This window comes from Castor canadensis, chromosome 2, assembly GCF_047511655.1.
Source record: "Castor canadensis chromosome 2, mCasCan1.hap1v2, whole genome shotgun sequence".
NCBI lineage: Eukaryota > Metazoa > Chordata > Mammalia > Rodentia > Castoridae > Castor > Castor canadensis.
Genome location: NC_133387.1, coordinates 197,315,357 through 197,603,714, shown reverse-complemented (window position 1 = coordinate 197,603,714; position 288,358 = coordinate 197,315,357). Strand labels below are relative to the sequence as shown.

General features: G+C 38.6%; 2 protein-coding genes, 1 long non-coding RNA gene and 1 pseudogene across 7 annotated transcripts; 1 reads left to right on the top strand and 3 right to left on the bottom strand.

The window, feature by feature from the left end:
* Positions 1–159,311: 159,311 nt before the first annotated feature.
* On the bottom strand, positions 159,312–227,221 carry Angptl5 (angiopoietin like 5). 3 transcript variants are annotated; one of them, XM_074066844.1, is made up of 9 exons: positions 227,095–227,221; positions 176,018–176,173; positions 174,275–174,422; positions 172,416–172,519; positions 171,496–171,589; positions 167,805–167,905; positions 166,175–166,295; positions 163,594–163,779; positions 159,312–160,152 (listed from the first exon to the last, which is right to left on the bottom strand). In XM_074066844.1, exons 2-9 carry the CDS (start codon positions 176,120–176,122, stop codon positions 159,833–159,835), a joined length of 1,179 nt encoding a protein of 392 aa, XP_073922945.1. In that variant the 5' UTR covers positions 176,123–176,173; positions 227,095–227,221; the 3' UTR covers positions 159,312–159,832. The 3 variants fall into 3 exon arrangements, with proteins under 3 accessions (XP_073922945.1, XP_073922946.1, XP_073922944.1); XM_074066845.1 differs by lacking the exon at positions 227,095–227,221 and adding an exon at positions 188,421–188,527; XM_074066843.1 differs by lacking the exon at positions 227,095–227,221 and adding an exon at positions 187,398–187,931.
* Cep126 (centrosomal protein 126) lies at positions 188,020–257,066 on the top strand. 3 transcript variants are annotated; one of them, XM_074066840.1, is made up of 11 exons: positions 188,020–188,422; positions 195,089–195,208; positions 208,342–208,484; positions 215,879–215,990; positions 222,476–222,674; positions 225,853–227,926; positions 243,472–243,584; positions 246,788–246,863; positions 248,702–248,911; positions 253,880–253,944; positions 256,573–257,066. In XM_074066840.1, the coding sequence occupies exons 1-11, from the start codon at positions 188,301–188,303 to the stop codon at positions 256,633–256,635; spliced, it is 3,297 nt and encodes a 1,098-aa protein (XP_073922941.1). In that variant the 5' UTR covers positions 188,020–188,300; the 3' UTR covers positions 256,636–257,066. The 3 variants fall into 3 exon arrangements, with proteins under 3 accessions (XP_073922941.1, XP_073922942.1, XP_073922943.1); XM_074066841.1 differs by lacking the exons at positions 188,020–188,422; positions 195,089–195,208; positions 208,342–208,484 and adding an exon at positions 218,071–218,130 and having other exon boundaries at positions 215,936–215,990; XM_074066842.1 differs by lacking the exons at positions 188,020–188,422; positions 195,089–195,208; positions 208,342–208,484; positions 215,879–215,990 and adding an exon at positions 220,830–221,359.
* LOC141421110 (small nucleolar RNA SNORA44) lies at positions 245,436–245,542 on the bottom strand (annotated as a pseudogene).
* LOC141420908 (uncharacterized) lies at positions 253,724–256,595 on the bottom strand. Its single transcript, XR_012445633.1, has 3 exons — positions 256,521–256,595; positions 255,860–256,067; positions 253,724–254,764 (listed from the first exon to the last, which is right to left on the bottom strand). It is a non-coding gene; the product is annotated as an uncharacterized lncRNA (long non-coding RNA).
* Positions 257,067–288,358: the final 31,292 nt, after the last annotated feature.

Here is a 288,358-nt window from a genome sequence, read left to right as displayed (position 1 = left end):
CACCTGTTGGTTTGTGTCTCCCAAGCAGTTTTGGAGTCACCATCTGGCAGCACAGGAGCCCTCCTGTTTTCCCAGTGCAACGTGGCATGGAGAAGCTTTGTATAGGTTGGTGGTTCAGGGTGTCAGAATTTTACTTCTTCTTGGTGGTTTTTTTCTGCCAAGTGTGGCTACAGCATCTCAGCAAGATTTTTGATTTGCAGAGCTCATGCTGTCTACTTCCTCCCTCTAGTCACCATCTTGGATCCTCTCCACAGGTTGAACTTTTAGTGGAGTCTTAGGAAAAACAGTTGGTATACCTAAGAGATTAGCATAATGCCCTGGTGTGAGAGCCATTGCAACTTTCCCTCCTTACTTTGATGACATCATACCATCTTGTCATCACTTCTATCTTAGGAGCATTTTTTTTTCATAACTTTTTGCTGAATCCTCCTCTGGTTAATTCCTCCATGGCACAGGGCTTGCGGCTTAGTACTGGACTTCTATCTCCTCTCTTTTTAGAGTGTCATAGGTGATCTCCCTCAGTCTCACCACTTTAAAAGCCCCATAGAAGACAGTGATTTCCATACTCTGTTGGCATTCCTAACCTTTTCTCAGACTCATATGTACAACTACCTTCTTATCAACTCCAGAGAAAGGCCTAATCGGCATCTCAAACTTAAGAAGGCAAAAATAGAACACACAGGTTTTCCTAGACTAATTTTGCATTGGTTTTCCACCTCTTAGTAAATGATTTTATTTTTTTGAGATAGGGTTTTGCTATGTAACTGACAATCCTCCTGCCTCCACCTCCCAAGTGGTGAGATCCAGTTCTGTAACTGATTTTTTTGTATTATTGTCTAGTTCTATGAGGTCTTTTATTAATCCCTCCCATGAAGACTCTACCTTTGTGACTTAATAACCTCCCAAAGGCCCCACCTTTCATGCATAGATTTCAATGTGTGAATTGGGGGTGGGGGTGAAGGGAATACCATATCTCCCAGTTAGGAAAGGATTATGAGTATCATACTTAGGAACATAAATTCTTGTGCTGGACATGAAGTTATCTCTTCACAGTTTTTCCTGAATAAATAAAACTTAGTGTTCATATTCTCTTCAGAGGAAATCCATCCACTTTAGCAGATGTTTTGTGAATCACCAAAAAAATCATTAGGTGTCAGTTTCCTGTAAGTTTTATCAGTAATGATTTTTCTCAGACAAAAAAGTCTAAGTCATCAAAACTTTTTTTCTTAACCCTTCATCCATTCTCTCAGTAACTTTGGTCCACTCTGTCCCTTTTCTCTATCTCCACTCTCACAACCTTCGCTGAAGCCACCATTAGATCTCACAGCCATTCCTGCTCTGCTCAACATGAAGGATAATTGTTTTGAAATGAAAATTTGATTATATCTCACCACAATTTGAAATTTTTGATGGATTCCAGTAGATTTAGAATAAAACCCAAATCTTTAATTTACAATCTCTTTGTTACATGAACCTTGCCTACATCTCTTCTGCATTTTCTCCTGAACATTGTGCCATGAAAATACTACTCCCTGTTCAGTTACTTGAGAACATCCAACTCATGCTTAATGCTATGCCCTTGTACTAAGAGAATGTTCTTCTCTCAATCCAGTCATTCTCAACCAGAGGGAGTTTTGCCTCCCAAGGAGATTTTGGCAATGACACTTTGTCACGACTAGGAAGGTTCTACTGGCCTCTAGTGATGCAGACTAGGAATGTTGCTAAACATCATATGAGGCACCAGGTGGGCCACTAGGAAAGATTATTTAGTCCAAATTTCAGTAGTGAGGAAGTTTTAAAAACCCACCTTTATTAATACATGAATAGACCTTTTTTGTTTTTTAAGATGTCAGCATATATTTTAATTGTTCAGAGACTTTTCTCAAGTCACTTAAACCTAACTCACTACTATGTTAGCTTTTTAAATTTTCTATATTGTATCTACCATTCCTTGATTCTTTTCATGTTTTCTGATTAGTTTACTTGCTCATTGTCTGTGTAGTTCTTTAGGTTATAAATAACATGACAGTAGGAATGTACTTTTATTAAGCACAGTATTCCAATATTCCAAACTGCGCTTTGCACAATGCTCCTCTTTTTCTCCAACAATGCCAACTGCAACCTTCGTGTCACAGGGACTTAAACACCCAAAATTCATCTTTCACCGCTGCTTGAGATTTCTACCTACATTACCTTTGGCACTGATTATTTTATGGTTCAAGACTATTACCTGACATCTAAGTGGTTTTATACTTGTACTGGAGTTTTCTTTGAGAAGAAAAGAGCATAACTTGAATCTGTGAGAGAAATTGGCATCAGTAAGATCAAAGGATCTTATCTTAAATCACAGTGCTCACTAGACCCAGCTTAATTAATATTTCAATCAAATACTCTTCAAGAATCTATTGCACACCTACACTAGTATTGCCAGCTATTCTATTGCTGACATGACCTAGATAGTTGCGGTAAGAGTGGCAGACTGAGGCTGAGGGTAGACAAAATATGATCTGTGTCCAGGCAATGAGACATATCAGGTACTGGAGTCATCTCCAGCTATAGATGACAATAACCAAGGCATGAGGACAGAATAGGATCTGCTTCAAGCCAGGACTTAGCATCAAAGTTGCAAAATTGAGTAATCTGGCGTCCTGAAATAGAACCAGTGCGTACTGGTGAACACTCCAGAGTATGTAAGAAATCTTCAAGTAGAAGGGATGCAGGCATTAGTCCAGGATTTCACTCCAACAGTTTTGGGACCTAACAAATGGAGATGAAAGGTCGAGTTAGCAAAAGTGAGGCACAGCCCAAGTACCACCGATTGAATCACAGCACATGTTACCACTTCAGGAATTCTGGCAAAGATAGAGCAATCAGCACATGGGACTTTTCATGGAAAGATGTCTGGACCAACACAGGCAGGAGCTAACATATTTTTTCTGTTTAAGGGTGGTCTGGCAGCAGGCCCAAGTGAATAGTTTCCATAGGGAGGTCAATATTGGGCAGAAAGTGTCAACATTTAGTCCAAGACAAGACTGTAAGCATGTATTAATGCCAGCATGGCCAAAACAGAAAGTTACCACCTATCATCCAATCTTCTTTCCTTTCTTAGTAAAAGAACACTGGTTTGGGTTTTTTTGTTGTTTTTTTATTTTTTTTTTAATTTATTTTTTTATTATTCATATATGCATACAATGCTTGGGTCATTTCTCCCCCCTGCCCCCACCCCCTCCCTTACCAACCCCCTATCCCCTCAATACCTGGCAGAAACTATTTTGCCCTTATCTCTAATTTTGTTGAAGAGAGAGTATAAGCAATAATAGGAACGAACAAGGGTTTTTGCTAGTTGAGATAAGGATAGCTGTACAGGGAGTTGACTCACATTAATGTCCTGTGCATGTATGTTACCTTCTAGGTTAATTCTTTTTGATCTAACCTTTTCTCTAGTACCTATTCCCCTTTTCCTATTGGCCTCAGTTGCTTTTAAGGTATCTGCTTTAGTTTCTCTGCGTTAAGGGCAACAAATGCTAGCTAATTTTTTAGGTGTCTTACCTATCCTCACCCCTCCCTTGTGTGCTCTCACTTTTATCATGTGCTCAAAGTCCAATCCCTTTGTCGTGTTTGCCCTTGATCTAATGTCCACATATGAGGGAGAACATATGATTTTTGGTCTTTTGGGCCAGGCTAACCTCACTCAGAACGATGTTCTCCAATTCCATCCATTTACCAGCGAATGATAACATTTCGTTCTTCTTCATGGCTGCATAAAATTCCATTGTGTATAGGTACCACATTTTCTTGATCCATTAAGAACACTGGTTTTATTTTGAGTAACAATAACTCAAGTTAAAATTGCATTGCTCAGCCTCTCTCTAAGCTATGTGTATCCAACTTCTATACATAACTAAGATTTGGCAAAACTGATGGATTATCCTGTGGATATCCAAGAAGGATAATAGAGCTGTTTAAGGTGGAGTGTTGTTGGGGTTCTTTTTTATTCCTTCTTTCTGTTGGTGATGACTATAAGTATATAATGCTAATAGTCAAGGTGACCTTGAGATGGAGATGCCATGCTAGTCGTGGTATGCCTTTCTTTGAATCTTTTGAATTTATCTTTTTCTTTCTTACATGAGAGAGACATAAATATCTATTTTGTTTTTATGATATGTTATGTAATATGCAGCTTCCTTACTGATACATATGGTTAAGGAGCACAGTAGACAGATTCTAAGTGACTCTCCATAATCCTCACCATGTGCTTAGACGATCACCTTTTCTAGAGGGTAGGCGAGACTTGCCACTTGCTTATAGCAGGAAATGGCAAAAGTGAAGGAAGGTCACTTCCATGTTTGTGTTATATACGTAGGGCTGTCTTGTTAGAAGATTCATTCTAGAGACTCTGTCTCTTTAGGTGGCTTTCAAGAAGTAACTGTGTTAAAAGGTCCACACTGCAAAAAGCTGAAAGTGGCCACTAGGAACTACAAGTGGGCTCCATCAACATCCAGTCTTCAACTGTGAGGAAGTGAATTCTACCAACAATCTGAATAGGTTTGGAAGTGACTTCTTCCCCAGTCAGCCTCCAGATGAGAATACAACTCTTTGAGATTTCCAGCAGAGAAACCAGCCAAGCTGACTCACAAAAACTGTCAGATCATAAATATGAGTGGTACTAAGCCCCTGGAGTTTGTGGTAACTTATTACATAAAAAATAGACTACCAAAATGAGGTTGTGAACTTAATCTGTGGTTCTCAAATTGTCCATAGCTATAGTTCACCTTGGCCTCTAAATTTACCACATGGTTGTCCTATAGAATATGCACATTCAGAGCTCACGGTTACCTAACGTCATCTGTAATGTGCAATGTATCGAACAAAACCCAAGTAAAGGTGTGAGGTTTGCCTCCACTAAGTTTCTCAAATGTGTTTGCATGCTCAGGAACTCCCTTCACTGGCAGCTTCAACAAAGGCAGGCAGGGAAGTAGCTGGAGCCCATCCAGGCTGCTGGGGAACAGGTGGTTGTGCTCCTGATTTTACTTGCACAATGATCCACATAAATGCAGTGCTGGACAAAAGGTAAGTATTTTGTTTATTTAAGAAGGAAGGAGCAGAAAAGAAATATCACAGATTTACATCTACCCAAAGATACTATGAAGATAAGTAAACATTGAAATTCTCAGACAAAAGGGAGCCGTGGAACTGCAAACCAGTGTTATTAATGAGCACAGCTATAAAATTTCAGGGTCCAAATGGAGAAAGAGCTTGGAAACAATTATGACATGATATATACTTGTCTTAAGGAATACAAAACTGAGTATATCTTTTGATTTCTAGAATATGATAATCCAGTTTGGTAGACACTGTTCCGGAGCATAGAAAAAAAGACAGATGAATCTATAAATATAGATGGCTTTTGGAAGTGTCCCTACTCAAGTGCAGTGTAGTACAGCAAACAATTTATCTCTGTGTCATACAGGACAATATAAATCATGTCAGTGGATAACTGCATGAATAACTAGCAAAAGTGTCACAGAAAGAATCAGACACCAGAAACGCATTCACTTCTTCTTGAGTTGACAAATTCCAGATAATAAAGAGATCGAGCCAATGTCTTCTCATCAGTGATTTTTTTCTGTGAGTCATGGATGAGAATGATAAGAGTATGTAATTTATCTTTAATTTTTTTTCAAAATCTAAGGTTGTAATGAACTTCTACTATGTCCGAATTAGAGATGAAAAATATGAAGGCCTGGTTTTTGGTCCAACATTTAAAGTAGGTGTTTTGAGATGCAGCTTAATTAAGCAAGTATGAAAAGAATTTATCTAGGAATTTTACCAACTACAAACTTGCCTCAAATTTATGATACTTTGCCTAGCTCTCCATCCTCCAACTCCATCGAAAGCAAAAAATAACTAGAGAATTTAGAATTATGAGCCTAAAATATTCCCCGTGACTCTCTGGAAGATGTTTGAATGTAGGTACTTCTCCCGGCAGCTGTAAATTGTGTCTCTGTTCCACAGCTGTGTCTTGTGGTTAATAGGAAATCCCTCCATTTCTGGCAGTCGGCTGAGCACCACTTCCGGTTGCAAATGATGATATGAGTTAACTTCTATCTTCAAAGGAAGCTATGTAGTGGAGAATAATAAAATTTTATATTATTTTCCTTTCAGGAAGTTGTAATGTTGAAAAAAATTCAAATCCATTTTAATTAAAATAGGTACTTTGAAATTTCTTTACATGATATTCTGCTAGATTATCAGGTAGTCATGAAAAGCATTTGATATATTCTTGACATCAGCATAAACGTCTAGAAGGCAAAAAAAGATTAACACAAGAAACAACAAATAAAATACTGAAATCTATAAAGCACATTCAACAATTAACGTGGAAAACAAGAGAGATATTAGTCTGGATTAATTTGATCAAAAGTACCCTCCTGATAGAATAGTACTCAAATCTCTGAATTTTCTACTTTTCATCTGTTCTTTTTATAGATATGAATAATATGTTAAACCTACTCTAAGTTAATTTTATCTTTCAGAACTAAAGCGATTCTACCTTGATCAAAGATCATCAAACAGCAGCGTGAATCTTTTGTGCAGGCTACCTGGCTAAATCATCTGATAAATATGCCACATGGCTTTAGAGACCTGAAACAGATGAAAATACAGATGCCTCTCCAGCTGTTGCCTTCCTCCTTTATCAACTTGAGCTTCAATGGGACAACAGAAACTCTGAACTTAGTCACCCATTTTAAAATACTGGATTATCTTGCTTTTGCTTGCTGCTGGGAAGAGCGACAAAGAAAAAGTGAATATAAGAATGGTCAGCTCTTCTTGAGTGCTGTACCTGGCCAGGGTATCCTCAGCCTTGTAAATCAACCAGCATTTACACCTGAATTGCTGTTCTTACAAAACATTACATTCCTCCCCTCCTTTCTTCCTTCCTTCCTTCCTTCCTTCTTTCCCTCTCTAATCAAATACAAAGTTAAAAACCAGTTTCAGAAACATGGCTTTTGGATTTAGGCAGCAAAAACATTTGGGAAAGCACACTGATTATGAAAATCATAAGTGGATAGCAACTGAGATTTTATCATTTAGTAACTGTGCAACTCTGGCTTGTTCTTTGTTTCCTCAACTGTAAATTAAAAAAAAAAAAAGGAGAAAGGCTTTTTATAGGTTTGTTACCAGTATTAAATAATAAAAGGTACATGAAATAGGTCTTGAAATTTTCAATCTTACATAAATTATAGATTATAATTTGTATATGCCACCAAATTAGATATGAATTGGTCCTGGCTGACTGTAATCTTTTTATGGTATTAAAATCTGCTTGCCAAAATACATGCCTGGAATTATCGCCTTTAAAGTTTATTTTTAAATGAAAACTGAAATGTCTCCTAAGATTTCAATCTCTCAACTATGTTGTCTGGCATGGGCAAATTATTCACTTTACTAACGTATTAGAAGTGTTTTGGTTTTTTGTGTTTTTTTTAACCAATTCAAAGAGTAAGACTCTTAAGGACTAAAAGTGAAACAGATGAGTTTTGATGGAAATGAGGAAAAAGGTAAGTGAGAGAAGTTAACCAAGACAAGATGTCTGGACTCCATAAAAAGATTCAAAATTCAGGAAACCTGGGAAGGAAAGGGAGGGACCCAAGGGCATGTCACATCCCACAAAATGTTGCAGTTTTCTGTTCACTCATTCTAATTAAAATATATTACAATATGTATGTATTTATAATTATATTTTCTGATATTTTATTGTATATAGTTGGCAAACAAAAACTGAATAAATCGATGATGAAAAGACTGCCTCAGTTTTCTTGAGACCTGATCATCCATCCTTCTGTCCATCATTTCTTCCTTCTCCCTTGTTGGCTTCCAATCTCAGGCACAGACTGAGTACGGAGAAGAGGTATTAGAGCAACTGCAGTCAATAAAGGGAAAGGAAATGAAGTCCTGTGTAAATTTACATTGTCACCATTTCATTTAAACTTTATTTTAATTTCTAATATGGAATACACTGAAGATTTGTTGTCCCTCTATGTAAAACTGAAGCTGTGGCACAAAGACAAATGTACTCCAACAAGTTGTACAGCTGTAGATGACATTCAAGATGGTTTAAGAGACCGGCAGTTTTTGCTCTCCGGTTAAAATCCAATAGCATTCATCTCGGGGATTTCTGAGGTTATAAATTGGAAAGTCCATAACCTTAGGTTACTTCTTGGGGCAGTGGGTGGGTTGGGGGGATTGTGTTTTACATTTGTGTTCTTGGTAGAAGGTCGTGTTGATATGTCTGGCTGCTCGGGACCAGTCTGTGGATGGTTATTTGTTAAGGTGGTTAGCAGCCCTTACAATGAAATCCATTTCAGTGACTATGATAGATGGGAGAAATGCCTGCAGCTTGGACAAATGTCAACAGTGTGCCTTTCCTGAGGACAGCAATGAATGACTCTGACCCTGAGTTGGCTTAACTGGTATGTCTGGGAAAATACTTCAGCGAATCATGATAAAATCAATGTGCAAGTGCTTCCACAAGAACACAGCTTTGTGAAGAACAAAGCCAGGAAAATAAATCTCTTTTGCCAATTCTAAGTCCACAGTGACAGCAGCTTGACAGATGAGAAGATATGTTGGAATTTGACTTTGTAAGGATTTTGATCCTTCATGCATGAGATCACACAACCCCCTGGAAAATAACAAAGGTGAGCCCAGGAAACAGAGGCCTCCTACACAGGGCACCAGTGAGACCATCCAAAACCACATGTGCAACATCTGGCAGTAGAAGAATGAGCCCCGGTCAGCCATGACTTCCCTCCATTTCCTCCTCTAGCCCCATTTTTCTAATTCCATTTATGGAAAACTTCTTCATAGAGTTGTCTGTAATCACTGTCTCCCATTCCTCTTCTTTCATTTGCAAGAGCAACTGCATAATTTTCAGGTCTAGTGCAAAATAAAAAATGTGAGAACCTTGTTAAAAATTATTAAGAATTTCAAGACAGTGAGAGAAAAGCATTAATCTATGTGGGCTCTTCTAAGCATGGGACCTTGTATAACTGCACAGCTCATACACCCATGTAGCTGGCCCTGTTCCATTGTCTTCTGAATCCATCCCAAACAGACTTTTAATCTCCACCAATTCCATTAAAATTGTTCTTGTCAATGTCAGCACCGGCTCTCATTAGGGAAAATCTACAGTCAACTCTCTTCATTTTACAGGATCAGTGAGCGATCCTGTGAGAACTTCTTCTTGAAGCACTGTATCCACCTGGTTCTAGAAACTCTTCCTCTGTTCTCTGTCTACCTCATTGAATACCTTTCAGCTTCCTGTTCTTCCCTGTGGTAGGTTCTACAAAGATGTCCCCATCCTAATACTTACAACCTATGGTTTGTTGTATTGCACAGTAAAAGGGATTTGCATATGGGATTTTATTAAGAAGATAGAAAGATGGTCCTGGATTATCCAAGTGGCCCCAATGTTGTCATTATATTAGGAGACAGAGGGTCAGAGTCAGTAGTAAGAGAAGTGATGGTGGAAGCAAGGGTTGGAGTAATGTGACAAAAGGACCATGAACTGAGGAAAGCAAGTGGCCTCTAGAAACCAAAAAAAGGAACAAAATGAAGCCAGCAAACAGAACACCACTCTGGAACTCTCACAAGACTTCATTTTAGATCACTGACCTTCAAATTTGTAAGAGAATAAACCAATGCTGTTTTGAATCATTAAATTAATGGTAATTTGTTACAGCAGCCATAGTAAATTAATACACTCTTCATCAGGCCAGGCTTTATACACTGTCTTGCCCCAGGGTCCATCCCTAGGACCTCTAACCTTCTCTGTCTGTTCACATTCCTTAGGAAGCTCCCCAAGTTTCAAAGCATCACAATATCAGCTAAACACTGAAGAATTCCAAATTTATTTCTCCAGATCAGATTTCTTCCCAAAACTCCAGATTCATGTAAACAAGAGTTCACTTGACATTTTCATTCAAGTGTCTAAAAGGCATCATAACTTAATATATCCCCAAATGTGTGATCCTTGTGCCATCCTTCCTACATTAGTAAACAGAAGCACCAATTTAACTCTTCCAGTTTCAGAGGCCAAAACCCTTGGTTATCTTTAACACCTCTCTTTTCTTCACACCCCACACCCTGTCAGGGAATCCCATTTTCAAAGCCTCAAAATGAATCTAAAATCTCACACCACTTTCTCTGCTACTACTCTGAATGGGTCCATCATCACAGCTCCCCTGGAATCTTAGAACAGCACCCCAACCTGTATTCCAACTTCTCATCTAGGCTAAACCCAGCAACCAAAGTGATGCTCTGACAAAATTCATAATGTCAAATCACTTCTCTACTTTTTTCTTTTTTGAGACAGGGTCTTACTATGTAGCCAAGGCAGGCCTTGGAGTCTCAGACCACCTGCTTCAGCCTTCTAAGTGCTGGGATTACATATCACTTTTTTATCTTTTTGTAGTGCTGGTGACTAAATTCAGGGCCTTGATATGCTAGGCAAATGCTACCAATGAATTACAAATCACTCCTTTTAAAGCCTATCTATAATGACTTTCCATCTTAGAAGCCATAACCCTTGTCATGACTTAGTGAGGAGAGCGTGGGCTCTGTGCTCTGCCCCTTCTGCTACTTCTCTGACAGCCTCTCCCACTACTCTTTCGTACTTCTTTCTACAGCTGACTTGCTTTTCCTAGACTATCAAGCCTTTGCAAGTGTTTCCTTCTAGCCAAAATGGGAATGCAGATATTACCCCTCACTTTTTCCTACTGTCACTTTATTACTAACCTGCACACTTCCCCATTTCTGCCCATGTCTCTTCTACCTGCTTTCTTTATCACCATAGCTCTGTCGTTAGGCAGCATACAGTTATGCATTTATTATCTGCATGCTGTTTGATTCCTGCTATGTGAGTTCTATTAAAGCACATGCTTTGTTTTGTTCTCTAATAATTTCTCAGTGCCAGAACAGTAGGCAGTTAATAAATACCTATTGAATTAAATGACTGAGTAATAGCACAAGATTAGAAGTTTTGAGTTCATCATTTGCAAATCTCTAACTAACATATCAGTGAAGATCGGTGAGCCAATCATAGCCCAAACCTACATTTTGAAATGAAGGTGGAAAAACTATTCGTAAATTCTGAAATGCCCACTAATTTCATCAAGATAGTGCGTAAGACAGGAATGATTAGGGCTGGATATGGACACACATGCCTATAATCCCAGCTACTTAAGAGGCAGAGATGGGAGGATCATGGTTTGAGGCCAACCCTGAGCAAAAAGTCAGCAATACCCCATCTCAAATAAGCTGGGTGTGGCAGCATATGTTTATGGTCCCAGCTATGGGGGGAGGCACAGGTCCCAGCTATGGGGGAGGCACAGGTCCCAGCTATAGGGGAGGCATGGCTATGGGGGAGACAGGATTGCTGTCTGAGGCTGGCCCAAGTAAAATTACAAAATCCTATCTGAAAAATAACCAGAAGTAGCAAAAAGGGATAGGGGCTTGACTCAAGTGGTAAATCACTTATCTAGAAAGCATGAGGCCCTGAGTTCAAAAATACCAGTATCACCAAAAAAAAAAAAAGACATGAGTAGTGGCACACCTGCAATCCCAGCTACTTGGGAGGTAAAGACAGAAGGGTTGAGTCTGAGGCCAACCGGGGGAAAGTCGGTGAGATGCTATCTCAAAAACAAAGCACGAACAAAAGGGCCGGGGATTTGCTTGAAGTGGTACAGCATTTCCCGGCATGCCTTGGATTTAAGCCCCAGTACTGGATCCCTAGCACTGTAACCCAGGGGCTGCCTTGATCAGGAAACCGGCAAGTCTTCCTTCTTGCCATCACCTCCCACAGGCAGAGATGGACACCCACGCGCACCTCATGGCACTGCTGGCTTCTAAACCAGATTTCATCTGGTGGTTTTGCTCCCAAGGGGACATTTTGGGTATGTCTGGAGACCTTTTGAGTTGACACAAGCACTTATTTATGACATTAGTGCTTTTATAAAACAGGCCGTGAGACATCGCGACCTTTCCACCATGTGAGGACACAGAAAGAACCAGGAAGTGGGCTCACACTGGACACCCCATCTTCTGGTAACCTGACCTGTATTTCTCACCTCCAGCACTTCGAGAAACAAAACCCTGTTGCTTACAGCATTTGCTAATTGCAACCCAAAAGATCTAAGACATTGCCCAAAAGCTAGCAAAGAAATGAGAAGCTCAGAACACAAGTGAATTTTTCCAGTGACCTCAACCAGCTTGGAAACAAAACTTCTCTATCAAACCTCCCCATGAGAACGCAGCCTGCCAGCCTTAGAGTCCAGTCATTCGGGATGGTGAGGAACACGCAGCTGAGAGGTGCCTCAATCCGCCCCACAGACCTGTCAAAAACAAACCTGTTAGCTAAGATGCCAATCTGTGGTAATCAGTTCCATGGCAATACAGACTAACACATTCCACTTTAGCTTCTTTATTGGCCTCTGAGATAAACCTCGTGTGCAGTTGCCTGAAGAGTAGTGGTAATCGTAACAGCCCAGTCTACCTTCAAATGGAATTACACCACTTTACTTATAATATAGGAATATACTACTTTCTAATATAGGAATCTTCCAGAAGTTTATTCCTTTTCACCAACCCTGGTCTTTGTGCTGTCAGTGTCCTTCATTTTATTTCCCCCAATATGTTGTTTTTATTTTTCTTTCAATACTGAATTGTCTTTAACCATATCTCTTTGTAACCACAGTGACAACATATCATCATATAAATGTGTGTGAAATGATTGCAAGTGGCTTAAAAATTAATTCCTTCAGGAGTCAGATGTGCTACCAAGTACAATGGAAACCTGCCACTAGCTTGGAATAGCAGCGTCTTTCTCTCTTGACCTGGGGTGATTGCTCCTCACAGACAAACAAAGGAGTCTTTTAGGATACAAGCAGATGGAGGGCTGTTGCCTTTAGCTATCTTGGCTCCAGTTCTCGAACTGCTGGTTCATTAACGAACTATGACATATGAGAATGTTTTTTTCTATCCATTCCCTGTGCAGTCACACAAATAATTGCATATAGGAAAGGTTGACACAGATAAAAACAAACACGAATGTTTCAAGCTGTAAGGATGCTTACACTCAGAACAGAGGGCAGTCTTAATAACAAGTTTTTCAACCACTCATCCTTTTATTAGTAAAAGCATGTAGGTGTTATTTCGTCCTTATTCTAAACATTACACATTCTAATTTCATATTTTGAGAATTAGATGAGAAGATATTTACAAAGCTCTTTGAAGATTTTCTAAGGTAAATAAACTCATTTGCATTTTACAGATAAGAAGTCTAGACTTATAGACAGGTATAACCTGTCCAAGATCACACAGAAAATAGCAGAACTGGGGCTGGAACCTAGATCTAACTCTATTCCATGACTTATTGCATTTTGGCCATGCCCAGGCCCCCACCAAGATAATAGAAACACCGGAACAGGGTCTGGGTTGTAGGGATGTCCTCAGGGGAACCTGGTGTATAGTGGACAATGGTGATGGTGCATCTTTGCCTGTCTCTGCACTGAAGCCCAAAGCTAAGGCAGTACCTTAGAGCTAGGTCTTTAAGTCTACCTAAGACCCAGTGCTGGGCACACTAGACAAGCTGTGAGTATGAAAAGGGCTCTGCAGAGACAGGGAAAACGACAAAAGCTGGAGGAGTCGGAAGAGGATGGCAGTTCCAAGCACAGCATGTAAGGCCACCCCTGCGGTCATTGTAAATCTGAACACAGCTGTGTTGAAGTCAGCTACATCCCACGCCAGCCAAGAGGCAGTCATTAGGGGTCAGCCACAGCTCAGAAAAGCTGCTCTCCCTCTGCCATGGCTACTCCATGCAGACGCCTCCAGAAGGTATTCCTTTCCGTCTTGAGACTCCCAGACCCCCTAAAGCAGGAAAAGGGGTCAGATTTCAGTTTCTGTATTTGGCTGTCCTACAGAGAAAAGGTAAACATTATAGACTGAGAAAGAAGGGGAAACAATAATCCCAAGATTTATTCGTGCAAATTTTTAAATGAACACAGGGAACTCACCAACACAGGTAATACAGCTCTTAAACCTGGGTTGATTTCTTCCCTAACCCTGCCCTTAGAACGCATCACACATTACATCTTTCCTGCTAATGAACATCAACAGTATATTCAAAGGCTGGGTGTGTGGTTCACACCTGTAATCCCAGCAGGAGGATCCTAAGTTCAAGTCCAGCCTGGGCCAGGTAGTGGGACCCTATCTCAAAAATAGTAAAATAAGGAAAAAGTCAATTCAAATATTTTGAAGAGAACCAAAAAATTCATTTCCAGCAATAGGCTGGTATGGGATTTTATCACAGGGCTCTAGGCAAGTTCTATTTGGATATGATTAGCCTGAGACTAGCTTCACTTGCAATCTTCGTCTGAATTGAGTCAGATGAGATTTTGTGGTGATGGGTTCTTTCTCTACTGTGTTTCAGATTTTCTGACAGGTCGGCACACTTTTTATGTCTAGTATATTTCGCTCTCACCCTTTTGCATAATTCGCAGTTTTTTTCAGTCACAACAACACAGCACCTGTCTTTGTGCTGGGCAGGTTATGCAACCATTGCTAGTTCATTTTATAAATTGAATTCGCTAACATTTCAGCTCAATAAACATTTCCATACTCAATAGAAAAGAAACAAAATGGCATAGTAGATAGTAAGTTTTGAAGAATATTGATGTTTAGCTTCTCAAGCAAAATGTTTGTCAGCAAATCAATGAAGACAGTTTGTGGAATTTGAAGTGATTTTGCCAGTGATGAAAAGTTGACACCGCTAAGGACATGAGAACCTAGAGGTTCCAACTGAAGCTTAGAACTTTATAAACCTTTTTGTTTGCTGGGGGTTCTTGCTATTTTTATTGAATTATTTCAATAACACTTAGAGATACCTATATCCACTTTAAAGATTAAAAAACTATCATCTCCGCTAAGTAACTTGGTCAAAACCAACTGGAGAGATCAAGGATAATCAAGGCTTGAACCCCAATCAGACTGATCCCACTGCCCAGGCTTGTCTATCGTATGACATGGCAACACATAGAGGCATGGTGGCGCCCATTCTCCCTCCTTCCTCCCCAACAAAACCCAAATGTTGTGAAGGGACCTGCCATCCCCCCATCACCACGCAGGTCAGAGGATGAACCTCATGTGCTAGCCAAGGGGAACGCTCAAATGATCATCACTTTCCCTTTTCAGTGAGTACTTCAGGGTGGTTTGTGATTTAATTTTGGCAAGGAGTGGGAAGCACTTTGGGAAAAAATGCCTCTCTCTTTAGAAAGACCCGTGCTTAGACTAATTTCTATTATTCATCTTTGGGATGTGGTTTTATCTGCGAGTGATAGATACCTGGAGCTGCTCCCCAGAACATGGTACCAGATGGAGAATAAAGCCTCTGCCCAAGAGGGCACAGAGTCGAGGAACAAAAGACCTGGGTTCATGATGAACTCATAGAACTGACCAATTAAGTAGCCCTGGCATCTGCCCTGCCCCTGGACTGCCCTGATGAAATAACATTACACCCATGTTTACCTCAGGGTAAAGTTTGGTTTCTTTCATTGGAGCCTACAGCACCACGATGGTAAAACCAAATGCCAAGCCTCCGTGCAGCTGTCCTTGTAGACTTCAAGACAGGTTTAACAGAGGCTCTTAAACTCCTGCTCTTCATCCAAGCAGGGCAGGTGCAGGGTCACGGTGACTGGGACTTGTCACAAGGACTTCTAAGACACAGAATTTGGGAAATCACGGGCCAGCTGGTACAGAGGCAGGAGCACCTGCAGAAATAAAACCTGGGACTTGAGTCAAAGCATGCTCGCTAGTTTAACAAGCTGAACTTGGGTCGTGTAACAGACCCAAGTCAAGTCCAAGCAAGTGGAGGTCATTTACAAGAGAAGCAGAAAGGGATCACCTGGAAAGAGTTAAGTTAATTAACTCATCTCTAAGAATTCTTTCTGGGCATTGAATTTTTCATCAAAAAGATAATTTTGAAAATGAATTACTTCCCCAGTCACTCACAATTCATTGTCTTAGGAATTTAAGCTAAACATGTTAAAAATTTATGTGTTTACTATTTAAAACATATTGAGTTAGGAGTTTTAATAAATCTAATCTGAGCCAGATGCAGTGACTCACACCAGTAATCCCAGCTACTCAGGAGGCAGAGATAAGAAGGATTATGGTTTGAGGCCAGCCCAGGCAAAAAGCTAGGGAGACCCCCATCTCAATCAGTAAGCCAGGTATAGCAGTGCATGCCTGTGATCCCAGCTATGAGGGAAGTATAAATAGGAGGATCACAGTCAGAGGCCAGTCCTGAGCAAAAATGTGAGAACTTATCAGAAGAATATCTAAAGCAAAAAAGGGGCTGGGGTGTGGCTGATGTTCTCGCCTAGCAAGAACACGGCCCTAAATTCAAACCCAGTACAATCAAAAACGAAAGAGTCTAAGTATGTAAGTTGTTTGGATTCCTGTCGCACATTTGTATTTAGTGGAGGGGAGCAGCGAAAGGAGAGACTCCACACCGTGGTCTCAGATATTGTCATTACCACATTCCCTGTTTTCTCTGTTGTGTAACAGAGAGACATGGTCACAGCATTTCATCATTCTCTCCACACCGGATTAGTTGGAAATAATGAAATGCCTCCCAGAGAACCGGAATATCCTCCCTGGGGACTGTGAACACAGTCACAGTTAAGTGTAGAATTACACAGTCAATCACTGAATGCTAAATGACCACTTTCCCTCTTCCACGCTCCTGGGTTTTCTCCAGTGGGGTTGACTATGAAAACAGGCCAGCTTGAGAGAAGCCCTAAGAGAAATGGGAAGCATGTCGCACCCCAACTTAAGGAGGCCATCTGACTAAGGGTGATTCCCTATGGTTTTAAAAGATATGAAAAAGAAGATAAGCAAAGATAACTGTACTTAAACCTTCCCCTTCATCAGGCAATGGAAACAGCGTGGGGGAGGATCCATGTAACTGAAAATAAACCGAGGAAGCCGTTGCCTGTCCTCCTCTAATATCCTCTTACGGGATAGGGAATAAAATTCCTTCCAGATTGAGAAGAGGGGGAAGGCAAATTTTTATAAATAAATAACATGGGGAGGGGAGGATGTGACCTTTAATATTGACGAAATTGTGCTGGCCATCGTGCTGGATGGGTTTAATGCATCACTGGAAATGAGCATTTCTTTGAAAAGACAATTCAGCTCTGAGCAGTGACAGCTATCACGACTTTGATCTCTGTCATATTAGCTGAGTTGGAATGACGTTTCTTTTAGAAAGTGGCAGAAACACTACATTGGTTCCTTAGCCCAGGAGAACTATCATAAGAAAGAAGCAATTAGAAGCTTCTACAACCACCACCACTCCCGGGTCAATGTAACAGGATGGACTCAGTGGTAGGCAGTGACATTCTTAGTCCCATGAGGTAGTCTCCATTGTGTCTCTGGTAGACATGGCTGCACTGTTGGAACCACAGGGCGTTAACTACCCTTCCAATAGTGAATAGAAGCTTCGATCAGTGATGTCAGTGTTCTAACTGATACACTTAAAGCTATAAATTTCCTTCTGAATACTGCTTTAACTACATCGTACCAATTTTAATAGATGCTCTAACTTAAAAATTTCTAATTTCCTCTGTGATATCTCCTTTAACTCATAGGCTATTTAATAATGAATTTAATTACCAAAACTTTGGGGTTTTCCACTACCTGTGGTCTGTCTTGGTACACATGCTAAGTGCATTTGAAAGCCACGCATATTGTGCTGTGTTTGGGTGGCGTGATCTTTAAGTGTTTTCTGAGAATTTTTTTTGGTATTGATTTTCAGCTGTATTCCACTATGGTCTGTGCTTGTTGATTTATTCAGTAGGTGGTTATGTCATGAATAAGGAGCAATTGCTACCTCAGGGACAGATAGCCTTTTACAATCAAGCAGCAACTCTTCGCCCAAGCCTCTACTGTGTGATGGGAATTGGTTTAGTACCTCATAGGCTTATCACATTTGATACTCAAAACACTAATATAGACTGTTCTTATACCTATATGCAAATGAGGATACCACTTTGGCATAGTAAAATAACTGGTAAGGTGAAGATAACATTGCCAATAAATGGTGAAAGCAGGACGGTGAGTTTGGTGGAAATATTGCGTAGTCTTGTACAAAAATGGAACAACGACACCTGTTGAAACTATTCCAAGAAGGGGGAAGCAGGGATAAAGGAAAATAATGGAGGCATGGATTTGACTAAGATATATTGTCAGCACTTTTGTAAATGTCACAATGTACCCCTAGTACAACAATAATATGATAATCAATTTTTTAAATAATAGTAAAGATTAAATGGTAGCTAAGTGTTGGTGTCCCACACCTATAATCCTGATGACTTGGGAGGCTGAGATTCAGAGAATTGTAGTTTGAGGCCACTCCTGGATAAGACCCCATTTCAACAAATAAAGCTGGGGTTGTGGACTACACCTGTCCCGCAGATTCTTAGGAGACTGAAATCAAGAGGATTGTGGTTCCAGGTCAGCACAGACAAAAAAGTTTGCTAGACCCCATCTCGATGGGAAAAAGCTGGGTGTGGTGTTGCATCCCTGTCATCCCACTGTAAAATAGGAAGATTGCAGTCTAGTCCAGCCTGGGCAAAAAGCAAGACCCCACCTCCAAAATCACCAGAGCAAAAAGGGCTGGAGGCATGAAGTGGTAGAGAACCTGTTAACTGTGCTGGTGCAGTCTGTGAGCAGAAGACTTCCAAATTCTTTGTCCTGCGTGGAAGAATCCATTTACACCTGGGTGTAAATGGAGTTTATTAAAAGTTAGGGAGGGGAAATACAAAGGGGAGCCTGGTGGGGCCCAGGTGGAAGCCGGAGGCTGAGAGAGAGCTGGCTTCTCCTATTCAGGAAGGGAGGAACAGGTGCCTTCCATCCAATAATCAATGAGTAAGGAGGGGAATGAGTGGTCCCTGAGCCAGGTGAGGGCATGTCATTACCTGGCTCCAATGACCTTAGAGCCAGGGGGAGGAGCTGGGCCAACCTTGTATGTTAATTCTCAGATGCCCCAGCACGAGGAAGGAAGTTCCCTTTCTTTGTAACTTACTGTAATTACAGTGGAGCTCTTAAGGCATGACAGGGACAAGTCTCAGTTCCAAACTTTCCCTAATTCTAGCCTGACTCAAACTTGCCTAGCAAGAGTGACACTTTGAGCTCAAATCCCAGTACTGCCAAAAAAATTAAATGGTGAAACAAGGATTCAAACTTGGGACAACTCCACCACCATAAGAGGAAACATTTGTCACAAGGAACATTGATTCAAGTTATCTTTATTGCTAGACAATAATTAAATGACATCCCATTTTTAGGTTCCACTTCTGTAACTGTTATTGATTGCCTGCCATGAGCCAACATTATGGCAGATACCAGGTACACAGTGATAAACTAGATAAGCCTGATTAAACTTTCCATCTAGAGAGGAGCACAGAGCAGCAGGAAGGAATACCAATCAGGCAGCACACAGTTATCATCACCACGATGTGCTGTGGTGAGGGTCCCAGGCACAGCTAATCCAGAGTTGAACTTAGTGAGGAAGGATGAGAGGAGAGGTAGGCAAATCCCTGGGGAAGACAGAACAGTTTTCAGCAGAAATAACAATGTAGGTAAAGATGCAGAGGTAAAAAACTTTCAGATGCAAGAAGAGTTAGCAGTAATTGCTACAGACTCCTGGCAGCATGTTACCAAGACAAGCTTCCTGCTACAGGGTGCTTCCTTGCTTTTGATATGTTCCAGTCGAGGAAGGAAGAGAGGCTTCTCTGATGAGCAACTTTGGGGAACGGCAGTGAATACACAAAGCTCAGTTCCAGAACCTTGTGGATCTGCCTGTCTTACTTCTGTGTGGAGTCCAGGCTGACTTTTTAGAGACAGGTTGAAGTGTTTGTTTCTCTCTGGAATGTGTATGTGCTGGGTTTACCCAACTCTTCTGGATGGTAGCCACAATATAGGTTCCACGGGACGACAGTTTTAGGACAGCCAAAGTGGGCTTTGATGTCACAGTATGTCATTCAGTTCTTTTTCTAAAATATTTAATCTCTCTGTCTGATTCCTGTATATATTTTCTCACCTGAGCCTTGATGAGGGTAAAGGGCTTGAATCTTGACTAACTGTTACTTTGTCAAACTTCTTCAGTGGGAATATTCAGTACCTCTTCAGTAGAGTGAGAACTCTGAAGCAGGTGATTTTGAGAAATGACACAAAAGGTCAGGTGGAAACTTGCCTTCGCACTGGAGGAATATCTTTAGTCACACAATCATGGGTCCTTCTAGTTTGGTGTCAGTGACATTCAAACCATCCAGTCATCAGGTCCCAAATGACCTCAACTGCTGGGTTTAGGCTTTTCTTGCTCAGGTCTTTTCACATTCTCAAGTTCTCCATATTGGGCACAGTGGATGGGTCATTTCAACCAATCCGTGGCCATGAAGGAGAACTTCCCGTGGTCTGCTCAAGCTGAGTGAGTTTCAAGTTATTTGCCTGTGTGTTGTGACAGCATGTATCAGAAATCCAAGAGAAATTATTACTTTAATTTCTATACAACACAATGAAGCCATCTCACTTCCTCAGAAACATATTGGCTAAAAAAATTTTAGTCAGGTCTCCAATGACTTGAAAAAGTTTACTGAAAACTCCATTTACAAAGCAATTTCACTGTGCTCAATTTAAAAGGTTTCCATTTGTCTCAGCACAGCAATATTACTGATAACTGCATGTAGGTAGCAATGCCTTAATTAGGGTATTGATTCTTCTTGGAAAATTGAAATCTGTAAATAATGCCTACAGTGGTGCCTACTCTCAAATAAACCAGGATAGATGGAAAACTTTATTATGGCAGGAGATGTGTTTCACGAGCTCAAAATGGAGGAAAAGTTCTCAGAACAAAAATGCCAGGAAGCGAAAGATGGACAGCAGTCTTCACATTCACAGTGGTCACATATATTATAAGTTGTGCTCATCACTTTCAATGACAACTATATCCACATGCTTTCTAGTAAAAGCTGGGAGAGGAGTCACATTGCCTACTATTTCCAGTATTCTCTCTTTTAACTTCCATCTTTATTGTCTGATAGTGAGAACTATCATAGAGTCAGCATTCTTAGAGAGTCCCAGAGCTTCTTGCACCCCAAAATATAATGTTTGTCTGGAAAAAAAAAGCCTTCAGCTTTGTCCAAATATATATGGTGCAGATTCTGTGTGTCAGAGTGTATCTTAAGCACTATAGATAGATAAAGCACCAACATAGAACTACATCATACATTCTGTATTAAACATATGCATATGTATAAACATATGCATATAAGGTGAATATGTTATTGCCAGGATTTTCTAGAACACTGTATTAGTCAGGAGTCGCTAGAAAAACAGAACTAAAAGGATATTTACTATTTATTATTTTAAAGAATTGGTTCATACAATCATGAAGATTAAATCCAGATTTAGGGGAACAGATAGTTTATTTCCAGATCACCAATGATATAGATACTTGAAATCATTAGGTGCCAAATATTAAAAACTAAGTATTAAATGCTTAAAAATTAAAATGTGGAATAAAAATGAAGGCACACCAAGGCACGGTGGCACAAACCTGTAATCCCAGCATTGGAGAGGCAGAGGCAGGAGGATCGCAAGTTTGAAACTATATGTAGTGAGACCCAGTTTCAAAAAAAAAAAAAAATGAAAGGATAAAGGTCTATCAAAATGATCAAGCAGACTTGAAAAAGAACCAAATAAAACTTTAGAAATGAAAAAATTATATAGTACTAAAAATCTGAAATCAATAGATAAGGAAATTGTCCAGAAAGACAAAGAGAATGAAGTCATGAAAGAGAAGGTAAAAGAAATAAAGACTAGTTATGATTTAACCAAAACCCAAAAGAGAAACTGCAAGAGAGGCAATATTTAAAAAGATAATGCTATGACTTTTACAGAATGACAAATGAATAATGACCAGCAGATGTGGAAGTAAAACAAATGGCAAGACCAGCAGTGTTGTGACAAAATGGTTGAAAATAAAAGTCCAGACTTGTAGCAGTGCTTCACTAACCAAAATTTTACACTGCATCACAACAGACTGAATTATTGTTTCCCCCAAAATTCTTATGTTCACACTGGGCACTGGTGGCTCACACCTATAACCCTAGCTATTTGAAAGGCTAAGATAGGGAGAATTGAAGCTCAAGACTGGCCTTGGCAAAAGAGTTCAGGAGACACCATCTCAACAGAAAAGAGCTGGGTGTGGTGGCACAGGCTGTCATCCCGGTTGTGGTGGGAAATGCAAAATAGGACGGTTGTGGACCAGGCCAGCCGGGACAAAAAGTCTGACCCTATCTCCAAAATAACCAGATGAAGGGCTGGAGTTGTGGCTCAACTGGTAGAGCACCTGCCTCACAAGTGCAAAGCCCCGAGTTCAAACCCCAGTATTGCCTCCAAAAATCTTATGTTGAAATCTTAATCCCCAATGTGATGGTGTTACAGGGTGAGGTCTTCAGGCAGTAATTAGGCAGTAAGGACCGAGCCCTTATGAGTGGGATTAGTACCTTATAAAAGGAACCTCAGAGGGCTCACTTACCCTCTTACATGAGAAGACGACACTCACCAGAACCAGCTTTGCTGGACCTTGGAATTCCAGTCTCATTGGCTATGAGAATATGCATCTATTGTTCATGAGCCAACCAGTGTGTGGTCCTTTGTTATAGCAGCACAAGCTAAGACATACATATGCCACAAGAGGAGAAAATACCACAGGAGAAATATCTGAGTTAAAGAACTGGTTAATGTAAGCGAAGTTAGCCAGGCTAAAGGCCAAAAATTGCATGTGCTCCCTCATATGCGGATTATAGACCTAAAACAAACACAGTAATATTATTGTACATGGGTCACACATACATGGGTCACACACTGAAGGGAGAACGTGCATGGGAGGAACAGGGAAAGGGAAGGAAACCTAAAACTTGATGTGTTTGATGTGCTCACTGTAGAGGAGTAAGTATAGTAATCTTAAGCTGGCAGAGGCCACTATGGGAAGGGGACTAGGAAGTAGTGAAGAGGTCTGGTAGAGATGAACCAACATGGGCTGTAATACACATGTGCATAGAAGCAATGCTAGGAATCTCTCTGTATAGCTGTCCTTATCTCAAACTAGCAAAAACACTGTGTCTTTCTTATTACCTCTTATGTTTTCTCTTTAACAAAATCAGAGAACAAGAGGGCAGAGCAGGTTCTGCCTGGAAGAGTAAGGGGGGAGGAGGTGGCCCAAACAATGTATACACATGTGAGTAAATGTAAAAATAATAAAAGAAAAGAAAAGAACTGGTTAAGATATACATATATATATATATGTACATATAATTCTGAACAAATATTATCTGCACAAAATAATATTGCAGAATTAATGGAGAAAAGACACGGGGGAAAATGCTTATAATTCAGTAGAATTGTTGTACTCAAACTATTCAAAAATATTATACATTGTGCTAAAAAAATAAATATATGAAGTATATGAATATAAATCTCCTTCAGATTTTTCTTGAAAAAGGAAATAGGAAAACAAGCAAACCAAGTAGTCAATTTAAGGGAAAGCAAGAAAAAACATGAAAATGGGGACAATTTACAGAACATAAAGTAAAATGGCAGAAAACAAATATGCCAATATAAACAATGATCTCAACACACTAGTTTTAAAAAGAGATTATTGCCTAGGGCACGGTGGTGCACACCAGTTGTCCCAGCTACATGAAAGGCTGATTTGGGACGATCACTTGAGCCCAGGAGATCAAGGCCAACCTGGGTAGCACAGCAAGCCCTTACCTCAAAAAGAAAAAAAAAAAGTAGAGACTGTCAGACTTGATTTTTTAAATCCAGCTATATTTACAATACACATGCTGAGAACATAAGGACACAGAAACACTGAATGTAAAAATGATGAACTATGTATGTCAAACACTAAACCAAGTAAAGTTACTGTAGCAATATTGTTGTCAGCTAAAATAGATTTTATGCATAAGGGTCTGCATCGCCAATGAATTGGTTCAATCTCTTTGGAGGGTAATTTGGCATTCTGATATAAATGTTAATATGAATTTACCTTACAATTTCACTTTACTATCTGGAGAAATTCTTGCAGCATATGCCCCCATAGTTATACAAGGATGTTCATAAAAGCACTGCCCACACAACCAACAAATAAACAATAACAACAATTGCTTAAGTGGCCAAACATGGAAGAGTAGATAAATGACAGAGCACAGCATAGAATTACTGTATAAAAAATGAACTCTTACTATATACCACAATATAAATGGGTCATAGGAAAATATCTAATACAGAATGGAAAGTCATAAAGCAAAAAGCCACAAAAAATGAAAATGGAACAAATAAAAACATAAAGTTTTTATTTGACAGAAAACAGCCCAAATGTATCAATAAAAACAATGATCCCAACCCAGTACTATATAAGATGATACCACTTTTACAAAGCTCAAAAGCAAGGTGAACAATGTGCTTTTTACATATTTATGTGGTAAGGCATGTTTTTTAAGGCACAAGAATAGTTGCTGGGACACGACTCAGTGGTCTGAGGTCTGGGAGGGGCACATGGGTAACTTCAGAAGTGCACCAAAGTTCTAGCTCTAGCTGTAGTAGACAATGGTTTCAGGACTGTTCTCTTCATTATCTGCCTCATAGCTCACAAACACATTACATATATGGCTTGTGTCACTATCACATCATATGCAAAGACAGGGGCATACACTCCTGCTAAGGCCATTCTGCATACCATTACTCTCGAGTACTGGAATAAGATTCAGTTGCGCCTCAAAAAAGAGCTCATCTGATAGTGAACCTCACTCACTTCATAGCACTTAACTAGTAGATCTTGAACAGTGCTCCTTACCTGCTTAGAGAGTAGGTTGTGTTGAAGAAGCAATGTCTGCCATAAAGTTTTACATGCACTTAAAAGCCATTATTTCCATGTTCTAGGATAGCTAGAATGAAAAGGTCAGATTATAACAAGTGTTGGCAAACACATGGAGCCCTCAGAACCTCATACACTGGAGGAGATGAAAACTGGTACAGCCACTTAGGAAAGCAAGCTGCTGGTCCCTCAAACAAACATGGTGTCCCACATGTGATCTGGAAATTGTATCTTAGGTATTTACAAGAGAAAAGACAATGCATGCCCACACCAAACTTTTAAATGAATGGCAGCATTACTCATAATAACCAAAGGTAGAAATAGTCATATGTCAGTCATTGGATAAATTGTTTTAAAAATGTGGTATACCCATTCGACAATGGAATAGAACTGTCATAGAAATGAATGAATTCCTGACACATGTTACAACATGAATACACCACAAAAACATTCTACTAAGTGGAGGAAGACAGTACCAAAGACTGCATGTTACATGTGAAAGTTCAGAGCAGGGAAATCTAGAGAGACAGAGAGAAAATTGATTATAGATTTCTTAAGACTTCAAGACAGAGGCAAAGGGAGAGTTAAGGAGTGAGAGAAAGTAGAGAGTTTCTTTCAGGAGTGATAAAAATATTCTAAAGTCTACTATGGTGATAAATACACATATCTGTGAATGTGCTAAAAATATTGAATTACACGCTTTAACTGGGTAGACTGTGTGCTATATGGATTATAAGACAACAAAACAGTTTTTAAAACCCCTTATTTACAATTTAATAATGGTTCCTGGAAAGCAAGGCCAGAATACAACACAATAGCAGTACAATGAGCAGCATAGTCTAAAAGACTTTAGCCACCAGCTAATCCATGATCTCAGCCAATTGCATACAGGTCCTGCCTCCAAATTACCCAAGCTTAAATGATCCATAAGATGTTGGGAACATGCAGATGAAGTCACTAAAATATTGTAGGTTCCAGTTCTTGATCTGTTTGACCTTATTCTCTTCCCCTTCTCTCCTCGGCATTGCAATGGTCACCTATTCAGATTCAATTTTTCTAATCATCCAAGGGACTTGAATGCTGGAAGCACCATTCTGAGTTCATAGGCTGAAGGGGAAAAAGAATCCAGGGTATTTTTTGCCTTTCCTTTGCCTCAGGCTGTGTCTACCTCTCAGGACAGAATGCACAGTTCCAGTGTTTGCTCTGAGCCATGTCTCTGCACCGCCTTCCTTTGTCCCTTCAGCCAATGAGTGACAGCTGCTCCCATTTTGGCTAGCTTCTGGGTTGCTTCGTTTTCTCTTTAATAACTTCTCAGTTACATGCCTGTGGAACAAATGCCTCATTCTAGCCTCTGGTTTGAAATGTGCAAAGAGGGCCTGTGCTTTCCCAGTTGAACTTGACAAATCTTGATTTCTCTGTTTCACTGATGAAACAATATGTCATTTTATCTGTGATCACCTCTACTTCCACTTCTTTTATTCTTCAAAATCAAACACTTTACAAGTATATTTTCATTGTTTTAGCATTCAGGGCAATTATAATTTGCAAAACTGTGAACACATCAGTAAAATTTGAACCATGGGAACAGAAAAAAATAATTTAGAAAAATAAATACATAAACCTAATTTAAAGAAATTCATAACTAAAGGCTGGGGTGTGACTCAAGTGCAAGACCCTGAGTTCAATTTCCAGTACCACCATAAATGAAATAAAGGGAAGGAAGGGACAGAAGGGGAAGAGAAGGGAAGGGGGAAGGGGGGAGGGAGGGAAGAAGGACGGAAGAAAGGAAAGAAAGAAGGAAAGAAAAGAAAGTTTACAACTAATAGTCAAGGAGAGTTATATATTATATTAACTCAGATGAAAAGATTATATGAAGAAAATTTATAAATTATTACTGTAGACATATGTGAAATACCAAGAACTAACTGATATTAACAAAACTTCCTAAAGCTAGTAGAATTTATTCTCAAAAAATAGCACTGAGGTAATGAATTTTTCAGTCTATAAATTTTAATCACACTCTTAAAAGTAAAAAAAAAATGTAATTAACTTGTGTTCTAAATTTTTGTCATCTGGTAAAAAAACAAACAATAATTAGTGGCATTTATTTGTAAAGACAAAGTCTCAAGACTAGTAGTTTCCAAGGAAAATACAAGGCAAAAACAATCTGTCATGAAGCAAGATTAAATAAGAGTTAGCACTTTTTAATTGGTGCAGTTTGTAATTAGCACTTTATAATCAGTTAATTTGACAGACATTACTGGAGCAGTGGGATATGCTAGTGGTAGGGCTAAGCACTAAGAATACAAAGGGAGTAAGGCAGTCTTTACCCTCTAGGAGTTGTATGTAACTGGGAAGAGAAACACATAAGCACCTGTAAAACGATGTGCTAAGAGCTGTGACACATTCCCACAAGGTGGTATGACAATTTGCAGGAGAGCAGTTCTTTTTGCTGAGGTCAGTCAGGCAAAACTACTGCAAAGAGCCAACACTCCATTTCATTCGTGGATTCATTCATTAGGCCCAGCAAAAGAAGGAAGTCATTCCAGTACATAACCTGATGACATTGCACCAGTATTTGGGAACTGTCTGCTGGGGGCAAAGTAGAGTGAATATGGGTAGAAATTAGCCCTAAAAGTAGGGAGAAGACATAATCAAGAGCTGTTCCCAAACAGGCAAAGAGATCTGACTCCAAGGCTCTATGCCACCACAGGAAAAATCCATGTCTCTGTAGGGTCATTGTAATATAAGTTGAATTATAATTTTCAATGTTTGTAGAATGTTGCTACTAGTAATTAGGTAGTAAATACATCCTTAGTCATACAGTGCCTACTTAAGAGTTAATGTTAATTTGTTAATAAAGACCATCCATATAAAGCTATAATAATATTTATTATAATAATAATATATAATATAATAATAATAATAATATATAATATTCAAGTTTAGTGGAACTAAACTTGAACTCTGAACATTTAGAATCAAGCCTCCCAAATGCAAGTGAATAACCCTGAGCCAGGAGTTTGCAGTCTCTGGACTTCACTTTCCCTATCTTGTAAAACAGAGGCATAAGGCCTGTTCTCTCTATCTCACAGGACGGTTGGGGTCATGAGTTTGTAAGATGCAAAACAGCTGTACATTGTTATTATTGTCAAAACAAAATTTCCACTTCACCTCTCCAGTGAGTCCTCCTGAAACAATATATGAAAAAATATGATAGTCACAAAAATGCAAACTCACACTCAAACACTTTCACACAGAATTTCAGGCATTTCACAAATACCCACAAACATCAAGATAAGAACTATTCAGTTCTTATCTTGAAGGAGTTCATGTGAAATCCTTCCACTGTGACTGGTACATAGTAAATGAACGAATGTCATTTGCTCTATGTGGAATAATTTCATTGCATCTCCAAGACTAAGGAGAAAATCCAAAGCTGAACCAACAGGAAACACCTTCAGAGGTCAAAAATGGTCCTCATCCTAACTTCCACGGAAAGGCTTCAATCTGTTATCTCTGACTCTGGAACTTCTGAATTGACTTGTACTTCAGACAAATCATTCACATTAGTCATTCTTCTACCCAACAATCTCTCAGAAAGTAATCTCTTCTGTGGCAGCCACTTGCCCTAAGTGCTGGGAACGCAGAGATGACTCTAAGGTTCTTGCTCTCACAATAGCTGGGGAGGCAGAGAAGTAAATAAAGTATGAAGTGGAGTGCAGCAGAGAAGTCAGTGCACAGCCCATTCCTTTCCTGTGGGATCCAGATGACTTCTGGCTGCCTCACACCAACCCCTAGTCCTAAAGGCACATCTCCGAGCCCAACTGCTTTTCTCAGAATCCCAGGAGTCTGCTCTGCCCCAAGTCAGAAAATTAGCACCTTGGACACCCTCTCAACCAATGACTGACAGCTGCTGATGTGTGACTGTTCCAGTGTCTTCTCCCCCCGGGTGTATAATTCTGAAATGTATGCTGTGTCATTTACTAAAAGTTGTCCTGCAGGATGTAGGATCCACTGGCACCATGGTTCACCATGCAGCCTTTTACATGTGTTCTCTCATCCCTGGATCACTTCCCCACTCCCCTATCAGTGTCCCCTGCCTTCCCAAATAAACCACCATTCCTACACTTGAACACTTCTCTCAGGAGACATCTGCTTTCGGGGGAATGCAAGTGAAATTACGTTGTTCCCAAAATGGAAGCCTGAGCAGGATGTGAGCGGAGAAAAAGAAAGGTCTAAATACAAGACTTGTCAGTGAAGACTTCTGAGAGCTGACATGAGCGAGTCTTGAGGAAATTGGTCTGGCAGAGAGAGTGAAGGAGGTGACCCACATAGACCAAAAAGCACATTAAAAACTCAAGGTATGAGACAGGATGGTGTATTTGCAGAACTATAAATTGTTTCTGTGGCTGAATCAAAGTATGTTTGTTGTTGGTAAAATGACAAATGAAAAAGCCAGAGAGGCAGACTGAGGTCATGACTGGGGTCACCTCATGAATTATCTTGTGCTAAGCTGGGGAGTCTGGGTTTTATCTTAGAGCACAAGGGAGACAGAGGCACCGGAGGATTTTAAGAATGAGAACCACACGATCAGATTTGTAATTGAGAAAGTTGATTTCGGCAGCACAGTAGATGTGAGATTAGAAGAAAAGCAGGCAGAGGCAGGGAAGCCAGGAAGGTACTTTCAATAATTCCCAGGTTGAGAACTGATGATAAAATTGAAAACACAGCATTCGGTGAAATAGTGAGGTAGATTTCAATCTTGGTTTCTTTGCTGGCACCTACGCAACCTTTGGAGAATTATTTTACCTAATGTGTCTTCTTCCTGGGTGACAAGAATGATAGTACTTTGTGTCAGTGTTTTGTGAGGGCTAAATAAATAATAGATGTGAGAAGTCTAGCACAATTCCTAGCAAACAATTGCTTTCCTTTGTCCAAAACCGTTAACACTGAGGTGCTGAGATTGATGTTGGAGGAAAAGCAGGACGACCATGAGAGATTTCCCATGGGATTAACTAATTAAGTAGATGCGTGCTGTGAGTTCAAGAAGATCCATAATTTGTAGGGTTCAGGTTTGGGTGCCTGAATTGACGGTGGGATAATTTAGCAAGGAAGAAGAGAGCTGAGCTCTGAACACTTAGCCCTCTGTTGTGCAGGCGATTCGTAGATAAGCATATCTTGAGCAAACGAGAGGGGGCTGAGCTGGGCACACCCACCAAGGAGGCCTGCGTGTGCTGGTGTCAGGTAAGGTCACAGCATGCTGATGAAGAGGGCCTGAGGGCTGAAGAGAGAGGCTGGGGAAACCTGGCATTAGGAGATGAGTGAAGACAGAACAGTGTGAAGTGCAGGCTCCTGGTCTGAACTGTTGCCCTTAGAAAAGCAGCACCAATCCACGGAGGAAAGGCCTGTGAAATGTGGAAGAGGCACAGGGAGTAAGATTTTGGACCTCACTAAAAGGAAAGGGCGACTAAAGCACAGGCCTGAAAGGTTGTTTGGGTAAAACCACTCATTTGTCTGACTCTCTGTGTCATGAGCAATAACCTAACTCAGGTCAACGAAATCAGCCATGTTCTAGCAGGAGAGAGAATATGGGCATTCCACGTTGACTAGCTTCTCCCTGCTCTACACCCAGGCACTGCAGGCAGACTTGCGCCCACTCTATGAAAGGACTTCTTTTTTGGTGAGGGGAGGAGGTGAGACCCAGGTTCTCCCTAAGCAGCATAGGCTGGACTTGAACTCACCATCCCAAGTGCTGGGATTACAGCTGTGTACCACCACAGCAGGCTTGAAAAGACTTTCTAAAAGTAAAGTTCTATAACTGTGAGTAGACTCTTTTCAGGTAGTGAACTCACAATCTTTGTAAAAATTAGAGACTGAAAATTCTTTATAGGAAGCTTTGCAAAGGTGCTGTGTTCAACACTTAGTAGTACAAGGTTGCAGGAGACATTTTCTATTGGGATATTTAAATTTGCAGCAAGCTGGGATCATTAATTCAATAACCCCAGATCAATCTTTGCTAATACTTTGAAAATATTGTGATTATGTTACTGCTGCCTGGTGAACGACTAGGTGCTCCAGATATGAGAAGTCTTACCCTGAAGAAGAATTCAAGCAGTTGGAAAATGTGGTAATCTGTGATTTTACAAAAATATTCATCACACCAGCTTCAAGAGAACTTTTAGGGCAATGACAGACAAATGCACATAAAACATTGTCTCTATGCCTTTGAACAATGGTGATGATGTTTCAGAAAGAATCATCTGGCAACAGTTCCCAAAAAGCAACTGAAAATGAGTTGCAATCAACTGACTTCTCATTTCTGTAGGATATATATTTTATGTAATAATAGAGCTTTACTGTTCACACATGTTGGTTTTTTCCAAGGAACGAAAAACTTATTGAGGAAATGTTTTGAAACACAATAGACATCAAAAACAAGATGTGTGGAACTCTTACAATTCCTTCGCAGAAAAAAAATTCTTCTCTTTTTTTCTGGTGGTACTGGGGTTTGAATTCAGGGCTTTGCAGTTGCTAGGCAGATTGTGTACTTATGACATGTCTTCAGGCCTTTTTGCTCTGGTTATTTTTCAGATAAGGTCTTGCTTTTAGCCCTGGCCAGCCTGGACCACGATCCTCCCTATCTCAGCCTCCCGTGTAGCTAGGATAACAGGCGCATGCTACTGCACCATGCTAACTGGTTAAGATGGGGTCTTATGAGCTTTTTGCTGGGGCTAGCCTTAAACAGCAATCCTCCCAAAATTAGAGAACAAGAGGGTAGAACAGTCCTGTCTGGGAGTTGGTACCAGTGGGAGAGTGAAGGATATGGGGAAAGGGTGTAGAAGGTTGAATATGGTGGAAATACTGTGTACACATGTATATAAATGGAAAAATGAGACCTGTTGAAACTATTCCATCAATGGGAGGAGAGGGGACAAAGGAGAATGGCAATGAGGGTGAATTCAACTATGATATATTTGATATATTGTAAGAACTTTTATAAATGTCACAATGTACCCCAAACCTAACAATTAAAAAGACAACAACAACAAAAAAATTGCATCAGGTCAATCACTAAACCACTCCCACACTATTTTGGCATGACTTCTAAAATTAGAAATTTAGACTTATTGTTCCCAAGTAGAGAAAATCTGCCTAAATATTGAAATTAATATTTTTAACTTAAATTGACATTTAAAAAATATATTTCATGATTTTCATTTGAGGACAAAAGATTTATATATTATAAAAGAGACACCATTTGTCTGGTAGTGTTAAGATTCGGTGCTGTAATATCACTCTTGGGGATATACCCAAAAGACTGTGACACAGGTTACTCCAGAGGCACCTGCACACCCATGTTCGTTGCAGCACTATTCACAATAGCCAAGTTATGGAAACAGCCAAGATGCACCACCACCGACGAATGGATTAAGAAAATGTGGTATCTATACACAATGGAATTTTATGCAGCCATGAAGAAGAACAAAATGTTATCATTCGCTGGTAAATGGATGGAATTGGAGAACATCATTTTGAGTGAGGTTAGCCTGGCCCAAAAGACCAAAAATCGTATGTTCTCCCTCATATGTGGACATTAGATCAAGGCCAAACACAACAAGGGGATTGGACTTTGAGCACATGATAAAAGTGAGAGCACACAAGGGAGGGGGTGAGGATAGGTAAGACACCTAAAAAACTAGCTAGCATTTGTTGCCCTTAACGTAGAGAAACTAAAGCAGATATCTTAAAAGCAACTGAGGCCAATAGGAAAAGGGGACCAGGAACTAGAGAAAAGTTTAGATCAAAAAGAATTAACCTAGAAGGTAACACCCACGCACAGGAAATCAATGTGAGTCAACTCCCTGTATAGCTATCCTTATCTCAACCAGCAAAAACCCTTGTTCCTTCCTGTTATTGCTTATACTCTCTCTACAACAAAATTAGAAATAAGGACAAAATAGTTTCTGCTGGGTATTGAGGGGGTGGGGGGGAGAGGGAGGGGGAGGAGTGGGTGGTAAGGGAGGGGGTGGGGGCAGGGGGGAGAAATGACCCAAGCCTTGTATGCACATATGAATAATAAAGCAATAAAAAAGAAAAGATTCGGTGCTGTGACCTACCAGTAATTAGGTACACTGTGGCTTAGAAATTAGGTTACTGTAATAATACATACCTGGTTTGAACATTCTTTCTTCTATTCTTGGACTTTTTATTAGTTCATATCCAATTGACATAAACAACTCCTGTCAAATGAACCTTTAAGAAAAACAACATATTAAGAAACTTAAAACTAAGAATAGAGTATAACAGCTTACGAGTTAGAAAATCAGAATATAATAGTAAAGAAAGTTCTCTTTATAATAATCCCAAGAATATAAATACCCAGAAGTAAACTTAAGAAGAAATATATGTCTCCTATATCAAAGAAAGCACAAAACATCACACAGAGACCTAAAACAAAACTGAAAGAGATGAAAAATCAAAATATGTTTGTGATGACCAACTCAATGTAACATGGAGTGAGCTTTTTCTTACTCTTGTTACTACTGAACCTAACTGGGCCTAACTGGGGGCGACTGGAGATGCACAAAGGACAAAGGATAGACAGACAGAAAGTTTGGGCCAGGTGTGTTGGGAACTCTGATGGAGATGCACAACAGCCTCATTGCTTCCTTTCTCTATTAACTCTTCTTTAAGGCCTTATTCCTTTGCAATTCTTTAAAACCTTGCTTCTAAAGTCTTCTTTTCTGTTCTTTAAAGTCTCTTTCCTTAGAATTGCTCTGTCCCATGTTTTCTCTTAGCTTTTCTTTAGCTTAGCTTTTTTAAAGCCTATGTATAAAGTTCTTGGTGCAGACTTCTTCTCTCTTTAGCTTTCTTTAAAAGTGCTCAGACTTGTAGCCAAACAACAGCGACCATATCATTCAGTGGCAGTTCCCTGGCAAGTGCCAACCAATTCTATCAACCCCTCTTTAGCAATCTTCCCTTCAGCAATCTCCCTCCAGCAATCCTCCCTTCAGCAAAAACAAACCCTCATCAAAAAGCCTCAAGTCCTCCTTCAGCGAGTCTTTTATACCCAGTGGTAAAGGAGGAGGTAGAGCAACAGTTTGGGGAGGGCGTGACATTGCAATAAGAGAAACCTGCATTCCTGCTCCTCTGAATGTAAACAACTTAGGAGAAGCAGCTGAGCTGCATCTCGCCTTCTCGCTTTCTTCTGCAGCTGGGCTGTGCCACATCTCAGCCTACAGATTATTTGACATAAACATCTTAGGAAACCGCTGCTCTGCATCTCACTCTCACCCTATTCTGCAGCTGGGGCTGTGCCAAACTCAGCCTGTAGATCATTGAGTACAACTGTGCTTATGTCCTCATAGGCTTTTCCTATTCCACTCCCCACAGTAACACATCTGACAATATGCTATTTTCTATCAAATATATAATAATGCAATCTAATCACTACCTAAAGCATATGATTGGAGAAGAGAGAGAGGGAAAGGGAAAGGGAGAGAGGGAGAAAGAGAGAGAGAGAGAGAGAGAGAGAGATACCAGCAGTTCTCTAACACATGAAGATAAGGAGGATGATTACTGTGTGTTGTGTTCTGTAAATTATCTATTTGATGTAGAATATAAAATTCATGTTTTGATTTACTCTCATGTACTACTTATTTAAAAGTGAAGAAAAGTCTTAGAAATAATGAAACTTACAATAGCATGCAATTGGGTTAATAATTTTAGTGAATTCACAGGATATACTCCTACATAATCATGAAAATGTTCATTTTAGAAGAATTTTTTAATGTGGGCAATACTCATGGTGTAGTAGGCATTAAAATCACAAAGGATCAACCATATGTCCAATATGACCCTGTCTATAAATAAAAATGTCTATGACCATAAAACTATGTAAAATTATTAACAATGATGTGATCACAGAGTAGCAGATTTGCTTTTCTTTAATCTTTTCAAAAATATGGTATTTTTACCATCACAAATATTTTTGAAACCTATTTGAATCATTACTTGTGCACTGTTGTTATAATGTTGGGTATAAGCTCTCTTACTGGACCCCCTATTCCTTCTCCAAACATCACCCAGCTCCAACCCATCATGAAGGCTGTTCCCCAAAACACTCCATCATCAATGCTCTCCCAATTAAGTAATGTTTACCAAACCTGTTTATGCCACATGCATTTATTATTGTTATTCTGTGACTTGACTAACTAATATGTAAATAGATGAGACAAGAGCAGAGAAACAAGGAGAATTGCTGTTTCTAAGAAACAAGATTTTGAAGACTCCATGAAGTCTAGTCACCTAAAAAAAGGACATAGACACAGAAAGGCAAAGATAAAGAGAAGAGAAAGAATGAATAAGGAAAGGAAAAGAGAGGAGAAGGAGGAAATTAAGGAGGAGGAGAAGGTGAAGAGAGGAAGAAGAAGAGAAAGAAGAAAAGGAAGAAGAGAAGCAAAGGAGGGAAGGAAGGAGAAAGAATGAATTACAGATTTGCCTAAATATGTGTGGAGCTAAGAAAATTTTTAAGTCAGTCAGGGGAGTGATAAAATCTAGAAAGATTCAGCACTCAGATTACTATGCAAAGATATTTAAGTTCTCTAATAACCTAAAGAAATTGACCCTGGAGAGCATGTTTTACTATTGGTATGCTTTATGTGAAATATTAATATAATAACAATAATAATAATAGATAACCTACTCAGTTGGTACATACCAAGAGATATATACTGGGTCCTATATAAAAACATTAAAAAATGCAAAGTTATGATTTTAACTTAAAATAAAATGTTTAAAATCTATGAGTTTTTTCTTATGAATCCTGCTAACCAATTTTTTTCTCTTAAATGATCACTTACCAATTCTGATAAAGTAATAGGACAGTGACCACATTGTGATCATTGTTCAAGTTATATGTTTAATCTTTATTATGGGTTAGAAACTGGTTTAAAGCCATTGTACTTTTCATAACAACTCTTATTATTTATAGAGAACACCCAGGCATGCTTTACTTACTTCCTAGGTATCTCTCAATCCAATAAGATTGATAGCCAAGATTAACCACCACATGTAAAAAAGCAAAATATTTCAATTATGGTATGTATTATGCAATTTAAAGTAGTTTCTTTGGAGAACATAGGAAAAAAGAATATAAATTTAACTGTAAGACAATTTGTTTGCAAAGCAGAGAAGCAGACAACAGCACTTATAAACTTGAAAAAACAATAAATTCGTATATCCAGTATTTAAAATCACTGTTAAGTTTTTGAGACTCTTATCTCCTTGTTTAAGTCCAGACTGAACTCCAAGTCCAGATCTGTTGCTGAGTTGCTTTGGTACTCTAAAAAAACTTCCAATTATAACTTGCCAAGAAAATATCTATTTTGTCATTTATTCCTCACCCAATCCAACCCTGGGTGAATAAAACCAGTAAAATCCTGAACAACAGATAAGTCTGCAGGAACATTTTCCATAAATTAACGATGGATAATTATAAAAATGGCAAGAAAGCCATAATGCCTATAGTGACCTCTCTGCTCACTAACCCACTGGCCATAGAAAATTGCAATTAAAATTCCTGATTTATTTTTAAGACTTTTATATCCGGCTGAATTGCACATTCATAGCAACAGAGAATCAAAACATCCACCCTAAACTAGTTCAAATGCCCTGGGAAAAGTTGCTCCAAATGTCTTTACAACAGAGTCATATTTTACATAAAAAGTAGTCAAAGTGAAGTCACTCATCAACCAGCTGATTATCAACTTTATTCAAAGCTAAGTTTTGACTTAAAGAAAAACATATTGCATGTAAAATCAGATTCCAAACATTTTCATAAGGTCAATTTACTCAAATCCTTAAAGCAAGAACTAATGAAAACATTCTATGCAAGGAGATATAAAAAAGATATGTACTTCGTTTTTACCCATAACGTTTGATTCTCATAATATATGTATCTCTTCAATCACCCTTTATACTCTGTGTTTGGAGAGATGAGAGTCTTAACAAAAAAAGAGCCTGGGAACCTAAAGTGAGAGTTGACTGGTTTCCTCATTTGAATGGCATTCCTTGTTTTTGGTTGGGTTGCCTTAGATAAATCATTTAACCTCTCAGATTCCAATTGCTTATAAAGAAAACTGGGAGTACAGTACCTATTTGCCTCCATTGTAGCGTGATTAGAGGACTCATATAAGAACATGTGCTTTGTAAACTGTAATTTTTAAGAATACAACCTCTATGATATTTTACACATCTTAGTATCTTTCAGAGAAGAGGCTTGGCTTCTTCTCATTTACTCATCCATTTGCTTATTATTCATTTAGAGCATGACCCATCTACTGTTCAGTAGGAAGAATGACATCTGCTCCACCTGCCTTCTCCTCATCTCTTGCCTTCTCTCCGCCCCACTGAAACTGGTGATGCTCATTCTTTCATTTTATTCTTAATATCGTCCAATCATGTATGTGTCTCTTAGGAGTATGTTGTTTATATTGCTTTTAATTTATTTTTAAAGTCAGTGATTATGTATGTCACAGATGGTTTAACATAGGAAGCAAGACCCTCCTGAGTCAGTACGATGACTCTAGGATACCGAGGATAGTCAAGAGATTCCCCGGATCTTATCCTAGTGTGTAGAAAAGACACTTAAAATTTAGGGAAGCTCTCCTGTGATGGAACAAAAACAAATTCCAACTATGATTTGTGAATTAATAAACAATACTTTAACTTTAAAATATATAACCTGAGCTGGCACCAGTGGTCCACACCTATAATCCCAGCAACTTGGGAGGCAGAGACAGCAGGATCACAAGTTTGGGGTCAGCCTGGGCAAAGTCAACAAGACCTTATGTCAGAAAAACACAATAAAAACAAAAGGACCGAGAGCATAGCTCAAGTGTCGGAGAGCACTTACTTAGCAAGCACCAGACCCTGGATGGACCCCAGTACTGAATAAAGAAAAGATAAAGAAAAACAGAGCATGTCTTGCTATATGTAATCTACAATTTGCTCAAAAAGCTATAGCACTCATTTTAAATCTATGACAAAGAAAACAGTATTGGGCAGAAAAATGGACCAAAAGTGAGATAGGGAGCTCACACCAGATCTGTGTAAAAATAATTTAGTCTCAGTGGTACTGGAATTTGAACTTAGGGTCTGTGCTTGCTAGGCAATCACTCTGCCACTTAAGCCATGCTCCTAACCCTGAACTTTAGTTTCTTGATTTATAAAATAAGAGCTTTAACTGGATCACCTCTGAGCTCCAAACTAAGAGATTGGCTCAAAGATACATAAATACTAAACAGTTCATTTATAGGGTTCATTCTTTATATTTGCAATGGCTTTTCTATGAAAATACATCTGTGTTTCAAAATCTATTTCCTTATAGTGTCGGTGGAGGTTGTAACATATTTACTGATACATAATTTACATACCATGAAATTCACCTGTTGTAAGGGCAGAGTTCAATAGCTTTTGGAAAATTCATAGAATTGTGCAAACTGTACCTCAATGCACGTATAGAACATTTCTTCACCCCATCATCCCCCAGGCCAAGTTCCTTTGTCCTTGCTTGCAGCTGATCCCCATCGTCACTTAGGTAAACACTGACTTGTTTTCTGGCTCTAGAGAGATGTGAGGTTTTCTGGAAATATCATATAAATGGAATCACACAATATATAGTGTTTCGTATCTGGCTCTTTCACTTAGTTTAACATTTTTGAAGGTCTCTATGTGGTAGAATGCATCAGTAGTTTATTCCTTTATATCCCATCACAGTGAATGGACACCTAGGAGTTTTCAGTTGAGCCTATGATAACCTTGCTGATATAAATATTGGTACACAGTCATTGGGGGCTGTGTGTTTTCATTTCTTTTGCTCACATATTTAGGAGTTGAATCACTAAGTCATGTGGTAAAGTTATGTTTAGCTTGTTAAGAAATCACCAACTGTTTCCAGAAGTGACTATGTCCTTATACTCCTCCAGCATTTATCAGGGTGTCGGTCGTCAGTCTTAGCAGTTTTGACTATAGTTATGTTAGTGCATAACAAGTTGGGTGTCTGAAGTTGTTCCTCATTGTCTTCCAAATTTGCACATCCCTAGTGATTGTGACACTAAACATATTTTCATGAGCTTATTACTCATTCACATATCTTCTTTGAAAAACGTCTGTTCAAATCTTTAAAAATTAAAAAATTTACTTGATTTAGTTGTTTTTCCTATTTAGTTACTTAAGTTCTTTAGCTAAGATATCATTTGTATGCATAATCTCACCTAATTTAGGGCTTGTTTTGGGGATGTGGTTAGTTTGGGAATTTTTTTTTTTTACTTCCTTATTAATGTCTTTTAAAGAGCAAAAAGTTTAAGTTTGATGAAATCCAGTTTATCAATGTTTGCTTTTATGAATCATGCTTTGAGCATCACATCTAAGAAATTTTTGTTCATCCTAGGGTTGCAAAGAGCTTTTCCTGCATTTTCTTCTAGAAGATTTATTGTTTTGACTTTTACATTTAGGTCTATAATCAAATTTGAGTTAATTTTTGTATATATGTGAGGTTAAGGTTGTAAGTTTTTTGGTTTGGGTTTTTTTTAACACATGGATATCCAATTATCCAAGTAACATTTATTGAAGAAACTACCATGGGTCCATTGTTAAAAACTCGATTGATCTTGGATGCCAATGCTTGTTCTGGATTATCTAGCTCACTCCATTGACCTAAATGTGTATTCTTAAGCTAATACCACAGTCTTGATGACGCAGTTATGGTAAGTGTAAGTCCTCCAACTTTTTATCTGTCTCCATTTTTATCTAATCTAGTTTCTTTGAGTTTCCATATAAATTTTAGAATTAGCTCGTAAGCTTTTACAAAAATAACTATAGGCCACAGTGATCGTGGCTCAAGTCTGTAAGCCCAGGCACTCGGGACGCAGGGATTGGTAGGATCCCAGGTCCAGGCCAACCTGAGCAACCAATGGCTGGGCACAGTGGCACATGACTGTTGTCTCCAACTACAGGGAGAAGCACAATAGGAGGATCACAGTTCAGGCTGGTCCAGGCGTAACACAAGACCCTATCCCAAAAATAACCAGCACAAAAATGGCTGGAGGAGTGGCTCAAATGGTACAGCACTTGCCTAGCAAGTGCAAGGCCCTGAGTTCAACCCCCAGTACTGCCAATTAATAAGTAAAACTGCTACAAGTTTGATAAAGAGTACGGCAAATCCACAGATCAGTTTAAGAGAATTATTTAAAAATATTATAATATTCTATTTTCCGGGCCAGGTATTGTGGCTCAAGTCTGTACTGAGGATGCTGAGATCAGGAGGATCCCAGTTCAAGGCCAGCTCAGGCAGGAAGTTAGTGAGACCACACACATCTCAACAGATAAGGCAGGTATGGAGGTAGGCGTCTGTGCCCCAAGCTATGGGGGAGGCATAAATAGGAATATCACAGTCTAGCCATCCCAGGCAAAAACATGAGGCCTTACCAAAAGAAGAATTAACAATAGTTAAGAGTGTGGTTCAGGTGGTTTTGTACCTGCTTTGCAAGGCCCTGAGTTCAAAATCTCAGAGCCACCATAAGTATATATGGTTCAATGCAGGAACATGAAATGCCTATTTATTTAGGTCTTTCCATGTCTTGTACTTTTCAGTATGCAAGTCTTCTACTTCTTTTGTTAAATTTACTCCCATTTTATTCTTTTAGATGTTATTGTACCTGAAACTGTTTACTTACTTAATTTCCTTTGGGGATTTTTCATTGCTGATAGATAGAACTGTAATTTTATCTTTTATTTATTTCATACACTAAAGTCGGTTTGATGCATTGGATGGTTCTATGTAAATTATTTAAATTCAATTTTATCTCATTGTTTTCCTATTTATGTTACTGCCACTAGTTTTTGCTAGTTTTTGTTGTTATATGCCCATACATTATTTTACAAGCACTAAATTACTGTACTTCACACAATTGTACAATATTTAAATATTGTATGTTTAGACGAATGTGTACTTAATAGCTCTTTCCCAGGTATTCTCCAAGAAATTCATTTATATAAATCTATAGAACATTCCTTTGAAATCATGTAAAAAAATCATCAAAGTATATTTATATTCTTCAATATTAGATACAATTACAAAACTTAAATATGTACCTACTGTATTGTCAAAACATGTAAATCTCAGTTAATAAGGTGTGCCTTTGTTTTAAGAATCCAATTACCTGTTTTCCTGTAAGGCTGAATAAGTCAGTTTAATTTAGGAGTTATATTCAGACATGCCATGGTCCGTCAACACATGTACAAATTTGACACAATATATGAACACTATTCTAGTTCAGCATTTTCCAAGAAGTGTTTGATAGATTGTTATGTTATGAATAAAAATATCCTTAGACAATTAAGCTGGAGAATTACAGGATAATGAAGTTAAGTGGTTTTTCTTCCTAGGAGACTTGGCAAAGCATTCAATTTGCTAATACGCCATGACTCTTCAGAGAAGAATATGCCATGTCTCTTCCTGACACAGACAATTGCAAAATTCAGTAAAAGCTTTTAGACAAAAAGCAGACACAACTTTGAGACCCCTCAATATGGAATTTTGTATCTTCATCCCCACACACTTTTTGGTGTATTTATGGGTTTCTGTGACCCAGCTGCAGTCTCTTCTCAAAGTCCAGGTTCTCACACTCTTATTCTGCAGCACAAATCAGCAAAACCTCAGGGTAAGGCGCCTACGAAATGTCAGCTTACCTCTCTGTGGTTGTCCCTTCACCTAAATGTTGTACCCTCCAGTTCTCATTGCCTCAGCAAAAGCCTATAGCTGTCATTCTCTTTAATTTCATTCATCTTTCCCGGTTATCTTCATCATACTCAGAACCAGAAAGCTGCCCTCAAACTTTTAGCCAAGTAAGTAAGTGCAGAAAGAAAGTAGGGCCTGGAGATTTTGAAAGCGAGGAGAAAGCACTAATTTCCAGTGATACTGCTTCCTCTGGAAAATCCTATATTTCACTGAAACACAACTGTAAATAATGAGAGTGCTCGGTAAGATGGCCAGTCAGAAAATAACATCACTGAAGCTCTTCAGAAGTTATAAAGAGACTGGGCTCATTAATAATACCAAAATAATAATTTTTAAAAAATACTTAATTTATCTGTATATATGTATGTAAGGGCTAAAATGAAGTCTTGGCAAGGTATACCTAAGACATTTATGAACACAATTATAAAACTTCACTATGATGCACACCTGTAATCCCAGCACTAAGGAGGCCGAAGTAGGAGAATCATAACTTCAAAGTCAGCCTGGGCTACATTGAAGCTCCTTTCTAAAATAAGTAAATAAATAAAAACCAAATAACACAGTAAATGATCAAATAAACTAATGAACTTTTGAACATAAAGAATAAGCACCACATTCAGACACTCGTTGAGTTTTGCCCTTTTGTTCTCATCACTAGATAGTGAACATCATACTGATTTGACACATTTTACATCGTTTTTATAATTATTGTTTAAAACTTGTATGAGTTCATAGAATTAGTGTTCACTGAACCATCACTGTGCTGTACACATACATAAGCAATAAGAATGATGATGTGCACCAAAGCAAAAATAAAAATAACAAGATTTCTACTAATTACAAATCTACAGCAAACTTCAGTGAATGGATTTTAGTATTAACAACTCTAGTTCTTCAAAACAAGAAACTATAAAGGGAGAAAATCTTTGGTTCTTCAATTTATAACTACAAACACAGACAGAAATAAGTTGCCCAGTGGACATCTCTGTCTCAAAAACCATCACAACTTTCACTTGCCATTTAATATCCTGCCCTGTGAAGTTCATTGTTTATCACAGTGCCAGTTTCATCCCTTGCTCCATGGGGCAGGGTCAAGCTGTGTTCTCTTCTGCTAGCTCCCACAGTGCTCAGAACATCGCACGTTGGTATTGCTCAATAAACATATTTGCAGAAAGTAATTTTCATTTTTTCAACACTATTATCTTTTCCAACAGATGAAAGCACGAATTTAAAACTTGAATATCAAACAAACGATCAATGAACTGATCAGTTCAAATGCAAAGGCACAGCATGAAAGGGAGTAATCTCTCTGCAAGCCCAACACCAACTGTCTCTCACATAGTAGGCCTATTTTCTGGTAACGCTCACACCATGTGGTATTTTACCTGAAGATGAACTGTGCAGACAACTTAAGAATCTGAATTGTAATTGGAATCTCTTGGAAAGTAATCTTCCAAATGGATCAGAATTCTTTTAAGTCAGATCAAAGCCATAGATTCTTCTCCAGTAAAAACTTTCCAGTATGAAAAAAAAATCCCAATATGCAGCAGATGTGTTCAGAGCCTAATAAAGGTACACCCATATGCATATACTCCACTAGCTGAACATTTTTCCTTAGACAATGTGTAGTCAAAATATACTTTTAGAACTAAATCACAGTAAGTCAAGATTTCTTTTTATTTCCTGAAACGTAAGTATAGAACAGCCTACAACGTGCAGGAGAATAAATCCTGGAAAACAAAAATTAGCCCTAGAAATAACTGACTGGAGACTTTCTGTTCACCCCATATTGAGGTATTCTCCACATCAGCAGAGGAGGTGGGAACACGGCTTCACAAATCATCTCGGTCTAATGCTTCTCTCTCAGGCGAAAAAAGGTCACTTGGGAATTACAAAGTCTTCAGGACCAATCTAATTATAGAATTCTATAATTTTGCAACCACCTCTGGGTTCACACTTTCAGTTTATAGAGACATCATTCAAAGACCTTGCCCACCATGTGTCCATTGCAGGTCTTGTAACGTTGGAAAATCACCGCCCTTCCACCCAGCATTTCTAAATATAGGTGTCTGCCTGAGCAAGACTTGTCCAAAAGTCTTGATAACAACACTTTTCATACTGGTAAAAAGGTGAAAACTCAAGTCACAAAATCCATTTCAAGAGCAGTAAGTTGTGACTGACTCGCACAGTGGACGACGGCTGCAGGCACAATGCTGAATGAAAAACTTTTATTTCAAAGCTCAAAAGTAAGTTAAATAAGTTATATACATGTATAAATAAAAGGAGAGGCAGGAGGTTGGGTAAGGGAGGAACACAAGTAGGTGAGGGCTGTTGGTAATGATCTAAGATCAGTTTGCTTGAGGGCTCACGGTTAGTCATAACCATGCTTTGTTTTGTGTATGTGTTCTTCACTATCTATGAGTACTGTATTAAAAAGAAAAATAAAAGAAATATCATTTTAAATATCATCAAAAAATTGACAAAATACTATGAATGATCCAGTAAATATTCTGCACTAAGTACACTGACTTACCCATCTGTATATTCCTAGTCATTAATTTATTTATTCATTCACCTACTGAGCGTGTACAGTGAGTCGGTCATTATGCTAGCTAGCTACTGGAGATTTAAAGAGGGACGTGATGATCCTTGAAGAGCTTACAACCAGTGCAAGAATTTTTACACAACCACAATTCTCCAGAAACAGGAAGGATAAGTAAAACATTATGTTGCAAAGTGCCTAGAACTTAGTAAGTGTTTGAAAATTACAATTACTATAATTATAATTATTATTACTATCGTCACTTAAGCTGGGAAAAAATAGTCTTGAGGACACAAACACTGAGCCCTTGAGTCTCCAAGATACACATTTTCTTTCTAACTAAACCATTGTGTGCCCAGTAATGAATGCTGCTGTCTCATGGCGCCTCTGAGTAAGCAGAACATGAAAGGTAAAAGAACAAAGCAAACCAAATACTATTTCAGCTCAGCTCTGCCACCATACTGCCTGTTCTTTTAATATTTATACTCTTTATAAATGTTTGCCTTTCACCTTAGTGTAATAATTCCAAGAATGCAATTTCCTCACAGAGTCCAACTTACCTTTAGAAAATCAAAACTAGGAATAGCTAAGTGTGACAAATAACAGAACCAAAAAGCAACACACGACCTAGAGACTGTCAACTCTGCTGAATGATTCAAATGGCCCATGAAAACCATCTCTTCAGCCTTTGGGGCCAAGTGAGATATGTTGTCAGATGAAGTGATTCAGACACACACATCAGTTCATGATGCTTCAGTCTTGGGTTAAAATCAGTAGTATAAGTACAAACTATTAACTAAGGAGTATTAAAACTGATAAGAAATTAATCAGGGAAAACCACACGTGTATTCATTCTTCAGCCAAAAATTCACTGTGGTTGTATAGACAAACTTGCAAGTAACTTCTATAATCTTCATTTATGTCCAGAAATATTTTATCGGAGTCTCAGTGGAGCAATACACAAAGCCTGGAATTGTGTAAAGCCAAGAGTTTAGCTGCTCAATGTACCACACAAGCCATGCAGGTTTCAAATTAAATCTTCAACCTAGTAATGCTCACCACAGGAAACTCCAAAAATATCTCCACCAAATGGGTAATTAGAAAAGAGACACAAATGCAGCCCCTAGCATAGGTTTTCCCCATAAACAGAACCCTGTAGGCACACTTCACATCAGGCCACCTGCTCTTGCATGATGGCATTGTTAATAGGTGGTTGAGATAAGTGACTAATTTCACTGTAGAAAGCAGTTTGTTATTCAAAGCTCCCTCACAGAGTGAAATTCTAACTGCATTATGTGTGCTTTATTCTCTGTTTTATTAAAGTCAGGGGAAAGGAAGGGCTCTTATTTAATCATTTGTGACTGTTGGCTTTACTTACTACAAATTGCCAAAAAATGAAAGTGAAATAATCCCTCTAGTGGTAAAAAAAAAAAACAGATTAATAGCAAAGCACAGGCCAGTGTAGCCAGACTAATGTTATTTGATTTGGGTTTAGAACAGATAGAAAACATCCAGAATGGTGAGACAAACAGGAAGGAAGTCCATGTTGGTGATTACTGTTGCCAGATGAAATGCCAATTTCATCAATGCTGTTAAATTTGAATCTCATATGAGCAATGATTATTTTTATCTTTCTGCAATGCATAGATGGCCTTGACGTTTTCAGTAGCTTCCACGAGGACCTGCCAAGAGGATGGATTACCATGCTAGTTGAGGTGCTGAAATAGGGTCCTCCATCAGGCATGTCTGGATTTCAGTACTAACTTTGGAGAGATTAGAAAACAGCACTGAGTCTGTTACCGATGAGCTGCCTGGGTCAATTTGCTCTACTCTGCTGGAAATTACAAGTAGATGATTAGGAGTTCATCTAGTGCTGTCATCCTTGGCCCTTGAGTGCTACAGGCTTAGGCACTGGGCTGACAGGCTCAGAGACTCGTGGCTTCAAGCCCCTCTAACCAGAAACTTCTGACTCTGGGCCTTAGAAGCCAGATAGGTGCAGACCTGGGTGCTCAGGTTAGAGGTGCCCTGGGTTCTGACCACCAGTGGCTGGGTACTGCACAGCTCATGAAGTCTTCAGGGCTAAGCAGCAGTCAGTGCCAGGTGGGGACACAGCTCCAGAGCCTCAGGTATCAGGACCCTTACCCTTAGAGACCTAGCAGCCATCAGGAACTCTTCCAGCCCCTGGACTTCCACCTTCTGCAGTCGTGATTGCTGCCTCCTCTCACCTTCCCTACATTTCCACAGTGCTCTATCAAATACACCATCTTTGCTCCTCTCTGAAACTCTTCAGCTGCCTTTTTGCTGCTCCTGTCATTGCTACTACCTCTGTTGCCACTTCACTGTTGTTCCTCTTTGTTACCAGCTCAGCCCACTCTGCCACTGACAAAAGTCACAAGTACGCAAAAAACACCATTTAGGAGAAGATTTCTTTGGCCTAATGTTGCAACACCAGGGTGCAGCACAGGAGAGTGTCTTCCAGATGACTTACAAAGTGACCCGAACAGCCTCCTTATGTGGGAAGGGAGGGGCCTGGGTGCAATATGCAAATGAAGGGTTGTATTTGCACCAATCACAGCACAGCTTCCAGTTCCACCAGTCACTGGCTTCTTGATGGATTCTTAGAGATGCTTGCCCTGCCATCTTGGGTGAGGATAGCTGCAGTGTTAACTAAAGTTCACTGAGACTTATCTTGGATGCTACTTTCCAAGGTTGGGGTAGGTTGCCTGGAGAGATTGGGACTTCAGCAAGAACTCTTGAAGCTGGAGTCTTGGCTTCCGTTGTACTGGTGCTTGCAGCTGGAGCATTCTCAGAGTGGTGGTAAAGTGTCCCAAACAGCCCAGTTGCCATAACAGCGATCCACTGGTTGCCAGAGAAGATGCTGCTAGCTGATAGTCCCTCCTCCTGGCTGCCAGGCATAAGGAAAGGTCTCTCCACTGCTATTCAAAAGCCTGAACAGTCACTCCCAGCAGTTTCACTTATTCACAGAAAATATCATTATAGGGTGCTTACAATAGAGACTTAAAAAAAAGTTCAATACAAATTAACATTCTCAGCAGCATTTGTGCTTTATGCCATTTAATAAAGCTTCACAGTGCTTTTTCTTGCCCTGGTGCCCTGGGGAAAGCTGGGTCCCTCTGATCTGCCACAAGTCCTCAAGAACTTTATTGTCTCTTGCTGGAAACTCATCCTAACAGTGAATGGTGACCTCTCAGTTTGTGCAGTGCACGCTTTGGCTACCTGTATGTGGTATTCCTACTGGTCTCCCTTATAGTCCAACTATTGTATGGTCCACACAATATTTTGGATACACTTATACTAAAATATTGTGGTTGTTTATCTGAAATTCAAACTTAACTGAGCGTCTTGTATTTTGTCTAAATCTAGCAGGCCTACTAGTATTGGGTTCCAGTACTTAGAGCATCAGTGCTGGGCTCAAAGTAGAAATACCATGATCACCACACAGTGAATGGAAGCATACCAAAAAAATGGCACAGTGCAAAATATACAATGACTGTGGTCACCCAGACATTTCTAAATTCACAGATTATTAGAACTTATTTATTTAAAATTAGGCTTGAAACTTGGAGCATTACCGCATAAGCTTGTATACGGAAATGCATCATCATTTCTGTTGCTAACTCATTCAACGTGACTTTTCAACACAGAGCCATTAGCCAACGGGGTGTCACCTTGGCCTCTGTGTGGAGAGTTCATTCCAAGCTGGTGAGAGGAGAATCCAAGGCACCTGTCAGAAGATGCGGCTCTCATCTAGACAAAAGACAAGATGGTCAGATGGAAGCTGTAGCAGTGAGGACTGTGAGAAGAGAGGAATATGAATGTATTCTGAACATGGAGTGAAACAAGAGAAAAGACACACCATCCCCTCCCTCAAGGATCTTCCTCTTCCAATACCTGGCATTTATTTTGATCGAGTATTTCTGCAGCTTATGGTGCCTACACAAGCCAAATTCTTTACTTATCCAACCTTGCTAGTCTTCTCAACAACTCAAGAAAAAAACCTAGGCAAAAAGAAACTAAATATTTGCTCCAGAACACCTGACAGTGAGTAACAACAGTTAAAGAACTCAAATTTGACTGAGAGCAAACAATGGGCCATACATTATGAGTATTAAGAAATCCTGCTGTAGGTTCTCAGTTCATAGAGCAAGGAGAGATTTTAGACAAACACATGAAATATGGTTAAATTACCATCCCCAGAAGTCTGCTGCTTTTGAAGATTGAGAACCAGAGGAGTGGGCTGCATTTAAATGCTTTGTGAGACAAAAGGAGCAAGGAAAGTATGTGATTTAGAGTGCATGGAGAAGGCTTCATGCAGAGCAAGTACAAGCTAGGCCAAGGAGAAAGAGAAGCCTTCTACAGAAAGCCTTCTACAAAGAGAGAGAGACTTCTACAGAGAGAGAGCCTTCTACAGGAGAGAGAAAACCATCTACAGAGAGAGCAAGCCTTTTACGGAGAGACAGCCTTCTACAGAGAGAGAGCCTTCTACAGAGAGCCTGAAAAGAGCTGGAGGCTGGTGAGAGCACACAAATCAGGAGCAGAGACAGAGAAGCCTTCTTTGAGATTCTTGTTCACAAACTTTATAGGAATTTGACAAATGCCATTCAATTCAGAGGATGCTTGATATGAAATCAAATAAAGGATAAAAACACAAAAGAACAGGTTGCATTGGACTAGGTAGAAAAGATTAGGAGGATATAAATCAGTAAGAACAACAGAACTCAGTCTTCATGTTTCAGAAATGACATGACATCTCCAGGACAGAGTTGAACAATGTGCCTGCAACTGGGAGAGATGGAAACAGTACCTTTAACTGTTGAAAACTTACACCACCTGAACCAGGCTTGTCTGATGATCTCTTTTAAACAGAAGTGAAATATACAGGTATTAGTAAAGAAAACAAAAGAGGCTGCAAATTTTCACACAGAGCCATGAGACTTTCTCATCTCACCTTTTATTATTTGATAGCCACAAGTACACTGGGAAAAAATTTGTTTTGGTTATTAACAGGTCATACTGATGCAGTAGGAGGGGGTATGTGTCAAAATTTGCACACCACAGCTCAGCTGTACAACAAAAGCAGAGTCTTCATTTCTCTACAAATGCTCCAAACTTCCTGCCAAACACCCATTCTGGCATACGGCTGGGGGTGGGGTGGGCGCAGAAATGAAAAATGTCAATAGGAGGTGACTCATTCTCTTCTGAGTCAAAATGGTCTTTTTTAATTTAAAAGTCCATTTCAAGAAAACATTCAGCCAATTCAAAGTTCAAACTGTCTATCAAGGCTGTCGTTCCTCTCCCACAAGGACCATCTCCAGCTTTTGCAAGACAGTTTCTGGGAACAGAATACAAGAAAGCTCTTGCTTGCCCAGGGAGTTTGGGGCGGGGGGGGGTTCCAATCCATCTGCATTGAGGTGCAGATGGAGAGGAGGTGTGGGATACACACCCAAGCAACTTAATCTTGCCAGGTCTGTCAGCTTCTGTCCTCACTGCTTCTAGAATGTTCAGCTCATGTTGCTCACAGTCTACTCCCTCAGCATGTCAAGTGTTGGTTGCTGTCCTTCACTCCTAAACGTCCCTACCTGAGCTCTGTCAGGTGCTTGGGATCTTCTGGATCAACTCCGCCCTCTCTATCGGCCTCTACTCCAGCTGGTTGTCCTGTGGCCTTCCCCACAGCGCCAACACTGTCCATGCCACAGTGATGACATTGGTGCTTGCTGAGCTATTTTCCAAATTCTAGATCTCCCTCCATGCCTCACAACCAAGACAGTATTTAAGAGAGAGAGAGAAGCAATCTCCAGACCATCTGCCTAAATATGCCGAATCTTCATTTCAATTCTGCTCTGGTCACTCTTCCTATGCAGTAGTTTCCCTCCTAAGAACCAAATAGGAAAGGAGGCCACAAGCTCTCTCCGATTTCACTTTTCTTCTCAATCTACCTGAGATTACCCATGCTCTAACCACTACCATCTTTAAACAGCTTTAGCATGATAGAATTCACATGCCATAAAATCTACCCTTCTTAAGTGTGCAGGTCAGTGCACTTTAACCAATTTATACAGCTGCACAACCATGGCCACTGTGCGGCTTCATAACACTTGCATCACCTTGGAAATCAATGTTCATTTGCACCCTAAGTTTTGTTCACCCCTTCTCTGCTTTCTGTGCTAGGAAGAAGGACTTCCACTTCTAGTATATTAGACCCGGTCATTAAGACCAATTCTACTGAGAACAGCTAAAACTCTACATCAGATGCAAAATGCATTACATGTAATATATACACAAATTTATATGATGTTAACTGGCATGAAAACTTCCAGACCAAAAACATAAGCCATCTTGCAAAACTGCTTTTTCCTTGGGAACATTTGTCCTTCTGGAAGCAGAAGTGAGGCTTTTGTGACTTCTTGGAATGAGGGCTACTTCAAAGAAAAAAACCAGAACCTACCCAAATAGGAAGCCTACCCCTGCTTGAAGTTAGGGCCCCAAAGAAAGTGAAAACTGGAGGTAAGCTAGCATTTGTTCCAGATTTGTAGTTCAATTATTACAAGAAAATAATCCTTGAACTTAGATAACCTGACATGCAAGATCGCCAAGCACAAGAAAGCAACACACCATAAGCATAAAACCAGAGAAACAAAAGACAATTAAGACAGACTCATAACAACTTAATATATTGGAATTATCATTAATTATTATATATGCTGTGAAATAATGATGCTAAGTAATTTTTAAAATCTTTTAGCCAGGCATAGTGGTTCATGCTTGTAATCCCAGCTACTCAATAGGAAGACATAGGAGGGTTATGAATTGAGGCCAGCACATGCAAAGCTAGTATGAGACCCTATCTGAAAAAAAAAAAAAACTGAAAGCAAAAGCATGGCTCAAGTGGTAGAATGCAAGTGCTCAAACTCCAAAAAAATAAATAAATCTTGAAAATATCTAACAAGAAATAGAAAATATAAGTGATGTTGGAAAGTCTTGAAACTAATACTTCTAAAGCAGAAAAACATAGTAGGTAAAATTTTAAATCCTGCTACACATTTTATCTAATGTTTTTGTCAACCTTTAATAAACTACCCTTTATTTCTCCTTATCATCCCCTAAACTTCCCCTAACTTTATTAAACTTTGGAATATGGAAACAAAAGGAACAGAAATATTGACATCTTGTCAATAAATTTGTCTGCACATAGCTTCTTGTTCAGCAGTCTGTGAATGCTTTCTTGGATGGAAATAATTTTTCTCAAAATTAAGTCAGAATTTTGCTTGTTTGTTGAATGTCACAGAAACCCATGCTAAGCTGGCTTAAACATGAAAGAAAATCATCCTGACGTCATTTGGTGCTTATAGAACTCAAGCTCAAAGTTGTTAAGGGCCAAGAATAAAACTTTAAAAATAGGTTAAACTATTATTCCTTCTTTAATCTCCCTTCCAACTGCCCAGAGAGAAATTACACCCAAGTTTGATAAAGAAGTGAGAAAACAGACACTCTTAACTATGGTTGGTGGAACATAAGCTAATATGACCTTATTATTAAGTGGATAATTTGGCAGTATTGGTTAGAATTAATTATTATAATTTCTAAAGATTATATCCTTTGACACAATGATTCAAAGTTATGTATCCATTGCACAAATTTGTAATTTTTAACACATGAACAAAAACACGTCTGAGGGTTTCTACCACAGTATTGTTTCTGAGAGCAAAAAATAGAACTTTGCTATTTATCATCAATAGGAAAACAGTTTGATAAAGTCTGTGATACTGAGATGCTATTCTGTGGCATTTTGATGAATGAAGTATTTATACATGCATCAATGTGCAAAAGTCCCCAAGTCATACTTTGTGTGTAAAACATAAATTGCCAAGAAAAATCTCTCCACTTACAACGAAAACTAAAACCGTATGACACAAGACAAACAGAAGTGACCCTTGACTAAGTGTTAGAATCATTTGATAGCAATGCATGCTCCAGGGTCCTGGGACAGCGGGGAGAATCACAGGTATCTCAGCAGTCAGGGGCACTGAAAAGCCAAGTCTGGAAGCAAAGAGAACAAGGTGGTACTGAGGGAGCCAGCAACCTACATCATCAAGAATGTGGTGAAGGTCTAGCAGCCCGGATGGCAGGATAAAGTACCTGGAATTAAAACTCACATCCCAGGGAAGTTGTGGGTGAATCTGTGCTCTGATCTAGTGAAGATGGGAAGAGGAGGGATAGCTCACAAACTGCACAAGCACAGAGGAGAAAAGAATGTTTTTCTGAGTATCTTCATGACAAAACAATGTAACTCAGCTACATGAGATAATATGCCATCTTGTGACAACCTCCCCCACCCCGGAGAGATGAACTGAGTCACTGCTTCCTCTTTGTTCTCCACAGTTGTGCTTGAGAACAAAAAGCTCCATTAAGCAAATGTCTCATATTCTAAATCCCAAAGAATTCAAGGACTCTCAAAACGTACTGAGCACAAACAGAACATCTCTGCAAGCAAACGAAAGTCATTGAAATGACAACAAAAACTGATGCTCCAACTTTACTTGACACACAGAAAGAAGAGTCCCCACATCCAAAACTTCTTCCATTACTCCCCATTGCCTTCTCAGATGCTGAGTTATTCAATCTAATGCATCAGAACCACAAACTTATCAACCTGTAGAACTGAACCTTTAGATATAAGAATGTAAAATATGTCAGGCCAAAAAAATATTTAGACCCTCTATAAAATAGTAATTTTATTTTGTTTCCATTCTACCTTGGTAGAAATGATATGCTCTCTGCATTTCTATTAAAATAAATAATGTCTCTCCTTGTATAGATAATACAACGGATATTGCAATCTTAATAGCATACTTAAATGGATCATGAAATACACATGATTAGCGATTTTCTTCTTTTCTTTCTTTTACTCATACTTCCTCCCAATGAAACATAGCACAAGGTACTTTTTTAAATTATAGAGCAAAGAAGACATCTCTTCTGCACCCTCTCTTGTCTATTCCTGCTGCATCTTCCTTCTCCTCCTCACCTTTTAATTAAAACACATCTGCTCCAAGCAGTTCAAAAGAGTACATACCTAGGGTAGGCACAGTGGCTCTTGCCTGTAATCCAAGCTATTTGGTCAGTCCAAGAAAATAGTTTGTGAGACCTCATCTCCAAAACAACCAGAACAAAATGGACTGGAGGTGTGGCTCAAGCTGTAAAGCACTTTCTTTACAAGCACAAAGCCCTAGCTCAAACCCCAGTCCCACCAAAAAACAATACATCCATTAGTTCACCTTTACCCAATCATTAGGTAAATTCAATAGTACAAATATGTTAATGTTATTTAAAGTTCAAGTACTTCAACTATTAGGAAAATATGATTTTATTTTTTGAAACTTTTGTAGTGAAGTATTCAAATTTTTATCTATAAAAACACATTATATGTTTAACTAAGTTTTCTTGCAATTTATCCTGTAATTTTTATTGAATACAGTGCATTTTATATGCAAAAGTATTTAATTTTATGTAATTGATACAATCATTTTTATGTTTTCTTATCTCCAAAAGGCCTTCCCCACTCCTAATTGAGTTTGTAAACACTATTACATTATTTTAATTTACTTTAAGCACACATTAACATTTAACTTTTTCATCTGATATCCATAAAGAATGTGAGAGACTAAAAGATTATAGCCATTAGCTGTTTCTTGGGAAAGCCTACATGTTTTAAATACAGCACTATTTTACATTCTTTTTAAATAGAAATTGGGATTCATTTTGAATCACACATTGTGGAAAATTATTATTAAGCACCATTTAGAAGACATGATCATATCTTAGAAAGGTTATAATAAGGTTATCTGTGAGCTCTTGAAAGTTTTTGTTATTTCAAGTTTAGTAGATTTGAACTCAATCTGTTGGAGTCTGACCAACTATAATTGCCACAGTAAGAAGAAACAATACAGATTAGAAATAGGGACACCTGTATACTGACAATGTCAAACAAGGTACCCATAGGAAAATGTGTCACGCTAGCATGCACCAAGTTTCCCTGTAAGGAAACACGCTGGACACCATTGAAGGAAAAGGCTGAAGCAAAACGCAGAATTATTTTCACTGAAGTCTATATATGAATTCTAATTAGACATCTGCTCCAGTCTCATTTATTGTGTTCCTAAGAAATTATCAGGCCAGCTTCCTCCAATATTATGGACAAGATTCTCAAATGAATTTCTCTATTGCAATATGAGTTTTTATCCTCAATAAATTACAGTAATCATGCTTCTGGGTACATTTCTAAGATCTTAAGAAAGTAAATGAAATCTCTAAGGACAAGAGAGAAAAAAATATCTGAACAAGAAAAATAGTGAGCTTAAAACCACAAAAAACATGAAGTCAAGCTTGCATTTCCCTTGGCAAATGACATTAGCAATAGGCTTTATGGGCTGAACACACAAGTCTCCAGACCTAAGGCTCCCAAACACAGCCCAGACCCCGCAAAGGGAAGGAACCCTTGACTGCCAGCCACGGTCACTGCCTTCCCTGCACCTCTGCCCAGGCTTAGCCTTCAGACTTTGTCGGGTTTTTTTCTTTTTCTTTTTTTTTTTTTTTTTTTTTGCCTTTTTAAGTCAAGACTGGGAAATAGCCACGTTGGACCAGAAGGTTCTATTTATTTTTATCTTTTAAGTTCAGCCTCCTTCTTCATCTTTCAAAATACATTCTACTTTCCCTCTGCCTTAACTATGCCACCAAGACCTGTTTTCACTGGAACAACTCCAAGACTTGAATCAACTGAGCGACTTTTTTCTTTTTAGTTGTACACTATTAACCTGATAACTGATAGTCTTCTCTAGCCTGTATGTGGAGGCTCTGCACATAGGACTTTTTTTGTTTATCATATAACCTAATCATTTTATGAATAAAATCCCAAGGTTTCATGGCCACTGGAAAATGAAAATTATGATAAGGCTTTCCTGAGTTCACTTTGAAAATTGAACAAGTACTTGTTGAGTACCTAAAATGATGAAATGGTATTTTTTGGAAAATAAGGACATTCATCAGATGAAAAGTGAAATAGTCAGTCATTACAATTTTGCCTTTCCAAGCTAAAACATCTGGGTGGCTGGTGTTGATTTACAATCGTGTTCCAAGTGTTTCACATTGCATAAAAGTAGCCACGTTTCATATTTATAGTCATTTTCTCTTTTCTGCAAGAGAAAAATGTAGTAGTCTGTAATTCAGTTTTATAATAAGTTCTCTTAACCAACTTCTAACTCACTCACTAGACTAATCAAAGTTTGCTTTCCTGCTTTCAAACTCGCCAGTGCCAGTGGTCTTAGTAGCCAGTCCTTGAAGTGTGTGCCTGCACTTCTGCCTCACCCACTGACTTACTATGCCAAACAAAGTAAGTTCCACTTTTTCCCGAAACTGCTTACATTCATATGGATATATGCCTAGGAGTGGTACCACTGGATCGTATGGTAGTTCTGGTTTTAGGTTTTTTAGGAACCTCCATATTTACTGCAGCACTATTCACAATAGCCAAGCTATGGAAGCAGCCAGATGTCCCACTACTGATGAATGGATCAAGAAAATGTCTCACACACACACAATGGAACCATGGAACCACAACCCAACCACAAAGAAGAATGAAATTATACTGTTTGCAGGTAAGCCAGATTCAGAAACACCGAGGTCCCATGTTTTCTCTCATAGGTAGAAAATAGACCCAAGAGATAAATGTATACACACTGTAAGCATAGTCATAAATACACAGAGGGAGAGCATGTTTCCAGTAGTGGGACTGTGAGGAGACTAGGGCCCAGGAGAGGAAAAGAGAATGACAAGGAGTAAATGACATTGAATAATTGCGCCTGTGTAGGGGGAAGGCGCAGAGAGATGCAATGAAAGCTGCTGAGTGATTCAGGTGAGGGGGAAAGTGTAAGAAAGAGTCATAAGTGAGACTGATTTAGGTAGTCTAGTCACAGGTGAAATACCATACAAAACCCCTCTGAACAACGAGCCTACACTTAAGCAATGAGGGACTGGAATGCAAAACAGGTCCTGTTAGGGGAGGGAGTAGTAGGAGGGGAGCTGAACAGAGAAGTTAGAAGGAGGTTGGAATATGTCCTCTATATACTTGAATGAAAATAAAGCTGAACCTAGCCAAGGTGCATTGTAAGCACATATGGAAATGCCACAATGAAACCCCTGTACAACTAATATACACCAATAAAAATCTTTTTAAAAATGGAAGCAACTTGCCTACAAAAAAATAAATAAAGATAGGGGAAAAAATCATCAAAATATGGAAAATTTTTCTTTCAGAATATGTGGCAGTATGGTTGGTTTTTAATTTCACCTATATGTAAGAAGGAATAAGAGGTGGCAAATGCTGCATTGTGGGAAGAACCTATGGAAGAAACTGAAACAAGAGCTCCACTCACCCAAACCAATGTGCTCTTTCCACTGGACCTAGAAGAGTCAGGCAACCTTTCCACATCTCCTCCATTGGTACCACGTCACAGAAATGTACCACCCTGAGGCCATGGTACCCATTAGAAGGCCATCTTAGGTCATCCCTAAATGACTGCTCCAGCTCTCTATTTTAGGGATATTGTCATAGACAGGGAGGAGAAGAGGAAGAATAGGGCAAAAGTAGGTTTTTTCTTTCTGGAGAACCATCAAAATGTCAGAAACTAACTTTTTTGCATCTCCAAAACTACTTCATCTTCATGTAATGCTAACATCAGAGTAACATTCTCATTTTTCCAGCAATGTTTTTAAACCAGCCATGAAAAAATACATAACTTAGCCAAGAACTGCTAGCTAAAAAGTGGTAGGGCTAGGATTTCAGCCCACAACTTCCTGACTTCAGATCCGGACTCTTCTCCTGCCCTCATTCCTTTAGCAATCAAATGCTATTTCCTATTATATCAATTTAGAGCAGATTCGATTTCTCTCAACTCAACCTCCAGTGTAGTGTAGTGAATTTTAGATTAAGTTTATTAGTTCATAAAAGGTAATAAAATGCTTATGAATCAATTCAAGGAAATACTTTTAACAGCACATAGCTTCAAAACATCTGTACTTTGTGCTCGTGGCATATATACTGGATTGCAGCAATACAGAGTAAGCTAGCATTGCCCTGCACAAACATGGAATGCAAATTTGCAAAGTGTTTCATATTTTTATTTTAAAAATCTATATTTTAAATCTTCCAAATTCGCCAAAGTAATCTTACAAACAATTGGCTTACTGCTTAAATTTTAAGTAAAATTTTATAAATAATATAGAGAAAACAGAAGATTTTTAAGGCTGAGAACATTCCCAATAAATATCCTATTCCAATAAAAAAAACAGTTTTTAAATATTTCTATGTGCTACAATATTGAATGTTTTACTTCACTATATTTTCTGAGACTCTGTCCCCAAGACAAGTAGCCATTTGGGAGAGCCGTCAGAATATCTCTTCATCCTCCATCTCAGCAAAGAGCACCAGCTGTAGGACTTAAGCCTTATTTCTGGTTAAAATTCTAAACACTGACCTTGTATTTTCCCGTGAACTTCAGTACTTACTACTCCCTTCTTGCACAGAATATTTCCTGCTGTGTTAACATGGATTGATCCATTCATTCACACACTTATCTACTAAGTCACTCGTTTCTTCACTGCAAAACATTCATTAGCAAATATTTATTGAGCTTCTACTAGGTGCCTATCACTGTAACAGTCAGTGAGGATGCAGTCATGAATAAACAAAAAGAGTCTCTACCATCTGATGGAGAAAATTAGCACTAATTCAGGAAACAAATAAATGATCCATGTGGAAAATATCAGATGTTATTGCTCATTGATACCCGTGTTTCTTCTCTTCTTGGGTGAACAATACTTGCATGGCTTTCTTCCCATCAATTATGACCCAAAAATATTTAATGAAAAATTCCAGAGATAAGCAACTCATAAGCTTTCAGCTGCACATGCTTCAGAGTATTGTGATAGAATCTCATGCTGCCTCGCTGCTCTGCTCGAATGTAAATCATCACACGTCCTGAATAGCCACACCACATATACACCTGCCCATTAGTCTCCTAGGAGCTGTCTCCGTTATCAGGTTGACTGTTGAGATAACACAGTGCTTGTATTCAAGAAATGTTTATTTTACTTAATAATGGCTCTAAAGTACAACCTTTCACTACAGTATATTTTATAATTGTTATATTTTATTATTACTTATTTTTATTCTCTTACTGTACCTAATTTATAAAGTAAGCTTTATCCTAGGATGCATATATATATATATATATTACATGTAGTGAGATTGGTACTGTCCCTGGTTTCAGGAATCCAAGAGAAGTCTTGGAATGTGCCTCCAGTGGATAAGGGGAACTGGTATACTGGTCGATATTTTCTAGCCCCCTTGAAGCTGCAAGGCAGAGAGTAGAGACAAACAACTTATTTCTGACCAATTAAATAAATTTAAATTTCTTTTCAAGCCTGGCATCAAAAAGTACAATCTGGAGTGGACTGGAGGTGTGGCTCAAGCCACAGAGTGCCTGCTTTGCAAGTGTGAAGCCCTGAGTTCAAACCCCAGTCCCACCAAAAGAAAAACAAACAAACAAAAAACTCAGTGATCTTCTGCATGACCCTCCTTACTCATCTTTTATTTGGATACAGGAATACAATGAAAGCTTCCTAGACGATGGCTGATGCCACCAGGGAGAAATGACCTAAGTCACTAAAACACAGGGAAGACCATTCACCCAGCAACTATGACATGATTGAGAAACAAACATGGATTCTGTTGAGCCACAGAGACTTTGAAGTTACATTTGCTCACAAAACCTTTCATTGTTGTCATGTCACATTTTATAGCTCCTTTGTTATTCTAGTACCTAATTTCTTTTTTTTTCTTTTGGTTTTTGAGACAAGATCTCAGAGTGCAGGCTGTCCTGCCTCTACCTCCCAAATATTGGGGTTGCAGGTGTGAAGTACCACGCCCAACACCCACCTTGGATAACGCTTGTTGTTTATATCAAGGTAAGTAAGAAAACAGGAGGGGTAGCTGGAAATCCATGTCATGTAATAGAAAAACACTTGGTAAGTGATTGCCTGAGATCATTTGAAAGTTACATGACATGCCTGCTAAGCTTACAGCTCTACTTAAACCTTCTGAGAAATAGAAACTTGGTGGGTATGCTGGTGGTTGACTGGTACCCAAGGTGAAATGTAAAGGAATATAGAGCATCCAAAACTGGAGTTTGGTGAGATGAGACGATAATGGCCTCCTCATCTTCAGCCCTGTCCTTCAGAGGAGAACCACCACTTACCTTCCTAGTGACACTGTTGCCCAACTCACCAGGCCTTTCCTTAAGACCTTAGTAAATGATGCATCTTCTGGAACTTTCTAGGAAACATAAACACTTGGTGTACTTTCTGGACTCCAGTATCAGTTCCATTTTGGTATCCCCACTTCTCAGAGCCTTTCATTGCCTCATTTGCTGTCTTCTAGGTCAATTCTGGCCACCAATTTTTTCGTGCTTCAAAGGGCACCATGACCTTCAAATATTCATTCTCCCTTTTGTCTGTGTCAAGTTTGTTTACTAAGGTTTAATCCTTCTTCTAAGGAAATATTTTATTGTTCCTATTTACCCAAGCTGTCTTATGTTGTCCCCAGAAACAAACCCTGAGACAAAGTGAATACAAGCCTATTGGGCAGATGGACCCAGGAGGCTGCAGGAGGGGACTGGAAAAGTAAAACAAGAAACCAGAGAGACCCAACACTGGGTTTAATCATAAGCATAGAATCTTTGTGGGCAGCAGGATGCTTTGGGCAGTCTTTGTAAATATTCCTCAGAAATGTACTTTCCCAGAGTGAAAAAATAGGTATTTATGCTACAACTCCTGTCCATCATTGCTGGCGAGGGTGAATCCCAGAGGAGTCATTCACCAGCCTCTCCAACCTGTTCTGCTCCAACAGTCAGAGAAAACCCTGAACGGGTTTCAGGGTCTTGCAGAAAGAAGGCGAGTAGGGAATGGCAGTTCCTGTCACACAGATGCAGAACACTGAAAGAGCCTGTACAGCCTACTCCATGCACGGTTTGGATCCCCTCATGACATCAGAGAAGATACCCCAGCCAGACTGAAGAAGGATAAAGGCCCTGAGTAAGGCCTCACCTTCTCTGTTTGCTTCTCCTCCACCAGATAATCTCTAGTAACCTTCCCGCATTCACTCATCATCCCATCTGCACCATTTCTGGGGTTTTCTTTTCTACTACTGCCTAGGTCCTGAGAGCTGATAGAGTCTATAACACTGTGGCTGAGATGGGTTATTACCTTCAATTCAAAGAAAATCAAAGCAAACATAAAAAATCTGAGAGGGCTACTCATTCTGCAGGAAAAGCCATCTGTTTTCACAGAAATGTTCTACCTATGCACCGAAAATTTTAAGAAGTCTCAACTGAAGTCCATATTGCACCTGAGTCTCTTTATTAGCAATGTCATTGTTGACTTTGAATTCCTACTACTTGCTCATTAAAGGCTGCTGTTGTAGTCTTTCGTAACCATCAAAGATAGAAAATGCCAGATACTGCCAGAACCAATTATTGACACTTCAATGACTAGAAGTCATGATACCAGTGCTCAATGGGGAGGCTACAGGCCGTAACAGTTGATGGACGCTGTATTAATACCACTTTCACATCCTTCCTCTTCTTCCAACTCTGAAGTGTTTTCTTAAGTTTTCTAGATATTTACTGATACACTAGCTCTACTCGAGGCACATCTGTGCCCACAGTGTCAGCCATGTTACAAAGGTGAACAACTTCTAAATTTCTAATCTCTACCCCACCTGTTCCAGTATAAGCAACTCCAGACAGACGTCTCCCGAGTCACCGCCAATTAAGTTGAGCAAAAACTTAAGAGAAAAATGGGTTGCCTCATCTCCCTCTGTATCCTTCTATGACTTTTGAAGTGAAATTTTATATTATTAAAGCTTTTTATAACAAAGAAAAAAGAAAGGCAGCAAGGAGGAAGACGAATATACCAAGGAGAATGAACATAACATCTACAGTGTCATATCTCACAGGAAACATTGTTTTGGACTTTTTTTGGGGGTGTGGTGGCAGTACTGAGGGTTGAACTCAGGACTTTATGTTTGCTGTCATGTGAGACACACCACCATCCGCTTTTGCACTGGTTATTTTTGAGATACGGTCCTGCTTTATGCCCAGGCTTGTCTGGGCTATGATCCTCCTATTTAGGCTTCCTGTGTAACTGGGATGACAGGCATGTGCCATGTTGCCCAGCCATTGGTTGAGATAGGGTCTTGTGAAATTTTTGCCCAGACTGACCTTGAATCATGATCCTCCTGATCTCTGCCTTCCAAGTAGCTCAGACTACAGGCTTGAGCCTCTGCACCTGGCCCCACTACTGATGAATGGATCAAGAAAATGTGGTACTTGTACACAATGGAATTTTACTAAGCCATGAAGAAGAATGAAATCTTATCATTTGCAGGTAAATGGATGGAACTGGAGAACATCATTCTGAGCGAGGTCAGCCAGGCTCAGAAGACCAAAAATCATTTGTTCTCCCTCTTATGCAGACTTTAGATCTAGAGCAAATGCAGCAATGTGGTTGGACTCAGATCACAAGAAAAGGGAAGCGCACATACGGGAGATATAGGAATAGGTAGAAAACCCAAAACATGAAAGCATTTGATGTCCCTACTCCAGAGGAACTAATACAGAAACCTTAAAGTGACAGAGGTTATCATGAGCAGGGGATCAGGAACCAGGGTAAAGATCAGTTAGAGATGAATCAATATGAGTCGTAACACATGGGTACACGAAAGCAATAGTAGGAATCTCTCTGTATAGCTATCCTTAACTCAACTAGCAAAAATGCTTTGTCTTCCTAATTATGCTTATGTCTTTTCTTCAACAAAATCAGTGATAAGGGCAGAACAGGACCTGCCTGGAACAGAGGGGGCGTTAGGGGACAAGGGTGGAGGAGGGGGGCAGGGTGGAGAAATGACCCAAACAATGTATGCGCATGTGAATACATGAAATGAAAAAAGAAAAAAAAAGCCAATAAGCAAAAATTAGCTCAAAACTAAAAGAAGGATAGAGTTAAGAGTTAGACTTTGAAGATCAAGAACATCTATTTTATTATCGGTTTAAAATGTAAAATTTTCCAGGTGCCGATGGCTCACACCTGTAATCCTAGCTACTCAGGAGATAGAGATCAGGAGGATAACAATTTGAAACCAGCGCAGACAAACAGTTCATGAGACCCTACCTCGGAATAAAATAAACCCTTCATAAAAAAAGGGATGGTGGAGAGGCTCAAGGTGTAGGTCCTAAGTTCAAACCCCAGTACCACAAAAAATTAAATAAATAAATAATGTAAAATCAGATTACAGGACATTGCTTAAGTGCTTGATAAATTGGGGATACTAACATTTCTCTGGATGGAAATTGCCCACCTGACTGACGTGTCTCTTCATCTTTTACCTTTGCACCAAATAAACAAACCAAGGAGAAACCTGAATCTGACTGATTAATCTGGAAGAAGAATGTGTAAATGCTCAGCCCCTTCCCTTTGGGGTCCGTCTATCTCCACGGGAAGAACTTTCTAGTCCACTCTGTTCAAAGTCGGCTCGCAGGGGTGGGAGTTAACTGAGGAGAAGGAGTAGCACGGTTTGCCATGACCTGTATTTTACCATGCTGGACTTAGCACTGGAAAACCAGCTGGCAACTATGGAAAATGGGGAGGAGGTGAGCAATTCTGCTCCCTTGTTCAGAAGACTATTTTCCTAGTTCTTTTAGGTACTACAGGTATACTCATGGGTCATTTCAATGTCACCATGCTCCTGCAGCCCTGGCAGGTGTTTGAAATCAGTTAGCATGTCAAATGAACAAGACTGTTGTCACAACTTAAAAATCAGTCCTTATTTTATTTCTATTCCAAATTTCATGTTGAAATTCTGGGGCTGGCAGACTGGCTCAAGTGATAGAGCGCCTGCCTAGCAAATGTGAGGCCCTACGTTCAAACTCCAGACTGCCAAAAAAAAAAAAAAAAGATGGTGTCTCATGAAGAATTAATCTGAATTTCTGCAATGAGATTAATTGACAGTACCCAGACACTCCAATAATCAACTTTTTATAAAGCCAACAGTAAGATATTCAATTTAAATGCAAACTCATCTCTCTTCCATTATAAAATTTTCAGGAAAGAATTTAGGTCCAAACACTAAATCCATTTTTTATTATGATCCAAAGAAGTTAACTTCCAAAATTAGGTTATCTTGTCTCATAAGTTTAAAAGGACCAAGGAATTAAAATAATATATACTGGTTTAACAGGTTAGAAAACATTAATTTAAAAATGTTCAGAAATTCTTATTTCAGCTTTCACAATTCCAGGGAATTGATAAATTGGTATTGAATTTTTCTTTACTGAAGAATGTTAACTAACAACTATGAAAGGCATTGTGGGAAATCACCATTTTATAATCTCAAGAAATAATTGATTCAGATCATAACCAATAATGGATTAAACCAACTGAGACTTGGAAGATGAGTATGCTAGTTAAGTGGCCTCTGCTGTGTTGTAGTCATAAACTGAAATCTCAGTAGCTGATTTCTCCCTCAATCTGCACGTCAAAGCTTGTTAACAAAGAGCCTTTCTATACAGTCACTCATTCATCATCTTGAAATGTTCTCCCTCGATTCTGAGGCATAAAAGGTAACCGATGCTTTGCAATCTGTCTCTAAAAAGCTCCCACTGTAACGGCCACATGCCACAAGCCACATGATGACATCTATTTTTAAGGGAATTTTGGAGGTTTAACTTTACTTCTGTTCAGAAGGAAGTAAAATGGAATATTTGTGTACAACACTAAAAAAAAAGCTTGCAAAAGGAAGTGTTAGGCAGTTACCACTTTACCCCACTAGTCAGTAATAGAAAAATCAGACACTGTGTGCCACTAACACATTGTGACATGAGGCACACAACATTACCTATGAAGTATGCATGGAAACACTAAAAGCAAACAAACATGCAAAAAAACTAAAAAATATTTGAATGCAACCAACCCCTAGAGCCCTCCGTTAACCAGCAAAAAAGAGAGATAAAGAAGCAAATTAAATGACAAGACTACAACACAAGAAAATGGACATAGAATCTGATGGGCTTTATAAAGTAGCAAATATAATTTCTTCCATGGCCCAATAGCATTTAAGACACATTAAAGGAAAGACTTCTCTAGATTAAAAGATCCAGGAGAAACAAAAAAGCAATGTAATGTGGGAGCCTAGGTTAGGTCCTAACTTAAGCCACTGTAAAAAATTGAAAGAGAAATTTAAATTTAGAAAGGCTATTGGATGATACCTAGGCATTATTAATATTGTTAGTTCTTATTATAGGATATCAGTCATATAAGAACACTTTCATATTTTTGGAGATGCATCCTGCAATTTGTAGGGGTGAAATGATGTGATATCTGAGATTTATTTTAAAATACTTCTGCAAGAAATGAAAAAAGAAAGATACGTAAAATAAGTACAACAAAATCTTGAGAATTGTGCCAGCTGAAGTCCAATCAGGAAAACAAAAACTACTCCGGGTATTCAAACAGAAGAAACACAATACAAAAATAAAAATGATAAGAGAGTGATAAGGTGTTAAACAGCAGAGAACACCAAACAAGGGATGATGTATCTAACAGCAAAAAGCTGCTCCCACCCACCTTCTGGCGTGGGCAGTTACAGAACCACAAGCAGGACTTGAAGGACAGGGTGATAACAGCAGTCGGTGGCTGCCTGAGTCAGGTGGAGAAGTCACCAGGACAGCCTGGCGTTTCCCTCCCTTTCTCCATCTACCACAAGGGATTTCCTTGAGGTGCTGCTACTAGAAACCAGAGCAAGGAAACCTGGGAAATGTAGTTTCCATTTTATGGGGTGAGAGGACAGCCCCTCATTTTCTGTATATTCGTAAAAGACTTTAATTCACTTATTATGAAGATATTTGACCTCTTTATGTATGTGGACTCTTGCAGAGGCGTTCGCAACACTCACCTCCCAGGTACCCCAATTGTAGAGTCCAAAATGTTAACCAGGTGTTCAGGGTACTGAGGAAAGGTGAAGGCCTGGCCTCTATGGCAGTTACTGCAGGTAAAATTTTATCCTTGTACCCAGAGTTCTAGAGCAGAGGCCCAACTCCAGAGGTTGCCATGTGCTAGGTCTACCCTCACCCCTCACCCTAAAATGCCAGGTGAAGACAGGAGTAGTGTGGAGGGCAGAGAAAAGAGATTTGTAGGAGACCTGGCGTGCAAGCACTTCAGCCTGTCTTTGGAGTACAGACATGAATTTTAGGTTCACATAGAGGGAGAACTGGGGTGAGACACGAAAGGTGTGCATAATTATTCAGTCTGGGTCACAGTATGTCCGGTGGTCAAAGCACTGGTCAGGCAGGGCCTGGTCACCATAACAAAGTCATCACTGCCTGTGGGGGGAGCTTTGACTCTTGACACAAGATGTCGTCCATCAGTCCTGTCCTTCCTGGATTCCACGGTGGTTGTTCAGAGCAAAGACGGTGTTAAATGGAGGCAGCGAGGCCCAGCTCTCTGGACTGCTTCCAGTCAACCGTGAGCCCAAGTAAGGATTCAGTTCCTAAGTTCCTGTTGCATTCTCACACCCACTTCCCAACCTTGCCATGCTGTAGCAGAAACCCCAGGGCACTTGAGGACAGAACACGGGCAAAGATATCCTCTTCTTCTAGCCTTGCCAACATGAGATCTTGCTGCCATGGCTTGGGACCTTAATGAGAAATTACAACAATTAGTTTAAAAGGTTTGATCTGTGAATGGTGCATTACTACACATAGAAGGGAAATCTCTCTGCACAACTTTCCCTCTCTCTCTCTCCCCTTCTTCCTCTCCCTCTCTCTCCCTTTCCTCTCTCTCCCTCTCTCAGAATGGCCTCCACACTGCCATCCCTTCTTGGTACATTTAGAAACTTGAGTTAAGGCCCAGTTATCTCATCTGAAGTGACTTTTCACTGTCTTTCTGCACATTCAAAACTCTTATTTTACCCTTGGGATTCCAGGAACAAAGTAAATAGGACACTGGAACAGAAGAAGAGTTAGATCTGCAGGGGACACTGGCTGAGCTGTACACGCCTGAGCCACTGGGCCTGATGAGGCATTGCTGGCTGCTGAGAACCTCTCTTACTGGGGAGAAGCTGGTCCTAGTCCTTACATTTGTTTCAACTGGAAAATCATGTTTGTTCCGCAAAGTCCTACCTGATACAGCCTCTAGCGGGGCTGGTACGGAGTGATACTGCTGGTCTCTCTGCTTCCCCTTTTCCTAGGCTACCGAACATCCCAGTTCTTAAGCAGATTGCTTTTTTCTGCTGTGACCACTGAGAGCGGCTCAACTGAGTTTGTAGCAGTTTGGTTTTACCTCTCTACACTCAGGGCTAGCACCATTTCCTGGTTATGAGGGTCTTCTTTGCTTCTGTTTTTCTAAATGACCTCCTTTAGATTTTTGTTTTCAGGGTGACAGAAGAAATAAATAGGTTCAGATTTTGCTGCTTTAACTTTCTAATTTGGGCAATAAATGCACCCAACCAATAAGTAACCCTAGCCTAGATGTGAGCTTTTTTTTTTTTTTTTCATTTTTCTTTTATTATTCATATGTGCATACAAGGCTTGGTTCATTTCTCCCCCCTGCCCCCACCCCCTCCCTTACCACCCACTCCGCCCCCTCCCTCTCCCCCCCCTCAATACCCAGCAGAAACTATTTTGCCCTTATCTCTAATTTTGTTGTAGAGAGAGTATAAGCAATAATAGGAAGGAACAAGGGGTTTTGCTGGTTGAGATAAGGATAGCTATACAGGGCATTGACTCACATTGATTTCCTGTGCGTGGGTGTTACCTTCTAGGTTAATTCTTTTTGATCTAACCTTTTCTCTAGTTCCTGGTCCCCTTCTCCTATTGGCCTCAGTTGCTTTTAAGGTATCTGCTTTAGTTTCTCTGCGTTAAGGGCAACAAATGCTAGCTAGTTTTTTAGGTGTTAGATGTGAGCTTTTATTAGACTTCCCCTTCTAATCCAATTCATCTTGACTCTCCTTTTCTTAAAGTTCTAATGCTATAAATTTCCCAAGAATGTTCCCTTAGAACACTGGAGATGAGTGTACCCTCACCTTTAATTGTTGTGCCATTTTGAAACATCTGAGGAATTCTTTGTTTTTCTCTCGCTGTCCTGGTCATCTCCCCTAAATCTCCACACATATCCAAGTTTACAGGGATGGTTCTTAGGTTTCTCCGCCTATAGACTGTCTGTTTGGTAGCTGTGAGCAGCCACCTCTTGATAAATTTCTGGATCCTAACCTCCTGTAAGTCAGTCATCCCAATCTTGCCCAGTTTTGTCTGGTGGATTTTTTTTGGTCATACTTGTTTTGACCTAGTTAAAAAATAAAACATAGCAGCCTCTTAAAGAACAGTTAAAGTCTTTCTCCTTTTTTTTTAACTCTTATTTTATCTTAGCCTTCAAGTTCTTGTTTCTCTTGTGTGTGTCAAGACTTTCCTCTAAAGTTTAACCTTTATTCTAAGAATACTTTATTCCTCCGATTTAACCAAGCTCTCCATCTTTGGTTCCCCAGCAACAGACCCTGAGACAGGGTGAGTGAGTTTATTTTACAGGTGATCCCAGGAAGTGGCAGAAGGGAAACAGGACATGAGACAGAAAAGGGGAGAGGGTCAATACAGGGTTCCATGATGAGTAGACAGGCACTGTAAACAGGGCTGAAGATATGGTACTTTTAGTCTTTGTGAATTTAACTCAGAGATGCGCAGCAGAGAGTGGAGAAGATGGTATGTATCCTCCAACACTGTCCATCATTGGTTGACAGCTACACTGTAGTCCTTATCTTTCCAGCTCTAGAGAAATAGTGCATAATCCGGTGTTTAACCTTCTACTTGTGTGCATTCTCAACATTTCCACAGGTGACAGTGACAGCATGCATGATGTCTTTGCCACACCGTTTACCACCAGCAGCAAAACCCTTCATTCTGCTTCAACGATTGTTCCAATTCCAGAATCCCATCCTGTGACTTTGCTCTGTAGGAATACACTTTATTTTTGTTGTTCTTGTTGTGCTGTGTGGGGGTACACTGTACCATTTACAAAGGTTCTTACAAAGTATCAAATATGTCATACCTGAGTTCACCCCCTCCACTTCTGTCCCACGTCCCTCTTCCCCTGACTCCTGGAACAGTTTCAACAGGTACACATTATTTACACCCTATTCATCCTCCTATCCCTTCCTCTGCCACCTCCCTCCTCCCACCCCCCTAAACAGAACCGGTTCCACCCTCCTGTTCTCTGATTTTGTAAAAGAAAAGACACAAAGATAAAACAAGAAAGATGACCATTTTGCTAGTTCATGACAAAGATAGCTACACAGGGAGTTTCCTTGTGTTGTTCCCATGCATTTGTGTATTACAGCTCAAGTTGATTTTACTCCTCCCTAGTCCCCTTCCCATGGTAGCCCTGACCAGTGTAAAATTTCTATATTCATTCTTGTGCAGTGAGCACATCAATCACATTCAGGTTTTTAGTTTCCTTCCCCTGCCCTAACCCTCCTTGAACAACCTCCCCTTATTTGCTGCATTTGTTTTAGGTCTACAATCTGCATATGAAGGAGAACATACAGCTTTTCGCCTTCTGAGCCTGGCTAACTTCACTTAAGATGATGTTCTCCAGTTCTATCCATTTACTTGAGAATGACAAAATTTCATTCTTCTTTGTGGCTGAGAAAAATTCTATTGTGTATAAATACCACATTTTCTTTTTTTTTTTTTTAAAGGTTTGTATAGAGGCTTTATTCATAAATTCTAAAACTTGAAAACAATCAAGATGTCCTTCAATGAGCAAATTAGCACATTCTGCAACATCCATAGAATGGAATGTTATTCATCAATGAAAAGAAATGAGCTCTCAAAGCACAAAAAGACAGGGTTGAAACTTAAATGCATATTGCTAAGTGAAAGAGGCAGTGTGAAAAGGTAACAATGATACAGCATTCAGGAAAAGATGAAACTATATAGACAGTAAAAAAGATCAGTGGTTGCCAGCATTTCTGGGAGTCCAAGGGAAGGACAAATAGGTGCGGTACAACAGATTTTAGGACAATGAAACATTGTAATAGAATACCACATTTTCTTAATCCATTCATTGGTAGTGGGACATCCTGGCTGTTTCCATAGCTTGGTTATTGTGAATACTGCTGCAATAAACATGGAATTGTTTTCCTATATTGTATCTCAGTCTGTTCATTGTTGCTGTATAGATTTTAGTAAGTTGATTTTGTATCTGGTACTTTGTTGAAGCTGTTTATGGTGTCTAGGAGTTTTGGGATGGAGTTTTTCAGATCTTTTAGGTATAAGATCATGTCATCTGCAAATAGGGGTACTTTGACTATTTCTTCACCTATTTGTATTCCTTTTATTTCTTATTCCTGCCTTATTGCTCTGGCTAGGAATTCCAAGCCTATATTGAACTGGAGTGAGGATAGTGGGCACCCTTGTGTCATTTCTGACTTTAGGAAAAATGGTTTCAATTTTTGCCTATTAAGTATGATGTTGGCTGAAGGTTTGTCATATATAGCCTTTATAATGTTGAGGTACATTCCTTCTATTACTAGTTTCATCAGAGTTTTTATCATGAAGTGGTGTTGAATTTTATCAAAGGCTTTTATTGTATCTATTGAGATAATCAAGTGGTTTTTGTCTTTGCTTCTATTGATGTGCTGTATTACATTTATAAATTTGCATATGTTGAACCACCCCTGCATCCCTGGGATGAAGCCAATTTGGTCATGGTGACTGATCTTTCTGATTTATTGTTGCATTCAGTTTGCCATTATTTTGTTGAGAATTTTTACATCAATATTGATTAAGGATGTTAATCTGTAGTGCTCTTTTTTGGATGTGTCCTTGTCCAGTTTTGGGATGAGTGTAATACTGGCTTCATAGAATGAGTTAGGCAGTTTTCCTTCCATTTCTATTTTGTCAAAAGTTTAAGAAGAGTTGGTATTAGCTCTTCTTTGAAGGTCTGGTAGAATTCAGTGGAGAATCCATCAAGTCCTGGACTTTTCTTTTTGGGAAAGACTATTGCTGCTTCAATTTCATTTCATGTTATAGGTCTGATTAGGTGGTTAATATCCTTTTGGTTCAATTTTGTATGGTCATAAGTATCTAGAAATTTGTCCACTTCTTCAAGATTTTCCAATTTATTGGAATATAGGTTCTCAAAGTTCTCCCTGATGATTCCCTGAATTTCCTGGGTGTTTGTTGTTATCTCCCTGTTTTCATTTCTAATTTTATTAATTTGGGTCTTTTCCCTCCTCATTTTAGTCAGATTTAACAGGGAGTTGTCAATATTGGCTCCCCCCCCGCCCCGCTTTGGTCTCTATTTCATTGATTTCTGCCCTTTTTTTTTTTCTCTCTCTCTCCTTCTACTTGTTTTAGGTTTAGCTTGTTCTTGTTCTTCTAGGAGTTTGAGATGTAGCACTAGGTTGTTTATTTGAGATCTTTCTGTGTTTTTAATTTATGCACTCATGGCTATACACTTTCCTCTTAGGACTGCCTTTGCTGTGTCCCATAGGTTCTGATAGGTTATGTTTTCATTTTCATTAAATTCCAGGAACTTTTTTATTTCCTTCCTTATTTCTTCTATGATCCACTGATTGTTGAGCAATATGTTGTTCAGCCTTGAATTATTTGAGTATTTTCTGCTGCTTTTGTTGTTGAGTTCTAATTTTATTGCATTGTGATCAGATAGTATACAGGGGGTCATTGCAATTATTTTCCTTTTTTTTCTTGTGGTGCTGGGGTTTGAACTCAGGGCCTACACCTTGAGTCACTCCACTGGCCCTTTTTATGAAGTGTTTTTTCCAGATAGGGTCTTGTGAACTATTTGCCTAGGTCTGGCTTTGAACTGAGATCTCCCTGATCTGTGCCTCGTGAGTAGCTAGGATTACAGATATCAGCCACTGGCACCCAGCTCAATTTTCTTATGTTTGTTGAAACTTGCTTTGTGCCCTAAGATAAGGTCTATTTTGGAGCAAGTTCCATTGGCTGCTGAGAAGAATGTATATTGTGCTGTTGGAGGATGGAATACTCTGTAGACATCTGTCAGGTCCATTTGAGCTATGGTGTCGTTTACTTCTAGGATTTCTTTGTTGATTTTTTGCCTGGATAACCTGTCTATTGTTGATAGATGGGTATTAAAGTCTCCCACTACCACTGTGATGGGGTGTATATGTGGTTTTAAGTCCTTTAATTTATGTTTAATGAAGTTGGGTGTACTGACATGGGATGTATATAAGTTGATAATTGTTATTTCCTCTTGATGTATTGCTCCTTTTATTAGTATGAAGTGACTTTATTTATCTATTTTGAGTAATTTAAGTTTGAAGTCCACTTTATCTGATAGAAGTATTGCTACTCCTGCCTGTTTTCAGGGGCCATTTGCTTGGTAAATAGTCTTCTAGCCTTTCACCCTAAGCCAGTGTTCCTTTCTGTCAATAAGGTGGGTCTCTTGTAAACAGCAGATTGCCCGGTTTTCCTTTTTAATCCAGTTTGCCAAATGGAGAGGTTCTATTTTGGTCAAGTCTGTTGTGTCCTGGAGGCTTCCTATACCCTAATGGGCCAAACTTTCTTGAGATTTGACAAATTTTCTGCTATTATTTTGTTGAATATATTATGTATCCCTCTGGTTTGCACCTCTTCTTCTTCTTCGATGCCCATGATTTGCAGGTTGGGTTTTTTGATGGAATTGCTGAGTTCTTGCATATTCCTTTCCCAGCTTTTGTCTTTTGTCTAAGAGTTGTTCTGTTTTTTAACATCTATTTTGTCTTCAAGTACAAAGATTCTGTCTTCCACTTGTTCTAGTGTGCTAGAGTACTTTCCCCTGTATTTTTTATTTGATTTAAGGAGCTTTGTATTTCTGGGGATTCTGTTTGATTCTTTTTTCTGAGGTTTTCCATATCTTTGTTAAATTCCTCTTTCATAGCTTGTGTTGTCTTCTTTACTTCATATGTCTCTTTTTTTATAGTCTTCTTTGTTTCACTTTTGAGTTTCTCAAACTCCTCTCTGAGTTCATTTCATTGTTTCTGTACCTTCTCAAGATTTTTATTGTGATGTCTTGATATTTCTTGAGTGCATCTTGCTTGTACTTTCTGGTTAAACTGTGTCTTGTAGCTTCTCCATGAATTACTCAGTGATCTTGTCCACAATGTTCTCTTTGAGAGATTTTTTGGGTGTCACTGAGTTCATTGGTGATATTTATCATTATTCTGTTGGAGTCAGGAACTGAGTAGCCATTTTCTTCATTTCCCACTAAATCCTGTATTGAATTGTTGGTCTTTTGGGGGATAGGATTTCCTGACCTCCTTCTTCTCCCCATCCTTCTATGATGTGCTGCGCTCCTATGTTGTTGAGTGGCTAATTGGGGATTTTAATCACCTGTTATCTTCCCCTTGACTCAATTACTGTGCTATGACTGGCTTATTGATGTGCTAGGTTGATGTGTTATTTCTGTTCCCTGACTAGGCAGTATAAATTAGCAATAACAAATTCACTGATTCAATGCCAGACCAGTTATTTACAAACTATGTAGTGAGCCCCTTGCTGATATTATCTATAAGCCATGGAGAATGGGAGGATAATGGTTGTTTGGGTAGAGATGGATACTTAGGTATTGAAAGAGCTGATGCTGGAGGAAGGGGCAGAAAGGGAGGATGGGGTGAGGGAAAGGGGTGTGAAGTGTGGGGGTTCTAGGATACTAAGACCCTAGTGTGTGTTGAGGTGCACTTCAGTTGCTATAGAAGAGGGTGATAATATCAAGGTTGCTGAGAGATAGGAAGGATGGGGTAATGGGTAAAGTTGGTGTAATAGACTATTCAATGGGTGGTGCATTTAGAGGAGGTCGAGGCAGTGAGAGGAGAAGAGAAAGGTGAGGAGGGTAAAGAAAGGGGGACTTTCTCAACAAAACCCCAGCAGCACAGCAACTAAGAGATAGCATAGATAAATGGGACCTCATAAAACTAAAAAGCTTCTGTTCATCAAAAGAAATGGTCTCTAAACTGAAGAGAACACCCACAGAGTGGGAGAAAATATTTGCCAGCTACACATCAGACAAAGGACTGATAACCAGAATATATAGGGAACTTAAAAAACTAAATTCTCCCAAAACTAATGAACCAATAAAGAAATGGGCAAGTGAACTAAACAGAACTTTCTCAAGAGAAGAAATTCTAATGGCCAAAAAACACATGAAAAAATGCTCACTAAGATTCCACCTCACCCCTGTTAGAATAGCCATCATTAGCAACACCACCAACAACAGGTGTTGGCGAGGATGCGGGGAAAAAGGAACCCTTTTACACAGTTGATGGGAATGTAAACTAGTACAACCACTCTGCAAAAAAATTTGGAGACTACTTAAAAAGCTAGACATTGATCTACCATTTGATCCAGCAATACCACTCTTGGGGATATACCCAAAAGACTGTGACACAGGTTACTTCAGAAGCACCTGCACACCCATGTTTATTGCAGGACTATTCACAATAGCCAAGTTATGGAAACAGCCAAGATGCCCCACCACTGACGAATGGATTAAGAAAATGTGGTATCTATACACAATGGAATTTTATGCAGCCATGAAGAAGAACGAAATGTTATCATTCGCTGGTAAATGGATGGAATTGGAGAACATCATTCTGAGTGAGGTTAGCCTGGCCCAAAAGACCAAAAATTGTATGTTCTCCCTCATATGTGGACATTAGATCAAGGGCAAACACACAATGGGATTGGACTTTGAGCACATGATAAAAGCGAGAGCACACAAGGGAGGGGTGAGGATAGGTAAGACACCTAAAAAACTAGCTAGCATTTGTTGCCCTTAATGCAGAGAAACTAAAGCAGATACCTTAAAGCAACTGAGGCCAATAGGAAAAGGGGACCAGGAACTAGAGAAAAGGTTAGATCAAGAAGAATTAACCTAGAAGGTAACACACACGCACAGGAAATTAATGTGAGTCAACTCCCTGTATAGCTATCCTTATCTCAACTAGCAAAAACCCTTGTTCCTTCCTATTATTGCTTATACTCTCTCTACAACAAAATTAGAGATAAGGGCAAAATAGTTTCTGCTGGGTATTAAAATCAGTTTGAAGCATCACCACTTCAAACTGATTTCAGTCTGAAGTGGTGATGCTTTTATTTTTATAGGGGTTTTGGCCAAGACTGTCTCTTCTTAAGGCTGGTATGTTGGGTTGCCTGGCATTGAGTGTTGTGCTTCCCTATGGAACAGTTTTGGGGAGTCTCAGCTGTAGGTGTTGGAGCCTGGACTTCCTTAGTGGGGTGGGACCTCTGGAACAGGCAGGTTCTCAGAAGTGGTCCCATAGGGGTTGGTCAATGAGCAGGCACCAGCCCCTTTCATCATAGGACAAGACTGTGAGTTAGAGATGAGCTTTTCTCTTGGTGAGACTGTCAAGTTTCAGCTTGCTCCTGGTTTCTCCAAGGCAATGCAGTGCCTGGCTTGCCCCACAGGGGCTGCAGAGGGTAAATATTCCCTCCATGTATTTGGCCACCATTTTTGTCCAGAGGGGGTGCAATCAGCTCCCCAGCTGTGCTAGAACATGAGGTTCCCTCCTAAACAGTGTGTTGCACTCACCTGGTGGGTTAGCAGATTCGCTTGCTTGAAAGCCAATCAGCCACAGGACATCACAGGCAGGTGCAGACAGAGGTTTTGTGTCCACTTGTGTTTGGCAGGTCCTGATCTTCCTAGATGCTTGCAGAAGCTCTCTTTCTGCAGTTCTCTGCATTGTGTTATTGTTGGTGAGGTTGCAGACACACTAAGGCAGAGAAAGATCTGCTCAGGCAGGCAGCAGTAGAAAGTTCTGTGTCTGCACGTGTTATGGCAGGTCCAGTACTCCCAGATGCTTGCAGGTCTCTGCACTGTGTTTTGGTTTTACCAACCCAGGTGTGAGGGAATTAAGAGAGAGAAAAAAAGAAAAGGAAAAAAGTGGCTTATTGGCTGGGGCTATCTGACCCTGCTCCCAGCTCTTCCCAGCTGGCAAATAGACAGGTGGGCCGGCAGCAGCTGCCTGTTACGTGCTTTAAAAAGTTAGTTTAAGGGTTGATCAATGAATGTTATATGCCCCCTATGTGTTGGCTGTATCTTGGTGAGCAAAAAAAGCAGTATTACCTGATCTTGCTGCCACAAAAATCTGTAGTAATTGTTGGAAATTGTTCAGGTCAAAGTCCCAGGATCTGTCAGCTATCTGCCATCTTGATTTCTCTTCAGAAATACACTTTATAATAATTGTCTTCAGTTGGGCTACTCCCAAAATCAAACTAAGGACAAGGATTTAGAGAATGCATTTATTTGGGAAGTGAACCCAGGAAACACTCATCAGGGAGTGGAGAAGGAAAGGAAGAAATCCAACACAGCATTTGTCAGTGAAGAAGTTACGAAGGTGGGCTCCATCCCACTGGGGACATCAGAGTTATCTTATTTCAGGGAGAAGGAAATGGGTAGTTTAACCATCACCTTGAATATTGCCCCGGGGTGTTATTGCCCTGGGGTGTTATTACCCCAGGTACTTTCCAGCTTTGTCTGGGCAGGAGCTAAGCATATGTCTTAATTCATTTAAGCTACTGTAACAAGGTAGCCTATGAGTAACAGAAACTTACTCCTCACTGAAAAGTCCAAAGTCAAGGGACCAGCAGATTCAGAGTGTGGAGAGGGACTGCTTCCTGGTCCACAGAAAGCCATCTTCTTTGCCTCACCTGGAAGGAGAATGGGAGCTTTCTGATATTTCTTTCGTAAAGACACAAATCTTACCTTTGGTAGTTGGCCTAATCAAAATACCATCTCACCTACCAACACCAAACCCTGTTACATTAATATTAAAACTCAACATATGGATTTGAGGGGACACAAACATTCAGTGTGTAGCTCCATGTGACCTGAGAAGGCCTCAGACAGAGTATTGCAATGACCTGCAGTAGGAATGAAGAGCAATAGTAAGTATTTAGAAGATCATGGTGGGCACCAGAATCTGTCATACATGCCTCCTTTATTTTGTTTCTGTATTTCTACTCTTAGTGCTGTTTTTAAAGAAAAATAACTGAAATGTCTCACATCAAATATTATGACACACCGGTCACACTAGGGGAGGTATGGGAAGGGTAGGGTAAAAGAAGGAAACTAAGAACTTATATATGATTGCTGTACTCACCATATAAGAATGAATATAGAAATCTTAAACTGGCTGAAACTACTATAAGAAAGGGACCAATACAGAATGAAGAAAATTAGAGGAGATAAACCAATTGGGGTTATAATATAAATATACATGAACTATCACAAGGAAAATCCCTGTGTATACCTTTATCTCAAACAAGCAAAAATGTCATGTTTTTCTTTTTCTCTTTTCTCTTCTACAAAATCAGAGAACAGGAAGGCAGAACAGGTTGTGCCCGAGGGTGGGGGGGTATGCCAGTGGGAGGGAGAGATGTCAGGGAAAGGTGAACACAGGGCAAAAAAAATGTGTACACATGTATGTAAATGCAAAAATGATATGTGGTGAAACTATTCCAGAAATGGGGGTATGAGGGGAAGGATAAAGGAAAGTGGTGGAAAGGGTGAATTCACATATGATGTATTTGATGCATTGTAAGAACCCTTATAAATGCCACAATGTACCCCCACACATCACAGCAATAAAGGGGAAAATTATAACTTTTTAAAGTAAAAAAAATAAGTTAACTTAGACTTTAAGTCTACAACTATTTCATTTTATTGTTTTTCACCCCAAAATTGACAAATTTCCTTTAGAATATGATTCACATTCTTTTTTAATCCGTTCATTAATGACATACCCCCATTCTTCTGGGTGAAGTGATGGTTTGGATCTCTGAAATCTAAAGGAGTAGTTAGAAATAATACAATTACCTATATCAAGTAGTAGGAAGTAAATTCTTGAACCTGTGGGCAAGTTACACAAATCCCAGACATTAACAAGCTCCTCCAAATCCATCCTCTGGCCCCGAATGCAGGTAATGAAATTTGAACAAGTCAGGTTACCAAAAGCCTAGTTAAGGCCTAGCACTAACGAGAAGAGCTATAAGAATCTAGACTATACCACATGTGTCTATTCTAAGTTATATTTCTTAATGTGAAACTGTAATGTCAAAAGGTGTATACTTTGTCTAAAAGCCTTCAAGAAAAGTTAATCCAATTTAAACTCCAACCAACAGAGTATAAAAGGGACAGTACAACCACTCTGAAAAAAAATTTGGAGGCTACTTAAAAAGCTAGACATTGATCCACCATTTGATCCAGCAATACCACTCTTGGGGATATACCCAAAAGACTGTTACTCCAGAGGCACCTGCACACCCATGTTTATTGCGGCACTATTCACAATAGCCAAGTTATGGAAACAGCCAAGATGCCCCACCACTGACGAATGGATTAAGAAAATGTGGTATCTATACACAATGGAATTTTATGCAGCCATGAAGAAGAATGAAATGTTATCATTCGCTGGTAAATGGATGGAATTGGAGAACATCATTCTGAGTGAGGTTAGCCTGGCCCAAAAGACCAAAAATCGTATGTTCTCCCTCATATGTGGACATTAGATCAAGGGCAAACACAACAATGGGATTGGACTTTGAGCACATGATAAAAGCGAGAGCACACAAGGGGGGGGTGAGGATAGGTAAGACACCTAAAAAATTAGCTAGCATTTGTTGCCCTCAACGCAGAGAAACTAAAGCAGATACCTTAAAAGCAACTGAGGCCAATAGGAGAAGGGGACCAGGAACTAGAGAAAAGGTGAGATCAAAAAGAATTAACCTAGAAGGTAACACACACGCACAGGAAATCAATGTGAGTCAATGCCCTGTATAGCTATCCTTATCTCAACCAGCAAAAACCCTTGTTCCTTCCTATTATTGCTTATACTCTCTCTACAACAAAATTAGAAATAAGGGCGAAATAGTTTCTGCTGGGTATTGAGGGGGTGGGGGGAGAGGGAGGGGGTGGAGTGGGTGGTAAGGGAGGGTGTGGGGGCAGGGAGGAGAAATGACCCAAGCCTTGTATGCACATATGAATAATAAAAGAAAAAATTCCCATACTCCCCAAAAAAAAGAAAAGTTAATCCAATTTAAACTCCAACCAACAGAGTATAAAAGGGACAGTTCTATAAAACTCACTTTAATACTGAGTGTTTTCATATCCTCTTTATCCCTGACAAGATAAAGAAAGATACTCTCATTTAAGCTTTATTCTAGTGATTTGAGAAATTTTATAGGTCCCGTTGCTCCTTTGTATCGTGTGTTTGAATTTGTGTGAGATCTCTACATATAAAGCTATGAACTATCATGTTGCAATATTCCCTAACATTTCCATTTGCTTTTCAGATTTCTTTAGAGTATGTAATGCCCAAAATATACAATATTTGAGTCAAACATCTATTTTTAAATAATTTTTGAAATTGTTATGTGTTTAAAACTGTCATTTTTTTCTTTAAGATTTTTCCCATTGCTTTTAACTTCAAAAATCATTCCCCATCTCAACTTAGAAGTATGTACTTAGACTTTCTTCTAGTTTTTAATGGCCTTTTTTAACTTAGCATTCTAATATATATGCAATTTATTTTAATATATAAGTGTGATATTTTTAAAGTTATTATTGAATTGTCCCTAAAATGTTAGGGACACTCTTTTCTTTTTCCCTGTTGCTTGTAATGTATTTTTAATAAAGTCAACCATGTGCACAAAAGAATAGGAGGATACCTGACAGCTATTGTGCTGTCCCACTTATCTCTAAGTCCTTAGGCTAATGTCACATTGTTTTGTTTTGTTTTTTAATACCTAGTGTATCAAATACACCCACATGGAAATCCATTTAAAAAATCTTAGTAGCTATCCTTACCTGTTTATTCTCCAAAAGAACTTCAAAATCACAACTGAGTTTCAAAGTACTCTAAATATCTAATGGAAATTTTATAAATAATTCTTTATAAAGTAATTTAGAAATTTATTTTTCACAATACTTAGTCTTCCTTTCAGAAATTTGGTCTGCAGCATAATTTAGTTACTTCTGATTTTCACGTTCCATAGTTTGTTTTCACAACATCTTGCTAGTACATTATTAAGGAATATAACATAAAAAGTCAATGGACAGAAACGGATAGGTGTGTGTACATAAATACCACAAGTTACACAATACACACACCTATATCATGATGAAGACTTTCTCTGGGACTTGAGACAACTTTCTGTACTACTTGCCAGTTATTGCTGGGATATAGAAACCATATTTGCTTGTGTATATTTATTTTTTAAACAGCTCAGTAGTTGGGGTCCTAGCAGAAAAATAAATAGATAACACACTCAAAGGGATAATTGATAAGAATTTCACAAAATGTCTGTTGCCAGAGCAAGGGGCAATGAAGAACAGGACTGGCAACAATGAGAAGTCATTACCTTGATTGGCCTGAAGAGGCAGAGGGAGGTGTCATGCTGCTCCCAGAGCCCTGTGTGAGCTGTACCAGAAGAGGGGACCACGTGGACAAAGCCATGGCCTCATGGGGAGCAAACGGTAAATGAATACCATGACTTATGTTTCTATGCTTTACTCTGCAGCTGGTGCTTCCCATGTATTGAAATCAAAACCACATATGTAACTATCTCAATGTGCCCCCTGTACAACTAGTGTAGGCTAATAGAAATTTTTAAAGAATTAAAAAAAGAGTAATAAAGGGGGTGAATGTGACCAAAGTACATTGTGTGCATGTATGGAAATATCACAATGAAACCCCTTTGTAAATTAGTTTATGCACAAACGATTAAAGTATGAGCTCCATATGACTCAACTTCTGCCTATTTGGAGAACACAGAAAGCAGCAATGTATATTTTAATGCACATAGTGTTATGAAAAGTAACACTGAAAAGTTTTAAAGGAAAAAATATATACTAATTGCAGGTTGGTGGTGTCTCCTGGGAACAGAGACAGTGAATGTTCTAAGGACAAGAAAATTTGCATTTCTATTTCATTTTATTAAATTTAAAAAGGTTTGATATCCCTCTTCAAATCTAGATGGCGAGCACATGAACGTCTTTATTTTTTTGCATGCATTTTTGTATGCTGAAATTTTTCACAGTTAACTATAGACAACACCATAAGAAAAGGAGGGAGGGAAGGACCTACTCTGTCCATTGGAGCAGAGAGCACCAGGTCTGTTCTCGGTTACAAATCAAGTTCAGAGTCAGTGCGCACACACTGCAGTCGTCCTGCATTCCCTCTTCCGACGTGTATCCGCTCAGCCCAGTGCCATCTCCCTCCTAGCCAGGACTTGTAAGCAGACTCCAGCATTAGATTTTCCCACCATCTCAATTGTAGGTTGTGCTACCAGGTTTCCTCCTTGACTTGATTTTTAAAAGTAACCCAGGATAACCTCCATCACCAGCTGCTGGTATGCAGGCATCATGTTAAACTGTAGCTCAGGATAATGAATCAAACAAAATGAAAACATATGTGTTAAAGTTCTTAAGACCATGTCCTATCATTTACCTATTCATCAGTCTGTCTGGGTCAGCTCTTTTTCCTTTTTTATGTTTGTGTCTTCGGCCCCAAGCACAGTGCCTGACATCAATCAAAGCAAACACCTGTGTTCCAGATGTAGAGAGCACTTAGCAGTGTGTAGAATTGAACAGTCACAGGAAAAAATCAAGAGGAGAACATAAGAAAATAATTTTGAGAAACACTGTGTCTTATAATGAATCACATATTCAAATTAGGACAGCTCTTCTGAACAAGGATTAATTATAAGACATAAGTGTTACTCTATATTGCACAGTTAGTAATATATGATATATTTCAGATGATTTTACTATGTCCACTGATTTTATCTTTCCTACTGGCCTCCTGGATATTGCCTATTTTCTTGCTTTTAATTTGTTTCAGACTTTTTGGTTACTCAAATTTCAAACTAACAAAAAAAATTGATGAAACGATATACTAAGTAATTAGTATAAACTTCACCTAGAAGGAAGCCCTTCAAAGCTATTTTTTCTCCTAGTCAGGATTCAGTCAAGGGATTCTGCATTTCATTCACTTGTCATGCCCTGTTGGTCTCCTTCAATTGAAAAGTGAGCTCCCCACACATGTATTATTGTTGTTGTTGTTGTTGTTAGGCACTGGTAGTTTTGAAGAGTTCAAGTAATGTCTTGTAAATGTATCTCAGTATGAATTTGTCACTTCTAGATACAGAGTAAATAAGTCTGTATGACAAAAATACTACTTAAGTGATTTTTGCATGTCTCAAAAGATGTGTATATTATCATAGGAAATACATAATATCAGTTTGTTGAAATATTAATGGAATAACAAACGAATAACAATCAATGGAACAACTGAGTGGCCAGATCACTCAGTTAAGGTAGCATCACCAAATCACTCCAGAAAAGACACTGTTTCCTCTTTGCAATTAGATTGTCTGTGGGGGGCTACCTTAAGGCTCTGAGTATCCTGTTAACTCAATGAATTCACTGTTCATGGATGAGCCTTGTTTGAATCAGTTATCACATAGGTGTGAAACAGTGGTTTTCTGATTATATCACACATTCTGCATTTTTTAACCAACATCACTTTGAGGAGAATGCTCCCTCCAGACACACACACACCTGTATTTTATCACTGCCTACTCCCAGAGTCTCTCTGTCTTCAATGTATTTTAACCCTCACCATTATTATGACTCTGATGTTCAAGTTTTCCACACTTAGCCAATAAGAACTCCTCCAAATTGATTTCTTTTTTCCAAATTGGTTTCTAGATCATTTCAGTGCACTTCTATAACTTTTGAGCACTTCTTTGCCTTCTGATCTAACAATATGAGCCAGGTGCTCCCTTTACTAACCCTTCTCCAGACCTGGAAACCATCTTTACTCTGAGCCCCTGGTGTGTTTTACTGAGGATGGTGCTTAGATGCCAAGACCTGTGCAATAGGTGTGTCTGTTACTGCTGAGCTATGTTATAGCCTAACTAGTCTTCCAGCCCCTTCCTACTACCTTCATCCTGCTCTACTGCAACAACCTCCAATTGGTCTTGTGGTAGGCAACCATGCTTCCCATCAGCTTGCTCTACACACCTCAGATTAGTCTTTCCACATGCAAATCTGTTCAACCATACCCAGATCAACAGTATGTATGTGTATGCACACATTCATCAGCTCGTGGCACACTTAAACTCATTCAGTGGTTGCCTTTGGTTGTAGAATAAACACTCAAATCATTAGCATACGTGACCTCTCATGGCCTGTCATTTCCCTACACTTTGTCACATTTTGACCCCAGCTCCCAGGCATTACCAACACTGACCTCTTTTTCAAACAGATGGTGCTTTCCCTCATCACAGGCTTTTTTGTATTCTGCTCTTCTTGCCTGAAACAATTCTCCTCTTCCCATTCCACTGTAATATCAGATGCTCAAGGTACCCAGCTCCCATCCCAGTCTGCAGTGGACACACCAGGTAGATTTCAACTCATTTGTGCTCTCAGATTCTTGTCCTTAGCACTTGAGATTCTCAGATTCTGTAGGGAAAAGCGGGAGCACACTTCAAGTACAAGTGTGCACAGCTGAGATGTGAGGGGTAATTAGCGCTCCTGAGAGCAACCCTTAGCCAGGACCTGGGGCACTGGCAAATGATATTGTTGGGATCTTTTCCCTGAGCACTGTTTTCCCAGCACATCAGACCATGTCATTCCAGCCTTTGTTCTGCCACATTGGGGCATTCTCCATACTCCAGAGGCCACACACGCTCTGACTTAACACCCAGCACAGCCTTTAGACTCTTACCTACTATTTGAGGCCTGACTTTAATGGCCCTTGCTTCATTGAAGTCTTTCTGTTAACACCAGTAAAATTAAGCACCATTTCCCCACAACCACCAAACAAGTTCTTTATTTCTATTCAGATATTATTCCATCCAGCTTTCTTTTCTATCAAGATTTCATGGCAGATTGATAACATGTTGGAGTTTAACCCCTGGTACCTCAGAATGAGACTATTTGAGGGCACAGTCTTACTGAGGTAAGTCAGTTAAAGTGAGGCCATCATGGTGGGCCCTAAACCAATATGACTGGAGTCTGTATGAAGAGTACATTTAGACACAGACATGCACTTAGAAAAGATGAGATGACAGGTATTCCAAGATGGCGGCCAGAGGGAGGAAGCAGAAAGCGAGCCTCCTATAGTGAAATCTTGGAGAGACACTGGAGACACACTTTGCAGGCATAATCACTGAAAAGAGGCAAAACTTTGACCCCTCCACACCTCCAGCCGGCGCAGAGCATCTCCACTTCAAGTTAAATGGAGAAACCAGGAGGGCCCCCGGGCTCCCGGGCTGCCAGTCGCCCGTGCTCAGATGGCTTGGAAGATGCAAACATGGTGAGCTTAGCAGTACCACGGTACTCCCACAGACAACCCTGGGCCAGAGCAGCATAGCCCCCTGGACACACCGACCTCCACCCGGGGAAAAAAGAGAAACTGAGTAATAAGCAATATGAACAATAAAGACACGTGGGACAGAGGGTGGGGCACCCTGAGCGCCGAAGATTGGGGTAAGGGAATCCTTCCCGGGACTGTAAATAAACAAGCCCGGCGGGCAGGAGAGCCTCTGGCGGGAGCAGGGCACGCAACCAGCAACCAGGAGCGGGGACACTTGTGAGAGTGGAGGAGGGAGAAAAACTCCACAGGAGAGGAGGGAAGACCCACTTCCCACGTGAGCTGTAAACAAACATGGCTGCTGGCAGGAGCAGCAGCACCGCCCAGTAATCAGAAGCAGGAAAGCTTGTGAAAGTGGAGGTGGGAGGAAAACTCCACAGGAGAGGGGGGAAGACCCACCTCCCACATGAACTGTAAATAAACACACAGGCCTGAGAACACGGGTGCAGTGTCACCTTCCCCAGTGCTTGGAAAGGGGAAAGCTTGTAGCAGAGGCTCCAGCACAGGAAAACTCTGAGCAAACAAAGCCTATGGGGCCAGGTGAGTGCTAAGCTCACCCCAGAGATCTGCATAAAAACGCCACCAGCAAAAGCAGGCTGACAGCAGCAGGCAGGCAAGCCACAGTTGCAGATACCATTCTCAGAACTGTCTCCAGACTCTTTTTTTTTTTTCTTTGTCTCCTTACCTTTGATGAGAGAACAACTGAATTACACCTGCATGCTGAAAAACTTACTGAAACTGTATTGCATTTGAACTTGGGACACTTTGTGGGGTTTTTTTTTTTGTGTGTGCAGTTTTGTTCTACTTCATGTGTCCCCTTTGATGAGACAACTACAGAACAACATCTGAGGCACCATCTCCAGGATTGGAGACTGAGACGGACACAAAAATTATTAAGACTGAAACTTCATTGCATTTGAACTTGGAGGTTTTTTTTTTTAATCTATTTTTCATTTTGTTTTATTTTATTTATATATATATATATTTCTTTCATTTACTTATTTTTTATTTTTATTCTTGTCTTTATTCTTTTTATTTTTTATTTTCAATCCTCTCTCTGTCTCTCTAATGCCTGTTCAGCTTACTGTCGATTAGTACACTAATGCTCTCTGTTTATACCTTTGAAACTTTCTTGTTTGATTCCTTGTTTTGTTTCTCCTACTTATCTGTTTATTTGTTTTTCCCTTTTCTTTAACTTCTTGCTTTCCATCTCAGCTCACTCTTCCATTCTAAATATTACCATTGTTATTATTACAAGCTAGAAAATACTTAATTGCACACAGTACAGGGACAGTAACAGCACCAAAGACAATGATGGGAAGACAGAAAAAACAGGGAAACCAGTTTTCCCACAGCAAAAAATAAGTACAGGAACCAGAGGGGAAGGAATAAAACAGATACCTCAGATCCAGACTCCAACAAAATGAACATAAACTATGCCAAAGAACCCAATGAAGCCCACAAGAATAACTTAAAAGAAGACATACTACAGGTAACCAATGAGAATTTTATAGAGATGATACTGGATATGGTCAACCAAAATGTACAGGAGACACTCAAGAAACTCCAAGACAACAAAAATAGAGAATTTGAAAAAGCAAAACAGAAAATAAAGGAAACCATAGAAGCACTGTATAAACACCAAGGTGAAACAGAGAATACGATTAATAAACAGATAAATGAACTCAGGACAAAAATAGACGACATTAAAGAGGAAACCATCCAGGACATGGAAAATCTCAGAAAAAAGAATGAAACAGAACTGCAAAACAAAATGGAAGGCCAATCCAGCAGAATAGAACAAACAGAAGACAGAATCTCAGAACTTGAAGATGAAATGGTAATTAAAGGAAAAACTGAAGAACTATTAATTAAACAACTCAAGACCTGTGAAAAGAAAATGCAAGACCTCACTGACTCCATCAAAAGACCAAACTTGAGAATCATGGGCATCGAAGAAGGAGAAGAGGTGCAAGCGAAGGGAATACGTAATATATTCAACAAAATAATAACAGAAAATTTCCCAAATCTAGAGAAAGATATTCCCATACAGATGCAAGAGGCCTCTAGGACACCAAACAGACCAGATGAAAATAGAACTACCCCACGACATATCATCATTAAAACAACAAGTTCAGAAACTAGGGAAAGAATATTGAAGGCTGTAAGAGAGAAAAAACAAATAACATACAAAGGTAAACCCATCGAAATCACAGCAGACCTCAACAGAAACATTAAAAGCAAGAAGAGCGTGGGGTGAGATCTTCTGGGCACTGAATGAAGATAACTTCAACCCCAGGATACTCTATCCAGCAAAACTATCATTCAAAATAGATGGAGCCATAAAAGTCTTCCATGATAAGCAGAAACTAAAACAATATGTGACCACAAAGTGACCACTACAAAAGATTCTGCAAGGGATTCTGCACACAGAAGGTGAAACCCAACTTAACCATGAAAAGACAGGCAGCACCAAACCACAGGAAAAGAAAAAGCAAGACAGTAGAGAGTAACCACAACTTAGGTACACACAATCAAACCTTCAAACAACTAAGACAACTAAATGAAAGAAATCACCACATACCTATCAGTACTAACACTGAATGTTAACGGACTTAATTCCCCCATCAAAAGGCACCGCTTAATGAAATGGATTAAAAAGGAAGATCCAACAATTTGTTGCTTACAGGAGACCCATCTCAAAGACAGAAATAAGCATAGGCTTAGGATGAAAGGCTGGAAGAAGATTTACCAAGCCAATGGCCCCCAAAAACAGGCAGGAGTAGCAATACTTATCTCTGACAAAGTAGACTCCAAACCTACATTGATCAAATGAGATAAAGAAGGACAGTCCATACTAATAAAAGGGGAAATAGACCAAAAGGAAATAATAATCATCAACCTGTATGCACCCAATGTCAACGCACCCAATTTCATCAAACATACCCTGAAAGACCTAAAAGCATATATTAACTCCAACACAGTGGTTGTGGGAGACTTTAACACTCCATTATCATCAATAGATAGGTCATCCAAACAAAAACTCAATAAAGAAATCCAAGATCTAAGATATACAATAGATCAAATGGACCTACTTGATGTCTACAGAACATTTCATCCAACTTCTACACAATATACATTCTTCTCAGCAGCCCATGGGACCTTCTCCAAAATAGATCATATCCTAGGGCACAAAGCAAGTCTCAGCAAATATAAGAAAATAGAAATTATACTGTGCATACTATCTGATCACAATGCAGTAAAAGTAGAACTCAGCAATGAAAGTAAAGACAAAAAACATGCAAACAGCTGGAAACTAAATAACTCATTACTTAATGAACAATGGATCATCGATGAAATAAAAGAGGAAATTAAAAAGTTCCTGGAAGTCAATGAAAATGAAAACACAACCTACCAGAACCTATGGGACACAGCAAAGGCAGTCCTGAGAGGAAAGTTTATAGCCATGAGTGCATATATTAAAAAGACTGAAAGATCCCAAATCAATGACCTAATGATACATCTCAAACTCCTAGAAAAACAAGAACAAGCAAATCCCAAAACAAATAGAAGGAGAGAAATAATAAAAATAAGAGCTGAAATCAACAAAATAGATACCAAAAAAACCATACAAAGAATTAATGAAACAAAAAGTTGGTTCTTTGAAAAAATAAACAAGATCGATAGACCCCTGGCAAACCCAACTAAAATGAGGAGAGAAAAAACCCAAATTAGTAGAATCAGGAATGCAAAAGGGGAGATAACAACAAACACCATCGAAGTCCAGGAAATCATCAGAGACTACTTCAAGAACCTATATTCAAATACATTTGAAAATCTTAAAGAAATGGACAGATTTCTAGATACATATGATCATCCAAAACTGAACCAAGAGGAAATTAATTACCTGAATAGATCTATAACACAAAATGAAATTGAAGCAGCAATCAAGAGTCTCCCCAAAAAGAAAAGTCCAGGACCTGATGGATTCTCTGCTGAATTCTATCAGACCTTTAAAGAAGAACTGATAACAACCCTCCTTAAACTGTTTCATGAAATAGAAAGGGAAGGAAAACTGCCAAACACATTTTATGAAGCCAGTATTACACTTATCCCAAAACCAGGCAAAGACACCTCCAAAAAGGAGAACTATAGGCCAATCTCCTTAATGAACATTGACGCAAAAATCCTCAACAAAATAATGGCAAACTGAATTCAACAACACATCAAAAAGATTATTCACCACAACCAAGTAGGCTTCATCCCAGGGATGCAGGGGTGGTTCAACATACGAAAATCAATAAACGTAATAAACCACATTAACAGAAGCAAAGACAAAAACCACTTGATCATCTCAATAGATGCAGAAAAAGCCTTTGATAAGATCCAACACCATTTCATTATAAAAGCTCTAAGAAAACTAGGAATAGAAGGAAAGTACCTCAGCATCATAAAAGCTACCTACTAACTCCAGAGTATTTGGATCTTAATATCAGACCCCAAACTCTAAAGTTGATACAGGAAAGAGTAGGAAATACTCTGGAGTTAGTAGGTATAGGTAAGAACTTTCTCAACAGAACCCCAGCAGCACAGCAACTAAGAGACAGCATAGATAAATGGGACCTCATAAAACTAAAAAGCTTCTGTTCATCAAAAGAAATGGTCTCTAAATGGAAGAGAACACCCACAGAGTGGGAGAAAATATTTGCCAGCTACACATCAAAGGACTGATAACCAGAATATATAGGGAACTTAAAAAACTAAATTCTCCCAAAACTAATGAACCAGTAAAGAAATGGACAAGTGAACTAAACAGAACTTTCTCAAAAGAAGAAATTCTAATGGCCAAAAAACACATGAAAAAATGCTCACCATCTCTAGCAATAAAGGAAATGCAAATTAAAACCACACTAAGATTGCACCTCACCCCTGTTAGAATAGCCATCATCAGCAACACCACCAACAACAGGTGTCGGCGAGGATGCGGGGAAAAAGGAACCCTCTTACACTGTTGGTGGGAATGTAGACTAGTACAACCACTCTGGAAAAAAATTTGGAGGCTACTTAAACAGCTAGACATTGATCTACCATTTGATCCAGCAATACCACTCTTGGGGATATACCCAAAAGACTGTGGCACAGGTTACTCCAGAGGCACCTGCACACCCATGTTTATTGCGGCACTATTCACAATAGCCAAGTTATGGAAACAGCCAAGATGTCCCAGCACTGACGAATGGATTAAGAAAATGTGGTATCTATACACAATGGAATTTTATGCAGCCATGAAGAAGAACGAAATGTTATCATTTGCCGGTAAATGGACGGAATTGGAGAACATCATTCTGAGTGAGATTAGCCTGGCCCAAAAGACCAAAAATCGTATGTTCTCCCTCATATGCGGACATTAGATCAAGGGCAAACACAACAAGGGGATTGGACTTTGAAAACATGAGAAAAGCGAGAGCACACAAGGGAGGGGTGAGGATAGGTAAGACACCTAAAAAATTAGCTAGCATTTGTTGCCCTTAATGCAGAGAAACTAAAGCAGATACCTTAAAAGCAACTGAGGCCAATAGGAAAAGGGAACAGGTACTAGAGAAAAGGTGAGATCAAAAAGAATTAACCTAGAAGGTAACACACACACACAGAAAATCAATGTGAGTCAACTCCCTGTATAGCTATCCTTATCTCAACCAGCAAAAACCCTTGTCCCTTCCTGTTATTGCTTATACTCTCTCTACAACAAAATTAGAAATAAGGGCAAAATAGTTTCTGCCAGGTATTGAGTGGGTGGGGGAAGAGGGAGGGGGCGGAGTGGGTGGTAAGGGAGGGGGTGGGGGCATGGGGGAGAAATGAACCAAGCCTCTTATGCACATATGTATAATAAAAGAATAAAAACAATAAAAAATAAAAAGAAAAGATGAGATGATGACAATGAAGAAGACAGCAGAGAGGCTGGAATGGACCCTTCCCTTACAGCCCTGCTGACCCATTGATCTTGGACTTCTAGCTCCCAAAACTGTGAGAAGATTAATTACCATCATTTAAAACACCAGTCTGTGGGACTTTTCTGGCAGCCCTGGAAAGCTAATACCCTAATTTTTTTTAGCTATTATCTTCTGTCATAAACAACTGCATACCACAGACATGATTTTTTCCTGTGAATTGAATTAATCACCATGCTACAGTATGTTCCTTCCCAATTAGAACATGAACAATTTTGGCCATGGAGTAAAATCTGGTTTAAACTCTACCACCTGACAAGCTGAATGATACTGGCAAAGAAAGCAAATCTTAGGTTAAAGATGGGGACAATGGTCACCTGACTCATGGGAGTATTTTGATAATGAAATTAGATATTGTGTGGAAGATAGTCAATGCCTGAAAAATAATATCTGAAAAATATTTTCAGTACTTGAAGAACAATAAGCATTCAATAAATAATAACTATTATTGTTTCCATAATTTTTATATTATACATGTAATAAAAATATGGTGAGGCAGAATAGGGAAATATATGGAAGTACATTTTAGTGTTGCAGGATATGAGATAATTTACATTTTCTTCAGCATCTTTATTATACATGAACTAAAGAAAACAGCATACTAATTTCCTTCAAAGAAGAATGCCTTTTTTCATTGTGTGCTAACATACTTTACAGGAATAGTCCCAATTTTCTGATTCTCACAGCAAAGAAATATGCCCACAGAATGAGAGGAGCCAAACTGCCCAGGCAGTTCCCAAGATGAACAGGCTAGTAAAGTTCAGCATCAGAAGGAGACTTGTCAGGGGATAGAGCTTCTGAAAGACTAAAGCCATGCCACACGACATTCTTAATGGGACAGGACTGAATTGGGATCAATTATCGCTCAAAGCCCCCGGACAATATCATTACTTCCTTCTAGGAAATGGCACTCACCCCTGGCTCACTTTAACATCGACAGCAAAATTTTATAGAGGGGGAAAGAAGTGAAATGGAATGCTAGGGTAAAAATTTCAATGTAAGAAGATCCTTTGGGCATTTTGTTGTTATTATTACTAAACACATAGACCAGGCTGAAAGTGTATGGTACAGTGAGTGCTTCTCTGACATGCACGAGCCCCTGTTTTGATCCCTAGGACCGCAGGGGGAAAAAAATAACATAGACAATAAATTAGGTCCCCTGGTCTCTTAATTACAACAAGAGAATTATAGGCTTATATTAGGTAACAGGTGAAACCAATAAACTTGAGCAAAAAATGAGAAGGAAGGAGAGGAACAGGAAGAGCCAACAGTAAACTGAGGTGAAGAAGGGTGGGACACTGGCCTCAGCCATCTCCAGTGAAAAGCTAGGACTGAAATTTCAAGTTTAAGAAGTACATCTGATTCTGTCACCTTGATCTGAGAAAGAAGACATGGCCAACTGGTTATTACTTTTCTTTTATCATTTAGGGGTGGACAAGTATGTTCCTGTGTCCTTCTGGCCAAGTCAAAGACTTCTGTTAGGATCACATCAATTGGTACCTTGCTCTCATGACATCCTGGAGGGTCTGCTGCACTTGAAATACTACAAACCTAAAGTATTCTTTCTTCTTCAAATAAGACATCTTGCCATCTCCAGCCACAATTCCAGCCAGTAGTTAGAAACTCTGCACAGGCTCTGAAGACTGGTAGATACCTGGATACCCTTTCCCAGTTAGCGGGATGAAACACCAACTCCTGTGCATATGCTGCATCCTGAATTACTCTCAAGACTGCTAAATTTGTATCCTCAACTGAGGCAGCTTTCCACCCATGCCTGAAACCCATGAGACATTTACCCCCAGATAAAGTGCTGTCGTCTTGGCCTCTTCTTTTCACTCTTACTCTTCCTCTGAAATTTGGAGTATTACTAAGAAGAAGGAGAAAGCTACTCAGAGATAAACTATTATAAATTTTTCTTATCATGAGTTACTATAACTAAATTTACCTTCCAACTGGTAAATTTATTACTTTCTTCTTGCTATATTCATAGAACAGTCCTCTGTGACTAAAAATAAATGAAATATGGCTAAGATTTTAAAAATAAGTACAGCTTTACATCTGCATCGATGTGCTTTCTACAAAGATGCGTGCTCGTTTTCTTTTAATAGTTCCTCATCCTATGACTGGTTTCTGAGAAAACACCATATTTCAAACACCAGGTGGGTCACAGACACACTGGTGACAGCAGAGAATCAACCAGTCACAATTCCCATCAAACTTGAGCGACCGCAATACCCACCACTGAGGATGATGAAAGAAAAACACTTTTCTCGCAGAGCAGATGCCATTTATGGAAATGTTTGAATTGCTGCTGAGTAAACACAGACACTTGGGAAGAGTCAGCTATAAACTGAAGAGCCGAGGTTGGAGGGGGCAGAAAGCAGCATGCAGCTCAAGCTTCCTCCGACCTAATGTAGACAGTCTGTGCATATTGTGTCTGGTATCATAAATATTTCTACAGTCCTTGGAGACAACAATCTCCTTCCTGAAAATGGACATCTTTAATGCCTCAGCTTCTGATAACTAAATCTGTCCCAGCAATTTCCAGTATTTCCTTGAATCATCATTTATAAAATGTTAGCTAAATTAAGTAATTAACTCGTTGGTTACAGCCAATATTTTTGCTATTTGCACATGTCATCTCCATAGTCCATCTCTGGTTCCAGCTACAGTTGGGGTGCACTGGTCTGTGCAAGCTGCTGTCATCCCAGCTTAAGCGTGTGAGTTTTCTCTCCTCCCTGGTCCACCAAGGGCTTGTCAAGGGCAGGAGCCTGCTCAGCCCTGCAAGAGCACAGTGCAGGAGTCCAAGATACAGAGCACACTGTCAGATAACTGCCCCAAACCCCAGTCCTTCTGGTGGACAGCCTTGGGAGCCATTCTGAGTGTTGCTCAGAGGTTCTTGCAGAATTGTGTCACCAGAGCTGCCATGCCTGTGAAGTGGCTCCTTCACTTTCCCTAGCTCATTCACTAAGCACCTTCATGACTGGTTCCTGGGTTCACGTCACCATTAAAGTACTATCCCTGCTTCAATCTGCTTTCAGGAGAACCCAAACAAGCACATAAAATACCTTAAAATCTGGAGAAATCTAGACAGCAGAAATCTGGACAGTGAAATGAAGTCAGTGAGAGCAACTTGGAAAGATTATCATCTAATGATTAAATAACATCTGATTAGTGTTTATTAAATGCAACACACTGTTTCAGAGCACTGGACACTGCTCCAGGAACCAGCCATTAAAAACAGTACCGAGTCAACAAGACTGTGCCTGATATGTAGTAAGTGCTATGTATCCATTAAATAAATAGAAAATAGATAAACATTAAATCCTACTAGTCTATTGATTAGATCTCAGAGTTTAAATCAGCCTTCAGCTTTTTAGAAAACTGATAATTTTTGACTAAATGTTTTGGGATAATTGTAGATTCAGTGCAGAGGTAAGAAATAATAGAGAATCTATATACCCTTTACCCAAGTAGCTAAATCTTAATTATATCTATTTCTAATTTAGATGATTCAAACCAAATTCTCTGCTATCTTTTATGTTTCTGTGGGGGGAGAAAGGGATTGGAATTTTGGAGTCAGTGATTTTTTTTTTCAATTGCAATGAAATACACACAACATAAAATTAGTCATGTAAAATTTCAGAGTAGCATTTAGTACATTCATAATATTGTGTAATTACCATCTACATCAAGCTCTAAAACATTTTACCAACCCAAAGAAAACCCCAAACTCAATAAGGAAGCACTCCCTATCTCTCCTTTCCCCCAACCCCTAGCAACCATCAATCTGCTTTCAATCTCTATGGATTTATCTATTCTGGATACTTCACAGCAATGGGACAATCCAATAAGTGACCTTTGTGTCCAGCTTAGAATAATGTTTTCGAGATTGATTCACATGGCAGCATGTATAGGAATGGCTGAAAAATATTCTATAGATTGCATATGTTTCATTGATGTCCAGTCATCTATTAGTGGACGTTTTGGTTGTTCTCAACTTCTGGGTATTACAAAGAGTACCACCATGAAGATTCTTGCATAAGTGTTTGTTAGACTAGCTGTTCTCAGCTCTTTTGGAGATATTCTTAGGAGTAGAACTGCTGCATCATGTGGTAATTCTATATTCAATTTGTTAAGAAACCACCATGGTTTTCCACAGTGGCTGCACTATGTTACATTCCTACTAGATTTCTCCACAACCTTATCCACTTCCACTAGCTTTGCCCAACTTCCACTACTTTCTAAAAATAAAATAAATACAAAAATGATGAGTGTTCATTCAAAGCAAAAGGGTTCCAATTTTACAAATAGTCAAGTTCATACCACATATTTTTTCCTCCATTCCAGCTAATTAAAAATTCCAAGCATCTAAGACTAACATATCTGAATCTGAGAAAACAACATTGTTTTCCAATTTTCCTTCAGATGGTTGAAATATTTCCAAAGTAAGTACAAAAACAAACAAATAATAGTTAGAAAAACATACATATCATGAAAATGTTATTTTGGTGAAATTATCAAGCATCGCAAATATCTTTGGGTTTTTGTTTTGCTCTTGAACCATGCATGATTAATAAACTGTCACATTGTTCTTTTACATCTGAACAAGGTGTTGGACCAGTGGTTCTATGGAGATAGTCATTTTTCCTACTACCTGAGTGGTTCTGGCCATGACAATAAATCCACACAATACAGACAGCAATAAGATATGAGAAATGACCAAAATGAGTAAAATTTGTTCATTTTTAAAACTTCCTTGGTTTAAGAAAATAAGGAAGCAATTAGTACATTTTCAAGACAAAAATCAGAGCGGTGATAAAACACTATAATTTAGTTTCTTAGCTTGTTGTCAAGGACTTTCCAGGCAAAGAAAATGAGGTATGTTATCAAATTATGCTTTGTGACAAAATTCTCATGATCTCATAAATGTCAGAATTTCACTTTTGAGGGAAAGGAGGTGGAGACAGGATCTCACTGTATAGCCCAGGTTAGACTCAAACTCAGGATCTTCCTACTTCACTGCTGGGATTACAGGAGGCACCACTGCTCCAGGACTGTTATTTTTGTAGCCTGACTGTTTGGGTTTATATTGAAAACACTATTCATGTTTTTGTTGGATTTGTGAATTGAACAGTCCTCCAGAGCTCACCTCCAGAACCACCTTGTTAAAATGATTTCTCCCGGTGAGAACATATTCAGAGACTTAAAATAACATCATCCTGACAAATGAACCGATGAGAGGTATGAACTGGTTCATTGTTATGGGTTACTTGGGCGCCATTTTTTCTGGCTTTTTCTGGCAAAGATTTGCACTTTGTTCTTCCCTAGACTGTCATAAGGCCTGCTTGTTAGGCCTTGAGTAGTTTTGGATAATCATGTGATCTCTGACTAAATATAACTGGAATATACTTAAGGCATAGTTTAATGAACACAGCCTACAGTTTTAACTTACTATGATATAAACTGGGCCTTACAGGCATCACAGTCATGTTGATGGTATTGACCGGTCAAAATCTTTTTTCTGAGCTTCACAGTGATGTCTTCCACCAAGTCTTCACTTGCTCCTGCCTCTCCCAGTTGTCTCCAGAAATTCTTCCCCCTCCTCCTGTCCCTGACACATCATTGTCTGTGTTACTTAAAATAAGTTTAAAAAATTAAATCTTTACACAGAAAAATGTTAGAAGGACCTATGCCAAAGCATTTTGATAATGATTGTGTTTGGTGGCAATGTACAAGTAATAAATATTTATACCTTTATCTTTCAAATTCTCTTTACTGAAAAAACAAAATAAATATAGTTTTGAAAAAAGCTTTGAGAAAAATATTCCCCAAAGTTGTATTCTTAATGCTTCTCTCTTTACATATACTTTATGTATATTCCTTGGTTTTACACACTTCTCTTCCAGTTTAAACCATCAAATCTGCACCAATGAATTCTAAGCCTACACAAGTTATTTCCCTCTTTCTGAAAAGTCTGTTCAAAAATTGAATGCCTGAAAGGCAAATAAAAATACAAATATTAAGGGGAGTTTACACTTCCAAGGAGCTAAAATTTTTTAATCAAACTCTATATATGAAGCAATTTATCCTAAGAACCAAGGAAATCGGGAGGCACCACCCCTCCTCCTTACACAGGTCTATACCGAGCAGAACGTCTCCATCTTAATGTCCCATGGACATCTTTAAAAATCCAAAATAAATTCACCTTCCTCCAAGAAATAAAATCTCACAATTTAACTAAATCGTATCTACTCTGGTGAATTATGGAATGGAAGAGTTAAGAGATAGGCAGGGAGTCTAGAATAACTCTCAGTTTCTCAGACTTTTGCAGTATGCTGTTAATTCTACTTCCTCAGCATTTCCATCCTCCTTTCCATCCTCACTGACTAGGTTCAGACATTCTTCATCTCCTAATTGGATTAGTGAGCTTCACCATTTTCCAAGTTATCAGTCTTGCTGACGAACCTCCAGAAAATCAATTGTTTTTAGGGGATATTTTTGTAATAAAAATATAATGAATAGTTAGCATTCAGTAAATATTTTTAAGTTATTGAATCATCAAAATTGAATAAATCACTACCCCTACCTTCACAATGGTTAAAATATAGCTGGAGAAGCAAGCAGAGACTGACAATATAATCTTACTTTTCCATCTACACCTTGGTACACTGCCATTTTCCTTAATTTGTAAAATAATTCAGTTGCAGGAAGACAGTTTACATTGAAAATCATTTTAACTAAACTTTTTAATGAATTGGTGCTTAGGAAAATAACACTGTAATAATAATATGTCATATGTCATGGCAATATATTTCATTGCTGATAGTCTAATAAGGAAAAAACATTAGCAGACTTGATATGTGGTTGGCATCAAGTACAGGCAACATCGTGTCACAGGGGATAGAAAAGGCTCTACTGATACTCAATTCAAGGAAAGTGTTGGAAGAATTGAGTTTCCATGTGGCTCATGGTGGGTGAGACTGATGGACAAGCAAGGCCATAATCACAAAGAACAGGTGCTTGTGCCAACCCTGTCTTGATCAAAACAACCTATGGTCACATATGCAGAGGGAATGCTCTCTAAATGGAGAGAAAAGAAAATACTAAATTTTCTTTCTTCTTTTGTTTTTTGATTTTTTTTGCTGCACAATATTAAATGGATTGACCCAACAAAATAATGAATCAGTCATCAAAATCCAAATGAAAAGGGTATTTATGCCACTGTTCATGATGGTGACCCTAAGGATGGTCCACAAGGGTCAACATGGAAAGAATGAGTGAATTAATAAATGAATAAACTAGTAGACAAATGTTACCACATACCATCTATTACTTCAAATTCCTATCCTTAACTTGGCTTTTATAATTCTTATACTTTTGCTTTTCTTTAATTCATAAATTTGCTTTTATTTGGTAGTAATAAAAGAGTTCAAGCCTGAAGGAATTATAACCAGCTTTCTGCCTGTACTTATGTAAAGAATACCCAAATAAAACTACTTAACACTGGAAATCTGTAAAAAGTATTTCTTTGCAAATGGAATTTCAAAGTTACTCATGATTAAGAAACACTGCTGAATACAGCAGGGGAAATCTGACTTTTAAGTAGGAGAAAGTCAAAGAGGTGGCATGGCACAAATGATTATGAAACTTACTCCTACCTACATCTCTAATTCACTTCTGTCCCTCCCCAATGTAGACTACCACACAGTTCTCACACTTCTCTAAATGTGTCTACTCTCATTAGTTTGATCCTTGACAACACCACTTCAGTAAACCTCATAAACTTCCAAAATTACTGGATTGTCTTCCATTCCTCTGCCCTCTTCCACACACCTGGCATGAAATTCCCAATTGTTCTCAAAGCTAAGAAGTCACTCACTCAATCACAGTGCCTGATCTCCAAGAACAAATACCCTCCTGGGAGGCAGTCACCTAATCTAGGGAGTGAGGGCAGGCATTCTAAATCTAGGAAACATGATTTTGCAAAGAAGGACTTTGGGAAAAGAGTAAGAGGAAGGACCAGTAAAGTGGTTTTTGGGAAAAAAAGAAAGCAATGGAGAGAAAAGGCCACTGTCAGGGAACAGGCTGACAAGCTCTGGTGCTAGAGAATCGGGTGAGCATGATGAACGTTTTCAAAACAATTTGAAAGATTAAGTGAATCACATGGTTTTCAACTCAGAATGAAAATGCTAGAAGGACAAACAATTCAGTTTTGCCCCTATTTTTCATTACCTCACCTTAATTTCTTTTTATATTATCATCAATATACACTACCTCGAATTTACTGTTTTCAGAACATTTAACATACTGCCCCATGACTATTTATTTACGTAACACTTCCCCTATCCCATGGTCTCTCAAGATGAGGGAAGCCTTTTATTCAACGTCATTCTCAGAGACTACAGAGCTGGTCCAAGGAGGAGTACAACCAAAGAGGACAAGGTAGAGATGGGTGGAGAGACAGACACAAAAGCAGAACATGGTTTGCAGTAATTGCTACATCTTCTGATTGACAACTTTGTGACCATAGCTACCAAGATTATTATTTCAAGACTGACATTTTAGCATCCATTCACATTAATGTTTTGACTAACTTTGAAGATGTGTCTGGTTTTTTATAAGTTGAAAGCCTAGAATTCCTAAAATTGTGAAATGTATTTGTGTACTTCCTCCTGTGAGATTTTTTTACACACATGAAAGGTTTTTACCCTTATAGCTACCTACAGATAACTGGTAATGATTTTTTTTAAACCAAGGGATTTAGAAAAAGTCCACAGAGCTAATGACAGAGCACTCTTCCTGGTAATAATGCAATGAGAAAAAACACTTAGCAACAAAAGACTTGTGGCTGAACCTATAACAGAAGGATTACCATTACAAAAGTTTTACACTCACTACTATTTTTACTACAAAGAGTAAGGAAAGCAATTTCCAGACCTGAGTATCATAGCAGGGTCATCTTCAGTCTAGGCCACACTCTGTATTTAGATGGTAGCAGAATAGACAGAGAGAAAGGCAGCCTCACCAGATGGCCTGTGGCCTTTAGAGTGGCTAACCCACTGGGACCCAACAGAGTCTGTACCAGTTGACCCACAAAGCAAAGCACAGAACTGACTTTTCAGGTCAAGCTGTTGCCAGAAGCATGTGAACCAGATGCCTCTTAACGCTTCACACTTGCTTCTCTAAATCAAAGGCAATGAAAGTGCCAAGAAGGAAACAAAAATGAATTGACATCCTGGAGTACAAAGATCACAGAAGTAATCTCCATGAACTTAATAACTCTTTCCACATTTCAGATTGGATGCTAGCACTACCTCTTTGACCTTAGAGCCAATGCTCAAATATGCACTTGCATCCACTGAAACAAACAGAGCTGAGCATGAAGAATTGCCAATCTGCAAATTTCCTTAATTGAGTCAACAGATGAATATGTGCAAAATAGCCAGAGTTCCCAGAGCTAAGAGTACAGAAAAACAACACAGAGAAAATGGAAAATAAGATGACAGATCACCAGCGGACAGTTGGCAACTGTAAATGGAAAAATAAGAAGGAAGCACTTAGATAATAAGCCTGAGCTGTTCTCAATAACTTTCAGGCTTTCAGAAAATGATTTCGAGTATACTATAAGAATTGTAACATTGTTGCATATCTAGCCCACTTATGTATTAATATTGGCTGAATTTAAAACATTCAAATTTTCATTTGGTCCCTTTTATCCTTAGCTAGATTTTTGTTCCTTTCATCCACCCCAATTTGGTTAAGTGTCAGTTTCATTTTAAGTCATTGGTGAACTCCTAACATAGCAAACATCATTTGCCATATAGTTTATCACATCTGATACTCCACAAAAGGAAATATTTTTTATATGACACAAGTCAGGCAATCAGCAACCCATTGTTTTTAAGGTCTTGTTCATCTATTTTACAGAAAATCATCATTATTATCTATTCAGGAGGTTTGATGCATCTGAGTACTTAAGACACTGTATTGTAAGTACTTTCACTAGATAGAAAAATAAAATATGTTGCCATTCATCTTTTAATCTGAGTTTGGTTTTTATTCACATGTCTTTTTATGAGAATTACACAGGTGTTCACTGACGGTGGTTACACAGCTTTACTTGGATTATCAACTTTTCCCCTTTGGGGGCTATTATCTGTAAATATACAACATAGAATTCTCAAGAACATGGTATCTTAAAACACCTATAACACACAAATGCAAGCACATGTGCACACACAGAGAAACACAACACAATTCCTTTGACCCTAGTCCCATATCTGCCGGCCTCTACAGCTTCACTAAGTTTCACAACAAAATGCTATATATTCATTCAAATGTGTCAACTGCCATAACTCTCTTCCCATTCATCCTTCTATCCATGCTAATCAGACTTTCATCCCAAGATCACTAGTTTAACCTAGTTTCCAAATTCTAGAAACACTTGAATTCTTGTCTTAACAACCCATCACTAAGTCACCTGAGCCTGAATCTTGGTTTTGTTTCTGTAAAAACATGCTTGGATAGGAAATGGTGCATTTTCAGGTGAAGACTAGCTTCCATCTGAGTCCATAAAAAACTGTGGAACTTTGATTGTATTTTGAGATCTGTTCTACCCTGAAGCAAAGAATCAGCTTTCAAACTTCCCCCACACAGATATGGAGTAAATAACAAGCACATCAGGTGCCCTGTAATTGCCCAAAGGCAAACCTCCAAAGTGAAGGAGAACCCAGGAAATCAGTGCGGAGTAAAAGGAGAGGAGTAGACAGGATAAAATCTCCTAAGTGACTCCGATCCCAAGAGCCAGTCTTCTGTATGACAGTTGTCTGACAGCTCTGTTTTGCTCCGGTTCCTCTTAGTGCCAATAGCATGCCAAGAGCTTTTTGAGTGTTGTATAGCCGTTGTAAGCTACATTGAGGATTTCGCTCACTCAGTTAACCTTATTGCAAACCATTTGGCCTTGCCAGAAACTCCAAACAGCATCATTCTCTACTTAGAAGGGCTGCTTAAACTGCTAACTAGACCTGTTCTGGTATCTTTTCCTGACCTTGATCTGAACCCTTTACAGAGTGAAAAGTTTTCCATTTCACCATATAGTTGAACCTAGGGGTTAGAAAATGCAAGATGCAATAATTGTCCTATATTCTAGAGGGGATATAAAGATGCATAGCACACCACTACTAGACCTCATAAACACTTCATTGATGTAGCAGATTCCTGGATTTTTGTACAGTTTTACCCCTTCCTTCAGGAGGGCAGGTGTTTTATCAAGATATCCCAAAAACTTTCTAATTAAAACAACAAGCACAGAGAATAGAGAAAGAAGACTAAAAACTGTAAGAAAAAACAAATAACGTCTAAAGGTAAACCCATCAAAATCACAACAAATTTCTCAATGGAAACCTTAAAAGCAAGAAGGGCATGGAGTTACTTATTTCAGGCACTGAATGAAAATAACTTCAACCCTAGGATGCTCTACCCAGCAAAACTATCATTCAAAATAGATGGAGCAATAAAAATCTTCCATGATAAACAGAAACTAAAACAACATAGCACCACCAAGCCACCACTACAGAAGATTCTCCAAGGGATTCATCAAAAATTTTGTTTGATGAAAGCAAACAAAACCATGAGAGGGCAGGCAGTATCAAACCACAGGAGAAGAAAAGACAAGGAAATGGAGAATAACATTGATTCAGCTGCATACAATCAAGCCCTTAAACAACAAAAACAACTAAATGACAGGAATCACCACATACCAATCAACATTAACACTGAGTGTCAACAGACTCAACTCCCCCATCAAAAGATACCTTTTCACAAACTAGATTTTAAAAGAAGATCCAACAATCTGTTGTTTACAAGAGACCCATCTCATTGACAGAAACAAACACTGGCTTATGGTTAAAGGCTAGAAGAAGATTTACCAAGCCAATGGCCCCTCAAAACAGGCAGGAATAGCAATACTTACATAAGACAAAGTAGACTTCAAGCTTACATTGATCAAACAAGATAAAGAAAGAAACTTCATACTAATAAAAGGGGAAATATACCAAAATGAAATAACAATTATCAACCTATATGCACCCAATGTCAGTGCACACAATTTCATCAAACATACTCTGAAGGACCTAAAAGCAAATATAGACTCCAACATAGTAGTAGTAGGAGATTTTAATACCCCCTATCACCAATAGATAGGTCATCCAAACAAAAAATTAATAAAGAAATTCTAGAACTATATCACACCATAGATCAAATGGACCTAATTGATGTCTACAGAATATTTCATCCAATTTCTACACAATATACATTCTTCTCAGCAGCCCATGGAATGTTCTCCAAAACTGATCATATCTTAGGGCACAAAGCAAGCCTCAACAAATATAAGAAAATAGAAATAATTCCCTGCATTCTATCTGATCACAATGCATTAAAACTAGAACCCAACAACAAAAACAACAGCAGAAAATACACAAACAATTGGAAGCTGAAAACACATTGCTCAATGATCAGTGGGTCATAGATGAAATAAAAGAGGAAATTAAAAGGTTCCTGGAAATTAATGAAAATGAAAACATGACCTATCAGAACCTATGGGACACAGCAAAGACAGTCCTAAGAGGAAAGTTTATAGCCATGAGTGCATATATTAAAAGGACAGAAAGATCTCAAATAATTGACCTAATACTACATCTCAAACTCCTAGAAAAACAAGAACAAGCAAAACCCAAATCAAGCAGAAGGACAAAAATAATAAAAATAAGGGCGAAAATTAATGAAATAGAGACCAAAAAAACATACAAGGAATCAACAAAACAAAAAGCTGGTTCTTTGAAAAAATAAACAAGATTGACAAACCCCTGGCAAATCTGACTAAAATGAGGAGGGAAAAGACCCAAATGAGTAAAATCAGAAACACAAAAGGGGCAATAACAAACACCCAGGAAATCCAGGGAATCATCAGAGACTACTATGAGAGCCTACATTCCAATAAATTTGAAAATTTTGAAATGAACAAATTTCTAACACTTATGACCATTCAAAACTGAGCCAAGAGGATATTAACCACCTAAACAGATCTATAACACAAAATAAAATTGAAGCAACAATAAAGAGTCTCCCAAAAAAGAAAAGTTCAGGACCTGAAGGATTCTTTGCTGAATTCTACCTAACCGTTAAAGAAGAACTAATACCAACACTCCTTTAACTTTTCCACAAAATAGAAATGGAAGGTACACTGCCTAACTCATTGTATGAAGCCATCCCAAAACAAGACAAAGACACATCCAAAAAGGAGAACTATAGGCCAATCTCCTTAATAAACATTGAAGCAAAAATCAATAAGATAATGTCAAACCAAATCCAACAACATATCAGAAAGATCATTCACCACGACCAGGTCGGCTTCATCCCAGAGATTGTTCAACATACACAAATCTATAAATGTAATAGACCACATTAATAGAAACAAAGACAAAAACCACTTGATCATCTCAATAGATGCATAAAAAGCCTTCAACAAGATCCAACACCACTTCATGATAAAAAGCTTTAATAAAACTAGGAATAAAAGGAATGTACCTCAACATTATAATATCTATATATGACAAACCTATAGCCAACATCATACTTAATGGAGAAAAATTGAAACTATTTCCCCTAAAATCAGGAGGAAGACAAGGGTGCCCACTCTCCTCACTCTTATTCAACATAGTCCTGGAATTCCTAGCCAGAGCAATAAAGCAAGAAGAAGTAACAAAAGGAATACAAATAGGTAAAGAAATTGTCAAAGTATCTCTGTTTGCAGATGACATGATCCTATACTTCAAAGACCCAAAAAACTCTGCCCAAAAACTCCTAGAAACCATAACAGTTTCAGCAATGGAGCAGGATAAAAAATCAACATACAAAAATCAGAAGCCTTTCTATAATCAACTATGAACAAATTGAGAAAGAATATATGAAAACAATTCCATTTACAATAGCCTCAAAAAAAAAAAATCAAATACCTAGGAGTAAACTTAACAAAGGATGTGAATGACCTCTACAAGGAGAACTGCAAATTTCTGAAGAAAGAGATTGATGAAGACTACAGAAGATGGAAAGATCTCCCGTGTTCATGGATTGGCAGAATCAACATAGTAAAAATGCCTATACTACCAAAAGCAATCTACATATTCAACACAATTCCCATCAAAATCCCAATGACATTCATCACAGAGATTGAAAAATCTGCCCTAAAGTTCATTTGGAAGCACAAGAGACAGCGAATAGCCAAGGTAATACTCAACAAAAAGAACAATGCAGGAGGTATCACAATACCCAACTTCAAGCTACATTACAAAGCCATAGCAATAAAAACAGCATGGTACTGGCACAAAAACAGACATGAAGACCAGTGGAACAGAATAGAGGACCCGGATATGAATCCATGCAGCTATGCCCACCTTATTTTTGACAAAGGCTTCAAAAACATATGATGGAGAAAAGACAGCCTCTTCAACAAATGTTGCGGGGGAAAGTGGTTATCCATCTGCAAGAAACTGAAACTGGATCCATGTCTATCACCTTGTACTAGTATGAACTCAAAGTGGATATCAGACCTAAAACTTTGAAGTTAGTACAGGAAGGAGCGAGGAATACTCTGGAAGCAATAGGTATAGGCAAAGAACTCTTCAAAAGAACTCCAGCAGCCCAGCAACTAAGAGAAAGGATGAACAAATGGGACTACATGAAAGTAAAAAGCTCTGCACAACAAAAGAAATGGTCTCTAAACTGAAGAGACCATCCACAGAGTGGGAGAAAATATTTGCTAGCTATACATAAAACAAAGGACTGATAACCAGAATATACAGGGAGCTCAAAAAACTAAATTCCTCAAAGTCAATGACCCAACAAAGAAGTAGGCAACTGAACTGAACAGAACTTTTTCAAAGGAAGAAATCCAAATGGCCAAAAAACATATGAAAAAATGCTCACCATCCTGACTATAAAGGAAATGCAAATCAAAACCACACTAAGATTCCACCTCACCCGTTAGAATAGCTATCAACAAAAACACCAACAACAACAAATGTTGGTGAGGATATGGAGAAAAAGGATCCCTGGTACACTACTGGTGGGAATGCAAGCTAGTACAACCACTACGGGAAAACAATATGGAGGGTTCTTAAAAAACTAAACATAGATCTTCCACATGGTCCAGTAATCCCGCTCTTAGGATATACTCGAAGGAATGTGACACAGGTTACTCCAGAGGCACCTGCACACCTATGTTTATTGCGGCACTATTCACAATAGCCAAGCTATGAAAACAGCCAAGATGCCCCATTACCAACAAATGGATCAAGAAAATGTGATATTTATACACAATGGAGTTTTACTCAGCCATGAAGAGGAATGAAATCTTTCATTCGCAAATAAATGGGTAGAATTGGAGAATATCATCTTAAGTGAAGTTAGCCAGGCTCAGAAGGCCAAAAGCTGCATGTTCTCCCTCATATGCAGATTATAGACCTAAAACAAATGCAGTGATATTATTGGACATGGGTCACATGCTAAGGGGAGAACATGTACAGGAGAAATAGGGAAAGGGAAGGAAACCTAAAACTTGAAAGTGTTTGTTGTGCCCACTGTAGAAGAGCAAATAAAGTAATCTTAAACTGGCAGAGGCCACTATGGGAAGGGGACTGGGAAGTAGTGAAGAGGTCTGGTAGAGATGAACCAATGTGGATTGCAATACACAAGTGCATGGAAGCAATGCTAGGAATCTCTCTGTATAGCTATCTTCATCTCAAGCTAGCAAAAACGCTATGTCTTTCTTATTATCTCTTATGTTATCTATTCAACAATATCAGAGAAGAGGGCAAAACAGGTTCTGCCTGGAGAGGGCAAAACAGGTTCTTACCCTGGAGGGTAAGGAGGGTGGAGGGCAGGGGGAAGAGCTGGCCCAAACAATGTATGAACATATGAATAAATGAATAAACAATAAATATTTTAAAATAATAAAAACTTTCTAGTTCTTGCGCAACAGATCCCATTTACATGACTTCCCTAATACATGAGGGAAATGGACAGTGCGTCCAAATGACTCAGGTGCCTTTGGATTTCACTATGATTGACTGAATTAATTCAATTAAAGTAGAATTAATAGAGTCTTGGGATAAGATTTTGAGTGTAAATTATTGACCCTTATGAATACACTCTGTTTCTGATCTTCCTTCTTTATGGGCAAGTAAAGAAGGCATTTACCAAGTCAGAAGAAACATACTATGTAGGCAAAGTCATTGTGATCTGCTCTGGAAAAAATGCCACAACCAGCATCGTAACTGTGTTAGGTACCCTGCTTGGTTAGTTTTGTGTCATTCATCATCCATGAAATTGTAAACAAAACTTTAACCAATCCTACAGAAAGTTCTAAAGCTACAAGCATTCCAGAATTGCCTCAGATTCAGGCAAAGGGCCAGACCTTGAGATCCCCCACTAGCCAACCATTGCCAGAATGCTGTTGCCTAGATACGATTATTGTCTACATGGTATGGTTCCTTGAGGCCAGAAGCAGCCTATATTCCCAGAAACGAGGGTGTAAGTCACCCCTGAAGAAGAGAAACATGATAGTGTCCATTGCATTTTTTCACCTTGCCTTCAATAATCAGTGTTGTCTTCTGGCCTCTGCTATTCTAGGATCCTGCAACTCAGATCTATTAGAAGCCAAGTTTTAGTAAACTTGAACTCTCCGGGCTGCTAGTGCTTCCTCCCCAGTGCTTTGGTAAGTGGAAATTCTAACATCTCTGCTGAATTTAATGATAAATATTTTTCCTCTAAGCTTTCAAATAAAATTCTAGCACTATAATAACCCCATCTTCTGGCCACAGAGTAGTGAGAAAATGCCTTCTTATTAATAAATTCTTCTGATCTAGGTTTATATTCCACCCTGTTGATCTAGCACCTTCAAGACTTCCTCTCAATCATATTCTCATATTTTCTGGCAGTACATAGAACAGTACAAGTCCAGTTGTCACTTTGACAAATAATACTCATCCTCCTTCAGCAAGACAGTACTTCCCCTATTGGAGGATTCAAATATTTGAGCCCAGTTTTGAAATTGGCCATGCGGAGAGGCAAGGCAGATCCTGAAAAAGGAAAGTGTTGTTTTGGAAAGAACCGCCTTATTTGAGTTCTTTGCATAGTCTTCAAGCAAGGGGAAGAAGCTTGCATCTTCTGACAATGGGTAATAGGCCTCTTCTACAGACTCAGGTCAGAGTTTGAAGGTTCAACAACCCCAATGCAGGTCATCTACAATGTTCTTCCATTCTGTGACTGACCTTCATCTGCATCTACCCTCCAACTTTAAATGATGTCTTGGGAGCCCTCTCCCACTTTGATTTGGTTAGTAGATAAGAAACCATCATTACCTTTTGCCAAGGAATCACTAGTATTTAGTAACAGCATCCATGTCCATCGTCCTTACTGGTACTATTTCTCCCTTATCTTCAAATGCTTAGACACTGCACCATTAGCACTTCCTCTTACACATGTAACCTATTCCAGAATATCATAGGTAAAAGTCAACAGCAGCACCTCCAGCACTGTATCCATATCACCATCCAAATCCAGAATTACAAACTTAGAATCTGTTTCTTAATCAATAAAGAGCTTTGTTCAAATTAATTATTGGCATACGTTTTAGAAAATTGACAATATTTACAGGTTCAATGTTATTTACTGGGCTTATCTATTCAAACTGCCTAAGGCATAACTTTTGAGGCTTTATAAATTAATGTACTCTGTGTGTACTGCATACTCTTTCAGAAAATCTCAAAGTCCTAACAACTTTCTAAATATTATTTCTATATTTTTATAAAGTCAACCTGATACAGATGCATCTAAGATATAAAATCTGAACAGCAATGCAGCACAGAAAATTATTTTCAAGACCTCACACTATCACACATAACCCATAGTGAAAATTATTCTGCTCTTAGCACAACTCATTTACCAAATTATTTACCAAATATATTTTTTATAAATTATTTTTAAATTAGTCCCTAAAGAATATTAAAAATATATGTTATAACATTCCTGGAATGAAGGTATTTAATATAAAATAATTGAACTCTTTGCTGCCAAACAGAACATATTATTGTATTAATAAATATTATTAATACAGTATTTGTTGTATTAATAAATATTATTAATACAGTATTTATTGTATTAATAAATATTATAAATATTATCTATGAGTCAGAACAATACACTCAATGTTAATGTATTTGTTAATTTTTATTGAGCCATAAGTCAATTTTCTATTCTGGACAGTCTAAAATACTGTCAGACTTAATAGTATTAAAAATAGGTTAAAATATATCACATGCTTATCATATGACTTACAACCTATAATACTTGTTACCTAATCCCTCTATCCTTCAGTTTTCTCATCCGTGAAATGGAAACTATCATATTGCCTGTTTCTAGGTTGTGATTGTAGGATTCACTGAGTGACATAAATGAATATTTTGAGGCACTGTCTATCATAAAGGAGATACTTAATAAATAAATGTTAGCTGTTATTTCTTTGTTCTCTCTAAAAAAAGACATGCTCAAAGATCTTCAGGAAATGGTTATGGAAATTCTTCAACGCTGCTATGTGTCTCAAAACAGGGTATGAGTTGGCAGTACCTAAAAAGAATTTTGTAACTGACTTCTCATGATAATCCAGTGTGTATTGTTTTGTTTTTATGAAAAAAGCCTGAGAAAATAAGTTTTTGAGCACATTTTCTTGTGTGATTTAATAGACTTTAAAATAGATAGTGTCTTAAAATACATAGCAGTCCACTATGGGTCAAAATAGTGCATCAAGAGGCCCTGGGAGAGAGCATTATTACTAACGCTTATCCAACTTTAAAAAAAAAAACTATTTTAGACTTCTTATTAAAGCATGAGTCTCTTTATGAAGAGATTTTTCCCATGATGATGATCTTTATACAAGTTATCCACAGTATAAACAAGAGAGAGAACCACAGACAGGTGCGAGAATCAAATTGTAACTTTTCTTACAGGGAAATAAAAATTATTTTCAAAAAACCAATGACCTCCTTTCTTCCCCCTGAATTCAGAGGGTGTGTTTGGGATGGTAGAGAGACCTCTGGGACTGCTCCTCGTGAGTACCACTCACAGACCCCAGGGGCAGCTGCTGCTGTTCATGGGTTCATTACCTTTGGCTCTGGCTTCTGGTGGATGAAGCTTCCCTGAGAAGCTTCATCCACGGTAGCAGGAATTTTCATCCTTCTTGCCCACTCTGAATCCTAGAGTCTAAACTATTTGGCACACAATAGGTATTTAATTAATATTTTTGAACAGATTAATTAAATAAAGAGATCGATCCTAGCAACTGCTGAGGCTCCATTTGGCATCAACCACTAATGAAAACTGCCTTCAGCATCTGCCTGCCTTAATCACCTCAAGGGATTTCTTGCCTCTGGAACTTTTAGTTGCTGGGTGACTCCAGGGTCATTTCTGAGCACCACTTGTGTTGAGCAATTCAAGAAATGGCCCCTGCTGAGATGTATAGGTAAAAGCCCACGCAGCTTTTTCAAGCAACAGCACCTTAAGGGATGGGTCCACATGTCTACAAAACTGTAATCCGAGTACAAATGAAACAACAGCAGAAAATCACATGGCTAGCTGTCAGTTTCTTCTTCCTGTGTGTCAGATCAGGGTGCTTTGACTCTCTAAGGAACTCTTTTGATACTTAAAATTATCTATAATTCAGTTCATCAAATATGTATTGAGAACCTAGTAGGAGGCAGGCTTTATCAAGATACTTACATGTGACTCATAAATTTCTCCTAAGGGCTTCAATCACAGTTAACTGTAGGAATCAGCAAAGGCTCCAGGCTTCCACCCACATGTGGATTAATTTACATCCCTATAGTACTGTGTAGTTCACAAAAAAAAAAAAAAAAACCCTCACTTAAAACATTACATCAGTCCTGCGAGGTAGACATAAAGCATTTCAAATTCACAGATGAGAACACATAGGAACAATTATTGCATGTCAATTAAAAAACAAAAGAAGCTAGGGGTCAGTGGTTCACACCTATAATCCTAGCTACTCAAGAGGCAAAGATCAGGAGGATTGTGATTCAAAGCCAGCTTAGGCAAATAGTTCTCAAGACCTTATCTCGAAAAAACCCATCATAAAAAAGGGCTGGTAGAGTGGCTCAAGGTGTAGGCCCTGAGTTCAAGCCCCAGTACCTCAATAAATAAATAAGAAAAATAAAGAAAAGAAAAAATATAAACTATCAATATTGCCTAAGGTCACACTAACTCTGAGACTCCTTGGCAGTCAGGAAATAGCAGAGCTACTTCATGTATCCAAGTCTAGAATATTTTCCACTGGATCCGTGTTCATTCAGTGTCCACAGTTTTTTGTTGTTGCTTTGTTTGGTACTTTGCTGTTCTATTCAAGGTAGGTGTTATTGATTTGCTTATATATTCTATCTTTTTAGAACCTAATATTTTCAAGATACTAGGAATACAGTATATAAAAGACCTTTTCTCATATATGTTTTATATTCTAGTGGGAAAAATAAAACACATATAGGTATCTATAAGCTAAAACAGGAAGTGACACGTACCATAAAAGAGATCCAAACTAAAAATATTTGAGAGATTACTTCCAGCTGGGGAAAGAGCAAAACTTCCTGCAAACAAGACATTAGGAAGATGTGACTAAACCAGAAGAAAAAAAATCCCTTTAATGATCTTTGCAAAACAGTGACTATTTTGGTATATTACAAGTTAAAAATAAAAACGGAAGAAAACCATGGCCCCTTGGTAGTTCTTCCATCAAAAAGATGAGTGTGAAATACATACGCATAAATTCCCATGCTAGGAAGTTATGGGTGCTGAATTAATAGGGGAGGTCCACCCACCCACCCCCAATTCACTGTCCACTGGAGAGGATTTAGAGTCAAAATTGACAGAAAATTACAAGCTTCCCACTGTAGCAGACTGAAAACTCATCAGAGATAAATCTTAGTCAGAGTTGGCAGACCATCTTCCTCCTGGTTGAACTGCGTGTATTAAGTGGGTTTCATATTCTGTTCATTCACTTGATTATATACAACACAAAAAAGGAGCAGTCATGTTCAATCCAAATTTGAATCAACTGTAAGTATGTCCTTAGTGTGAGTGCATTTAGAGCTGGCTTAGACACCCAGGGGAAACTCATCAACCAGTATTGTCCTGTTGTAGCTGAGTGTGCTCACCAAAAATGCACTGGCACCAACAACTAACCTGTCTTATTTTTCACATCAACTTTTTCTCTGATTTTAAAGGATTACACTGGAACACATGAGGAGACACAATTTTGTTTTAAAGAGGTTGATACTTGCACCTAATAGCTGTATTTGATTTCTTTGAGTCACATCTAAGGACAGTTAGTATTTGTTTTGATTCTTCTACCAATGTGCCATAAAGAAAGAAAGAAAAATCATTATTTTTTACAAAAGTTCTGGAAGTTGAAAATCCTAAAGCCACTGGAATAGAGATGTGAAGGCAATCACAGACTTGAAAGCAGGAGCCCAGATGGAGGGAACAGAGGCAGCTACAATAGGAAATTAAAGAGCTGTGAAACAAACGTACTCATTTTACAGCAACGACCCAAATTTAGGTCAATGAGATGCTAATGGAGACAGTAGATAAAGCAGTTTACATACATTTCACACTTGTATAGTACTTACAATTTTGTGTTTTACAAATTTTTCATTCTATAATTTTCAGTGTGGTTTGTTTCTTTTGTTTTTTAGAAATAGGATTTCACTGTATCTTGAGTGGGTTTTTTTAATATGTGCTTTTATACTTGAGGCAAATACACTCATTTCTCAGCTATAGAAAATGGTGTTCATGTGTTGGGAGTAGAATTCAAGTGGTAGAGGCTTGCCTAGCAAGCACAGGCCCTGGGTTCAATCCCTAGGGCCACACACACACACACACATACACACACACACACACACACACACACGTGATGGAGTTTAAAAGGGTAGGTTTTTGCCAAAGCTCTAAGATGAGATGGAAAATAATCCAGGACATGAGTCTTGGGCTTCTGGTTCTCAGTCCCCATGCCTTTTCATCAGCCTACACTCCTTTTGAATGGTTTCAAAACTTCCAAAAGTGAGGACAGACTTGGCTTCTTCATGAAGGTGAACAGTAGAATGGAGGAATGTACTTCACTCAGTGGAGAAGCTAGAGGGGGTGGGGGAGAACATGAGTGAAAGAATTAGAGACTGTGTGAGCAAACATGACAAATTATTAAAATATGTTTAACATTATCAAAGCTACTTAATGAAAAAAGTAATTTTTTTTAAAAAGTTGGAAAGATCTCAGGGTCACAATAACAAATAGAAAGAAAAAGCTAGTTTAAGGACATTTGATAACCAAATTGAATTAAATAAGATTTTTTATTAAGAGATAACAATAAACCAGGCTCTGTCCTGAGTACTGGTGGACAGAGCACCATTAGATCCTCACGACCTATGAAGCTGTTTTCGTGGACTCCGTCATGCAGATGAGGGAATGAAGAAACAGAGAAGGCGAAGAATTATCCCCAAGTTGTAAATCTGAAAAGTGGTGAGACAATTTGAATACAGAAGCTCAGAGTCCATAGCTTAAAATCCTAACCACCATCCTGCTCCGATAAGCTCCTAGTTATCAAATCCAAGTAATGTCAAGAGGCTTGACAATGTACACTAACACAACTCTTATCATTGCTAAATACCTAGCATCGGTATAATTCTGAATGTATATATTTTATATGTGGGAACGCCAAATTTGAGAGATTAGGTGGAAAATAAAAGTCTCTTATGAAACAGGAAGAAAATAATCACATGAAAAATGAACCACAGGTCAAGGAAGTAAGTTATTTAAGTACCCATTTCATCCAATAGCTCATCAGTAACTTGGCAGAGTCATTTCAGGAAAGCCATTTCAGAAGAGGATAGAAGTCAGCTTGCAGCATGTTGGTGAATGAATGTGAAGCCAGGTAAGGAGATGAGGTTTCAAGGGGAAGAGAAAGAAGTAGCTAGCAGAAGACATTGGTCAAGAGGTTACATCTAACATGGAGGACATTTCAGCCTGAGCTGCAGATGGCAATGGAGATGGCCAGGAGTCTCCATGTGGGGAGAGATTTAAGATACAGGAAGTGGATGAAGCAATCAATGAATCTAAAGTTCCTGAAAGGCAGTAAGAAAGACAGAATACATAGATTCCATTAGATTTACTGTAGACAGCGAGAGGGCCAGGCATTTTAAGGTATCTGCTGTGTCAAGGGAGAGGGCATTAAAGAAGTGGAATAAAAATGCAAAACGCCAAGATGTTAGTTGATTTTAGTAGGAGACATGAGTGGGGGAGGGCCATCTGAACGTGCAAGGTCATGGGAAGACTTCGGAGTTCAAAGGGCAAGGAAGTCTCTATCAACAAAGTGTGGATCAAAGCTTAGCTTCCAGGACACTGGGCATATGGAACAGAATTAGCAACAGCTTGTCACTGGGGAACGTATAACAGATAAACGGTGCTGTATCCCACAGAACACTCATGCAGATGGGGATATGCATTTACTAGTCCTCACCATGTTATTTTAGGACAGACAAAATCATTGTGAGTCATTGGTTATGTGAGTCTGAGCCCACCATATTTTAATAATTTTTTCCAAATTAGTTTTTATTCAAGCACGCCTTGCATATCCTTGTGTTTCCTGCCAGTACCCCACTCAGGAAGTCCACCCCAACACCTCCTGCCTGGACTGCTTTCTCTCGTTGGCCTCTCAGGCTATGACTCTCACTACGTAAAAGATGGCCCTCAGATGAGCAACCAAGGCAACACCTGGGAGCTTGTGAGAATCGCAGAGTCTTGGGCTCACCCCAGACATAGTATCAAGATCCTCAGGCCAATTGTGGATGCATTAGAGTTTGGATAGTTTAAATTTTAATTAGGTCAGCTTCTTTCTACCTCTTGCAGTTTCCAAAAGAGAGGGATCGTTTCTCATTCATATTCTCTACTAGACATTTGCCTTGGTTCCAGAGTCTCCAAGTTCAGTGTAGGCAGCCCTTCAACTCACTTCCAGGTTCATCTTCTGTTACAACCTTCTCAACCCACTTGGCTCTCTACATACTCTCACCTCCATGTGTATATCTATGATTTTCCTCATGCTGTTCCTTTTGATCCCTCCCAATCCTTTTCTTCTTGATAAACTACTAAAGATCATAAAAGTCAATTGCCACCAGTCCTAGAAATTCTTGCCCATGGACCTCCAGCTCTGCTTATGGTGACACCCATACATAGTTTCTCTGTCCTCCACCATCATTTCTTTTCATTAGATTTCTATTATATTTGAGGTAATATAATAATTACTTCTTTATGTATTTTCCCAAATAAAAGATGAAGTTCATAAGGGTAAAGACTGTATTTCATTCACTTTATAGACCTAGCACAATTTCTACCACCTAGTAAGAAATCAAGACATGGTTAAAATAGCAATATAATCAGGGATATGAATATAGATATTGATAAGAACAGATATTTATCTTACTTTTAGATTATGTATTTATTTTATTTAGGTATATTAGAGGCTACATATCTTACATGTATAGTTCAATTATACTGCCTTTATATATTTAATATATATAGTTTACATATCTAGTCTTTATTCCTGTAACTCATAAGTATATTTGCCTTATATGTTTGTTTATATGTGTGTCTTTCCAGTACGTGATTAGCTGAGTTTTCACAGGAAAAAATATAAAGAGAAGAGCATGAGCAAATATTAAAAATGAGGGATTTGGGAAGAGTGTTTTATTTCCACAGTCCCCAAATTGACTGATACAACCGCATAAATCCCTATGAGCTTATGGGATTTGTTTTTTGGCAAAAGCCACACAGGCTAAATAGTTACCCCAAAGCATAAGCCATCTAGGTTGCCAAAACTATATTTACAATCATCTTACTTTAGACTCTGCAAGCTGTTAGGTCCTTCTGATTCCCATCCGAACCACTTCCAAAGCAAAGCTTTTGTTTTTCTGATGTTTCAAAAGTCAATAAATAAATTTTCATAGAATGTATAAAATGCAAGATTGCAGTCATAAGAGTGGTCACGGCCCCCAGGGAAGAGGAAGGAGGGAGGTGAGAAGGAATTAATCTGTAGGATCCCCACCTCGCGGCAGCCGTTATTCTAGACATTTTACTACATTCTCAGTTTATCCCCATGACAACTCTAAGAGGTAACTGTATGAGGTAGCCATCAATTCTTCTGGCTCTCAGGCCTTAAGACTCAGACTAGAACTACACCACCAGCTCTCCGGGGTCCAGCTTGCCAGTTGCTCCATAGTCACACAAGCTAATTCCTGATTAAAAAACAATCTCTCTCTGCTCTCTGTAGATGGGGATGAGGTCTGAGGGAGGAAGAGATACAATAGACAGTTCTGATTCCCTGGAGAAACCTAACCTAACAACTTCCATTTACCGCTCATCTCCTGTGTAAAGGACAAAACTGGGAGCAATCTTCTTTGGAAATAATTGTCCATAGTTCCTCAACAAGATCTCCATGTTGTTTAAATTATATGCATTCAACATAAACATCAAGAATTAAAAATTGAAGGCTAACAAATTAGGTCAACTTGTAGAGCACCTGCCTAGCAAGTGTGAGGCCCTGAGTTCAAACCCCAGTATCACCAAAAAAAGAAAAGAAGAATTAAAAGTTGAAGTCTGCTTCAATGTCACCCTAAAGAGAATAAGGAGTGACAGAGAACTTGAACATGGAGTGACAGTTCAGACCACAACTCTTCAGAGCTTCCTTAAAGTCTTTATATAGGTCATAGCCTTCAATTCTATTTTTTAGAAGGCAGACAAAAGCTTATTATTCCATGTTCTAGGTGCTGCATTATAAGAAGTGTGTTGTTTTCTTTATGCACTTACAGCAATCTGCGATTACATCATATAGCTATTTTCTTGCCTATTATGTATTTTCTCAACTCAGTTCTTAAAATAACCCTTAGGTAGATCTTATCCTGACTTTATAAATGTAGAGAAGTTAGTCCGTTAACCCTATCACTTACTAGCTGACTGACTTTGGTCAACTTAGTGAGATGTCATAAATACCATATTTTCAAGATGCTGGAGTCATGGATTGGATGCCTTATTTCATAGGGCTATTCTATAGAGTGGTGATTTCAATAGTATTTCTGAAACATAACAAGTGTTCAGTAAATATTGACATCCTTCCCCTTTCCTGCAGGTCAGCAAAATCTCAATAAACAATTACCCAAATCATACCCCATACTTTCATACAACATTATGGGTTGTTATTTTAAAAAGAATAATTTAAAAGGATCAAGCTCAAAGTGCATAGTTCTATACTAAGCATCTGTATTTATATATTTTTATATATTTATATAAATATATACGTATGTTTTATATATATTTATTATATATCGGTGCATAATATATAAATATATATAATTATACATATATATAAAACTGGATAGTTCTTCTGTATTACAGTCAGATTTCCATCACTATAATGAATAACTGAGATAACAGTGTATAAAGAGAAAAGGTTTATTCTGTAGGTTTTTTTTTTCATTTTTCTCTTTTATTATTCATATGTGCATACAATGTTTGGGTCATTTCTCCCCCCTGCCCCCGCCCCCTCCCTTGCCACCCACTCCGCCCCCTCCCGCTCCCCCCTCTCAATACCCAGCAGAAACTATTTTGCCCTTATCTCTAATTTTGTTGTAGAGAGAGTATAAGCAATAACAGGAAGGGACAAGGGTTTTTGCTGGTTGAGATAAGGATAGCTATACAGGGCATTGACTCACATTGATTTCCTGTGCATGTGTGTTGCCTTCTAGGTTAATTCTTTTTGATCTAACCTTTTCTCTAGTACCTGTTCCCCTTTTCCTATTGGCCTCAGTTGCTTTAAGGTATCTGCTTTAGTTTCTCTGCGTTAAGGGCAACAAATGCTAGCTAGTTTTTTAGGTGTCTTACCTATCCTCACCCCTCCCTTGTGTGCTCTCGCTTTTATCATGTGCTCAAAGTCCAATCCCATTGTTGTGTTTGCCCTTGATCTAATGTCCACATATGAGGGAGAACATACGATTTTTGGTTTTTTGAGCCAGGCTAACCTCACTCAGAATGATGTTCTCCAATTCCATCCATTTACCAGCGAATGATAACATTTTGTTCTTCTTCATGGCTGCATAAAATTCCATTGTGTATAGATACCACATTTTCTTAATCCATTCATCAGTGGTGGGGCATCTTGGCTGTTTCCATAACTTGGCTATTGTGAATAGTGCCGCAATAAACATGGATGTGCAGGTGCCTCTGGAGTAACAGTCTTTTGGGTATATCCCCAAGAGTGGTATTGCTGGATCAAATGGTAGATCGATGTCTAGCTTTTTAAGTAGCCTCCAAATTTTTTTCCAGAGTGGTTGTACTAGTCTACATTCCCACCAACAGTGTAAGAGGGTTCCTTTTTCCCCGCATCCTCGCCAACACCTGTTGTTGGTGGTGTTGCTGATGATGGCTATTCTAACAGGGGTGAGGTGGAATCTTAGCGTGGTTTTAATTTGCATTTCCTTTATTGCTAGAGATGGTGAGCATTTTTTCATGTGTTTTCTGGCCATTTGAATTTCTTCTTTTGAGAAAGTTCTGTTTAGTTCACATGCCCATTTCTTTATTGGTTCATTAGTTTTGGGAGAATTTAGTTTTTTAAGTTCCCTGTATATTCTGGTTATCAGTCCTTTGTCTGATGTATAATTGGCAAATATTTTCTCCCACTCTGTGGGTGTTCTCTTCAGTTTAGAGACCATTTCTTTTGATGAACAGAAACTTTTTAGTTTTATGAGGTCCCATTTATCTATGCTATCTCTTAGTTGCTGTGCTGCTGGGGTTTCATTGAGAAAGTTCTTACCTATACCTACTAACTCCAGAGTATTTCCTACTCTTTCTTGTATCAACTTAAGAGTTTGGGGTCTGATATTAAGATCCTTGATCCATTTTGAGTTAATCTTGGTATACGGTGATATACATGGATCTAGTTTCAGTTTTTTGCAGACTGCCTTAACCAGTTTTCCCAGCAGTTTTTGTTGAAGAGGCTGCTATTTCTCCATCGTATATTTTTAGCTCCTTTGTCAAAGATAAGTTGCTCATAGTTGTGTGGCTTCATATCTGGATCCTCTATTCTGTTCCACTGGTCTTCATGTCTGTTTTTGTGCCAGTACCATGCTGTTTTTATTGTTATTGCTTTGTAATATAGTTTGAAGTCAGGTATTGTGATACCTCCAGCATTGTTCTTTTGACTGAGTATTGCCTTGGCTATTCGTGGCCTCTTGTGTTTCCATATAAATTTAACAGTAGATTTTTCAATCTCTTTAATGAATGTCATTGGAATTTTGATGGGAATTGCATTAAACATGTAGATTACTTTTGGGAGTATCGACATTTTTACTATGTTGATTCTACCAATCCATGAGCATGGGAGATCTCTCCACTTTCTATAGTCTTCCTCAATCTCTTTCTTCAGAAGTGTATAGTTTTCCTTGTAGAGGTCTTTCACATCTTTTGTTAGGTTTACACCTAGGTTATTCTGTAGGTTTGATCCATGATTGATTGTGCCCACTGCTTTGGGGCCTGTACAGCACAGTAGGCACATGTGGCAGGACAGAACCACTACCCTCAGGACCAAGAAGCAGAAGCGAAGGGGGAAGAGCCTGGGGTCCTACAACCTCCTTTGGGGCATACTCTCAAAGACATAAAGACATCCCACTAAGCCCCCACCTTTTAGACTTCACCACCTCATAACAGCACCCTTTGGCTACCAAGCCTCTAACACATGGATATTATGGAGACTCAAGCTATAATATTTAATTGTAGAGAATCTTTAACAAACTATTGGAAATTTCTAACTTTATACTATCCAGGCAGTACTAGTATTGGTATTTCAAGATCTGTTTTGAATGTTGTGATTAATGGGCTCTTGCAAACCATGATTTTTCTCTTAAGATTATTTTCAAATGCTGTCTCCTACTTAGTCATAATGCTTCATGTCTCCTTTCCATCATGTGATGCTTTCCGTGAGATTGTCTCGGTCATATTCCACACTGCAGTTCATGCTTAAAATGAAATTCAGTGTTGACCACAAACAAACTTTCTGCTCTTTCCTGACTAACCTTTACCCAAGCCCCTTGACAGTGCCGCCCTCCTGCAGTGGAACTGACTTAGATCATTTGCTTTCAACCCTTTCCTGCCTGACAAAACTGACTCAAAGCTTGAGAGTCATCAGTTTAGGAAACAGTAAAACGTCCTTCTTTTTCAGTAAAATGACTAAATGTTTTCAGGAATTCTTGGTTTTGAATTCACTTTTCTCTCTGCACATCCACATTCGTTACATTTTTGTTGAATATAATTTTTGTGACTTCACAAAATGATCTGCTTGTGAAAATCAGCCCTAAGAATGGAAGCCACGCTTGACTGTGGTGAAGCAAACACAAAATATCATCATGCTGAGTGAGATCAGCCAACTCAGAAAGACAAATATTGCATGTTTTCATTCACATGCATAATCTAGACAGTAAGAAGAAGAGGACCCCGCACTCACCCTCAGTTCATGATTGTAGGGAGCAGCTTAAAAACACAAGAGCAATTTTCCAAAACAGCACAGGACCCCAGGAATGTTCAAGCAACAAGGGGCTCTCTGGCCTGCCTCACTTGACACTCTTTCCTGTGTCTGTGTCTGGAGCCTTTTTCTTCCCATATTTTCTCCCATGGCTATCCTTACAGAAGTCCTCGCTAGGGAGGCTGACTGATGAAGGAGGTTGTAATTATCTTTGAGCGGCTGTTTCTGTTAGGACTTTTTCTTATGATTCATGGGTAAAGTGCGGTAACCACATGCATTTTGCGAACCACATCAACTTAATGTCTTAACAAGCTTTAAGTCACATGCCACCCTATCAATGTCAGCACTTAGCTTCACTTTTGCAAGGGATAATTAACTTGTTTCTTAGCCCAAGAGTCACAAATTAAAAAAAAAAAAAACTATTCCACAGTCTCAATTGGATAATAATTATGAGAAAAATGTTAAAAATGACTTTTTCTCAGGACTGACAGAGTGGCTCAAGTCATAGAGCACCTGCCTAGCAAATGTGAGGTGCTGAGTTCAAACCCCAGTACCAACGCCACCAAAAACAAAAAATACTTTTTCTCATGAATCTGTGAAAATAGTAGAATGAAAAATGGACAACTGCATGAATGACGCTTTTGCTCATCACCACCAGAAATCTGGCGGAGAGGGTGTGTAACCTCTGGGGAAAACAAGAAGGAGCCATGGGAAAGCTGCTTTCAGCTGTGCACAGCTAAAGGAGGACGCAGACACCAAAACATTCTCAAGAAACATGACTTACCGGACTCTGTACTGTTACAAGAAGTAATCTTCCTATTATTTTCCTGGGAGAAGTTTTAAAGTTGTATTTGTCACTTTGTTTATACCACAGCTAGTTCAAGTACACGGAGAGATGAGGGAGAAGTCTTTCCTACAATCACTGTCTCTCAGGGAGCTGGGGGTGTGGCTCCAGTGGTAGACCATGTGTTTAGCAAGTATGAGACCCTCAGTTCAAGCCCCCCTACACTCACCAAAAAAATCCCCCAAATCATCTTGACTTAAAGACTCCAAAAACTTCAGAATATTCTCTTAGACCAGTGGTTTTCCAATTTTAGCTGTAGAGCTCGTTAAAGCAGAATGCTGAGGTGGGCACCAGTGGCTCAGGCTTGTTAATCTTGGCTACTTGGGATGCTGAGATCAGAAGGATCCCGATTCAAAGCAAGCCTCGGCAAATAGTTCTAAGACCTCATCTCCAAACTAACCTGAGCAAAATGGACTGGAGGTGTGGCTCAAGCAATAGAGCACCTGCTTTGCAAGCAAGAACCAGAATTACAAGAGACTTAAGTAGTCTGCTGTGTTTGTGATTTTACTCTCTGATATCAATATTTTTATAACAAGATACCAGCTAAATGGACAAGAGCGATAGCTCCTATTTTGTCCTAATATGACAAGAAAACCTTCAATCTATGATTCAAAAATCAGGAATTTCAAAGTAGGATAATTGGGGTTCCAACTTGAGTGGATTGAGGGATAACTAGAGAACTGGTGAAACATTACTTCTAAGTGCATTTGTGAGGGTGTTTCCAGGGAAGATTGGCATGTGGATCAGTCAATTGAGTGGGAAGCCCTGCCTTCAACTTGGGCTGGCAACATCCAATTGGCTGAGGACTTGTATGGACCCAGAAAGGGGAAGGAGGAAAAACCAACCGTGGCCCTTCCTCCCTGAGGGTAGGCATTTTCTCCTGCTGCTACACTTAGCAGCAGGTTCTTCAGGCATTGGACTCTAGGACTTGCACCAGTTGTGCTCTGGGGGCTTGGCCTCAGGCTGGAGGTTGTGCCATCAGCCTCCCTGGTTCTATCCTCTTGGACCTTGAGCCATGCAGCTGTCATCTCTGGCTCTCCAGTTTGCAGCCCTCCATTGTGGAAGGTTACAACCTCTGTGCTCAGATGATCCAGTCCCCTAATATGGGAGATGTGTGTATACACACACACACATTTTGGAGAATCCCAAAAAATACGAAGGTGATGTCAGGATCCCTACACCTACACAAAGGTCAGCTGGTGGGACAGTGGTGAAATGCCCAGTACTGTCCCAAAATATCAAGTCAGTTTCCACTCTAGCCTATGACCTGAGCTAGTCATGACCTTCACATTAAAAAGACCTTCAGAAAATTTAACTTGCCAAATGTGCCCAGTGCACTTCTGGAGGAAGGGACTATCTGAGCAGGAGAGAATGAAAGTACAAAATGAAGCAAAATGGAGAAGAATGAAGACTTTGAGATGAAGCTTTGAAGAGGCAAAATAAAGCCCCACTCATGATCTGTCATCATGACAGTTTGCTCAGTCTGCTCAGGACAGTTTATTCCAAATTGCAAGAACAGACCTGGATTGATATTGAAAATTATCTTTCCATTCCTTGCTCTAAGTCCATTTGTCCTTCTTTTTCTTTATTTTCTTCCTACTTCCTAACAGTGGGAACTTCCTGGTGGTGTTTTTATTACATAGGACCACCAGTAAGGCCACATAGAAGTGATATATTTCATATGGTTATATTTAAACGATTCATGTTATAACATTTCTAGAGGGTAATTTGGCTATAGAAATAAAAAGCTTCTAAAAAGTTATTCCCTTTGACCCAGAAAATCTATTTCTTGGAATTTATCCTGAGAGAAATCAGCATGACTGTATCTTCAAACATTTAACGACATGAATATTCATCAAACCAAGGTTTATTTTTAAAACATTGTAAAGGCCTAAATGTCTAATAAAATAATATTTTTAAATCTGTGACACATTAAAACCAATGATTTAAATTTAGAAGAATTTTTAACTGGCAGAGAAAGATATCAACGATATAATATCACATTTAGAAAAGCAAGTTGAAACAGTATGCTTTTAATTATGATTTTACAAAAATGTGTATATGAACATATATACACTGAAATATTAACCTGTAATCTCATTATTATTAGAAGCCAATAATTATTCAACTGTTTTTTCCTTGTCCACATCTTCTACAATAAACATGCATAAGTTTTGTAATAAGAAAAACAAAATTTAAATTTGCATCTTAACAGGGATAAATAGTTGTGAATACAATTTTTCAATTTAATAAAAGAGATAAGGAAGACACTTGAGACCTTTATAAAAGCTAATTTTATTTTCCCGTATAGATAATTTCAGCCAAGTAATCTCTGTATGGCAAAATCTCACTCTGTCCACAAACAAGAAGAGAAAAGTCATCTGAGTTGGTTAATGGAAATACTCAACAGAACATTTATAACTCCATTTCACAAACAAAACCATTTTTCCAATAAAAGTATCTCAGGATACTTTCCTGACCAACCGTTAGAAGGAAACACAGCTTGGAAAAAGAACGTTGACTATTAAAGTGCAACTAGATATAATTTTTTCTTCTTAAAAGTAAGTAAAAAATTTTTGTGTAAGATTTTGTTCCTAGTGGGTGTCCAGTAGTGTTTCTGTTCGTGAGAAGGCAAATAATTCCAATGCCCACCCATTAAAGAAAACAAGCTTAACTTCTTCTCATTACTGGGTCCTAAAATATTCTGCTTTCAGATATGGCCAGCACAATTGCTTACAGAATGCAAACTACAACCTGCTCGGGAACGTGGATGTGCTTCTGAATGGCGGCATCTTCTTCCTTCATCTTGAAGCATGAATGGCTCGCTAGCATCCGCGCTAACCGTTACACATGCCACCTTCTGATGGTAGTGTTTTCCAAACACTGACAGTAGATTTTTCTTGAATTCTACCCTCTGGGTGCTAGCTTCAAATCTTCCACTAACTAATTGTCTTGTGGTTGTAACTTACTTAATTAGATTCTCAGATTCCTCAGCAATCCTGAAAAGCTTGACCAGGATCATCTCTCATTAGCATAAGTTTATTTCTCCCTCGTTTTTATTCTAAGAGCTCATTTGTGCTCATTAAATATTCGTCACTTTGTGCAAACTCCAAAGGCATGAAAAATTACACAAGTTGTTCTCATTATTTTGTAGTGTGACCTTTTTAAAAAATATAAACTGGAAACAATTAGAAATCTCTTTATAAAGACTTGCGATTGGAAATGGAATTTTCTGTTTGTTCAAAGTGAGCAATGAAAGACAACTTCCTATTGAGAAATCAAAAACTTAAGTGCTTCCAAACATGAAAATGTTTGTCCATTTTTAAAGGTTAATGACTCATCTTTGCTATTTGACTAATTTTTATGTTTATATGTAATTAAATTTAATCCCTTTCTGCACATGAATTAATTTATAGACTTGATTTGATTTTTCAAAAAAAAAAGAACATTATTTTGAAACTTTGAGGATCTTACTTGTTTAGACATGACCTTGGGTGGTTGGTATCATCCAGCTGACATTCCTATCGTAAATATTTGTGAAACCCTTTGAAGTCGACTCACATAATTTGTCGGGGGTGGAGATAGGACCTCACTATATAAACCAGGCTGGCTTTGGACTCATGACCCTTCAGCGTCCCGAATGCCGGGATTATAGATATGTGACACCATGCTCTGCAACATAATTTATTATCATAAGCATCAAATTAGAAGATGTTACACAAAAGGAAACATAACATTCTCATTTTTAAATAGAAGAGTGGAGAAGATAATTTTATAGTTTTATACCTGTAGTAATTACTGGGCTTTTCTTTAATGAGTGCTCCCATTTAAACTTCACAATGATTGAAAGATATATTCTCTACACAAGGAAACAGAAGTTTAAAAATCTGCTAAAACTTGTTCCACAACTAAATAATAAAAAGATAGATTCAAGGTAATAATCTATTACTTGTGTAAAAACATCTTATTATTATTATTATTTGGACATTTTGAAATTTATTTCAAGTTAAAAGGTATCATAACTCCTCATCTAGATATTTGTAAAGCTTCCCCTAATATTCTCAAAATAAACATCCTAATCCTAAAAGTGATTCAAGTAGACCTTTGAAACTTCAAATAAGAGTCTTAATGAATGAGCCTTTTCCAGAAAAATTATTTATTTGATATGGAAATTGCAATCAATATGCAAAGTATAATATATTTGCATACAAATCAACAAAATAAAGTTCTCTGGAAGTTTTGTTAAACAGAGTGGTTGTTCCCTCATATCCTCCATCACTTACCACACGTGCAATAGGCAATGACCATGCTGGGTCTAAGACCACAAAGACACCCTCTGCCCCTAAAGGTGGATGGACACCCAGTGGAAGAGACTGGGAAGACTAATGCAACTTGGGAAGAATGATATTATAAAATGTTAACATAATTTTAAAGCTTACAGAAAGAAAGCATTGTACAACTTCATGTACATCTTTCTGAGTCAGGGTCTTGCAATGTAGCCTGGTCTGGACAGATTATCAGAAATGCAAATCAAACCCATAATAAGGTATTATTTTACCCCAGTCAGACTGAGTGTTATCACAAAAACAAAAATAACAAATGCTAGCAAAAACAAAATTACATATAACAGAGGAAAGGAGGCTCTTATGCACTTTGGGTGGGATTAGTATAACCACTATGAGAAACCTCAAAAATTAAAAATAGAGCTACCTTATCATTCAGCAATCCCACTACTGGATATTTGTACAATGTCAAAGAGATCCCTCCAGGCTCATGTTTGTTTTAACACTATTCATGACAGCCAAGATACACAATCAACCAAAGGGTCCATGAATGCATGAGTGGATGAAGAAGACATGGTACAGCTGCATGATGGAGCATTATTCAGCCATAAAAAGAATGAAATTCTGTCATTTGCAGCAACATGGATGGAACAGGAAGAGATTATGTTAAGTGAAATAAGCTAGGCACCAAAAGAGAAATACTGCACGCTGTAACTCTTATGTAAAAACAGACATTTTGACCTCACAAAAGCCGAGAATAGAACAGTGGCAACTAGAAGCTAGGAAGGTGGGGTGGTACAGAAATGTTGGATAAAGGCCACCAAAATGCAGCTACACAGGGGGAGTGAGTTCTAATGTCCTACAGCCCTGTAGCGTAGCTTACAGCAATTAACTAGAAGAAAGTTCAAATGTTCCCAACACAAAGAAATGCTAAGTACACTGATTTGTACATGCTTTGTACATATCAAATTATCACCCTGTCCCCCCATTACTAAGTGCAGTTACATGCCCATCAGAAATAATTAGATAAGAGGCCAGACGTCGTGGTACATGCCTATAATTCCAGCTACTCAGCAGGCAGAGGTAGGAGGACCGTGGTCTGAGTTCAGCCCCCGGAAAAAAACAAACCCTATCTAAAAACAAAACTAAAGCAAAAAAGGGCTGGGAGTGTGGCTCAGGTGGTAAATAAAGCACTTGTTTAGCAAATATGAGATCCCGAGTTCAAATCCCAGTACTGAACTAAATAATGTTTTCATGGTCTTTTTGTAATACCGTAAAAACGCTCAGCGTGGAGTCTGAAAAAGAAATTGGGTTTGTATTATAAAATAACATACACAAAAAAATACCCTACAGAACTGTGGTGATGCAAGTTTTCAGAGCCAATGAGAGGACCAGAATTCAGAAATGTGATGCTGTTTGTCACAAAAAGCCAGAAAACTGAACTGTATTTTTTTATGACTTGAAAAATGAACATCATAAAGAAGAAAGAGAATCACTGCTGTTCCAGTTGAATGCTGGTGGGGTTTTAGAGCTGAAAGTGACCTTGATGACACCATGCCCCTTGCCTAGCTCCCTAACTGGCGTGGGGCTCTGCAGACAGTACGTGGAGCAGAAGGGGCACCGAGTTCCACTGGAGACACCGGGCTGTGACTGACCTCAGGAGAGCTGGAGGAAGAACCAGCATGTGGCTGGGAAGGGCTATTAGAGAGAGCTCAGAGCAGCAGTGAGCCATGGCTAGAATTAATGCAACTCCCACGAGAGAACATGGATGCCAGGGAGAAGACTTGGGCTCACTGTTTCTTTGCCCATCCTAATATAAGCCAGGTAAATTCCTGCTCGTGCTCTGTGCGTCACCAAAAGTGTCCATCTTCCTCCCCACTGCCTCGTCCCCTCCAAGAGCAGCTCAAGAATCAGCACCAACAGCCATCCCTGCTCACACCAATCTTTTTTCACTTTAGTCTTTCATCATGATTACATTTGTTTTCAGTGGTACATAAAAACATAAAAGTTGTATATATTAAGGGGGACACGTGTACGTTGCGTAATGTTTAAATCAACATAAACCTATGGATCTGCTTGAATACTTACACTTCTCTCTAACTGACACTTTCCAAGTCCTTTCCTCTAGCATTTTGAAATGCACAGTACCTGCAGCCAGACCCTGTTACCTGCAGTCACATGCTGGCCCATAGCACTGAGTTTGTCTTGAGGAGGCAGGATTGAGTCAATGGGAAGAACACAGATCTGGACCTCCACTGTCCAAGCTGACACTCAGGGCAGCCCCTTTTGGGGCTTTAGGGAACCCACCATCATAAGGGGACAGTGTACACACACATGGCGTAACAAATCAGTTCTCTCTAGTTGCTTTATGTGCTACTTTTGTCTGCCTAAGTAAAAAACTATAAGTGAAATTCATAAAATTCTTGAGCACTGTGAATATCTTAAGTGCTACTGAAAACCTTTAAACTAAGAGTTGAGGATTGAGGGGTGCTCCAGTGTTGTAAAATAAATTCTCCCATTCTTGATTTCCAAGAGGTTTTCTAGCTCTATAGGCCTTTCAGTTCACTGTCAAGAAACCAAGGTCCAGAGGGATTAAGTGGTAAGATCAAGCACAAACAGCTAGTTATTTGTAGGGTCAGTTGATTCTGACTTTTTTCTTGTATTCTTTCTCATGTACCATATCAGTTAGGAACAGTGAAAGTTATTTAAATGGTTTAAGTGCACACCTGCCTTAATTCGCGCTAACGAATTGCTTCTGAATCTCAACTACTACTTGCCATGGGTTTTTTTTTTTTAAAATAAGATATGCATTTGATATTCTTGGATGCCAAAGAAGAATCTATAATGAAGTTTAGCTATTGGAGAGATCATTTTGAAAATACAAACAGTACACACACATAGACACACACTCTCTCTAAAAATGTGACATCTTTATTCTCCTGGAAAATAGGGTACAACATTTTAAGATATATACAGCAGCCATAATACTAATGACAAGAACCACAGATATAAAAGATCTGTTGAGCACTTTGCATTCTAAAATTCTATGACCCCATCACTGAGTCTGTTCATTATAAAAGCTACATTTTTGTGGCCAAATATTTCATAATTAGAATGGATTAAAATGTAACACATGCTATTTTAAACTTCAAAAAAGAATGAGATGAATTTCTATTTATAAGACAATGTTAAAATAAATATTTTCATTCTTTCTGGCCTTGGGTCACTGCATTTGGGGAACGAGCAAACAAATGAACTTTATATTGCAACAAAGGGCAACACAACCTGAACTGCAGACGTGCATCCAGATGGCTGTGCCTCATCACGATAAGCACCATCGTGAACATCTCACTCTCTGCATCACTCTTGCTAGAAATGTTCTTCATCTAGTTTTGTAATGATACCACCCAGACATGGTGGAACACACCTGTAGTCTGAGCTACTTGAGAGGCTGAGGCAGGACAATCACTCTTTTGTTGTTGTTGTTGTTGTTGTTGTGCTGTATGAGGGTACATTGTGGCACTTACAAAAGTTCATGCAATGTTTCAAATATATCATCCTTGAATTCACCTCGTCATCATTCTCCTTTATTCCCCCCCCCATTACTGGAATAGTTTCAATGGGTATCATTTCTGCATTTACATACATGCATAAACAGTATTTATTTACCCTGTAGTCACCATCCTACACCCTTTCCCCACCTTTTCCCTCCTCCTTCTAGTACCATTCCCCCCAGACAGGACCTGTTCAACCCTCCTGTAGAAGAATCACTCTTGCTCGTAAGTTCTAGACTAGCCTGCATAGCATAGCAAGATTCCTCAAAACAAAAATACCATAAACAATTAGACCACAAGTACAATAAATTCGACACAGTAACAGGACCTGCATTAAGAGGACTCGGGAGACACCTCTAATGGCACTGTGTCGCACACCTGTAATCCTAGCTACTGGGGAGTCAGTGTGGAGATCAGGAGATTCGCAGTTCAAGCTCAGACCCCATCTCAACCAATAAAAGCTGGGCAATGATGGCATATGTCTGTCATCCCAGATACAGGGCAGATAAATAGGAGGATCTGGGTCCAACTGACCCAAGTACAAACAGCCAGACCCTGTTCAAAAAATAACTAAAGCAAAAAGGGCCAGAGGCATGGCCAAAGTGGTAGAGCACCTGTCTAGCAAGTGCATCCCCGGTACCGCCAAAAAATAAAAAGAAATAGGTCAAAATATTAAAATAGTTATATATGTATTTCATACATTTGAGAAGCTAGAAAAAAGGCTGAACACTAAGTAGAAATACGAGACATAGGGGGAAAAAAGACCAAATTTGAACTTCTGGAGATGAAAAACAATACTGCCTGTAAGGGAAAACACATTGAATTAATAGTGGCTTGGGCATTGCTGCTAGTCCTGTGCTCTGCTGATTCCATCTCATTGCTTGTTAATGATATGTTTGAGTGGTTTATATTCTCTTGGTTCATTTTTGATAACTCAAATGCATGTAGAAATTAATTTCTTATAGATTTTCAAGTTTATTAAAGAATGTAAGTTTTCAAAGTATTCCCTAATGATCTTCTGGATATCATTGGTATTTGTTATGTTAGCCTCTTTTTAATCTCTGATTTTATTAATTTGGATCTTTTCCCTCCTTCTTTTGGTCAGTTTGGCTAAGAGTTTATCAACATTATTTATCTTTTCAAAGAACTAATGTTTTGTTTCATTGATTCTTTGCATTTTTTTTTAGTCTCCATTTCACTCATTTTTACCTAATCCTCATTATTTCCTTCTGTCTGTGAACTTTTGGGTTGGCTTCATTTTGTTTTTCTAAGAACTTGAGGTGCATCATTAGGTTATTCATTTGAGATCTGGTTGTTGTTGTTTTTTTAATGTAGACACTCATAGATATAAACTTTCCCCCTTAGCACTGCCTTTGCCATGTCCCAAAGGTTCTGATAAGTTGTTTTTTCATTTGCATTAGAGTATAGGATTTATCCCCCTTATTTCTTCAATGACCCACTGGTTGCTCACCAATGTACTGTTCAGTCTCCATGTGTTTGAATATTTTCTGTAGTTTCTTTTGTTTTTGATTTCCAGTTTTATTCCACTGTGGTCTGATCTAGTCCAGGGAGTTGTTTGAATTTTCTTACATTCATTAAGACTTGCTTTTTGTTCCATGGACTGCTGAGAAGTCTACATATTATTCAGCTGCTGGATGAAATAGTCTTTAGCCATCTGTTAAGTCTATTTGGTCTATATTTAAGTCTGAAGTTTCTTTGTTGAATTTTTGTCTGGATGATCTGTTGAGGACAGTGGTGTATTGAAGTCTCCCACTACCTGTTGTTGGTGGTGTTGCTGATGATGGCTATTCTAACAGGGGTGAGGTGGAATCTTAGTGTGGTTTTGATTTGCATTTCCTTTATTGCTAGAGATGGTGAGCATTTTTTCATGTGTTTTTTGGCCATTTGAATTTCTTCTTTTGAGAAAGTTCTGTTTAGTTCACTTGCCCGTTTCTTTATTGGTTCATTAGTTTTGGGAGAATTTAGTTTTTTGAGTTCCCTATATATTCTGGTTATCAGTCCTTTGTCTGATGTGTACCTGGCAAATATTTTCTCCCATTCTATGTGTAGGTTCCTTCTCTTGAATAAAACTTGTGCTGATGTTTAAGCCATCTCCCACTTAACCTTCCATGCCTTTTTTTAGCCAAACAAATGCCATGCTATTGATCCCATTTACAGAAACCATCCGTGCCCCCATACCATTCCATTCATGTGCCGGCTGCACAACATGGACAGGAAGGAAAGGGAACATTCAGGATTACCAAAACAAGCCTGGATAATGCTAACTGATCAAAACATTTTTATCATTCCTTGCCTCCTCTTTGGAGAGTACTTACTTTCTGGTGATCATTACATGTAATATAAAAATGTTGACACTCCATATGCATTCCCAGCTATCCATCCACATGTCTGTATCACAAACTTCCTTCTACACAATCTTGTATGCAACCTTTCAGTTCTTTTCCACTGTCAGTGAGTACATATGTATTTAATAGAAAGACATTGGTTTTATGGGGGAGTGACCTCAGTTTCCATCTCGCCTATTCTTGTCTTCCAATTTGCACATGTTTAGCAGTATCATTGATGACCACCTACCTATTTTGCCTCTGGAGACATGTTCTGTTAACCATCTTCACAATTTCCTCATGGCAAGCCATTTTGATGATTATCTTTCCAACCTTATTGACTACAAAATAATTGTGGCCTTTTGGCTTTTAGCAGTTAAGCACCACCAGCATTTATTATGTTCTGGCCCCATGGTCCCCATTGCAATTACAAGTCCAGTTCTGCAACCACTTTTCCTACTGTCCACCCTGGCAGGCAGAGGAGGGTCACCAAATATCTACAGGTGATGCAGTTTCCCTCCTACCAGTACGTTCCTGATGGTGAGCATGTCATTTGGGCCCTTTGGGAAATAAATACAATTTTCTGTTGGATCTTCCACCTTTACATACATATCCATTTCAGCATGGCCCTTTCCAGCAACTTTTAACACTTTTTATATATAGCATCAAATACAAAACTGGGTATTATAAACTGGGCACACTGGTGGCTCATACCTGCAATCCTACCTACTTGGGAGGCTGAGATCAGGAAGACAGAGGTTAAAGATCAGCCCAGGCAAGTAGTTCATGAGACCCCCATCTCCAAAATAATCAAGCAAAATGGGTGAGAGGTGTGGCTCAAGTGATAGAGTTCCATAATAAGTAATGATGGATATTATATACTCAATTATACAGTTTTGTGAACAGGTGCATATATCAGTACTCAAAAATTACTTAGAATATGTAATCAGTGATTAGCACTGAGAAGAATGATTATAGGGAGTTTTTTGTCTATGCTTTTATGTACTTTCTGAGCTCTTTCACAATAAATACAATTTTTACAAATATATAAAATTATAATTTTTACATGACAAAAATGAAGCACATTAGAAAGGATGCAGAATAACTTGGAGCACTATAAAACATTTCTTCCTACTGGAAGGTTTTTGTTATACTGAATTTTGAGTACTATACAAATTAAAACTTGGTTATGTGTAAGTGTGACAGATGTCCAAAATACAACAGGAGATCATTTGTGGCACTGTTCTATGGGATCTAAGAAAATGAAAATGCTCACCAATTTGTAGTCGTTTTAAAATTAGAGTCAGACCATAGTCCTCTGAAAAGTAAGTATTTTTATTCTTACCTAGAATTGTACCGTGCTGGTGTGGTTTCAAGTGTTGGAAACTCAATCCCCAGAGCAGCAATGGTAACAGGTGAAAGTTCTGCAAGGTGATTAATCCAGGAGGGCTCCACCCTCATGGATGGATAAAAACTGACTACAAAAGGACTGGAAGCTCAGAGTTCCAGCTTCCCTCCTCTCACCCTCTCATCTCTGCCTTGGGAGGATGAAACAAGGAGACCCTTGCCAGATACTGGTACCTTGATATTGGACTTCCCAGCTTCCAAAATATAAGAAATAAATCTCTTTTCTTTATAAATTACCCAGTCTGTTGTGTCCTTTTATAGCATCTCAAAATGGACTGACACATGCCTTTTCCTATTCCTATAAAACTAAATTGATTTGGATTTAGCAAGTCAAAAATCAGTAGTTTTTTAAATTTTATGCAATAAGAACAAATACCTTATTACTGATTTTTCAAACTGATGCTCTAATTTCTTGATTTGAAAATGCACTTGTATACAATATTATTGACTACATTTTTCTAAAAACACTACATTCAATAGGTATAGAAAAGTGGAGGTATCACAATAACACCAAACCTATCAGAAAGAAAACTATACAAACAGAATTGCAAAAGGAATGAGGGAAGCTGATCCAGAATTGCATACAATTTCTGGATTCTCTGTTTATCCTGCTCATTCCTCCCATCAGTGTGAGGGCTGGGATGTAGCATAGCAGCAGAGTACTTGCCTAGTACACATGAAGCCATGGGTTCAATCCTTAGCACTATAAAAAAATTCAAACAAACAAAATTAATCATCTCCTACCAGTTTGCAACCAAGATCTTGAACAACCAGACTATATCACATCAGCTGGCACCACATAACAGTATTTGTAATCACAGCTGACACAAAATCAAACAATTTTGGTCATTCTGCACAATATTACTTCCTGAGTCATCCTGGTTTTTAGAAACCTAAATTGGTAATCCCATGGAGTCAACTCACCCCAAAACAGAAAGTATCTCAGAACCTACAGTTCTGTTCCATCCATATTGTTACTGTATTAATCTATTTCCTCTTGATAATAATGCAAAGCCACAAACTCATGTGTGTGTGTGTGCACATGTGTGTTCTAGTTCCTCTTTCTCTCCTTACAAAGCCACCAGGATTCAATCATGGAACTCCATCCTGGTGACCTTATCTAACCCTAATCACTTTTCAAAGACCCCCAACTCTGAGAATCATAGTCAGATTACATTTCCATCATCTTAGCACCTCACAATAGTGATTAAATTTCAATACAAGCTTCAGAGAAACAAACCATATTCAAACTATGGTATTTATAATTACTGCAGTGTAAGATTCTGGAGTTAGGAAGTCTTAAGTTCAAGTTCTAGTTCTCATGTGTCACTGTTAACAAGTTATTTAATCTCTTTGAGCCTAGATTTCATTATCTGTAAAATTCTGCCACATGGCATGTTTATAAAGACAAAATACAGTGTATAGTAAGGACTTAACATTAGGCGACAACTTATAGTTCGTACCTAACGTGTTGAATAGTATTGATTATTATGACATCCTCCTAACAGCACTCTTTTCCTTCTGTCTCTTTCCTCTTCAGTCCATCCTTATTAAGCACCCATGTTTAAAGTAAATCTTCTTAAATGAATCATAACATTTTCCTACTGAAAAAATTTAATCAAAATCATACAAGATCAACTCCCACTCCCTTACCACACCATAAGATGGCCTGCCTGGCCTGACTCACTACGCTCATCAAGCCGATGGCAACATTCAAAAGTGTGTCAGGTACAGCAGAGGTGGTGGTAAGCAAGAGTCACGTTGCCTGTGTCCGTGGCGATATGTGACAAGTCACAGGGACCACGGAGGGCTAGCTCGTTCTTGGTAGATTTTTATGTACCCCTTTTATGAAGACATAAATGTTCACACCATCAAGTATCAAATAGGGACTTCCACAGAGATGAAGGTGAGAATAAGAAGCAAATCTTATCCAGGGAGCTTTCAGAAGAAAGGAAGACAAACATAAATGCTAAACATCAGCTTCTGGTTTCAATCTTGGCAGCAATGGAGGAGGAAAAATTGCTACAGGAGGCAATGAGATCGTGGATGGCAGGAGAAGAGTTCAGAGATATTTGAGGTGATTACCACAGAGACTTCCTAGACCATTGTCATGAGTACAGGGCTTTGAAGGTGAGTTTGTCCAACTAGGAGAGGCAGAAAGAGCATCAAACCAGGCTGATCAACTACCAGCCATGTTCACTGCAGAGGAACAAATTGCCCATCTGTAATCTTTCAGATTGTTAAACCACAGGAATTCTTCTTGTCTTACAGAAGCCTTTCTCACTCACACTTTGGTCTGTATCAGCATCACTGGAGAGAAATTAAGCAAGCCAGGATCCAGGATCATTGAAGAGGCCTAGGAGCCAAGCCTGCATCTACCAATTTTCCCAGGTGATTCAGGCAGACGAAATGTTGAGAACCACTGGCTTAAGTAGCTAAGCCACTGCTCCTCACAACATGGACCATGACCAGCAGCCACATGGTCTGTCTGGCTAGAAATGAGGCTGTCAGAGTCACGGCACACCTGCTGGATGCGTATGTCTGCTTTCACAAGAACAAAGTGTGAGTCATAGATATGTAACTTAAACAAGAGCTAAACAAGTATCTCTTAGCCCTAACTTCACCCAGAATCACTCCGGGAGCTTTAAAAGTTACTGATACATGGAACTGACCTCAGACTCTTATTTAATTGGCATGGGGGTAGCCTGGACACCAGAGTTCTTAAGCTTCCCTGGTGACTCTAGGAGACAATAAGGTTGGTGCATCACAACTCTAAGCAGTTTCTCATGCTCCCAGTTTCTGTTTTGTAAATTAATCTGAGTAAGGTGGGCTTCTTGATAGTTTTTCATTAGCCGTGTAAATTTACAAACAGACTGAGGAAATTTGAGTTAAAGTGTAGAATAGTTGAAGAAATTCATCATTTTACTAACTTCCTTATACTCAGGTTCATTTGACTGATTTTTAATACAGATTACAGGAAGAAGCAATAAATTGAGCCGTGTATCATGTGTTTAGGCTCTTAAGTTACACAAGTATACAACTCCAAAAATTAGCAACTAGTTCCAAATGTTTCTGAGAGTTTTTCAAATCTTTAATTTTTAGGGCTCCCTAATTAAGAGGGTCTTGACATTTAAGAATGAGTATTTTGCTGCGGGTATTGAGGGGGTGGGAAGGGAGGGAGGGGGCGGAGTGGGTGGTAAGGGAGGAGGTGGGGGCAGGGGAGAGAAATGACCCAAGCCTTGCGTGCACATATGAATAATAAAACAATAAAAAAAAGAGTATTTTGAACATGAGAAACCACTAACAAGTGCGTGTAAACCATTTCTGAATTTTCATGAAGTCAGAATAAGCATATATGATTTTCTTTGATTTTTATCACAAAGATGGATTCAAATACTATATATTGTAAATTATAAATTTAATTTTTATAATAAACAAAAATGTGATGCAGGAAAATCATCTAGGTGAAATTGAGTTTAACTGACGGATTTGAAATGGGATTTCCATCTTCCATGAATTAGCTAATTTCCTAGGACCTGGAATATAGTAGATCGTGCTGCCACCTGCTGGCAGACATTTTAAGAATGTCACGTAATGATGTAAAGCTTATTTTAAGTTAAACTAAATCCTTTGCTGTTGTTTTTAATGACTATATGTTTCACTTTAAGTTTTTTAACCTTGTATGATAAAACCACTAATCACTGTATAACGATTAGTTAAGGCATTTTGCAAAACACACGAACTGCAGCCTTGTGAGCAGTGTTCACTGGCATGCAGGCCTCAGTTCTGGGTTTAGAGGACACAGCTGTGCCGCCAAAGCTGTCCCCAAGAGCCTGGGATGGAAATTGCCCTCTGCCAAAAGCGCTGAAGAAAAGACAGAAAACAAGCCCAGGAATTTTGAGAGCCATAAAAGTGCAACACTCAGGAAAAAAAAAAAAAAAAAACTGGTGACAAGAAGGGGGAAAAAAAGGCAGAAGCAGAAATTCACTTGTGGGGAGGGAAAGCGCAAGAAAGAAATACGTGGAACTCTTAGGAGGAAGTTAGGAAAATTAGGGCTTGAACAGAAAAACATAGCTACGATTCCCTTCTTGGATGTGCTTAGACCCCTGTCCTGAAGGAAACAAGTACATAGAACCTACAGAAGACACCAGTACGTGTCTTATTTCCCAGAAAGTCAGACACATCTCCCAGAGCTCTGACAAGGCACTTACAGCACTGCTGATACAGAGCCACTCACAACAGACCGTGTCACCTACTGCATGTCACCGTATAACTTCTCAAAGTCCTTAAACTCAGAAACGAGGCGTGGACAATCGCTGGTGTTTACGGCCAGTTTCTAGGCATGGGTTCACCAGTAAGACTCACAAATGTTGGTTGGTACAAGTAGGACAGCTCGTATAGCTTTGCTAAACAAAAATGTCTTTTTTCAAAGATGGAGAGCTAGAAGGCAAAACACGTCCTGTCTGGAGGGTTGGCACCAATGGGAGAGGGGAAGATACAAGGAAAGGTGAAGGAGGGTGAGCATGTAACCTACGCATATATGTACCTGGGAAACTGAGACCTGCTGAGACTATTCCAGGGGAAGGGGGATAAAGGAGAGTGAAGGAGGAAGTAAATTCAACTATGATACATGGTAAGAACTTTTGTAAATGTCACAATGTATCCCCAGTATAAATAAATAAATAATAAAAATAAAAAACCAATAAGACAGCTAATATTCCCAGGCATTTCCATAATTTAGATGAAGATAAAATGTTAACAGGCTATGAGCTAAGAATTCTATTATTTTGTAAACTAGGGGTTTGTTTTGTTTTTCTGTCAGTGGTAACCACTGTTTTTATGCCATCTTGAAAACCCACACACTCTTTCTAAATGACATTGTGTGGTAGGAAAGTAACTTCTCTGTAGAAAGGAAGCATGTTCACATCCCAGCATTCCAATAAGGAATCCGGACTGCGGTGTCATGGGAAGGGTGAAGAATGCCCTTCTTGTAATGTTATCTGAGCAGGTGCCTTCATCACTGGTGTTTTCGTGTCCATAAAATGAAGGCCTTGACCAAATTAAGGAAAGTAAGTAGATTTCACAGCATGCTGGTTAGTCTTAGGTGTTGACTAGGCCAGAGTACCAAATATCCAGTAAAATACTTTTTCTAGATATTGTGTGAATTTTTTTAATGAGATTAACTTTTAAATCAGTAGATTATGAGTAAAGCAGATTGCCCTTTCCAATATGGCAGGCCTCATCCAATCAGTTGAATGCCTGACTGGAAAGACTGACCTCCCCCACAAGAAGAAGGACTTTTGCCAGCAGACTGATTCAAATTCACAGTCCAGCATCAACTCTTTTTTGGGTCGCCAGTCTGCAGTCTTCACTGTACACTATCCATCATCACACAAGCCAATTCTCTCTCTCTCTCTCTCTCTCTCTCTCTCTCTCTCTCTCTCTCTCTCTCTCTCTCACTGTGTCTCTCCCTCTCTCTCTGTCACTGGTTCTGTTTTTCTGGGGAATGCATATGATAGTGGATTGAGCTAAAATATCCTTTTATAGGTTAAAATGAGGAAGATTACTTCACAGTACTTTATTAGTTAAGGTAACTAATAAAGTCAAATTAGTCATTAGAAGGGGAGATCAATGACTGAAGACTAAATATTCTTGGCACTTGACATTATCATGATGTTATTTTGCTATATACTTCATATATGCCTACTTTTAATAATCCTTCTGGTCTTAGTTCATGTGTTGAAAGACAATGTATAGGAATCTTGAGTCTTGCCAAGTGGCACATGCTCCCAATAGGACCTGCTCCCCACCTCTGCTACTGTCTGAAGAAGGCAAACATCAGACATTGAGCTTTCTGTGATGGTTAATCTTGACTGTCAAATTGACTGGACTGAGAGACTAGGAAATGGCACTCTGGGTGGGTCTGCAAGGCCATTTCTGAGAGTATTGGCCTGTGGGAAAGCAACTGAGGGGGGAAAGACCTGCACTGAATGTAGGAAGGGTCACCCGATAGGCTGGGGGCCCAAATGACATAAATGTGAAAAAGAGGAATCCATCCAGCACATATAAACCCATTCTTCCCAAGCGAGTACATTCACTCTTGTCGCCACCACCTATGGACATCAGACTCCAGCTTCTTCAGCCTTTCGTGAAGACTCAAACCAGCAACTCTCCAGGGACCTTCCAGGCCATCAGCCTCTGGGTGGACTGCTTCATTTGTCCTTCCTGCAAGAAAGACTCTAGAGTCTCTCCTCTCTAGAGTGCAGAGTTGTACATCCATTCTGTTGGTTCTGTTCCTCGAGGAACCCCGACTAATACAGGACAGAAAGAGCAAGATGCGATAACTTATCTTCTACCTTGGAGGGGATGGTCCACAGCACCCCAACCACCAGACTCCTAAAATTTCATGGTGGTGACAGCCTTGAATCTTAACAGAGTTTGTCTCTCACCCTCTGAGATACATATGCCTTATAAAGTCATCCTGGATCCATCTCTTGCTCATCCTGACTGGTTGTCTTAATCAGTTTGGACTGCCATAACAAATTACTATAGACTGGGTGGCTCACAAACAACAGAAATTTCTTTTTCACCACTCTGGAGGATGGAAGTCCAAAATCAGGATGGCAGCATATAACCGGGTTCTGTTGAATACTCTCGCTGTTCTCACGTGGTAAAGAGTAAGGGATTTCTGGTTTCTTTTATAAGGCACTAATTCCATCCACAAGGTCTCTGCCCTCATGACCTAATCACCTCCCAAAGGCCTCACCTTCTAAGGCCATCACATTGAGGCTTAGGATTTCAACACACGAACTTAAAGGAGACATGAACATTCAGTCTACAGCACTGACCAACCTACTGTCACAAATATTATGTAGTAGCCCAAATGATACGAATCTCTTCGGACTATGCTATGACTGAGGGAAGGAAATGTTAACATAAATGGAGAACATAAATGTTTGTTTTCACTCATGCAGTGAAAATTGCTTCTCATCCTCTTTTCTGGTTGGAATAGAAGTCCTATTAATCCATGCTAGCACAAGTATTATACGTGATTATACCTCTGGAACTGGGGCTAGTACTTAATTGTCTTTGCAGTAGTCTCTAGTCATCTTCCAATATTTATATGGTTTCTGGAGGACCAAGGGGATAAATTAAAAGGGTCATCACTTTTATAATGTTTAGATCTTTAAAAGGGCTGCTAACATCCCCCATTCCTTGTCCCCCACCATGATACATGATTTCGGTTTTTATTTGCTGCTTTGGCTGGTATTGCATAGGGTAACTTTAGGGACCTCTTCTTGACCTATCACACAATTATAGACTTATCTGCCAACCATCAACTACGATAAACCAAATTATATATTTTAAATTAGGAAGATGATCCCTGCATTGGTCCATGAATCCAATGGATCCACTGTAATCTGGACTTGGACCAGAACTCCGTTTATTACCCAGCATCCCTCTTCTGTGAAAACGCTATGGTTCTCTGGCATAAGTGTCATTTCAAAACCTATTTCACAAGTACTGAATCTGCTTTCCCCAGTGCAGTTAATTGAAGTGGCCTCGGGTCCATTTTAGGAAGAACAGAAGAAATCATTATCATGCATATTTGCCATGGTACTCAGAGTCTAATCCTGAGAAACCAGTTATCTCTCAGTCAACATGTTCTGAATTTTGACCTGACTCGGGTTTAGATTTTTGGGCAAGAGATTATGAGTGCTTTGTTTTTATTTCTGTTTTACTAGGAACAACTCTCCTCAGCTTGCAGAATTTCTACCCATGTTTTATTTTGCTTTTAAAAGCTGAGTCACTTCCTCAGTGGTCAATATTTTATTGATCATCTTCATAATTCTGTGAGGAAAAGCCCCTAGCTGCCATGCCATCTTTACAAATCGTTGTCATGATGGCAACGTGGTGACTTCTTCAGTGCTGCCATCTGGCCTGTATTCTTGCAGGGTCTAGCATCCCTGTTGCTATCAGGAAAGCAAGCTACATGACAGTCTCTACTACCAAAGAGAACCACAACCAAACAGCTTAATGATGCTAGTGCCCTTTTCAGAGTAAATGGTTGTAGTCTCAGGCCTTTCCATAGAATATAATTATCGAGTGTGCCTTCCAGCCATACATAATATATCCATGTAATCTACTCGATCCCTGAGCCTGGCAATCCCTGCCTTTACTGTCTCCCACAGCATTTCCACTTCACTCAGTCTGAGACATTGTGTTTTTCATGTTTCTAAAACTTTAGCAACACTGGCCCATCTCTTAGAGTCCTTGAACAGGGTCCTAAGCCCTTTATCTCAGGAGAGTTCTACCAGATCAGTAAATCCTTTAGTGCTCAATTATGTGTGCTGGTCCCATGGCTAAATCTGCTGTGAAGCAAGTCTCAGCCTTACTCGTCCAACTCCTTCTGGGTAGAGTCTCGTTTCTCCATCAGGCTCAACACTTCTTGAGCTCACCATCTCTTGAGCTGTGTTATGCTGTAAATTAGCCATAATTATCAAACCTAATGGCCAAGAGGAGAGGTGAAAAAACGGTCCTGAGGGGAGCACGTGTCACTTTGCAGGAGAGATTGTGTTTTAACATTAGGAAGCTGGGGACCATTCCTGCCAACTAAGAAGGCTCATTGGGAATCTGGGAAGCCAAAATGAGGGCGGAGGGGTCATCTACCCACATGTCCCAAATTCATGGTATCATGGTCCCAGATTTTCCCATCCAAGGTCCTGTACATTATATAACAGGCCTGTTTTGGTGATGTTATACAAACTTTGACAATCACTCAATTCAACTTTGGATCCTTGGTTTGGATCCTTAGCTGCCTTCTGCATATAGGAGATAACAGTTTCTTTATGTACTATTAGAGAATCTCTCTAGATTTCAATTGCCTGGTTTTTTTTTGTTGTTTTTTGTTTTTTTTTTTACTTTTCTGTAGCACAAAACTTAACAACAGCTTCTCTTTTCTCCATCTGTCTCAAATACCTGACACATTGCACCCACTAGTGCTTTCCTTTCTATGACCTACCACAAAATACACCACTAGTGAAGGTCATACGTGCTCCTCCTATGACAGTAATGGAGGCCCCGTTTCCAGCTGTGCAGTATATAATCCAACTCCAAAACTCCATCTTACCTCCTGCTGCTTTTAGTCCATACCAATTCTGGTACCAACTAGTATGGGTTGAGTTCTCTAGATTCTAACTGTGGGACTAAGTTTAAGGTACAAGATTTTTTATGGATTAATAATTATGAAGGGAAGGGGAATTGAGGCAGAGTTGTCAAGAAGGATAAGTCAAACTTCAATGCAAGCCCAAGAAATCTAAGCAAACAGAAGGGTAACTCAAGGTGAGCAATGCAGACTGGTGCTGTCCTGCTTCAGCATGCTACAGCTAGCCTTTTCTACCCTGCCTTATTAGTCACTGGGTGTGGGTTTCCTAGCAGGGGAATGGCATTGGGTGAGGATGTTTTCTACCAGGGAGGCTGAGCTTGAGGTTGCTGACATCTAGAAGTTTTCTGTGCATTGCACTCCTCACATTTGAGCTGCAAGTCCTCACATGAAGACCAACCTGATGGCAAATCTCTATATCTACCACAAGGTGGCTGTAGATGAAGGCATGGGTTTAGTGAGAAAAGGAAAATTCATCTGACAATGGCAGGATATTTGAATTGCTATTTAAAGTTGGCAAAATATGGGGAAGATATTTGGATTGGATTAGAAAATGTAAAGCTGCTAGATCAAGCATGTTCTAAATTTTAGCTCAGGCTTTATTCGGTGATATGGGTATAATTACCAGATCATGGATTTAAATATAAAAGCCAAAGCAGCTGAAGTTGCTTTTTTGCTCCTCAGTTAACTGATAGAAACTTGAACTGAAAGATGGAATGAGCTAGGTTCTGGACTCTATATTGTAAACAAAGAGTTTCTGTCAAAGACAGAAATCCTACAGTGGATTTATCGCCTAGGAACCAGAAAACTACTGCCCATCCCTAACTACATCCCACGAAAATATGCAGAAGGCACATCCTCTCTGTCAAAATACACAAGAAGAGCATACAATGGTGGCTTTCTGTAGATCAGAATGCTGGCAGAAAGTGTAGGAAATTAAGTGGCCACCTTCATTTCAATGGTAAGAAGAGTCAGAAATCAAGGAATAAGATTTTAATAAAAAGCCCTATAGCTCACATCATTCTATACCAGAAAACCCTGCTCCCTTTTATAAAAGCCATGCCTTTTTTATTTTATCAACTGTTATTTGAGCCTGAGGTTACTAGGATCAAAATGTTTTAACAATCTAATAAATTTCAACTTTATCTGTATAACAAACATTCTGTGTATTCAGAACAAGGTCTGATTTAAGCTCCAATGTATGGGCCATGGGTCTTCACCCAATTCCAAGAACTATGTTAATTCACAGACCTGTAGGACTGCCACATATAGATGGCAAACATTGAAAAACTTCAGAGGGCCATTCTTTCTGTCAGCTGTCCTCCTTAGAAGGAAGTATACTTACTTCAGAGATTGACTTCCACCGAAGTGCTACATGGTCCTCAACTCTTCCTTTGAATCACATCTCCTCTTCTTGAACTCAGACATCCTCTAACACCAGCCACCCCATTACGGGCCCAAATTCTATTACCCAGAACAACCAGCTTTAGGCAGCTAGATGCTCTGACTTTGAAAGTCTAGGAACGCACACCCACCTACTCCACACTACCCCCTCCACATGAGGCAGGAAGACGGATATAAGATATGTACACACTGAACAATAAGGGAGAGAAATCAACCTGCAAAATGAATTGGCTTTAATGTTAAGAAGACTACTACACTTCAGCAGCATCTGCTATCTGCACAAATTCAATGTTTATTCTCCACTCCATTGGGGTTCAGGAGAACAGGTACGGTGATATTGGGAAGGGTTTAAATAATGGTGTCCCACTGTAGTCATGAGCTTGGAGTGATAACAGCAGGAAGTGTAAGACTTGAATTCTCACTAGAAATACTAAAAGCACCAGCTCATTTCATCTAAATGAGGCATTTATTTTAACGAAAGTGTCCATGAGCTCTGAAAAAAGACCAACTACCTTGCAATGATTGAAAATTGAAAGGCTAGTCTGTGCAAACACAGATCCTAAGGCTCAAACTCTATCAGGATCCCTAAGGAAAAGGATGGAGGCATTGCAAGGAGATACCTCTAATTATCCCTGGCCCTTCATGCTGTGTTTATGAACCTGCCATCACAGGCTTATACTTTTCTTTTTTTGGAAGAAACCCAAGTATAGTTTCTTAAATCTTTTATTAGCATATATTAATTGTGCCAAATAATGAGTTTCCTTAGGACATTTTCATGCATGAATATAATATACTTTGATCATATTCAACCCCCCTTTACCTTGATTTGTGCCCTCTCCCCCCTCCCACTGGTACCCTTACAGGTTCATACTTTAGTTTTTGTAAATATCTCATCATACATAATACCATTCCAATTGGTAAAACATCTCCCCTACACCACATGAAGACATAGAAGGCCTAGATAAGTATTGGAAACAAACCTATGAGCACAGGTGCATCAATGTCAATTCTCTGAATTCTCTACACTTGTGATTCATTTTTATTACTAAAATGAGTTCCTAGGAAGAACATGAGCATAAAGAAAGATACAAGACAAGCTGGGGGCTGGAATCACTCAAGTTTGCTGGGGGCAGGAGGAGCACAAGTGGACTTGTGGCTGTGCTCTGATGCTCTGAGATTATCCATGGTTGGAAGTTGTGGGGGTGGATAAAATAGGAGAGAGAGTAGATATGTGGACCACTCAGGGGAGTGGGGATGGCAGTACAAGAGTAAAAGTGGCAGGCTCACAGGTAGCATCCCAAAACCAACAGGAGAATTCCATGAGAATTTCACTGACATTTCCAATCAACTGTGGCCATTCAAGAGAAAATCCATGCAGAATTTGGGACTGGATGTTTCAGCATGAGGGAGGCTTTTATATGAGCCACATATCCTTCTTCTCTCAACAAAGGAGCTAAATCTTAACTGTAGTGGATAACAATTCCCAGAGTGGAATCGCTGACTCTGAACCAAACAGAACCCTGCTTTACCTGTGGCTGTTAGTCCAATTCTTTCTAAGCTGCTGTTCTTCTTCTTGGTATTTAATGTTATTTTTGTGTATATGCTACAGACACTGACATTGCACAGCTTTTTACTTGTTCTAACCATAAATTCTAAAGGTTGATCACTAGGAAAAAAGTCCTTTCCAGATAGTTCTAAGAAAAGTTTGGAGAATAAGTTGACTTCCTTCCCTGGATTGGCAGTCCCTATAAGTGTAATCAGTTTTCAGATGCCCAGCAGAAGAGTTTCTGTCTGTGTCCATGGATATAATACAGCTTAGTTTACCATGAGGCTTAACCCAGAACTTTCCCCTGATTTCCAGAAGAAAAAGACTATGTGGAAGCCCAAGGTTTTTACATTCCTCATCAGCAACATCCTACCTGAGCATATCTCCAAGTGATGTTCCTTCCTAAAGGAGGAGACTTGACTACTCCAGGAAGTTCCTCCATCAGTGCACCAAAATGATGAGGGGTGTGTGAAAGTGTAAGAGGTCCTCTTCCTCCACACTGATGCAATTTTCCAGCAAGAAATAAGAATGCAATCAATCAGAATAGGAATCCTATTAAACTTAACTAGGACTTTAACATTAGGAAGGAATGATGAAGCCCATAGGGATCCCTGGTCAGGATAACCTTTAGTGTGAATCATGGCATATGTCTATACCCACAAGATTTATAATCCAGAATTAAATGTGATTTGGTCCTTTGTGTAATCTCTAATTCATGATAATATTTAGTATGAGGGCAAAGGCCACTTTTAATAAGAAATGTTAGCATAACTATGATGATCAATTTTGTAATGATTTTATTCTCTTAATGTACCTGCTATTTTGGCATTTGGTAAAATTAGTAAGATTTATTTGATTTTTTTGTTTTTTGTTTTTGTTTTTGTTTTTGGTGCCGAAACCAGGGAACGAATATTTGATTTTTAACAAAGCTTATCACACTACTAAAATGAAGGATAAAATGTACTGGGGGATTGAATTAGAAACATCTACAAGGTGTTGTTCTATCAGAAGCTGATTCCTCTGAAAATTCTCTCATCTATAAAATAAGTGAGGACACTGGCAAAAAAAATTATCAGAATCAACTGATGTGTAACTATAGAAATTAACTAAAGTCTCACTTGGGATAATTTATTCAAGAAAAACAGCTGATTCTTGTTAAATAGTGAGATCTGCACTTTTGAAATTTACATGACCCATTTTCCCTCCTCAGCTTAGACATAGCCTTGAAAACCATTAACCTACAACCACAACAAAACCCAGCAGCCTGTCACATATGGAGAAAGTAGAACGGGGTTGGTGCTTCTCTGAAACATATTCATAGAAAAGTGTCTTCACATTACCTGCCTGGCGATTCCCTAGAAGAACCACCCAGAAGGCTATTTTACCTTACCTTGAGGTTTTCAATTATGAAAAGCTTTTCTGCCCCAGGGGGTATTTGTTGAAAGCAGCCAGAAGCAATTGTGTAACACTCAGCTGTCTGAAGCAGTGGATAGCAGTTGGCACATCCAATAAACTAATCAAAAAGCTATAAAAGGAAAAGCTGGAGAATAAGATGTCCACAGGGACTTTGAAAAACTATGACATATTCCTTGGAATCTGGAAGTCCACTTAAACATGTGGAGCTTTGAGCACGTCCAGGGCTACACACGTTCTCAGAAAGACATAAATGGCCTTAAACTCTCGCCTCTGGCTGATCCTGAGGTTCTGCACACAGGAAGTGAAGGTTAAGGCAGAGTCGTCAGCCACCTGGCTGCACGTCAGATACACACAGAGCCCCACGGTGAAGACTGAGAGACGCTGACTCCCGACTTAAAGGGACTCTCGAGCAATCATCGGCCAGTACGCTAACCAAGTAGACAGTTCAGTAACCACACATGGAAAAGAACAAGGATTTAGCAAAATTAGTTCCAAAATCTCACTAAAATAAACCCAGCAAAAACAGTAAATCCTGGGGAGTAAGGGAAAATCTGAATTCTAGAGTTGTTACATTATATTATTTTAAATGTCTGGTTTTCAACCAAAAACCAGAAACAAAATAGTACGGCCCATGCATGGTATACACACACACACACACACACACACACACACACAGAAAGTTGACAGAAACTGTCCCTGTGGAAGGCCACATATTAGACTTACTTGACTTTAAATTGACTATTTAAACTTGCTGAAAGAACTCAAGGACACAACATTGTAAGACTTACAGGTGTTCTGAGGACCTACAGACTTATAGGAAAGTGAGACAATGATATCTCACCAAATAGAGAATATCAGAAAAGATATAGAAATTATTCCCAAACCAAATATAAATTCTGGAGTCAAAAACTTCAATAATGGAAGTGAAAAATTCACTATCAGAGCTCAACAGAAGATTTGAGGAAGCAAAAGAAAGAATCAGCAAACCTGAAGCTAAATTCATTGAGACTATCCAGTGTGAATACTGACAGAAAAGAAGATGGATGAAAGTGAAGAGCATCCCAGAGTCCTGCAGGATGCTCTCAGGGACACAAGCACAGGTATAATGGGAATTCAAGAAAGAAGAGAAAAGAGCAGGAAAAATATTCAAAGAATTACCAAATCTAAGAAAAATCAGTAGTCTATGCATCCAAGAAGCCCAAGAAACTACAAATAAGTCCAGAGGGCCAGTGCACACCTACAATTCCAGCCACCAGAGGGGCAGGGGCAGGAGAATCACGGGTTCCAGGCCAGTCAGGGCAAAGCTAGTAAGACTCTGTCTCAAAAAAACAAAATAAAAGCCAAGCATGGTAGGACAGTCCTGTAATCCCAGCTACGTGGGAGGCATGAGTAGGATGATCATAGTCTGAGGCTGGCCTGGGCAAAAGCACAAGACCCTATCCAAAAAAAAACTAAGGCAAAAAATAAGAATAATAGTAAGGGCTAGGGGGCGTGGCTTAAGTGCTAGAACACCTGCCCAGCAAGTGTAAGCCCTAAATTCAAGCCCTAGTACCACTGAAAATCGATAGATGATAGATAGGTAGACAGACAGACAGATAGATGATAGATAGATAGATAGATAGATAGATAGATAGATAGATAGATAGATGATAGATAGACAGATAGATAGATGATAGATAAATAGATAGATAGATAGATAGATAGATAGATAGATGATAGATAGATAGGTAGATAGACAGATAAAATAAAAATAAAAAAGGTCTGGAGCCATGGCTCAAGTGGTACATCACTAGCCTAGCAAGGGCAAGGCCCTGAGTTCAACTTAAAAAATAATAATAATCTGAAAAAGGTGGACAAAATTTTTCTAAAATTGATTGATTGATTGTAGTGGTGGCTATGAGTATCCTAAAGACCATTGACTTGTGCCCTTTAAATGTGCAAATTGAATGGCACATGAGCTATATCTCTAAAAATGTAAGAAGTTTTCACTTTTTTAAAGAAGGAAATGCGGTGCTGATGCTTGCTACAACATTAACGAACCTGCAAAATGTTTTGTGAGGAGAAAGAGGTCAGTTACCAAAATGCCGTGTGTTGAATGAATCCATTGCTATGAAATGTGAATAAAAGGCAACTTGGAAGAGAAATGTATCTGGGGTTACAGAGCTTGGGAGAAAGGACCGATTGGAAGTGACTGATGGTGGGTATGGGATTTCCTTTCAGGGTGATATCAATTTTCTGCAGTTAAGTAGTGGCAATGACAAAGCCACATGTTCTCCCTCATATGTGAAATGTAAACTTAAAATGAAGACAGCAATGTTACCAGACACGGGTCACTAAGGACAGGTCACACACAGGAGGGATAGGGCAAGGGAAGAAAACCAAAAACTTGAAAGAAGTTAACATGTTCACTGTATAGGAGTGAATATAGAAATCTTAAACTGGCCAGGACCACCATGGGAAGTGGCCTAAGGAGGAGTGAAAAGGACTGATAGAGATGAACTAATGGGGTTGTAATATATATATACATGGAGATATCACAAGGAAACTCCTTGTGTAGCTAGCTTTATCTCAAACAAGCAAAAATGTCATGCTTTTCTTTTTATCTTTTATCTTTTTTCTTCTACAAAATCTTTGGGTAGGAGGATGGAACAGGCCTTGGGGGGGTTGGTACAAGTGGGAGGGGAGGAGGTGGAGAAAGGAGTAGGAGGATAAATAAGGTGCAAATAATGTGTACACATGTATGTAAATGCAAAACTGATGCCTGTTGAAACGGTTCAAGGAATCAGGGGAGGGGGGATAAAGGAGAGTAGTGGAGGGGGTGAATTCAAGTATGATATATTTGATACATTGTAAAAACCTTTGTAAATGCTACAATGTACCCCCACCCAGCACAACAATACAGGACAAAAAGTAAATGGCAAAATCTTGAGAATATAATAAAACAATCAGAGAACCGCCTACTTGAAAGGGTGAGATTTGTGGTATGCAAATTATATCCTCATTTTTTTTAAAAAAGCAATTCTCTTCTCCCCCAAAAAATTTTAGTGGTAGATGAAAGTAAAACTTGTTAAGAAGGAAGAAAATGAGCAGCATACAATTTACCAGGCCAGATCAAGTATCAAAGGCACATTGTATAGGATAGTTATCTCATGGCTGGGCCGGAATGAGCGTCTGCTTATCTCTGGCAATGCCTGGGATTCCGCCTCTGACTTTTAGCCAAGATAAGGGCAGTGAGTTTTATTTATGACGGTGAGACAGTGAGATCTGTGATAGCCTGCTCAACATTCAAGTGTTCCTGGTAGCCATCAGGACCAGATTGTTTACTGATGGCTTGTGTCCTGTGTAACCATTTGTATGGCCTGGCTTGACTACGTGACCTAAAAGATTCTCCCAGAAAGGCTGGATATGTACTTAATTGTTAGAGTGCTTGCCTGTCATGGACAAGGCCCCAGGTTCCATCTCCAGCACTACAAAACAAATGAATAAATAAAGATTCTCTTCTGGAAACTTTAAGGCCCTTTCCCAAATCAAAGATTCTTCATCACACAATTCTTGGCAATTAAGTCTGAAGACTGAGTATACATTCTTGCACAAATCAGAAAGACACAAGGGGAGCTGTACCTGGAAGTTTCTTGGGTCTCTGATGTTCCTGCTGTGCTTTATCTTTTGCCTTTATTGACTGTGTCTGTGAAACCTTGTAAGTCTTTAAGTCTTTCAATTATCCAACCTAATGCATGCTTTGAGTGAGTACTTTGAGTGAGTGTTTTCCATAACAGATAAAGGAGCAGCAGCCTCAGAAATCCTTTTCCAGTGAGGCTCTCAAAGCCCTGTGAGCCAGCCGGGCATGTTGGGGCACACCTGTATCACCAGCACTCTGGGAGGCTGAGGCAGGAGGATTGGAAGTCTGAAACCAGCCTGGGCTGCACAGTAAAACACTGTCTCAAAAACAAAAGGAAACATCAAAGTGAGCAAATACAATCAGAGTGTACTGCCATTTACGCAGCAGTCCAACCTGCCCAGAAGTTGTTCATGAAGAGAAGATGCCGAAGAGAACGTTGCCCATTCTGGAACCTGGACTACCTGTCATCCAGTCCAAGCCATCAGAATCAGTGTTTTGCGCAGGCAGAATGCAAGAGTCATATTTGTGGAAGAGAAGGCCTGGAAACAAGGGCCAGACAAGTGATCCCAGAATCTCAGTGTGTACTCTGGTGTTCCACCCCATCCCACATCATCTAGATCATCCATCTAGATCAGAGCCTCTCACACCCTGCTAAGCCACTTCAGCAAATTCATCCCAAACATCCTCTGATAATAGGTAGGGAAAGGTTGGGAGCAGAACTTACCAGAGCCAGAGCATCCAGTTCAGAAGAAAAAAATCCCAAAATCTCTCCCACACAACTCACAACCAGATCCAGTGAACAACCAGAGCCTTCCTCATGTACAACCCTAAGATGTACAAATTTCCCCCAAATTCACCACTGACAAGCGACCAGAGGCACATGGGCCTTACCTTCATGACTTTAGATTAGGCCTTAGAAGATTTCCTCTGATTTTGTTCTTTCAGCTGACACTAAGAAAATACTCAGGGAAAAAAGGTACCATTCCCCAAACTCAATTTCCACACCCACCCATCTGGTTACTGGTCATCCACTCTCATGCATTCTGTCACCCTTTCTATCCAGACTGTAATCACTTGAACAGCCTGGCTTGTCACTATCCTAGAGAACAAGGCTTTGAGCTCTCTGACCTCCAACAAAGACAACCTCTGCATTTCTATTGGTCTCTCACCTCCCTGCCTCATCCATGGCCCAGTCATATTCTGGACTTCACCACAAGGACCTATTCAGGTCTTAGGCCCCTGAATTCGGCCAGCAGTTAGTCCTTCCATTTGCCTAGAAAATAAGCAAGGTTACAAGGGAGAGTCCTGAGGCAGGTCTTCTAAAGCTGCAAAAGAATTTGAACCCCTACTCATAAATTAAAAGAGAAATTGAAGCTGCTAAGGCAACTAGGTGTGCAATAAAGAGTCAGAATGGGTAGAAGGAGAGCCATGTAAGCAGGAAGAAACAAATAGCTCTTGGGGAAATCTCCCAGGAACCCTAAGTAGCCCTAGCAACTTCCAAGTCATAAAACAAGTTTTCTTCTGTGTTAGTTCATTCAGGCTGCTGTAACAAAATACCATAAGCTGGGAGGCTTATTAACATCAGATATTTATTTCTTGCCATCCCGGGACCTGGGAAGTCCATGACCAAGGCTTATTCAGTGCTTGATGAGGGCCACTTTCTTTAAATGTGGCAACTTTATGTTAGATCCTTGCATGCAGAAAGCGGGGGTGGGGTGTGGGGGAGTGAATCTCTGACCTCCTTTATAATCTCACTCATGAGGCTCCTCACCTTTAAAGGCCTCATCTTGTAATACTATCATTTGACATTTCATTTCAGCATACGAACTTTGAAGACACACAAACATTCAGAACACGGAACTTCCTTTCCCAACACTTGCTGAAAAGCCATGCGAGTAGTGAAAAAACTGAACCCTAAAATGGGGAATAGAAGGAGAAATCTACTAGACTTTGTTCTTAAGGTCAAGTGTATTCTGGGAAGGGGAAAATCAGAATAAAAGACCCCTAACGTCTTTCTCAGATAACAAGGTTTAAGAATTTAGCCTTTATGCTCTAAATACTCCCTGACACCTAGAAAGAAGAATGAAGAGGAAAAAGAAAGAGAAAAATTGTAGTGTATGTTTTTCACTAGAATTGGTTCAAGACACACAAATCAAGCCTCTTCCTGAATACCTTCTAATCCACGTTTCCTTTTCCTCTCATTAGGGTTTGCTTTAAAATCTCAAAGAGTGTGGCTTGACCAGTCAAAATGTGGGGGTTCTAACTGCAGACAGTCGAGAGCACTTGTTGATATCCTTGGACACATTAATTTGATTAAATACATTTGAGCTGATCCTAGTGCAGATGCTGCTGAAAGGAGAGATTGGTTTATTCCTTCATTCCACAAATACTTATTGTGTGATTTTAACAGGCCTGGTGCTGATCTAGGCACCAGGAATCAGCTGTGAGGAACACAGAGAATCAGTATGTTTAAGAACCTCACATTCCATTAGTGTCGTGATCTTTGTCCCACGTGAAGAGGTGGACCTAATGGGAGGCTAACCCGATGATGGATTTATTATAATGGATAAGGGAAAAGATGGATAATGCCCAGGCTTATGATTGAGAATCACTTAATTCTACTATGTTCCTAAAGTTCTAAATTCTCTGTGTGCCCAGTTTACTTACACACCCCACGTCCCCTCAGCCATGTACTCTAGTCCAGCGTGTATCCTCTCAGCTCTTGGTCTGACCCCACAAATTCAACCCTTTATCCAATCGTGGCAACCCTTTGAGGTATGAGGAAGACCAAATGATTTAACAAAAGGAAGAAGTATTCTTACAATATTATTATTGATAGGACCCTCCATGATTGTATGACCAAGGTCCATGCCTCTTTAGCCTTGTAGTACTTTCTCTACTTCTCCATCAAGGAACAAACTCTCTGGTCACGGTCATTTGTAAAGCTGTTTTCCCAAGATCATGGAATGGATCATATTCCTTCAGGAAGACAACTTACGTGATATTGAGTCTTTGTGAGCAACTAGCAACAATTCCAAATGAGATTTTACACATGCCATTAATCCGAAATATTTTTTGCCAAAATATTGACAAATAATAGGAATTCTGGCTGCAAGAAAGGATTTAGCCTGGGCACTCACCCTATGTTAGTGGGTATCAAGTGAAACTGTCACCCAGTCCTGTTCTGGTGTCCTGCATCAGAATTCTCACTATACCCCTTTTCTTCTCAGATACCCCATCTACCTCCCAGCTCAGCCAGAACTGAGCCTGTCTTGCCTGCTCCCTCAATACACAAATCAAATACATGGGATATCTGTGAATCTTTGAACAGCAAATCTGAGTAATCCTTCAGACAAAAACTCAAATACAAAAAGGCTAGTAGCTATCAGGTTGATAGTACCCTATTAGGGAAGTTTTTAATGAGTATAACCTTTTAAAGAAGAATTCAAAGTGCTTTTGCCTCCCCTTCAGCCTTAAAGATGTTCCCAGCAAGAGGTATGTGAATTCTGTGTTATCTAAAACACAGAATAAAAAGTTATACTTGAAGAGTAAAAGAAAAATGGGTGATCCCTTGGACCATCACCAGGCAAAGGGACAAGGTCTGGCTTGTGGCTTTAGATGCAAGGAAAAGAAAAAAAGAGACTAGAAACTTGTCCTTATGGAAAACCCATGTGTAGTCTCAGTCTTGAAAACTTTACTGCTCCATATCCACATACACACCTTCATAGGAAATGGTCAGAGGCACAGCCTGTAGTTGATCTTTAACCGTAACCCATCTTTAACCATCACCCAGCTCCAGTATCCTGAGGGACACTCCATGGAAAAAGTGGTCTGAACCCTAAGAAACTGCACTTGTCCTTGTTAGTTTAGAGCCTTTACACTTGTCAGCCAGAAGATGTTTTCTACCAGCCAGTCTTCAACTCAGTGAACAGGATTCAGTCTTTCTCCTGGCAAAGATATGTGACATATAAATTATACCTTAATAATGTACTGACCCTGAGAAAACAGATCAAGTGACTATATCACAGACCTAGTTATTTAAGTACTCCAAAGTTGATTCAGTGGCCCTGTCATTGTGTTGAGAATGATTTATAAATAACCCATCAGTGAGCAATGCAAGTGAGCTCAGAGTGCTGGGAAGGGCAGATCAGTTGCCATGCACCACTCTTTTCACCAACCCAAGTATTGCAGACAAAAAGAAAATGTTTCTAGCAGCAACTGCCTGAGAATAAGATGATACTGGAGCAGAACTTTCAATCTTTGTCAATCACCTTCCATCCACCCACACAGTGTGAGATTGGATTGTTGCTTCCACAGTAAATCTTCAAAATCTACTACAGGAAACTTTGAAAACACAGGGATCCAAAGACATGGACGGCAAAGCAATTAGAATCCATATAGATGGTACTGAGGAAAAGTGATGACTACTATCCCAGACTCACTCCATCCCACCTTCTTTCTAGTTTTGCTGAAAGAAACATCACACCACAGTTATCTCTCCACGACTCCTTACTATCTTTTTTGGGGAAGGGAAGGAGCAGGATAAAGTGGATCACTCCCAAATGTGACCAGTTTTTAAAAAAATAATAATAATAGTTGGCAGCCATGAGCAGACTTTTTCCATCTGGATCACATCTGATGGATGATTAAAGGCAGATACGATTCTGTAGAAGGAGACCTGAAGTGAACATCCATGTAAGGATACATTGAGGAGATCCATTATGGTGATCCACGAGCCATTTATAGCTAAAACCCAAGTATTGTGATCTCTGAAACTGTTAGCTGAATCCAAAAGATTGCCAGGAGACTTCTAATGTGAAATTCCTCAAGAGTCGGTTTGGAGAGGACCCCTCTAGAGCTACCTTTGATTTCAGGGATACAAGTTCTACCTGAAGACATTAACAGAATGGAGAAAGGAGTGGTCCCAGGAGAGGTCAAGGCTGAGGAAATGCCAGCATAGGCAAAGTTCTGTGACCTTTAGAGGCAGGTCATAGCTGTAGCAGCATTAGCAGGTCTTCCTATCGCCTCTCATCAGCCTGAGCTCCTTAGGTCCAAACCAGAAGATGACCAAGACATAGAACTCAATGAATTTAGAGAAACTTATCTTTGTGTGTGCAAGGATAATATTGAACTGCCTACCTAAGGGAAGAATATTTGAAAATATTAGACATGTTGCCTTTTTGCAACAATCCCAAGAATTTGAGGTGAAATCTACTCGAGCTTGGGGAGAATTTGATATATACGATGTTCTGATTAAATTGTCACAATCTAGAAGCATCCTCTAGGAAACCAAGGACAACTCCCTGAAATGCCCAATTGGGAGCAAACATTTCCTAAGAACACACAAAGTCATATCAACCAGTCCTGAATACAGTCTTGAATGCTTATTGTTTGCCGTAGGAAGCTGAAGATCTGATGCATTATTCTCAAGGAACAAAGAGATTGGACTAGAAGCATTTTGCAGAGGAACAAGATCTAGATTCTGGCCTAAGATTGAGAAGTCCCTTTAATTATTTAACCCAATGTTCTCCATCAAGATATAATTGATAACTATTTCTATGCAGCCCAATGAGCTTAGTCTCTGGTGGATCTTCTTCCAATTCCTCATCTTGAATCTAATCCAATATTTTTAAATAAAGGACAATGTAGTAAGTTTTCTACCCTACAGACACAACAGTCTGAGTTGGAATTCCTCAACTCTGCCATTGTAGCAAGAAAGAAGACATAGACAATACATAAATGAGTAAGTGTGACTGTGTTCCAGTGAAACTATTGACTAAAGTTACAAATGGTGGACCATGTATATGTATGACCTGTGGTCCCTCCTTTGCAAACCCCTGATTTTAACCATTCTCGCATCTAGGCTCAGGCCTGCTTGGGGACAGTGTAGGGCTGGTGTTCTCATATATGTCAGTTGTGAACTGAATCGTAAAGAATTGTATATTTGTTCATATGCATATTCATTTAGAATGAAAAAGTTTAATCTAAGTAGTATTGTCCAGATGGTAGAAGATTGATAAAACACTTAACTTTCAGGTTATTAACTGCTTTGATATTTTTCATTTATTGTGGTAGGTCTAATTCTTGTAAAACTGACAAGTTTTAGGAGACTGACTTTGAAATGCCTATGGATTTTTAGATGCTTTTTTTGTAATAAAATTTATATCCAAGTGTGAAATTACAGTATTATTAAATTTTTAATGTTTTTGACTGTGTTTCTAAGAAGTTTGTTTAACTTAGAAGTATTCAAAACTTTCATTATGCCATTTGTTTCAGTTTCAGAGTTATATGAAATGCGTCAGCATTTGTGGAAAATTGAAATGCCTCAAGTCCTCCTCCCAGCTGTTTAATGCATTAAAATCTCAAGTGCCACGTTAACAAGTATTTGGTTTCTTAAACTCAGCTTTTATAGAAAACAAAGAGCATGGATGTATTAAATATCCTGTACTAGGAACCATGAAGTGAAATGTTCTTTTATATGGCTCAATGTACTAATTTTTCTCATTTCTGTTTCTCGAAGTTCTTTTTAGTTGTGCTTGTTTATTTGAATTGAAAGCACAGGTCCTGAGAGCCTCTGAGCAACCATCCAAGCTAAAGACAAAACTGGGTCAAGCTGATTTCAATAGATAATAAAATTTTGTTTTTGTTTTCACCTAACTGCCTTCCTATCTCCTGCTATTACATCAACATTCTAATTCTTCCTTTATAACAAAATGGAAAAACTATTTCAGAACTGACATAAGGATTGATTTGTCCTTGCATATAAGAACATTCAGTACATGACAGCAAAATGTGGTTGGAAGCAGATTAGGGCAGGGCTGACATACGGGGCCTGCACATTGCCCACCACACTGGCTTCTTCAGTGAGAAGGGCAGTGTAGAGAAGAACACCTGTGTTCAAATTCCAGATCATGTACACATAAGTGGTGTCACTGTGGTTCTTTATCTAGTTCGTCTTCATCAGTAAAGGACTTTTATAAGGACTCATAGGGTTTTCTGAGGACTGATATTAAGCACAGTGTAGGACACCCAGTAAACACTGCAGTTTAGTTTTGATTGAATATTTCCAGCTATGTGTGTGCACAAGCGATGTGAAATTGAGGTGAGCTGTTTCTTCCTGCCTGTGCCTTTGTCCAGGTTACATCAATTTACCTTACAAAAGTGTGAATAATCTCACTTCCCAACTGCTGGAAGAGCAGTGAGTAGTAGTGTTACCATGTCAATCCTGACAGCATTAGGTCTTACTTTTCATGATGATTCAGGTAATAAGTTTATGTTTATTGACATCTGTATGTTGTCAACTGCTGTCCATGTAATTTGCCCATTTTAAAAGGATCTTCTTATATTTTAGGATGCATAGTCTATAAGGAATAGAATTTGTCATTTGTTCAAATTCTTTTTCTACTTTTTCCCACATCTCTAATTTTGTGAGTTGTGTTTAGGGTATACAGGAGAGCTTCAAATATTCAAATAATCAAATGAATTTACTCATATGTTTGCCTAATTCTAAGCAATTTTGGCTTTTTCATGGCTTTAATCTGTCTGGAATTAGCTTTTGCATGATAAAATGTTCCTTTTTATTTTCAAATTATTAGTCATCTATCTCATTGCCATTTACTCCACCATCTCCTCCCCACAACATAAAACCCTGGCTTTCCTGTATATGACAAGGGTTTGCATATTTTGTTAGATATTTTTATCATCATAGAATTTTCCTATTCCTTTCCTTTTTCCTCATTATAGGTATTTTAATTTTGTAACTTATTTAATATTGTAGTAGACAGAACTCCAAAATGGCTTCCAAGATTTCTGGCCCTCAATATTCACACATATTTTCCCCATTATCAGAAGTCTAGAGATGCCAAAAACCATAGCTAGTTCAGAACAAACAGAAATGTATGTTTTTTCTATAATACATACATTCCTGTAAAAAAGGACCAGTAAGAGATTAGCAACAATAACTAATAATAATATAGAATAATTATAACAACTGCTGTAATAAAAGCTATATGAATGTGGTCTCACATTCTACAGTGCTTGACTACAGGTAACTGAAAGTGATGCACAGAAGACACGCAGGAATTTCAGGTGTTCAGGGTTCTTGGGTCAACTCTGAGAATGAAAGCACAGGTGGACTCCAGCAGCAAAGGTCAGAAAGATTTTATTCGTAGAGAAGAGAAGAGAAAGGCTACATGGGGGCATGCAGAGGGACCCAGAAACTGGTGGTTCCATGGCTCAAGTTGGGAAATTTGGTTTTTATAGCCTTTCTGTATTGCCCTAGGGCAGAAATGTCTCTCAGATCCCTTCCTGGAAAGGAGGTGTCTCCTTGGCCAGTTATCACCTTTTGGGACCTCCTGCAGTCCGTCCTTCAAAAGCTCAGAAAATAAAGTACAGAAAGCTAAACCCCCACTAGGTTGGGCATGGTGGCTCACATCTGTAATTCCAGCTACTCAGGAGGCAGAGATCAGGAGGATCATGGTTCGAAGCCAGTCCTGGCAAAAGTTAGTGATACCCTATTTGAATCAATAAGCTAGGCATGATGGTGCACAGCTATAATTCCAGCTACACAGGAGGAACAGGCACAAGGATCATGGTCCAGGCCAGCCCAGGCAAAAACCACAAGACCCTATCCAAAAAAATAACTAATGCAGAAAGGGCTGGAGGTGTGGCTCAAGTGGTAGAGAACTTGCCTAGCAACCATGAGGTCCTGAGTTAAACCTCAAGTAAGGGGGTACCTCAATGTTTCCATAGCCTTCATGATGGGATAAAAATATGCAGCTCTCCGGACCTTGCAGTGCCATAGGGGAGCTTGCTGGGTCAGGCTCAGCAAGAATCACAGCCCAGAATCCAGACAGTAGAGGTGCTTGTGAAGTAGCAAAGCGGTCACCTTAGTTTACAGGTGGAGCTGCCTTCTGGTGCTTCTCATACTAGAGGCAGGAAAGTCAGTGAGCCCACAATCTGCGCTCCAGCCTGGCAGTTTTACTCCACCTCCAAGACACAGAGAGAAGCTCAGCTGTGCTTCTGTGAGAGGCACAGGAAGCCATGGGAGCCATGTGCCCCTTCTTGCAGCCATATCTCCTGGACAACCATTCGGAGCTGCCTCTGCTCTGAAAGGATTTCAGTGGAAGCATTCCTGAGCGTTGCCTTATTGGCATTTTTGCCTGTCCCTGAGTGGAATCAGACTCTGTACTCTGATCAAGATTAGCCCTCCTCTGTTCCGCTAGCTCACCCGGATACCTGCATCGTCTGCCTACTGTCATTCAATCCTCTTCCTATCTCATTTTCAGCCACGCCTCCCTCCTTTGCACACTGTATAATCTTAGCTCTGGACAAAGTACTTATCTATCAAGACTCTTCTTTCTTGTTTACCCTGCCTCTCTTATTGGTAACTGGCCTTGGCCCAGCATGTGACCTGCTGTCTCGTCCCATGGAAGCCTTGCCATCCAACAAATTCCAAGTCAGAAAGAGTGGCGCCTGCTCCCTGCTCATCCAGACCACTGGCTCCTCACTCTCTCCACTGTCCTTCACTTCCAATTCATACCATTCCTACTGGTTTAAAAAGAGTTAAGTACAGTTATGTTCTAGAACACAACTAAAACTACAGTAAGTTTATCACAAATAAGAACAAAATTACTGGATGAACCAATTTGGGTTATAATATGTATAACCATGGAATTATCACAATGAAACACCCTGCAGAGCTATCTTAAACAAACGAAAATGTCATTTTTTTTTTTAACAAAAATGGAGAACAGGAGGACAGAACAGGTCCTGGCAGGGGTGAGGGGTGAGGGTGGGGTCCATGGGAAGGTGGAGGAGGTGGGGAAAGGGTGTGGGAGGGTGAATATAGTACAAATACTGTGTACACATGTATGTAAATGGAAAAAGGAGACCTGTTGAAACTATCCCAGGAACGGGAGGAGAGAGCATAAAGGAGAACAGTGGAGGAGTGAATTCAACTATTATATATTATCAGAACTTTCCTAAATGTCACATTGTACCCCCAGTACAACAATAATAAAAAAATTTTTTAAGTAATTGCATTAAATGTGAACAGATTGATTTTAAAAAGAATAAAATTATTAACCATGATAAAATATGAAAATAAGAACTTTATTTGGGCAGCAAACGTCTATTATGGCATCACCTAGAAACAGTTAAGTTTTTAAGCATGTGGAGCTTATATATTAATCTGCATAAAAGTTATTCTTTACAATTGTCTTCAGTAGAAATTATCTGTAGATTATATAATTAGGCATATAAAGTGAATACAGAAATAAGTAAATCTTCTCTTCAATTTTCCTAACTTATTATGGTTTACATGTTTCAAAGGTGAAATCATTTAAAAGCACTATAAACTTCAGAAATACAAGTTGAAGGCACCTAAAACAAATTGCATTACATAATGTTAATATAGTTAGTAGTAAAAACACACAATGTGCCATGACTTCTTTTCTAAAATGCTACAAAAATTGAGGTTTTCTAATTAAACCTATCTATCATCTAATTTTTGCTTATTTTTGAAAATGCAAAGTAAAAAAGAGAAATTATGTCAAATCTCTAGTATATTATCAAAAATAATTTTGGAACTCACACTACAATTTAAAAGGAGATTATTTAAAATAAGGGTTGTAAGCTCTTCGAATCTTCATTGAGACAGATTTGATCTTGACCAGTGTGTTGTTTTTGGTCCATGTGCCCCACTGAATTCCAGAGGCAAGTGATTTTCCAGGGAAGCGATAGATGCCATTCAGATTGGCAAGTCCACATTGGTTGAACCACCATCCAGTGTTGTTACTGAGGTGACTACAGCTCTTCACAGACCCGCCATCAAGGAGGCACGCAGGGTGACACCCATCGTTGTCAACATCCACTGTGCTGAAAGGCATTGAGTTTTGATTATCTTCTTTTCTGAGGCCCCGAAATGCATCACCTGGGTAAAACAGACTTTTTAGATGCCTGAATTTAGAGGCAATTTCCATTATATTAATCAACCACTACCAGCCCCTTATGCACAAGCATCACATCTAGAAATAAAGATTAAATTGTTTTTCTACTACATCATGTCAAAAATCTCTCTCACACCGATTGCAATGAGCCAAAATCAAGTGACGAGCTGACAAACATCCTTAAATGGATAGTGCAACCAAAATAGGAGTTTGGCTGTGTAGACAAAAATCAAATAATTTCGGCCAAAAATGATGGTGTACGGTCATATTTTGAAGTAACCAGTATTGATAACACTGGTGATTGATAATGTAGGGAAAGAAACAACTTTAATTTAGTAGATGTTCAGACCTCCCCTTTACATCACTTTAGATAGAGAAGTATAGATGAAGGTTAACCTTTTATCTTCAAGAAACTTAGATCTATCATTACAAAAGTTGTTTGATTTTAGTTAGAGGCATCAGGTTTCTATAGAATACCTAATGCCCTAAAGAAAAATTCAGATATATACTCCCGAGGTGCCTTTTCTTCATGGCTTTTCCCGTTCCATATGAATTCATTATTTTAAGGGCATACAGTGGACATTTTATGCATAGTACACCTGATATCCACAATGTCTCTCCAAAGATTAAGTATCTTAGCCAAGCCATCCCAGTCAACTAACAGGAGCAGGACTTACATTTTGTTTTATAAAAAGCCATAAAATCAAAACATTCTTAGTAAATCCATAATACCTACCTTTCACCTTCCTATAAACTTTACTAAGATGTTTGAAACACTAACTAAAAGAAAATCTATGTAAAAGATGTAGAGACAAACAGTTTGAGGAACCTGAAACACTTCATCAGTGGTGTAACCCACCCCAATGGCAGCTCTGCTTATTATTACAGTCCCTGGCTCCAAACTTGTTAGAACAAAAGACATGAATGGCAGGGATGCATTTGCAGAGAGAATATAATATCAACACCCACACAATGCAATACCTTTCCAAAGTTCAGGTTAGAAAGGCAACATCAGGGAGCATTGCTTTAATTTTGCAATCACTCCATGAATATTCTTTCTGGGTGAAGTCCAGTCATCAGAAGGCTCTACATGGTTATGGGATCCTCAGTGGATTATATTTAACACTCATTTTAAAAATAAATGTATAGGTCCATTTTTTCAGAAATAGTTCACTAAAATTCATCCAGTGTGCTTCCTGTGATAGTGTTTTAGAGAACATAACACTGTTTTCTCTGAGAAGCCAGAGAAATTTCTCTTGAGTTTTATTATGAGGAATATTTGCATTTTTAATGAAATGACTGTATTGCTCAAATGTTCAAATTCATGTCCCTATTTTTGCTCAAACTCAAAGCCAAAGATGTGTCCTGACCATAGTTCAGCCCCTTGGTTTATCTATATTTATCTCCTTAAATTCTACTAACACCTTTTTCTTTCACTATTTTGATTATATTATGTGATCAATGATTGAGAGCAACCATCGCAAAGTTGGAGGGTTCCATAATGAAAAAGCTTGCCATTACAGATTGTATCCTCCAATTAAATCACAGTCATGGTTTAGAGAACCCATAGATAAACTTCCTAAGATAGCATATTCCGTGTTTAAATAATTCTTTACACTTTTAGAGATAATGCACTGTGAACTTTATGTTGTAACTCTTTAAATTATTCCCTACGTATCAATATTTGAATTTCCAACTTCCACCTAATGTCTCAGGAGTAAACCTCCTCAGATGTCATAAATTCCAGCCATACCAGACAAATCTCCATGTGCTCTAATTTTCCTCCCTATTGCTTGACACAGTCTGCTCTGTTTGCCAACATTCTTGCTTCTTGCCAGAAGCAAGAGTCCTCCAAGACCGGGTCCATGGTTCTCAACTACAAGTATGCCAACATATCCATCTGCCCAACGTTACTGAATCAGATTTTGTAGGTGTATGTACCTTCAAAAAGGTTTGACAGTGACTTGTTTTTGAAAACTGCCCTTCCATGAAATTTTTCTGGTTGTAATCAGTTAGAATCATTCTCTCTCTCTCCAACCCCAAAGCTCTTTCAGTACTCTGTATTTTCAGTCTTCTTTATCTTCCCTTCTATATCATGATCAGTTAAAGAGCTGAGATTCATAACACTCACTTTTAGATTCTAACACTGACTATGCAGACAAACAAGTGACACTGTCAGCAACAGTGGGGAAGCTGACTTTTGTATCTGTTAACTTGAATACCTTTAAAATCTCATCACCAAAGTATAGGTTTCTCATCAAGCATTCTGACATTGTAACAAGTTAAATTTATTTGGAAATGAGTAGGTACACCAAGATAGAGTGGAAAAAAACACTGAGCTCCTTGTTTCTATCAACTTGGATTATTTCCATGACTCAGGTGTTTTGAGCTTTCTTGGACACATCATTTATCTTTCACATTTCTGTTCTGGTGAAGTGACAAGAGCAGAGATCAACTCACATTCTATAACTTCTAAACGTCAGCCTCTCTGAACATGAATCTGGGAATAAGGTAATAATACATTCTTGGCCTACTCCCAGCTGATGTCCATCCAAAAGATCAACTGAGGCGACGCATGACAAATTGTTTTAAAGAAATAAAGCATTTCATCCTGTCACTTGCAAGTAAATGGATGGAACTGGAGAACATCATCCTAAGCGAAGTTAGGCAGGCTCAGAAGGCCAAAAATCATATGTTCTTCCTCATATGTGGACATTAGACCTAAAACAAATGCAGTAATATTATTGGACATGTGTCACATGCTAAGAGTAGAACACATACGGAGGAATAGGGAAAGGTAAGAAACCCAAAACTTGAGAAAGTATTTAATGTGCCCATTGTATAAGAGCTAATATAGTAACCTTAAACTGACAGAGGTCACTATGGGAAGGTGACCAGGAAGTAGTGAAGAGGTCTGGTAGAGATGAACCAATTCGGGTTGTAATACACATGTGCACGGAAGCAGTGCTAGGAATCTCTCTGTATACCTATCCTTATCTCAACTAGCAAAAATACTTTGTCTTTCTTATTATTGCTATGTCTTCTCTTCAACAAAATTGGAGAGAGGGCAGAACAGGTGCTGCCTGGAAGAGAGGGGGGTGGGTGGTGGAGGGAGGGGGCGGGGGGCAGTGGGAGAGAGGTGGCCCAAACAATATATGCACATATGAATAAATGAATAAATAAACCAAAAAGAAAGAAAGAAAGACAGAAAGAAAGCATTTCAGAATCATGAGGTGATCCAATGTTCAGAGCAGAGTTTCCAGACTCCACACTTGGCCAACAATCCCTAAGGTCTCCCAGTACACAACTGGTACTCTTCACCAGTTATGTGTCATGCCAAAGAGAAGTGCAGTATTTTTATCTTCACCCATATTGAGTCCATGATACTTCAATATGCAGGACCATTTTAGGAATGAAAAACTTACCAGCATTTCCTGAATACCGTCCTAAGTGCATTTTAAAAAATCTTGTTTCATCTTCAAGCCAAAAATTATGATATGATGCATAAGCAAATGTGTCATCTTCAGATTTTAAGGTCACATACAGCACAAAGCTGGCATTTTTCTGATTGACTATATAAAAAATCTTTTTTAGTCCTAGCCAAAATTCTCCTGTAAAAAAAATTCTTTGTTTTAATATATTTTAATACAAATTAAAACAATTCTTTATTATTGAATGTTTGGTGTCATTTAGCATTTCAATAAATAATTATAAGGATTGGATTACCTCACTCAAATTATTAGTGTTTATCTAATTTACCCCCCCAAAAAAAACCCAACTTCCTACTTCATTAAGACTAGAGAAAATCGGTTCCATTTTATCTCCCCAAAATAAATTCAAAAGTTCACTTAAAGACTAAATAAAAAGGACATGTCAGCAAAAAAAAAAACTCATTGAAATATTATGACAGGTAACAAATGCTATGTCCCCATAAATGTAAGAGGTTTAACCTCCAAATCAGCTGCTTTTTTAAAAAAAATTTCCTAAAAATTACTCAATTGAAATTACTTTTTTCTATCTTGAAGAATAAAACAAGTATTTTGTTGTTGTTGTTGTTATAATGTAGCTTGTAAATTACCTATGGCTAAAAATCGCTTGGAACAACAATGGAGTATCCCTAGGCTTAGGTCAGTATTTCTAAGACAACCGCAGATCCAGGATGGATTATAGAACACCCTAATTCAGACCGTACTTCTTTCATTCATATTCTGGCCAATGGCTTTATGGCTTTTTGTTGACGTTTTGTTTGTTTTTGAGGTACCGCAGTTTTTTAACTGAGGGCCTTATGCTTGTTTGGCAGATATCTACCACTTGAACCATACCCTCAGTTCCTTTAGTTATTTTTCAGATAGGGTATCACTCTATTTGCACAGGACCAGCCTGAACTTCCATCCTCCTACCTATGCCTCCTGCACAGCTGGGAGCACAGGCACATACCATCATGCCCAGATTATTGATTGAGATGCGGGTCTCACTAACTTTTTGCCCAGGTTGGCCTCAAACCATGACCCTTCTGATCTCTACCTCCTGGGTAGCTAGGATTATAGGTGTGATCTATGGTGCCTGACCTAAATCAATGGCTTTCCACTTCCCCCTACTCACTGTGGCATAGCCTAAATATGGATACCCTAAGATATATCCTTCTACTTGGATCATGAAATTACTGAAGTGCATAAGAGTCTAGCCAAAACAAACTTCAAAGAGTTAGAGAATAATGTGACAGCATTACGACTCTTAAAACTAAGACTAAGTTATTAAATTCTCTTCTATAGTTAATGGGAACGTATTAGCTATCACCCAGTTAGAACTGAAAAATATCCAGAGTAAGTACAGGAAGAAGATGGGCACAGTATGATAGGTCCCAAGAGGCTCTGTTTAGTCTCAGACAGTCTATAACATTTCAATTTAAGTGCCTCTGTCTTCCCAACTCAGACTTAAGATTTAACAGTACATTTTCCTTAATCCCCAATGTATTTTTTTAAATGTCACCAGGTATAACAGTCTCAGTTTGCATGAGGAATACTTGCGTGAAGATCTTATTAATCAGAACTCATACCATCTCCCCACAGAGATAATCACAAAGTAAGGAAAAAGGACAATTCAAACCCTGTGTCAATCTGTGACTCCTCAATTCAGGAGGAAGCACTTGATGGGAAATTCTAGATAATGCTTAGAAAATACAACCATTCAACCACACCTCATAGCATGGCAGAATCTGACCACAAGCCAAATGCATTCTAAAGTCATTGACTTGCAGCAGGGTTTTTATCACCAGGACTGACACCACCACTTACTAAATCATTGGGCCATCGTTATTATAGGAGGCAAAGCATTTTAAGTTGTAACAATAACAACTACTAAAATAGCACAAATATTATCGAAATCGCTTGCAGACGTTGCAACTAGTGTCAAATTCTAAAAAAGGTCAGAAATACTGGGGTCTTTTTGTTTATAATCAAAAGTATTGCCATGTGGCAATATTTTACAACCAGATTTTACAAGTCATCTGGGGTTTATAGTTGTCAAATTTCCAGCATAGTAATGCTTACTAATATTTTAATAAAACAGTATGTCCAATTCAAATAATTTGAATCTGAACAGTCACATAGTTCAGTTCTCCAGGTCATTTGCTGGTGTAGATATAGCACACATCTCAAAATGTTTAAGATCTATGACAACCCTGCCTGTTCACTTTTTCACTCTACAAACAGTTGATCACCTGTTGACCAGACTCTGCTGGGTGTATAGTAGATACTTAATGAATATCCAATTTAGAATTTTCATCCAAATCACATTTCAACAGATAACTAAAAATAAAGATTTCTCAATCTCAACTGACAGCCATTTTAAACATAATTTGATGTGAAAAGGGTAGCTTAAATCACATTTTGGTATTCACTTGGATTTGTTACTTTTTACTAAAGATTTAACCAACACAGACATAGTTTATAGTCACAATACCAAAAGGAATTTAAAAAAATAGAGCAAAAATACATAAAAGTTGACCTAAAAGATCACCAAATCCATCCAGATAATCACACCACAACCTTTGGAAATCAATGACCCCGTCAATCCTTTTCTGTATCACAGTCCATCCACCTCCTCTGAAATCCATGTCACACATTACCTAAAATAGACCCAGAAAATACCAAAATAATTATTTTCATTATTTCATATTTTAAAATGCATGCTCATCTATGGGCCTAGAGAAAAAAAAGTTACTTCCACTGAAATTTTCCAATGCAATTGTATGTCATTAATATATTCAGATTCTTTTAAGTCTCTAAGAATAACACAATGTATTATAAAGTAAACTTGTAACTAACCTAATTACAGTCCCTATATCAGTCACTCTTTAAAAACGTATACTTGTTGGTAACATTTTAAGGTTATCTTATTATTTCTTGACTCCATAAATGTTTTTCAACTCAGTAATAACAATACTGATTTGATGTGGCAGAGTGATGTATCTGTTTACAAATTAACTTTTCTTTGAATAAAATACTTTAAAACATGTTAAATATGCCTGTCTGCCTGCCTATGATTGCTCTTTTCTCTCACAAGCCTTGAAGAACCGTGTTCAGACACAAAGACCTGACCTATGCTCACACAGCAGGTGCTCATAGGTACCTCCCGATGGTGCTGTGCAAAATGTCCCAGCAGGGGATGCACAGAAATGGCAAGGGAAGAAACCAGAGCAGTCCTTTCCATCAGAAACTTCCCACACAAAGACCAAAAAAAAAGCAGTGTGGAGGAAGTTAGGGAAGCAACACTTTCCCACAGAAGAGTGATACATCCCACTCTTCGTAAAATTAGAAGCCTTCTTTTCTACAGCTGTTCAGATCCAGTTTTGAAGCTGTAGGCGAAATAATTGAAGGTAATTTAAAAATTATTTCCCACCTAGTTTCCAATTTTTTGACATCTTGTCAATAAATTTCAAAAGAAATAACACAGTGACTCCAAGAAGAGAAACTGGTAGAATCTATTTAGAAAGAAAGTTATTTTATTGTGCAATAAAGACTATCAATAGGCATAAGTATCAGAAACTTTCTTATGCACAAAGAAAAAGTGCTCAGAAATTTTGACTAGAAATCCTAGCATAGAATGCAAGGATAGGGATAGGCATGAGTAATTTATTTTACCCAAATTAACAATGGATCAGATTATCAATCTTCATTGTACCCCAGTAAAAGATTGTTTAAATTACTAATTTGATGCAATCACAAGAAATCATTTATCATCAAAAGAAAGCATAAGCATAAATAGGAAAGGAAGTCAAAAGTATTTTTAGTAAGCTTCAAGGCAAAACACATCATTATTTTCTAATCTCCATAGGCTAGCAGATTTATATTGCTTAGTTCTGCCTACAATAAGAAAAATATAAAATCTTGCACCAAATGAGTTTGCTTTAAAAAGTGCAACCATGGAAATTCAGACAAGTGACATACAGAATACCTTGTTCTTCTACTGATTCATAGTTTGATATTAGAATTATAGAAAACCAAAATTTTGAAACTGTTACTAAATTACTTTAAAACTTTCAAGAAAAAATTAAATATTACAATAATTAAATTTTTAATATTAATTAAATTGCTTGGATGTTTATTTTATTCCACATAATAAGGAAAAACTTTACCTCAAATGGGTAACTAGAGCCTTCTGGGTAGATTATATATAAACCACTTGGTGTTTTGGTGACAGAGCCAATGGTATCTTTGATATCAGTACAGTCTAAACCTAAAAAAGTAAAAGTAGTTATTTATAATACTTTAAATTGTACATTTAAGATAGTAATTTTACTGTGAAGAGTTGATAGTGCTATCTGAATATTACTATAATTTCCATTGATTGTATCCTGATTTTAACTTCTCAGAAATGAAAAATTATCACAATTTTAGAAATAAGGAGAAAATACATGGGAGGACAGGGGTTAAAAATTTGTGCTGCAATACCACTCTTGGGGATATACCCAAAAGACTGTTACTCCAGAGGCACCTGCACATCCATGTTTATTGCGGCACTATTCACAATAGCCAAGTTATGGAAACAGCCAAGATGCCCCAGCACTGACGAATGGATTAAGAAAATGTGGTATCTATACAATGGAATTTTATGCAGCCATGAAGAAGAACAAAATGTTATCATTCGCTGGTAAATGGATTGAATTGGAGAACATCATTCTGAGTGAGGTTAGCCTGGCCCAAAAGACCAAAAATCGTATGTTCTCCCTCATATGTGGACATTAGATCAAGGGCAAACACAACAAGGGGATTGGACTATGAGCACATGATAAAAGTGAGAGCACACAAGGGAGGGGTGAGGATAGGTAAGACACCTAAAAAACTAGCTAGCATTTGTTGCCCTTAACGCAGAGAAACTAAAGCAGATACCTTAAAGCAACTGAGGCCAATAGGAAAAGGGGACCAGGAACTAGAGAAAAGGTTAGATCAAAAAGAATTAACCTAGAAGGTAACACCCACGCACAGGAAATCAATGTGAGTCAATGCCCTGTATAGCTATCCTTATCTCAACCAGCAAAACTCCTTGTTCCTTCCTATTATTGCTTATACTCTCTCTACAACAAAATTAGAGATAAGGGCAAAATAGTTTCTGCTGGGTATTGAGGGGGGGAGCGGGAGGGGGTGGAGTGGGTGGTAAGGGAGGGGGTGGGGGCAGGGGGGAGAAATGAACCAAGCCTTGTATGCACATATGAATAATAAAAGAAAAATGAAAAAAAAAAATTTGTGCTGCAAATACTCCTTCATTAACAACATCACTATTAGTGATTTGTGCTCTGCACTGTTTAAAAGTTTCATTTGGGATCAATACTTATTTAATATATTTCTAATTATGCATATTCTTTTCCAATCAGTAATGTCCCTTCAGGAATGTAGGTTTATCTTAATGTATAAGCTATCTGAATGGAGAGCTGGAGGTGTGGCTCAAGTGGTATAGCTCCAGCTTTGCAAGCATGAATCCCTGAGTTCACACCCCACTTCCACCAAAAAAACAAACGAAGGTAAATGAGTGGACAGGAGAAAGGTCAAAGGAATAAGTAGATCAGCTACCACTGATACATCCTTGACAACTTCATGCCAAACTTCCGAGACTCTGATGTGTTAACAACCACTAATATCAATAGCCAAAAGGGGAGGAAGGAAAAATTGCTTTTTCACCAAGAGGAAATTAAGGTCCAGGCTACAGGTTGCCCTGTTTATAGAAGTTAGAGCTATAGCCCAACCCTAGTCCTCCTGTCCCAAGCACCATTCACCAGGGAACTGTAAATGTATATATGTATGTAGATATGTATATTATATTTCATAGGAATATCATATTTTACTTGAGGATATACTCTATTCTGTTACATCTTTATGAATGTAACAAAATTAATTGAAGTGTTAAAGCAACAGTTACTTAGAGATCTAGTTCTACTCCTTACTAACCAAGAACCATCAACTAACCACACAAAGCCTAACCTTTTTCCTGTAATATTGGAATAATAACAGTATCTACTTCGGAGTGTTATTCTGACCATTTACATAGCAAGGCCTACATCCAAGGGCCTACACACATACAGATGCAGACAATGTCTCTACAAAAGTTAATTGCAGGGTTCACTTTTTTCTCAGTCTTTTGCTGCACTGCAAAAGGCTTCCTTATTGACATTTTCTCTATATTTGACTGTCATTCCTTCACATTCCTGATGCTGAGTACCACTAATTAGTGGTACAGAGCAGACAGTAAGTATTCAATGAAAGAATGTTACCCTACAAAATGATGCAACAATGTAAACTTCCACCAATAGTGAACCACTCTTACCAAAACTTCTACATACCAGGGGCTGGTGGAGTGGCTCAAGTGGTAAAGAGCCTGCCTCCCAAATGTGAGACCCTGAGTTCAAACCCCAGTACTGCCAAAAGGCAAAAAAAATTTTAAAAAAAAAACCCTTCTTAATACTATTAGACTAGGGGAATATTCCTCTATTAGAATAGAGGAATGAGTTTTACTGATCTCTTGGCAGCACGGTGACCATAGTTAACAATGACGTATCATGTATTATAAAATTGCTAGAAGAGGACTTGGGAGGTGGCTCAGTGGTACCCCACTTGCCCAGACTGTGTGAGGTCCTGAGTTTGATTCCTAGAACCAAAAAAAAACTTAGCAACAAAAAACTGTTCCCAACCCCCTTCATTTCCAGGAGAAACCAATTTGTTGGCTGTGCTCTGAATTGTTAAAAGAGACTCTTACAATGACTTAGGCTCAGATGCATGTAGAAGTTCACTTTGAAGGACTGGTCCAGGTTGGGGTATTTGCTTTGTCGTTACCATCCAGTAAATGTCAACAGATTATTTCAATTTTCTGGGCCACACATTTTTGATCTAACGATGATGATGATGAAAGCAAGACTTTACATTGCTCTTCCTATGCATCAAGTCTATATTATAAGAGCTTTTTATGCCTTTACCCATTTACTCCCCACAGCAATGATAAGGGATAGATGCTGGCAGTTTAGCAATGAGGAAACTGATAGCAAGGATACAGCATATCAGAGACTTGGAGCCAGAGAGCCTGACATTCCAGCTCACACTCTTAACTACCAAGCCACGCTGTCTATAGAGGCAGTCAGGGAAAATAAGTGATAAAGTAATTCAAAAGAACATGTGAAACCCTGTCATCATACCCCCCGCCCCCCGAAACACAGGACATTCTTGAGCATTGCCTAGAATCTTCTCTTTCTAAGAAAAGAATAAAGATCATATACAAGGCCCTGACTAATATTTATTTGCTTGGAACTTTGGGGTGTGAACTCATATTTGTAAGGTTTATAGAGCATTTTTCTTACAAGTCCAAGCATGCAGGAATTAAGATGCTGTATTTTAGTACAAAAAGTACTAACTTTCTATTTATTTCTTTCTTAAAATTTTATATCCCAGTTTGATACATTTCAAACATGTCAAAAACATCTTTTTACAGGTGGGAGGAACTCTGACACTTTCTTTTCTTCTGTCTGAAAAGTAACTATTAATAAAATACCAAAGGGGAAAGCCCAGAAGAAAGTTACTTAAAATGTGTGATTTTTCAACAGATTCTGGATTATCTTTTTACAGTCAGAGTTTTCAAATGGTCAGAAAAGTTTCCCAGCACAGGAAAGTACACATTGTTTATATGTAATTTGTTTAATGGCAGGTATTAATCCTCCAGGCTGTGGGAGAACAGTGAGCTGTGTTTTTTTTTAAACAAAATTCTCAAATGCACTAAGCTGTCCAGGAAAAATTTTTAAGCAATGAAACACAAGTAAGAAAAGGCTGAAATACCAGCCAGCTCACCATGTGCCTGCACTGGCCTGTGAGGAAAAGGATCCAGCTGTTTCCTAAAAACTTCTGTAGTCAAAAGGAGAACTCGATTCATGAGCTCATTAACCTAAACACACATGCACATACACAGACACATTTCAGTAAATTTATATTTGGACAAACCACCTTTAGCTGAATTACACAAATGCCAGTTCTAAGCCTGACACGAACCCAGCTCTGAAATGCGTAATGATACTTCTTTTTCTACATTGAGTGCTTTCTGCTTTAACAGAACAGTAAAGGTGTAGCTAAATAGCAACTGTTAAATTCAGTAGTGTCTCCCTCTCTAACGGTGATTCTGTCCTCCCCTGTCTCTATACTTGGCTGCTCTTGCACTTCTGTTCTTCTTACTGTGCCAAACTATTGCTACAGTTCCTTATCGCCTGACTTTCTTCTTCCTCAAGTCATCCTCCACACCAGCTGTCAGTTGGAGCCTGTCAGTTGGAGCCTGTCAGTTCTCTGCTCAAACAATTCATGGACTCGTGGTGTGGCCTGAGTTAATTCCTTATTATTCCTTTAGTCAGTTCACACTCTCAACCCCACCAGCTGCTTTACCCCTGCCCCAATTCCAAGAAACCTCCCCGAATAGAATGTCCTGCTTTCCTTACACGACCTTTGCGACTTTGAAAGCACTTATTCATCTCTGGTGACTCAGAGCACGGTCACAAGAAGCTGTTCTGCATTTTAGATTTCTCTTTTGTGGCGTTCTAACAACATCCATGTTTTCAATACCTTTTTCTTCTCCACTAGACTGTATGGTCTTAGGATGATGATCTATTGTTTTTACTGTTTTGTTTGCCTGAGGCTTAGGCACTAAATGGATGTCTGAATATGAATGCATTAAAAATGAAATGATTATATCTCCAACTGTATGTCAGGGTACACACGATTACCTGGTTAGATAAATAATCCAAGGAGGCTTGTTGCTCATCCATCATGTTCCTTAGTAGTTTCTTGGTACTTCGTGTGTAGGAAACAATGGAATTTTGCAGATTTCCTTAACCACAATAAAAATGGTTGCTAAATATTATATCATTATAGAAAACAATTCTGGTGAAAAATAATGAATTTCACATGATTTTGAATAAATATGCAAACAACATCTCAGTTTGAATACTCAGCATGTATTATATCTAACATTAACTAAGAAAACAATTATTTCAACATTCCTGATAAAACTATGATGCCTAATAATACAGGTTCCCCAAAATAATTAATCTGTTTTAATTAAGAGATGGCATTCTCACTTTATACAAAGACAAGTAGAGAGGCAGGAGGATTCATCAATTCTTATTATACAAGACAAGAAAGTAAAAGGCAACAATTAGCTCACTTGAATATCAGGCAAGTTAATTTTAAAGAGAAATCTTTGTTTTAATTTCTTCTAACACTGTATTTTACATAACGAAATTGCTACATTGCTAACACACACATGAATATATACTCACACGCATACGCTAAATCTCAGTCAAAGGTTTTGGTTATCTGGTCTCTTTGAACTTTTACTATACAGTGTTCTTTTTGAAAACATTTTTATTTTGTAGAAAATATTCTATATTTGATATTTCTTATAGAAAAGTTGTAAACACAGTACAAATAATTTTCCCTAAGGCATTTGAGATTTGAGATCATGTTTTTCTGAGGTTTTTTTCACCCTAACAGTAGATTCACATTAATAATTGCTGACAGTGTTAATTCTACCTCGCCCAGATCATCTCTCTTTTATTTTCAGTCTCTCACTTTCAAGTAGCTTTTTCCTAGATTGAGACATCTGTCTTAATTTTTTTTTCTTTTGGTAGGTCTGGGGTTTGAACTCAGGGCTTTGTGCTTGCAAAGCAGGCACTCTACCACTTGAGCCACATCTCCAGTTCCATCTGTCTTAATGGGAATAAAGCTATACTCACTGGTTGAGAAATATGAGCCACCTTGAAGCGAGCATTTCATGCTGTCCTATAGCAACTGGGTCATATCATCAATCCACCCTCTGTGACCCCTCCCTTCATCCCACCCACATCTAATGGGTCACAAAAGTTCTGCATTGTGACTAAGGAGCTTTTGAATTCCAGAGGAACACTTTTCATTTGTTATGCTTTGCTGAATAAACGGGCTTCAGACTTTTATTATACTTATCGCATTAGTTATTGTAGCATTCAATGGTAATTTATTCATTTTTAGAATACTCTTCCCTATCAAAAAAAGAAACCAAGGTGAAATTTCCCAAAGGTCAGGTGAAAGGAAGAAAATAGCCCTAGGTGCATTAATATAATATGACTATCAGAGCCGTCTGGTTTGCACCCTTCCTTGCATGGTCAGTTGATACCACCCGGCTATCTGAACAAAGGATCCATTTATGTGTACATATGCTTATTTAAATATGTGTGTGTGTGTGTGTGAAACACATAGAATACATGGCCTAGGGTGAAAAGGACACATATAAAATGACCCAGACATAGCGAGGGGGAGAGGGAGAGGGAGGGGTAGGTAGGGGAGGGGGCAGGGGGAAGGGGGGAGAAATGACCCAAACATTATATGCACATATGAATAAAAAAATAAATAAAATAAAATGACCCAGACAAAAGCTAAAGTGTGGTTTTCATGTCTATCCTAGAACTAACACAGTTGTGCCCCTTTACAATTGTGGTTATTTTTATTTATTTTTGGCAGTACTGGGTTTGAACTCAGGACCACAAGCACTCTATTACTTGAGCCACACCCTAGCCCAATTGTGGGGTTTTTTTTTTTTAATACTTACTACACATGAAATGTTTTTCTTCTCGTGTAATTTGAGTTTTAATGTTGCATGATTCTTCACAGTCTTCCTTATAAACAGTATCATTACTTTGACTTTCATCTTTTGCATTCAATACATTTTTCTCAATTTGAACTACTGCAAGAGAGTCCTTTACATTGAAAAGTAGAAGTAAGAAAAATGTGTAAAATATTAATATGACCTAATGCATAATAAATAAGAAGATTATAAAAAAAAGTTTGGAATTCAGAAGATACAATAAGTATGATCACTGAAAACATGTTATGAACTGATTCATTCAAACTTCTGCAAATAAACCTTGTGGGGAAATTTTTGATATGGAAAATATGCACATTGATTTAATATGTTCACTATCCTCTTTTATCTTCAAATTGCAGGTGTATTTATTTAGGGCTTAGTTCCATTACTGCGACTCTATGGTCTTGACCTCTAACTTCTGCAAATTTGCATGTGTAATATAATGCTGAAACAACTCCTTCCAAGAATCCTGCAATTTGAACTTCCTTAAAAAAGGGTAAGAAATCTCCCAGAGATACCTATAACATTTCTAGCCAAATGGATTTTCTCCCATCAATTATTAGAAATTATAGAAAATAATGTTAAGAAGCCTGTTATTTTTGTGTGAACTAAAGTATTAAACATTTGAAAGGTTAAGTGCTCATAGATTTGAAAGTTGTAGTGAAAAGTGAAAAAAGTGGAGTTTTGCTTTGCAAAAATCAACAGGTATCATTAAAAGGCCAGCTACATCTGTCACTCTAAAGACATCTGTATTTGTTGATAACTATTAATTTCCTTTTTTAACTCTGAAAGGTTTTATTAGTAAAATATTTTTTAAAACTATTGATTTCTTCAATATTAAAACAAACTTTGTTAGAAGATATATATATTCAATAACTCCTGTTAAATGAAAATAAAACAACCCCTGTTCTGCTTTACCAGGTTACTGAGAGAAAATTATAGTGTTAACCAAGTTAACCAAGTTGTAAAGATATTCCGCCCCCCAACATGCTTAAGTTTTGATACATTTGTTTTATCAAAATTTTATCTCTCTGCCTCTGAAATGATTGACACACTGGATGGTTTCAAAACTTAGGTTGTATCTAACCTTTTTTCAATAACATTCTTAAACGTTAGCAAGTATTTTAGAGAATTAAACCGTGAATAGTTCTGTAGATTTTTTAGAATTTATTCTTGTTTCAACCATGGAACTTGGGAATTTGGTTTTGATACAATGGTAAGGGCACCTTATGACATTTAAAAATTATAAGCTAACACTGAATATATAAGGATTCACATCTTAGCCACCCCGTCAGTGTTTTATACACCGTACTGATTATCATTCCGAGACTGTTTAGGGTGACAGTTCTTTGCTAACCACTCACAGGACGATAATTGAAGTACAAAAGCTTATATAACAACATTTTTTAAGATGGCCGGCAAAGTGATTTTTATTACCTATCAAATATTTCATTATCAAAGTTAATCAGAAAGTTGTGAAATAACTTTTAAACTAAGCCTGAAATCGTTTTTAAAATTTTTATGAGAAATTTGTTAACTTTAAAGTTGCTGAAGTTTAAAAATAGTAACATGTCTCAACATTTCAAAATAAACCCTTTAATTGTTAAATTATATTTCATAGTGTAATTTACATTTTCAAACTTCTAATATACATCTTGAAAGATAATAAGACTTTGCTAACTGAAACAATATTGCTAAAATTCTTACCGTAGAATGATGTACACAGTTACCTTGTACTGCTCCTCCACAAATAAAAATACATACATTCAAGAACAAGAGTGACGCTTGGGTTGGATACATCATATTTTTCATGGGTAAATGAAAATACTTCTTCAAATATCAGTCTGCTTTCTGTGGAAAGAACTACAGCACATAAAGTCTTCAGTTAAAAAATTTCTGGAAGACATACAACAAAAATAGAAGCCAAGTCTTACTAGTTTCCACGCCCTCGCCTGAAACAACACCCTTCATATGAAAAACAAGGTGGCCTCTAGAGATCCTCTTATTTTGAGTTATTCAAATCCTTTTGCTATATAGAAAAAAATAATAGTAGATAGAGAGATGACAGATAGATAGACGATAGATAGTAAGATAGATAGTTAGAACATGGATTTAAATTTTCATTTAGCTTTCCTGAATCAGATTTTTTTGCTTTTGAAAAGGCATTTTTCAATGACTTCAATAATTGTAAAATAGTTTTCACAAAAATACTAAGTAGAAATGACTTATGGGGTGGGAAGAATATTACATTGGAACTACTTCCAAGTGCTAAATAGAAATTTGTTCAATGTGAACATCCTAAGCACATGACTCAAACTTTAAATATGCTTTTAACTTAATTAAGTTATCATCAATCATATTAACCACATAAGTACCAAATTTGTACAAGTTGATTTGTATGTTTTACAGACATTGTTAAAAATTCAAAAATTCTGAACATAAGCATTCTTATTGAAATGACCATTTTCTGAAAGTTGATAGATCAAAGATGTCAGTGATAAATTTTTCCTTTTCAGTGACTCATCCTCTTCATTCTAGAAACATGCCTAAGACTTCATTATTGTAATAACTAAGAAGTAAAATAAGACTTCCTTAAGTCTTGCTTCTGATTCCAGGTATCTTCTCCATCTCCTTTCCTAGCCAGAGAACTGCAAAGCAGAGACCATGCAGCAGTTTTCATGGTCGTAGCATAGTGACCAACACACAATAGACACAGAAATATTTAATTCATGAAGAAATATCTAAAGTAATTATCTCTTTTCTGACCTTCTTTCCTCAGTACCTGCTATGCAAACTCAAACACTCTTATCTCTCATTTCCTGAACCTGCTATCTCAGAGTTTCTCCAGTGAGGTGATGTGAGGTGGTTGGGTGTACAGACTGCCTGATTTGCATTGTTTGTACCACTCCTTTACTCTGGAACCTAAAATTTCGATAGCTCTATCACCTACAAGGAAGGGAATTGTTGCAAGGCTTAAACTAATTAATAGATGTAAGCACTTAATACTGTCTGTGGGAAACAATAAGCAATCAAACACTAGGTAGTGTCACTATTATTATTTCACTGGATCTAGATGCAAGTTCAACATTGCTGGCAGTATTAATGGCCTTAATCATCTATATTCAGAAGAGATACATTTATATCTTTATTTTTTAATTTCTAGTTGAAGTCTCATGAAGTTGAAATGAAGATGACTGAACTTTAGCAATTTAAATTAACTGGATATTAAAATTCTTTGTTCTTTCATGCTTTTCCAGAAATAAATTCAGGAAATTCTTTTTAAGCAAGCAAATACTTCTGCAGAAGATGGAAAAACTAGCCTTGGCCAAGATGAAAGTGAAAGCACAAAAAAAATTGCCCATCACAGGCTGCCTAATGACTTGCAAGATCGTAAAGTTATTCATCTAAATAATCAGGATCCCATTGGTAAGGCTATCTCATTCTTTGAGTTTCTCTACAAAAATACAAAAATAAATAACCTAACTCAGGTGTGTATTTGTTGCAATGAAGAGCTGGATTTCAGCCCAACATAAGCAGCTGGCCTTCAGGCAATCACAGGTAGCCAGCTGATTTAAACCATGAGAAGTAAGACAAATGTCAAACTGTGGCCAATCAGATGACTTGTTGCTCTTTGCCCAAATAAACTCTATCGAATTTAACTAACTTGTCTAAAGATTTCCTACTAGCACATCATTCAAATTAACAGGTTAGGTGAACATACTGTGTAACCATAAAATGGTTATTAGTTTCATTTGTGAGTAAAGCATCATTAATGATTTATGAGACCATGTTAGAGAAGGTGAAGGCTCTAACTCCTTCCCACACCCCCTACTGGGTCTTCCCCATCTTGGTAAATTGCAATACTTTCTATCCAATTGTTCCAGTCCCAAATACAAGGGTTATATTTAGCTCTTTTTTTCCTCCTCCTGTTTGCCACAACTTTATTAGCTCAAGGTTCAAATGTTAAATACATCTTGTCACCTCTATCACTGTCATCTTTCACCCATCCTCCTGTGATCATTAGTCTAGCTATTCCTCATTGTTTCTGGTTTTATTCCCTATAGAATCATTTTCCCGGGGGAATTCCAAGATGGCGGCTAGAGGTAGGAAGCAGAAAGCGACCCTCCTATAGTGAAATCTTGGAGAGACGCTGGAGACACACTTTGCAGGCATAATCACCAAGAAAAGGCATAACTTTGACCCCTCCACATCTCCAGCCGGCGCAGAGAATCTCCACTTCACGTTAAACGGAGAAACGAGGAGGGCCCCCGGGGCCGCCAGTGGCCGGCGCCCATACGGCTTGGGAAGACACGGACCAGGTGAGCTTCGCGGTACCGCGGTAGCCCCACAGACAAGCCTGGGCCAGAGCAGCATAGCCCCCTGGACAGACAGACCTCCACCAGGGGAAAAAAGAGAAACTGAGTAATAAGCAATAAGAACAGTTAGGACACGCTGGAAAGAGGGTGGGGCGCCCTGAGTGCCAAAGATTGGGGGAAGAGAATCCTTCCTGGGACTGTAAATAAACAAGCCAGGCGGGCCGGAGAGGCTCTGGCGGGAGCGGCGCGCGCCCAGCAACCAGGAGCGGGGAAGCTTGTGAGAGGAGGGAAGACCCACTTCCCACGTGAACTGTAAACAAACATGGCGGCTGGCAGGAGCAGCAGCACCACCCAGTAAGCAGGAGCAGGAAAGCTTGTGAAAGTGGCAGTGGGAGGAAAACTTCACAGGACAGGGGGGAGACCCACCTCCCACATGAACTGTAAATAAACACGCAGGCCTGACAACGCGGGTGCAGTGTCACCTTTCCCAGTGCTTGGAAAGGGGAAAGCCTGTAGCAGAGGCTCCCGCACAGGAGAACTCTGAGCAAACAAAGCCTGTGGGACCAGGTGAGCGCTAGCTCACCCCAGAGATCTGCATAAATAACGCCAGCTACAGGCTGAGAGCAGCAGGCAGGCAAGCCACAGTGGCAGATACCACTCTCAGAACTGTCTCCAGACGCTTTTTTTTCTTTTTCTCCCTACCTTTCATGAGAGAACAACCGAATTACACCTGCAAGCCAAAAAACTTACTGAAACTGTATTGCATTTGAACTGGGGACACTTGGTGGGGCTTTGTGTGTGTGTGTGTGTGTGTGTGTGTGAGTGTGTAGTTTTGTTCTACTTTATGCATCCCCTTTGATGAGACAACTACAGAACAACATCTGAGGCACCAACTCCAGGACTGGAGATTGAGACGGACACCCAAATTATTAAGACTGAAACTGCATTGCATATAAACTTGGAAGTTTTTTGGTTTTTTTTTTTTTAAATTTTCTATTTTCCATTTCATTTTAATTCATTTTTATATATAGATATTACTTTCATTTACTTATTTTTTATTTTTTTATCTTTGATTTTCAATCCTCTCTGTCTCTCTAATGTCTGTTCAGCTTACTGTCGATTAGTACACTAACACTCCCTGTTTATACCTTTGAAACTTTCTTGTCTGATACCTTGTTCTGCTTTCTCCCTCTTGTCTGTATATTTGTTTTCCCCTTTTCTTTAACTTCTTGCTTTCCATCTCAGCTCACTCTTCCATTCTAAATATTACCATTGTTATTATTACAAGCTAGAAAATACTTAATTACACACAGTACAGGGACAGTAACAACACCAAGGACAATGACGGGAAGACAGAAAAAACAGGGAAACCAGTTTCCCCACAGCAAAAAATTAGTACAGGAACCAGAGGGGAATGAAGAGAACAGAAACTCAGATCCAGACTCCAACAAAATGAAGATAAACTATGCCAAAGGACCCAATGAAGCCCACAAGAATAATTCAAAAGAAGACATACTACAAGTACTCAATGAGAATTTTATAGAGATGGTACTGGATAGGGTCAACCAAACTGTATAGGAGACACTCAAGAAATTCCAAGACAATAAAAATAGAGAATTTGAAAAAGCAAAAGAAGAAATAAAGGAAACCATAGAAGCACTGTATAAACACCAAAGTGAAAGAGAGAACACAATGAATAAATGGATAAATGAACTCAGGACAAAAATAGACAACAATAAAGAAGAAAACTGCCAGGATATGGAAAACCTCAGAAAAAAGAACGAAACAGAACTGCAAAACAAAACGGAAGGCCAATCCAGCAGAATAGAACAAACAGAAGACAGAATCTCAGAACTTGAAGATGAAATGGAATTAAAGGAAAAACTGAAGAACTATTAATTAAACAACTCAAGACCTGCGAAAAGAAAATGCAAGAACTCACTGACTCCATCAAAAGACCAAACTTGAGAATCATGGGCATCGAAGAAGGAGAAGAGGTGCAAACGAAGGGAATGCGTAATATATTCAACAAAATAATAACGGAAAACTTCCCAAATCTAGAGAAAGATATTCCCATACAAATGCAAGAGGCCTCCAGGACACCAAACAGACCAGATCAAAATAGAACTACTCCACGACATATCATCATTAAAACAACAAGTTCAGAAACTAAGGAAAGAATATTGAAGGCTGCAAGAGAGAAAAAACAAGTAACATACAAAGGTAAACCCATCAAAATCACAGCAGACTTCTCAACAGAAACATTAAAAGCAAGAAGAGCGTGGGGTGAGATCTTCCGGGCACTGAATGAAAATAACTTCAACCCCAGGATACTCTACCCAGCAAAGCTATCATTCAAAATAGATGGAGCAATAAAAGTCTTCCATGATAAGCAGAAACTAAAACAATATGTGACCACAAAGCCACCATTACAAAAGATTCTGCAAGGGATCCTGCACACAGAAAGTGACACCCAACTTAACCATGAAAAGGCAGGCAGCACCAAACCACAGGATAAGAAAAAGCAAGACAGTAGAGAGTAACATCAAGTTAGGTACACACAATCAAACCTTCAAACAACTAAGATAACTAAATGGCAGGAATCACCACATACCTATCAGTACTAACGCTTAATGTTAATGGACTTAATTCACCCATCAAAAGACACCGTTTGACAAAATGGATTAAAAAAGAAGATCCAACAATTTGTTGCTTACAGGAGACTCATCTCACCGACAGAAATAAGCATATGCTTAGGATGAAAGGCTGGAAGAAGATTTACCAAGCCAATGGCCCCCGAAAACAAGCAGAAGTAGCAATACTTATCTCTGACAAAGTAGACTTCAAACCTACATTGATCAAACGAGATAAAGAAGGACATTCCATACTAATAAAAGGGGAAATAGACCAAAAGGAAATAATAATCATCAATCTGTACGCACCCAATGTCAACACACCCAATTTCATCAAACAAACCCTGAAAGACCTAAAAGCATATATAAACGCCAACACAGTGGTTGTGGGAGACTTTAACACTCCATTATCATCAATGGATAGGTCATCCAAACAAAAACTCAATAAAGAAACCCAAGATCTAAAATATGCAATAGATCAAGTGGACCTAGTAGATGTCTACAGAACATTTCATCCAACCTCTACACAATATACATTCTTCTCAGCAGCCCATGGAACCTTCTCCAAAATAGATCATATCCTAGGGCACAAAGCAAGCCTCAGCAAATATAAGAAAATAGAAATAATACCATGCATACTATCTGACCACAATGCAGTTAAAGTAGAACTCAACAACAAAAGTAAAGACAAAAAACATGCAAACAGCTGGAAACTAAATAACTCATTACTTAATGAAGAATGGATCCTCGATGCAATAAAAGAGGAAATTAAAAAGTTCCTGGAAGTCAATGAAAATGAAAACACAACCTACCGGAACCTATGGGACACAGCTAAGGCAGTCTTGAGAGGAAAGTTTATAGCCATGAGTGCATATATTAAAAAGATTGAAAGATCCCAAATCAATGACCTAATGATACATCTCAAACTCCTAGAAAAACAAGAACAAGCAAATCCCAAAACAAATAGAAGGAGAGAAATAATAAAAATAAGAGCTGAAATCAACGAAATAGAAACCAAAAAAACCATACAAAGAATTAATGAAACAAAAAGTTGGTTCTTTGAAAAAATAAACAAGATCGATAGACCCCTGGCAAACCTGACTAAAATGAGGAGAGAAAAAACCCAAATTAGTAGAATCAGGAATGCAAAAGGGGAGATAACAACAAACACCATGGAAGTCCAGGAAATCATCAGAGACTACTTTGAGAACCTATATTCAAATAAATTTGAAAATCTAAAAGAAATGGACAGATTTCTAGATACATATGATCATCCAAAACTGAACCAAGAGGAAATTAATCACCTGAATAGACCTATAACACAAAATGAAATTGAAGCAGCAATCAAGAGTCTCCCCAAAAAGAAAAGTCCAGGACCTGATGGATTCTCTGCTGAATTCTATCAGACCTTTAAAGAAGAACTGATACCAACCCTCCTTAAACTGTTCCATGAAATAGAAAGGGAAGGAAAACTGCCAAACACATTTTATGAAGCCAGTATTACACTTATCCCAAAACCAGGCAAAGACACCTCCAAAAAGGAGAACTATAGGCCAATCTCCTTAATGAACATTGATGCAAAAATCCTCAACAAAATAATGGCAAATCGAATTCAGCAACACATCAAAAAGATTATTCATCACGACCAGGTAGGCTTCATCCCAGGGATGCAGGGGTGGTTCAACATACGAAAATCAATAAACGTAATAAACCACATTAACAGAAGCAAAGACAAAAACCACTTGATCATCTCAATAGATGCAGAAAAAGCCTTTGATAAGATCCAACATCATTTCATGATAAAAGCTCTAAGAAAACTAGGAATAGAAGGAAAGTTCCTCAACATTATAAAAGCTATATATGACAAACCTACAGCCAGCATTATACTTAACGGAGAAAAATTAAAACCATTCCCTCTAAAATCAGGAACCAGACAAGGATGCCCACTATCTCCACTCCTATTCAACATAGTACTGGAATTCCTAGCCAGAGCAATTAGGCAAGAAGAAGGAATAAAAGGAATACAAATAGGTAAAGAAACTGTCAAAATATCCCTATTTGCAGATGACATGATCCTATACCTTAAAGACCCAAAAAACTCTACTCAGAAGCTTCTAGACATCATCAATAGCTATAGCAAAGTAGCAGGATATAAAATCAACATAGAAAAATCATTAGCATTTCTATACACTAACAATGAGCAAACGGAAAAAGAATGTATGAAAACAATTCCATTTACAATAGCCTCAAAAAAAATCAAATACCTAGGTGTAAACCTAACAAAAGATGTGAAAGACCTCTACAAGGAAAACTATACACTTCTGAAGAAAGAGATTGAGGAAGACTATAGAAAGTGGAGAGATCTCCCATGCTCATGGATTGGTAGAATCAACATAGTAAAAATGTCTATACTCCCAAAAGTAATCTACATGTTTAATGCAATTCCCATCAAAATTCCAATGACATTCATTAAAGAGATTGAAAAATCTACTGTTAAATTTATATGGAAAAACAAGAGGCCACGAATAGCCAAGGCAATACTCAGTCAAAAGAACAATGCAGGAGGTATTACAATACCTGACTTCAAACTATATTACAAAGCAATAACAATAAAAACAGCATGGTACTGGCACAAAAACAGACATGAAGACCAGTGGAACAGAATAGAGGATCCAGATATGAAGCCACACAACTATAACCAACTTGTCTTTGACAAAGGAGCTAAAAATATACGATGGAGAAATAGCAGCCTCTTCAACAAAAACTGCTGGGAAAACTGGTTAGCAGTCTGCAAAAAACTGAAACTAGATCCATGTATATCACCCTATACCAAGATTAACTCAAAATGGATCAAGGATCTTAATATCAGACCCCAAACTCTTAAGTTGATACAAGAAAGAGTAGGAAATACTCTGGAGTTAGTAGGTATAGGTGAGAACTTTCTCAATGAAACCCCAGCAGCACAGCAACTAAGAGATAGCGTAAATAAATGGGATCTCATAAAACTAAAAAGCTTCTGTTCATCAAAAGAAATGGTCTCTAAACTGAAGAGAACACCCACAGAGTGGGAGAAAATATTTGCCAATTATACATCAGACAAAGGACTGATAACCAGAATATATAGGGAACTTAAAAAACTAAATTCTCCCAAAACTAATGAACCAATAAAGAAATGGGCATGTGAACTAAACAGAACTTTCTCAAAAGAAGAAATTCAAATGGCCAGAAAACACATGAAAAAATGCTCACCATCTCTAGCAATAAAGGAAATGCAAATTAAAACCACACTAAGATTCCACCTCACCCCTGTTAGAATAGCCATCATCAGCAACACCACCAACAACAGGTGTTGGCGAGGATGCGGGGAAAAAGGAACCCTCCTACACTGTTGGTGGGAATGTAGACTAGTACAGCCACTCTGGAAAAAAATTTGGAGGCTACTTAAAAAGCTAGACATCGATCTACCATTTGATCCAGCAATACCACTCTTGGGGATATACCCAAAAGACTGTTACTCCAGAGGCACCTGCACACCCATGTTTATTGCGGCACTATTCACAATAGCCAAGTTATGGAAACAGCCAAGATGCCCCAGCACTGACGAATGGATTAAGAAAATGTGGTATCTATACACAATGGAATTTTATGCAGCCATGAAGAAGAACGAAATGTTATCATTCGCTGGTAAATGGATGGAATTGGAGAACATCATTCTGAGTGAGGTTAGCCTGGCCCAAAAGACCAAAAATCGTATGTTCTCCCTCATATGTGGACATTAGATCAAGGGCAAACACAACAATGGGATTGGACTATGAGCACATGATAAAAGCGAGAGCACACAAGGGAGGGGTGAGGATAGGTAAGACACCTAAAAAACTAGCTAGCATTTGTTGACCTTAACGCAGAGAAACTAAAGCAGATACCTTAAAGCAACTGAGGCCAATAGGAAAAGGGGAACAGGTACTAGAGAAAAGGTGAGATCAAAAAGAATTAACCTAGAAGGTAACACCGACGCACAGGAAATCAATGTGAGTCAATGCCCTGTATAGCTATCCTTATCTCAACCAGCAAAAACCCTTGTTCCTTCCTATTATTGCTTATACTCTCTCTACAACAAAATTAGAAATAAGGGCAAAATAGTTTCTGCTGGGTATTGGGGGGGGGAGCGGGAGGGGGCGGAGTGGGTGGTAAGGGAGGGGGTGGGGGCAGGGGGGAGAAATGAGCCAAGCCTTGTATGCACATATGAATAATAAAAGAAAAATGAAAAAAAATAAATAAATAAAACTCAGAATGTCCTGAGCAATAGGAAAAAAAAAAATCATTTTCCCACAACTAAGGACTCTCCTTTCTTTGATAAAGACCATAGGTTTTGGATTTAGGCAACTTGAGTTCCAATCTCAGCTCTTCCATCATCACATAATCCTGAACAATTTTTTTTTTTTTTTGGTACTAGGGCTTGAACTCAGGACCTACACCAGTCCTTTTTTTGTGATGGGCTTTTTTGCCACTGAAGCTGGATTTCATGTTAAGTCCTTGTTTGTAAGTCCCCAGTAAATTCAGGCCACGTACTTCTCCGCAGCTATCTCAGCACCCTTTCCTACCTCATTCTGCTCCAGCCAACTGAGATTTTTCTTGGTGTTGAAGAGACCAATATGATTCTGAACACAGAGCTTTTTGTCCTCACAGCCCCCTGTATTTATAACGCTCTTTGTGCAGATATTTGAATAGCAACCTCTTTCCTTTATTCAGACCTCTGACCTAATTTGCCTTCCTTGGAGGCCATTCCTGAGCACTCTGTCTAAAATAGAAATGACATCAGTCTCTATCCCCCACACTACTCCACAGTTTCCTTATACCATTTTTACTCCCAAATATGTTTTATTGGGATAGAAAACAAATATAAACTGCATGAGCATAAGTCTTTAAGTTTTATTCACTTTATCTCCACTACTTAGTGCTTGACATATAGTTGATATTCAATATATATTTCCTTAATAAGAGAAAGAATTATTTTATGGTTTTTAAGTAGGAATGAACTAAGTATTACATTTACTTCAGATGTCTCTCCTGACATACTGTGAGGACCTTAGTGTATTCTTTATTGTTTGAATCATATTTACCTTTCTTGTCAAAAGATAAAGTCTATAAAATCCTCAAATTATCTATTATCCAAATATTTAATCTTAAAGACTTTTTTCCAGAATCTAGACTGAACCACTTAAATAGCATTAATCACTTAAATAGAAAGCCAAAAATCTGTGGTTAAAAACAAGCTAGCAACCTCAAGTTTAAATTTTTTCTTTTTGATTATCCTTATAAAGCCACCCTGAAATAATGTCTACATAAGCAAGCATCTGTAGGCAATTGGGAAATAAATTATGCTTCTTAATGATAATATACCATGCAACAAAGAATAATATGGCTAGAAGTGTCCAGCTACTAAATTAATAATACAGCAAAAGCTAAACTTTCAGAAAAGCTAAAATGCCAATGCTCCAAAATGCAACCACGTCCTTTCAGTTTTATTTTTATGTTGCACTGCCCTCCTTTGCTGCCTCTCAAATCAGCCCTGGAGAGACAGAGTTGTAATTATCAGTGGAAATAGAATCAAGGCCAAGGTTACGGCTAGGCTAGTAAAAGAAAAGTTACCCAGATAGCTAATTGTACCAGTGCACACAGTTAGACTCTCTTTGTTAGGATTATATATTTTGTCCACTTGGCATTAACCTGAACAGGACTCAAGCATTTTGTGTTCAAAATGAAAACTGGATTTGTTGTGGCACTTTAAAAACTTCAGTTCCCAGAACACATTCCGATTTAAGTCATATCCCAAGTTTGCAAGAACTCTGTTTTAAATAGTTTCAGCTGGAAACGTTTATTATTTGAACTGTAAAACCGAAGGAAATAATTCACAGAGGAGGAGACATTTGAATGGTTTGAGTGATCTTTATTCGGGCTGTACATTCTGCTTCCAATCTGGGCGTTTTTCCACACACACACAAAATGGCTGAAATGCAGTCGAAATTTATATGTGCTTTTACATTGGGCTCAACGACAAAAGTTTCAGCCCTTTTTCCAAATCTTCACTTGCATGGCCATTAAAACAGAGATTCAAAACGCCATCTACTTTTTCCCTACCTCCTGAAACCATGCCAGTACAGATGACCTCGTCTGCATGTCTTCCCAGCAGATTCTGAGGCTACATCGAGCTTCTTTGGGGGCCACGGTTGCTGTGATGGTCCATTTCCAGGCTCCGGCAGCAAAGCAAGCACCATTAGGAGCCTCTATTTTCTAAGTAGGGCGGTGGAGAGGGAAGGGCGGAAGCATCAAGGAGTGGCTGAATGTAGAGGAGGAAAATTCCACTGTGCAATTTGTACGGTGCTTGAGGGCTGTGACACCTCAGAAAAGTCTCACAACTTAAAACCTAACAGCAGGACTCCACAGTTAACAAAACCCAACCCCAAATCCTCCCCCCAACCCATCATTTCAGCATCTGCCAGCGATATCGGCTTGTATCTGAGGATCTTCCATCCGCAGACATTCCAACACCCCCACGAAAACAACCTCGTTAAAAAGGGAATCAGGTTCTAACGCAAAACTCAGCTGTGCGGGTCCGCAACCCCCGGGTCCCGGGGCAGAGAGGGTCGCTACCCGCTCGCCACAGGGCAGCTCGGGAGAGGCGGGGCCGCCGCCCTCTCCGCTTCCTATTGGCTGCCGAGGGCGTGAAGCCCCGCCCCTCCCGCTCCGCCCCGCCCCTTGGTTTCCGTCGCGAAGGACACGGCGTCCGTTGGTTGTCAAGATGGCAGCGGTAGGGTCGCTGCCGCAACCTCTGCTTTTGCCGGGCACGGTCGCAGCTGCCGTTGTCGCCCCCACAGTCCCCAGCGCCGCCGCGAAGCCGGGATTGCCGCGACCAACCCTTGGGCGCCCGTGACGCGGGGTCTGACAGAACGAGTGCGGGGAGGGCGCCGGAAAGGAGGAGGAAGCCAAGCTGCCATGAGGGAGGCGCCGGGGGGCAGCCCGGAGGCGGCGCCCAGGTGAAGGATGCTGGCGGGGAGGCCCGGAGCCCAGAGCGCGGTCTTGGGCCGCGAGTCCTCGGACGCCCTGGGCTTGAACCCCGTCGGCCATCGCGAGAGCGGCGCGCGTCACCGGCCTGGCGCCTACCTGTATCCTTCCCAGCGGGCCGCGGGGGCGGGGCGGGGACGGGCGGCCGCCCCGTTAGGCCCCCGTGAGGCCCCCGTGAGGCCCCCGTGAGGCCCCCGTTAGGCCCCCGTTAGGCCCCCGTTAGGCCCCCGTTAGGCCCCCGTGACCCCGACGCCCGGGCTGCAGACGCTTGCAAGTCGTCCTCGCGAGAACTTCGGCCTTAGCACGATCGTCTTCCGCCCTCCCCCACCGCCACCCTGAACCCCAAATCGTGCCATTTTGTCCAGTCCATAGCTGCTTATCCATTTCCTGTGCTTTAGTCCCTAAATATTTTCATTAGTTTCCCAAAATCCTAAAGTTTAAAGGTGAGTTCCAGAGGTCTTAACCTTACAGTATATGCTTAAAACTTTCAAATTTCCAGCTTGGAAATTAAATAAAGAAGCTGATATTGATTCTCCCGTTCTTCAACTGGGTTGTCAGGCTTTTGTGGATTCTAAAATCCATCGATCGTGTGTCCTTTGGGGAAGATTTCTTGCCTTCTAGAATGATCCCGTTATATTCGTCCTGATTTACGCGTGCTACTGGGAAGGAGAAGTTGCACAAATAAGTGAAAAGGCACTGGTAGCCAGGAGTCTGCTTCAACGGTTAACCCAGCACACCCCTCATGCTTTCGCCAGCTGGTTGTGTTTTCCGTCTCTGCCCAGGCTGTTGTCGGAGAGATGGCAGGGAAGAAACGGGAAGCCAGCTTCCTGCACCTTCACGATCTGGGTTATGTCTGGGTTTTCCCTAAGAATTGGTTGAGCCCACCGTTAATGGTGCTGTTGGTTGCGCTATTGAAAATTGACAGAATGAAGGAGTCTTACTTTCAAAATATATAAAGCAGGTTTATTCCTTCAGCGAATGTTGCGAAAATTAGAATTCAACCTCTGTATTCTCAAAGGGTTTTGGCTGGCAGTGATGGCGCAGTGTGATCCTCATTCTTCTCAGGTAGTGGAGTTTCTTCTCTTTCCAAGTTAACCCCACCACCACCACCACGCCCCTGGCTTTCTACCCAAGCCACCCCCCTCTCCCCGTTTTCATAGCCCTGTTGTCATTGTCTCCAGCTTCTTCTGGGATGTTTATACTCTTACAGTTTTAACAAGTCATCAAAAAGTTTGAATTGAGTGTGAGCTCTTTGGCCAATCCTGTTCTAGGGACACAAGTCTCTGGAGGAAGACAGGTATGTGCAGCTCCACTAATGGTAAAACACCCCTCCCCCATCAGGCTTTCCTCAAGTGTCCATCCCTATTGTCTTCTCTTTAGCCAAATTCTCAAAACTGTAACCTGCAGTAGCAGCTTCTAGCTCCTCTATTTGTCATTAACCCCACTTGGTTTGCCTTTTACCCTTGCTGCTCCTATAAATTGTCTTATCAGAGACTGCTCTGAAAGAAACAGGATTGTCTTCTGTATTAATTTGATTCTTCCCCCTTGACATTGTATGTTTTGGACACTCCTGTTATGTTGACCCTAATTTGTCTCTAAGTCAGAATACAGGGAAGTGGTTCATTGACAAAGCATGTGTCTTTCCATCCTTTTCATTAATGAAATAATCATGAACTTCATTTTTTAATTATGTGATACATTGATACAAACACCAAAAAATGTGAATATAGAATTCAGCAATATGTCAGATGAATATAACCAAGAAGACTTTATTCCAAAATACAATGCTCCCCTATTTATAGAAGTAAATTACTAAAAACATACTTAAAGACTATGTAGTTAAAAGGAAGCAAGTTGTAATTAATTACTTCAATAGATGACCAAAATCGACAATAACTCTTACTTGTGTGTGTGTGTGTGTGTCTTTGCTGGTTTATATAGTTGCTAGCATACATACATATGTTTATATAATAAATTTAAATTTGGAAATTGAACATAATAAAGACTATAACAGTAAATCAAGAATATTGTTTCCTACTTGGAAAAACACTAAGGCATCTATTATGTTAGTGTTTTTTTGACTGTTTTTAGTATCTGTAATGTTTCCCATTGGATTTCTGGGTACAGAGTAGGTGCTCAACTATATTAAATGAATGACTAAATGGAAAAAAAAATGAAGGAATCATAGACTTAAAATAAGCAAGTGTCTTGGTAAAAAAAAATTTAGAAGTGATTTTCAAATAGGAACACTCAGAGACTTAGTTTTCTGTTCAAGATGTTTTCTAGCTAGAGTTAGAATTTCCTCACTGTAAAGGCTATAAAAAAACCAAACTTTATAATGTTTATCTGATTACAATGAACTTAAGTACTATCATTTTAATCTCTTATGAAAAATATAATGATGTTAGTTAAGGGGAAAAAAAGTGCCAGGAGTGGTGGCACATGCCTGGAATCTCAGCTACTTGGGAGAGCAGAGGTAGGAGGATCACCTGCCAATGCCAGCCTGGGCAAAAACATGAGATCCTATCCAAAAAAACACAAAAAGCAAAAGGACTGGGGATATGGTTCAACTGATAGTATGCCCTGAGTTGAAGCCCCAATACAGAAAGGAAGGAAGGGAAAAAGGGAGGGAGGGAGGAAGATCCCCTCTTTATAGTATGCCTCTTCTTTTTTTACAAGTATCTCCAGTCTTTGACCTTTCAACTACATCCTAATACTCACCTTTGACTCTCTTTCTTACCCAGTTTTTATCCTATTCTTCATCATTTACACATACTCTCTCATCAGTGTCCTTGGTTCTTCACACTCTTGTCCTGTATCAACCACCCAGAAACTACTACAGTCCTACTTCACTAATTCTTCATGTGAATAATAAAAAAATTTTCAGGAAAACAAAATGCACAAGGCAATACATATTGGTACATCTAAAGACTAATGGTTTCCAGCTTCACCTGAATAGAACAGGTTTCTCTTTCATTGCTCTTAATGTCTATGCCAGTTCTCTGTCACCTCCCACTACTCTCAGTAGACTGTCTTACCACTTTATAAAACATAGATGACATGAACTCCATGAGGTCCTACCAAAAAATAGCAACCCACACACTCCCACCCACTGAATGTTTTATCCCAGGCTCACTAATGGGGTATCACTTTTACTGTAGAGAATGAATTCTGCCCTTATCTCTATCCTTTTCTTCAGTAGTCCTGGATTATAAATTATTCCACCTCTCATAATTAACAATCTTAATGGCCTTCTCTCCCTACAGAAGATAAGCATATTCAGGTCTTGACAATACTTAAAATTAGGTAAACTAACAATCAAAACCATTGATCAAAGAACCCTTTCAGCTATGTTCTGATAGTATCTCTTACTCAAGCCTCTAAAATGGAATAGTCTATATTCATTGTCTCTACCCTAAGTCACAGTGTATTCTATATTCCAAAGTAAATTTGAGCTGCTAAAAAAGGGAAAATATAAATATATAATTGTAGAAGAAAACAGACAGAAAATAGTCACATTTTTCATTGTTTAAATGCATAGTAACATTACCTTTTGAAGAGAAAGAAGAAATTTCAAAGCAATTTCAGGAGAAATTGTATAAGTACATAAAACTTGAAATATCCAGGTAAAAGAGTAACCACAACATAAATGATTAATATCTATACCTGACTGAAGTTACTGAAATTGACTTAAGACACCAAGTTCTCAGTAGCTAAGTGGCCACTGAATCTGAAATAATGACTTTACGAAGAAGAAAAGTAAAACTGGTAATCAACACAGAAAGTACTCTTATCTTGCTAATACATATATAAAGTTTTTACCTCATCTTTCTAAGTAAAAATAAAGTCCTTCCCTATATTCATGAGGTTTTGAAACTTACATATATTTCTAAGGACATATAAATTTTTATAACTGCTTGAGAAGACACTTTTCACCAATTCATTAAAAATGGGTTGCTGATGTAGCTCAGTGATAAGAGTGCTTACCTTACCATGCACAAGACCCTGAGTTTGGTCCCCAACACTGAAAAAAAAGTATAAAAATGAACATGCCTTTTATCCTATTACATCTGCCTCAGAAAATTTTTCCCGAGGAAACTCTTTAGTAAGCTTCTGGTAAGCCATTATTATAGTCTAGGAACTGTGCCATGCATTGTAGTTATAAAAATGTATAGGATACATGTGATGTTCATGGAGGTTCCATGCAGCCTTCTGGTGGAGGTGAGACAAGGCTTCACAGGTAAAGATCTGCTTCAAGTTGCCCTGAAAGGATGAGTAGAATTAGCCAAGAATGTCCAAGAGATAATGGGATGATACATCATGGCTTATTCTTATTATGGCTGGGCATAGGATTCATACAGAGAAATATTGAAAAATGAAGTTGAAAAAACAGACCAGCTTGTAGAGTGTTTTACATACAAGTCCAAGAATTTGAGATTTGGGAGGTAGGATAAAGGAGAATGATGGGGGGTGGTGAAATCAACTGTGATATAAAAACTTTTGTAAATGTCACAGTATACCCCCTAATACAGCAATAATATGATAATAAAAATTTGAGATTTAGGATCAAGGCAATAACCATCTTTTGAAAAACAATAAAGCATGAGAAAATCAGACTTGCATTTTGCTGGCATTATAGAGGTTCAGTGGAGACTGGTCAGTTTATGAGTAAAGAGATGAGTTAGAAGAGTACTGAGGTACCAGAGGAGGGATTAAGAGTGCCTGAGCCAGCATAACAGAAAGGGGGTACAAAGAAGAAATAGAGAAAAAGAATTAAGGTAGATTTAATAGGTTTGGCAAGGAAATAGGTTGTTATTGAGTTGGTAGTATATTTTAATGCAGTTGGGAAAGATTGAGGAGATGGATACCCACAGTATTCTTTGTTTTGTTTTAATATTTAGTATATGAAAATGACCTTTTGGACATGTTTAGAAGTGATTCTTATGGAAACTGCCTTCCTTTATGGAACAGCTTGAAAAAAAAAGCAAAGCTTTAACCATCCATCTAATATTTTTTAAACCTGAATACCAATATATTCAAAAGATAGCAGCATTATAATATGGCAGGCAAGAATTGTACTATACATTTTTATGTGTACTGTATATCCTATGTACTATATTGTTATAGGAGCCATTTGACTAACTTTAAGAATATATAGTTGTCAGAACATTATAGACATTACGTTTGTGATTCTTCTATGTGTTCTTGTAGCATCTCAAACATGTTGAACAGAATTGTCTCCACCTGCAGTGTAGTCCCCCATGCTCCCACCTGACCCAAAGCAGCTTCTCCCTGCCACTCCCACCATGTTCCCCTGTATGTCTTGAAAGAATGCAGCTGTATTTTATTCTAATGCTGAGACATGACTTTTAAGTAGTTAACTATCTTTTTGAAATCTGGTTCCTAATAAAATACTCTATTAGAGAAGAACATGACATAGATATATCTGTTTCTGTGTTACCAATGAACAAAATGTCCTTCCCTTTTTGTCTCATTTTTATAAATCCTTCAGAAGAAACCTTTAAATAAAGTTCATGTGTATGTATATTTGGGTATTTGTGTTGAAATAATATAAAATTTTATTTTAAAAAGGGATAAGCTGAATTATGACTATGGTAGAAAGATGGTTAAATTGCAATAAATCAAAAACAAACTCCCATTATAAAAGGTTTAAGCAACCATAAAATTTAAATAAATATTATTTAAAACTTATAATAGAATTTCTTTATAATATTGATGTTGAAGCATGATAGCATTCTGAAATTAATACATCTTGAATTAATAACCTATGTACAGCATAACTTATTGTTAAGTGTATTTCTTATACTCTGTACTACTATTAATAGCTAGCTTATGGCATCTTGATTAAATTGATCTCCTAAGAAAATTTTGAGCCTCAATTTTTGGGGGAAAGAAAAAACTTTTAAGTAGTTATTGATTCTCAAAAAGACTAGTAGGAATGCCCTACGATCTACACCTTCAGGCTAATCTCATATCTACATTTAGTGATGAGGTACTAAATAGTTAAGTGGCAATTCAATGAACATTTTTTATTCAAAATCATGAGAAATGAAAAAATACTGTGACAAATTTGATAATGATAGTCAAAATACAAATAAATTGGGGAACCCAATTATCCATATTAATACAACTTACTTAAAGTTTAGCTATATATAATAAATTTCAAATGATTAGAATAACCAGAATAATCCCTTTCTTCTCTAGAAAACTTCTGGATTCACAAATGACTATGCATGGTTGTCCAAGTGTTGTTTTGTGACCTATATGTAAATCACTAAACTATATTTCCAAACATCCCAATTATATTTGATTTTTAAATGTTAGAATATTAATTTCATGCTATAAAGTACAGGATCTGTTGAAATTTTCATCTACTTCCTATTAGTGAAATGTATCCTCCTTTCATTTCCTTGTATATCTTCCTAAGACAACAACTTGTTAGTAAATGATCAAGTATTTGTGAAATAAATCAAGATACAAAGTCTCCTTATCTGAGATCATGATTTCTAAAAGTAATTTATTCCCCCGCAGAGAAAGTGACACATACCTTCAATCCTAATACCAGGGTTGAATTTTTTATAAAACATCTGCTGATCATACACTAACACTAATGTGTACATCTACTAATTGTTCCATAAGAGCATCATTACATCATTAGTATGGGACTGGAATTATATTTGTCAGATAGTCCTGACACTTAACCACTGAAGACATAAACTGTTGTTCTTAACTTAATGCTTCATTAGAGACATGAAAATCCACCTGGAGAAAAATTTAGAAGTGGAACGCCAAATCTTACTGCAGCAACAAAAAATATGTCGAAATCGAGCACGTAAATATTTTGTGGAGTCAAACCGGAGAAAAAAGTAAGTAACTATATTTCATTCAGAAGTGTAGCAACTCAAAGTCGATGCAAGTTAATAGTTTCTCCGTTGGTAGCACTTTATGAAGTCATGGCAGTACTTTATAAACTGCTGTTCAAGATTCGTGTGGCTCTGTAAATTTTATTATTGATTTTCTGCCTAAAGCACAAAAATAGTGATATATCATCCACCTCACTAACTTGTGACCTCAGCAGTCTTTTCTTGTCACGGAACAGTTTGTTATGCTATCATTTACACTTCCTTAAATGACTATAAAATATATTATCTTCTTTGGTTTTTATCATTTCATGATGAATTTTGAAAAGTAGCGATTATTTAATTCTTACTAGAATATAAGTTGATTTTCATTTATTATTTGCTTTGTATAATTTCCCTATGTGTATCACCCTTGTATAGTAAGCCACAAAAATGGGGAGAAATATGAATGTTAGAAATGTGATAATTAGAATTTATAAATTACTGCCTTCAAAAAGGTTTTCTCGTGTAAACTAGAAACTAAAATAAAGTGAAAGCACTGCTTAACATGTTAGGATGTTTTTAATAATAGACTTTTTGAAGACACTTGCTTTATGATTTTTTATTGTTGTTTTCCCTATGTTATTCATATTCCTATAATACATGAAGAGCGGAAAATCCCCAGAGTTTAGTAACTACATCATTGGGTATATGCTGCAAATCCCATTTGGGGAATACAAAATTGTTTACCTGTAATTTTTCTGACATTTTATTTCTCTTTAGATTAACCCTTTCCCTGTCCAGTGTACTTGGATTTTATTTAATGAAGTTTACTTTGGCTTTTTTGCATGTATGTGTTAGTTTTTCTCTTATGTTTTGGCTTCTGAAGCCAAAGTTGCATGGCAGGTATTCAGTAAGACTACAGGTTTCATCTGGGTTTATGCTGTCTCCTCACGTTGTGATCATGGAATTTTTTTAAGTTTTTTTTTTTTTTCTTCAGGTAGAGACAATCTCTTTCTGCCATTTGTCAGTACATTTGGGCATTACCAGTGTTGTGTCCCCAGCAGAAGTCAAAGAAAAATGTTCCTAGCATCAAATGCTGTTTATTTTCATTAAATGCTTAAAATTACATGTTTATTTTTTTCTTATTGACAGTTTCTTTGCACGTCTATTAGCCAGCGTTTTCTTGCATTGTATGCTTTTTTCACATTCTCATGTTTTCCATTCTCTCACTCAAGATCGATAAGATGGAGTTCCTCTGTTTCCCTCCAAAAACGTTCTCCCTCCATCTTCCTGCTCCCAGAGGTGTTGGTTGCCTTTTAAGCTGATTACTGTGTTCTGGAAATTTCCTTTATTGCTCTTGGGCTTTGGACTCACAATTTATTTCATTCCATTTTGTCCCTTTATTTGTGCTTTTTAATATATTATTTGATGAAACATAACCTAAATGAACTTTCTAACATGCTACTTTGTAGACCAGTTAATTTAGGGTACATACATACACACATGATATAAATTATCTTCTACATTGTTTTCAGTCTAGTACTATCTTTTGGCAAATAAGTGAATGAGAATTTGTTTTCAGCATTGCATAGCTGAGTTCCAAAGAGTCAACATTATGGCAGGAAAAGAATCCATTTTGTTGGTCTAATGTTTTTAATGGAGTCTCACTGTGTTGCCCAGGCTGGTCTCAAACCCCTGAGCTGAAGTGATGCTTCTACCTCAGCCTCCTATTAAATTTTAGAAAATGGCAATAATCTGATTTAATACAACTTCATAAGGAAAAGAAATTGATAAATTTAAGAGTAAGGGGCCCAAAGGGAGACTTCCTATAGTTATAAAATGCTATAATGTAAGCATATAGACTTACAAGTTCAGATGATAAGACAAAATTCCTATGTAACTAACCAGCAGAATAAGAAAGACAAGGACCAAGGAAAGGTCCTTGGAGGAGTCAGGAAATTCTATAATTTAAAAGGATTACTGAGATATTCTAAGAGGAGAAATAATTACCTAGAGAACCAATGAAAGTAATTACACAGTTGAACATAAAGAATGGGTAGCTGCATTATCTATTTTTGAGAATGATAGAGTTTGGAGTTTCCCATAAAGCATGAAAAAAACTCATAGAATAAAGAAGGATGGATTGATTATATTTTAAATAATATCATATTTATTGATCTTCCATATGGTAAAGCTGAAAATATGTAACTAGATTCAAGTAAGTTTGTATCACTAGATTTAAATATTCATGGCCAATGCACTCACTAATTAGAGAAAAATTAGTATATTTGGAAGTTACCTTTCACTGTTTAGCATTTACTAATAAACTAAGTTTTCATACTCTGGGAGATAAAAATAAGAGGTACAATTCCTACCCTCGAATTACTTGTAGTGAATAATGAAAACTGACAATGCTATGCAATAACAACTATGATAAAGTCACCTACATGGCACTATAGAAACACATCTCATAAAGTACAGGAAAGGAAGAACTCCTGAAACAGTAGTCTACCAGTTAGCCTTGTTTAGCCAGGGACATGAAGAGGAAAGGAGTTTTATTCAGAGAGCCAATATGCAAAAAGCCTGATGTTATATAAGACAGAAGTCTTATGTGGCTGATGTACTGGAAAATGTAGAAGAGTGTCAGAAGATGAATGAAGCTGTAGAGTTAACAGGAGACATTTCATAAAGTAATTTTTCTGCCCATCTAAAGAAATCAAATAATTTATCCTGAGATAGAGTCCAAAGAAATTGTGTTTACATGCTATTGAAGGAGTAAAATCAGAGAAGTGTCATGATCAGATTTACATGTTAGCCGATTATAGCAAAGGCACAGACGCTGAGCTGGAAGCCCAGCTAGAGGCAGAAGTGCAGTAAAAAAAAGCTGTAGTCATGAGCTGGGCAAGCCGGTGGGGGTGAGGATGGATTTGGGATTGAGTAGGTAAGGTCGAAGGAGTCTAGATGCATGAGGGAATTGTCAGAAATAGATTACTTATAAGAACTATTTTAACATTTTTATGTAAATCTAAAACATAAAGTACCTTTATGTGATCTCTTATGTAGATCATGATAAATGTGGTCTGATCTTTTCTTTGTGCTCTAGAATCATCGCTACAACCACTAAATATTTGACTGTTAATGTTGTTACATTGCCCTTGAGCTATTACTTTATATAGTTTACAATAAGGAGCCTATAACAGGTAAAATTAATGAATTCTAGTGAACATTTTCTATCTTCTTCTTCATGGTTGATGTAATTTCTTTTTAAAATTAAACTCTTTATTTTGAAATCATTGTGGATTCACAGGCCATTGTAAAAAGTAATACAGAGAAATTCCAATATACCCTTTGCCCATTCCCAATGGTAACATCTTGCACAGTCCAATGGTGCAAAGTCACAATCAAGGTAATGAAACTGACATACCCAAGATGCAGAACATTTCCAGCAGTATAGGATCCCTCCCCTCCCATGCCATCCCCTCACCTCCAAAGTCATTAATCTGTCATTCCCTAGTTTCTACAGTTTTTTTCATTTCCAGAGTGTTAAATAAATGAAATCATATTATATGTAACCTTTGGAGACTGGCTTTTCCCCTCAACATAGGTCTCAGATTCATTCAGTTGTCACATGCATCAGCATTAATCTGTTCTTTAGCTGTACCGGCTGGGCATATAGTAATATCTCATTGTGTTTTTAACTTACATTTTTCTAATGTATAATGATGCACAATATCTTTTCATGTGCTTATTTGCAATCTGTCTATCCTCTTTCATGAAATTTCATATTTTCATTTCTTTCTTATTAACATGTATTAATTGTACAAATTAATAAATTCACTGATATTTCCATACATGCATACATTTGCATTGATCACATACATCTCCTTTCTTCCCCCGTCCCCTCCTTCCCATTCCTCTTCAACTTTCATATATTTTTTGGTTCTTTTTGGTTTTGCTTATTTTGCTTTGTTTTTGTTTCTACATATGAGAGAAAATGTAAACTACTTGATTTTCTATATCTAACTTTACTTCACTTAAAATTATGTCCTCTAGTTTCATCCACTTTCCTGCAAATGACAGGATTTCATTCTGAATAATACTCCACTGTATGTCTGGAGTATTTTTCTTTATCCATTCATCTGTTGACAGGCACCAATGCCGATTCCATATCTTAGCTATTGTGAATAGAGCCACAATAAATATGAATTTGAAGGTATCACTTTTATACCCTGGCTTCATTTTCTTTGGAAAATGAAGATCATATGGTAGTCATATTTTCAGTGTTTTGAGGAACATTCATATTGTTCTCTGTGATCTCCATAATGGCTGTACTAACTTACATTGCCACCAGCAGTACAGATGGGCTCCTTTTTCTCCACATCCTCACCAGCATTGTTTTTTGTTTTGCTTTGTTTTTTTGCAATAGCCATTCTAACTGTAGTGAGATGAAATCTCATTGGAATTTGATTGGCATTTCCCTGATGCCTAATGATATTAAGCATTTTTTCATATATTTATTAGCCATCTTCTTTTAAGAAGGATCAGACCATTTGCCCATTTTAAATTGTATCACTTTGTTTTTGTTGTTTTTTTAGTTCTTTATATATTTTGTATATTAACCTTTTGCCAGATGAACACCTAGCAAAGATTTTCTATTTGGTAAGTTGTCTCTTCACTGTGTTGATTGTTTCCTTTGATGTGCAGAGCTTTTAATTTGATATAATCTCATTTTGTTTAGTATGCTTTTGAAGCCCTATCTGTACAAATATCATTGCCTATACAAATATCTTGAAGTGTTTCTTCTAATAGTTTTAGAGTTTCAGATCTTACATTAAGATCTTTGATCCATTTTGTGTTCATTTTATACAGGGCAGAAGATAAGAGTCAAGTTTAAAACTTCTAAATGTGCATATCCAGATTTCCCAGCATCATTTGTTAAAGAGGCTATCCTATCCCCAGTGTATGTTTTTGGCACCTATGTTGACAGTTGGCTGAAGGTGCATGAATTTATTTCTGGGTCCTTTATTCTATTCCAATGGATTACATGTCTGGTTTTTTGTTTATTTTGTCAATACCATTCTGTTTTTGTTAGTATTAATGTCTCTTTAGTAAGTATTAAAATCAGGTATTCTCTCACCAGCTGTGCTCTTTTTTGCCCAAGGTAGCTTTGGCTGTTCAGGGTCTTTTGGACTCCCATATGAATTTTAGGATTTTTTTATACTGTGAAGGATGTCATTGGTATTTTCATAGGGATCACATTGAATCTGTAGATCATTTTGGGTAGTATGAACATTTTAACAGTATCAGTTCTTCCAATCCATGAACATGGAAGGAAGGTCTTTCCACCTTTAGGGTCTTCTTCAATTTCTTCTTCATATTTTCTTCATTATTTTCATTGTGGATGTGTTTCACAACCTTGTTTGTTCTTTCACTATTTAATTTTGAAATTCTACAAATATTCTAGAAACTACTCCTTTGTCAGATATGTTATTTATAAGTACTTTCTCCCACCTTAGAGATTGTATTTGCATCTTCTTAATAGAGTCTTTCTCAGAGAATTTTCATGAAGTCTAATTTGTTTATTTTTCTTTTTATGAACTATGCTTTTGGTGTCAAGCCTAAGAATTCTTTGCTTAGCCCTAGATCTTAAAGACTTTCTCTTATGTTTTATCTAAGGTTTTATCATTTTATGTTTTACAGTTTAAAAAGAGTAATATAGGGGATGAATGAATCAAAGTATATTTATATATGGAAATATCACAATGTAACTCCGTCCTACAATTGATTTACACTAATAAAAATTAAGTTAAATTTTTTTTATATAAAGTGTGAGATGTAGGTCAAGATTTTATGATTCATTTGATTTTTGAGGGGTTTGGGATTTTTGTGTATGTGTGGCTTTTTGCCTATGAATGGCCAGTTGGTCTAACAATCTTTATTGAAATACCTGTCTTTCCTCCATGAACTGCTTTTGAACTGTCAAAAATCAGTTGAGCATCTTTTTGTAGGTCTCTTTCTGGTTCTATTAATTGGCATGTCTATTTCTCTACTAAAACAATGCAATTTTGATTGCATTGTTAATCAAATAAAAGCTATAGAATAAGTCTTCAAATCACATAGACTGATTTCCCCCACTTTATTATTCTTTTTCACATTTCTTTTCGGTATTCTAAATTTACCTTTATAAATAAAATTTAGAATAATCTTATCTAAATTTGTTAAAAAAAAAAAGTACTGCTGAGATTTTGATAGGAATCATGTCTAATCAATGTGAGATGGTAAGAATTGACATCCTTACTATGTTGAGTTTTCTAATCTATTAAGTTTTTTATTTTGACTATTTTATTTTTCAATTCTAAAATTTCCACTTGATTCTTCTTTGTATTGATTCTCCATGTCTCCTACTTATTTTGTGAGACTTTTATTTTTTCATTTGTAAACATTTTCTTAGTTATTCACTGAAGCATCTTTGCCAATGCTTTAAAATCAGATAATTCTTAACATTTCTACCATTTCAATGTTTGCATCTGTTGATTGTCCTTTGTCATTCTATTTGAAATCTTCGTGGTTCCTGCAATGACAAGTGATTTTTCTATTGAAACAACATTTTCATACTATGAGACTGCAACTTATTTAAACCTTTTCCTTTTTCTGTCTCTCTGTAGCAGCATCTAGGAGGGGAGGGATGTAGCCTCATTACTGCCAGATGAAGGTTGAAGTCTAGGTCCCTCACTCAGCCTCTGTGGACACCAGAGGAGTGGGAGGGTTCCCTACTGCTGTTCAGTAGTGGACAGTAATGAGAGTGGCCTCGTCCCTGCTGGGTGGTGATGTAAAGACATGTTTCTCCATGGAACTTCTCAGATGACACCTAAACCTAGAGAGGTGGGGGCATTTATTTACTGCTAGTGGGTGGAAGTCCAGACTCCCTCCCACCATAGTCTCTGCTAATATCAAGATTGAAAGAATGCTTCATTTCCAATAGGTTGGGATGAAAGCCTAGCTCTCTCCTCAGATTCTCTGACACCGTCTTTGTGGGAAGGTTGGGTTAGGCACCTCGGTACAAGTTATGCAAGGGTAGAAACCAAAGCTTCCCACTCAGCCTTTGCTGGCTGAGTAAGAATACTACCATAACTTTTTTCTGTGTATTTGGGTATGGTTGTATTATTTTCTAAAATGTTTCTGTCTTGCTAGGCTGCCCTTTTTCTCATTCTGTAGCAAGAGAGAGCAAAATTTAGTTGGGGTTTCATTATTTGTTTGTTTGTTTGTCTGTCTAAGCCTATTAACATTTCTAAAATGCCACTTTCTTCCACACCAGACAGGAATATATGAATCAAAAAGAAAATCCAAAGAATTTATTACCATGTTTATTGTTCCTCAGGCCCCAAGATCCTACCCAATCAATTTTCTCTTCTTTACCTTTCAGCTTTTCTTGTGGCATCACTTAATGACAGGGGTATGTTCTAAGAAATGTGTCATTAGGTGATTTCATTGTTCTGTAAACATCACAGAGTGTATGTACACAAATCCACAGGGACAGCCTACTATATACCTGGGCTATTTGGTATAACCTGTTACTCAGGCTACAAACCTGTGCAGTATGTTGTACTAAATACAATAGGCAGCTGTAAAACAATATTAAGTACTTTGTATCTAAACACAGAAAAGATACAGTACTGACACTAGGCAATAAGAGTTATTCAGCTCCATTGTAATCTTATGGGACCACCACTATATATGTGGTCTGCTTTTGAGCAAAATGTCGTTGTGTAGCACATGGCTGTGTGCGTGTATGTGTAAATATATGGTAAGCACACACACACAAACATATGTGCTTTTTTATATTTCTAACACATTATGACCTAGGAAATAAAAAATTTTGATAGGACTGAATCTAAGATAAGACTAAATATGAATAAGGACTTAAGGGACTCTCTTATGATTAAAATTTATGAACTTTAGCTACTTGATAATGACCTGTTTATTTTGGCTAACACCTCAGCCTTAGAGAAATGAGGTACTATTATATTTTTCTTTGTATTATGTAAATTATTAACTCCACGTGATAAATCAGAGCATGGATGCCCTGTGTTTGGATGTTTCCTCTCCGGCAATATGTTAAAGGTCATCTCATACTTTTCTTTCTTTCCCAAAAAAATAAAAGATGATCTACTGGAAAATTCAATTCTCCATATGGATATTTTTGGCATTTCAAATCATTTTTAAGTCTTGGCAAGCACAGAACTAATAATTGGGGATACATGTTTTGTTGCCATGTAGAAAAAAACTCACAATATATTCTTGGGTTTAGTTATACCCAAGTATAACTAAATATAAGCCTGTAAGTTTACTTATAGGCTGTTGGCATTATTGTTTGATACATTTATCCTTTTTTTCCAACTGCATTTCTTAATTTGAAAGAATGATACTTTATCCCTATTTTTAGTTTAGTTTCTAATATCTCAAATATAATTGAATTTTAAAGTTAAAAATTGTCATATTTCTAGAAAGTTAGAATTTCCTAAATCTGAAATAAAGTTTCATCCAGAAAAAGAGAAAGGTACCAGGAAAGACCAGATCACTCCAGTTCCACATCTCAGGACCTCAGGAACTCTAACACTACTGCTTAGATTCTGTGGTAAAGAAAATGTTTGCTGCCGTGCACACTTGTTCACTTCCCAAGCGTACCTACAACAGGTGAAAAAGATCCTGCACAGGGTAGACTCCTGGGAAAACAGAACATACTGCTTGGCGTGCAGCCAACCCTTAATGAGGGGCCACTTTGAGCCAAGGTGCTCTACGTGTTTCACAAGGCAGAGCTGCATGTGTTGATCAGGCCCTTCACAAGTTGCCAAGGCAACTATTTCTTCTGTGAAAGAGGCTAATTTCAGGGTAAATGAGAAATGATACTAGGTAGAGAAACTATTTTTTAAACAATACATGATTTAGTTTTTGACAAATGATTCTGGGGCATAAGTTGAAAATAAGTTCCTTTGTCTAGTGGCTTTCCCTCTTTATCAAAATTCAGTCAGTATATGTAAAAGTCTACTTCTGTTCTATTTGTCTGTTCTCCTATATGCCGTGCTACACCAACTTGATTATTTTAGCATTACAGCAGGAATTTCCAACAATGCTACTGTTGATGTTTGGATGAGATAATTCTTTCTTGGGGAGTGGGGTGGGATGCCTTGTCAGAATTTTAGGATGAACTGCAGAATGCTTAGCAGTGTCCCTATTTCCTGCTCACTAGATGCCATTAAACATCCCAGCCAAAACAATTAAAACTGTCTCCAGAATTGCCCAAAGGCCCTCTGACGGGGAAGGGCAAAACTTTCCCCAGCTGAGAGCTTTTTTAATAGTGAAATAAGGTAGTGTGTGTCCTTGAAATTTGTTCTAATTCAAGATTGTTTTGCCTATTCTGGGTATTTTTGCTTTTCTGTTTAAATAACCTGCCAAGTTTTGAGGTGGGATTTGAGTGACTCTGTAGATCTATTTAGAGAAAATTGGTATCCTAACAACACTGAGTCTTTCCATGGAATCCACAAACATACCAATTTCTCTTGTTTTCTTTTTTTTTTTCCTCCATCATAAGGGTGTGTTTATTAGTTCCATGTCAGTCATCTTTTTTGTTTATTTGTTTTGTCTTTTCATGGCAGTGTCTCACTATACACAAGCAGGTCTCTAATTCATGGTCTTCTTGACCGCCTGAGCCTCCACAATTCTAGGATTACAGGTGTGCACCATAATACAGCTTTGTCAGCCATACTATAGGACAGGCCATCAAAAAATCTGCCCAGGAAACAAATCTATACAGATCATTAAAACATTAGTAATAGAAATCAGTAACGTACCAGCTGATTGAAATTCTTCCTTACCTAACTAAATAAATGTAAACTGTTCTCACTACCTATGAAGTAGACAGTGCTATAGAAGAATTTACAGTAGTAAAAATCTCTACAGCAGACATCTGTGTTTATAGAAATGTGGTAAGTGTAGGTTGTCTCATGCAGATATACTTGGCCATTAGATGTAAAGGTGACAGTCGACTAAGTTGGAAGTTTCTGTCTACTGGTGCTCTGAAGCTAAATCATGCATGGCATAGTACTATTTACTGAGAATGCTTTATTTAATATGAAAACACTAATTTCCAATATGCACCTACATTTTCTTGGTTAGAAAAGTGAATAAAATAAGTGGATACAATAAATCCTTTTTAAATAATATAAAGAAATAAAGTTTATTAATAAAAGTTTCTCCCCATCCCCACTAAATAAAAGATAACTAGTTTAAAATTATTATTCTGATCATTTGCTGCTGTGCAACAAAACCCCTAAAATTTAAAATTTAATGACTTAAAATAATTTATTGCAATTATCTGTGTTAACAGGTTCAGCTGGTCGATTCACTTGTTAGTCACATGCAGAGTCACTCATATTTCATCTGTGGATCTACTGTGATTTTGTCTATGGTTGTCTGAAGGTTCTGCTGAGCTAGACACTCAATATGACTTCTTTAGTCACATGGCTTGTGCTTGAGCTTGGATTGCTAGAATAGATGGAAGCTAGCCAGGCATGTCTCTTCGTGCCATCTCTCCCTTGTACCTAGCCTTGGCTTCTTAGCATGGTTATCATAAAGTCATCAAAAGTCTTACACAGAGACTGGCTTTTCCCAGACACCAAGTTGGAAGCTTCAAAACATCATATGTAGCCTGGGAGGTCACATAGCATCACTTCCATATGACTCTCTTGTTTGTAAGAGAATGATAGGACCTGCTTAATAAAGGAGAGAGAACACATAATCATAGTAGGGATTAGGTAGAATCTGTAAATAGCTTAGAATGGTATTGACAGCAAAATTATGTCTTCCAATACATGAATGGAACGAGATTTCTCTTGCTCCTTTGTTCTCCTGCCCTAACTGGGGGCGATGGGAGATGCAGAAAGGACAAATGATAGACAAACATGCTGTGCTGGGCGTTCGGATGGAGACACACAACAGCCTCATTGCTTCTTTTATTTTTCTTCTCTCTGCTCTACTTCTTTTCTCTAAGGCCTTACTCCTTTTACTTACTTTCTTTAAAACCTTGCTTCTAAAGTCTTCTTTTCTATAAAGTCTCTTTCCTTAGACTCGCACTGTCCCATGTTTTCTTTAATCTTTCTTAAAGTCTTGGCCCTCAGACTTGCACTGCTTCATGCTCCCTTTAATCTCTCTTAAAGTCTTAGTCCTTAGACTTGCACTGTCCCATGTTCTCTTTAGCTTTTCTTTAGCGTAGCTTTTCTAAAACCTATGTATAAAGTTCTCAGTGCAGAAAGCTGCTCTGGTGGAGACACACCAGACAGTGTCAGCATCAGTGCCAGCCAATCAAAAGCCCCCATCAAAAAAGCCTCACGTCCTCCTTCAGTGAGTCTTTTATATCCAGTGGTAAAACAAGGAGGTGGAGCAACAGTTCTTGGGGAGGGGCATGACACTGTTAACAAGAGAAACCTGCTCTCTACTTCTTTCTCTGAACATAAACAACTTAGGAAAGCAGCTGTGCTGCATCCTGCCTCACTCTCTTCTGCGACTGGGGCCGTGCAAACTCAGCCTGTCCCTGAGCACAGCTGTGCTTATGTCAGGTTCTCATAGGCTTCTCGTAATCCGGTCCCCACACATGAATGTGAGATAGCCTTCTATTTATTCGTATCTTTTTAAGTTTTTTATTATCTTTGATGTACCTTAGTTGAGTTTATTCTTAAGGAATTTTTATGCCACTGTAAATGGAAATGTTTTTTTAATTTCCTTTCTGGGTTGTTCACTATTAGTGTATAAAAATGTAATTGATAAAGGCTGGAGATGTGGCTCAAGTGGTTGGGCACTGACTTACCATGCGCAAGGCCCTGAGTTCAAACTCCAGCACAGAAAAAAAATGACCTTTGCTGTGCATTAGCACTGGCTTTGTGTGGATTTTCTATGCATAAGATCATCTCATCTGTAAACAGGGTTAATTTTTGCTTTTTCCTTTACAATTTGCTTGTCTCTTATTTCTTTTTCTTGCCTAATTGTGATAGCTAAGAACTTCCAGTGCTGTGTTGAGTTAAATAGTGAAAGAAGCTTCTTGTCTTGACCTGGGGGGATTCTTGAAGGTAGTTGTTTTGGGAGGTGAAAATCATCTTCCCTACTTGTGATACTACACCACTTCTCTTACCTACTGCATGGATTAGACCACTTGAAAAACTAAAGCCCTATCACTCAGAAGTACAGTTCCCTAAGTCAAGTTACTTAGACTTTGAATAATGATCCACACCTGGAAAGTCTTTAGAACAATGGATTATAATAACTTGTGGCACTAAAAACCATAAAAGAGGTTTTGCCAGCCATCCCCATCTCTATTCATTCTGAGAGGTCCCTTTGAAGGCTTCTGTTGTCCTGAGCTTTAGGCTTACCTTTTTATTTTTCTTACTTTCTAGAAATTAATTATTGAATGAAAAATACACACACATATTTTCCAATGGCAAAATCAATTCTTTGAGACAGTACAGATTAAACTAGAGGATGTAAACTCAAGTACCTAGGAGCAAATCAGAGTGAATGAACTAGGAAAGTTAATAAAATTAGGGAGTAGATGGCAGGTGTTTGTAGCCATATTTGCTAAAGAGTTCAAGGTTGCAAAATCTTCCAAATTATAAAAAGCTGGAGATTAATATCTTATATAAATTGTCTGTATTTTAACACAGTTAAGACTTAACAGGCAATTTTAAACCTTTGTTCTAAAAGAAAAAGAGAACTATACAGTTTTTTGTGACTTTCCCAAAATTTGCAAGGCTTCTTTTCACCAATTATTGGTTCTTTGCATTACCAGAAATTGCATAGCCCTTGGGAAAGGCTTTGTTCCACAGCAGGACTTGGAAGGTATAAACAAGTATGCAGGCCTGTTAGAAATTAAAACAGGCCTTATTACAGGATCTTCTCTTAGTTTCAAAAGATCTAAACAGGGTTCTGAAATTACCATTTACAAAATATTTAAATAAAGACCCATTTTTAAAATCTGAAATCTGTTGCCTCTAAGTAAATTTTTGAAATATAAAAGCACTCCTATATAATAAATGGAATTACTTTGAAACTATTTCCAGGGTTGAGTTTTTTTAACTTATTTTCTATTTCTGTTAATATGCTTTAAATAGAGTTTTTGAAGATAAACGGAAAGAACAAGAAGAAAGAGAACACCAAATTAGAGAACAAATTCTTCAACAAAGAAAACAGAAGTTTGAAGAAGTTACTGAAAAATTCCAGCGCGCCCATATTCCTCTTTCACGGAGGAGAGCAGGTACCTTAGTTTCTAGAACAATTATGAGAACAGAAGTTAAAGTGACAATCACATTTGACTTGAGTAAATAGTAAAATGATGCATGAAGAAACACAATGGAAACTAAAGTTAAAATGACACTCTACTTTTTGAGTAAATAGGTCTTTGGCCAAAAGGAAAATAGTAATTTGATTTAAGTTTAATCTGAAGAATATTTTGTTGGCTCTATTAGTAAATTCTCTATCAGCTCACAAGTTTGACTCAACTTCAAACTGGCTTACAATGCTTTGTCTTTTCAAAATTGATTTAGTAACTCAACAAAAAGAAAATTTAGCATTTGAGTTCAGGAAATTAGTGTCACAATTATTCTGACATTTTATTCAATTTGGTTCAAATTCTTATGAGAGATCAGCAAAACAAGAAGAAAATCTACAAAGTAATATAATTTAACAATCTAAAACTCATAATGAGTTAAGAACTTACATGTGATTAAGGTTGGTTCTTTGGTGTCACGTTTACACTTTTATTCCTTAAACGGTAAGACAGAGGGAACAATATGACTATGCCAAATCTTCGTAAAGAAAAAGGATAGGCACTCTTTATGTGCTCTGCTATGTGCTATACTATGTTGTACTAAGCCTGAGCTAAGCTGAGATACAGAGAACTCTAATGGTACTCTAGAATCATTAAACTCACAACTTATTTTAGAGAGCAGAGCAATATAAATAACTAATGTCAATATTACACTGATTGCTGAGGTAAAAGAATGTGTAAAGTACTCTGCAAACATTAAACTGTGTAGGGACATCAGGTACCTCATTCCTGGAAAAATGACTTACATTGAATCTTGAGCAGTATTTTGCAGCAAAGAGAAAATGAAAGGATACCCCAGACAGAAAAAATTGCTTACACAGATAAATTGTGTATGTCAATGTATCAGAAACTTATCTGCGGGGAGAAAAGAGAAGAAAATTGATTTGCAACAAGGAAAAATAAGTTGGAGTCAATTCCTGCAGAGTTTTGTATGTCCTGATAGAAAGTTTGTCTTTATGTAAAATCCAATTTTTAAGCTGGAAAGCAAGCTACCGCTGTGCCAGTAAAGGAGCCTACTACAAATAAGGACAGCTAGTTGCTGTGCCCAAAATAACAGATGCTAAAACATGATAGGAGTTTATTTTCCTTTCTATTATATGAAATCCTGAAGTGGGTAGTCAAGAATTGGTTTGGTGGTTGTTCAGTTTCAGTGGGGAACCAGCATCCCGTTGTCCCTCAGCTCAGTCACATTCAGAATACGCTTTCTATCTTAAAGCTCTTGAGCACATGGTAGCTGCTAAAGTTCCAACCATCATATCAGTTTTCTACACAAGAAGAAAGAACAGGAAAAGATAAAATGATCTACTTTTCCTACAATCCCCCATCTATCTGTTTTTTTTATCTGCTTAGCAACTCCATTTGCAAGGGAAGCTGAAACACATAATTTTTTTAAATGTTGAGTATATTACCACACTTAACAATACAGGGCCTGTTACTAAGAAAAGGAAATGGATATTAGGGGCTTCTGCTATACTTTGATTTGTTTGTTAGAAAGAAAATTACAGTGACAATATGGAATATGGATGGGAGTAGAAATGTACTAACGTTGATAGACTAAGTAGGAGACTTTCAGTAATTGTGGCAAGAGGTGTTGAGTTCTTAAAGTAAGGCAGTGTACTGGACTTAGAAAAGAGAGATGATATACTCTGAAGTTCTGATCAACAGGACCATCAAGTGTGTGAAAGAGCCAGAAAGAAGAGTACCTGTCACATTTTAAGCACTCAATAAACACTTTTTAATGAATTATTTGGTGGATGATGAGAATACTCACCAAGGTTGCATAAAGGAGGAGACTCGGGTTAGAGGTACGAAAGGGCAGTTGTTAAGTCTTACATGTATTGATTTTGATTTTTTCCATCTAAATGGAAAAAAAACAAGCCAGCAACTAGAACTATGGATCTGAACCCAAGAGAAAGCTATGGAATACGAATGTATAGTTAAGACTCACTAATGAATACATGTGTAATTGATAAAGGAAGTAAAGAGAAAAACAAGCTAAATTAATAACAGAGTGTATGTTTTGGTTAGTCAGACTGCATCTCCCTGACAAAATAACTGATATAACAGCTATGGTGGACAGAGATTGACGGTGCTCGAGATTTCATTCCATAGTCCTGGCTCCTTTGATTCTGGGCCAATGGTGAGACAGGACATCATGGGACGGGAGTATGTGAGGAAAGACGCTATTCACCTTGTGGTGGGCGGGAAACAGAGAAAGAGAGTGCCTGAGCTAGCTGGCTTTCTCCATTTTCCCCTTTTAATGTCTGGGTCTCCAGCCTATGGGAAGGTGCTGCCACATCAGGGCCTGTCTTCCCCCTTCATCAATCCTCTCTGGAAATGCCCTCTCAAACACACCCAGAGGTGTGCTGTACGAATGGTCTCCTGTCAAATGGACAATCAAGACTACCCATCATGTATAGACCACAGATTAAGGATGGGTCCTAAAGGAAAACTTTAAATCACGGTATCTGCTACAGGTAGAGCAAGAAAAACGCAAAAGGGATGTCTAGAAGTGATTATCAAAACGTCAGACAGGGAAAGGAAACAAAAGAAAACAATGATCAGAAGGCAAAAGAGAAGAGGGCTGTAGGAAAGAGAGTATGATCGTTTATATTAAGTGTCTCAGAGAAGTAGCAACCACTCATGAACAGCTTGTCCCAGAGAGCGTGCAGACTTCCCAAGGGAACCCAAGGTCCAAAGGGTTAGAGTAAATAAACAAATAGCATTTAGACTCAAGCAATGGAATCTTATACAACCTTTAAAAACAGGAAAACCCTCTGTGGACCCATATGGGAAGAGCCGCGTGGAGGTAGAGTTACATGAAGCTAAGAAGCTTTAAATTTAGGACCTGTCAGTACCTTGGCCTTTGCATCTAATTTCACTTTGGTAATTTTGCGTTACTTGTTCTTAATGAGTGCCTGAACATTATATAAGCCTTGTACCCTTGTAAAACCTGGATCTGCCCCAATATCCAGGATGTATTGTTAAATATATAAAAACAAACTCGAGAACAAAATGTCTAATGTTTTTCCTTCTGTGTAAGAAAAGCAAAAATTTAAGGGTCTTTTTTTTTTTTTTTTGGCAGTACTGGAGTTTGAATTCAAGGCCTCACACTTGCTAGGCTTACTAGGCAGGTGCTCTACCACTTGAGCCTCTCTGCCAGCCCTAAGAGAAACAGATTTTTAAATGTGTATTTGTATTTGTATGTATCATTTTATAGAAACAGTGGAGAAATGCGCAAATTGACTAGTGAGAACAAGACCTCCAGATGTGTATTTTTAATATAGGTGTTTAAAATACAAGTTTATGTTCTAATATAAATACACAGATCTTTTTTATTTCTGAGCCATATGGATATATTAACTATACAGTATATTAAATTAATATTTTTAGGCCAGGAATAGTGGTACATGCCTGTAATCGCAGTGACTCAGGAAGTGGAGGTCAGGAGAATCAAGGTTCAAGGCCAACACAGGCAAAAAGTTAACAATACCCCATCTCAACAAACAAGCCAGGCATGGTGGCATGCACCTGTGGTTCTAGCTACTGGCTGACCCCAGGCAAAAACACTAGACCCTGTCTAAAGCAAAAAGGGCTAGAGATGTGGCTCAAGTGGCAGAGTGCCCACCTAGCAAGTTCTGGGCCGAGTTCAAGCCCCAGTACTGCCCAAAATAATTTAATATTTTTAACTATTGAGGATGGTTGATGAGTTTATTATGCTGTTTTACCTACTTGTAATATTTATGGTTGAAATTTTTTATAATTTAAAGTTAAAAATAACCAACAGGAAGATATTTTAGTAAAATTCCACCCTATTAATTGCAAGAACAAATCTTTGAAAGGCAACCATTTATTTGTCTATTGCTTTCATTTATTCACAAATTAATAGCATTAAAACAAGGAATCACCAGCTCTTCTTGCTACAAAGAAGAGCAAGTGGTTGACGGTTTTAATGAGGTCAGAAAATTGTTGGAATCAAAATAATGGAGAAAAGAATTGGAAGGCTTGGAGCTAGAAGATTAAATGAAATGATAAAGCCTTGGTACACAAGAGTATTAAAAAACAAAGAATCCAGTTACGCTTAGTGAATAGCAGTAGTGACTTGGTGGTCATTAGATAAGAGCACAAGAAACAGTAGTGGGCTTTGAAGTCCTGTTTAATAGATAGCAATAAGTTTAATCAAGGCAAGTCTCAGACTGCAGTCTAATACAATTACACATTGTTAGCAAAGCAGACACAAAACAATTCATACAGCTTCTTCCATAAAGTCCCAGGTCTCTGTCCTTTTAGGTCCTGTGACTACACCTTGCCTGAAAGTACCACTGAGGCACACACAATCCTATCCCAAGAACAGAGTTCTGTGCCTGCTGCCATTGGACCATCAGAAATTCTCTGTATCAATGGCTGGACACAGACTAGTTAGGAATCAAACCTCAGATGCCATCCCCTAGGGTAAAGACATAGATAGCCCTGGATTCTGTTCTCTGCTCACGCAAAGCTAAGGAGGGATTTTAAAAGCTTTAGGGAAGTCAACCTGTCTTGAATACCTTTAATTTCAACAAAGAAAGCACACTTTTACCATCAGGCCAATCAATACGCCTGATATAGGATCTCACCCATAAAGACTATAATGGACATTGCGTATGCTAATTAGAATAACAGTCAATATTTGCTATTGTGATGGAATTTTACTCAGCCACAAAGAAGAATGAAATTTTGTCATTCGCAGGTAAATGGGTGGAACTGGAGAACATCATCTTAAGCAAAGTTAACCAGGGTCAGAAGGCCAAAAACCACATGTTCTCCCTCATATGTGGATTATAAACCTAAAACAAATGCAGCAATATTATGGGACACGGGTCACACTTAGAGGAGGCTGTGCATGGGAGAGATAGGGCAAGAGAAAGAAACCAAAAACTTGAATGTGGTTGAGGTGCTCACTGTATAGGAATGAATATAGAAAACTTAACTGGCTGAGGCCACTGTGGGGAGGGGACTAGGAAGGAGTGAAGAGGACTGGTGATATAAACCAGTTGGGGTTGTAGTATACATATATGCATGGAGACAACACTCCCTATGTAGCTATCTTTATCTCAAACTAGCAAAAAATGCCAAGTTTCTCTTATTATCTTTTATGGTTTTTCTTCTTCAAAATCAGAGAACAGGAGGGCAGAACAGATTCTGGTGGAGGGGCTGGGGGGGGGTTGGCACCTGTGGGAGGAGGGAGGTGGCAGGGAAAGAAGTAGGAGGATGAATATGGTGCAAATAATGTATACACATGTATGTCACTGCAAAAATGGTACCTGTTGAAACTGTTCCAGGAATCGGTGGGGTAAGGGGAGAGGAGGGAGTGAAGGAGCGTAGTGGAGGGGGTGAACTCAAGTATGATATATTTGATACATTGTAAATTCCACAATGTACCCCACCCAGCACAACAATAATAAATTTTAAAAGGTGTAGAGTTAATTGTAAAAAGTATTTGCTATGGTGTGAATATTTGTGTCTTTCCAAAAAAAAATCATGTTGAGATTCTGACCCCTGAGGTGGGACTTCAGGTCTATATTTAGATCATGAATCAATCCTGATTAGGATTAGTGCCCTGGTAAAAGAGACTGCAGAGAGCTGGTCAGCCCCTTCCACAATGTTAGGACAGCTAGAAGGCATCCTCTTTGTGGAAATGAGCCCTCACCAGACACCACTGGCTCACAGCTTTCTTAAAAGACAGCTATGGTTCCCAAGATTCTTGATCTTGGACTTCTCAGCCTCCAGAGTGTGAGAAATTTTTGTTTAATAAGTTACTCAGTCTAAAGTATTTGTTGTAACAGCCTGGATGAACTAAGATAATACTTAAAGCTTTATATTAGCTGCTTCAAAAGTATTGATCCTGAGCTGACAGTGTGGTAGAGCACTTATCTAGACGTATGAGATCCTGGTTTCTGTCCCCAGCACCAGCCCAAAAATGGTGGGGGTGGGGGGGAACATTGGTTCTTTATGATTAGATTAGATTTTCAGCAGACCATCTCATAGCTGTGCATTCATCACTAGAATATTATGTCTTCACCAATTTATTAGAGAAACAAATACGTCTACAGTTCAAGTTTGCATTCACCCTCAAGTATCTATAGACTAGTTTTGCTTAATCACTTTAAGGTAAAATGCAGACATTGGAATAGTAGAAAAGTATGTTGACGTACGGGTGGGTGTTTTAAAGGGGAGAGAAAAATGGTTTGGAGGTGTCAGTGGAGAGTTAGAGCTAGAAAGCTGCCTACATTCCCTCCAGGACCCAGGTCATTTATACACGTGAGGGAAGGTCACAATAGCTCCACATCAGAGGCCTGAAGCAGAAGCAGTGTTCTTCAAATATAGCTATGGTTCAATTCAAACAAAAACGTGAAGAGAATACTTACAGAAAAACGGAGGAAATGGAGTATGTTAAATAGCACAGTGCACATTGGAAAGCTTTGGGAAAGTGAGTGCGTCTAGAGCCAGCGTTGGGTTAGAGGCCATGCAGAGTGGTGTGTGGGGGTCCATAATGCTACAAGATCTTGAACAAGTTACTTGCCTTCTCTGTGCCTTGGTTGCTTCAGTTGAAAAACTCAAATAGCATCTGCCTCATAGGCCATAGTGAGGATGACTGTGTTAACACTTACAAAGTGCTAAAAAACTAAGGTCTGTAACAGTAAGCGCTCAAATGTTAGTTTATTTTTCCCTTTTATTCACAAGAATATTAGAATTTCTGATGAAGTATATGGGATTATGAGATCAAATGTAGAGGAGTTTATATAACAAAATAAAGAGCTGTGATATTTCTGAAAGTTTCTTTTTCCCAGATAAAAATTCTGAAAGTTGATGATGAAAATTTCAAGGTAATGGTTTCTCTTTGGGGACTTAGAGGTCAGAATTTTAAGTATTTATGCTACTATAAATGTGTTTTATTGGTACTCAGGGCCTCATGCTTGCTAGGAGGCACTCTGCCACGTAAGGGATGCCCCCAGTAGTTTTTTGCTTTAGCTGCTTTCAGACAGGGTCTCATATTTTCTACCCAGGGCCAGCTTCAGACCATAATTCTTCTACCTGTACCTGGCTTGTTTGTTGAAAAGGGGTCTTGTTAACTTTTCACCTGGGCTGGCCTCAAACCATAATTCTCCTAATCTCTGCCTCCCAAGTAGCTGGATTGAAGGTTTGAGCCACCACACCTGGCCCAAATATATGTTCCTTTTACAAGCATTTTAAAGTAGTATTATTAACCAGTTAAATTTATATAAAGAGACCATTGAATATAGAGTGATTCTTTACTATTCGATCTTTCTTTACCCCCTTAGTTTTCCAAAAACCAGTTCCTCCATTAGAAGAAGCCCTCAAACAAATTCAGGAATCCAACTTAAAATCAGAAGTAAACCTTCCCTTTTCCCACAGATCAACCATAAACTGGAGGTAAGTAATTTATTATTATAATTATTAATATTATTTTACTACTATTAATTAGTATATAATTATACAGCTTTCTGATTTCTATATTGAATGATTCTTCTGTGGAAATTATCACCAACATTATGTTAGTATTTTGATATTGGTTATCATTTAACTTTTCCAAGAGAATAAAATTGGTTTCAATCATAGTGACATAAGTTTAGTTAAAAAGAATAACTTTATGGTAGAAATAAAGTTTCCCTTCCTGAAGATCCTTTCTGGATGGCTCAAAAAGACTACAGTGTCTCCTGTTCCTCTCCAGAATCACGTAAGCACATCTTCTGAAAGCAGTAGGATGGACCAACCAACTGGTTACCCTCTGATATCCTGTATTTTCCATTTATGTATTCTACATATTTATTGATGCACAGAGCTAGATTAAGCTTTGTAGGAGATATGGAGAAGTATATTATTATCAGAATAATTCCTATAATCTAAGAGAAAAGTAAAAGTAAGCTTCTAAAAGTATCAGAGCTATGGGTATAGCTCGTGAATTGCTTGCCTAGTATACAGGAGGAGCAGGGTGTGATCCCAGCACTTCAAAAACAATGTACAGAATAATATGAAATGAGTGATGATAATTCAGACAATAAATTATGTTAATTTTTACCTGTATGTGACATTATTCCATTTTTAGAATTCCTTTGGTCAGTAATTCCCTTGATAAGGGAGCTAAGAACAAGTAAGTTTGTCCTCTCAGTCTTCATTAGATTCAGGAAAGACCTCATGAGATAGAAAACTCCTTAGCAAAGGTTTGAAGAAAATAATAATTTATATGGAGGCCATGGGTGAATGGCATCACAGAATGGTAAGCGTTACAAAATTTAGGACTCAGAGATGGCATGACTACTCCAGGAGGGAGAAGGTAATTGAATCATAGAACATGATAGGTTGGCTAGATAGGAGACTGGAGAGGAAAGTACACCTGTGTTAAGGAATATAAAGTTTATCCTGAGAATTTAAGAGGATTTTAAGCAGATGAGTAAAATCTAATTTTTTAACATTTTATTGCAATCCATTGTGGACAGTTATGGAAAGAGGAGGCTATTTCAGAAAATGTAGAAAATACATGGTCTGGAGTTCATGAGAAAGATTTAGGCTAAGGTATTTGAAGCTGAGGCAATGGGTATTATCAGCCTTGAAGCAGATCCTCCTAATTTCAGCCTCCCAAGTAGCTAGGATTATAGGAGTGAACCACTGGTGTCCAGCTTCAAAAGCAAAAAATTTAAATTCCTGCATGCATTGCATAGCTCATTTGAGTCAAAGAAGCTCTCAGTCAGTCCTGTATTATCATCAGTTGTGTTTTAATAATTGTGTGATTTTTCTGAGTGTTTCCCTGCCCTTGATTTTGTGAAAATCTGCCTCTTAAAAAGCAAATGATGCCCAAAAAGCAAAGTAAAAGTTGTTGAATTATTAAAGTGACAGTTTGAGATTTGTTGAAAGATAGCCTGTCTTATTGGAAGTTGGATGGAATTACGGGAAAAATGAATCAAGCATACATAGTACAGCACTGAACTCTATGCATCCTGAGTATGTGCAGTCTTTCTGTAGATGTGGTCTCCTTGAAGCCATGTACCTGGAACTAAGGGAGCAATATATATGTGAAGTTATGATTGAGTATATTGGTGCTTAATTTTTATGTATACTTTTGTTTCCCCAACCAGATTGTAGTATTATAGAGAACACTGGCTTAATCTTAGTTCAGTGCATTATTTCAGTATTGAGTAAATAATGGAGAAATACCATGGACATAATTGAATACTTTTTAGAGACCTGACATTTAACAGATGAGGAAGATGTATGTGCTTTGAGAAAGCAGTAGTGTGCAAATGGATTACAAAGGAAGTCATGAGTTTAACCTTGAAGAGACTTGTTGAGGAATATGTACTGAAAATAATTACTGAAAGATTTGAAAGAAGCATGCAACATTTATATTTTGGAAACATTGTCAGAATGGAAAAAATAGGGTAAGACTAAAGGTGGAAAAATCATGTAAACTGGTACTTTAGTTAATAAAAATGATGAATTCTTGGGAGCTTTTTAGGAGGTAACTGGAAGGTGATGGGAAAGAGTCAAGGATGATTCCAGAGACTGGATTTTCTCAGTAAGTACATGGTAAAACCATTTATCAAAATCAGGACTATGAGAATTAGAAGGTAGATCTCATGTTAAATGTTCTTACCACAAGTTAAAAACTCAGTGGCTATGATGGAGAAATAAATAAGTTAAGGAGAGGGAGTAATTAAAGAGAGAATGCTAAGTTGTGAATATGCCAGTTGAAATCTGGCATATTCAGGAGCCAGTTCTCATGATAAGAAATCTGGCCCATGAATATCAGTAAATGAAGTTAAAGCCATGGCTCAATATCTATCAGTGGTGGTCCTAGTTCAAATAAATAATCGAACTCTCCTAAGTACCAGAGGCCATGCTTGGCTTCGATCAGGAAAGGACAGAAAACACTCAACATTCTTCACTAGGAAGAATCCTCATGGCAGGCCACAGAGCAGACAAGGAGCTGGTCTTTACTGTGACCTACCTCCACAGTGACAGCTCCCCTATAAGAAAATGAGATCTCAGTGGGCAAAACAAATCCTAGGGCAACAGACTTAAAAATTAACCCAAACTGGATTGGTCCAGAGAAGAACAGATTTTGTTAACCCTTCACTCTCGCACAGACAATATACAAAAGATATCTATATCTGTCTCTGTGTGTGTTTATATATCACATAAATGTCATATATTTGGAAAACTACAAATATATACAATCTAGGGAGAGAACGCTGTGATTGTTTACTTTAAAAGTTTGACTTCTCTCCACAGATAACTGATAGTATTAAGTAATGTATATGACAGTGCCTTGTAAAAGGAAGGACAGGAAGGTAAAACAGGTCCTATCCAAAGGTGATTATAGTGGGAGTGGGGAAGGGTAAGTACAGGGTGAAAGAGGGTGAATGTGATAGATGTATTTTGTATTCATATATGAAAATAGAACAATGAAATCTGTTGAAATCATTCTAAGAAGGGAGGATAAGGAAGAATGATGGAGAGGGTGAATCTAATTAATATACATTTTAAGCACGTATGTAAATATCACAGTATATCCCCCTGTACAACTATTATATGCTAATAAAAAATTTTTAATTAAAAAAATAGAAAATGCCTTGTAAACAATAAATGCTCTGCAAATATGAGATATTAGAATATTGAGGATTGGGTAGTAGGTTAATGGAAATATTTATATTTATTGCAAACATAATTAAACAACAAATATTAATAAACTATCACATTAAAAAATTAAATATATTTTCACTAGACTATAAACTAAAATGGGTTAAAGAATAAAGAAATGCCAAGAAACAGTTTCCAAAGACGTGTTATCAGTACTTATGACAGATTGTTCTAATATGAACAGCGTCACTAGTAGATAAAAATGGTTTAAGATTTGGTTTCTGAATTCTATCCCCACTACCTCAAAAAAAAGGCAAGATGCTGGTAATGTTAGACAGAAAAAAAATGTATAAAGAAGTGGAGAGCATTTCATACTTAAGTCTCAAGAAAAACAGAGAATGTGTTCTCAGGAACATAGAAACTGCTTCAGGAAAAAATGAGATATAAGAATATTAATAAGGGACTAAAATTAAAAGGACATAATCAGCCTCCTATCGCAGCCAAATCCTATCACAAAGCTAATCTACTTGACCCTTCTAGTAGACGAAGGGGTAAAAGAGGGTATATTCTCTCTCATGTTAAATACTTGATCTAAACAAGTGTTGTTATTAGCTATCTATCTCCAATATCCATGTATTTGTGGTGAGACCATTGATTCCAAGCCACACACTACCCTGAGAAGTCTGGCCAGCACTGAGCAGTTGTCTGTTTGACCTTTATTGCCCTTTGTACCTGTGATCTAGACTAGATTTTCCAAGCCACATTCATGTATCTGTATGACTAACACACCTCTGAAAATACCCTAAGCACAAGGAATAAGTAAAGGGGAACCTGAATAGGCTATGTGCATGACTCAGTGGCAGACAATGTGAAAGGATCCTAGTTAAGCAATGGAAGATCATGCATGGACCCGACAGACAAAAATGACATAAATCAAAAGCCTAGAGGCAACCCAGTACAATTTTTAAAAAGTCATACTAAGGCTCTTCCCACCTGCCTGTCCAAATGCTTTTCCACCTGTGCAGATCCATTCCTGCCTGTCCAGCTGTCTCTACACCTGATCCCTACTTATCTGATCAGCTGTTTCCTTCACGGGCCCCACTGTCATCCCACCATTCCCAAGTTCTTCCTAGCTACCCAACTGTTTCTCCCACTCACCAGACCCATACCCTGCCCTCTGTCCCTTCTCTCCCAAAGACATTTTTGCCAGCCCCTCTTCTGTCTCACCCAATCAAGTATCTTCCTCACCCTCCAGCCCCAGTTACTTCTAGCTATTCTAACAGCTTCCCCCATCTGCCAGCCCCCATTCCTTCTGATCCACCTGACTATCGACCTTGCCTATCCCGAAGTTCTCCAGTTATTCCTGCTCCTGAGTCACAGAACAAGCTATTTTATAAAACTTTCAGACCCAAGCATGTCCACCCAGCACAGCGTTCTACCCCAGCTGCTCTAATGCCTGCCCTTATCCGTCATTCCCTTCCAGCTCGATTGGTTGTTTCCCCAACCCCTTTGGAAGCTCTCCCTGTTTTGAAGCCTTCCTGTCTATCCAGTCATCCCCCTCATCAACCAGTCCCCACTCTCTCTTATATCAATCCATTCCCCGAACATCCTGCTAGATTGGATCCTTTTCAGTCAGTTCAACAATCTCTTCCACAAGCCACAACATTGTCAAACCAGTCCCAGCCCTTTGGAGACTCTCCTCCTGCCTCTGTTCTCTCCCATCCACCACCTTGTCATTCTCCATCCTCTTCTTTATCTTCACTTTCTACTTCCACATCCTCTCCTTCACCATCTATAGTGTTTTCCTCCTCTTCATCCATCCCCTCTTCTCCCTCACCTTCCTCTTCTACTTCTCCATCCTTACCTCCTTCATCAATCCCTCCTTTGCCCTCTCCTTTGCATTCATCTCCCTCTCCATGTTTGCCTCCAACCTATTTATCTTTTCCTTCTCCAGTCTCTCCCGTTTCCTCTTCCTTTATGTTTTCTTCTTCCTTTCCTCCCATGCTTCACTCTCCCTCTATTTCTACCTCCCCATCTCCTTTTATTCCTATCCATCCCTTCAATCCCCCTCATTGGAGGGAAGAAAGTAGAGAAGAGAAGAGAAGAAAGTGGAGTAGAGAAGAAAGGAATAGAGAAGAAACAGTTGAGAGACGACAACTTTAAAGGTAAATGAATTGAGTTTATTAGACATTTTGTAGATTTAGCTTTGTTTTGTTTGGGAAGGATTATGTCGGAATAGGAAAGTATAAAAGGAAGAGACAGACACATATTCTCAATGTTCAGGAACTCGTATTAAATACCTTCTGGCTCTCTCTGATCTCTCTGTAACAAAGGGATAGTTAGAAATCTAGTTAACATTGGTTTTGACAATTCTGATCTGTCCAAATAAAGATATATATGGGTATTGGAGATAGGTATGTGTCACATGTGGCCATGTGTCACCTTCCAAAACATTTTATCCTCATTGAATTGAGAATAATTGAACCAAATCAGTAATAAATGCCCTTGGGATTCATACCACTGGCCCTACTACAGCAAGCAGACTGCTATGTAATATCCTCAACCCATCCCATCCTCCCTACGAAGTCTCCCTTAGCTCTGCTTTTCACTTTGAATAAATATTGAAATTTAACATGCTATTGGTTTCCAGATGATACAAAATTCTAATAGAAGATGAAGTAATACACTGATAATTTGAGAGTGATATTTGGCACACTAAAAGGTATATCAAAGATACCCTTTCTGTAGCATGAAAACTAAGCTTATATTTCTGATTATATTCCTGAAAAAAACTAAAAACAATGTGTACACTTTTCATTAAGTAAGTGGCAAAACTCCCAAACATAGTTTGGTAGGGAAGAAATTCCTGCCTACCCTGACAAGCAGTTTTCATAGTCTCTATCTGCTTGAATCTTCAACCAAGAGTTGGAGTTACAAGAATTAGTCATGACATTCAACTCAGAACAAAGGATAATGAGCAGTATTATCATACGTATGTGAATCCCCCTAAAGAACTAAGAACAAACTATACATTTACAGGAATTACTTCCATCCCATGCTAAATGATAGAAGAATGAGATTTATAAAGTCCTTTTGGCACTGTAATCTCACAGCCATTTCTGTTCTACTATTGATTACTTCAAATTCCCCTTCTAATATAGCCATACATTTCTCCAATATCCTTATATGTGACGATCTGGACATATGTGCACATATTATATATCTATAGAAACAAGTAATTTTATTTAAATGTACCAAAATTTTTTCTGACTGGTTCACAGAGCTGTAGATTCTGCCTTGCCTTCAGAATCATCAAAAAGTGATCACAAGCATCAGCAACATTTCTTATCCAAAATCAATTGTGATAAAGAAATGAAGGAAAACAACATGACACTACTAACTACCAAGAAAAATGTGTTCCAGCTTAAACTGGAAGAAACTCAGAAACTCCTAGAGGATCAGCACTTAAGCAGTTTGCAAGTATGAACCATAATACGTTTTCACATTTTAATCCCTAGTAATAATTCTCCCCTGCTTTTTTTTTTTTCGGTGGTGTGTGGGGCGGGGTGGGGGGGACTGGTGTTTGCACTCAGGGCCTCACAGGAGCTCTGTCACCTGGGCCATACCTCCAGCCCTGCCCCACCTGTAAGTGTTCTCCATTGAAGAAATGTCTGTCATTAGCACAGGCCATGAGAGGAACTAAGGAATCAGCACAAATTCATCATAGACACTGGAGAAAACCTTTTTAGCTTTCTCCTTACCTTTTACCCATTTTCCTCCTGCTCCTTCTGTTCTTCTTTTTCCATCTCCTACTTCACCAACTGTGCTTTATGAATGTTATTTTCTGATGACCATGAAAGCTATTTGAAAGTTCAGTGTGGTATGAGTATCATTATCAGAGCTTGTATTACACAAAGCAATCTGAAAATTACAATAGATGTGCATATTTGGTTCTTAATTGAAATGTAGCATAATTAACTAAAAGTGATGTTCTAGTCTATCCCTAGCAAGGCATTTATTTTTTGCAGAAATGAATGTAGGTGTTTCAGCAGATTTTCCTACTTGTTCCTGTACTTCATTAAAATCCCACAAAGAGAGAGGGGAAAGAAACCATGGCTGAATGAAAATGTTTCAACTTTGATTAAAAAATTATAAATACGTCAATTCAGTAGATGCCACAAGCTCCAAGAAGGGTCCAGGCACACACACTTACAACATTGCACAAGGCACCTCAAAATCAAATGAGGTTGGGTGCACTGTGTAACATAAAACACTACACAAAGCACTTCAGAATCAAATAAGGCTGGGGGAACATTATGTACGTGCAGACAGGCCACTAGAGTGACTAGCAAAGCCTGAGAAGCTGATCAGAATGTTTCATTGTTCTGTGGCGATAACACTTTTTTAAAAGTACAGTTTGTGAAATAAGAAATGGCCAAACATCTTACATCTTTTTGTTGTTGTTAGACTAGGGTTTGAACTCAGGATGCACTTGCAAAGCAGACGTTCTACCATTTGAACCACACCTCCAACCATTTTGCTCTGGTTATTTTGGAGATGGGGTCTTGTGAACTATTTGCTGGGCTGACCTGGAACTGCAATCCTCCCAATCTCAGCCTCCCAAAATAGCCACTAGCACCTGGATGTAATACACCTTTTTGAGTTGCTTCAGGAGATAAGACCATCACAGACCTATACAAACAGAAATCTTAAGATGGACATTATACATATATGTGTGTATACATATACATATATATATACATATCTATGTGTATATATAAATATATTTTATATATACTAACTCTAACTCAGATTTCTGTGTCTCACTATATGCAATCTCACAAGGAGCCTGGTTTCCTTATAATTATCAATTAAAATAATTCAATTCCAGTTGAGTTCAAGCCTGTAATCCCAGCTATGCAGGAGGCAGAGAGAATCAAGGTTCAAGGCCAGTCCAGGCAAAAAAGCTCAGGAGACCCCCTCTCAACCACTGACTGCGTACAACGTCATCCCAGCTACACGAGGAAGCACAAATAGGAATAGCCCGATCCAGACCAGCCTGACCATAAAGCAAGACCCTATCTCAAAAATAACCAACAGCAAAAAGGCCTGACAGAGTGACTCACATGATAGAGTAACTGCCTAGCAAGCATGAGGCCCTGAGTTCAAACCCCAGTACTGCCAAAAAAAAAAAAGGCATTGAAGTAGTTGTGCTCGTTTGATTGGGGTAAGTGACTGTCACTTTAAGAAGAGTATGGAAAGTCCAGGTGTGGTGGTTTCCACCTGTAATCCCAACTTTTTGGGTGGTGGAGACATGAGAATTAAGGTTCAAGATCAGCTTGGGCAAAAATGTTAGCAAGATCCTACCTCAAAAGCAAGCTGGGCATGATGGTTCATGCCTATAATCTCAGCTACACAGGAGGAAGAGGTAGGAGGAGGATCTCAGTCTGAGGGAAATCTTGGACAAAAATGTGAGTTTCTATCTGAAAAATAAACTGAAGCAAAAAGAGGTATAGTTCAAGTTGTAGGGCACTCATCTACCAAGCATAAAGCCCTTGAGTTCAAACCCTAGTACTGCCAATAAAAACCCCAGAAGAGTGTAGAGGATGTGATAGCAAAGGGTAAATACTAGCAATATATGACTTTTTATCCTGTAATTTATTTCCTTGATTTCTTGATTTACCTTTTGGGCTACAGAAGAATGAATTTTTATCTCATACCAGAATCTTTAAATTTTCTAGGGTTTGTAATAAATATTAAGAGAATATTTTTCTAACTTTGACTTCATTCAACTTCTTGACTAGATTTACAATTTAACCTCTTCTTGGAACCTATTTCTATATGTATGATACATATTAATGCATTCTAGAGATGTGTGAGAATCAGAAATATTTTACCATACTTCTGAGTGATCATGAATTTTTGTTGAAGATTGATAATTTGCATGGAAATTTTAGCAAGATAGTGATGATAATGTCTAGAATTTATGAAAATTAACTGTGCTGAGTCTCAAAAAGAGTCATTGTATAAAATCACTAGTTCTTGACCCTAAATCCATATGATACCAAGAGTTTTAAAATAAAATGTTAGTGCGTGGCTCCCATTCAGTGTTGGGTCAGTAGGACTCAGCACGGCCGTTTCTATAAAAGCTCCTTATGTGACTCCAGCAAGCAGCCAGAACTGAAAGCCTTACTCTAGACCACAGATTCATTTTATGAAAAGGAAGCTGACATTAGGGTCATGGAGATTTTAGGAGTCTCGTTCAAGTCCAGTGAATATTTCAGGAAAAGATAGAATTTGTAAATGACTGTTTTTCAGTTTCAGTTGCTATTATGAAACCTTCAAGAAACTCCATACTTTAAATGGAACAGCAATAAGAAAATTATTTCTAAGCTATAATTTTGGCTAAAATAATTGAGTAGTTAGTTTAGGGATTAAAATTAAATCAAACATATTTTATTATGTCTTTGTTACCTCCTTGTGTTTTACTCTGAGAAGTACCAGGGATGTGTATTATTTATAATACACCTATACAGTTTATATTCATATTATTCTGCCTTGTATGCCAAGGAGAATTGAACATAGTAACAATGGTGTGAGTCATTAATCTTGCCATTTAAAAAGTTCTAAAGCATAAACAATATTCTTTTTTCCCCAGAAATTTTGCGATGAAGTTAATCAGATAACCAATTCTGAAACCCTCTCAAGTCTGGACAGTCTTGAGGCTGGAGAGCGTGAAGAGCTATACTTGACACTTAGCCATGAGCCGCCTGTGTCAGTCCAGCAGGACTGTATTTCCGTCAAAGCAGCAAACCTGCAGTCAACTAATGTAAACTACCTTGATGAAAATAAACTGTCGTTCTCAAAAGCTCAGCATATAAACAATTGGCTCATGAATTTAGATGCTCAAAATACTCAGTCTGTCACGTCATTCTCAGATATCTTAAGTAAGCCTAGTGTTCTACCTTCGTGGGAACGGTTTAATAACACAGAACAAAATTCATCTACTCTGAGTAGAACTGTGGAGACAGCCACAGGTACTTCCAGCAATTCTGTCGCCTTTGTGTATAGTTCACCCATAGTTGCACTAGATAAAAAGAAGGAAAAGACTTCTGAAACCAGTACTGTGAGGACGGGTAAGTCCACCTCCGGGGCACTGGAAAGGGAGAAATTCAGCAAAGCCTGGACCACTCCACATCCTCTAACCCAAGACGTGACCACAGTGTCTTACCAAGAGACATCTGAATTAACTCCAGAAAACAGAACTACTTCCATTCCTACTTCATTTGTACCCATGGCAACCTCTTTAGTTTTGCCATCTAACCCACAATCAGCTAGGCCTATAGCAATGAACAATATTCTCTTAAAAGAAATTGACCCAGTTCAGTGTTCTGACAAGTTAGATGAGTTGGAAGATGTTAAAGATGAAAAGATAAGATATTTTAATTGTAATAAAGAAGAGTTGCCCTTATTTTCAGACAGTATTCAAGCTGCCTGTGTACTTCAAAATCCTGATTCAAAAGAAAAAAATGGAAAAATAGCTGAAACATCATCGTCTCACGTAATTTCTAATTATGACTTACTTGACCAGCGCACAAAAATGAAATACAACATTCATGAGCGAAATGGTGTGAGGTTTCTGAAGAGTATTTTAAAGAAAGAATCTAAATATGAACATAGTTATCTACAGGCGCTAATTATAAATCAAGGCTTTAAGTTCAGAAATCAAAAAGCAGCAGCCATCAGAGATAGTATTGAATTAACAAAGGAAAAAGAAAAAGGTGCAGAAACGCCAAAGACTATTAAAAAACTGAGGTGGTTTGATGAAACTGGTGATACAGAACACAGTTCAGTGGAGAACAGAACAGGAAGGACTCAACAGTGGTCTCAACAGTCTCACCTTAAGAACGGTGCTCGTGGCAGCATGGCTAGTGTTCCTGCTTGTGCTGACAGGAAGAATCCCAAGGCTGAGTCCAGCTCTGAAAATGCCACTGATTCAGGAGGGATTGGAACAGCCCCTGTGCCTTTGAACTGCTTTATACCTTCAGGTTATAACTTGACTAAACAAGCCTGGCCAGCCTCCAAGAAAGAAGAAAGCAAAGTCCATGTCCATGACGGTGATTCTAAGAGAGGCGCTCCCCACAGAGGTGGAGCAAAAGTGAGTAGGAGAACAGGCTCTGCAAAAGTGCACCCAGGCTTCCTAGATGTGAACAGACGAGGCCCCATCCAGCCACAGTCTGCAAGCAGAGCCAATGCACTGGCACAAATTCAGGGGAAAGTCATTATACCTCATCCTCTGCCTAAATCAACACCAAATATTAGAAGCAGTAAAAGTATACAAATGTCTCAGTGTCAATTCACAATGCCAGAAAGTTCTCAAAACATCATTACACATAGCTGTTTTAATTCAAAATTCATGCTTCCAACAGAACCCAGTATGAATCTGTGGATGCAGGAAAGTGGTCCTCCATGCTCGGATGCTTGCTCTGACCTGGTCACTGTGATGCCGTCTCCACTGTCTGTCTCTTCTGAGTGCCAAACCTTAGCAAAATCAAATCATTTCAGCAGTGCTCAAATGTTTGCCCCACAAGATGGGATGTTATATTGCACCCAAAGAAGTCCTGTTTATGAAGAAAGTTATCAGTCTGTGCATCTTAGAAATACTAAAGAAGAACTGGTTCCCTCATGGAAAAGAGAGAATAATACACTGTGCCAAAATGCAAGGGCCACAGGTAAGAATAAATTTGTACCTTTTTGTAGGTTTTAAAATGTACCACTTTTTAGTTCATGAGCAATTTTCCTTATTGATATATGGTAATGTACATGGTATAGGTATTAATATGAAATTATAACTTAGCTTTATAAAGATAACTTAGCTATCTTGATATTATAACTTGATCTGTAGCGGAAGCTTTTAATAGAATGATCCAGCCTGTGTCAGCTAAAGAAACTTTCCAGCCCCTATTTTCGCCCACAACTTCTCTAGTTAGTTAAAAAGTGGGTCAAGGAATGGGATTGATTCTTGTCCAATGTTATTCTGTCATTACTATTGTAGGCAAATTTTCTGTCAAGGTGAGAACAGTGAAAAATATTGTTTAAATTATCCCAAATAGGTGAATCAATGTTACTGCATATTTCTGTATTTTTCTTTAAAATTACTAAACTGCTTTAAGTTAACAGTAGATGTACCTAATCCTCCCATCCCTTTCCAAAAGTGTGACAGCTCTGCTTTTACCTCTGTTTTCATGTGGGGAAAAAAATGATACTACTGCCTGAAACTGTTTTGAAATTCTATATGGAAAGCTATTGCCCTTAGTGGCCAGTCTTAGGGACTGGACCAGAGCCCAGAAATGTCCCTGCCAGTAGGAATTGGTCTCCTGTTGAGAAAGAGTTAGGACTGGGGTGTGGAGGGGAGGGAGGCAGAAAAGCAGCTGTCTTCTTTTTCCCAAGGTATAAATGAGGTGTTAATACATATACAGAGGGTGAGTTTAAAATTTAATATCCAAAGTCTTCTTCAAATAGCTCATGAGCTTTGAAAGACAGTTTTTGTAATTCTCACCGTATCCCCAGGTCTTCATGATGCCTGACGCTTAGTACATGCCCAGACTTTTCTTAAATTGTACTGACACATCAGCAGATGGAAAGTTAAATCAAAGACTGCATAAAAGTCTTAAGTGCTCATCTACAAAAATCTAGACTTAAAAATTTTTTTCTTTCACTAAAAGTTTCTCTTTTTATCAAGTCATTTCACAATGAAACTTTAATTTTGACACTTCCAAAAACTGAAAGTATCATACAAATTATTCTAAAATAAATAATGATAAAGAATAACGGTTTCCTTTTTGAGTTTCTACTCTCTGCCAGTCTTAGGACAAGTACTTTACATTTGTGTCTTATTTACATCTTATAATAACCCTGAGAAGTAAGCATTTTTAAAGCCCCATTTTGCAAAGGACACAGAATTGCCTGAGGCCAAGAGCTCATAAATAGGAGAACTGGCATGTTAATAGAAAACTATGGCTCTGTTATTGGTAAATGGTGTTTTCAGAAGCTCTTGGCCCTTGTGTTCCAAATGGAAGAATCCAAGCAGAACACGGGATGGCGTGAGGTAGAATAGCTTTATTGTGGGAAGGGGAGTCGCCCCTTCTACCAGGTGAGTGACAGCAAGAAGAAAAGGGCCAGGGTCTCTTGGTAGGTCGTTTTCATACCACCTTGAACTTGGAGATGGGGAGGTATTACGTCATCACCTGGCTCCACTCACCTATGAGCTAGGGGGAGGAGCCCTTGAGCCAAGACAGGGAGCAGTCCCAGACTATGCCTAACCTAGCTGCCTCAAACTCCCCCAGGGAACAATATTCAAAACTATTGTGGGGGTGGTCCATCTTCGGTAGCTGCTTTGAGCAGACAAGGGACAGTAGACCCTACCTATCAGGAATATTGCCCCTTTCCTATCATTGTCCCTGGGGACTTGAACAGTGGTGTTTATTGTCTGAATCTTTGTCCAGCCCAGTCAAGATTGCTTATGGGCATCTTGTCTACCTCTGGAAGTCGACAGCCTTGCCGTGTCATGGTTTGGCTTTTAAAGGCTTTTATCCTAGAAGAAATAAATCTGGTTTAGAAGGTATGACCTGAACATCAATAATGATAGGAGCATCAGAAGGGGCCCTGCCAGGTGTGGCAGGAAGGATAAAGTAATTCTGAAAAGTGACAGAGTCTTATGGTTACTTTGCCTACAGGTGTTTATATCTATAGCTATTTTAACTCTCAGATGGACCTCAATTTTGGACTGTCATATTAGTGGGCAGTTAAGGGCTGATTACACTAGGGGCCAGGTGTATCAGGGGGCAGGTGTTAGTCCAATGAGAAAGTAAACATTAACGAGTCCGTTCTGTACAGAAAGAGGACTCACAGTGTCCCCTGGCAAAAGTTAGATACTGTTGAAATTTATATTGCTTTTGCTTAAACAGAAGGCCTTGGCCAAAGACATGAGTTTGCTTTTTGCCAGAAGCTTAGAAGGCTTAAATATTAGAGTGCATGCATAAGAGCCCCCTTTTTAAAATCTCTCAGCTTTGGTTACTTTTAGCGGTCTGGCATAACTGGCTCCATCTGGATCTACAGAAGTCACCTCGTTTGTGCCGTCCTTTTAAAATGTTTTGGGTGGCTGAACACCACTTGTTCCTCTAAAAAGTTGGGAAAGACTGACTACTTGGGGGTTGCATCCACTTAACTGTTTCTCTGAACAGTCACCTCTGAATAGTTTGCCAGTTTGGCAGTTCTGACTCTCGGTGCTGGAGTGGCTTCCCCCAGAAAGCCCAGAAAGTCAGATTTTGTCCCACAGAAGCAGGGGAGTAACACATAGAACAGATCAGAAGTCAGTGCAAATGCAAACTTTTTGGTCAAACTGAGTGACAAAGAGACTTATTTTAAAAATGGCTCTTAGGCTGGGCTTAATTAATCCAATTGTCTGTCCCATAGGAGATGTGACAATACCTTTAAATTGTGTAAATTCAGCAAGTAACAGTTACACAGCTTTACAAGGAAAATACAAAACGACCTCAATACTTAAGAATGTCTGTGGGGGGAGAGGGAGAGGGTGGGGGCAGAGGGAACAAATGGCCCAAACAGTGTATGCACATATGAATAAATAAATAAATAAATAAATAATAAAATAAAAAGAACGTCTGTCCTGGTTGATAGAAAGCACTTGTCAGAGTCATTTTTTATGGGCTTGTCTGTAAATGATCTTGAAGGCTCAGAACTATGATGTCAAAGTAACCATGGTTAATTACAGCTTAAACCTCAAATGTTGGTTAGGTAGAGTAACAAGTTAATGGTTGTCAGTACTAAACACCCTAAATTTTCCAATGGCTAGGGAAAGGCAGTGTCAGTAATTTTAAATAGCCCCTGTTTTGGTGCTCAATTGTATATCATAGATATAAAACAATGTTTAGCCAATGTCAAATAAACCAATATTTATTTGATGAGCAGATGTCAGGTAAACCAATGTTTAGCTGACAAACAGATGGCAGGCCTCAATGGCAGAACTTTTAGCATTTGTTATAAAAAGCAGAATATGAAAGACTTTATTAGACAGACTGTACCTTAGATAAAAGAACTATAGCTGTTTACATGTATAGATTTTTAGCCCTGTAAATGATTTTGTAACACTTAGATGCAAGGCAATAGCAGTATTTTTTTAGTGTTATTAGAAAAATACCTTAGAGTTTAGGCAGGATTTAAAGGATAGTAAATAATTTTAAGTGGTCCGTGAAGAGAACTAGTCATCTTATTTTTGGCTGGTAGGATCAAAGCATCTCCCAGCAATTAAGAACAGCCAGGTGAGTAAGTTGGCTTCCCTTTTGCCAGCTGGTGGAAAGAGAGAGAGAGAAGGGAAGGAGGAAAAGCCATTTACCCCTTCACCCCGCACAAGGAATGGAACTCCCTATGCTGGTTGGTGGAGAGTAAGAGAGAGGAAAAGAAAAGGAGGAAAAGTACCCTTTCAGAGAGAAAGAACAAGAGCTTTCAAGATCCCCTACTCGTCCTTCTTATACCTTGAAAGCCTCAGTACAGGTACCTCTGACTGTTTCTGCCAGACATGTCTGGAACAAGCGAGTTGGCAGGGTTCCTTTTCTTACAAGTCACCCATTCTCCTAAGGGCCTGTCTCTTCCATCCCTGCGTGAGGGTTTTAAGATGGGATGCTGATCCTAAATGTTGACCCAACTATTAAAACATCTGAACTATTATGCTCTGGGCAAAGAGGCGATACCAAACAACATGTAAAATGAAAAGATAACAATATGTTGGAAGACAATCTGTTGAGTGTTAAAAGGAAAATATCTTAAGATGAAATGTTGTAACCAGTACAGAATTAATTATGAAATCCAAGGTAAACTTGGCTGGCTGATACAAACCCATCACTGGTGGTCAGTTTTCATATTAGGCCATGTGGTTGTAGTCAGTTTGTAAACTGAGAAAAATGGGGGAACATATTTTTTAATAATAAACCAATTAAGATTAATGTTTTGAATGATTAGATACAGAAACAGAGATAAGGGGGTAAGCATAAAGTTAGGAGACCCAGTGACTTAGAGCAATGGCTTGGATGTTGTTAAGAAATTAATCCTAGACTGCTGATGTTAACTAACAGCATGACTTGGGACCCATAGCAGAGTTGTTGACCTGCACGTAGCCCCTAGAGCCCAAAAATAACAGGCTCAGTCATTGGGAGTTAATGATGTGCATAATTTAGTGTTTTAGGATTACTTAGCTTTTTGTAGACTCCTAAAAACTTAAGGTTCTATTATCTCATCTAGAGGGTGAGCTTTTGTTTGGTTTTGGTAAAATTTTGTATCAGCCTGCACACCAAAAAATCTTGATAGTTATTTTGATAAAATAGAAACCCAATTTTTAAATACACATTAGTACCTTAAAGTTTGACTTTAGAAAACTCTCTAGGCAAACTTTAAAATATAGCCAGCCCAATCACACATATATAATTTTACAAGCTTTAAGACCTGAATTTGTATCTTGAAACAAACTTTGTAAAAACCTGAATTTAGATAGCACTGTTTTTAATAAAACTCTTAGTAACCTTATACCCTAAGTTGAATTGAAACATCTTTGTATAATTGCAACCTACAAGAAAACATGGGTCAATAAACCTTATTATAAAAGATTTAAATGTAAACTACACTCATGACAGAATAAAACAGAAATTATTGTCCATATTTTTTATCCTCAAGCAGAGGATAGTTATGCCTGGGTGAGATTAGAACTTTAGATAACTTTTGAGACAGTTGTACATATTAACGTTATAAAAGTAGCTTAAGAACCATCCTAAAGACATCTACACACACAGATGTTATGACCCACACATGCCAAAGAATATAAGCGCGCATAGAGTGTACTCTTATTAAACAAACCATTTTTTGCATTATCTTTAGTAGATTAGTCAGCTAGATTCCTAAGTAGTTTATAAAAGCTCTCCAATACAAACACACTACCTTTGCCCAATCCTTAACAAACCAATACATTAAAAACAACATGTGTAAAAACTATATTATTATTAATCTAGAGGATTTAAGCCACAATTTAGTTGTAATTTTCCTAGAGGATGGTAAAATGGTGTCATCCATCCCTAGGAAGCAGCAAAGATGGCGTTGAACAAATGGTGGCTTCATCATGGTAGCAGCATTTCTTGTGACCACATGGTCTCTCCAAAGGGTCTCCACATAGAACACACAGACATATTACATGCAACATACAGGCTCAAAATAGCATCTGTTGTAGGAATAAATGACAATAAGACACAGGTGTCAGTAGGCATGCTAATGAAAAGACCAAATTGAAGCAAGCTAAGATGGGATTTAAAAGGTTTTGTTGCCTCCTTGGATGTGATATCACTTGATAGTTTTGCAGAATGTCATAAGTTGTAGAACTTTTTCTCTTTGAATATAATATTCTGCCTTTTTAGTTTTAAAGGCTTATTTAAATTTAGGATTACTAGAGCTGGGGCAAATGGCAGTAAACCTGTAAGCTTTGAGGGGCTATATTAGTGTCCAGTTTGTTGCAGGTATTTATAATTAGATCCTGAATTTCCTCATAAAGGGGCTTTGTTATTATGTAGAAAGCCAAGAATCCAAACCTGTAGAACCCGGCCATTACAGAGCTACAGTTTGGAAATGACCCTAAACAAGTTTAGAATCTGACATATTACTTTGAGCTATAGAGAACAAAGTTTTATTAATTTTAAAACAAAAATAATTGTTAAGAATAAAGCCTCTGATTAAATTGCCTATTACCTATACATAAGGACCCATTCTTTTTAACCTCTTGGCTGTAAGTAAGCCTAATTTTATCAGCAGAAAACAGTTAAAGTTAAGATGTTTTTAAATGTTTATTGTATCTCGAATTTTAGAATAATAATTATGATGAATAACATTAATTAGCTCTATTTTAGTGTAAAAAGATGACATCTTACTAATAGAATAAATTTCTCCTTTAAATTTTACCATTAGAGTAAGTGAATTTTAAATAAGTTATAATGGTTTTTATTACAGATACACTTAATGGGTGACCAATGTTAAATCCTTAATTGAATGGCACTGCTTTTAATTTTAGAAAACATAATTAAGAGAATTTAAATGCATTTAACATTTAAAGACAGAAGCAATCAACAGCACAGCTTCACAAGTGTAACCTATATGTTAATTTAGATTTACCTTTGAATGGAATTTAGAATCTTTGGCTAAAATAAGCAGACAAGTCCTTGTCAGCCCTGGGATAAGGGAATGTGACCTTGGGTTGAGTGTTTCTGCCACCCCTGTAGGCCAAAGAGGCAGGGAAAGTTGGGATGGGGTGGTTTAGGGCAAAGGGGCGGGGCAGGTAGGCAGACAAGGGAGTGGATCAGAGGAGGAAGGCGGTTTGGCTAGCCACAGCTGAAGAGAGCACGTGTGGTCCTGGCAGGCAGCCGGGCCATCGCCCGCTTTGTCCCCGTGCCCCAGGCCTCCCTGATCTTCCCACCGGCCGCGGAGCTGCCTTGCCTTTGTGCTTCCTCTTTCAGCCAACTCAGGCACTGGGAGCCTTCCAGCTGAAAGCTGCTGGGCAAAGGCTGAAACTGATAGGGGACTTAATAGAATCTACAAAATACTGTCACAACATCTACCTTAGTATTTGATTGAATAACTTAGGACTGTAGTATAGGTAATAGCTAAATTTAAAGCCTGTGCCTTGCGGTGCTCGTGGGAGCTCATGAGTTCTGTGGGCAAATGTTACACCCTGCCAATCAGCGGGCGGCGCATCTGACCGGGCTCCAAAAGAGTCCCAAGCATCCGGTGAACGTCCCAACATGAGGGGCCCAGACTACCCAAGCTGTGAGTAGTGTTTGGTTCTGAAGCATCAGGTAGTGAGGCACAGGACCAGAGGACAGAGAAAGATGGATTTGAAATAAAAGTATTAGCAGAGATAGCATATTGGGATGTCATCCCTTGGTTGCTCCTGGCTAGTGTCACCACAAATGTTATCGGCAAACGGTGTTTTCAGAAGATCGTGGCCCTTGTGTTCCGAATGGAAGAATCCAAGCAGAACACGTGGATGGCGTGAGATAGAATAGCTTTATTGAGGGACAGGGAGTCGCCCCTTCTACCAGGTGAGTGAGGGCAAGAAGAAAAGGGCCAGGGTCTCTTGGTAGGCCGTTTTTATACCACCTTGAACTTGGAGGTGGGGAGACATTACGTCATCACCTGGCTCCTCTCACCTGTTGGCTAGTGGGGGAACAGTCCCAGACTATCTCTAACCTAGCCTGCCTCAGTTCCAACCCTATGCTTTTTTCACTAAAACCATATAATAAACAGTTACTAGCAAATATCATATGCCAGACTCGGAGCTAACCAAAAAATATATATATTAGGAAAGGAATAGTTTCCCAAGTAGCTTATGCATTAAAGGGGAGCATATTAAAATTCTGTCATTCTCTGATAAAACAGTGTTCTTCTGGAGAAACCATATTTTCCTGGCACTTAAACAGAAGTAGTTCTCTCAGGGGTCTTTGTAAGAAACACTAGAAATATAATGAATTTTATCCATGTTTTTAAAGAGATAGAAATATTTAAACTTGTATATATGTCTGTACCTCTTTCTATAGTAATTGAACTTAGAAAATATATACTATAGTATATAGTGATTATACTTAGAAAATCTAACAATACCAGTAATACTAAGTACTTAGAAGTCATTCAAGCTTCCTTTTAAAACTGAACATCTAACATTTCAAGTGAATTATAATTTGGTAATAATGCGTTACTGTTCAGTGAGAATTTATTCATCTCTTTCCTACTCTTCTATTTGCCAGGTCAGTTTCTATTGTCACACAATAGAAGTGTCTATAGGTGACAATTGTATTGACTGGAAGTGTGCCTCAAGTGGTAGAGCACCTGCTTTGTTAGCATGAAACCCTGAGTTCAAACCCCAGTTCCACCAAAAAAAAAAAAAAAAAAAAAAAATATATATATATATATATATATATATATATATATATATATATATATATATATATGGAGAGAGAGAGAGAGAGAGGACAATTGTGGAGGGCATCTTCTCTCTTTTAGCACTTCCAAAACTCTCTAGGAAAAATCTATTCTGGGAAGCCCAAGCAAGTCAATAGACCACCTCTGATGTCTGAAGTCGTTTCCCCCCCTTAAAGATAACTTTGGCCAGGTACAGTGGCACATGCCTGTAATCATCCCAGGACACAAAACACTCAGGCAGGAAAATTGTGAGACTGAGGCCAGCTGTGTTACACAGCAAGACCCAGTCTCAAAAAAAAAAAAAGAAAAATAAGAAGCTGACTTTGGCATCTGATTCACAGTCTTCATTTGGTGTGAAATCTTTGCCGTCATTCAGCATTCATGTGAGTGGACTGCCTACTGTGCTGCACTCTCTCAAACCCTTTCCATGTCTAATGACTTTCTGTAACTAAGCAATCTCAACCACCCACCTATTCCCTTCATCATATCCTGACTTTGTCAGCATCTGTGACGTCTCTACTTCTAAAGTCAGTACTAGTCACTTCCTCCTCTCTGGCTAGTCTCCTGTCTTCCTCCTCACTGGGCTCTGTAGCTCATTATTTTCTCTGTTTGCTTGTCCTTGGCTGTCTGTCTCTACTCCTTTTCCAGCTTAGGTTCAGTGGTCCACCATTTCAGTAATCCTGCCAACATCTTCAGCATTTTGCTTCTTGGCACCAATGAGACAACCCCTCCTTACCCAGAAAAAAAAAATACCCACTTTCTCTCTGCCAGCTTCTAAGAAGCAGAGTTCACATGCTGTGCAAGCTGACCATACTGTAGATTCATGATGATCAGCCTCTGGTGGTGATCCACCCTGCCTGTTAACCTGTTTCTCCAGTAAATTTGTTCTCTATTCCTGGCACTATTTCAAATCCAAACTTTTTAGGGTAGGCAATAAGGAAGGGCCAACTAAAACTCACAGAAATGAGCTAACACTTGTATCCACAGGAAGAATTTTTCATTCTCTCAAGGAAGCCTCAACCCTGAATTGAAGGCCTTTTAATTAATCAAATCCACTCAGATTATTTAATCTCCCTTACTTAAAGGAAACTGATAGGGGACTTTAATAGAATCCACAAAATACTGTCACAACATCTACCTTAGTATTTGATTGAATAACTTGGGGCTGTACTATAGGTGACACATCAGAATACCATCACAATTTAAAAGAAAAGATTGTGATAAGTTTTTTATAATGGAGGCTAGCCAAACAGTCAATTCACATATACAAAGACCTCAGCCTCTTAGTCATCATTGTACATTTAAACAATTAGATATAACTACATACATCAAAATGGCCAAAATTAAAAAGACACAATACTAAGGGTTAGTAAAATACATCAACTTGGAACTTATATCTACAAAAACTGAATATTTATATATCCTATGACCCAACAATTTCAGCTCATACATGTGTGTGTGTGTGTGTGTGTGTGTATCAGAAATTCCTGTAAATCAAAAGACATGTTCAAATACTTCTGCAGCAACTTTGTAGCCAGAACCTGGAATTCTGTCAAATGTCTATTATAAATATATGTATAAAATAGACATATAATACTTATGTATAAAATAAAGTAAAATTCTGTCATTCAATTAATAAAATACCATAATGAAAATGAATGAGCTGTTGCAAAAAATAGCATTGGGAATGAATCTCACACCATAATATTATACCAAAAAAGAATATTGCACAATAAAAATGCAAATTTTTTATTACATTTATTTCAAGAAGATGTAAAACTATAGTGGACACCTATGGACATGGGTAGAGAGGAGTTTTTTGGTGCTGGTGTTGTTCTGTGAAATCTGAGTTTATGTATCATTTGTTTACTTATAATTTGTATACTTTTCTATATGTAGGTTCTGCTTCAGTTTTTAAAAAACAAGATGATATTTGCATGTTAAGGAATTTGAAATCTGATTTCAAAAAGAATGTATTTTTTCCTTTTCTAGTATTTATTAAGAGTTTCTTAAAGGAATAAAAAATTTTACTACTTGAAAGGACAAGGAGACAATTTTAATTCTCACATTTTATGAATGAGGAAGGTAATGCACATAATATTAAAATAACCTTAGCTAGTTCAAAGCAGATCCAGAATTTTCTATTTCAGCTAGATACATATATATATATATATACATATATATACACATACATATATACATATATATACATATACATATATATGCATATATACATATACATATATAATATATAATTATATAATAATATAATATATATAATATAATATATTATATATAATATATATAATTATATTATATATTATATATAATTATATATATAATAAATAATATAATATAATTATAATATTATATTATAATGTTTATAACATTATATTATAATATAATATAATTATATAATATATAATTATATAATATAATATTATAATTATAATTATATATAATTATATAATAATATATAATTATATAATATAATATTATAATTATAATTATATATAATTATATAATAATATATAATTATATAATATATTATAATTATATTATATAATTATTATTATAATTAATTATAATTATTATATTATAATTATAATTATATTGTTATATAATATATAATTATATATGTATATGTATGTATATATGTATACATATACATATATATATAACTGGTATAATTTGCATAGGTAGTCTAGTGATAAATGAAGCATTACATCATTCTGTCTCTGGAGTCTGTGTTTTGTTTTGTTTGGGGTTTTTTTAAATATTACAAAATTTATTTAACAAAAAAATTAATACAAAAATGACCAATTGTACACCATATTAAATAGACCCGTTGTAGAAGGGACACAGATTGTGCACTGGACAGCCACTGTGTGTGCTCTTTCAAGGCTTCTGAAATGGTACATCCCTCAGTTTACCCGTTCCAGTGTTGCTCTGTTGCCTGCTGGTCACCATCTGTCTCCACACATTCATCCATCACAAGATTCATAAAGGATCAAATCCCACAGTATACTTTGAACAAATAACATCTTGTCCATAAATTTTTTTACTCAAGAACGTGAACTTTGCCCATCATGTTTACTTGGCAGGCTCAGAGCTGCTTTGAGGCACAAGTATTCTTACCCACTTACCCACTATATGTTTGTTTTAAAGCGATTTTTCAGTAACATAGAAGAAAAAAATAGTTTATTGGTCTATAAGTGGCATGAAGTAACAAAGGAAGTCATTAATAATAAAATAGAGGGTAGAAACAGGATTTAAAATCATCCTGACTGATTAAACTGACAAACCAACACCAATGAAGTTCAGTTTAGCAGAGCGTTTGTGTTTTAAATTGTGGAACATATTTTACATACAAAAGAATGTGTGTGCAACTATAACCAACTTGTCTTTGACAAAGGCACTAAAAATATATGATGGAGAAATAGCCTCTTCAACAAAAACTGCTGGGAAAACTGGTTAGCAGTCTGCAAAAAACTGAAACCAGATCCATGTATATACCCTATACCAATATTAACTCAAAATGGATCAAGGATCTTAATATCAGACCACAAACTCTAAAGTTGATACAGGAAAGAGTAGGAAATACTCTGGAGTTAGTAGGTATAGGTTAGAACTTTCTCAATGGAACCCCAGCAGCACAGCAACTAAGAGATAGCATAGATAAATGGGACCTCATAAAGCTAAAAAGCTTCTGCTCAACAAAAGAAATGGTCTCTAAACTGAAGAGAACACCCACAGAGTGGGAGAAAATATTTGCCAGCTACACATCAGACAAAGGACTGATAACCAGAATATATAGGGAACTTAAAAAACTAAATTCTCCCAAAACTAATGAACTAATAAAGAAATGGGCAAGTGAACTAAACAGAACTTTCTCAAAAGAAGAAATTCAAATGGCCAAAAACACATGAAAAAATGCTCACCATCTCTAGCAATAAAGGAAATGCAAATTAAAACCACACTAAGATTCCACCTCACCCCTGTTAGAATAGCCATCATCAGCAACACCACCAACAACAGGTATTGGCGAGGATGCGGGGAAAAAGAAACCCTCTTACACTGCTGGTGGGAATGTAAACTAGTACAACCACTCTGGAAAAAAATTTGGAGGCTACTTAAAAAGCTAGACATTGATCTACCATTTGATCCAGCAATACCACTCTTGGGGATATACCCAAAAGACTGTGACACAGGTTACTCCAGAGGCACCTGCACACCCATGTTTATTGCAGAACTATTCACAATAGCCAAGTTATGGAAACAGCCAAGATGCCCCACCACTGACGAGTGGATTAAGAAAATGTGGTATCTATACACAATGGAATTTTATGCAGCCATGAAGAAGAATGAAATGTTATCATTTGCTGGTAAATGGATGGAATTGGAGAACATCATTCTGAGTGAGGTTAGCCTGGCCCAAAAGACCAAAAATCATATGTTCTCTTTCATATGTGGACATTAGATCAAGGGCAAACACAACAAGGGGATTGGACTTTGAGTACATGTTAAAAGCGAGAGCACACAAGGAAGGGGTGAGGATAGGTAAGACACCTAAAAAACTAGCTAGCATTTGTTGCCCTCAATGCGGAGAAACTAAAGCAAATACCTTAAAAGTAACTGACACCAATAGGAGAAGGAGACCAGGAACTAGAGAAAGGTTAGATCAAAAAGAATTAACCTAGAAGGTAACACACACGCACAGGAAATTAATGTGAGTGAACTCCCTGTATGGCTATCCTTATCTCAACTAGCAAAAACCCTTGTTCCTTCCTATTACTGCTTATACTCTCTCTACAACAAAATTAGAAATAAGGGCAAAATAGTTTCTGCCGGTTATGGAGAGGGTAGGAGGGACAGGAAGGGGGTGGAGTGGGTGGTAAGGGAGGGGGTCGGGGCAGGGGGGAGAAATGACCCAAGCATTGTATGCACATATGAATAATAAAACAATAAAAATTTTTAAAAAAAGAATGTGTCTGATATATAAGAACAGTTAAAGACAAATAAGAGAATCCTCTATCCACACCCCATTTTAGAAATAGTCACCGCATATGCTCCTTCCAGTTGCATCCATCTATCCCCTACAGAAGTGAGCACTGTAGAATTTCATGTTTGTTATTCCGTGCTTTTCCTTTTAATTTTATCTCCATATGAATGTATCCCAAACAATAGATTGTTTAGTTTTTCCTACTTTGGAAACTTACTTAAATGAAATGAAACCATCAGTATCTTTCTAGGATTGCTTTTTCAATCAGCTTTGTTTTTTAGATTCACAATTAAGCTGGCTGCACTTCATTTGTCCCGATCGCTGTGTCACATTCTGTTATGTGAATGTACAAAACGTTTCATTCTCCTGTCCTTGAGCACTTGGGTTGCTTTTACTTTCTTGCTTCATGAATAGGAACAGTTCCACCAGGAATGGTTTTGTGCCTCTGCTGATGTTCATGTCGCTGGGTCATGGGCTGCTGCATCTTCAACTCCGTTAGATAATCCAATGTTTCCTTATGACATCTTCACCAAAGCTCATGCAATCTCTCAAATGTTTATTTAATCCTGTGGATAAAAAATGAGTTCTAATTATGGTAACTTGCATGACCCCATTACTAATGAATTGAGCATCTTCATGTTAAGGTATCACTTGTGTTTCTTCTGTGAAATGTCTGTTCTTATCTTTCACCCATTTTTTCTGTTTTTTTTTTTTCATGGATTGGAATTCTTTATATATTCTAGATACAGATCCTGCGTGGGTTAAGATTGCAATTATTTTCTGCCAGTTTGTGATTGGCATTTTCACTCTTTTTGATAAATAGCAGTTCATTTCTGTTCCTTGACAGTTTGCTTGTGTATATCTAGTCTTTTTTAAATCAGTTCCAAAAATAAAAGGTATCTGTCTTGACAACTATTCATTGAAAAAACACATACAACTAAATGAAGCAAAATAAATAAAAGTTTACAATGGTTGTTACAAAGTCTGTATAATTTAAAGCAATAATAATCAGGCCTTTAGAAATGCTGCTGTATTCTGTTATTCTAGGGTGTGTATTTTAAGGGCTACATGAAAACTAGGGCAACCCAAGACTGAAAGGAGGTCTGAAGATCGATTAAAGGGATACAGCCTGAGAGATGATAGCAGTATGTAATATGCAAATGTTTGCAGGCTTATTATAAGAAGTAAACAGAGCTAAGATGAAAGGGTAAAAATTTAAAGCAGGATTTAAGCTAACCAACAATGGAAAATGAGGCCCCATGGGCTGTGGCACCCATCGCTGTACCATTGGAGCAGAGGTGGAGTGTCCACTGTAAGAAATTAGATATGTGGGTTAGAGGCTGAACTAGTTAACTTCTTTTTTGTTGTTGTTGTTAACTTCTAATATCTTTTCTAAAACTAGAATTCTGTGAATGCCTCCAGTATTTTTCCTCATGCAAGAATACTACAGATTTAAATATATGTAATACTTTATGGAAGATTAGTAGCCTCATTTTGAGTTTGGGTAGTGTAACCATCATACCTAGAATTTTCATATTAAACTAGAAATTTGCAGAGATACCAATGCAAGTTAAAAAAAAAAAGCCAAGGTTCTTAGCTATTGTAACAATTATTGGGTAATTTTTATTTAAGTGCATGTTTGTGAATGGAACAATACATAAACAACTGTGAGCATGTGCTGTGTCTGTTCCTGGACTCAATATCAACTCACCCACCTTACCACCCACACAAAGAGTAATAAAGCACAAGGGTCGTGGAAAAAAGTTAAAGAAGTAACACGGTGACGTCCAGGTAGCCGCCATTCTCCTCGAACAATACACGTTACACACGCAGTACAGCAGGAAGCTGGGGAGCACGTACCTCCAGATGGCCGAGTTTTCTGTGTCAGTACGACAGTCTAGCCATGTGCTAACTAGGGTGTCTGTCAAGCACGTATTGCATGAGGTGTTTAATTTCTAACTTTCAGTAATAAGTATGAACTGGAATTCTAACATGCTCGCCCTGCATACCGGTGGCTTAGCCTACACACCTTCCTGGTGTCCAGGACCTGTGGGGTCAGTGCTGTAAGCCATAAACCCGTCTGAAGCTCCTGCTTTTCCTTTAATTCATCCCTGTAACTAAGCCGTGTCTAGAGCATGTAGGAAGAACTCAGTTTTTTGTGATGCTTGAAGGCAATTTGAAGGTTGGTAGTGGGTAAATATTATCTTCTCAACTTGCATAATTCTGACGTTGTGCTGGCATTTACTTAAGATTCTACTGTCACAAGAAGAAAGCGAATTGTCGAAAATAAGCGGAGAAATCTTTTGGAGCAGAAAAGAAAAAACCCTGGATCTGTAGGACAGAAGTACAATGAGCAAACGATTGTAAGTACAGCATTAGCAGCATCTGTATCAGTGGTGAAAATTGCTTGGAAAACAGAATGTTCTTAAAGGACTGTGCTCTTGCTGTGAACTGTAAACATAAATCTGAAAGTAGCCAAGCCACTTGCCATGCACTCTGAACCTCATGCCTGGAACCCTTTGTGCTCACTTGCTGTGTTCCGATTAGCCTCTGTGATCAGTAACCAGTGAAGGTTTAAAACCAACTTTAAGAAATAACCATTATCGCTACGCATGGTGGCACACAGCTGTAATCCCAAACTAAGCAAGAGGATTGTCAGTTTAAAGCCCACCTGGACTACATAGCAAGACCCTGTCTCAGGAAGAAGAAAAGATCACAATTGTTACTTTGTTATTGCTCGTAATGAGTAAAAATAGGGCATTCAGAACAAAATTCAATAGTTATTTATTAAATATACACTAAAAAGGAGAGTGGGAGAGTGGGTGAGAGGAAGGACAACTGTAATTTTCAGGGATTGTTTGTAGTACAATATTTTAAAAGATATTTTCCTTTGAGGGCCTTCACAGGGACCTTGAAACATACAATGGATCCGTCTCTAGTAACAATTCAATAGCAGATGAATACAGTTGTTTGATAGAGATCTTGAGAAAAGTCAAAAGCATAATGACAGTTTTTAAGTGATATAGGAAATTCTGTGAAGGCTGAGGAGATATGGTCTAAATACAACACTAGTGGTCCAACTTGATCTGAGGACTGACTTTAGAATGTTAAAAATACAAACTGTGTAAGTAAGTAGAATTTACTTGGAATTTCTACCTTAAATATCACTTTTTCTAATTTTTAATAGAACTGGAACAGAGTGCCTGATGAAGAATTTACTATTTGAGTTATAGATTGAGGCTTCTATCAAGGGTATATTACAGGAAGTGTTAATGGGGGGGAGGGAGGGAGACCTGTCTCACTGTGTAACCCAGGGTGACCTCAAACTTATGATCCTCCTGCCTCAGCCTCTCTACTGTAGGATTACAGGGATGCACCACCATGCTGGTGGAAGTATTGATTTTTATTAGCATATATTAATTGTACAAGGGGGCTTCATTTTGTGTACCACAGATGTGTACCCAAGACTTTGAACAAGTTCACCCCCTTTACTATACTCCCTTAACCCCCCTTTCTTCTTCCTTACCTTTTTCCAACAGTATTTAAGTGGACTTTATGATGCTATTTTCATATATATGTATATATACATATATATACATACTTAAATCCTGCTCACTGTCCAGTCCCCTCTCTTTCCCCCTCCCCTTTCCCTCCCACTCCACAGATTCCCCAAACACACATAGTCCTCCCTTTAAGTTGTGCCCCATTATTCTCATCTTAGGTCTAGATTCTACATATGAGTGAAAGCCTGCGACATTTGGCCTTTTGGGCTTGGCTTAGCTCACGCGACATGATGGTCTCCCATTGAATTAATTTTTGCACACTTTTTTCCTCATTGCTGAGTCTCAAATCCAGAGCCTCACACGTGCTAGCCAAGCACTGTACCACTGAGTCACATCCACAGCCCAAGAAGTATTCGTTTTTATATAGATAAGATTGTTACTATAGATAACAACCAACCATGATCTAATGCTACCAGGAAGATAAGCTGTGTAGTTATATATTTACGTAGTAAGTTATAGTCATCTCAACCTATTCTTACTGCTCCATAACGTCTGTACTTAATTGTAAATATAGTTTACTCATTATAAATGCAATTCCTCATGAGTCCTTTATAAACATCCATATTGTTTCCATCAAACATCTCAAAATCTGTAAGTGAACACATTTTTACCTTTATTTTTCTTAAGATTTTTTAAATCTGATATCTAATACAGCATGGGAAAGGCGAGTGGCAGCTGGAGGGATTGTGCTGACCTGAGCTGTCAAGGTCTCTCCAGGCATGCAGTTGGAGAGGGATTTTTTTAGTTTAAAAATAATGTATAGTTGTATAACCACAAAAAAAAACAATAAAATATAAATGCCTGTTATTGGTACCCCTCTAAATTTTCTTTTTTTTTTTTCTTCTCATTTCACTGATTCTTCCATCTCATGCTCCTTTGCATTCTCTCTCACTGCCCGTCAAGTCTGATTCTGTCCTTTCCAGGGAGCCTCACTTCACCTTTGATACATATGCTTCACTTACACACCCACCTTCATATCTCCATAGTCATGCTCCATAGTCTTAGGTCAGTGTTCTGAATCAAAACAAGTTTTGAAGTTTAAAGTTTTCATCCTTATTATTTCATTTTGGTTTTGTTTTTTATTCTAGAGCTTAATCATAGGTTCAGTTATGATGGCAGTGACTCTTGTCACCTTGTATTAGGAAATGCATTCATCATACTGTATTTCACCCAGTCCACCACTTCTACGTAGAGAGAATCTCAAAGGATAAAGGAAACAGAAAATGCACAGTTGCCACTTTGCACAGGGGTTTTGGTCCAACATTCCTCCAGTCTATAATGGAAAACAAGACAATGAGAACTATAGGAGAGCTGTTGCAAGTCTGTATCCATTATTCTTCAGATAGATCAGACTGAACAAGGCTGTCTATAGTCATAGCCAGGGCAGTTTTATCTGGGAGAAAGCAATCATTTCTACAGGTGAAATCCAATGGGACTGAAGAACAAAAGAAGACTGTTTTCAGGAAGCAGAGCTGACGTCTTTCAGTGAGTGTTGAATGGACACACTTACTGCCCTGCTCAGATTTCCTCTTCTGATTCTGTGCGGCATTGGGGCAACTGTTTCTGTTTCAGGTTTTGTCATCCAAGACACTTAACTAGCTTTGGTGTTAGCCATAGTCAGAAGCCTTTGGTTAGTAGTAACTCACCCTTATGATGATAAACCAAGTTAGAAACCTCAAAGTAACTTTTTACCTGTCCTTTAATTAGCTTTAATCAGCACTTTGGTTACCACCCAACTTGCTTATGCGTTTCCAAATATCCAAAACACTGCTGCCTGAAATTCTTCATTGGCCCTAAAACATTTTTAAATATTCAGGTACTATAGAAAGGCCTTAATCCAGTAATTCTTGACTTCTCCTCAAAAAGAGGAGGAAAAAGAAACAAGTTACATAAATAATGACAGCTAGAAATATATATAGCAATTAAACATTTTTAAAGCCCATGTGTATTTCATGAATTTCAAATGCAGAATTTTATTCTGATTTAATATTCTATTTTTACAGAATTTTGGACAAAATGTACAGCTAAGTTCAACTGAGCCAAAACAAACTACAGGAAGTACTTATAACATGGAAGAAGGTACGTTCTTATTTGAATGCTTTCCTCACAAAGGTCCCCAGGGATTTTCTTACTTTGAAAATATATTTCTCAGGTTCTTACATGTTATGTGACTGTGAAGCCACCACCTAGGACCTGAAGGCTCCTCACTCCTGCACGCTGAATTCATTGCCAATTTTTCTTTATTCTAAATAATAATGCATGCATTATCAAGTGATTTCCTGACTAACTTGTCCATTAGTTCTGTAGGATAGATTCCCAGAGTTAACATTACAATACGTGGCATGTAATTGCCACCCAATAAGTATTTATTGACTGAAGCTTTGCATCTTAAATGGATACTGCATCAAAGGAAATAAGCATTGGTACAGTGTTTCATACACACTGCTGAAGTGTTCTCCTGAAGGGATTACCATTCAAAATTCTTCCAGGGTTGGCTGGCAATGTGGCTCAGTGATAGAGTGTTTGCCTTGAGTGCACGAGGCCCTGACTTCTATCCCAGAACCACAAAAATAATAAAATAATAATAATAATAAATTCTTCCAGTGTATATGTTAACTTGAGTACAATCACTTCTTAAATTGGCTTGTATGACGGGCAAAAAAATAATGTTGTATTCATTTTGGTGTTTATATTTTTATTAATAATATGCTTAATTGTTTTTGTATTTTGGTGAATTGTCTCTTCATATTCTTTTTCCCTAGATAGTGCAGTTTTGATATTTTCTTACTGGTTTCTGCAAATTACTGAAATATCAAGGATTCTAATCCCTACATTCATTGTAAATATTTTGCTACATTATTTTCATTTTCTTCCACTTCTGTTGTATTTTACATGTATAAGTTTTAATTTTTATTTGTCCATTTAATAAATAATTATTGAGAGCTAATTTTCTGCCGATAAGTAGATATTAGATATACACAGTCATGGACAAAACATAAAAGAAATGTGAGGTCTGTGCAGGAGAGTGCTCTGATCCCATGAACATGTAGTAACCTTCTCTTAGTGACCTCTCCATTACCTTTCAACCCAAGGCACACACTTAAGGCCATTGTCTCTTTACCATTTACACTGTCTTACTAACTTGATTCTTTATATTCGACTCTTTAATTTCTCCATAATTTGTTTAAATGAATGGTGAGAAATGGAGCTCCAAGTTAATTCCTTTATAAGCAATAAACTAATTTATCAATTCACCTTTCTCTCCTCTCAAATCTTTAATGCGTCTTTGATCATCTCTTTTTTTTGCAGTATTGGACTTGAACTTAAGGCCTCAAGCCTGCTAGCTTGATCATATCTTCTTAATGTAATTGGTTCTTTTTCTACAGTGTCAGTTCTGATTAGCTGATTATCCAATTTTCTAACCTTAAGTCTCTTTTCTCTTTTTTATTTATAGTTCATTTTAACTGCTATTATAAAGACCCTTCACTTTATCTTTTTTCTCTTATGGCAATATTGGGCTTGAACTCAGGGCTTCATGCTTGCTAGGGAGGCGCTCTACTGTTTGAGCCACACCACCAGCCCACTTAATACTATCATCATACCACCAATGACTAACAACCCAACACAAAAATCATCCGCACATAATGCATTTTTCATTAATTCAGGTAGCACTCTAGGAAGTTTTTATTTCCTCACTGCCATCATTTTGGATTTTTTTTTAACTGGGGCTGGGAAAATACTTGATATAGAGAATCCTGATAAATAAAATGCAAAGTAACAGAGTGTTTACTGGATTCTGTTTGTGACATCAATACATACAGACATAATTCAGTGTCATAATTCATAGGTAACTGTGTATAATGGCTGATCTCAAAGACCACAAGGATCAAAGAATAATTAATGTAAAGTTTCTGTAGTTTCAGATAGTATTTCCGAGTTTCTGATGGCAGAAAACCTATTGAAAGCTTCAGTTCCTGAGGATGAAATTCTGACTGTCTTGAACAGCAAGCAGCTACAGAAACCAAGCCTGGCTTTAAATAAAACCCAGCAACTCAACATCTGTGCACTGTCCACTGAAGAACAGAAGATCCTACAGTCCCTTAATCACCTCAACGAAAGGCTACACTGTAAGTGGAAGGATGGCTTTGTAGGAAATATGGTATTTTGTACATAAGCCTTTTAATAGTTAAAAATTGGAAATAAAAAGATATGCCCACATTATCACCTACTTAATGGAACACATAACAACTGAGAATATATTTGCATATTTCATGCTGTTTCAAATATACCATATCATTTATGAAGCCATTTATGATGATACCAATTTCCATGTCTCACTGTCTTTTAGGAACATATGAGTATATTACTAGTATTTCAACAATGGAAAGGCTAGGTATTTATACTGATAATCATGAAAACAACTATAAACTCTTGACTAAGCATTTTAAAAACCTAAATAAAATGATGAACTGGTAAAATTCAAGAATTCTAAGGACTAGGATGTAAAGATAAATAAAAACTCAAAAACATGAGAAAAGCGCTGCAACTAGCTCTTATCCCAAGGATACTTAACTCCTAAAGTGAAAGAAAAGGGGAACAGGAGACAAAACTTGGGCCTTCCCGAGGTTAGGAAGTTGTCTCATAAAAGATCCTGCCACACAAAGCGCTACACACACATGCACAGAAAGACAAATGTTAAAAAAATAATGCTTGAACCTCAGTATTGAGATGATGAGGGCAGGGAATTTGTAAACACAGTCTATATAAATGCCACATGAATTTATACACAGTCTATTATAAATACCCACATGCATGCTTCCAGAGTGATCTTAAATCCTTATGCAAATAATTTAGTTTAGAATGATCCTAGATTGGTAATACCTAAGATACCTGAAAAAAGTAATTATGCTTACATCCCTTCTAGAGAAACCTATTAATATTCCAGTCCTATATATTATAGGAATATACTGCCTATATTCCAGTCCTACCTATATTCCAGGAAAAGAAGGGGGAAGGAGAAGGGAGAAAAAAAAAAGAGGAGGAGAGAGGAGAAGAAAGGAGGAGAGGAAAGAAAAAGAAAAGAAGTCCTCAAGTCACACCAGTGTGAATTTTAATCTGCAACAAAAAAAGGCAGAAAGCATTGAAACTGTCAGAAGATGTTGAACACAATTTAAAATCTTTCAAAGTGAAAATGTCTTTCAAGAATGAGGGCAAATTAAAATTATGTTGAGACAAAACTGAGACTTGGTTAACAGATTCTCACTAAAAGATATTCTAACAAATGCACTTCAGCAGAGAAAAAGAAACCTCAAATGGATAGTCTGGGAGAGTTGATTTTAGCAGACTGTATAAAACAGTAAATATAATAAAGTAATATGTGTTTTGAAAGGAAAACACTACAACTAAAGTGCTACCAACATGCATAAATTGGAAGGAAGGAAATAGAGCTGAAGTACACTAGGACTCTTGTTGGGGAATCGGGTAAAGGTATACATTAAATTTAGGTGATGATGATTGGAGTATGGCACTGATAATTGCTAGAGTCACATCTAAAGAACTAGAAATATACAACTTCCAAACTGATAGAGAAGGAAAGTGACATGCAAAAAAATACCTTGTCAGTCCAGGATAAGACACAAAAGAAGACAAAAATAAACATAGAAGATGTGAAACAAATAGAAATACTGTCCTAGGGCTAGGACTCAGTGGTAGCACAGCCACCTGGTAGGTATGAGGCCCTGAGTTCAATATGCAGCACCACAAAAAATTTACTATTCTACAGATGATATATTTACAATAAATATAAATGGACTCAGTTAAAAGATAAATGCTGTCAAATGGAACTTTAAATTACAACCATATTCTGTTTACAAACCACATATTTAAAACATAAAGAAAACAGATGAGCCGAAAACAAAAACAATGGGAAATATATAGAAAGCAAATTGAAACCAAGGGAAATCTAGTTTTGATGTAACATTCTCAGATAAAATTGACTATACAGGAGAAAGCAGAATGGACATAAAGATTACTTCATGGTAATCAAAGTTTTAACTCAGGAGAAGTACATAAAATGTATGTTTTAGGGTTTGGGGCTATTAGCTTGGTGGTAGAATGTGTGAAGCCCTAGGTTCAATCCCTAGCACCAAAAATAAAATACTTTTAATTGTGGTATAAGACTTTAACATACTACTGTCGATACAGTAAACTCTTGGTGTCCAGTGGGTATTTGGTTTCAAAGAGACCACCACTGAGGAAAAACTGAGTTAAACACAACTGATGGCATACGAGACTGACTGAGAGCATCTCTCCACACCCACTAAGATGCGTGATATATAAGTGGGAATTCTTTCATGACCATGCTTGATCAAAACCATATGTAACAAGTCTACAAATAAAGCAGGCTTACTGTAATTGGTAGAACAAGTAACAAAAAAAATCCAACAGATGTAGAAGAATGGATATGATTAACAAAGTTGTTGAAGCAGGTATAGAACATATCATAAAATAAGCCTCACCAACTTCCAAAGAATTGGAGTCATGCATGCCACATCCTCTGATCACAACTCAATTTAGCTAAAAACTTATAACAAAAAGTTAACCATTAAGAAACACACTTCTAAATCAACCATGATTCTGAAAAAAAAAACCATAATGGAAATTACAAAATATTTAGAGATGAGCAATAATAAAAATATTTTATGTGTATATGTACTTATCAGGTTTTACTTTCCTAAGCACTATTGACTTTTTGGATTGTATAATCCTTGGTTTTTTAGGGATTTTCCCCATGATACCAGGGATAAAAACAAGGACTTTGCACATGTTAGGCAAGCACTCTACCACTGGGCTGCCTACTCAGACACAGATTGAAGAATTGTCCATTGTGGGGCTGTCTCTTGTACTGTTAAGTTGTTTAGCAGCATATATGGCCTCTCCCCACTCGATCCATAGCACCTGCCAATCACAGCAATCAAATTATCTAGACATTGCCAAATATCCCCTTGGTGCAAAAACAACCTGTGGCTGAGAAACTATCTTTAAAATCCCAAGATAAAAAGTCACATCCCTTTTTGTTGGGAAGAAGGAGAAATTGGTTTCAAAGGAAGATGGATTTAAGCACAGTCCCTCTCACTTGGGTTAAAAACCTGTCCTTGAATCCTGGATAGCACATTGCCAGAAAAGGTATGAAGAAATTCTGGAATTATTTTCAGATAAAACATTTGGAATACTAAATAGAAGGAAATCAAACGGAACTCTTACTACATACTACACATAAAATAATTCCAAGGTGATTAAAAATTACATGTGAAAGAGACAACATAAGAAAATATCTCTAACTTCAATGTGGAAGAAGAATTTCTTAACTAGAGCACTAGGACTATAATTCCAAGAAGAAAAATTAATCTGAAATCTAAAATTACAAAATTCATATCAAAACATCATAAAAGAATGAAAAGGCAAGCCACAAAGTGAGAGAAAATATTTATAGTCCATAAAATAAAGGATTTACTTAAAATCTGTATGAACTCTTCCTATAAATGAATACTAAAAAGACAATCAAATAGACAATCGGAGCTAACGAAGTGGTAGAGTGCCTTCCTAGGAATGTAAGTTCCTGAGTTCAAACCCACTAACACCAAAATAAAAACAAAAAAAGAAAATCAGGAACGTGACAAAAAAAGGAAATGCAAATATGAGTGAACACCCATGATGCTCAGGTTCACTAGTGACAGAGACATGCAAATTAAAGCAATGAGGTCTCGTTATATGTTCATCACACACAAGTTTAAAAGCTCTCAGACCAGCTAACAGCTCCCGTGCGGTGCTGGTGGGGCATCTCAAGCAGACCCCGCGCCCAGCAATTCCACTTTTAGATGCATACCCCACAGAAAGTCCTAACCACGTCCATCAGGAGATATGCTTAAGTTCGCTGCATAAATATTGTTTATAAAAACCAAAGACTAAAAATGTCTAAACAGCATGTTTATGTGGTAGAATATTCCTCACAGAGGAAAATGGGCAAATTATAGCTATGCCCATCGTCAAGGATGAATCTAAAGATGCACAATTCTAAGCAAACCAAAAGGAAAATCACAGAAGAATAAAGACAGTACAATTTCATTTATGTCACGTCCCATGCTAGGTAGAGCTAAGCAATTACCTGGGGGGATGTATACACGGAACTAAAATGTCAAAGAAAGAAAGTCAGTCTAGTGGGTGAGGGAAGAGACTGGAACCTGGAGAGTGACCAGGTGACCTCTAAAGTCGAGGTCATGTTCAGATTTCTCAGTCCATTAAGCAGGCAGTAACATTATTACTCTTAACTATTAATATATGCATGTGTTTTATGTACTCTATGTATGTGTGCTAATTTCAAATTTGAAATTAAATTTTTAAATGATAGATTATTAAATGACAAGACAGCTACAACCACAAAAGCAACATATGGTGGGTGCACCACCATGCCTGCATACTGATTGAGATGGAGTCTCACTAGTTTTTTGCCTGGGCTGGCCTCAAGCCACTATCCTCCCAGTCTCTGCCTCCTGGGTAGCTGGTTATAAGAAACTGCTCCCAGCCTATATGTCCACTTATTTAAGTGCTTCACATAGAAGATTCTGCCTGAACTGTTTCAGATTCTCAGATTGTTCCTATTGTGTGGACTTTGAAGCCTAAAACGTTTTTGAAAAGGCAAGTGCTGACCATGTTACTCAAGTTTTGTTCTTCAACAGCTAATTAACTTTTTTCTTGAGATGCCCCAAGGAGGAAATTCATTTTTTATTCAAAAAAAAAAAAAAAAGACATAGTAAATAGTAAGGAAAACAACATTTGAGTGAAGAGTATTATACAGTAGTCAAAGTATAAGGAATTCCCTTTTATCAACCTAAGTTCTCTTTAATTATTTCTAATCAAATTACTTCTATTTTTGAACCTAATATAACTATAAAGACTATTTCTGGAGTCAATAGAAAAAAAGTCTCTTATTCGATTTTAAATATTTTGACACGTCAGAATTTAACATTAGATTCTTTAGTCATACTTCTCTTTATAGACATAACTAGTTATTTTTGTGTCATGGTATAATTTTTCAGATGTACAAGAAATCATTTGCAAAACTCCATCTATCAAAAATACTTTACAACTAATACCACTTCTGGTAAGTACTTGAAGAAGCTCTTTTTTTTCTGTTTTAGGAAATGTCATGATTTTATGTATACATCAATATAGGTAAGAACCTTATCAATCTTTTAGCTTGGCATTCAAGAGTTTTTCTCCTGACTCGTTATCAGAACCTATTTCATTTCAATCAACAAATATCCTCCTATAAAAAATATTAGAACACAAAGATTTTTACATCCAGAATATTTTATCAGTCATGAGCGTGAAAAGGGATGTTAGAGCACCAGTGTTCAAATAACTTGAGCCGTGCAGCTTCATTAGGAAATCGGCAGAAGTCTCTGTGGTCTGACCCCTGCCCGCCCTCCTTCCACATCTTCAGAGTTCAAAGCTAAACATTGCTATCGTGAATCTTTTACTTTTTTCCTTGGCACTGGATTCTGGTAAAGGTACATGTTTACATATTTTTTAAAAGTGCCTGCATCCCAGAATTTGCAGTCTAGCAGACACACGTGGGTGGTATATATAAATAATGGTAATACAAGGTAAGGTGCCAGTGTTCTCCCATATTCTCATTCTGTCTTCTGAGCTGGTGCCATCAAGTAACCGTCTCAGAGCTGAACAGCGGCAGAGCTGGGATTTACACTTTCAACTTTTCCTCACAAAATTTGCCCTGCCTCTTATAATCCTTATTTCAATTAATGACACCATCTTTCACCAGAAGTCCCAGGCAGAAATATTTGCCTAGCCAGGCTTCTCGTTCTCTCATACTTCCTAACTGTATTTACTAAATGTACCCTGAGCCTGTCTGCTCTCCTCCATTCCTGCTGGCAAAGTGTCTGCCGAGTATGCACAAGGCCCTGGGAAGTGAAAAAAAAGAAGAATGTATTAGTCACAACAGTATGTATTTTATGAATAACTGAAACAGAGGTAGAAACATTAATTACCCTGATTCAATCAGTACACATTCTACACGTGTACTGAAGTAACGCACTGCACCTCTGAAGTATGTACAATAACTGTGCTGATGAAAAAATGTAAGGTTAAGGGAGGGCTCCGTGGTTGAGCCTTGCCTAGCATGCACGAGGCCCTGGGTTCAAGCTCCACACCACAAAAGAAAAGTTAAGGTGAGGGATTGTTACCTACTCTAATTTGATCATTACGCATTATATATATGTACCAATTATCACATTACACCGCATAAATAACACAGTAGTCATTTCAATGTGTTTAAGAAGAATGTATCACAGTTCATCTGAAGCATTTCAACTGCCTCCAGGTTTGCTCTCTCTGGTGAATCTTTCACACCACATCACCAGAGTAATCTCTTTAAAATAAAAAATCTGAGCTGAGCACGGTGGCTCACACCTGATAATCCAGCTTCTTGGGAGGTAGAGATCAGGAGGATCATGGTTCAAGGCCAGCCTAGGCAAAAAAGTATGCAAGACCCCCAAAAAGTTCTTTTTCAACAGAAAAGGATGGGCGTGGTCGTACGTTCCTGTTATCTCAGCAGTGGAGGAAATGTGAAACAGGAGATCTCAGTCTAAGGTAGCCTGGGTAAAAAGGGAGAGCCTATCTTAAAACTAACCAAAGAAAAAAGGCTGTGAAAGCATGGCTCAAGTGACAGCACCTGCCTCACAAGAGTGAAGCCCTAACTTCAAACCCCAGTACCACTAAAAATTTACAAATACACATATGAACACATCAGTCTCCTGCTGAAAACTCAACCCAGAGAGATGCATTCAGGACCTTTTCAGCCTGACACCCAGGTTCTCCCCAGCTCCTGCTTACCCTGTGCTGAGAACCTGGCAAACCTCCCTGCAGCCCTTGCAGGTCCACACTGTCCTGTGCTCTCACAGGACTTGCTCTCTTACTCTTCAGACCCGTGCCTGCTGTCATCCAGCTGGGAATGCTCTCTCAGCCCACGCTTTGTCCTCCCAAAACAGAATTTCTACCTTTTGGCAATCATGCAGCAAGACTTTGTTTTTGTAGAAGTTATTTGGTTTCTCTTTATTCACCACACACACTGCCTGAGTTCTTCCCACATGACAGGCACCATCTAGGGCAGCGACTACAGAGAGAGTTGTCTCCATTCTCATTGTCAGCAGGCAGACAGTACAGCACAGCAGGGTTGCTGCGCAGCAGCCATGAGACCTGCCATTGCTTAGATGTCAATATAAAAAGTTAGAACTCTTAGAAGCAGAATCCTCATTTCAGAGCATTCGTTTAGCCTGAAATAAATTCTTAAACACTCCCAAGGCCCATATTGCTTCCTGTAGAAAATAAAATTACTAAATGTGCACTATTTACACAGCAAATGATAGAAAGCTCATCTTAAGCAAATGCTGCCAATAGCAGAATGAAGATCATGAAGTATTATGAATAATAGGATGCTGTTCATAGAGTGGTACTCAGTTTTGTTGAGACTGGCATACCCAAAGCATTTAAGAATCTGACTTATGAAGTGAGGCATGGTGGTGCACACCTGTAAGCCCAGCACTCAGGAGGCAGGGGCAGGAGTATTGAGAATTTGAAGCCAGCCTGGGCTACACAGCAAGACCCTGTCACAAAAAGAATGTACATTAAGAGCTTAGTCTTACTAAAACCTGTCCTCACCTGTTAAAGTCTGTGGATGCTGTAGTGAAAGTTTTTTGAAACTGTTTTGCAGAACAGCCAGCCAAGGGCCGGCACAGCTCCCGATGTTGGATCTCCACTGCAAAGAAAATACTGAGCAAGTAGGAAGCAGCTTTTTCACAAAATCATTATTTTTTTGAGGATTTCCTGTAAATATATCATATTCTTATGCATTTATTAATGATTTAAAGCTTTATAACCATAAAAAGAAATCACAATATAGGTAACAGAGGTAAATTTACTAGTTTACATTTATGCTACAAATTATACTTTATTATGTATTTTATTGATACATACACTTTTTAATGAATGGAAATATTTCATTGTTTTCAACAAGCATGCTACTATGTATAAATTCGTTCTATTTAAAAATAAAAGAAAGGCTATTTTGTTTTTCAAATTATGTATTTAGCTATAGTTGTGAAGTTTGTTTTCTGAAATTCCTAATTCTATTAAATTTTTATACAGTGGCATAAAAAGTTTTTGATTAATAACACCCCCACATAAATAATAAAGCTATTTGTTTAAGACTTTGTAGGATCTCTGTACTTTGGAAATGTTACAGGTGGTCTTGCTATCAACTCTGCATGTTCAGCAATTAGTATTATCACTTTAAAATTATCACTTCAATGCACACTATCACTTTGTCCAGGTGATTAGTCTCTGAGACGCTGACCACACTTACAAAATGCCAAGGGACCAAATGCAGACATGCTGTCCAGCATGCCCCCTGGACAGCTTGTTTCCTAGTCAGTATGTTTTTCACAACAGAAATATCTACTTGGGAAAACAGATTTATATTAGAAGTTTGCTTTTTTGAATATAGAAGCAAAGCCAAAAGTTATATGATCTTAAAAATTGTTTTCATAAAGTTATGATTGACCCATACATCTTTTTATTTTCCCCCACTATGTCTACTTCTGGATTATTTCAGGCTAAATTTATTACTCCTGATGGCATATCCAAAGCAAGAATGAAATGGCCAGAGTGAAAGTTGGTCATATTAGTCCCATCTAAAAGCCTCCCCTTCTGCTGCTGGACAAAATTTGCACTCTTTGGAAAAACACAGACAGTACTTCATGTCTGTCTTCATCCCTGCTTACCCAGCATCTCCCTTACCACCTCTCTTACCATACCCATTGCAGCAGAGCTCATAGTTCCCCAAATAAAACCTGAACCTCTACCTGCTCATGCACTGCACCCGCAGCTTGGAACAGCTTCCCCTCTGCCCCTAATCTGCCCCATAAACTTTCATTCATTCTTTCAAGTCCTGTTTAGGCTGGTCTTTCTCCACCGTTTTCCTAATAATCCTCTCTACTGCCTCCTATAAACAGATCATGTTCTTTGTACCCTGAATTGAACTTATCTGTGTACATAGATATCTTTTCTTCTAGATCAAGAGCTCCAGGAAGGTAGAGACTGTCATGTATTTCTATGTTCTTAGAGATTAAAATAGTCAGGGCATACAATGGCAGATCAAAACAATAAATAAAGGAGAAAATATTCACTCAGTTCACCAAAGCCTATCATGTGCTACATGTCAACCTGTGTTAGGATATAATAGAAGATAAGACAAATATTTGCCACCAGATAGTTTGTATTTTAGTGGAGAATACAAATTTTAAAATATACTGTCAAGTAGTTGTAAGTGTACCAAATGAAAAATCGAGAATGGTGGAAGAATAGAGACTGATGGGAGCACTGTTTTAGATAGAGAGGAAGGGTGGTCAGAGAAGGTCTCTGAAAAGCTGGCATTTGAGCAGAGATGTGAGTGAAGTAAGGGAGCCCACTTTGGTGCTGGTGGAAAAAGGGCATTCTACATAGAGGGAATAAGTGCCAAGAACGGGGTACAGAAGCATGCTTGATTCTCTTAACAGGATCACTTAGGCATGTGGAGAACACACCTAGGGGAGAGAAGGAGGTGATAAGTGTTTTATAAGGAGGAGGGGCCAATTAAAGAGCTTTTACAATTATCTAAGTGAGATTTTCAGTTGTGGACCAAATTGATGGTGGTAATAAGAAGTGGGCAGACAGTGAATATATTTTGAATTCTTATTTTTCTGATGGACATAAGGTAGAGAAGAAAAGGAGAAATCAAGAACAATTCCAAAGTGTCTTTGGCCAGAGTAACTATGTGACTGATGGAACCACTTACTGAGATGGAGTATACAAAGGGGAAGGTCAGTATTGAAAATGAGTTGTTGGGTTTGATATGCTTATTAACTGTCCACATGGTGATGCCGATGTCACACAGGCAGCTAGATAGACTGGAGTTCAGGAACAAGGCTCCAACTGAATGTTAACTGGAGGATTGTCAAGGAATAGATGTATTTACAACCATGAGACTGGAATGCCATCGCCTGGAGGGAGAATGTAGATAAAGAAGAGTTCTGAAGAGTCAAACATGAAATTGTCTCAAGGAGGAGGAAAAAATCAATTGGGTCAAAAGGCATCAGCAATTTTGAGGTAGAGGAAAACTGGGAAACTCTCATTAGCCAGGCATGGTGGTACACATCTGTAATCCAAGCTATTTGGGAGGCTGAGGTTGAAGGATTGCAAGTTTGAAGCCATCCTGGGCAACACAGCAAGATCCTGTCTCCAAAAAAAACATGCGTCTTGTGAACCTTGTGGCCTTCTGTGTGTTTGGTGTAGGAAAGTATTCATTAGGTAAGAGGCTCCTCCTAGATAGTCCCACCCCTAATTCTGGCTTCCAAGAACTGAGGACATCTGAGTTGCACAGTGACTCTTTAAAGCCCTTTTGTGACTGAAAACTCTGACAGTTCGGTCCTTCTGGGGTTTTAGGAAGGTGTTTCACAGCCCCATCCTTGGCTTTTTCTATGCTAATGATGAATCTCAACTGTAGCATCTTACAATCTTGTTGGGCGGGGACTTGCTCAAATCAAGTCATACTTGCTTTTTCTTTAGTAGTCCCTTCCCTCCATCCACCTTTTGCCTCTGGCATTTTTCTATAAGAAGCAAAAGAAGACCAGGCCTCACATTCAGCACTTTGCTTGAAAATATCCTCAGATACGTGTGTACTGTTTTGCACATAAACGCAGCTCTCCACTTAGGACCCCTTTCCTCAAGTTTCCAGCAACATGTTTCTCAGTTCCTTCTGAGCGGCACCAGCAGCACCTTTAAATCACATTTCTACCAAGCCTGTCCATGAGGAATTAATATCTTCCAAAATGATGTGTTTTCTCTGCCATGCTCTTCACTCCTCGATTCTCACGGCCATAGTTATTAACATCCATAGTTCTACTAACAGTCTGTTCAAGGTAATTTGGTTCTTCCTATCATGCTTTTAAAATTCCTCAACCTCTTCCCATTGTCAAATTCCAAAGCTGCTTCCACATTTTTAGGTGTTTATTACAGCAGTGTGCTGCTCTTCCAGTACAAATCTGTGTTAGTTTCCTATTGTTGCCATACAACAAATGACCACAAACTTGGTTACTTTAAAAAAATTATCTTAATTATGTTAATTATCTTAACAGTTCTGGAGGTTAGAGTCTGATACTAACCTCACTGACTAAAGACAACTATATGTAGGGCTTGGTACTTTCTGGAAGCTCTAGAAGGTAGGATCTGTTCCTTTGCCTTTTCTAGCTTTTAGAGGTCACCCCTACTTCTCTATCTTTAGTCTTAGGGTCAAGGCCTCACTTCACATGACTTTGACCTCTCCTGCCTCCATCTTCCACTTTTTGGTGATGGTGGTGGTGGTGCTGAGCTACATCCCCTGTCCAGTCTTCCACTTCTGAGAACCTTATGATCACATTGGGCCCCTCTGAATAATCCTGAATTTGTCTTATTATTGGCTTATTAGCAAATTTTATTACATTGGCAACCTAATTTCCCTCTGCTGTGTAACCTAACATATTCACAGGTTCTGCCTACTTCAGGGATTTAGAGTCAGGGCAAGACTGGGGAACAGAGACTGCCAGTTGTCCTCTAGTACTTTTTCCTCAGTAATAAGATCCACTTTATTTCTAGCCAGCAGAACAAAAACAATGTTTCCTAGCCTCTCATGCAGCTAAAAATGACTGTATAACTAAGTTGAGAACTGTGCCTTTAAAGAGAAAGGGGAACCCTCCTTTTCCCTTTCTAACCCTTCTCTATGCTGGCTGGCATACAGACCTAAGGCATATCACTGTACCAGGCAGACATGGCTCGCAGCTAAGTCTGGTGGAGAAGAAGCACGCTAGAAGAAACCTGGGCTGCTAATGACATCATAACAGCAGAGTCACCAAGCCAGCTAGCACTTTCATGTGAACTAAAAATACTTCTATTTTAGGCTACTGTCACTCTGAATCTGTTGAAACCATCTAACTTAAATCCTAGCTGATGCAATTTTTTGAAGTTGGACAGAGGCCCTTCTTCCTTCCTGTGATAGTCAATCTTGGTTGTCAGTTTGACTGGACTAGAAGATAGGTAACACACAATTCCAGCTATGTCTGTGAGGGTATTTCCGGAGACAATTGGCCTGTGGGTCAGCGAACTGCATGGAAAAGACCCACCTTGAATGCATTGGCACCATCCACATAGGCTGGGGCCTGGAGGGAACAAAAGGGCAGAAGAAGGGAAGGGGGTTGTCATTCTTGGGCAGAAGCATTTTCAGCTGCTGCTGCTACCACCCTTGAATATTGGACTCCAGATCTTCAGCCTTTGCACATGGGCTTGCACCAAGCAACTCTCCATGTGGCTTCTAGACCTTCAGCCTCAGACTGAGGCTGCCTCATTGGTCCTCCTGCTCTGAGGCTTCTGGCTTCCTTGGCAGCTCTCCAGCCTACAGACTGCCATTGTTGAACTATATACCTCTGATCATGTAAGCCTAATAAATCCTACATCATATGTATTCTGTTGGTTCTGTTCTTCTGGAAAACTCAACTCTCTTTTTGCTATAGGCTCAGGGTTACTATGAACATGGACAAGTCCCCATGAAACTCAGGACAGTGGTGCTAGACCTGACTGGACACTACTCTGGCATTGACAATGGCACCTCAGACCTCCCTGCAGCCATTCTGAGTGACTGGAATTGACTGCTATCCCTGAAAGCAACAGCTGCCAGGGAAGAAGAAAATCGCCAATAGATCAAGTCTTTTGTTAAAGTTCTTAACAACAATCATGTCATGCCCCCTTGACTAAAACTGTCACCAGTAAAGATGTCTTGAGAGACCCTGCTCTCAAATGCAAGGCTGTGCAGGAAGCTAAGGTCAAGTTTGAAGAAAGGTTTGAGATGGTTAAGTGTGGAGAGTGGATTATGAAAAGCCAATGAGAACTGGACATAAACAAGGCGAGATGTGGCTTTAATTGCTTTTACCTGTAGGCTGAGAGAGACACAGCCCCAGCCAAAAATAGAAAAGAGCAGAACAAGCTCCTAAGCTTGTGTTCAGAGAAGCAGGAAAGAAGGTTTGTCCTGTTACAATATCACGCCCCACCCCAGCCCTCCCCTCCCTGAGAGCCTCTGCTCCACCCTGTTTGCCACTGTTTATAAAAGGGTCACTGAAGGAGAAAGAGGGGCTTTTGCTTTTTGCCTTTGGCTTTTGGTTTTGAGGGCTTTGGGGGCTTGGGTTTTGGGGGGCTTTGGCTTGATTCTTTTGCTTTGGGCTTTTTGGCATGGGAAGCTTTTGGAAGGGCAAAGAATTGCTAAAGGGAAACTGCTGAAGGGAAAAGAATGGCTAAAGAGGGGTTGATAGAAAGTCTGCACTGAGAACTTTAACATAGGCCTTAGAAAAGCAAGGCCAAAGAAAGAACTTTAACATAGGCTTTAGAAGCTAAAGAAAGGCCAAAGAGAACATGGGACAGTGCAAGATAGAGGACACTTTGCAAGTCTGAGCACCAAGGCTTTAAGAAAGCTAAAGAGAGAATGCTAAAGAAAAGCTGCAAGCCTGGGGGCAAAAGACTTTAAGAGCGATTAAGCTAAAGATAAACTAAGAGAAAACATGGGACAGTACGAGTGTCAGGAAAGAGGTTTTAAGCAAGGTTTAAAGAACTACAAGGAGTAAGGCCTTAAAGAATAAAGATAGAGAAAAGAAGCAATGAGGGTTGGGGGTCTCCACTGGAGCACCTAACACACCTGACCCTACTTTCTGTCTGTCTATCCTGTGTCTTTTCTGACTCTCCATTTGCCCCCAGTTAAGCCCAGTTAGGTTCAGTAATAACCAGGAATGAGAGAAAAAGCACGCTCTAACAAGGGAGGGACCGAGAAAACAGCACCCCCTCCAGGCAAGAACAAATAGTTCTTCCAGACGCTTCTGTTTTGGATGTTTATTTGTTTCAGTCATTAAAAATCTTGTGGAGCTGAGCTCCAGTGCTCACGCCTATAATCCTGGCTATGTTGGAGGCTCAGATTGGGAGGGCTTAGCTTGAGACCAGCCTAGGCAAAAACTTCATGAGACTCCATTATCAACCAATAGCTGGGCATGGTGGCATGTGCCTCTCATCCCAGCTACTACTGGAAGCATAATATAGGAGAATCACCAGTCCAGGCCAGCCTTGGCAAAAAGTGAGACCCTGTCTGCAACATCACCAGAGCAAAAATGGCTGGGAACATGGCTCAAGTATAGACCACCTGACTAGCAAATGCAAGGCCCTGAATTCAACTCCCAGAACAGCCTCCCCCCCCCAAAAAAAAAAAACTACACAGAAAAAATAAAGTAGGAGATACTATAATGTTGTAACCACTCTTCAGAAGAATGGACTCCCACCCAAAATTTGTTTCTGATAGGAGTCTGATAGGAGGACTTGCACACCAAGAAAGTACGCAAACTTTTATTCATGATTGAAAGCTCCAGGCAGCAGATCGGGCCTCACAAGCAGATCTGAAATACCTCGAGAAAACACAGACTGGTTCAGAGTTTGCATTCTGACTACAGGGTGGGGCCAGGCCAAGGGCTCCTACGTGCAAGCTGGTGAATCTCCTGGCTTGAGTCTCCAGCCAGAGCCAAAGGAGAAAACACACTTTGGGTATCTTCTCAGCATGCCTAAACATGGGGCAGAGGGGAAGATGTGGGGTGAGGATTAAAAGCTGTCAGCAGTTAAACATCAAAAAATAGAATCAATCCCCAGCACTAAAAACAAAAATTGGAGTGAAGACTGGGGATTTCATCAGTGTTAGAGGGTGTGCTTAGCATGCACAAGACCCTGGGTTCCATCCGTAACACTGCCACCAAAAAAAAAAAAACCAAAGAGACAGATCTGTTATTACACAGAGCATAACTGTGTGCAGCTAAGAGTGATTTGAAAGAGAAAGCCACACCTACAGGAGCCAAGTCTTTGTGTAGGTCCCAGGGATTGGGCTCCAGTGCAAGGGGAGAAGCTGGCCTTATACAGGAGGCACTGAGGAGAGAATGCAGATATGAGTGTAGCCTGCATTAGTGATGACTATGGCCCTGTTGGTCCCAGTACCCTCTCCTGCTGATAGGACTTAGAAATACACTGACAAGTTCTTCTTTAGTCATTCTTTGTCAGAACTTCCCTTAGTCATCTTATCAGTAAAGTAGCAATACTACATAAGCGTTTAACCATAACCTATAGTCAAGTATATCAAAAGACATTGTGAAATAGTCTCCAGAACAAACTGTTTTGCTTCTCATTTGCTATACATGAATGGTCTTGTCATTCCTTCTTTCATTTACTAAATATTAAGAACTGTCTATGTGACACAAACTTTGCTACCTTCCAAGAATTACATCATGAACAGAAAATAGCCAACTTTGCTAAGGCTGGGATCCATGTTTCCAGTTAAAGTTGGCAGAAAGAGGAAGGTGGAAGTGAGCAGAAGACTTCACTCTTGGAAGGTCATTATGATCAGTCCCATTATGACAGGCACAGAGGTGCCCAGCAGCACCCCATTTGTCTTCACTCCTCACTCTACAGCTTCTTCCTGACTGTGGCCCTGCTGACCAATAACAGCCCCAGACCCACCACCTGGCACTAGATTACACACCCACAGAAACGGGAGCGTCACAAAGGCAGTGTTCCCACTTGAAGCATTTCTTGGTGAGCTTCTGCTTCCACTTCTGCTTCCTTCCTGTTCTACTCAGGCAGCCAGGCATGCTGGGATATCAAATTTCTCTGCAAGCAGGGATTTGCCTTCAAACAGCACAGATTGTTTCTCTGATCCTGACTGGCATTCCTCAGCAGAGCCTGCTAGATTTGATCCCCTCCCCCTGTACACTGAGCCTCCAGTTCGTCCCCTCCAGACCTTTTTCCCAGATCCTCCTGTATTTAGTAAAGCCTAATTCCTGTAACATATCCTTAAGTCCATGATTCTTGCACGGAGACCCCAGAAGAAGCAAGCACTTATAAATCAGCTGTAAAATGCTAACTTCCCAAGCATATGGGAGATAAAGGAAATTCTAAATTTTGAAAATAAAGCTTTGGAGTTAGCCAAATGAATATTGTTCCAGAGAATAAAAAGGAGAAAAGAACTTTCCAAGCCTAGAAACAGGAACCCAGGAGAGATGAGAGAGGGCTGGAGAGGGGGAGCTACCTCTGTGGGCTTTAGGCTCTCCATCACTACTTCTTCCTTGTGTCATTTCCACAGATTGAGCCACAGAACTTTTCTTTCTCCAGTGCAGCACCAGAGACATTTCTTGATCCTCAGAATTTATCTTGAAGTTTTAAATAAAGAGTTCCAAGTGCAGATGCCAATAAATTGCAATTTATAACCTTGGTTTCAAACCTAAATGTCTAATGAAATTATAAAATTGCACATTTCCAAAGGAGGAGTTTTATCTTTTAGAATAGAAAGATGCTGGTGAAAGTAACACAGGGCAGACACAAAGGATCTGTCAAGCTCATTGCAACCTTGAAATCTGTACATGGAGAATTTGCTTTATTTGACAGGCCAGCTTGATTTGTGGCTGCAGAGTTTTAGCCTGTGTTTGCATGTGTATCTGTTTCTTCCTTCCCATTTCTTTTTTGTTAACAAAAACAAAACAACCCCTATGTTTTGTTTTGTTTTTTTAGGAATCATAACACAAGGGAGTTGCACTGTGGAAATTTCATAGATGGGCACCCCGTACTTTGAACAAGTTCACCCCCTCCATTGTGCTCCCTTAGTTCCCTGTTCTCCCCGCTCTTTTCCAACAGTATTTGGTGAGTTTCATTATGCTGTCTTCAAACATAGGCGTGTTCTATCCTTCAGACTTCTTTACCTCCTGGCACGCTCTCTCATCCCCCTACCCTCCTGCTCATCCCACTCCCCAAGCCCCCTTTTACATCCACGTCTCATTTTCATTGTTATCATTTTAGACCTGGATTCCATGTATGAGCAAAAAATGGGATATTTGAGTTTTGAGCTTGGCATGTTTCATTCACTATTATGATCTCCAGCTCCACCCATTTTCCTGCAAATGACATAATTTTGTTCTTAATACTCCATTGTGTATGTATACCACATTTTCTTCATTCATTTATTGGTTGTTGGGCATCTAGAGTGACCACAGCTTGGGTATTATACATAGAACATGGGTGTGCTAGTGTCTCTCGTGTATTGATTTACACTCCTTTGGATACAGGCTTAAGAGCAGTACAGCAGGGTCATAAGGTAAGTCTACGTGTAGCTTTTTGATGAACCTCCAGCTACAGTAGTTTTGATTTGCATTTCGTCTATGTCTAAGGATGCTGAATGACTCTTCGTGTGTTTATTGGCCATCTGCACTTTTCCTTCTGAGAACTGTAATTGAGATCATTTAAATGGGAATAGGCAGATCACGGGGATGTGAGACATTTGTGAAGCACTACAAGCACCTTGGATGAAAACTATTTATTTTTTTTTTTCATTTTTCTTTTATTATTCATATGTGCATACAAGGCTTGTTTCATTTCTCACCCCTGCCCCCACCCCCTCCCTTACCACCCACTCTGCCCCCTCCCTATCCCCCCCCCCTCAATACCCAGCAGAAACTATTTTGCCCTTATTTCTAATTTTGTTGTAGAGAGAGTATAAGCCATAATAGGAAGGAACAAGGGGTTTTGCTGGTTGAGATAAGGATAGCTATACAGGGCATTGACTCACATTGATTTCCTGTGCGTGTGTGTTACCTTCTAGGTTAATTCTTTTTGATCTCACCTTTTCTCTAGTTCCTGGTCCCCTTCTCCTATTGGCCTCAGTTGCTTTAAAGTATCTGCTTTAGTTTCTCTGCGTTAAGGGCAACAAATGCTAGCTAGTTTTTTAGGTGTCTTACCTATCCTCACCCCTCCCTTGTGTGCTCTCGCTTTTATCATGTGCTCATAGTCCAATCCCCTTGTTGTGTTTCCCTTGATCTAATGTCCACATATGAGGGAGAACATACGATTTTTGGTTTTTTGAGCCAGGCTAACCTCACTCAGAATGATGTTCTCCAATTCCATCCATTTACCAGCGAATGATAACATTTCGTTCTTCTTCATGGCTGCATAAAATTCCATTGTGTATAGATACCACATTTTCTTAATCCATTCGTCAGTGCTGGGGCATCTTGGCTGTTTCCATAACTTGGCTATTGTGAATAGTGCCGCAATAAACATGGATGTGCAGGTGCCTCTGGAGTAACAGTCTTTTGGGTATATCCCCAAGAGTGGTATTGCTGGATCAAATGGTAGATCGATGTGCAGCTTTTTAAGTAGCCTCCAAATTTTTTTCCAGAGTGGTTGTACTAGTCTACATTCCCAGCAACAGTGTAAGAGGGTTCCTTTTTCCCCGCATCCTCGCCAACACCTGTTGTTGGTGGTGTTGCTGATGATGGCTATTCTAACAGGGGTGAGGTGGAATCTTAGCATGGTTTTAATTTGCATTTCCTTTATTGCTAGAGATGGTGAGCATTTTTTCATGTGTTTTCTGGCCATTTGAATTTCTTCTTTTGAGAAAGTTCTGTTTAGTTCACTTGCCCATTTCTTTATTGGTTCATTAGTTTTGGGAGAATTTAGTTTTTTAAGTTCCCTGTATATTCTGGTTATCAGTCCTTTGTCTGATGTGTAGCTGGCAAATATTTTCTCCCACTCTGTGGGTGTTCTCTTCAGTTTAGAGACCATTTCTTTTGATGAACAGAAGCTTTTTAGTTTTATGAGGTCCCATTTATCTATGCTATCTCTTAGTTGCTGTGCTGCTGGGGTTTCATTGAGAAAGTTCTTACCTATACCTACTAACTCCAGAGTATTTCCTACTCTTTCTTGTATCAACTTAAGAATTTGGGGTCTGATATTAAGATCCTTGATCCATTTTGAGTTAATCTCGGTATAGGGTGATATACGGATGAAAACTATTTTAAAAAAAAAGGCAAGCTCTTGTATTTGTACACACAGCAGCATCCTATGTGATAAACCAGCTTCACAGTTAATAATCCCTAACTTTAATATAATATCCTCTAACTTGTGTAGCATAGAATGGCTCTACTGTGCTGGGGGTGTGCAGAGTACTTGCGTAGCATGCATGAGACCCTAAATTCAACCCAATCTCCAAAATGAAAACAACAAAAAAAATCCTCTACAAACAAATGATCATTGAAAATAGTTAAGATCCAAAGTCAACATTAGCCAAAAAAGAAAAATAATGAGTAAGCTGGTAAAGAACAAGATTTTAATTTTATTAATACTTGTACATCGTAACCTTGCCCTTTTACAAAATTATGGTATGATCACAATTCTTGAGCAATATTAACTAGAACCCCCAGAAAGGGGGTTACAAGGTCACAATGTTAGTCGGCCCCAAATGGGTTCATTAAAATTGACAAAAGTGGAAAGACAGAGCAGATTCTTTGTGAATTGAGTCACTTTAATATTTTGCATACTATTAAAGTGCAAGCCAGGAGGCAGGGCAAGATGGAGGATGAGTAAATCCTCTGGCAATCCCTCTCCCCACAGGCACACCAAGGTAAACTGGTATTCTCATACGAACCACCTTCACAAGGGCTAAGGAAATCAGGTAAGACAGCTGTTGTAATACAAGTAAATGTGTTGAAGACAGGAATAAAAAAGTTGTCAAAGTCATCCATTACCCAACTCCAAACAGCAGAGAGATTCCTCACACATGGAGTCTAGGGGCCTGGACTTAATTCCCTAACACTACCCATGGTGGGACAGTGCCAAAGCAAAGAAAGCCCCACAATTCCTACCATTAGGCCAGCACCCATGAACTGAGCCACTGGAACTGTGTTAGGCTGACTGCCTCCACACCACCTCTTCCAACCTAGGGCAGTAAAGAGGCTCCATCTGATGGGGAAAAGGGCATGTTGAAACTAGCATGGGGCCGTATCTTAGGGCTCAGTGCTATGCCTGCCACAATGAGTTCCAAAACAGGTAGAAACCAAAGCCTCACACGCACTGGCCAGAGCCCACAGATGGATCCTCTAGACCAACCCCACAACAAGCAGAGACCTGTGCACCAGTGGAACAGGCTCCAGTTTGGGTCTGCATTATCCCAGCCTGGGAAAGGGCCAAAGCACACCCCTCTCTTCCCAAGACTGTGAACATCCCTGTGGCTGTGAGACTCAGGTGCAACCCAGTTTAGTGCAGCTTTGGTGGCCAAGGAACTGCCTTACAGTACCCCAACCTCAGGCAGCATGGTTTGGCACAAGATCTCACTCTCTGGGTATAGGACAGGATAATAAGCATGAGATTTGCCATGGAACTTACTTGTGGGTTGGTGAAACCTAACCCTGAATAGATTCTAACTGCCTCCATTCCCAGCCTGCCTGCACATGGCACCTCTGGAACAGCTCCAGCGCCAGTAGAAGCTAATCAGGGTTCTATTCTAGTTCACATCACCTCTGGCTGGTTGCAGAAGTCTTGGGCCAATAGAAGTATGAGCCCACCTCAGTGTTGTGCTGGGTTTGGCAGGTTATGGGCCCAGGATGTAACCAAACGTGGCAGCAGTGATGGCTGTAAGCATGATGGAGGAACCTGGGGCTGATCCAACCATGGTATGCTGTACAGAGCCAGGTAGAATCCTGTAGTGCCTGATCATAGGCCAGTAACTGTGGTTGAGCTATCTGGGCCTACTGTGACTCCAGGGAGAAGATTGAGAGTACAGACTCCTCTTGTACTTGGTAAGTACTCTGGTTTCTTCTGAACACACCAAGTACTCGGGACAAACCTGAGCTTGGATTGCCCTCTAGTGCTAAAAGACTGACAACACACCACAGACTCCTGGCAAACCTAGACACCAAGAACCGCTATAATCGTAGATGTAAGTGACTGCATGCTCAGAAAAAGACAAGCATACTGCTTAGAATTATTGGAAAGACTGGCACGAACAAAGCCAACTTATAAAGACTGGAATAAATACTCAATCCTTCAATGCCCAGATGGCATTGCATGCCAACAAGCATCAAGGCAGCCAATAGAAGTATGGGCCTCAATCCTGCCCCAGTGCTGTGCAGGGAAAGCATGAGCTCAAAACAAATTGGCAAGAAATGAGCAGATAGTAGTCGGTGTGGGACAACTCTGAGAACTTAAAACAGCTCTCTTTTTTAAGGAAACTTGGTGGGCTTGAAGAAAACAAATGTTTTACACTTTAAGAAAGCAACTTGAAAGGGGACAGAAGCAATTGTTGAACAAATTATTTTTTTGACACATAGCAAGACCCTCAAGTAGTTTTTCTTTTTTTTTTGGTACTTGGGTTTGAACTCAGGGCCTCACACTTGCTCCACAGGAACTCTACCACTTAAGCCACTCCTCTAGCTCTCAAGCAAAAAGTGCTAAAGGGTAAAAGAGACATTAATGAGGAGCAAGAAAACATGGCGTGGAATGAAACTCACTGGTGAGAGTACTTACACCCAGAGGTGTCGTTCACAGCTGTAATCCCAGCACTCAGGAGACTAAGAGGATCAAGAGCTCAGGCAAGCCTGGGCTACACAGGGAGACCCTGTCTAAAAATAAAGAAATATTAATGTTACTAAGGGTTAAATTTTCTAATTAATACATGCAATTACATAAAAAAATATGAGAACAAAATGAAGTTGTAGTGTTGTAAAGTTAATTATACAAATTCAGGATGCTATGATATTATAAGCATGGAGTATAAGCCACATCTTACTATGAAGACTAAATAATAAAATGTTTATACTACATGAATATGTTAAGAGATAGGCAATACAGAAAGTTGTAAAATGGAATATCAAAGATTCAAAATGAAAGGAATGGAGTGCAAGCACAGGGTTCTTCTACCAGAATATTTCTTCTCTCTCTCTCTCTCTCTCTCTCTCTCTCTTTCTCCCCCTCTCCCCACCCCTTGTGTGTGTCTTTGTTTTTGTTCTTTATGATCATGTTAAGTTACTATCATTTCAAAATAGCTTGTAATATCTGGTTGTGGTAGCACACAGCTGTAATCCCAGCTACACAGAAAGCATAGGTAAGAGGATCATGGTCCAAGGCCAGCCTGGGCAAAAGTAAGATCCTATTTGAAAAATAATTAAAAACTCAAAGCTTGACTTAAGTGGCAGAGCACTTTCCTAGGAAGAACAAGGCCCTGAGTTCAAACCCCAGGGGCACCCCAAAAAAAAGTGGGGAGGAACTTGTTATAACCAAAAGATGTTCTTGTAAGCCTCAAAGCAAGAAATCTACAATGGAAAAATCAAAATTAATAAGCAAGGAATGAAAACACACTTCCAGAGTAAATAAGACAGAAAGAAAGGAGCTCCAGCAAAACTTGAAACAAATCACAAAATGGCTATAGGAGGACCCTACCTATTAATAATTACATTGAACATAGGTGAGTTAAACCCTCAAAACACACAGGGTGACCGAATGGCTATAAATACAAGACTCAACTGTAGTTGCCTACAAGACACTTCACTTCTAGGGACACACACAGACTGAAAGGGGAGGGATAGAATAAGATATTACACAAAAATGGAATCCAAAAAAGACAGAAATATACTTTTACTGTACATATACTCTACATCAAAATCAATAAAAAGAAATAAGATCATGATATGCTGATTTAAAAAGGATCGATTCAGCAAGAGAATAATTCTAAATATGCACGCCCCCACAGACCTGAAGGGAGAGAATCCATTAAATAACAGTGGGCAACTTAACACTCGCAGCAACAGACAGATCCCAACAGAGAAACTGAGACTTCCACGTGCCTTAGACCAAATGGATAAAACAGACATACAGAACAGCCCATCTAACAGCCGCAAACTGCAGTCTTCTCGACAGCATGAGGGTGCTCCACAACAGATCAGATGACAGACCACAAAACAACTTTCCACAAATGTTTTAAAAGTTGGGATTATGTTGAATATCTTTTCTGGCCATAGTGCAATTAAACTAGAAGTCAATAATAAGAAAAACTGTGGAAACTACACAAATACCTGGAAATTAAACAACTTCCTTTTGAACAACCAGTGGCCCAAGGAATTCAAAAAGGAAATTTTAAAATGTTTTGAAACAAATGAACACAATATACCAAGCCTATGGAATACAGCAAAGGCAGGATTAAAGAGGCACTTTATAGCAATTGCTGTCCATATCAAAAAGCAGAAAGATCTGGATAAACAACTTGCCACTTCATCACAAGGAGCAAGAAAAATAAGAACAAACCAATAAGTAGGAAAAAAGAAATAATCAAGATCAGAATGGAAATAAATGAGATGGAGAGTAAAAATTCAGCACAAAAGATCAATGAAACAAATCACTATTTCTTTAAAAAGATAAAATAAATAAACCCTTAGCAAGATGAAGGAAGAAAAACAGAGAAAAGACTCAAATAAATAGAAGCCTCCATGCAAGAGGCCTGATGAAATCACGATAAGAAGACGACTAAGCTAGAAAGGGGAAAAATGAGGGATGAACCAACTTGGGATACAGTACATATGTACATGAAAATGTCATGATGAAACTCTCTGTATAGCTACCTTAAACAAACAAAAATGTCTTTTTTCACAAACGGAGAGCAGGAAGGTAAAACAGTTCCTGTCTGGGGTCGGTGCCATTGGAGGGGAGGATACAAGGAAAGGGTGAAGGGCGGTAAAGACAGTGGACGTGTTATGTACTCCTAGATGAAAATGGAAAAGTGAGGCCTGTTGAAGCTGTTCTAAGAGCGGGGGTGAGAGGATGAAGGGGATGATGGATGGGGAATTTAAGATATATTGTAAATGCATCTGTAAATGCCACAGTGTACCTCCAGTGTAACAATGACGCAATGATAAAAATAACACAAGAGATGAAAAGGAAGACATTACAGCTGAAATTATGGACATACAAAGGATCATTAGAGACTATTGTGAACAACTATTTACCAACAATTTGATAACATAAAAGAAATGCACAAATTCCTACACACATCTTACCAGGATTGACTCACAGAGAAACAGAAAACCTGAACAGACCAACAACAAGTGAATCGCTAATAAAGTCTCTCATCAAAGAAAACCCTACGAGCTGATGCTTAGAAGTAAATTTAACCAAACAAACAAAAGATGGCTACAATAAAAATTATGAAACATTAATGGAAGAAACTAAATAGAAAAGTGGAACAACATCCTATGTTCATGAATCATAACAGTCAATATTATTAAAATGTCCCTAACAGCTAAAACTGTTTACAGATTCAGTGCAATCCTTACCAAAATACACAGAACTAAAAAGAATCAAAAATCCTAAAATTTAAAAAAAAAAAAGTATCAAAAGCCATCTTGAGCAGAAAGAACAAAGCAGGAGATATTATTCTACCTGACTTCCAAACACACCACAGAGTTCTAGTAATCAGAACACAGTGGCAACACAAGAGACACAGTAACCGACTTTGTGACAACGGTGCTGAGAACGCACACTGGAGACAGGACGACATCTACACATAGAACAAAAGTAGACCCCCGTCTCTCACCAGCTACAAAAACCAGCTCAAAATGGATTAAAGACTTAAATGTAAGACCTGAACTGTGAGACCACTGGAATAAACAAGGGAGAAACGCTTCAAGCCATTGGCTTGGGCAACTGATGAATATAGAAGACATGAGGAAAATATAAAACAAACGCTAACGTCAAAATTCCCTGTGTAGCATGGGCAACAGCTGCTCTGTGTTTTGTTCCTATGTTTTCTTTTCCCAGAAGAAGGAGAATCCTGGAATAAAAGCGTGGTACTGGACTGAAGTTGAGGTCTTGGCATGACTCATACTTTTAAATACAAATACAGCTTTATGAACACAGAAGGATATGTGTGTGTGCGTGGGTTATACATATATGCATATTTCTATCCTTTGTCTACTAAGAGGTCCTGATACTCAGCTCCTAGTTTCTAAAAAGTATTCTCTAATAAAAAGAATCGGGGATTTGAAGAAAGTGACTGATTTCAGAGCTGGAGCAGAGAAAATACAAGCTAGGTCTAGGATGCAGACAACTAAGTAAAAAATAAATAAAACTGGAGATGTTCAAATAGAAGACGGAGTCAATCTGAAATAGTTGCAACAATATGATCAATAAAATAAAAATAATAATAGATTACAGCCCAAAGACTAAAATAATTATTGAGGTGAGTTTGCACTGACATAAATAAGTGATTGAATAAATGGATGGGGAAGAAGGAGCAATATGTGTTTTGTTGTTTTTGGATTTTTTGCAGTGCTGGGATGAAACCAGGGCCTCATGCACGCCAGGAAAGTGCTCCCCTTTATTTTTGAGGCAGGGTCCTGTTTTGTTACCTATGTTGCAGATGCTGCCCAAGATGGCCTTGAACTCAAGAGTCGCCTGAGCTGGGACTACACGTGTGCACCACTGCACCTGGCCAAAGGAACAACTCTTCTTTACAAAAGAATTCCAATTAATAAATATAGCAGATGTGAAGGACATATAAAAATCATCATTCGAAAGCCACAAAACTGGCCAGATATTGTAGTTCATGCCTGAAATCCCAGCTACTCAGGAGGTGGAGATCAAGAGGATAGTGATCCAAGGACAGCCTGGGCAAAAAACATGAAACCCTATCCAAAAAAAAACTAAAGCCAAAAAGCAACTGAAAGCATGGCTCGAGCGACAGAGCAAGTGTGAGGTCCTGAGATCAAACCCCAGTGTCACCATAAATAAACAAATAAATAAACATATCAAGCCCCTCTGTATGTGTGGCATTTGACAGGGATCACACAGAGTGATGTTCTAGCCCTCAGAAATGATCATCTTTAGCTGGTCTGCTTCAAAACCACTTTCCAAGCCCAGATCAAAGAGGCTGAAATCTCAGACTCACCAAGGCAGCAGCAGAGGTCAATGTGCTTCGAACACACAGCATTTCCGCGGCAAGGTAAGAACTCGTGCGGGGAAACACCACGGACTTCGCGCTTCGTGTCTCAGTAAAATAATTTTTAAATACTCTCTTGGCTGGAGGTGTGACTCAAGTGGCAGAGCACCTGCTAGCACGCGTGAAGCCTTGAGTTCAAACCCAGTGCCACCTAAAAAATAACGCTCTTCCTCTTTACTGCCATAGTAGAAAAAAAATCCATTAAGTTCTGGATATTTGAAAGAAAAAAAAAAGTCTGCAAGCCAAGAAAAAGAAAGAATGCTCTTGTAGTGATCGTTAACGTAACTCGAAAGCTTACGGTGTGCCATGAGTCGTGCGCACCTGTTTCTACATGGCATCTGTTTCTTATTCCCCTAGCAGCCCACTGAGGCAAGTATTGCTGCTGCATCTCTGTGTCACACGAGGGAACCGAGCACACTCGAGGAATGTACTGACGGTACAGAGCAAAGCCTGTCTGACTTCAGAGCTGGCTTAACCCCTAGAATACAGCCAGGGCTCTCTATAAAGCAGAACTTTCTAGATTGGTACGAGTATGGGTATATTTAAAATACTTAGAAGATGGTAAAATATTTTTCTAACTTTTCACAAACGTAACTAAGGTAGAAATATAACAAAAATTTTTTATAAATAAGTATACAAACTATAACCCATTAGGGTGGATAATTGTTTAATTTGCCCCCCAAGGACTTAAGACCTGGTGAGACTTGACTCTGAATCCTTTAAGCTTCTGTAGACCATGAGTGGAATGTGCTGGGCCTCCTGTCGTCCTAACACCAAAGGTATCAGGGTTGTTCCCTGCTGGACAAAAGCCAAGTGAAACCACTTCACCCCCTTGGCTGAGTAAGCATGGCTGGTGTAGGACAGTCTAGAGGGACAAATGCGCGTCAGTCTTAACCATTGTATTTCTGAAGTGAGCATCACCCTCCACGTGTCATGAGGGAAATGTTAGGGAAACCTAAACGTCATGGTTTGACTATCAGATGTCCCCCACAGGCTTGTGGGTTGGATCCTTGGTCTTCAGCTGGTGGCACTATTTTGGGAGGTGGTGAAAAGCCTTAGGACTAGGGCCTAGTGAAGGTGGTCTCTAGGAGTGTGACTGAAAGTTCTGACCAACCCTGGGCCTCTTCCCTCTCTCTGTCTCTCCTCTCTCTCTCTCTCTCCCTCTCTCTCTCTCTGCTTCTTGGCTGCCATGATGTGAGCCTCTCTCCTCCACCATGCCCTCCCCATCACAATGGACTGAAAACTCTTGACACTGTGAGCCAAGATGAATAATTCATCCCTTAAGTTGTTTCTCCCAGGTGTTTGGTCACAGCAGGAAGAAAGTCTGACACACACTAAATTATGCTCCCAAATTCCCCTTCCCTTCATACTTAGCAAAGCCTAGTTCTCCCTCACCATCATCAAATCAGTCTGTCTGGTCTGTTTTGGAGGCTGGGCGGCTGCTTCTTAGTAGCATATATAAAACAAGAGGGTAGAAAGACCAACAGAGCAGTCATGATGCTCTCACTACACAGCTCTCTGTAGTGCCTCCGTTTGTTTGTCTACTAAATGCTAACTTTAAGCACTGTCTATCAGACACTGTACCGCACACTTAGAGAAACAGAAACGAATAGCTCATCCCTGACCTCTAGTTGTTCTGATTCCTGGGGAGAAGAGATATAGGGCTGGACTGGAGGCGTGGCTCAAGTAGTAGAGTGCCTGCCCCGCAAGCACAAAGACCTGAGTTCAAATCCCAACACCACCAAAAAAGAAAAAGAAATGTAGAGCTGAATTTAGCCCTAAAGCAACGGAGTAAAGAAAGACCATACTTGGACCTAACTCTGTCTAGGAAAGGCAGGGTATTGGGGCTTGAGATACAAGTTGGGGTTCACCAGGCCAAGAGGGATATTAACAATATTCCAGAAAACAATTCCAGTAGCTCAGTGTGCCTGTGGTACAGGTTGACAGCGAGACAGAAGCAGGAGATGAGGCTGGAGAGGCAAAGAAGCCAAAACAATGTGGTTAACTGCCTTGTGTTATCACAGTTTTCTTCTTGCTAAATCATAGAACATAGCTCATTCACCAACGCTGCCCTAAATCAGTGTGGAACATGTGGCGGTCCTCAAGTAAACGTAAACTAACAGCCTGACAATCCACTTGAATGCAGTGTTACGTCTTTCATAATCAGCTGTAAAACTAGGTCAGCTTGAATTAAACCATCATTCGGCTAAAACGTTTTTAAATGTATATGGTATAGTGCCCCCTAGTGGTTGCAAAACAATAAACTTTTCTACCAGCCCACACGGGGAGCGTTCACTGATTTTTTTTAATTTTGCGTTTTCTTTGTAGTTCACGGTAGCCTTGAACTCAGGATCCTTCTGCCTCAGCTCTCCAGGTACTGGGATCACCTGGACGTAATGCCAGGACAGCCAGAGGGGTACACTGGATTTTTCTGTTCTGTTGTATCTTATTAAAAACAATGCTGGTAACAAGCAATAAGATACCCTGCCACTGGGTTTGACTTATCAGTGGATTTCCACAGCATATGCTTTGTTCTATACATTGCTATAAATGTGTCATGGAGACCATGGCCTATCATCAAATTCATTCCAAAAACAGATATGATCTAGCTTTTTCTTAAAGAGTAAGTTGCTTGTCTCTGATAATACAAGTAAAAATAGAAATAATACTAATATAATCCTCATGCTTTAATAGTAATAAGTATACTTGGAAAATGAAGTTGTCTGGTGCAGTGGTTCAAGTCTACAATCCTAGCTCTATGGTTGGTGGAGATGGGGAGGGTTGAGTTTCAAGACCAACCCAGGCAAAAAGTTTATTGTTATAGTAGGAAACAATTTAATGAAACGCTACATAATAGAGAAGATGTTAAATTATAGGGTATTCTATGATAACTGTTATGCAACCATTAAAATCACGTTTTTGAAGAACATGTAATGAGAGAGAGAAATAGCTACAACTCATTACTAAGTGGAAAGGAAGGTTACAGAGACACAGTGTCTCGACTACTGGAAGAAGCAAACACTAAAAAACAAGGCAGGGTGTGAACACAGCAGACTATCAGCAGTGGTGGTCTCTTGGCCGTGACTTAAGTTTTTCTTAGTAAATCCTTATATTCCATATGCTCCACATTGTGTACAGATAACTTTTTAATTACAGAAGTTCAAAACATTAAGAGAAAATGAGATTGTCTCTTTCGATAAAAGTGTACACATGAAAGAAGAAGACGTACTCCTTGCTGGACATGGTAGCACACACCGGTAATCCCAGTGCTCAGGAAGTGGAAGCAGGAGGATACAGAGTTCAAGGCCAGCCTGGGTACATAGTGAGACTGTCTCAACAAACAAGGGGGAGCTGGGATGCAGCTCAATGGCAGAGCACGTGCATTGGCATCTCACAAGGTACCCCTTAAATCACAGACATTCCTGAAAGGGCCTCCCATCGGAATGAGGGCCTAAGCACAAAGTTGCTTTATTTCTTCTCCATATGAACATCAGTGGAAACAAACTCCAAGAACTTTCCCATGGAAAGTTAGTCAGACTGTTGTTCCACTGACTGACACTTTTTTTTTTAGACAGGGCCATGCTGCATAGCCCATGCTGGCCTTGTACCCCAACTCCAACTCGGGATCCTCTGCCTCGGGGCTTCTGAGATCGGCTGGCACTTTAGAAAACCAAGTATGGAAGCACTGTTAGAATGGTGAAGTCAAAAATACAAATATACACAAAAATATGCACAAAAATACAATATCATTGCTCTTACTTATGTTTTCTAAAATTGGGTCATGACCTAAACAGTATCTATAACACACCTAAAATATGTTTTAAAATCTTTCTGTTTTTTAATATTTTACCCTCATACTTTATTGCTTTTGTGGCAGTTACAATAATGCCTTTCTTCTATAGGTTTTTCAGTTCCTAAATGGTTTTTAAAAGTTTAGGTAATAAACTTTCCATGAGCGTCAAAGAATTTCAAAGAAAGAACTTTACACAACATTTACTACAAATTTTTCATATTAAAGATGAAACCTGAGCACTTTTTAAATGTTAAATGTTAGATGTTACAGCTTTAACATCTAAGAGTTCAGCATTCATGGAAGTAAGAACAGTATTTTTCCTTTTTGGTTTCTACATCCAGAAAAAAAAAAGAAACCCACAGAGGTCTTAGAAATCAATAAAACAATTACCATAACTAAATCAATGGGTGATCTATAAAAGAAGTAAAAATAGAAAAACATTTCATCTCAGAATTAAAGAAATGAAAATATTTTTAATGAGATCACCTTTATATATATATATACTTAAGAGAACTGAAAACACATGTCTGCACAAAAACTTGAACCTAAATGTTCACAGCAATGTAATAAGAAGAAGTAACTCACACGTTCATCAACCTATGAATAGATAAACAAAATGTGATAAGTCCACAGACTGGAATGTTATTCAGCAAAAGAAGAATAAAACACAGATATAAAATGATTGAATCATGAAAATATTATGCTAAGTGAAAGAAGCCAGTCCTGAAAGGCAATATATTGCAAGATTACATTCATATGAAATGCCCAGAAGACGCAAGTCCACAGGAGCAGAAAATTAGCATGCCACCAAGGGCTGCTGGGGCAGAAATAGGAAGTGAGTGTTAATGATATGGTGTTTCTGTTTGGGGCTATGAACATATTTTAAAGTGATGGTTGCACAATTCTAAACGTCAAAAGCCACTGAATCTTATATTTTATTAGGCTGAAGGTTGTGGTATGTGAATATCTTTCACTGCAGACATAAAATACAACCACAAAAGACATCGACATATAAAAAGAAGTAACAGCATTATGAAATATAAGGCAGAAGAAAACACTAAAGGGCTGGCAGAGTGGCTCAAGTGGTAGAGTGCCTGCCTAGCAAGCGTAAGGTCCCAAGTTCAAACCCCAGTACCACCAAAAAGAAAGAAAGGAAAGAAGGAAGGAAGGAAGGAAATGCTGAAATTAAAAGAGAAACAGAAGGAAAGCAAATATCATAATTCAAGCAAATTGATTTTATGGTTAAACAAATGAATTATAAAATAACAGAGATTCCTCCTCATGGGGTCAGTGTTGAAGTAATGTCTCAAACTCAAACGGTAAGTACAACTCATACTTCTTTTGATGTGTCTTTCTGCATACAAAATATTCTACGTTACATACCAGTCACCACCCAAAAACATTCAAATAGTCAAGATTGTGGAGTTCTAAATATGTGTGTATATATATACATATATATATACTTTTTTTAAAGACTGGAGATTAGAACAAAAAAGCTCTCATAAAAGCTGCTTCAACAGAGAAGTAGGACTGTTTTCTCCTTGGCTTGAGAAAAAACAAAGAATTAATGGGATTTAAAAAAAAAACTAACCATTAAAGCCACTGGTTTAGCAAGCAGATACCATATTTCTAGGAGAATCTAGTTGATCTGCTGTAATGCAAAATATTCCTTTGTTATTCGTTTAGATAGCTTTCCAAATGTGCATACTACCTGAACTAAGGCTTTCAAGTAGCTTTTTGCCAAATGGATTGGAAAGGCAAAAATATCATCAAAGACCCAGAGATGTTATCAGAGCATTACAAGAAAAGACTTGGAAGGTGTGTGTGTCTGGGAAGCCAAGAGAACGTTAATCCAAATAAACCATGAGCCAAAAGTTTCATTTTAAAAGGGAGGGAATGAAATCAGCCTCGTCCATGAAGCCAACACATTGCTTTCCGGCTTACTTCTATGTTAAACCAACTTGAAATTATGAGATTTCATTGACAATGTTATTTTCAACCATGTTTGAGTCAGTTTTATAAGTCAGAGAGAAACCAAAGCCGATCTCCTCCCAGAAATGTCAGCTAGACCATTTTGCTACATAATGCTTTTTTTTCAGGGGGAAGAGGGGGCGTGGAACCCAGGACTCACAGATTCACACATGCTAGGCAAGAGCTCTACCATTCCACCCAGTCCTCAGCCTTACCTAATACCTTCATTGGTACATGTTTTCTCTGTGTCAAAGCAATTCTTAAATAGTTCTCGTAAGTTAAATAATTCATATAAGTTCATCTTTCTGCACAGTACCTAAAGAAACATCAGATAAAACACAAACACCTTAATTTTTTTTTCAGCACTGATGTTTGAACTCAGGACCCTGACATTTGCTAGACAAACAGTCTATCACTTGAGCCACTCCACCAGCCCTTTTTTTGTGTTGGGTGTTTTCAAGATAGGGTCTCGAAAATTATTTGCCTAGACTGGCTTCAAACTGAGATCCTCCTGATCTCTGCCTCCTGAGTAGCTAGGATTACAGGCATGAATCACCAGCACCCAGCTTCAAAATTTTTAAATAAAATAAAAATAAAAGCAATAAAAAGAGTTATTCTAAGAAACAGAATGCAGTGTTCAAGCACTGCATTTCAGACCTTTGGCGGGCAGATGCGCTACCCCTATGTAACACACCAGCTCCTGAGTCTTTTTATTCTCATGAGTCAGAAACCCTACAGCAATATTAAAATCTACACATTGTATACACAGTCTTCTTAAAATAATCTTAAAATAGGTGTAAATGCTTCTACGTGGATACATTCATTCTTCACTTTCAAAAAGAATGATCTTTTTTTATGTTCCACAATTTCCTTTTTTTTCTTTTTAGCAGTACTGAAGGTTGAACTCAGGGCCTCATGCTTGCTAGACAAGCACTTTACCACTTGGCCAGTGTATAATTTTAAAGTAAAATTCAAACTTCTTATTAATTACTTATTTTGAGCTGCTTTTTGTTGGGCTGGGGGTATAGCTCAAGTGGTAGAGCACCTGTCAGCAAGCACAAAGTCCTGAATTCAATCCCCAATACCACAAAAAAAAAAAAAGTAGAAACAATTTAAGTTGATTTCACATATATGACCGACGATAAATGTAAATAGATTTTCACATCAAAGAACAGATAAGGGCTGTCAGAGAGGCCCAAGTGGTAGAGTTCCTGCCTAGCAAGCATGAGGCCCTGAGTTCAAAACTGAGTACCACAAAAAAAAAAGAACGTAAAGAAGGCTCCAGCTAAATCTTCAGTCAGTCCCTGTGGAGGCCCCACTTTATGTCAAGCCCTCATACTGTAAGGCACTCCAGAAGTAAGCCGTGATGAGCGTCACGAGGCGCTCTGAGCGGGGTAGTCACAATAGTCACGGTTGATGGAGCATTTGCCATGTGCCAGGCACTCTGTGCGGCACAGTACGGGATGATCCCATTTAATCCTCCCAAAGCCTTACAGGTAATAGTTTTCCTCTTTTAACAGATGAGACCAGCGAAGCATAAAGACATTAAGAAACTTGCCCAAAGCCACCCAGAAGGTGTGCAAGCTGAAATTCTGAGCAGTGTAACTGACCCTACAACACATGCTTTCAGTGCTGAAGGCTACTTCTTGAAATTCAGGATAAATTTTCCCTGGGGACCTTATGGTAACTAGAATTACTTTCACAAGCTAGTCCAGAGAAGCCTGGAGACGTGTCTAGACAAGAGACTATACACGTACGACTTAGCTCGTGACTGATTCAGACACCAAAGAAATTGGATAGCGCTGGTGTTTTATCACTATTTTAGCAATGATCACCACCTTGAAAGAAAGATTTTTCAATATTTTTAAAACCAAATAAGGCTTGTGCCAGTGAAATCTTACCCAGTTTGTAAAACAGGTAAGAGTAGAGTTGCTGTGATTGAAGTGGGAAGAGAAAAGCCATGCTGTCCTTCCTCAGAAAGGACACTAAAATGACACCACCAAAAACCTCTGGATTCTAAAGGAGACAACCTGAAAACCTCTGAAGTAGACTGAAAAGTTGGTATAGATCCAGAGGATCTAATTTTCCAGAAGTCATGTGACAAACTATCCTATGACGTAGACAAAATGGATAAATATGGATTGGAAGACAGTACGTTCAGTGACATGAAATGATATATCTGTCCACGTAATGGAAAGATTTTAGGTTTTTAGTGTCATCCCAAAGTATCTGTTCATATTTGCCTCAACATTTTTCATTGTATTTCATTAGTAATTTCATTGAAATTACTAATTTCATTAGTAATTTGGACGAAGTCATAGAAAGCATGCCTATAAAACAACATGGAAACCAGTTTGCTGTAGATTGGATCTAGAACATCTCACAATGGCCCATGTGCTAAGGGCTTAGTCCCAGGGTTGGCATTACTGGGAGGTGGTGGAAACTCAGGTAGAGCCTACTGGGATGTCTTCCAGTTATTGGGGTATGCCCTTGAAAGGGATAGCGGGACCTCAGCCCCTCCTCTTCCTCTCTTTCACACCCCAGCCATGAAATAACCAGTTTTGCTCTTCCAAGCTCCTACCATTATGTGCTGCACCCCCCACCACCACCACCAAAGCCCTGAAGCAATGGATCTACACAAGCATGGACTGACACCTCCAAAACTGTAAGTCAAAATGGAAACCAACACACAGTTGAAAATTATCACCAGACATAATCAAGGAAAGAGTGAACTGCAAACCAGTCAAGATTACTGAATACTTTCCACACTTACCCTTCTGAGGCCTTGTGTGCAAAGGCAGTCCCTTGAAGGAGTCTGTGCATTTGTGACTTCATTTCAAACTTCAGAGCCCAAAAGTTAACTCACTTCCATCCTTGCAAAGTTTACTTCTCAGGTAAGAATTTGCCGCTCATCCACCCACAACCATCAGAATGCAAAAATGGATTGCTCACAAGAGCACAAGGAATGCCAAAAACAAAAGAACAGAAGCTCAACTTCAAAAAGCCAAAGCGAGCTCCAAATTAAGCTACTCAGAAATAGATATTTTAAATTAGCACAAGGAACCAAGACTAACGTCAAAACCAGGGAGAACCAGGGATAACTGATCCATGAGTCTCACAGAGTAAGGGTGAGTGCAGTCTTAGAATTTTGTTTTGCTTATGTGAAAGGGCTGGGTGTGGTGCATGAGATGATTAGCCAGGTTGAAAGGTCCAGAGTTGGACACAGATCTTTCCAGACCAAGGTAGAACCAGTATTTTCCTGGTTTCTCTAATGGGAAACTATAATAAGTTCCAGGCTCTTCTTGGAGTGACTACATACTCACTTGACTTGCGATCCCATTTATTCTTCCAATACAATACTTAAACTGATGTTCGTGTCTAATGCTTTTCCATTCTGCATTCAGTTCTCCATCCTAGATGAAGAAAGCCAGACATGAGTGTAAGGCAGAGAGTTTTAGCTGGCCAGGTGAAGGAAGAAGGTGGTCAAAGATGTTGAGGTCACATGGTTAGTGAATTCTCCAGAGAACTGCAGTATCCAGTTGTAGCTCTTTGTTGGTGGTGATGGTCTTGCTGTCCGTGAAGACCATGTACACGTGTAAGAAAAGTGCTTCGCTGCCCTGTAACAATGAATCAAAGTGCTGTGTGCTCTTAGTAATAACCATGTGACAGAAACTGAAAAACATTTAGAACAATGGCTAGTAAACATTATGTGCTCAAAAATATCAGCCACTATTATACAATCGTCACCATCACAATCACCAACAATCTGCCATTGATTTTCTTGTGCATTCCGTAAGTCTTCCACGTCAGTCACAGGCCAGGCACCGATTGTTTAGATAAATCAGGGCATGTTGAAATGGAAGTGCTTCGGCCCAGATAAAGTGCTTCCAGGATTAAGACAAGGTGGCTCAGGGAATACATGAATGTCATCTTAAAAATTCATTTCAGACTGCGTAAGGTGTGTCTCCTGCTAATCGCCCTCTCTGGACCAACGAGAGTAGTGGTGCTTCCTGTGGACTGAGGCCCGGAGGAGTGTGCCGAGGCTGGAGACCAGAAAAAGTAAAGGCAGATAATGATCTAAGCTGCTTATTAAACTGGTGTCCCGGAAACAGTGGAACAAAGAGAACACTAGGAGGTGGGGTGTCTGAGCAACTCTCCACAAGTTGGCCACTATATAAATATGGAGTTGCTGCTTTTGAACTTGGATAGAGAATGTACAGCTCAGACCCCAGCACTTGGTCTGCTCTGAAGTGACAAGTTTAGGACACCTCTTTCGCCTCCTGGGAAGAATCTGAAACTACATCCTATTAAGTGATGTTTGTTTAGGAGTCAAAGCCCATGTGGAATGGGAAACTCCATGTGCAGCTGGAGATGGAGCTTTTAGGATAGTTAGTTTAGGGCATAGATGATACTACTAGCAGAATTCAAAAGTGTCAGGCATAGGTTTCCAACCAGGAGAGACAAATAGCTAGTTTTCCTAGCTATTTGTGCAACATGTGAGAAAAACCATCAGTTTCCAGAATCCAATCCTGTGTATAACTCACAGGGCTAATTTTACAGATCACTGTGGACCAAAACAGGAAGTTAGAAAATTTCTGTCACCTGCAAAGGCCACCTGTTCCAGAGCAGATCTGTGTATAAGAAGCAGCTGGCATAGGACTTGCAGTCTCTTTTCTTACATATGTACAGTGTGCAGTTTATAAACAATGGGATCATTCTTACACAGTTTTTCTTAGCTGACCATTTTTGCCTTACAATATATCAAGAAGATCTTCCTATATCATTAGTGTCTTATCAGATATTTCATTCATTCAGGCAGCATTGGTCAGAGTACTGCAGCCTGAGACTGGCCCGGGCAAAATACCAGATCCTATGTGAAAAATAACTAAAGCAAAAAAAAAGCTCAAGTAGTAAAGTGCCTGCCTAGCAAGTGTGAGGCCCTGAGTTCAAATCCCAGTATGTGAGAGCGAGAGAGAAAGAGAGTCTCAAGGAGATTTCACTCTTGTAAGGAAGAAAATAAAAAAGGATGAAAATGCTGGGACTCTGCAGAGAATTAAAATAGTGATGAGACTGAGCATCTGGGATGACTTCCTTTTTTCTCTTTTTTATTAGCGTATCCTAATTGAACACAGGGGTTTCATGGCAATATTTCCACACATATTTACAATGTACTTTGATCAAATCCACCTCCTGTATTACTGTTTCTTAACCCCCACATTTTAAAGCAATTTTTAATGGGCTTCATTATTGTATTTTCATACATGTGTATGAAGTAATTCAATTATACTCTCAACACCCCATCACCATCCCCTTTCAATCTCACCTCTCCCATTGGTTCCCACCTCTAAATAGACCCTTACTGTATTCTGGTGACATTTTTTTTTGTCAATCTACATTCTGAATGTGAAAGAAAATGTTTTATTTATTTGTCTTTCTTTGGCTTATTTTACTTAACATGATGATTTCTAGTTCCATCCATTTTCCTGCAAATACATAATTTCATTCTTCTTTATGGCTGAATAATACTCCCTCGTGTATTTATACCACATTTTCTTGGTTCATTCATCAGTTGATGGATATATAGGCTGATTCTATAGCTATTATGAACAGTACTGCAATAAACACGGGTGTGCAGGTATCTCTCGTAAATTGATTTACATACCTTCAGATATGCAGCTGCCAGATATGGCAGGGTCATTAGGTAGGTCTACTTTTAGTTTTTTGAGGACCCTCCATGCTGATTTCCATAGTGGCTGTACTAGTTTACATTCCCACCAACAGTGTATGAGAATTCCCTTTTCCCTGCATCCTTGCCAACATTTGTTGTTGTTGGTTTTCTTGATGACAACCAGTCTAACTGGGGTGAGTGTAGTTTTGATTTGCATTTCCTTTATAGCTAAGAATGTTGAACATTTCTTCATGTATTTTTGGCCATTTGCACTTCTTTTGAAAATTGTTCAATTCATTTACCCACTTATTAACTGGATTGTTTGTTCTTTGGGTATTTAATTTTTGGAGCTCTTTATATATTCTGGAGATAATTCTTTGTCAGATGAAGAGCTGGCAAAGATTTTCTCCTATCCTGTAGGTTATCTCTTGATTCCGATCATTGTTTCCTTTGCTATGCAGAAGCTTTTAATTTGATATGATCTTGAGACTACTTCAATTAGATGATCAGAGAAGGTCTCAAAGAGAAGGCCTTCAATATTTAGGTTGAAATTACAGTGATGACAGCCAGCCATGCAAATATTGACATAAGGGCATTCAAGACACGTGCAAAGGTAATGTAGAGGTGACAGAAGTCAGCCAGTCCATGGAAGAAGCAGTGAGAAGCAAAGGTGACTGATAGAGTGGGCAAGGGAGAAGAGGGTGCAAAGGCCGGGAGGCCCGAATGTCCCAACAGAGGTGACAGGAGCGAGGGATTTTATTCCAAACATAGAGACAGCATAGTATAAAATTGGGGCGGGTGAGAAAGCACACTTTATCACTATGTAATTTATGTGCAGCAAAAGCTGTTGATTTCAAGGCAACAACGTGGTTGATTTTAATAACTATATATAGCATGTGTCATGATACAAAACATTTTCATTACTCCAGAAAGTTTCTTCCTGCCTTTGCTATCATCTTCTTTCCCCTAACCACCACTGATGTGCTGTCTCTAGAATGTGGACTTTTTTAGAATGTCGTATCAGTGGAATTGAAAGGGCTCAGAATGAGCAAGCCTGGGTCAAAGTGAAAATGTGGAGCCCCTGGTTCAAAAATTATGAAGAATTTCAAAGCAGCAAAAGCGGAGCAGTAAACCAAACACAGAGCCAGTCTGAGCCGGTGTGACTGCCCAGGTGTGCTTGTGGCACCAGCCTGCAAGGGGTGGGGAGTTTTCTGTGTCTGACTTCCTTCACTGAGCATGAAGAGTTAATCAGGTTGTTGAATATAGCTTGAGTTTTTTCTTTTTTTATCATACTTTGTTGTATGGATGTACAGCTTATTTGTCTGGGTGGACATTTGTGTTGTTTCTCATTTGAAGTTGTTAGGAATAAAACTGTGAATGTTTTTTGGCAACACTGGGGTTTGAACTCAGGTCCTCACACTTGCTAGATAGGTACACTTTACCACCTGAGCCACTCTACCAGCCCTGCAGGATGTCTTTTGAAGAGAAGTTTTTAGCTTGAAATCCAATCTATCAGCTTTTTCTTTTATGGTTCACACTGTTTGATTGATAACTAGAATTTTTCACCTAACCCAAGGAAACAAAGATTTTTTTCTCCCTTTGTTTTTTCAGAAGTTTCATAATTTTAGGTTTTGCATTTAGGTTGATGCATTTTGAGTCAGTCTGGTGTATGAGTTGAAGTTATTTATTCATTTATTTATTTATGGATATTTAATTGTTCCACTTGTTCAAAGGACATCCTTTTTCTATCGAGTTGCCTATCCCATCTCAGTCATCTAGGGTCCACTAAGGGGCTTTAACCAGAAGAGTGATAAGTTCTTTACAAGATCCTCTGCTGGTATAAGGAGAAAGGATTGTAGTGAGGCAAAAGCTGAAGAGAGATGGGGAGACTATTTTTAGTTCAGGTGAGAAGTGATGGACGCTTAAACCAGACGTAAGCAGAGGAATGATGAAATCCCATAGCCGTTTAATTGGCGTTCCCTTAATGACTAGTAGCGCTGAGCGCTTTTCATGGGCTTGTTTACCATCTCTGGTGAAGGGTCTATTTCGACCATTTCTCCCCATCTTTCTTTTTACATTTAGACTTAACATCCACTGGAGAAAGGGAAGCCAAGGATCGACAGGATCTTGTTGTGGTTTTGTGGGTTTAATTAGCATCTCTTGAGCGTCTA

Bases quoted from the DNA above. Each gene is read 5' to 3' on its own strand.
- Angptl5 (XM_074066844.1), bottom strand. From the start codon at position 176,122: ATGAAAAATATGATGTATCCAACCCAAGCGTCACTCTTGTTCTTGAAT. The intron at 174,423-176,017 runs GTAAGAATTTTA...TTCAATGTAAAG, and splicing joins ACTGTGTACATCATTCTACG to GACTCTCTTGCAGTAGTTCA. The intron at 163,780-166,174 runs GTCAACTTTTAT...TTTTTTTTACAG, and splicing joins TGGATTTGGTGATCTTTTAG to GAGAATTTTGGCTAGGACTA.
- Cep126 (XM_074066840.1), top strand. From the start codon at position 188,301: ATGCTGGCGGGGAGGCCCGGAGCCCAGAGCGCGGTCTTGGGCCGCGAG. The intron at 208,485-215,878 runs GTACCTTAGTTT...TTACCCCCTTAG, and splicing joins TCTTTCACGGAGGAGAGCAG to TTTTCCAAAAACCAGTTCCT. The intron at 246,864-248,701 runs GTACGTTCTTAT...AAGTTTCTGTAG, and splicing joins TACTTATAACATGGAAGAAG to TTTCAGATAGTATTTCCGAG.